The sequence below is a fragment of the Adiantum capillus-veneris genome, chromosome 30, assembly GCF_014529385.1.
Source record: "Adiantum capillus-veneris isolate H3 chromosome 30, ASM1452938v2, whole genome shotgun sequence".
Classification (NCBI taxonomy): domain Eukaryota; kingdom Viridiplantae; phylum Streptophyta; class Polypodiopsida; order Polypodiales; family Pteridaceae; genus Adiantum; species Adiantum capillus-veneris.
The window spans coordinates 45,528,417-45,811,208 of record NC_140960.1 but is presented as its reverse complement, the minus strand read 5'-3'; the positions used below and the strand labels follow the sequence as shown (position 1 = coordinate 45,811,208).

The following is a 282,792-nucleotide window of genomic DNA, read 5'->3' as shown; positions in this document are numbered from 1 at the left end:
GCAACATCCCTAAATTTCTCAACATAATAACCTTTTCCAACATGTATTAGAAGCTTGTCCACATTTGCTAACGTACCTGGCACATATTAAAAAGTCGTAAGGGGGACTAGTAAACCTTTCCCAAGGTGTTTGGAAAGTGAAAATCTATTATAGATGCAGACATTTTTGAAGTGAGAGGAAAGTCCATCCCAAAGTTGTGGGAATGGCGGTCGCTAAGGATTCCAGAAGAGTCGTCCGGATGCTCTGTTTAGCTACCATGCCAACCTTCTCTCTGTCTTCCCCATGTGCCCAGCAAGAGAACTGTGTGTGTGTGTGTGTGTGTGACACAATACCTCGACGTAGCTCTGGTCAAGACGGTTGCGGTGGCTCTCTCCCTCTAGCTTTCTCTATTGTCAGGTCCGCGATGTCGACTCCACTTGCCGTACTGAAGTTTGTGTGCTCGATCTCCAGGCTCATGCAGGTTATCAGTGTAGGCAGTGCGCGATGGGTGCTACACACGCTAGTAGTTTAGAGGTTGGTCAAGCATAAGGGAGTGTGTTTTGGGAGGGTGGGGGTAGCTCCAAGCGAATAAGGACTCTCTCTCTCTCTCTCTCTCTCTCTCTCTCTCTCTCACAGGAGCCTCAAGTCAGCCGACATGACTGTGTGGTGAGGCCTGACAGTCTCTGCGAGGCAGTGCTATTGTGAAGGGTGCGAAGGCTGTCAGGCAGGGCCTGCTGTAGTTGATCGTCATGCTGCAGATGGAAGCGCAGGCAGGAGGCAGAAGCAGGGGGCGCTAAAGGGGGGGAGTGTATTCTTGCGAACGAGCAGGTAGGGGGAGGGGCAAGCGCAAGACACACCTCTGTGCTGAGGTATGTGCAATGCGCAACTACGCAAGCAGGGCCATGGACAGGCGATCGAACAATGTGCAGACATGGAGGGGGGCGGAGAGGGAGGGCGTTAGCTGACCTAGACTAGGGAAGGAATGTCCAAGGGAATCGGCAAAGTAGGTAGAGAGATTGTTGACAGCTTTAGAGGTGTCTGCAAAGCGAGAAGCAACGGTGCGGATGTTCGCGATGTTGTCAACAAAGACACCTTAGAGTTCACCTGCTCCTTCACCTGCCGGATCTGTTCCAGGCTCAGCTTCTCTATACCCTCCATCACCCCACAAGGCGCAAGCCCACTGTTGTTGTTGCATCGAGGATACCATTTCTTTTCTCTCTCTCTCTCTCTCTCTCTCTCTCTCTACGTTAAGTCGAGAACACATTTTGGGAGTTTCAAAAAAATGTGATTCTTTCTTTTATGGGAATTCAATAATGCAAATATCCTTTCCATGATTAAAAGCACATGTATCATGTAAATATATTGGCTTGTCTCGGCAATGAGTATCCTCTGTGTGCTTGGCCAATCAAAAAATTTATGTATTTTTTAAAAAAATATTTCTTTTTCACTAACAACAAGTGATAAAATCACAAGGCTTGCCTTTGAGAGTAGTAGTGGAAGGTAAATATCACTATTGCAATTTAAACAAGTGCAATAATTCTCAATTTCTAAGGGTTGTCTCTCGTTGAATTGGTGCAAGACATAGAGCACTACAAAAACTGAAAGACATAGCAAAATTTGCAGTGCATACAACCATACTATACTTCATTCAATGCAAACCTTTGCACTATATACCATATGCCCACATGCGTCCAATGGGACTCAATTTTAAGTCCAAGTTCAAAGCGTTGCCATGATTCAATAATGAAGTGCTTGTAAAAATGTACAAATTTTCTTCCAATGCAAGATCTGAATCGAGCAGAGACTTGTGAATCTTACCCACTGGAGGTAGATACCCTACAAGCTGAGTTGGAGCAGCAAATGGCGACGACCAACAATAGACAAGGGGGAGGAGTGCGTTAGCAATGTTGAATCCGGTGAACACACAAGGATTCATATAGAGGGTTATGGCTACATTAGACACGAGAGGTGGTTGAGCCGCACTGGACAAGGCAGAACAGGAAATTCCAGCCAGCACAAGACGTCATTATTCGTCGGAAATTACAATGGACAACCCTTCATTTTGCGTTATGGGAGCTTTGGCCATCCGGCCATATCAGTACTTGCGCTTAGACTCTCGCATGGAATCCCTTTATCATCTTTGCTTTATTTTCCAATCTCGACCTCAACAACCCCAAACAATCCGGATCTCAAGATCATTTTGCTTCGCCTCTCCAGCGCCACATTCTCCTGCAATATGGCCTTCAAGCCTCTCGATTCTGCTCACCTTCAACTCCCGGAGCTCATCTCCCAACCCCCTCTGCACTGTGGACTCCTCTTTAAAGCTCACCGCAATACCCCCCTTTTGAATGCTTTTGGCAAGCCTTCAAGACTAACCATCTTCTCTCCTTTGCGCTCTCCAACCAATCCGGCTATGATAGGTCAAGGAAAAAGGCGCTCCTGAGACGATTATCGTAGGATATGTTGTGGTAGACACGGGGGCTCGAGAAGGGGCGGTGTCGAGTAGTTGCCCACAGAGATGTAGCAGAAAAAGATATAGGGAATGAATCACAAGCTCAAATGGTTGTCGATGCATCGACAAGCAAGGAAAATAAAGCCAAGCCACCATCATTATGGTTTATAGCCCTCACAAGCAGAAAATCAATCCTGACAAACAGGGCAACCCTGATCTCCTCAGTGTAGGTCTCAATGGAACGATCTACAATGACGATTATGATCGTGTTAGTGCAAACAACGTCCACAATGTCGAATTTGAAGTAACGAGCATTTTCCTTTTGCCCAAGGAAGATGTAACGGAATCTGCCATACCAATTCAAGATTTTTTTCCCCTCTATGGAGAAAGGTTTGCTTCCCTCATCTATATCGGCGATCACAAACAACAACAAGGCTTCCTTGATTATCAGGGCTTTCCCTTTGTCAGACGTCTTGCAGCCGTCAAGGAGGGATTGCGAGCACCTAAGGGTTGGCTGGTTGCAGGCAATGAGGCTTGAGGTGTGCTTGTCCCATGAGCTAAGGAGCCATGCTACTGCAAAGTCAAAGGTGGTGCCTAGTTGGACTCCTCTCCTAGTGGCAAATCTGCTTTGGGAAAAAAAAACAAAAAACGATCTTAATTTGGTTGCAAATTGAAGAGCGCACTGCAACAGACCACAACATAGACTCGCCCCACAAAGAGCACGTGTATGCTGGCCATACCTGCGCTAGCAGTAGAATGCCAGCAGAGCTTTCCTCAAACAAGGAACGCCTACACCTCTTCTAAACTATGCCTTCCCTGAAGGTCGGGCTTGGGGGAAACTCAGCAACTCAGCAAAACTCTAATGTTGGGTACGTTGCACGCTTGTTTGAAGGGTGAAGAGGACGCTCAACGAGTTTGCACAGTTTTGCAAGAGAACAAGAAGATGAAACCCGACCCAAGCAAAACATTCACCAGTTGAGCAAGCCAAAGACAACATAAAAATGACCAGCACACAACAAACTCACCGACGCCAAGGACAACCAGGCCATGCAAGCAAAACATTCGAAACCATGGGGCATGGCTTCTGGCACCGCTTTGGGAGGCCAAGCTGAGATTACCAACGAGCAAAACCCAAGGGGACTGGCTAACAATGGCTAGCTGTTGTGGGAGAAAGGTATGGAAGCACAAAGAAAACACATCAGCAACAAGCATCGACGAGAATCAGTGGGCCCCACGATAAATCACGCGTACTTCACGTCCAAGCGGCAACCAAAATATGCAAGGCAAATGATGATCGACTAGCAGAACCAGTTTGCATCCATCATGCAACCTGGTAGACTTGGACACACAATATTGGATGTTGCACTGGGCTCGGTGAGTTGGCAGGCTTGGAGTGGAGGCCTTGGATGGTGAAAACAGGATCCGTTGAGCAAAAGACATTGCCCACAACTACAAGCAAAGCATGCCCACTCAAAGGCACAGAGCCATAGCGCAACAAGCCATCATGACACTTTCCTGACACGAACAGCAAGCGAGAATTGCACCCATCAATCCAACAACACAACCTATACGCCTCAATTCGAGAAAAAAACCTAGGAAAATTTTATGTGCAGAGACAGCATTGCAAGACTACAATGAGAATTCAAAAAAGAAATTCAGCTCACAAACCCTATCAAATCATGCCAACGCTGGTCCTCAATGGAGAAACAACCAGATTAGCTAGTGTACACTCTCATGTCTCACAAGTGAACTAAAAGCACGCGTGAACGACGACCTGCACAAACAAGCAGCAAGAGACCAAGGCAGCATTCTCAAACATAACACATACAGGGGGAAAAGAAATCAGCACAGGCGACGAAAAAATGCACCATTGGCATGCGCCAAGCCGACACCTCAGACGAGTCCCCCAATTGGACGAATAGCAAAATTGATTTCAGCACACAAGCGAGCATGACAAGAATCTTGCAAAAAGGCAAGAAAGTGAACCTCCAGAGAAGTTGATACTCTCACCATCGGTGGGTGAGCCATTACTTGCACTATCCTCGCTAGTATCACCACCACCACAAGATGCCATCATGATAGAGGAGCTCCAAAGAGCTGCCAAGCTCTGAGATGAAACTACATCAACTTCTTACAAGGCTTCAAGCCCGCACAAGCCACGGTGGATATTTCAGCAGCATTTCACTTTATGCTGTCAAGAGGCACTTCAAATCTGACCTTTTACGGCTTGCTAACGACGACAAGCATTCTCAAGAGAAATTGTAGATCACAGAAACGATCTTTCACCACACAACAACACCTCAAAGTTCATTTGCTGACGACAAGCATTCTCAAGAGAAATTTAGACCACTGAGACGATCTTTTACCACACAACAACACCTCAAATCTCATTTGCTAAAATAAAGATGACCAGATGACACATTTACAGAAGAAGCACACAAATTGTTTCATTCAATGCGTTAGCAAGATTATAACCAATTGAGACAAGTGCTTGCACAAGACAACTTTTGGGGGAGAGCTTGAAACTAGACAGTGCATTTTACACATTACAATATACCTCATTCGTGCCTTCTAGATGAGATACAAGAACCAAGTGGAGGCATCTGTGATGGAGCTTGCAGAGAAGCCTCAAAACAAGATAGTGCAGTACATTCGGTTGCCTTCCAAAGACCTTGCTATCAGCCACCCACCAGAACTGAGGACCGACCTAGCATGATCGGTCAAACCACAGCTTTTCGCTCCCAGCATGACGTGATGCATCGTAAGCCTCAAAAGGCAACCGTAAGACCTGCAGCCAGAAGTAGTGCGCTCAAGTTTGCAAAGCACACCCGTCATAAGAGTTAGAAGCGCAGGACTGCATCACCTCCTCTTCCAGAAGCAGCGCGCTGAAGTTTGGAAAGCACATGTCGTTGTAGGACTGCAACCACTCCAACCTCAACTGCAAGCACCGCCAAGAGAAAACAACAAAAATTGCAATGCACCACCTCCTCTGTTGAGAGCAGGGCAAAAAAGACTCACAAAAGGTTGGAAAGCATGCTTTAGCAAACCCTTGCTTGGCGCTTATCCGGCCAATGAATCCAACGGCCCTATGGCCTTCCATATGCCAAAAATCTCTACTCTTAAAAAATGGCTCTTGAGATTTGTGGAACCACCCATGCTAAGTATTTATCATTTAACCTCTAATGCTTTCAACGTTTCATTCCCTTCACAGGTACCCAAAAGCTTTTCCTGGGTAAATGAGCATTCATTTCATACTATAAACTCAAGACATGCCATCATTAGATTTACACTGTTCATTTAAATGAGTGCCCACTATCTCATTGCAACCAATCAGCATTTTTGGCCTATCAAAAAATGCATGGAAATACAACTCAGTTTTGTTTCTATTTTAGTTAGCAAAAAGAGAAGGCATCTCTATAGCCTTTTCCCTTTCGGCAGACCAAAAAGGGAACACGTCACTATGGCCTTAGCCCTCTGGGGAGGCCCAAGGAGTGCAGAGACGAGAGCAAGCTGAGTCTCTCTCTCTCTCTCTCTCTCTCTCTCTCTCTCTCTCTCTCTCTCTCTCTCTCTCTCTCTCTCTCTCTCTCTCTCTCTCTCTCTCTCTCTCTCTCTCTCTCTCTCTCTCTCTTTCTCTCACATCCGCTCTGCCATCAAAGCTAGTCAAGGCTCTCTCGTGCCGCCGTCTGCACGGTCGTAATTTTTAGGGAAATTATCAAAATGCCCCTCTAATTTACGGAAATTCCCAAAATACCCCTCAAATTTCAAAAATTCCCAAAGTACCCCCCTAATTTGTCATATATTCCCAAAATGCCCTTCAAATTTTCCAAAATTCCCAAATTACCCCTGGTTGTGAGAGTAAATTTCTCCAAAAACAAAAAAAATTGTAGCTTTTCATAAGAAGAGTGATTGTCAACCATACAGAATGCTAAAACTAAAATTTGAGTCAGTTATGTAGGCTTTGGAGATGAATTGCTTCATTATTTTTAGACATATTTCGCTTTTTTTTGCGAGGTAATTGGCGGCAAATTACATGTAAGCACTCAAAAACCGATCTCATTTGTCAAACAAGAATAAAGATTAGAAAATCTTGAAGAATCCAACGAAAATAGATACAAGGGTATTTTGGGAATTTTTGAAATTTGAGGGGTATATTGAGAATTTCCACAAATTAGAGGGGTATTTTGGTAATTTTCCCTAATTTTTAGCCCGCAATCTGAGGACATCTTCATCTTTCAGGGAAGACGAAACCAGAGCAGAGCGATGGCGGGAGGTATTAACGGCGGCAGTGGCAGTGGCAGTGGCAATGGTACTGGTATAGGAGGCTACAGCTACAAGAGCTCGGGCACCAACAGCCAGGGCTCCCGTGACTATGGTTCCTCTGCTTCCAACCAAAACGCCTACCACTACTCCAACACCAACGGATCCTACTACTACTCCAACCCCAATGGCTCCACCTACTACAACAGCGGCACCGGCAAAGCCTTCTACACTCCCCCTTCCAACAGCAACAACAACAAATGAGGGATGGGACTCCCCAGGTAACTTTCTTGTCATCACCGCCTCCCTCTGCACATATATATTTATACCCTTCTCTGTTGCATACATTCATGTTGGGTGATGTCCGCTTGTGCATGCGTTTTGCTCTTATCTGTCATGATTGTTGGATTGACCTAAAACCCTAAACCCTTTGCCCGTGATGTCTGCATGCGAAAGGAATGCTGGCCTGTCTTCTGCTTTCCTACTTATATTTCTTGTCTTTGTTGGTCTTCATTTACGGCTCGTGTGTTTTGTTTTGTTGTTTTGGGTTTGGAAAAGGCCTTGCCTCAAAACCTCATTTGCAATCTCTTGCATGTTTTGTTCTTTTGACGTGGCGTCAATGGCGGAACGGTTTACGGTTCATTTGTTTTGTTTTGTTGTTTTGGGTTTGCAGAAGGCCTTCCCTCAAAACCTCATTTGGATGTTTTGCTCTTTTGATGTGGCGTCGATGGCAGAAGGTTTGTTTCTGCTATCAAAACTAAGCAGTGGCTATTTGCTGCAGGTTTCGGGGACAATTTAGGGTCACCTGAAATTTTGTTTTGGATTGGACGTGGTAGTTTTAGGCGTCCAAATGTCCTGCTCGAGAGCAACGCCTTGTTGCTACTGTTTTGGAAGCTGTGCTTTCCCTTATTACAGTGAGATTTCACTGGTTTTGCTTTTATAAACTTAAGATTTTGATACTATCGTGTCCGGCATGTGATACTTTTTGTGCAGCTTCTATTCAAATCTTTGCCTTGATGTCTTTTGTGATCTTTGTTATGGGAGAGCAATTGGTTTTGATCGTTTGTGTTGTGCAAATTGTTTAACAATTCAAAGCAAAGCAGTGTCTTCATGTGTCTAGTTCTTTCAAATCAGTGTCTTCGTACACTTCGACTCTGTTTGGTACATCTCCTGATTTGACAAGCGTCTGTGTGTCGTGCGACTATGTAATTTGTGAGAAGCCCAGCATCTAAAGAAATTTGTGAGAACCCCTTCATTCAAAGCAATTGTGAGAAGCAATTATCTGTAGTGTGAGTTGGAATGGTCGAATGGCAGACTTATTCCCTTTGAGAAGCCTTCTGACTTGGGAGCGCAATCAAAGAAAAGCATGTGTACCACTAACAATGCCGTTTATTGTTCGGGAAAAATCATCTCTGCAACCTTACTTATTTCCTATTTATGATTTTCCCGAAAGGATTAAACTGAGATAAATATATTTATTTCAGCACTTTTTTTTGAAAATCTATGCGACAATTTCCTTTTCCTATTGCTCTCAGCCAGCTTTATCCTAAGTGGCATTTTTGAATCATATGGCTACATCATATGGTTGAGCTATTTCTTTGAATGATGTAATTATGAAAGCAATGATAAGTCTTTGAATCTGTCGCAGCCTTCGGTCGGTGGGGGTCGGTTCATCACTTATGATTCTAATTATGTGTGCAAAGCTTCCATGTATTGAAGTTGGATGCCGGCCTTCTATGACTCTGTCTACATATCTTAATGGTATGTTTATTGCAAGTACTTGCTCAAGCTTGATTGCTTATTGCAGAGAAAGGGGGTCATACTTAAGCCCTCTAGGATAGTGTTGGGCATTTTCTGCGTGCTACAAAATTTTGACTTCTCTTCTGCCCAAATGGTAGCGTTAGGCATCGCCTACCAGCAACATAAGCGGCAACACTTGATGTGTCGTCACCGTCACTTGCATGAGACAGCTGATAGCGACCACTTGCGGTGTGGACATGTCATTTGCATGAGAGCTGGTTCAAAAAATTCTTCCTCATACTTGGCTAGTTAGTGAGTTCTAAGGAAAGGTATCTTGAAAATCCTTGAGTAACCATCGTAGGGTGATATTCATGCTAGGATTACTTGAGAAGGGCACACTTTTGAGCATATATACACGAAGTTCAATGCTTGTATGCAAGGTGTTAAGGAAATGTAGCTTAATTGTCCTAGATAGAAATAGCTAAAATGTACTTAATCTAAGGAATAGCTCAAATGTGATCAAACTAAACCAAGTGCACTTGATTTGAGTAAGTTGAGCCCAATTGCACTCGATTGGGTTCGGTGTAGATTGGAAAGGACCCACAATTGTCCTCACGTAGATTGATTACGTTGGTTCGCTTAGACTTAACTTTATTCAACTAGAACATTGCATTAAACTATTCTCAATTGGAGATTTATCCAAATAGACATTCACTTGGCTTGATGCAATCTTTTGGAATTAATCTCACTCGCTTGAGCTCTATTGGCCTCAATTGGACCAATTACTATTGAGTTGAACCTACTTGGTATGCACCCAATTGCACTTGAGTACAGTTGGAGTAGAGCTTAATTGGAACCATTTGCACTCAATTTAAGTCCAACTACCCAAAATTGCACTTACAATCAATTGAATCCATTACTCGTATCAACTAGAACCATTTGGCTTTATTTCATTCTTTTGGACCCAATAATTTTCAAGTGAATCCAATTTCATTCGAATGGATTCGATTGGATACTCAATTGGACTCGTTATAGACCTGATTTGCAAATTTTATAAATTTTTAAGTCCATATTCATGCAATAAAGTTCTCCATACCCAACTTACGTTTAAGCAAGGCATGCCATTGCATTATTTCAAATTTCTTTAGCATGTACTGATCTATGGGAATTTTCAAACCACTTTCTTTCTTGATTGTACTCTTCCATCTCTTTGCTGCTCAGGCCCTTTGTTTTTTACATCTGCAAAAGCCATATTTTAGCTTATTATGAATATGACATTGGTAATTGTGATATGGCATGTAAAAGGCGTGATATTCTCAAGAGATTGAGAGGATTTTCATGGATGTTGGTCGGAACTAATTAGTAACAACCACACCCAGATGCTCTCATTTACACTTGATTGGACCACAACTATGCATGATTAAATTCATTTGGATCTAAATCTCTTTGAATTGATGTTGACAATCTCAATTTGGTTTCTTCCACAAAAAACGAGTCCAATTTTCCTGCATTGAAGTCGCATTTACAAGAGAAGGTCATTATGTTTACAAACTCCGGCATTGATAGCATTTATGCTCAACAAGGGTGGAACCAGGAAGCATTGGGTTGTCCATGGAGATTTTGAAGTGAGGGTCTCTACTGAAATATAGCCTTTAGCAATGCACTTATAGGAGGACATGCATATCAATATTTGGCCAAGAAGATTTGGTTTCAATGGAAGCAATGGGAGGGCATTGCAAGATATAAACTTGCTGCAGTTTAATGTGATCCATGCATGTGGTCACTACGTCTACTTGATGAGGGCCAAATGTACTTTGATGCAGGGAGAAAGAAATACGCCATTTCATGGAACAAATAATGTTACCCTTGCATGGTAGTGTGTTCCTTGGTCATTCACTACTTTGATGGGAAATCCAAAAGGCACAAATATTTGTTTGTATAGAGATTTTTCCATCACTTGTGCCATGTTGTTTGTAGTATCCATAGCTTCTGCCCATTTTGTGAAGTAGCCAGTGGCCACAATGATGTAGTGTCATTTGTACTATTGGGTGGTGGTCATGGTCCCACAAGGTCTATGCCCCATTTTAGCAAATGGTTGTGGTGCGCACACTGGGCCATAGAGGCATGTTATGATAGATATTTGAGACAAGTGCCCTTTGACAAATATGACATATTTATGGTGGCCATAAGGAGAGTTGGCTATCAAAGTCTTGAGTAAGTGACAACTCTTTTCGTAGAGGCACAACCTGAGAATTGTCCAGCTCGCGCTTCGACACGAGCATAAGTGGGTACTTCTAGATACTTGGACTCTGGCACAGACAATCATAGAGTTGTGTTTGCACCCAGTTTGTAAAGTTTCGTGCCAAAAAGTTTCTTCATTATTCTCAACAATTTGATGCAAATAAAAAATGGACTCTTCCCCACTCATGTTTCTATATAGATGATCCACCTTCTAGTGCTTTGTTCCTTATCATATCACCACATCAAATCAAACTTAAGAAAAATGACAAATCAATGCACAATCCTTCCATATGCACTAAGCTTGTTGACAAGATAGAGAATTATAAAGAATCCTTATCACCACATCAAATCAAACTTAAGAAAAACGACAAATCAATGCACAATCCTTCCATATGCACTAAGCTTGGTGATCTATAAAGAAGATAAATTTATTGCCTAGTAAACATGGACGATAATTTTTCATAGTGTAGGTCATCAGTATCCCTTCCCTTTCCATGGTAGTATATATTTTTCCACTCATTTCATTTGTCAATTGGCATAAGCAATAGGGAGATTCAAGTTACTTTCCTCTTGTTAAGCTAAGATACATCCAATGGGAAGCACTTACCATGAATGTGTAAATGGATGCATTTTTCTTAATAAAGAGCTCTAAGGATATGTGTAGGAGGTGGGAATCAACCCCTTAGGGAAATACTTGAGATTTTACATGGAGCTCTTTAGATTCCCCTACTAGTTATGCGATATTGTGCCAATGTAAACCACTGAAATGCTAGTATGGATACCTATAAATAAGACCCACTAATCCCATTCTGGAACCTTGAACTTCTCTAAACTCTAGAACCTCTGCGATTCCATTTTGTATCTTGTAGAGCTCAGTGAGCCTTGTATGAGTTATAATTTTCATATTTATCATTCTAGAGCTCTACTCTCTGAATCTTTGTACTTCAAATTACTTTCGGATTATGAATTCAATTCAATTTTTCTCATTCGATGTACTAAACCTAAACTCCTTTAGTTCACCCCAGTTGTCTATCTGTTCATCTGAAGTCTTTCATGTAGTCATCTAAAATTTGAACTTATTTGGCAACTGTGCGTCTAGCACTCGATCCCACATTACAATCCAAAATTGACTAGTGATATCAAGCATGCAAAATAAGATCCACCAAAATGGATGCTAAAGATCGTGATCACATCAGTACGATTGCAGAGGAATCAAAACATGAATATGAGTTTTGGTATCAAGGGAAGAGACTGACCCAGACCTAGGCATCGGAGATACAAATGCACATTGAACCTTTGATTAGTTGGAGCATTCACATAGAAGACGTTCAAAGAGAGCAAACGGTGACAACATACAACAACGTCAACCAAATGAGGAGCCTCGGCCTATTCCTCGAAGGTCTACAAGAGCAAGTAGACCTCCAGAAAGGTTTATTCCTTCCTTCAACCATCTCTTGATCTTAGATTCTGGAGAGCCGGAATCATACGAGGAAGCTATGCAACACGAATCCAAAGAAGAATGGATAAAGAGCATGCAAGTGGAGATGGACTCATTACATCGCAACCAGACATGGGAGTTGGTTGAGTTGCCTAAAGGTAAGCGGGCACTTCAAAACAAATGGGTGTACAAGTTGAAGAAAGAAGAAGGTGGGAAGAAAAGGTACAAGTCTAAGCTTGTGGTAAAAGGGGTTTCTCAAAAGAAAGGTATTGACTTCAATCAAATATTTTCTCCTGTTGTAAAAATGAACTCAATTAAACTTGTTTTAAGCTTTGTGACTGCTCATGATTTAAATCTTGAGAAAATGCATGTAAATACGGCATTTCCTCATGGTGACTTAGAGGAGGAAAATTTACATGCTTCAACCAAAGGGGTATGAAGTAAAAGGTAAGGAGAAAATGGTTTGCAGATTAAAGAAAAGCTTGTATGGTTTAAAGCAAGCATCAAGACAGTGGTACTTGAAGTTCGATCAATTTATGCTAGATCATGGATTCACAAGATGCAACTCAGATCACTTTGTCTACACAAAGAATTTGGGAGATGGGAAGTTCATCATCCTAATGTTGCATGTTGATGATATGTTGATTGCAAGTGCTAACATGCAAGACATCAAAGTCCTAAAAGAGGAGTTATCTAATTATTTTTCAATGAAAGATTTAGGTGCTGCAAAGAGGATACTTGGTATGAAGATATCAAGGGATAGGACGAAGAAGATAACAAATCTATCAAGAAGGTACCAGAAAGGTTTTCAATGCAAAATGCAAAAACGGTTTCTACATCTTTGACTGGTCACTTTAAATTAACCAAGGATATGTGTCCAACGACATAAGAGGAGATAGCCTATATGTCTAAAGTTCCATATGCTGCAGCAGTAGGTTCTCTTATGTATGCTATGGTCTGGACAAGGCTAGAAATTGCACATGCAATGGGAGTTGTAAGTAGGTTTATGGACAACCCAGGTAAAGAGCACTGGAAAGTTGTAAAGTGGATACTAAGGCATCTGAAAGGGACAACAACAAATGCTTTGTATTTTGGAGGAACTGATATTTTTCTTCAAGGGTATACTGATGCAGATATGGCAGGTGAGAAAGATACTCAAAGGAGCACTACTAGCTATGTCTTCACAGTTGGAGGCACATCAGTAAGCTGGGATTCAAAGCTGTAGAAAGTGGTCTCACTTTCTACCACAGAAGGGGAGTATGTAGCAATGACATAGGCAAGCAAAGAAATTTTGTGGCTTCACAGATTCTTAGAAGAGCTTGGATTCAAACAAGACAATTGTGTCTTGTATAGTGATAGCCAAAGCACTATCCATCTTGCGAAGAACTCGGCATTTCATTCAAGGACAAAGCACATTGAGGTGAGATATCACTTCATACACTCTTTTGGAAGAGGGACAGCTAAAGCTAGGAAAGGTGCATACAAGTGAAAATTCTACAAACATGTTTACAAAGGTGGTCAACAAGGAGAAGTTGAGTTTTTGCTCATCCTCAATCGGCATTCAAGGATAAGAAGCCACGATGGCAAGCACTCACAGGTTTGGTTTGAAGATCAGTCTCCAAGTGGGAGATTGTTAAGTATGGAGCCTGATTTATCCCTTGTAATTTTTTCTATTAAAAATGCACATTTGTAAGGTCCCCATTATGAGGAGAATTCATCGTGCCTGAAAAACAATCACTCATCAAAAACCAAAATCGTTGGGATATTCCTTTTTTCCGGAATATTATGGCTGGATGGCGGCCAAAAAGTGATCGAAAAACGGCTAGTCGTTTGGCCGATAACCAATGGCCGGTGGCCGATTTCAAAGGCGGACTTGTCTTCTCAAGGACAGCCACACATGGGCGGATTGGAGGGTCCAATTTGGACTTGTCAACACAAGTGCGGCTAGACACGGCTGCCTCTCATGAGAGAGGGAAACCCTTTTGGCCTATAAAAGGAGGCCTCTTCTACACACAAAAACGAAGTGTGAAGCATTGTGGTGCATTGTGAAGTTGATGTGAGGTGGTGAGAGTGAAGCAAGGTGGGAGCTCCAAAAGGGTGTAATCCCTTTGTAGCTTACTTCTTGTTTGAAGTATTAAAGCCATTGAGTGGCTGCTTTCCCGTGGACGTAGCCCACATTGGGTGAACTACGTATATCGTGTGTGAAAATTATCTCTCTCCATTAAATAATCTACTCAAATATCTACTTAATTAGCTATGTCATATTTCCTAACAAGAAGGAGAAGGGCCAAAGGGGGATTGGAAGCTCAATTCCAGTGAGTCTACTAAAGATTTGTCAACTAGCTCTAGTTCTTTAGATGATAAAAAGTCAAAAGACACATCTAGGATCAAGAAGAAGGGGACATGGAGTAGAAAGATTTAAGAACTATCCAAGAAAATCTCTAGGACTAGACCTTCCGTCAAAAAAGTAGAAACGTGGTGCACAAGATGTAGATTCAGTAGAGAGCATCGAATTGATAAATGCATCCAGTGCACATACTACAAAGCCTTTGGTTATGAATGGAACAACTACAAAATTTGGATGCACCATTTCAAAGAGATATCAATGATTTTGCTTACCAAAAATGTGTTAGGAAATAAGACGTAGCTAAATAGATATTTGAGTAGATTACTTAATGGAGAGAGATAGATTTCACACACAAGAGATTATAGAGTAGAGAGAGAGAGAGAGAGAGAGAGAGAGTACACACGATATACGTGGTTCACCCAATGTGGGCTACGTCCACGGGAAAGCAGCCACTCAATGGCTTAAGCACTTCAAAAGAAGAAGTAGTTTACAAAGGGATTAAACCCTTAATAGAGCTCTCGCCTTGCTTCACTCTCACCACCTCACACTCACCTTGTTGCATCAACTTCACACTATGAAATGTGTGTAGAAATGGCCTCCTTTTATAGGCCAAAAGGGCTACCCTCTCTTATGAGAGACAGCCATGTGTAGCCGCCCTTGTGCGAATAAGTCCAAATCGGACCCTCCAATCCGCCCATGTGTGGCCGCCCTTGAGAAGACAAGTCCGCTTTTGAATTCGACCACCGGCCATTGACTTCCGACCACCGACCAACCGACCGGTTGTTTTCCGACCACTTTCCGGCCGCCGGCCGGCCATAATATTCCGGCGAAAAAGGAATATTCCGGTGAAAAAAAAAGTCTTGGGGGCCTCCGCCCCCGAGGCCTCTAAAGTTGCCCCTGATTCTTGTCTGTGAAAATTTTGGTTTCCGATGAGTGATTTTCCTTCACGCACGATGGCTTCTCCTCATAATGGGGGCCTTACAAATGTGCGCTTTTACCATAGAAAATTACAAGGGTAAATCAGGCTCCATACTTAACAATCTCCCACTTGGAGACTGATTTCCAAACCAAACCTGTGACTGCTTTCCATTCTGGCTTCTTATCCTTGAATGCCGATTGAAGATGAGCAAAAGCTCAACTTCTCCTTGTTGACCACCTTTGTAAACATGTCTGCAGGATTTTCACTTGTATGCACCTTTCCTAGATTTAGCTGTCCCTCTTCCAAAAGAGTGCGTATGAAGTGATATCTCACCTCAATGTGCTTTGTCCTTGAATGAAAGGCTGAGTTCTTCGCAAGATGGATAGCGCTTTGGCTATCACTGTACAAGACACAATTGTCTTGTTTGAATCCAAGCTCTTCTAAGAATCTGTGAAGCCACAGAATTTCTTTGCTTGCCTCCGTCATTGCTAGATACTTACCTTTTACTTCATACCCCTTTGGTTGAAGCATGTAGATTTTCTCCTCTAAGTCACCGTGAGGGAATGCCATATTTACATCCATTTGCTCGAGATTTAGATCATGAGCAGCCACAAGGCTTAAGACAAGCCTAATTGAGTTCATTTTTACAACGGGAGAAAATATTTCATTGAAGTCAATACCTTTCTTTTGAGGAAAACCTTTTACCACAAGCCTAGACTTGTACCTTTTCTTCCCACCTTCTTCTTCCTTCAGCTTGTACACCCATTTGTTTTGAAGTGTCCGCTTACCTTTAGGCAACTCAACCAACTCCCATGTTTGGTTGCGATGTAGTGAGTCCATCTCCACTTGCATGCTCTTCGTCCATTCTTCTTTGGATTCATGTTGCATAGCTTCTTCGTATGATTCTGGCTCTCCAGAATCTGAGATCAAGAGATGGTTGAAGGAAGGAACAAACCTTTCTGGAGGTCTACTTGCTCTTGTAGATCTTCGGGGAATAGGTTGAGGCTCCTCATTTGATTGACGTTGTTGCACATTGTCACCATTTGCAGTCCTTGAGTCTTCACCGTCCTCAAGCTCCATGTAATCATCACCTGTTTCTTTTTTTTGTTTTCTTTCCAAGTAATCTTTGTACATATTTTGTTCGTTAAAAATTACATCCCTACTCTTTAAGATTTTACCATCTTCAGGATTCCATAGGCGATACCCAAAGTCACCTTCTCCATAGCCAATGAAGAAACACTTTTTGGACTTTGCATCTAGCTTTGATCTTAGGCTTCTATCTATGTGCATGAAAGCCTCACACCCAAACACTTTGAGAAATGCATAATTCATCGGTTTACCTGTCCATGCCTCTTCTGGAACTCCCCCATCCAATGCCGTTGAGGGTGACCGATTGATTAAGTACACAGACGTACTTACAGCTTCCGCCCAAAGCTCAAGCTGTAGGCCTGCATGTAGCCGTATGCTTCGTGCTCGTTCCATGATTGTCCTGTTCATCCTTTCCGAAATCCCATTTTGTTAAGGTGTCCTTGGGGTTGTCCTTTGCCTCCGAATGCCATTGCTAGCACAAAAGCTTTCAAAAGCTTGGCTGCAATATTCGCCTCCATTGTCGGATCTGAGGCATTTAACCTTGGTACCTGTTTCATTCTCCACAAAGGCTTTCCACCTTTGAAATATGGAAAATACATCGGATTTATTCTTCATGACATAAACCCATGTTTTTCTAGTCGCATCGTCTATGAATGTTACATAGTACAATGTGCCACCAAGTGATGGTGTACTTGCAGGACCCCAAACATCAGAATGAACCAACTCAAGTTTTTTATTTTTTCTTTCATTTCCTATTTTTGGAATTTTACCCTCTTTTGTTTACCATAAACACAATCTTCACAGAACTCTAAGTCCACTTCTTTCAAACCTTGTAGAAGCTTCTTTGTTTGAAGGATTTGCATTCCTTTGGCACTCATATGCCCAAGTCGGTAGTGCCACACTGCACTGTCAACTTCTGTAGTTTCTGCACAAGCTGAAGGTTGCGTGCTAGCAGTACACAAGTAAAGTGTACCGACTTTTTCTCCCTTGGAAACCACCAAAGATCCCTTTGAGATCTTCCACCGTTTGTTTCCGAATGCAATGTTGTGACCTTCATCGTCCAATTGTCCTGTAGAGATCAAATTTTTGCGAAGAGAAGGAACATGCCTAACATCTTTAAGCTTCCATTCATTTCCGTTAGCAGTTTTGACAGAAACTGTACCTTTGCCGACAATCTCACAAGCTTCATCATCTCCCAAGTATACATACCCAAAATTACCTTTGGTGTAGTCTTGGAAATGTTGCTTGTGTGGTGTCGCATGGAATGAAGCCCCGGAATCTACTATCCAGGAATTGACACATTATCTAATGAGAGAATTAGAGCATATTGCTCTACTTTACCTGCCACATTGGCCTCCGATGTTGGCTTGTTGTCTTGAGACTCAGTCTCCTTCTTCTTCTTGGACCAGCAATCCTTCTTGACGTGGCCCTTCTTGCCGCAGTTCCAACATTCAAGAACTGACTTTGTGTGTGACTTGCTCCGTCTTGAGCGATCACGACCCTTTTGGCTTTTGAACCTCTCCTTAGGCCTTCCTCTTGTTTCCACTGACAATGTAGCACTTGATGATTCTCCTGTGCTTCTCCTTCGTATTTCCTCGCTTAGGAGAGCACCCACAACATCATCAAACTTAAGAGTATTTGTACCAGAGATAGAATTACTTACAGCCATCACAAGGCTGTCCCAACTATCCGGTAGAGATGATAGTATAAGGAGAGCTCGCACTTCGTCATCGAAATTGATTTTCATCGATCAAAGTTGACTTATGTTTGTGTTAAAGTCATTTAGGTGGTCTGCAACTGAACCATTCTCTGCCATCTTTAGATTGAACAAGCGCTTCATAAGAAATACCTTATTGGATGCCGATGGTTTCTCGTAGAAGTCGTCAAGTGACTTCATCAAGTCCTCCGTGGTCTTCATGTCCGAAACATTTAAGGCCACCGTTGACGCCAAGCTTAACCGGATTGTTCCCAGTGCCTTTCGATCAAGGACGATCCATGCTTCATCTGCCATTGTTGCGGGCTTCTTCTCAAGACCGCCTAGTGGCAAATAGAGGTCCTTCTGGTAGAGATAGTCTTCAATTTGCATCTTCCAATGTTGGTAGTTTTTGTCGTTGAACTTCTCAATCTTGAGCTTCCCTTCTTCCGCCATAACTCCCACTCAATTCAAGGAATCCTTTCCTTGAGATAATTTAGCTACAAGCAAACCTTGCTCTGATACCAGTTGTTAGGAAATAAGACGTAGCTAAATAGATATTTGAGTAGATTACTTAATGGAGAGAGATAGATTTCACACACAAGAGATTATAAAGTAGAGAGAGAGAGAGACAGTACACACGATATACGTGGTTCACCCAATGTGGGCTACGTCCATGGGAAAGCAGCCACTCAATGGCTTTAGCACTTCAAAAGCAGAAGTAGTTTACAAAGGGATTAAACCCTTAATAGAGCTCTCGCCTTGCTTCACTCTCACCACCTCACACTCACCTTGTTGCATCAACTTCACACTATGAAATGTGTGTAGAAATGGCCTCCTTTTATAGCCAAAGGGGTTGCCCTCTCTTATGAGAGACAGCCATGTGTAGCCGCCCTTGTGCGAATAAGTCCAAATCGGAGCCTCCAATCCGCCCATGTGTGGCCGCCCTTGAGAAGACAAGTCCGCTTTTGAATTCGGCCACCGGCCAACCGACCGGTTGTTTTCCGACCACTTTCCGGCCGCCCTTGAGAAGACAAGTCCGCTTTTGAATTCGGCCACCGGCCACCGGCCAACCGACCGGTTGTTTTCCGACCACTTTCCGGCCATAATATTTCGGCGAAAATGAATATTCCGGTGAAAAAAAAAAGTCTTGGGGGCCTCCGCCCCCGAGGCCTCTAAAGTTGCCCCTGATTCTTGTCCGTGAAAATTTTGGTTTCCGGTGAGTGATTTTCCTTCACGCACGATGGCTTCTCCTCATAATGGGGGCCTTACAAATGTGCGCTTTTACCACAGAAAATTACAAGGGTAAATCAGGCTCCATACTTAACAAAATGAACCAATTAGGCAAGATAATGCATTGAAAAACCCAAATGGAGACAATACTAGTGGCACAACTAGAAGAGGGAGAGGGAGAGGTAGAGGTAGAGTTGATAACACTAAAAACATTTACAATTACTATACATGTGGCAAATACAATCATTTGGAGCACAATGTCCAAACAATGAAAAAGCTGAAGTGACCAAAGCAAAGGTGATAGAGCTAGTTCTAGTGCAAGTAATTACTAGGAGTGCTAGATATTTCATTGAAGAGATGAGCCAGCTAGTCAAACGTAGAAAAGCAAAGAGATTCAAAAGTGGGAATAACAAATAGCTGTCTAGAAGGCTAAGGAAAGGCCAAGGAAGTGGATGAGTGACAAGAGCAAAGGGTGCAAGCTGCTAGATTAATAAGGGTCTAGAGTGAAGAAAGCCAAAATGACTAGAATGCCTAGAAGCCCAATCCATCCAGCGGCTTTTACCAATAGATTTAGAAGCTCTAACATTGGATATCCAAGCTTCTAGACCGGCATGGGCCACAATAGTATTTCTTATGCATTAAAACTCATGGTCAGACACCACATCTTCACTTTCATCCTCAATTTGCATATAATTAGATCCATCATCCTCGTCACATAGGTTATGCACAAAATGCATCAGAACCCCCTCTTCTTTTGAAGAATTTAACTCTTTTTCTTGCAATGGGCATTTTCATTTATGTCTCATCCAGCTCACGTAGGGTATAAGTTCCATTTCCATGCACATGCTTGACAACATAAGGTCCAAAGCATCTCTTTGCAATATTCCTTCTTGTAGAGTGATGGTTTTCATGGCTAATATCATACACCAATACCCAGTCACCTTCTTCAATCGCTTTTGGTCTGAGCCTATGTCTCTTGCCAAATCCCTCTTTTCTTTTTCACCTTGGATCCTTAGTCCAACCTTTGCAAGCTTGATGGCTTCAGGCCTTCTTTCCAATTGTTGTATACACAATGCAAGAAGGTCTTCTCTACTCATTCCATCTTCCCATGGCAATACATGTAAGAACTACATCTTCAATTGGCATCACATGTTTTTAACCATACATCAATTCAATAGGCATATAGCTTATGACTGAACTATGTGTCGTACGGTCAGCCCATGATGCAAACATAAGTAACCTTGGCCACTCTCCAAAGTTACCTTCACAAGCCTTATCCAAATCTTTAATTATTGGAGGATGTCCTCTTTCAATCTTTCCATTGCCCTCTGGGTTATAAGAAAAAGTTAAAGCTAGTTTGATGCCCATCCTAGAAAAGAATTCCCTTGCTTCATCAACGTCCAATTCTCCTCTATTTGCAATTATTTTTCACACATACCCATAACGATAGATCACATCTTCAAGAAGGAATTTACATAAACAATTTGTATTCTTTGTTTGCAATGCACGCCCTTCAGCTTGATTAGACAAATCTTCTCTTGCAAGCACCAAATACCTCATTTGCCAAAGTCCCAAAGGCATTGGGACCAAGTCTGCAACCCATTTTTAATGTATGACCAATGTATAAGTAGGATGTATCCCATCACGATGTTGTACCTTTGAATACATTTGGCATGTCACACAAGACTCCACAAACTCAACCACATCCTTAACATCCCTTTCCACCAATACCTTTCTTTTACTTTGGCAAATGTTGCCCATACACCCTGATGTCCTGACCATAAACTTTCATTCAACTTCTTGATAATCTCTTGTTGAGTAGCCTTATCGCACGTTACCTGCAACGGTGTCCCATCTCTTCATTTAGGATGCTTCCATAAGTAGCCATCTTTTAAGAAGTATCTGTATGCCTTTCTTCTTATCCTCTTAAATTCTTGCTCAGTCCAATCATCTTGTTTTTGCAAGGTACTTAAGTAGTGACATATCGAGAGCCATTCACCCTCATATAGCTCCTCTGAAAAGGAGTCAAGTAGAGATACAATACACTCATAATTACTCTTTGCACGAGAAATACTGTAAAATTTTGTGCCTACACCATCTCCCTCAATAATCATGTCCTGCTCATCTTCATACGTTGCCCTAGACATCATATCTACCATTGGATTGTCCTTCCCTGTAATATGCTTGAAGTCAAGATTAAAGGTATTTATGTAGGTATCCATCAAATCATTGCAGTATCAAGAGTTGAGCAATTTGTAATCATTCCGAGAAGAGGCAAACAATTGGTTTTCACAACCACCGATGTCCCTATCAATTACTCCTTATCATATCTCAATGTTGTGACCACTCCCAATAATTCCCTTTTTACTTGCACATATTTTTTTTGGTAAGAACTCAGAACCTTGGCCCCAAACCTCACCACATACCTTTTTCCTTCATCATCTTGCCCTACTACCCATCTATCCATGTAGGACTCAAGCCCACATTCACAATGACAGGTCATTCGCATGCATAGTCTACCTTTCTCAAGGTTGGTGATGAAAGAAGTAACTTATTTAGCTTCCTCATGGATTTTGTGTGCTCTTCTTCCCATTGAAACTTCTAATTCTTTCTCAATAACCTATAAAGAGGATCTGCTACATGTGCATAATGTAGTATCCAAATAAGATAGAAGACGCAAGCACCAAGAAATCTTTGAACTTTGGTTACAATTGTACATGTTTCTTTCATGTATTTGATTGCATCCATCTTTTTTGGACAAGGCCTTCTACCATAAGGACCACACATATGCCCCACAACTAACACTTCATTAACTCCAAATACAAATTCTTGTTCTTACAGGGTAAGATTAACTTCTTCCAACCAAAAAGCTCCATTCTTCTTAGGCACAGTGAACCACCTATTTGAATATGGCACACAAGAAGGCTCCAAAATACCCATGCTAATCTTTTCATTGAGTAGCTCTATCAAGTTTGGCAAATGTGATTTTGGAACCGGGATTGGACGTAGATTCCAAGGCACATGAGAGATAGTGAAGATCAACATAGGTGCAACAAGACTAGGATCAACACACCCTATCTCATGTGCTTGGAAAGCAAAATCCTTACGATGTCTTTAAAGAATTTCTTTAAAACACTTCTTCTGTTAAAAAATCCTCACAACCAACCTTTATCTCTTTTAGGGATTCCATTGTAAATGTGTGTCCATTTCTTTTTGGATCCCTGAGATTTGGTTGCAAAGAAGCTTGCTCTAGCTTTTTCCTACAATTTGATGGTAAAATTAAGGCCACTGGTCTCACTTTCTTTGCCACTATTTTGTACTTGGTCTCCACACGCACTTCCGATCCTTCATTAGCATTGAAATCTTTCTGACCTTCAAAAGCCTCAATCACATCATAAATTTCCATAGAGCATACATCCACAACGTGGGGTTCCATCTTGCATAATAGAATCCATTATAGCCTCAAGCTCAAGCATAGTATCTACATGAGAAACTTGTTGAAAGAAACTTGAAGTACATTCACTATCCTTTATGAAACCATTTTCCTTCATGTCTTTTTTTACATTATACACATATTGTCGTGCACTTCTTTTCATATCCTCAAACTTTATAAAACATACTGACCCATGCTTTGTTAATCCTTGAAACCCTGTAGAAAAAGCTTCTTCTTACTTTAGGTCAAGAGAGAACCTTTTTCTTCTTGTACCATTGCAATCTCACCTTATAATGGTACATGGCCAAAACCCTTTGTCTCATTGTAGTCTTTGAACTCTTTGTTTGCTTTTGGTAGAGTATACTCACAAAGACTATCACGGTTCCTCTCAATATTTACACACACAATCAAGAACTACACAACTTGATTTCCATCTCTGCTCTTTATCCTTGCATAAGCAGAACCATCATCCAATACCTTTATTTCCATGCAAATGGCTGTGATGTATGCCTGCCCAAGGATAACAAGATAGGTAGACATCTCCTACACAAAGAGGTTTTGCTCATATTTGACATTACCAATGGTCACTTTTACATTTGGACAAGCCACATACAGATCTCCTCATGGGTTACTTGTAGCTTTGATCATCCAACCATGGTCTATGTCTATCGGCCACTTGCCCTTCATGTAAAGTCTCTTGGACATAAGATTGATTTCAGAGCCATGATCTATCAATGCAGCATATGGCTCCTCAAGATCACCCACCTTGACTAAAGTTTCCATTGTAGCTCTTGCCGAATGACTTTTGGAGTAGTGGATTTTATAGGAGGCTTCATCTTCATCATTATCATCCACAGATCTAGCATGCATATCTCTTGCAAAAGATTGGTAGAATCCTACCACACTGTCATCACATTAACTCTCTTCTACATGTATCCCTTGTGCCTTTAGTGATTCTCCTTCACCCTGGGATTGTGGAGGAATGGACTCTATGCCAAAAACTTTGCACAAGGTAAAATCAACTTTATTATTCAAAATCCTTTTCTCCAATACCTGCTTTTAGTTTGTGACAGCTTCAATGTTGGATTGTAATCTATACGCAGAGCCTTTTGCTTTTTCCTTGCTCTTTCTTCATTCTTGTAGATACTTCCTCCATAGGAACCTCAAGAGGAGGAGACACCTGCGGTGAAGCCTCGTAAAAGAAGGTCCAAGATCCTTTCTTCCTCTAGCTCTTGTAACCCTCTTTGAAGTAGAGGGACTTGCATGTCCATTCTCACGTCTAAGCTTCTCTTCCACAATGGCTTCATTGTTATGGAATTTTTCAAGATAGACATGTGTTAATAAAGAGTCCAGAGGATCATCCCAACCTATGGTATGGCATATGCAATCACTCACTTCATGTAATACCTATTTAGTTACCTTCCCTTTTTTTACTGACACCATTACATACGGCCACAAGATATCAACCTCCTCAAAAACATCCAGAGTAGGCTTTGACCCTTTCTTTAGAATGAGATCTATCTTTGCCCCATAGGTAGTAGCATCCATTGCAGAGATAGCATGATTGGTCACCATATCCTCCATTAAGTTTTTCATACCCCATTTCCAAAGTTAGTTCCTATTGACAGACATGTCTCTAGCAAATGGATTTTCCCATCCTTAAAAAACACAAGATTTCTTTTTAGGGCATCAATAAAACTATCAAAATCCCTTTCTCCATGGTTTGTGCTATCACATCATATGCATATGTGCACAAATCCTTCTTTGCTTTGGGATTTTTGTCTAGCAGGTTGCCCTTTCTCTAGAAGTCTCGTCAGCTCTAAGTTCATTTCTCGCATACCCTTAACAAGCTCATCAAGCATAGAATTTTCACCTTTTGCACTCACAACAACAGGATTTGGCAAAATCCTAGGCACGATGGAGGTAAAAGTAGCACCATTCACCACCGTCTTGTCTCTACGGTGTTGCCTCTTAGCAAGTAATGAGATGGCATCCTCAACCTCTTTCCACTTAGCCTTTAGACCTTGTCTCTACGGTGTTGCCTCTTAGCAAGTAATGAAATGGCATCCTCAACCTCTTTCCACTTAGCCTTTAGACCTTGTTCTGTATTCTTGTCTTTAAGAAGTAGCTCTAAATTTTCTTGGAGTAGAAGACCTGCAGCTTGAAGGAACAACTAAGTCTTTTCACTATCCAAAGTAGCTCACTCTGTTCCTGAGACAACTAAGCATAGCGTCACTCAAACTCTCTCGACAGTTTAGTAATGGAAAGTCCTTCTTTTGGGTTTGTAACCCATTCCAGGAAAGTTCTTTTTGTAACCCTTTCGGAGTCCTCCATGAAGTATTCCTCCTTTATGGTTAATTTGATTTTTCCTCCTCCATGATCCTCCTTGATTCCCCTTACATGGTCTCTAATCTTAGGGACCACAACAAGCTCAAAACTACAAATCATGTCCACCTATGGAAACCGTTGTAGCTCCATATCCTTCACATAACCACAAAAATAATTTGTGAAATCTTTCCCATAAAACTGGTCCATTTTGCTTACAATAGCTAGAAGGGATTTGGTTGCTCACACCTCCCTTCTTTCTATAGCTAGTTGTTCTTGCATAAACATAGAAAATGCTTGAAACATTTGCATTGTGCCTTGATCAAAACACATTCCATATTGCTCTTGTTGATCCATATCTATAATTATTTGTATTTTAACCTTTGAAACAAGTTTTTGAACCCTCGCCCTAGCTATTTCGTGTCAGGTTCACCATAAATGTTGGACTGTGTGCGGTCTAGTTGGGAAGGTGTGGAACCTATTGTTGTGAGAGTTCTTGATGAGAATCACAAAAATTTTGTGAAAAAGGTAGATGGTTTAAATTCTAAGAGAGTTCATGACAAAATAGTCACAAAAACAGTGTCTCCTATTGTGTTTACAATTTGCTTGCTTTTGGAAGCGAGTTCGTGATGAAAGGATCACCAATTCACATCCAAGTTTTCTTTAAAGGAGCAATTAAAAATAGTAAACTTTCAACCACAAAACCTCAACTCTTACAAAAGAAAAAATCCTATTCAAAACCCAAACCTCTATGGAATCATGTAGCCTCGCCCCCAACAATTACATAGTCGTAGTTTCAAACAGTTGAAAGGAATACATGAGCTTCCACCTTCACGGCAACCATTTTCTAATTTTGCAAAGACTTAAGAGTTTATAAATTGAATCCCGCACCATTTTGATAAAGGGAAACCCTAATTCACTCCCTCACAAGCTTAGATGCAGGATTGAGAAGAGGCGGGACTCCACTATGCATAGATTGAGCAACCATGAAAGGAATTGCACAGTATTAGAAAATTGCATGTTTTTTCACTTAAAAACAGCCCTTTCTCTCTCTTCCTCACATAAATATTAGCTGATGTGTGAATATTTGGGATATTTTGCCACTTTGGAAAAAAACTAGGTCATTTTTAGCTCATTTAACCCAAAAAAGACCATTTTTATGTGAAAAAATCCCAAATAGAGTAAACAAAAATTCCTAAATTTGTGGAATCACTTGCATAAGCATAAAAAGAATATATATGCATCATTTTTCATGAATATCCCATTTTGGATCACTTTTTATACAATTTTGCAACGATGCATATTAGCTGCTATTTTCAGCAACTTTTCCCCGCATCAATCTTTATAGGCGAGACGAGTGTGCCACAAAAAACGCTTGGAATATGTATATAAAACTAGGCATATTATCAAGTAGGAAAACACAAAACAAAGCCACATCTAGGGCCACGACTCCCGAGATGGGTATGTACATGATAGCGACCGGAGTAGCCGCTTCAGCATATATCACAATATGTACATGATTGCTTTTATTTCCATGCATCAAAAGGTGTCAAAAGTGAGGTGAATTTTTTTATTGCAGATTGTGCACGTGCCATAGCACGACACAATATGAACCTTCACTAGCTCAATACGCTTGCTAGCCAATATGTCACATATCACATGATAAAAAACTTTTATGTGTTTCGACTTGGAGTGAATCGCCAAGTATTTCGCTAATGCAATTGCACTCTGTCTATCACAATGCAATATCAGAGTGTGAATAATGTGAAGATCTCTCACTAGGAAAGCTAACCATAGAGCTTCCTTGCTAGCATCAGAAATTGCCACATACTCTGCCTCTGTGGTGGAAGATGATGTGTAGTTTTGGAGACGTGATCTCCATGACACAACTGTTCCAACATAGAAAAACATAGCCAGACATGGATCTTCAACTATCCACACAACCCGCATAATCCGCATCCGTGTAACTCACAATGGATGCATCACTATTCCCAAAGCGTAAGCACTTGTCTACTATACCTTACAAACATCTCAAGATGTGCTTCATCGCTTCCCAGTGCTTCTTGCCAGGATTTTCCATAAATCTTCTAACCACTCCCACTGCAAAAGCAATGTCAGGTCTTGTGGTTACCATGGCATACTTAAGACTGCCAATTGCTAAAGAACATGGCACCTTGGCCGTTTTTTGCTTTCTCAACATCAAACTTGGGAGTATCATTCTTGCTAAGTTTTTCATAATCCTACATTGGGGTACTCAATTTCTTCCCCCCTTGGATATCAAAATGTTGGGAGACCTTTTGGATATATGTTTCCTGTGACAACTCTAGTATTTCATGTTTTTAATCCCTCTTGATACACATATCGAGAAAGTGATTTGCATCTCCCAAAACCTTCACAACAAATTGCATGCTAAGTGACTTATTCAAGGTGGAAGTCTCATCTTTATACTTCCTAGCAATGAGTATATCATCAACATAAAGTATGAGGATGATGAGGGAACCATCATTCAACCTGGTATATAAGCAATGATCTTCTTGGCTCCTTATATAACCTTGGGACTGCATGTACTTGTCAAACTTCATGTACCACTACCTTGAGCTTTGTTGTAGTCCATACAACTTCTTATACAATCTACACACCAGTTTTGTCCTTGTAGGATTTTCAGGTTTGACTTCAAAACCTTTGACTGTTTCATGTAGACATCCTCATCAAAATCTTCATGAAGAAAATCTATCTTCACATCCATCTGTAAAAGTTCCATGCCCTCAATGGTTACTAGTACAAGCACAAATTGCAATGTAGTTATCTGGAGAGAAGATCTCATCAATATCCATGCCTTTCTTTTGCAACCAATCTAGCCTTATACTGAGGCTCAGAATATTCTATTGTGTACTTCTTCTTATATACCCATTTGCAAGGCAAGGCTTGTTTTCTCTCTGGCACCTCTATCAATTCCCAAGTTTCATTTGCCATAATTGAGTTATAATCAGATTGAATTGCCTACTCCCACTTCATGCTATCTTCTATCAATAGCCTCTTGGTAGCATGTAAGCTCTCCATAGTTAGTGGCCAACAAATAATCTAACCCTTGTTGAAAACATTCAGGGGCATGAGAGACATGTGTTGATATCCTCACTTCCTGACTATTAGGCTCTGCTCTCTCAGGAGCATGACTAACTCTGACTGGAGCACTACTAGTGGTAAGTACATCGCTAGTAAATTGAGCTATATGTGTAATTGGACTTGATGTTGCATCCTCAAATATCACTTTGCAATACTCAACCTCTTTCATAGACTGTATATGCATCTTTAATTCTTTAAAGATCACTTGTGAGCTGTGAATAACTCTTCAATATTCTGGGTGCGAGAGACAATAACCCATTTTTCCATTTTCACCATAGACAATGAAGATACATTTGTGTGACTTGGGGTCCAGTTTCTTTCTAAGCTCTTTAGGCACATGTGAAAATGCCTTACACCCAAATACACATAATCTGTCATAATTATGCTTCTTACCTATCTACGGATCCTGCAAAATCATGTAGTTCAATGGTGTACTAGGTGACCTATTGATTATATGTACCTTGTCATAAAACAACCTCTCAAAACTCTTGAGGTAAATTTGCCATAGATAGCATGGAAGTGACCCTCTTCGAAATAGTTTTATTCATGCCCTCAACAACTCCATTCTAAGAAGATGTGTATAATGTAGTAAATTGTCTTCTTATGCCTCATTTGATACAAAGTTCCATAAACTCAGTGGAGACGTACTATCCCCCATTGTCAGTGCGCAAATCCTTCAACTTCTTGCTCGACTGGTTCTCAACCATATCTAGGAACTTTTGGAAGACACTAAATACTTTGTCTTTCCTCTTCAAGAGGTAGACCCACACATTTCAAGTAAAGTCATCTATAAATGTTAGGAAATATAATGCCCCCCCAGAGACTTATGTAGCATAGGCTCACATAGATTGCTATGATCCAAATTTAGGGGATTCCCTAACTTTCTATCCAATGGAAAAGTGGTAAGCCTAGTTTGTTTCCTGTATATGCAATTCTCACACAAACAAAAATCTGAATAGTTAAACACAAGGATATAGCCAAAACCTTGTAATTGCTTCATTCCCTTTTGACTCATATGACTAAGCCTACCACAACTCAGTAGACAACAGGTCCGCTACATAGATAGAATTCTCTTTCAAGGAATATAATGAGCCAAATATTTGTCCTTTAAGCATGACCAAGTTACCTTTTTTGATTATCCAAGGACCACTGCCAAACATTGTAGTGTATCCAAGATCATCAAGTTGTCCTATTGAAACCAAGCTCTTAGTTAACTTTGGTACATGTCTAACACCTTGAAGCATAAACTCGGTACTATTACCCATACAAATCTTCACATCTCTAGTGCCACATATCTCAAGCTTATGAGAATTGCCAAGCTTAATTGAACCATGTGTAGAAGCATATCTGGAGAACCACTCCTTGCGAGGATTGAGTCAATGATTGGATTTGCATTCTTGAAGAGCTAACAACTTTTCTGGACTCAAATTGGAAGTCAAGGCTAGTACATATGATGGCAATGGCATGTCAAGAACAACATCAACATGTGAAGACTCAATGACATTGAGCTCCTCTATCTTCACACTGCTTTTAAGAGGGGCATGACTTATGACAATGGCTTTACCCTTCTCTTTTTGCAACGAACGACAATCATTCTTCATGTGTCCTTTCTTGTGACAATGGTAGCATTCACAATGTTCCTCGTGTCATGTCTAGGATCCTTGCTACGTGCATTCTTGTGATATTGAGAACAAGTAAGACTGCAACTATGACCTGTTTGCCATTGATGGTCTTTCTGGCTACTTCCACTAGCCATATATGCATCACATGCCCACTAGTTTCAAGAGATTGACGTCAAATCTCTTCCATGAGCAAAGCACTAGTAACATCACTAAAAACAAGCTTTCCCTGAGAAATTTAATTAATAATGGCTATGTTAAGTGTATCCCATGATGCAGGCAAAGAGCATAGCAAGAATATGGATTTCAATTCATAATTGAAATTCAACCCTTTAGAAATCAATTCTGCAAAAAACACTATTGAACTCGTTCAAATGAAAACTGGCACTACTACCCTCTTTCATATTCAAGCGCATAAGCTTATTCATCAAAAGAACTTTGTTCAAGGCACTTTTGTTATCCCATGTTGAGCATAATGACTCCCATAATTCCTTTCCAATAGTCTTGTCCATAATCGTAACAAAAATGGACTCATCAAGTTGTAGGCGAATGTTTACCATAGCACGCACATCAAGCTCCTTCCACTCATCATTAGTGTAAACACCATCTTTACACTCTTTCAATGGTGCTTCAAGGAACTTATTGGTAAAGATATCAAGGATACACTGCTTCCATATAGTGAAGTTTGTGCAATCAAACATCTTGATATAATATTCTTCTTTCTTAGAAGCTCCGATCATGACTAGCAAGAGCAAATGCAAGAGAGTGAGAATAGGAATTTATGGACAAATTTCTACAAAAATTTCTATAGAGTCTCCTTTGTAAAGAGATTAAAATCTCAAAAAGAAACTCATCAAAATCACTATGAGGTCAATGAAAAGAGTGATTTAGGCAAACTACAGGACTCATGGGAAAAATTATGCAGAGTCTTCTCTGTACAAAGAGCAAAATATCAACCCAAAACAAGACAAAATAAGCTCATAAAGTATCCAAAGTGTTGATAGGGCATAAATTGGCATATACTACTCAAAGAAATTGTTGACATGACTGTGAACTTGGCAGCAAAGCACCTATACCGGTTGGTGCATCCAAAAAGTGTCAATGCCAAAAAACGAAGTGTCAAGGGGCCTACAAAAGTGTGGCAAAATGTGAGAGCATGTGTGAGACCCAATGCAGGCAAAGGAGTTCATGATGTGTGTGATTAATTGGACCTAGGTCGTGGGAAGGATAGAGAAGGGAAGAGAGATCTGTGAGAACCTTTTTGTGTATGCTTCACCATTTCCAATCACTTGGGAAAGAAGCAAACTTTGATGGCATCATATTTGGTGTTGTCTCCTCCGTACCTTCTTCTCTTGTGAAAGTGAATTGGTGTGTATAGGCTATTTGTGAGCCCCTCGAACCAATTGGTATGTGTGTGTGCGCACACACACACACACACACACACAAAGAGAGAGAGAGAGAGAGAGAGAGAGAGAGAGAGAGAGAGAGAGAGAGAGAGAGATAGATAGATATATAGATTTAATTATCGTCCATGGAGGTCAGATATGACCTATGGGACCAAAACAAAACATTACATCCGTTCTTGTGGGGTGGAGGCATTAGATACATATCAGTTAGGGATTGAGGGTCCATTAAAGGGGAAGGAAAAAGGGTAGAAACAAGATCAAAATCAAAACCTAAGCGGTATCAGGTGGAGGGGGAGTTGGCTGGGGAGTTTGAAACTCTTGAATGATGGCTTTACCACTACGATAGACTACCCATTTTTGGCAATTGCAAGGAACCTAGTTTTTCATGCTCGCATAAAGCACATTGAGGTGCATTACCACTGTGTCAGGGAGAGGCTCTCAGCAGGAGAGATCAGCTTGGCTTATGTGCCAACACAGGACAATCTTGCAGATCTTTTCACAAAGGCATTGTCTCGTGAGAAGCTTGAAGCTTTCCGCAAAGCTTTGGGCTTACTCCCCTTTGTGAACTGATCATGTCCTTAGGGCATGGCACTTCTTCTACTCGTGTTCCAGCTCTCGTTCACCGCATCACTCCAGGGGGGATTTGTTACCATATACATGTGGTAGTGATGTGTGTGAACACACTAAAACCGTCGGGGCATTTTTTCCCTCTTTAGGAGGTTTTTTCCCTCGAGCATTATATACGCCCATCACTCTAGGGCTATCTACCTTTCCATTGCACACTAAGTAACACACTCTCTATTGTGTGCCTTGAGCTTCCTTCGTCTTCTCCAAGCTGTGTGCGTTTCTTTGCAACCCTAATTCCAACATGCCATGCAATTAGAATATGATGCACTTATAGAAAATGACACATGGACTTTATGTGATTTTCCTCCTGGCAAAAAGGCCATTGGTACGAAGTGTGTTTACAAGTTGAAACACAAGCCGGATGGTGAGATCGATCGCCATAAGGCTCGACTTGTTGCAAAGGGTTATGAACAGCAAAAAGTCATAGATTATGAAAAGACTTTTGCTCCCACTTGTCGTATGAATACTGTGCGTTTTCTATGTGCATTGGCAGCTCATTTTTGTTGGGATGTACATCAATAAAACATTGTTACTGCTTTCTTGAATGGTGACATATTTGAGGAAGTTTATGTAACACAAGCTCGCGGTTTTGTCATAAAAGGACAAGAGGACAAAGTGTGCATATGTAAGAAGGCTTGAAGCAATCTCCTCGTGCTTGGTATGAGAAAGTTGATACTCATTTGGTTAAACGAGGCTTTTGTAACAGTCCAACATAAAGCACATTGTATGTAAAGCGTGAGGATCATGTACTTCCTATTGTGGTTCTTTATGTCGATGATTTGCTGATCACTGGACCAAATGAGAGACATATTGCTGAATTTAAGGCTGATTTGAATGCTAGTTTCAAGATGAAATATTTGGGGCTGTTGCATTACTTGGGTATACAGTTTAAGCAGTATGATGGTGGTATTGCCTTGTGTCAGAAAAGTTACATAGAGACATTGCTATGTAAGTGCCACTCCCATGGAAACAGGTTTGAAGTTGAGTCTACATGATGATGACGATCTTGCTGATGTCACTCTTTATCAAACTGTTGTTGGTTGCCTTATTTATGAATGCAACACGAGGCCGGGTATTTAGTTTGCAGTCTCACAAGTCAGCAGATTTATGCATAGCCCAAGGTCTAAGCATTGGCACGCTATCAAGAGGATTTTTCACTACCTTAGTGGCACTTTACATCTTGGCTTGTTTTATCCCAACGGGGGATCATTGCCGCCAGACTTACATGCTTTTTCGAACTCAGATTGGGCTGGTTGTTTTGACACACGAGTGTCCACAAGTGGTTTTTGTTTCATGCTTGGCAGTTCATGTATATCATGGTTGAGCAAGAAGCAACCTACTGTCCCTGTGGCCACTTCGAGTTGTGAGGCTAAGTACAGATTATTCTTCACAGCCATGGTTGAGTGTGTATGGCTCAGACGCCTTATGGCTGATTTGGGTGTTGGACAGGACACTGCCAACACTATCTACACTGACAGTCATAGCGCATTGGCAGTTGCGAGGAACCCAGTTTTTCATGCTCGCACAAAGCACATTGAGGTGCATTACCACAATGTCAGGGAGAGGCTCTCAGCAGGAGAGATCAGCTTGGCTTATGTGTCGACATAGGACAATCTTGCAGATCTTTTCACAAAGTCATTATCTCGTGAGAAGCTTGAAGCTTTCCGCAAAGCTTTGGGCTTACTCCCCTCGTTTATGAGCTTCATGCATCTTCTTGAGCTCGCTTGATTTATGCTTGAGTTGGTTTGTAGTCAATTCCTCGGCAATCCAAAGCTTTGTCCCCTTGAGGCTGTAGGATTGGCGTAGCAACCTTGTCCGTTCTTCTTTGTTTTTGAAAGTGAGCATGCATTGGCCAGGTGGTACACGCCTGTGCCTATCGTCGATCCAAGAGACAGTGTCGCGCTCGATATTGATTGGTTGAAGAGTGTCATTGAGCTTGGTGATGGCTTCTTCAAGGGTGTCCTCCTCGATGCACCATGGTGAGGAGAGTCCTCCAAGTCTAACCTTGAGGCCAAGGCATTCTTGCACGCAGCACTCTTGTAAGGCTGCTTGGATTTCATTGTCCATCTTCGTAAGTGTTGCAGCATCGGCTTCTTGCTGAGCCGCCTTGACAGTCTCACTGAGAGAGGCTTCAACTTCGTGTTTTTTTGCAAGTAGAGTTTCATTCTCCTTTGCCACATCTTTGAGCTTACCTAGTCGTTCTTTAAGTGCAACATTCTCCAAAACAAGGCTTTGGATCTGAGCCTCTAGGGCCATGATCCTTGCGTCCTCGGATGAGTGGCGGTATCCTTCCTGGGTGCAGTTTCCACATCAAGAAAACTCTTGCACGTAATGGGGGTTGGCGTGTTGAAGGAAGACATGACTCGAGTGGACCTTGATTGTAAAATAATAAAAAAACCTTTGAAGCTTGGCGGTGTGAAGACCTGTGGGACCCTGTCCTTGCGACTTCTCAAATCGAAGAGGCTCTCTATGCAAAGCTGTGGGACGCTCTCACAAAGACTTTCATCATGAAATTAAAATCGGTCAGGGCATCAATGGCAAGAGGGGCTTAACGAGCTTAAACTACTTATGCCCACTTGCTTGGCACTCGCTGGCGTGAGCATAAGGACAGCTTGCTTGAGCGTGAGGGGAGCGGGTAAGGGGAGTGGGTTCTCTGAGGGGCTTGAGAGAGGAGTGGGGGCGGGTCTGAAGACTAAATCCTCCCTCACAAGGCCACCCTTGCACCTACTGGGAGATTGAGACGGAGGCGCTGCAGTTAGGTCAGAGAGAGAGAGAGAGAGAGAGAGAGAGAGAGAGAGAGAGAGAGAGAGAGAGAGAGAGAGAGAGAGAGAGAGAGAGAGAGAGAGAGAGAGAGAGAGAGATCCTTTTCTAGCCTGATTTGGGATGTTGTTTCGTTATCTTAGATGCCATGGCTCGATGTGAGCATGGCTTGCTTTGTAAATTTTTTGGTTTAAATACATTTATCACTCATAATTTGTGAGTTTTGCAAAAAAAGTCATTCTTTTTTATTCCATAGCTCTTTTGGAGCATCAAGATGATGTATTTTTTAAGTTTCTAACTCATCACAACTCACTCTATTGAGTGAGTGTTGCTAAACAAAAATTTGTGTTGTAAATGACATCGTTGTGGATGCACAACTTCAAAATGGGGGACCCGTGTTGGAGGATGTCCTTTACAAACAAGAAAGATCCATCCTTTTAATTGCTCAAGAAGCACAAGCATCTTGAGAGGGGTTTGTGAGATTGAATCTCATTTGTTTTATCCAAGATTTATTTTTCTTGCTCGTGTCTGTGGAGGTCCTGACTACGGTTTTTATGAATGAGAAGGTGTACTTACATGAGGCTATATGTTATATTTTTGTGTACATGATTTATGCTATATTCATTTGGATGACTGAGCCGCTACACATCTATAGAAATAGGCATACGTCGTCTGAAATCGAGCCCTTGATAATGAAAGGTGAGGCCATGTTTTTGCAATGGCCTTATGCTCTCAATTAATGTGTGCATGGTGTACATCTCTGAAGGCTATTCTTTGTAAATTGAGGTTAGATGACTGCTTTTTGCATTCTTCTCTGTAGCCAAAATATGGTATGTTGAACTCAAGGTCTGATTCTAGAGAGAGAGAGAGAGAGAGAGAGCTTCTTCTCTGGTATTCTCAGCCTGTGGGCCATTGGCTATTGTCCATCACTATAGCCTTGCCTGATTGGCATCAACCATTTCAATAGACCTTAATTACACCATATTGTCACTTTTTTTTTCAAGCAATTTGTACCTTAGATTAGGGACCCATTTATGAAAAATGTATATATATATATATATATATATATATATATAGAGAGAGAGAGAGAGAGAGAGAGAGAGAGAACTTTTCATTTGCGACGTATTAGTCCTCCAAAAGTGACCCTAGAGCATGTCACCAACCAAAACCTACCTTGCTCCAACCGAGGGTTGTGAGAAGCCCGTCTGTTGGCAAGACATGGTTTTAATAGCATGGTGCAATAGAAGTAAGTTGGTAGAAATGTGGTAGAAATCTGGCACATTGTCATTGGTTGATGAGCAAGGAGATATGGGCAACTTGAATTTACTAGAAGTCGTGTGAAGGATGAATGGGTCGATTCAAAGCACTCCATGTACTCATTACCACACACACACACACACACACACACACAGAGCTAACCATCAAGCTTTCAACTCAAAAGAATTGAGAGAGGGGGAAAGAAGGTGGAAAAAGAAATATCAAAGATCATCTAATATGAGAGAGAGAGAGAGAGAGAAGCCAATACCTATACATTGTTATCTTCTTAAAGTGACCCCACAAGGACAATAGTTCTATTCTCCTCACATGTGGGCACACGCATGACATACGCACACAAACACACCTACTTATATATGACTGTGTGTGTGTGTGTGTGTAAGAGAGAGAGAGAGAGAGAGAGAGAGAGAGATCCAATTGCCATGCTTTTTTTGGCCGCAGTAATGTGCGGGTCATTTTCTAGAGTTGGTAAGGACATCCATTTTTGGTTTATGTCGCGTCAATAGGAAGGCATTGCAAACTTGCACATGAAGCTGAGTGTTTTGAGAAGCTCCTTTTGTAGCACACCATACTATATATATAAAGAGGGAGAGTCTTGAGAGAATAGTTATGTTTCAAGAGGCATTGTAGAAATAAATAAAGAAATATCATGGGGGGAGGCAACGGCAACAACAAAGGTGGCGGCGGCGGCCGCAGTAGTGGTGGTGGTATTGGCGGTGGATACACCTACAAGAGCTCTCGCACCAACAACCAAGGGAACCATTACTACTCACGTGACTACGACTCTTCTGTTCCCAACCAAAACGCCTACAACTACTCCAACACCAATGGCTCCTACTACTACTCCAACCCCAATGGCTCCACCCACTATAACAGCGGCATTGGCTACGCCTCCTACACTCCCCCCTCCAACAAATGATTCATAGGTAGCTTTGCACACCCTCGTCGGTCCGCATATGCTACGCCTTTCATGTCTGTTTGCATGTAGCTTTCATAAAAAAATTCCATGATTCACAAGTTGTGGATATGAGACTTTGAGTGTAATGTGGTAAACATTGTTGTTGTCGGTGTGTAAGCCAGCCTTGATTGGTGTTGGAGAGTGGCTCCACCCATACGCTAGTGTGCCCACTCCAACATTTCCACCATTGGTTTGTGAAAAGGCGTCATGGTCACATCCTCTTCTACATACATGCACATTTTGCATGTTGTCCCAATGCTAAGAATTCTCTTGTCATGACAATTACATGTCCTTTGCAGAAGGCATGAGAACTTTGGTAGATTGTGTGCGCAAAAAATTGTTTGTTCTCTTTCATGTGGCTTTCATAGGTCTTTAAAAAAATAAAAAAATTGCAATTAGCTGGGGAAGATTTTAATTTGTTTAAAGTGTTGGGTTTGGTAGCAACTCCTTGTTTTAGATTTTTGGTATTGTAGCTATGAAGATTTCAAAATGCAGCAAGTGTTGGGTTTGCTAGCAACTCCTTGTTTTAGGTTTTTGGTACTGAAAGCTATGTGCTTCATGTTAGATTGCAATCTCTCTAATATTATTTGGCTTGTCAAATCAGATAGGTGATCTTCGTTTGTATTTTATTTATGTGGCTATTACTTCTTCCAAATTCCATGAATAATATGTGATGGCATGGATTCATTGAAGAGATGCATATCTCAGGTTGCCTTACTTGCCCATATTGAGTTCTCAATTCATAGTATAGTATAAATTTCTTTAATCTTCAGGGAAGAGCTAGGGAACATATACACCTTGCTTGATGTTGTTCAGAAAAACCTATGCCTAAATACTAATGAAACCAATTTGATCCTAGCTTGATTAATTTTGAACATTACAAAATATAGCCCAATTAAAAAAGAAAGAAATTTATAGATAAACATGCTAACATAATGTCAAAAGTCGGCCACTCCGCATATTAAAAAGAGTACAAACCTAACGAGAACAACCCCCCTTGGGATAAAAAAATTCAACATGTACAACTCCAGGCAAGTAGAAAAAGATCCTTTTAATAGCCTGTCAATGCTTAGACCCTAGGCTATGTATAAATCTATTGGCATGTGAGATTGCAAACTGAATATCGGGCTTTGCATTGCATACACAAATGAGGCATCCACCAACAAAATCTTATACATAGTGACATTCTCAAGATCTCCAACTTCATAAAGACTCAATTTCAACCCGTTTTCACAGTTCTCAAGTCTAAACTTACATTGCTTGACACAAAGCAATATCTCCATCAACAAGTATGAAAGAATTGCCATTCGTAGTAGTTATCACAATATTTCCAACTCCCTTGATCGGATAAGAGGCATTGTTCGTATAAGTGATTGTATTTTCATAAGGGAAAGCCTTGAGAGAGACAAACACAACAAGTCACGATGTGAAGCCTATGTGATTTGTAGGACCACTATCAAAGTAACAAACATGTGACTCTCCAACAACTGACATACATGCATCATGGACAGAAGGGTCATAAGTACACTCAGCACTAACTGCCTACTTTGTATCCACATCAACATCACAATCTCAATTTCCCAAATTTCTAAAATAGTTGCATTATCTTCTTGCTTCTTGGCTTAGTTTGCTTTCAACTTAAGACATTGGTTTATCAAGTGATCATTAGCCTTGGAATAGTGGCAACACATCTTCTTCTTGCCTTTTTCACTAGAATTTTCAAAAGACTTATTGCTTACAGAAGCACTTTACACAGGTGATATACTACTTACAAAGGAACCATGAGAAGTGGTTGCATTGCTATTACCTCCTCCTCTTTGAGCAACAAAAAAAGCTTCTTTAATTATTGGCACTGTTCTTTCTTGAAAGTGACTCTTGTAACAACAATGTGTATAATGCATCAAACTTGATAGCTTGATGGTTTCCTTCGATCATAAGTCTCTAAGAACTAGCAAAAGTTTGGTAACAGTCTGGCACGTATCAAGAATGGTCTGCTCAAGTGAATTGTCAAAAAAGAATTTAACCTGCTACAAAAATGAGTTGTTCATTGATAGCCTTGATACCAACAAGAAAAGTGTCTTCCTCTTGCATAATCTTTGACTCCATCTCTTTACGCAACAATGTAATTTTAGCCGTATTGCAACTTGCATAGAGACCTGCCAGAGTATCTAAAGCTTATTTTGCTGATTTTGTTGAGCCAATGTGAGGAGGAATAGTGTGTATCATAGATAGTGCAATCAATGCATGAGCTTGTGCATTTCTAACATCCCAACGAGATTGCTTTGTTGTAGGCAAAACAAATCTAGTAGTTGCAATATCTTCAATAAAGCTTGCATCCAGAGAAGGCGCACGTACATCAAAGCCCTACACAACATTTCAAATGCCCTTTGACACAAGAACATGTGTCATCATGTAAGCCCACATGGATAGTTATCCCCATCAAATTTGTCCTCAACAACAAACATCTTGAAAACATCTATGTTGTTGTCAGCCATGGTGAGTGAATGCACCCAAAAGTAGGACTAGCATGTGCTATGTAGCACAACCCAAAGAGATCTATAAGGGACATGTTCTGCAACGAATTGCATTAACAATTTTTTGCACAAAAGGACATAATTGCCTACATAGTACTACTTTTAGTGAAAATGGATACAAAAATGAGGTCGAATCAAAATTCTGAGTACACCAAGCTAACAAAGAAAGAATTTGGATTAGCAAAATTCTCTATATCTTCTTATGACTATAAAGTTTTTATAGTCATAAGAAGATATAGAGAAGTGAAAGCCCTTTCAAGTGCTTCACATGATTATGAGTAATCCATGGTCTTTGGAGGAGCTCTATAGCTTTAATGGGATACATGTAGAGTCAAATAAGACACGTTCATCTACTAAGTAAAACTAGCAAAGATATTCTCTTTTCCTCCTTTGTACACCCAACAAACCAAATCTCCATCTACCACCAACTTTTTTCCTCCTTTTGTGTGCATTAGGTGATAGGCATGGTTCCTTAAGCCTTCCTTCCTTATCCTCTTGCTTAGAATAATGTCTTATCCTAGGTGCAATGTATTGCTCTTGAGATAAAAAAAGCATGGTCAAGCTTGTTTGATCCGAAAAGATCTCAAGTTCCTCAAGACTTTTCATAATTCCTTTGTTATTACATTGTCCACTCTCCCTCTATTCCTACAAGGTGTTTCTTGAGCAATAAACATGCCTATAATCCAAGAAACATAGGAAATCACCCATGGATTTTCTTTCTAAACTTAAAACAAAAATCAACTACATTGGAATCTTGGAAAGAGGTCCTCATTCCAAATTAAATATTCTCACACTGCTTTGGATGGTGCTATTTGTGTGAATCCTAAAAACACCAAATGTATTAAAAAATAGCCTAGTCCTCAATCTACTTATAGCATTTATTCCTTTCTTGAATTTATTAAATTTGATAGATTTGTTTGAAATTTCTCACGTGCAATTTTACACTCACAATAATGTTCCAAAAAAGAGTACATTTCTATTTGCATGAACAATATCAAGATCAATTGGTGCTAGGGATGGCAGTATGGATGTTGTCTAGATGTAAGATGATAATCACATTTTTTTTGCAAAATGAGAAGTAAAGAACTAAAAGTACTCAATTATGGCACTTCTAAGAAAGAAGTGGTAGTCATTACATATTCTCTGATTTCATTAATGAAATCTAGAATTTCATTAGAAATGATCAACCAAACATATATTATTTGATTTCCTAGTTATTAGATATTTCCATTATCGTTGATTTCTTGGACCATTTTAGAGCTAATATGCATTTTTCTCTCTTATTGAAACAATGAGTGACGCTAAAGGGAAAATCCTCCAGAGGAGGAGCAAGGGGTGGCATATAATCCACATGTAAAGCATCCAAGCAACTGACCAATGTAAGAGGCCTCATTTTCAACACAAAAATATCAATGTTTCTCTACATGAGTGCAAGCTCTTTGTTAACTTGTGATCACACAATAGAATGAAGATCATGTTTATGAGTCCAAGCAATCTATCTTGGAACCTTATTTGTTTGAGTTACACCTCTCACACTCACTCATGCACATGGATGCACATAGTATCACCCGATGTGATGCATGTTTCATCTTGGAGAGCAGACCTATGCTTTTATCATGTTCCCAAGGAGTTGATTATATACATCAACTTCCTTAATGTTCTTAACGATATTATTGACCGCAATTTTCATCCACAAATTGAATCTTTCCACTAGTAGCACAGTCATTCATGAACCGAGTGTTGTAAATTGCAGCCAACACAACTCTCTGTCACTCATATTAGTGTTGAGATCTCAACTTCTCATGGGTTCCACCATGCTTAGCCCACATAGTGGTTATACTACACCACTTTCCACCAAATATCACCACCTCCAAGTGTGTGCCACATTGATTTTGTGCCTTGAAATCCCTAACTTATCAAGGTGCTCCTACTACATACTGTAGAAGGTGTCAAAGTCATTAATGATTGATAACATAGCATTCAAATGAGTTTATGCTCTAGAGAAGCATCATCTTGTTAGCGAGTAACTCGTTTCATAATTTTTTTCAAGGGAAGGGTATGTGCCCATATGAAAACTCATTGTGTATGTGAACAATTGTGCAGTCTAGGCACACAAGCACATTTGCATAGGTTTAGACATTGCTCTTAAGTGTTAAAGCCATTAATTGTTGATAAGGTAGCATTAGGGAGATTTCATGCTCTAAAGAAACATCATCTTTTTTTTTTCCAAACTCACAAACCGTGAGTGTATGTTTTGTATTCATCAAAATAATGTACAAAGGTACCTCAATCTCGTGATGAGCCTTGAGGGATAATATATTACAATAGACAGTAACAGAGCTTCCCAAAGAGGCAAACAACTACCCCTCATCCAGTTAGTCTTATCCCCTCCAAACGAAATTGATGGCCCCTTTTCATTTGTCTGAGACCTTCCTGCTACCCATGGAGACAATCAATTCATTGCTTTTGAGAACTATCTCTATGAAGCTCACCGTATCAAGAACATTCTCAACACCCTGCGGTTCCTAGCCTTCCAGATTTCTTTAAAAAAGCAATATCTTACAACTTGAGTGCATACCAATAGCGCTTGGCTTTTCAACCTCTTCCCTCCAAGGAATATATCATTCTTATAGAAACCTATTTTACATGTTTTGTGGACCCACTGGCACATCTTCCTGAGAGGCCACTGATGGCCGGGCAGTCCTTGAATGGGTGAGGGAGGTCCTCACAAACTATTTTACAACCATTGTATCTATTTGTGCCAATCCCTCTAGCATGTATCTTCACTCCTGTCATCAATGCCCCCCACAATACCTTCTATACAAAAAGCACTTCGTTGTCATAGGCTAATGTGGGGCCCACATATTATTCACAATTATCTTCCATCTTGCCTTCGACCACTACATTCTCCATTGTTTGTTGACTCGGGGAGAGAACCAATCAGCTGAGACCATTAGAGAAAGATAAACATTCTCTCCATCTCTCTCTCTCTCTCTCTCTCTCTCTCTCTCTCTCTCACACACACACACACACACACACACACACACACACACACACATATACAATCTTTATATATATGTACGTCTATGTATGTATGTACACACAGACACACACAACAATCTTCACACACTTAAGATGATGATGATGATTTTAGTCTTTCACTTACTTCACTTTCAATTCATTTTTACTTGATTTTATTTTTATACGCAGACATTGAATTAGATCCACCAAGATTGTATCAGTTTGGTTTCATAGGTCATTTTGGCCTTTTGAAGACGTTTAATATAACATTTCATATCATTTCATCTCTCTTTCTCTCTCTCTCTCTCTCTCTCTCTCTCTCACACACACACACACACACACACACACACACACAAAAATTTTCAAGTGAGCGCTAGCGCCCACTTGAACATTAGTATGAGCGAGGTTAATGAGAGATGCGAGTTCGGGCAGAAACACAAAGAGCAGGGAAACAGGTTGCAGGCCTCGACATTGTAGACTCACATGCCATGATACCAAGTCGCCCAAGCATGGGTTGTTTGCATTCGCACCCTGCGGGGTTCCAATTGGCCCGCATGGTATCCCAAGAAGCGGGCAGCAGGCATTGCTTGTATGTCGGAGGAGATCCAAAGGGAGCAAAGCCGTTGTCGCCTCAAAAAATGTTGCCTATGGTGGCGAGGGAAAGAGCTGATTAGTTGGCTTGTGCAAAAGGATAGGTTGGCAATCTTGAATTCTTGGAATGAGTCTCTAGTACCAGTTACAAAAACCGACGAAGACCTGATCTTACTTCCATTTTTGCTTGATACAATATAACACTACTTAGAAAATTTACATTTGGATCAAAGCCTAGCCTCGGCATTCTATCATTACGTTGATGGACATTCAATAATATTTACATGGGATGGTGGGTAAAAGAGATATTTTCTTTCCCCAGTGTTGGGTTGTTTATATAATTGAACTGATGAGATAATTAGGGTGGAGATGTTGAGAAGAAGAGAGAGAAGGTAGAATAGGAGCGAGCTGCAGCAGTGAGCCAATACACATCGAAGGGATTTGTTCATGTAGCCCACGCTTTGGAAAGGAACATGGCATCAGTGAGAGTTCATCACGGAAGTTTATGCGCATTGAGGATTACTGCTAAAGGCTTTTGTGAGCAGGTTGTGAGAGTTGTTGGGGGATATAGGACGCAAGGTCCTCACCCTATTTGCAACTCATACTAGTGTTTAAGTGGGCGCTAGTTCGCTAGAGAGAGAGAGAGAGAGAGAGAGAGAGAGAGAGAGAGAGAGAGAGAGAGAGAGAGAGAGAGAGAGAGAGAGAGAGATGAAATGATAGGAAACGTTATATTGAACGTCTTCAAAAGGCCAAAATGACCTATGAGACCAAACTGATACAATCTTGGTGAATCCAATGTCTGGGTACAAAAATAAAATGGATTAAAAATGAAGAGAAAGTGACCAAAATCATCATCATCATCAGTGCCCAAAGATTGTATATATATATGTATACAGATATAGATATATGTATGTATGTATGTATATGAGAGAGAGAGAGAGAGAGAGAGAGAGATGGACAAAAGCTCCCTCCTAAAAGCTCGCTCCAGGAGGGAGCTTAATGTAATGTACCCAACATTTTTCAATAAAAGTATTTTTTTTCACTTTGCAAATATTTAAGATTCTCATTTTGTTAAGTCATAATGCGTTCAAACAAAACGATCGGAACGAAAATCGGACTCTTGAACTATTACTTATGGTCTTTATTCACTTGAAAACTATAGGTTGATGGGAAACTTAAGCCTCAAGATTGTATCTAATGATAAGAGTTGACCCTTTAGGAAAGAGAGAAATTTTAGAAAAAGAGGAGTATTTTTAGGAAAGAAAGAAGAGGGAGTTAAGTTTAGAGTTCTTGTCTTGGAAGCCAAGCTTCTTCTAAAATTGGAGAACCAAAATCCTGCTATATATACATATACATACATACATACATACATACATACATATATATATATATATATATATACATATAGAGCCGCGAACGTACGCGAACTTAGCTCTCTTTGCTTTCCTCTATTCTTAGCTGGCCTTGAGAGCCTATATATAGACCCCTCTCCCCTCACTTTCAAGGACATAGAGACAGACACACACTCTCAGAAGAAAAATCTCTTTTGTCTTGACGTCGGAGTTACCTTCTCTCCCTCAAACTCTCTCCCTCGAGCTCTTACCTTCAAGCCATCTCCATCTCCAAGTTTTCTCTACCATTGTCGTGTTGCCCTTGGAATTCTGGAGTTCTCTTTCTCTCTTTCCCTCTTCTCTACATCGATACGATGGCCCCGAAGCGAGTGACTCGAAGCTGGAAGGACGCTTATGTCGCTCCACCTCCAAGGAAGGTACAGAGGAAGGTATCAACTACTCCAAACGTTGCTCAAGCGGAGGTATTGGTTGCAAAAGAAGTCGAAGTCGTCCAACCTCAAACACGGGAGGTAATCGAACATGTCGCTAATCCGGTAAGATAAATTTATAATTCTGCATTGCTATTCATGATGACTTGGGAAGCTAAGCATAGGAAATCCCTTAAACTGTTCGAGAAACGTGATTCTATCACAAGAAACAAGCATATGTTTTCATAGATTAGTGAAAGAACTGTTTGATAAATTGTCACTGTTTGTTGAATTGTTATTGCTTAATAAATTTTTATTGTTTGATAAGTGGTTACTGATTGATATGAAGAATTGGTTGATCATGTTTGAAGAATCATTTAAAGAGAATAATTGTTGAAAGAATATCTTTTATTTCTCGCGAGTAGCGAGGTGATTCCGTGGCTAGCGGAGATTAAGTTGAGGTTATCGACTCTCTTTTGTTCCTCTCGGGTAGCGGGATGCCTGGTGGTTAGCAAGATGCCTCGCGGGTAGCGGGATGCCTCGCGGTTAGCAAGATGGGAAGGTTACGCAATTTGCGGTTAGCGAATAAATCCTTTGCAAAGGCTCTGTTGGTTAGACAAAGGAAGTCTGCGGGTAGCGACAGACTCATAAAAAATTGGAAAAGTTGTTTTTGTTGAAATATAGGGCTGTCTTCATTAGGCCTTGTTTGAATTGTTTTGGTATTGTTTGAAGGGCTGTATAAAAGAATCTGTGTATGGAACTAATTAAGGAACACTGTTTGTGTATGTAAAACAATGTGGTAGTAATTAGAAAACAAGATGAAAAGTGTGAGTGTGGGGTGGAAAGTGGGGGCTGGCTCAAGTTGCCAGTCAAGGATGGATGGTTTCAATTAGTCGAGAAACTCTCCACTCTCTCTTATTAAGAGAAGTGAAATTAGAGACTCATCCCGCCAAGAGTCGAGATGTCCCAAATCGACGTGCCCACAAGATTACTAATTAGTTTAAACTAAGTCTCATATCATATTTATGGTTTATGGATGGCGGCCGTGCCTCTTAAATGTGAGAAAAAAGGCGTTGTTTATGGATTGTAAATATGTCAATGAGATTTCATCTTTATGTTAGGAAACAACTTTCATTGGAATCTTAGATTTATCGACTTGGATTGTGGCGTATGACCCTTATAACCACGGAAACGATGGATAGAGGACTTCCTCTCTTCTGTTGCTCGTATCTCTACTTTGTGAAAACGGAGTAGGGTGTCGTCAACGAAAAAGGAGAATAAAAGAAGGCCATCTATCAAGTCACCCCAATCTTCTTGGGGTTGAGGACCTCACACTTTTTGAGGAAGCTTTTTTTAAATTTTTGCTCAACTGAGCAAAAATCTAAAAAAAACTCTCTCAAAAGGAGCTAAAAAGCTCTCTCCATACCTCAACTCGTTTTTCTTATGTAAGAAGAAGAAGCATGAGAGCCTATAGTTGACTAGAGAGGAAAAGCTCAAGAGCTATTTTTCTGCTTGCCATATGCCTTCACTTGGTCAACCTCAATTTTATTGGCTATGGGTGTTTCAAAGGTAGTGATTTTCTAGAAGCTTTAGATTACGCTGCAATACTTCTCACCAGGGTGGATGCAAACTCTTGTAGCTTGTAAGAAATTGTCCTTTTTGACTTTTATGCCTTCAATTTGCAGAAACAAAAGGTAGTCTCACTAGGAAGCAAGGACACTATTGGAGTTAGCTTCAGATAGAAGGTGGGGATGTTGTATGCACGGTTTCTTGATTGAAGCATTACAGTCTAGTAGTGCTCTAAGTTTGTATGATAGGCAATCAAACTTTGAATAGGAGCCTCAAAATTTCACATTTGTATTGCAAAGCATGTATAATAGACATCATGCATACAACAAAGTATTTATGGTCGCCACTAGCCCCAATCAATAGTAGGGAATGAACAATGTATTTGTGATTGGTTGTCACTTGAACTGAAACACATAGAACCAGAGGAGTAAGATTTCAGAGGCATGGACTTGTATGTATTTGAGGCGGCAGAGAGTGATGCAACATGGATTGCTCCACTTGTTTGCATCCTTGCCGTCCAAACCAACTTGTTGGCCAATCTGTCTCTGAGTCCCTTGCCCCATGCCGTGGGGCAAGGGACTTCCTCTCTTCTGTTGCTCGTATCTCTACTTTGTGAAAACGGAGTAGGGTGTCGTCAACGAAAAAGGAGAATAAAAGAAGGCCATCTATCAAGTCACCCCAATCTTCTTGGGGTTGAGGACCTCACACTTTTTGAGGAAGCTTTTTTTAAATTTTTGCTCAACTGAGCAAAAATCTAAAAAAAACTCTCTCAAAAGGAGCTAAAAAGCTCTCTCCATACCTCAACTCGTTTTTCTTATGTAAGAAGAAGAAGCATGAGAGCCTATAGTTGACTAGAGAGGAAAAGCTCAAGAGCTATTTTTCTGCTTGCCATATGCCTTCACTTGGTCAACCTCAATTTTATTGGCTATGGGTGTTTCAAAGGTAGTGATTTTCTAGAAGCTTTAGATTACGCTGCAATACTTCTCACCAGGGTGGATGCAAACTCTTGTAGCTTGTAAGAAATTGTCCTTTTTGACTTTTATGCCTTCAATTTGCAGAAACAAAAGGTAGTCTCACTAGGAAGCAAGGACACTATTGGAGTTAGCTTCAGATAGAAGGTGGGGATGTTGTATGCACGGTTTCTTGATTGAAGCATTACAGTCTAGTAGTGCTCTAAGTTTGTATGATAGGCAATCAAACTTTGAATAGGAGCCTCAAAATTTCACATTTGTATTGCAAAGCATGTATAATAGACATCATGCATACAACAAAGTATTTATGGTCGCCACTAGCCCCAATCAATAGTAGGGAATGAACAATGTATTTGTGATTGGTTGTCACTTGAACTGAAACACATAGAACCAGAGGAGTAAGATTTCAGAGGCATGGACTTGTATGTATTTGAGGCGGCAGAGAGTGATGCAACATGGATTGCTCCACTTGTTTGCATCCTTGCCGTCCAAACCAACTTGTTGGCCAATCTGTCTCTGAGTCCCTTGCCCCATGCCGTGGGGCAAGGGACTTCCTCTCTTCTGTTGCTCGTATCTCTACTTTGTGAAAACGGAGTAGGGTGTCGTCAACGAAAAAGGAGAATAAAAGAAGGCCATCTATCAAGTCACCCCAATCTTCTTGGGGTTGAGGACCTCACACTTTTTGAGGAAGCTTTTTTTAAATTTTTGCTCAACTGAGCAAAAATCTAAAAAAAACTCTCTCAAAAGGAGCTAAAAAGCTCTCTCCATACCTCAACTCGTTTTTCTTATGTAAGAAGAAGAAGCATGAGAGCCTATAGTTGACTAGAGAGGAAAAGCTCAAGAGCTATTTTTCTGCTTGCCATATGCCTTCACTTGGTCAACCTCAATTTTATTGGCTATGGGTGTTTCAAAGGTAGTGATTTTCTAGAAGCTTTAGATTACGCTGCAATACTTCTCACCAGGGTGGATGCAAACTCTTGTAGCTTGTAAGAAATTGTCCTTTTTGACTTTTATGCCTTCAATTTGCAGAAACAAAAGGTAGTCTCACTAGGAAGCAAGGACACTATTGGAGTTAGCTTCAGATAGAAGGTGGGGATGTTGTATGCACGGTTTCTTGATTGAAGCATTACAGTCTAGTAGTGCTCTAAGTTTGTATGATAGGCAATCAAACTTTGAATAGGAGCCTCAAAATTTCACATTTGTATTGCAAAGCATGTATAATAGACATCATGCATACAACAAAGTATTTATGGTCGCCACTAGCCCCAATCAATAGTAGGGAATGAACAATGTATTTGTGATTGGTTGTCACTTGAACTGAAACACATAGAACCAGAGGAGTAAGATTTCAGAGGCATGGACTTGTATGTATTTGAGGCGGCAGAGAGTGATGCAACATGGATTGCTCCACTTGTTTGCATCCTTGCCGTCCAAACCAACTTGTTGGCCAATCTGTCTCTGAGTCCCTTGCCCCATGCCGTGTCCCTCATGCGTAGCAATCCTTTGGGGGGGGGCGGGGGGGGGGGGGGGGGGGGGGGGGTGTAACGTCCTTAGGGTGTTACGCGTCGACAGGTGGCAGGAGGTGAGCTACCTTCATTTTTGCCACGTGGCATTTTTCTAAAGCCCGCGTTGTGGAAGTTGGAAGCCGTGAAAAATGGAACGAGGGGGGCTTTGCGTTGCAGAGCTCAACCAAGATCTCCATAGCCAGGAGTACAGCAGATCGGGATTGCAAGAGAAAGATAATGATCAAGGATCACTGTGGAAGGATTCCACTCAAGAAACGCAGAATGGTGCTGCGTGGAGCCTTGCGGAAGCATTTGCAGCTGCTTTGGAGCCTGGAATTGCCAATACCGATCCCTCTTACATTGCGACAAGGCGTTTTCTTCTCTACAGAAAAGCACTTTCTGGCATCACCCAGCGCCAGGTAACTCGGATCTATGTTGTGTGCGCTCCTTTGTTCCATGAAATTACCAGTAACACAAACTTTTTTTTTTGTAATTCTTTGGGATTAATTTACAAGTCGGAAACCTCAAGGCGAGAAAAACCCACAGAAAATATCATATACAAAAGCAAGAACACATGAGTGTTTATCAGCAAAACGCTAAAAGCATTCATAGGAAAGCCGATGCATGTGTGAAGTGATATCACCAACTTCTCAGGCAAAACGTAAAGATTGCTCGAGGGAAACCTTGGAAAACTGAAAAGGATCTGCATCAGCCCGAGAGAACATGCAACTATTGCAATGACGCCATAGAGTCCAATAAGCCCAATATCTGATCCACATCAGGAAAATCGCAAATTGTTGTAAGGAAGGCGGGAGAATGCCGAAAGCCGAGAACCTTTTATGGAAAACCACCAAGGGGAATCGGAGTTTATTCCAGTTGACACATGACGAAGAAACCCGCGAGAAATACAACAATCCCAATGGAGGTGACTAACAGTCTCTTCTGCAGCAGAGCAACGAACACAACGAGAGGAGCAGATACTGTGAGGATTCTAGGTACTAATCCTTTATTAAGTACTTAAACTCATGATTAAGACTTAAGAAACTGAACTGAACTCAAAGAAAAACTCAAAAGACTCTGTGTTTGATTGATTGATTGAAAGTGTGATACAAGGGCTCCTTATATAGGAGACGAAGAGACATAAATAAAAAGACACATCTCTTGGTGAAGAGACATGACTTTAGATGTAAAGACACATCCTTTCGGCTAAGAGTTGCAACCATTGGGCGAAGAGTCGCACCCGTAGAGCGAAGGGGTGTGACCAGTCGTCGAAGGAGTGTGGCTTTTGGCGAAGAGGCACGTCTCTTGGGCGAAGGGGTGTGACCATCCAAGTGCAGGGGTCCTCCTTGGCATGGCACTTCGCGTATCTGCATCAATGAGTAAGTATTGTAATGTAACTAAGTCACAAACGTGACATTCCCTCCCTCTTACAATAAAATCCCTATGTCAAATGAAAGTCTGTCGTTTGTCGAAGAATTCTTGGAGGAGGTGAGGGTATTGTTGCATTTCTTCATCAGTTTGCCAAGTAGAATCTGACTCATCTAAGTCCAACCACTTAATAAGAAATTCAGTTATGATCTTTTGTCTAGTTTCTTTTTGACGAACATTGAGAATCTTTTATGGGACAAGAATAATGTGTTCATCTTCAATTTCTGGCACATAAGAAGATAAGTCTGCAACAGGCAAATCTCCTTGAATATACTGTTTGAGCCCGGAAATGTGAAAAGTTGGATGAATTTTTTCCATGAAGGCGGAAGTTCCAACTTGTAGCTGAGAACTGAATTCTTCTTGATGATCTTGAAAGGTCCATAGAAGCGAGGTCGTAATTTTGGGAAGACTGACTTCACTGTTTTGTAGCGATGAGGTGCTACATACAATAAGACCAAGTCACCTTCTTTAAATTCTGCATATCGACGACGCTTATTTGCCTGCTTCTGATAACCTTGTTGGACATGTAGCAATTTATCTCGAATCTGTAGAAGGATATCTTGCATTTCTTGAACCAATTGATCTGCTAACGCTACTTTGTGTTGAAGAACAAAGTTCGTAGGCACAAGAGGAGTATGTCCATATGCTGCTTGAAATGGTGTCATTCGAGTTACCGAATGAGGAGAGTTGTTATAAGCAAACTCCACAAGTGGCAAATAATCCTTCCAAGATGCTAATCGAGTTTGAATGTAATGTCGAAGCATCTCTTCTAAAATTTGGTTCACTCTTTTTGTTTGACCATCTGTTTGAGGATGATAGGCCGAACTGAACAATAGATTAGTTCCAAGAGACTTGAATAGTGATGTCCAGAAATGTCCTGTAAACTTTGGATCTCTATCGGATTTGAGGGATTTTGGTAATCCATGTAATTTGAAAATATGTTGTACGAATGTGTTGCAACATCTGGAGCAGAAACTGTTTTCTTGCAAGGTATAAAACGTGCCATTTTGGAAAATCGATCAACTACCACAAGAATTTGAGCATTGCCTTTAGGGGATCGAGGCAAAGTGGTAATAAAATCCATGCTGATACTTTCCCATCTTTCGTTAGGCACGGGTAAAGGTTGAAGTAAACCTTGAGGTAACTGTCGAGAAGCTTTCATGATCTAACATGAGTGACAAGCTTTTATAAACTTAATAACATTTGCTTGCTTCTGCGGCCAAAAATATGTTGCTGACAAAAGCCGATATGTTTTGTTAATTCCAGGATGTGCAGCAAAAGGTACTTCATGATGTTCCTGTATCAAAATCTTTCTCAAAGAGCCTTTGTGTGGAACACAAATACGATCCATGTAGTAGATTAACTCATCCACGATTGTATATGCTGCAAACATATTCATCTCTGATGGAGTGGGACTTAGAGATTTGAGGGCTCGAAAAACATCTCCAAAGTCTTTGTCTGTCAAATATTCATTTTTAAAACATGCAGGAATTTCCATCTGCACATTTGTAATGGCAAAATTGGTTGCTTGAGGCATGCGGCTCAAAGCATCTGCTACCACATTTTGTAGACTAGGCATATTCTGAATCACCATGTGAAAATTTGCCAAAAATTCAACCCATCTTCCTTGTCGAGGATTTATCACTAGTTGAGTAAAAATATACGTTAAAGACTGATGATCTGTTTTAACCACTGAATCTGCGCCAAGAAGGTAATGTTTCCAAGCGTAGTAAGCATGTACGATAGCCAAAAATTCCTTATCATATTGGGTATCACCTTTGTATTGTTGAAAATTTTCGACTATCAAAAGCAATGACACGATCATTTTGCATGAGAACACCACCTGATGCTTCATCAAAAATATCGATTATCACGTCAAATGGTTGAGTAAAATCTGCAATTGCTAAGATAGGTGTTGTCGTCAAAGCATGCTTGAGTTCATTGAAAGACTTTTCTGCTTCAAGAGTCCAATGTAGCTTATCTTTCTTTGTCAATTCCGTTAGAGGAGAAGCAATATCTGAGAACTTATGGACTTTAGTGTGATAAAAATTAGCAAGACCCAAGAAAGATCGCATATCTATAATAGTGAGAGGTATAGGCCAGTCAACAATGACCTTAATCTTCTTTGGATCCACAGCAATCCCTGTAGCAGAAATCACATGTCCAAGGTATTCCATGTGATCTTTGAAAAACTCGCTTTTCTTTTTGTTGAATTACAACACATTTGTACGTAATGTCTCAAAGACAATCTGCAAGTGTTGTTTGTGATCCGCCATGGTTTTACTAAAGACAAGGATGTCGTCGAGGTACACGATCACAAATTTATCCAAATAAGCGCCGAAAATTTCATTCATCAAGGTCATGAAGGTTGCTGGGGCGTTGGTTAACCCAAAAGGAACGACCAGAAATTCATAATGACCATACTTTGTCCGAAAAGCTGTTTTGTATTCATCGCCAATTCTAATGCGAATTTGGTGATAACTTGATCTCAGATCGATCTTGGAATAGACCCTTGAACCCAATAGTTGATCAAAGAGTTCATCGATGTGAGGTAAAGGAAATTTGTTTTTTATTGTCAGCTTATTGAGAGCACGATAATCAATGCAAAGACGCATGGAGCCATCCTTCTTTTTTACCAATAAGACTGGAGCGCCAAAAGGACTTTTGCTGGGACGGATATGACCTTTATCCAATAAATCTTCCAACTGTCGCTGAATTTCTTGAGATTCTGAATATGAAAAGCGATAAGGAGCTCGAATTGGAGGAGGTTGTCCGGGAATCAAATCGATTGTATGATCCACAGGACGACAAGGAGATAATGTAGTTGGGAGCTCATCAGGAAATAAGTCCACGAATGGTTTAAAGAAAGGCTGTTGCAAGTAAGCAGTGGTTGATGTTGAGGATTTTGAGGTTTCTTCCGTTTCTGCTTCTTTTTCTCGCAACATAATCAAGGCTGTTGCACAATCACGCTTGCGAACCAAACGCTTAACTTGTAAAGCTGAGACCAAGGTGATAGGCTTTGCATTAAAAAGACCACGAAGTTCTACTTCTTGATAAAGCCGAATCGAATGATCTTTGAAATTGATGACAGGGTCATACTGATATAGCCAAGATTGACCAAGAATCATGTCGTAGTGTGATAAGGACATTACTGCAAAGCTTAATTGATCCTGGTAATCCTGAATTTGAAATTGTAACTGTTGAAGTTTCTTGTTGCAGTTAAAAAATGAACCATCTTCAAGTTCCACTTGAAAAGCTTCCACACTCTGTTAGGTGGGTAGGTAAAGCTTAATGACTAAAGAAGTGCTGACAAAATTTGTGGAACATCCACTATCTATGAGCACATTGATTGGATGTTGACCAATGAAACCAAGAAGACTGAGCACCTGGTTAGAAAGATCAACATGAACTGAGGTGCGATTGTGGGCATTTAGCATTAAGGCGCTAACCACTTTGGATACTCTAATCGCACGAATTGCTTGTTTGCCTTTGTCTTTTATAGGAGGTGGATAGTGTTCTGCATCTGTGCATGACTCCATATTTGAATTTTGCCTTATATTTGAAGGGTTTGGACGCTTCGGGCATACATACCACCTGTGTGATCCACCAAAAATTGTGCACAATCCTGTGCTACTGGACTTAGAGGTGGAGGGAGTCGATGAAGAGGCTTGTTCTCCTGAACCATTACGACGGCCGTTACGTCGGCGGTCGGACCGAAACTGTTCTCGATTCCGATTGTTGTTGCCGGAAGAGGAACCGTTATATGATGTTGCTGCTTGTCCAGAGAACCGAGGCCGAAAAGACTGCTGTCTAGAAAATTGTTGTCCAGAAGACTGAGGCTGCTTTAGTGAGCGCCGATTAGGGTTAAAGTTGCTTGGGCGACCACGTTGAGGAAAGCAGCCACTGGTTGAAGACTGGTTGCCCATGTGGTCCGTGTTGGACGGCGATTGTCTCCAAGCCGTTCGACATAAGCAATGGCAGCATCCAGTGTAGTTGGGTTAAACTTTTGTACATCATCCTTCAGGTTGGGTTCAAGAGTCCATCGATAAAACCGTGTAGTTTATCCCGAGGAAGTGAGGGTCTCTATCTCCAGAGTTAGCCTTTGGAACTCTGTGAGATACGCGGCCAAGGAACCTGTTTGGTTGAGGCGGCGGAGAGAAGACCGGGCATGAAAGTCCGCATTTGCAGGTTCAAATGCTTTGCGAATGGAGCGCTGGAATTTGTCCCATGAAAGGGTGCGTTTACCATCAACTCCTCTACGTTGCCACCACAGGAATGCTGTGTCTTTAAATAAAGAACTGGCTAATGCAACTTTCTTACTTTCTACCAAGTCCGTATTGGACAGGTAGACCTCCATCTTAAATATCCATTGGTCTAGCACACGCTTGTCGCGGCGACCATTGTATGGTTCTGGCAGCTTAACATCGAGCTTCTTTTTTTGTGCGGAATTAAATTTTTTATAAAGAAGCTGTAATTCAGTATTGTCTACCTCTACTGTAGGATCTGGTTCGTCTTCGTGTGCGTCCACTAAAGCTTCTGAAGAAGAGGGTGTAGCAGCAGATGGGTTTGCTCGAGAAGAAGTGTACGTCTGCTGCATCTGCTCCAAACGAGTGTTGAGGGAAGCAAGACTTGTTGTAAAAGTCTGTTGTAAAGCTTCCATTTGTTCCTTGAGAAGAGCAAGCATCTGTGCCTGCTGGCCATTTTCTTCTGCTTGGGACATGGTTTTGCCTCAAAGAGAGTATCGAGGAGACGCTGGAGAAGTATGAGGCAGGAACAGGAGAAGCTGGTTCTAATGAGTCGCCAAGCTTTGCTAGAAAGTCGGAGTCGAAGTCCGAATCTTCGAGATCCTCGATCTCTTCCACTGGAGGTGTTTCTGTTGGAGTAGGCGACAGAGGTGTGTACTCCGGAATGCGTAACTCGATGTGAACACGTACCGGGGGTTGAAGGGATATAATATTGTTGACTACGTCTACTCTGCACTCTGCCAGTGTGTAGGCAAGATGGGGGTAACGACCGAGGAGAAACTCGTAATGCTGAAGATGCGGAGTTTCGCAGGTTAGAAAAATATGCCACACCACCCAAGTCTGGAACTGTGTCTCATGGCGGTGAGTGACGTAAAGTAAATATTCCTGCTGGACCGACACGGCCTGTGGCACGGGAACAGGTGCAGGGACGGGTTCTGGAACGGGTTCTGGAGAGTCCGGAATTATAATAATCTCTGGTTCGGTTACGGCCAATTGTTCGGGCTCTGGAGTATCCGAAATAAAAATTACCTCTGGTGCCGGGAGCGAATGTGACGGCAAAATGGCATCGGGAATCTCGTCTATATACGAGAGATAGGGCACTGGAACGTTGAAAGCATCGTCGGCCATGATGGCGAGAAATCCCGCGCGCGCACCAGGCGAAGGCCAGACTGCAGAGCGCGGAGAAATGGGTGAAGAGGGAGCGGCGGATTGTACTCACGCTGGTTGCAATTGCCCATAGCGCTGGCTGTAATCTTTATTTTTTTTCAATATTTGGTACCCAATGGGTGCCCACTTAAATTAATTGGGCGGTCGGCCAAGGCCCTTTAAAATTTTAAAGGGTGGCCCTCTTATTAAATTCAGCGCTGGCTGTTAAAAAACTTACGCTGGCTGGGCAGAATTGTCATCGCAGCCTTCTCTTTTGCCTTGTGTAGCGTTCTGTGACGAAGAGTTGCCATCGACGGCTGGCTGTGCTGAGGATGCCTCTTGAGACGGGTGCCCTTGGGGTGAGTTGGACCATGTGGAGAGTCACCAATGAAGAGACACCGCGAAGGGGTGCAAAGCAGCCCGCCTAAAATTTCAGCCCGTCGGAGCAGGAAGTCCGCCAAAGGGGTGCTCACGAGTACTCACAGGTTCACAAGTACTCCTTAGCACTTGGAAAGGCACACACTTCCGCTCTTATCCATGTAGTAGCACGCGAATCACATATGCACACAGCCATGCTGCTATTTCTGGGTGACCGTATTATGTTTTTTTATACGAGAACATAAGTAATTTATGTTACCTCATGTTGAGATGTGTGCGTAAGCCACCGTTCTTCCGATTCCATACAACGCCGGGAAAGGGGGGGGTAGAGTGTAGCGTCGAGGGTGAGAGGCTCACAACCGTAGGGTCCCGGGAAAAAAATTTGCTCTGATACCACTGTGAGGATTCTAGGTACTAATCCTTTATTAAGTACTTTAACTCATGATTAAGACTTAAGAAACTGAACTCAACTCAAAGAAAGACTCAGAAGACTCTGTGTTTGATTGATTGATTGAAAGTGTGATACAAGGGCTCCTTATATAGGAGACGAAGAGACATAAATAAAAAGACACATCTCTTGGTGAAGAGACATGACTTTAGATGTAAAGACACATCCTTTCGGCAAGGAGCTGCAACCATTGGGCGAAGAGTCGCACCCGTAGAGCGAAGGGGTGTGACCAGTTGTCGAAGGAGTGTGGCTTTTGGCGAAAAGGCACATCTCTTGGGCGAAGGGGTGTGACCATCCAAGCGCAGGGGTCCTCCTTGGCATGGCACTTCGCGTATCTGCATCAATGAGTAAGTATTGTAATGTAACTAAGTCACAAACGTGACAGATACGACGTGCAGTGAGCAAGGAGCCTACATGGAGCACTCCAAGCAGGCACCGCCAAAGAAACAACCGCTCCTTCAAAGGAAAGTGGCTCTTCCGAAGGGCAGAAAGTGTTTTGGTCCACCGTGTAGCGGGCTTGTGCATTGACCATAGAGCATTACAATGATCAGCACCCCGGGGCTGAGGCAAAAGAAGGGCATAAACATTGCTAGCAGACATGGCTTGAAAGGGCGTTACCCGGAGACACCAATCAGCCATGTAATCCTCATCAAACAAAGGTGGAACCGGCAAAAATTCAACCAGCATGTGGTGAATGTCTCTCCAAATGTGACGGTAATGCATACCCAATCCAAAATGACGAGCAACAAGAGGAAACTTAAAGTGTACCCCGCCTCATCAATCACATCACCGACCACTTGAAGGCACGACAAGCGAGAAAGTATGCTTGGCGAGGCGAGCGGTCTACCAAAGTAAGAGAGAAAACCCGATTATAATAAAGGCTCTCCAACCGAAGTGAATTCCCCTCTCGATGCTGACGACCATGCCATGATAAATGCATTGTAATCTCGTGCCAAGCTGAAATCAAATTAGAGGTGAGAGGGCATCCAGGAATATACCCTTCCATCCTGCCAAACATAACCTCCCAAAGAGATGGTTGCTAATGACCAAAAAAGGAAGTAACAACCTTTCACAGTGCAGCAAGCATAAGAGACCACGGCTGAGTGTGTTGCACAAGGGTAGGCAACAACATAGCTTTCCGAGCAAGAACATGCCGACACAGGTCTATAATATTGAGGCCGCCAGAGCACTTGGGAGTACATAGTTTCTCCAGCGACATCAAACGCAGGCCTTTTTTGTGAGCATGAGTACGCCACAAGTGAGACAAAATCAATGACATGAGAGAAGTGAGACAATGCCGAGGCCAATGTAATAATGGCAAATAGAACTGAACATAGGCCATCGTAATACTTTGAAGAATTCGCAAGCGAACATGCAAGTGCCATGTGGAGAGATTCCAGTAATGCAATTTGACGCTTAAACGTTAATCCACTTTTTGAGAACAAGTGACATTCCATCCGATTGGATAGCCTGACAATCACATTCGCGGAAACAATGTCTCCTGGCCACAACAAAGCATGCCAATCAGAGGAATTCTGATTTGACGACGTGGTATGAAACCATACTGAACTTGATGTACCCCTGCAAGAAGGTGATCCTTAATCCGATTCACCAACATCTTAGCCAATAGCTTATACTCGACAGGAATCAACGTAATAGACCTCCAACGTGAGAAATGCTCACAAAGTGCTTGCTTGGGCAACAATTTCAGCAAACCCTCTTTCCAAGACTTTGGCAAATCTTGTTTCTACCAAGCCGCATTCATCACGAAAAGCAAAGGTTCTTTTAAAGTCTCCCAAAAAGGAATAAAGAACTTCATAGTAAGCCCATCCCAGCCAGGGGATTGCCAATGGCCCAATGAATGCAACGCACAATTCAATTCAGAGTCAGTGAAAGGTTCCTCAAGGGATTGTGCATCTTGAGAGCAAACGATTGGCCGTACACGAGAGGGGCAACAATTGGCGTGCCTGACAGGCCACTGTCAAGGCTCGAGGTGGAGTAGCAAAGACCTGACTATAATGCAAAACCAAGGCACTCGCAAGTTCTTGTTCAGATGACGACCAAGCACCCGAAGGAAGTTTCACACGCTTAGTGTCTTGAGAAACCCTCGTGTGATGCAAGTGCTTGAAAAATTGTTTCGAAGCACAGGCTTTGTCCACAAAAGCTCGTTGACGAGCCCACGTCTCCCATTTTTCAAGCTTTCTAATTCATCAAGTTGTATGCATGCTCGAGCCTCACACATCCGACAATTCAGAGTCAGATAAAGGCCTTGAGTCAGCCAATTGCTACAGATGCTGACAATCTTGCTTGGCATCTCTAACATTGCCACGAGTCGAATGCATATATTGTTTACCATAATCTTGAATAGCACATTGCACTCGCATAACAAATCGAAACCAAGCAACGTCAAGGTCAAGATGCATGTGAGCAATCAAGGGAGCAATAAGTCCAGAAATCATATCACGAAAGGCCTCATGAGAAAGACGGGCATTGTTAATATGCAGCAGACGCTTCTATGGACGAGGTCTATCACGATTTGATTGCCCAAAATACGAGTTCAATACAACAGGGTGATGGTTCGATAACTGCGAAGTGTAATCCAGGCGCATATCAAATACAGAATCCTCATATTGCTGGATATTGAGGGCATACCATTTATCAAGCCGTGCACTATATGAGTGATGAGCAGAATGCTGAAAAGTAAACCCCGAAACATGAGGATAAAGAGAATGCCATAAATCAAGCATTTGTGCACAAGCACGGAGATGATCCCATGCCTGTCTCTCCACAAGTAACATATGTGAATTGCCTGTGGTGCTATCATACACGTCAAGAGTATTACTAAAATCACCACAAAGAAGTGCATTGGAGGTTCAAGGATAGGAAGAAATATCTTTCCATAGGGCAGCCCTTTGCCTAGAAGCTGTATATGCATATATGTAGACTTACACCACTCTACTGCTTCACAGGTCTAAGGCATACATGTACGGCTAGTATGTCTCTGGGCTGGCCACCCATAGTCTAGGTTGTACCTGGTCCGGTTGCCCGAGTTTGGGACCGGCCGCCCACTTTTGTCCAGGCGCCCACATATATTTCCATATATCATTTTTTATGTTGGGTCGTGGGGATTTTCATCAGGCCTTGCCCTACCTCCCCTTGGGCACCTATTTATAGGGCCAGGGGAGTACCCACTTCTATCATATTGATTGTACTGAGGGTCTTCTGCTCATGGTAGCCATGGGGGGACTGTGTAAGGTGCAGCGGATGTGAATGTTGAACTTTGCTCAAGATGAGTGCTCCGAACTGTGCTCAAGGGTTCCTTTTACTTACGGTGTAAGGTGCAGCGGAATGAATGTTGTATTTTCTCAAGACTAGTGATCTTTATTGCTCAAGGTTCCTTTTAGTTCTTAGGGAAGGAGAGAGCTTCTGTCTTATGGAGAGTGCTATGATCACGAACAAAGTGAGTGGATATTGTGCGTGCAAGTGAATGAGACTGAGAGAAGGAGAGAGAAGAGATACGACACCGAGAGGTTGTAAAACCCTCCTCCGAAGACCCCACTCTCGTCGGCGAGAGTGGTCTACTTTGATTGCACAAAGGTGTACAATGCGTATGCAATGCATAGTTACCCGGAACGCGGAACGGGAACGGCAACGGGATCCCTGCGGAACGGGGGAACGGCTAGGGGTCCGGAACGAGAACGTCGCGGAACGGGAGGTATAAAAAACACCCAAATAGTGCAATTTTTAGCTCCTTGTGTTTAAATACAAGGAGTATTAGAGTGCTTTGACTCTAATACTCACAAAAAACTCGTTTTGAAGACCATTCAACCTTGCTATGACTAGATGATGAGAGAGAGAGAGAGAGAGAGAGAGGGAGAGATTTGAGAGAGTGGGAGGGAGAGGAAGAGAGCTTGAAGGCTGGAAGCCTTGAGCCTTGAGAGAGTGAGTCTTGAGAGGGAGAGATCTTGAGAGTGAGAGGGAGAGAGCTTGAGCCTTGAGGATTAGCTTGTGAAGAGAAAGGGAGAGGGGGGTGCATTTTATGAGTCCTTGAGGCCTTGCACACTTTCAAAAGAAGCCCAAACATTTACTTCAATTTTTTCAATTTTTGCCAAATTTGTTTGTAGCCGTTGGCCGTTCCAGGGGCATTCTAGAACGGTCCGGGGGCGTTTCGGAACGTTCCGGAACGGCCGTTCCAGTTTGCATTGGCCACCCGGAACGTCAGACATTCCGGGACGTTCCGGAACGTTCGGGAAGGGAACTGCCCCCCGGAACGCCGGAACGGGGGCTAGGGGGCGTTCCCCGGTAACTATGATGCAATGGACTGATGCAATTGGACTATGCCGATGACGACGACGACTTGATGGCTGAAATCTGTGATCTTCTAATCGCTGAAATTCGAGACTGTTTCGGTGGCTGAAAATGACTGTTTTGGCTGCGTTTTCTTGGGCTGAAAATAGTGGTTCTTCTGCAATGCTTCAAGGGCTGCTCTGCTACTGTGTCTAAGGCTGAAAACTGTGTGTATCTGCTGCAGATTAGGGTTGAGAACAAAAACACTGATGCACCTTTGCTGCTAGCCAAAAACGTTAGGCTGATCTGGGACAGCAATCCAAAAACGCTACTGCTTGATGATGCTTGCAAAAACGTTAATGCTGATCTAGGGAAAAACGCTAGCAAAGCTGGAAATCTGATGGCGATAATGGGAGTCTTTAGTCGCTAGGGTGCTGATGGTTGATGGCGATGGCCTGCTGTGGAAGAAAGCGCCAAAGTCTGGAAAATGCCTGCGAAGATGGAGGTCCAAAAACGCTGGGGGTGCTGGGGGGGTACTGCTGAGAAGTTGCCTGTTGAGCAGGAAGCTCCTGCTGCCTCTTCTGCCAAAAAGTGTAACTTGGGTTTGCTTATATATTAACTTAGCAAAATTGTCCTACCTACTTTTGTTGGAAAGTCACTTAAAAATAATAAGTGAAAATAACCAAAATTAGGAAAATAGGCTAAATGCATTGGAAAATTCCCCTGACTGAATCTGTTGGATTCTGAAGGGAATATTGATGATCATGCTGTGTGCAACCGGAGGATATGCATTTATTGCTGTCACAAAACGGGAGCGTACACGAGCGCTTAGAAATCTGAAAAATAAAATACTTTGCAAAAGGGAGAGAAGGGAGAAGATCGACACAATATTGGGGACCAAAAGATGGGCTGGTCCCCCCCCCGTTAAGAGTATTCTTTATTCAGGGAGAATTCTTATACAAGCACGAGAACCCGAGGAAACCCCTCCGTTCTGTAATCTTAGACCCGAAGGTCGTGCTTTCCCGTAAAGGGCTTGGGCGCAAGGCCGTTCCTTCCCGTAAAGGACTTAGGCGCGAAGCCGTGCTTTCCGGTAAGGGACTTAGGCGTAAAGCCGTACTTCCCGTGAGGGGCCTTCCCGTAAGACGGGAGATTCTTGCAAAACAAACCACACAAAGCAATAATTCTCAAAGCGTATCAACACCTTATACCTGTCGCTCCTTGCTCGGAAAAGCGATCTCCGTACTCAGTCGTCACACGAGCACTTGCCGTTACCGTCGCCAACCCGTGCTCCAGAATCCCAGCGCTAGCACTCTCTGCTGCTTCCGGCCTGTCGGAAACTGAATGCTTGCTGCCCTTTTATAGGCTCTGGCACCCGGCGGGAATAGCAGCCGAAAAAGCAGAGCCCTGGCGCCCTAGAGAGAGGAGAGAGAAGAATCGTTGATTCTGGCGCTTTCTAGAGAGAGGAGAGAGAGAGAGATCGTAGATTTCAGCTCCCTGCGTAGCTTTTAGCGCTAGCTTTTTTTTTAATAAGAGCCTTGCTTTATTTTATTAATAAAAGGGCTGGTCACTTAAAAGTAACCGGCCACTTTATAATATAAAGTGTGAACCTGTTCAAACTTTAAAAACTCACTCAGTTAGTGAAAGCAATGCTACACGAACACATTCCAGGTGTCCCCGAGTGCAGGACACGGCACAGATGCAATGCAGACACAGACTCCTCGCGGGAAAGCATCTGCCCTCCCGCGAATGTTCCTGCTTTTCGTAAAAAGCTTCATTAAACCCATCTTTATTCTTGTCCTTGCGTTCTTACGCGTATTTTCTTACTCAGTTCGGATTTCCTCCTTAGCCTACGGGATGCCCCCTTACTGATGCACCCGTCACCCATCATGTGACGCATGAGGGGCACTCGTAACCCGGCCCTTTCCACCGAACTTACGGAAACTCCTTCGCGATGTTTACCGTCACCTATCAAATGACACATCAGAGTTGTCCGTTCTTGATGGCAGTTCCTGTAGCTACAATCTTTTAACAGTTCTTAGTGCACACAATAAAATATCCTAAAAAAGAGATTAATCATTAAAAATAAGAAAATAGTCCAATTAGCAACATCCCTCTGGCTTCTAAACAGTTGACCTCAACTGTAGTGCTTGGACATATACCTCCAGTATCTCGGGATAAGCTGCTAATTCCTCCTGCGTCATCCACTGAGCATCTAGATTCGAATAGTTCTTAAACTTAACCAAATACTTCAGTGTTATCTTTCCGGATTTGAGAGACCGCTCCTGATGACTTACTATCTGCTCCGGTTGGAGTATTTCTTCTATTTCCTCAATCTCAGGAGGTTCCTCAGCACTAGGCTGGCTCGGAGGCGGTCCCACATACGGCCGGAGTAAACTGACATGGAAAGCATTATGGATCTTCCAATTAGGCGGTAGCTCTAATCGAAAAGTGACATCATTCACTCGCTCAGTGATCTTAAACGGCCCATAATAACGGGTAGAAAGTTTTACCACTTTCCCCTTATGAGACGCTTGTTTCTTAAGTCTTGCCTTCTCAAACTTGAGTAAGACTAACTGTCCGACTGTTAAGTCTAGATTCCTCGTGTGCTTGTCTGCAACTTTCTTATGCTTTTCCCGAGAGCGTAGAATAGCTCTCCTAACTTGCCCGTAGGCTGCGTCCAAATCGCGGACAAATTCATCTGCTGCAAAGATCTTATCCTTAGTTAAAAGGATGGGTGGAAGCAAAGGCTTACCATAGAGAATCTCAAAAGGTGCTTTCCCCGTCGATGAGTGTATGGTATTGTTATATGCATACTCGACAAGAGGCAAATATTTCTCCCAGTCATATTGCCGGTCTGACACATAAGCTTTTAACATATCCAATACTGTGGAGTTGGCTATCTCACTCTGCCCGTCCGTTTGAGGATGGTAGGCAGATGAGAAATTCAGCTTTGTACCAAGATTATCCATCAAGGCACGCCAAAAATTTCCCGTCATGCGAGGATCTCGATCACTCACAATAGACTTAGGCATTCCATGATGCTTAAAGATCTGTGCTAGAAAGACCCCAGCCATATGATTTGCTTTGATCGTTTTCTTGACTGGTATGAAGTGTGCTTGCTTGCTAAACCTGTCCACAATGGTCCAGATCGCGTCATTTCCAGTCTGAGTTCTAGGGAGGTCCATGATGAAGTCCATGGCAATACTTTCCCAAGGTTCATTAGGCACAGGCAAAGGTTGTAGCAACCCAGGCGTCTTATGCCGATCATACTTCACTTTTTGGCAAACCAAGCATTCCCTGACATACTTATCAATGTTTGCTTTAAGGCTAGGCCAAAAGAAATATCTTTCCATTGCTAAGGTCGTAGGGAGAATACCCCGATGACCCGCATAAGGCGAAGCGTGTGCTTCATCCATGATCTTCTTTCTTAATGGTTCCGCCACACATATGGCCTGATGGTGGTAGAGATAACCGTCCCGAATGGAATAGGGAAACTCATTCTCTCCACGATGTAGCTTTCCCCAAATGGTGGAGAAGTTTGGATCATTCGAATACAAATCCGGTAGTGCTTCTAATTCTTGGTGATACACCGAAGTGATAGCGTTCACCCTTGGCCGCCTAGACAATGCGTCTGCGACTACATTCTTACTCCCAGCCGTGTGAAGGATCTGGAAGTGAAACATAGACAGAAAGTTTGCCCATCTCATCTGCTTCTCAGATAGTTTCCTTTGCGTAAGAAAATACCGCAAACTCTGGTGATTAGTCTTGATCACAAAATCCGCTCCTAGAAGATAGTGCTTCCAGTTGGATAAGGAGTGAATCACAACCGTGAGTTCCTTTTCGTAGATTGATGCATGCAACTCTGCATCTCTAAGCCGTCTGCTTTCGTAGGCCACTGCATGGCCTTCTTGGTTTAGCACTGCTCCGATGCAATCGCCTGAAGCATCGCAGTGAACCTCAAATGGTTTCCTTAGTCAGGCACTATCAAAATAGATCCATGGCTTAGCAAGTACTTGAGCCGATCAAAAGCTCCTTGTTGTCTCGATCCCCATCTGAAAGGAATCTTCTTCTTTGTCAAGTCATGAAGTGGTCCTGCGACATGAGCAAATCCTCGGACAAACCTTCGATAATATGAACATAATCCCAGAAAGCTATGTACATCAGGTACCGTAGTAGGAATAAGCCAATCTTCTACCACTCGGATCTTGGCAGGATCCATACTCACTTGATTGTGAGAGACTATATGGCCGAGATAGTGTATCTCAGAGAGAAAGAACTCGCTCTTCTTTGCATTTACATGCAGCTCATGCTTTCGCAATTCTTGAAACACTAAGTCCAAGTGCTTCCGATGTTCCTCTTCTGACTTAGAGAAGATGAGTATGTCGTCAAAGAATACTCCCGTAAAAGCTCGATACGGGCTGAAAATGCGGTCCATCATGCGATTGAACGTCGCAGGAGCATTGGTCAAGCCGAAAGGCATTACCAAAAATTCATATAATCCAAAGGTTGTGCGGAAAGCAGTCTTATGGACATCCTCAGGGGCGATCCGTATCTAGTGATACACACTCTTTAAGTCTATGCGACTAAAGACACTTGCACCCTGCAACTTATCAAGTATATCATCAATCCGAGGGATCGGAAAGCGATTCTTGATTGTGATCTTATTTAAAGACCTATAGTCTATGCACATTCGAAACGTGTCATCTTTCTTCTGCACCAGTAAAACTGGAGAGCAGTAGGGTGAAGCAGTTGGCCGTACTAACCCTTTCTCTAGAAGCCCGTTGACTTGCTTCAAAATTTCCTCTTGTTGAGCAAGACTTACCCGATAAGGGGGTTGATTGGGAGGCGAGCTACCCGGTATGAGATCTATGCGGTGATCTTCCAGGCGTACCGGAGGGAGTTCATCAGGAAGTGTTTCCGTGAAACAATCCTTGTACTTTTCAATAAATTGAAGACGCTTAATTTCCAGACTAGAGAGAGAGTCCCTACTAGTTTTATCCTTTGCAAAAATCAAGTAAGCAGAAACACACTTCTTCATTTCTTTCTTAATGGAGATATGGCTTACAATTGGGAACTGCCAATCTCCTACATCAGCATGAATCTTTATTTTCTTACCCCCATGATCAAAAGTGAGGGTCTTTTCCACATAATTGGGAATAGGTGTCATGTGGAAGTGCCATGGCATACCCAAGATGATATCACATCCCTCGATGGGTGCCATAAAAAATGATTCGCGGTCCTTATACTCGCCAATCCGAAGATTGAGCTGTCCTTGCACGGGAGTTGCATTGGTTGTCAACCCCTCGAATGCCGATCCGGATGTAACCGGTGTGCCAAGCTGAGCCGGTGTGAGGCACAAATGTTCCGTAGTATCCAGGGAGATGAAGTTATCCGTGGATCCTGGATCATAAAGAATCAGTACTCGCTGGTTGTTCAAAGACCCCCAACCCTTCAGAAGTTGACGCTTTCCTTTCTCCGTTTCTGTGTTTCCTTGAACATCTGGAATTGAGTTCGAGCTTGGCGGTGTGGGTTCCTTCCTTGCTTTCTCTTGCCTCATAGAGGCTTGTTCTTGCCGTTGCTGCTTTAGCGGGCAATCCGGTTTCATATGTCCTTTCTCGCCACAGTAGAAGCATCTTCCTTCCTCTCTGAAAGTTTGAAGTTGAGTAGGAGAAAGATACTTAGTTCGCTTGCCATTGCCCTTTGGCTTCTTAGAATGGTCATCGTCCCTAGATGGAGGACGTTTTCTTCCTTGGCCCCCTTGGTCATCGTAGACCCCTCTTTGTCTTGCACGATAAGTGCTATGCTCTTGGGCGTCCCAGTTGAGTGCAAATCCTCAGCAATGATTGCTGACTCCATCATCCTCTGAAGAGTATCATGCGGATACACTTTCATACTCTTTCGAAGCTGCGGTTGAAGACCCGCTTCGAACTTTCGTTTCTTGTCCTCGTCGGCAATCTTTATGAAGGGAGTGACCTTCAGAAGAACCTACCAATACTTGTCCACATAAGTCGTTACTCTTTCATGTTCCTTCTGGGCAAGCGAGTCCCATTCCTTCCGTATGTCCTGCTCGAAGTCAGGTGGAAGAAATTGTTCATAAAATTCAGATTTGAAGCTCTCCCAAGTTCTGGCCTGAGAACCTTCCAGAATCTTGGCTAACCACCAATTACATGCCGTTTCCTTGAGGTGCATCCCCACATGGCGTAATTTGGATCTTTCTGTGAAGTGCCCATTGGTAAAGGCAACTTCAAACTGTCTGATGAAGGACAGTGCTTTGGAGACGTCTCTCCGTCCGTTGTAGGTTTCGAACTTGATGTCCTTGTCGCCCGATTTGAAGACTCTCATGCGATGTTGAGACTTGCGACCATGCTTCTTGAATCGAGGCTTATCTTTAGGTTGATGTAGGGTAGTAGTAGTAGCGGCTTCCTTCTTCTGACGAGACGATCGAGAAGTAGAAGTATAATCAGGAGAGTAAGATGGAGATGAGATAGAGATGTCCTTGCTCTCGTCTAACAAAGAGAGCGCTTTTTCCTGGCCTTTCCTTGGAGTAGGCCGTTCATTCCGATTCGAAGATCCTTTGTGCACCTTGGCACGTTCTTCTTCTCTTGCCTCCTGTGGTCTCACGCCAACAGTGTTGTCTGGATGCTTGGCTGCATCAGTTCCATTCGTTTTCTTCATTCCGCCCAAGAGCTTTTGGACATCTGGCAATAGTAAGATTTGTTGCAAATCCGCAAGCTGTGCTTGCACTTGTTGAAGCTCCTCTTCAACACTTCTCCCTTGGCCCGACATGGTTCTTCCCGTTCTTCCCGGAATCGCCCTTCTTTGCAGAGAAAGAGAGGAGTCCGAGCTCTGATACCACTGTCACAAAACGGTAGCGTACACGAGCACTTAGAAATCTGAAAAATAAAATACTTTGCAAAAGGGAGAGAAGGGAGAAGATCGACACAGTATTGGGGACCAAAAGATGGGGTGGTCCCCCCCCCCGTTAAGAGTATTCTTTATTCAGGGAGAATTTTTATACAAGCACGAGAACCCGAGGAAACCCCTCCGTTCTGTAATCTTAGACCCGAAGGTCGTGCTTTCCCGTAAAGGGCTTGGACGCAAGGCCGTTCCTTCCCGCAAAGGACTTAGGCGCGAAGCCGTACTTTCCCGTAAGGGACTTAGGCGTAAAGCTGTACTTCCTGCGAGGGGCCTCCCGTAAGACGGGAGATTCCTGCAAAAGAAACCACACAAAGCAATAATTCTCAAAGCGTATCAACACCTTATACCTGTCACTCCTTGCTCGGAAAAGCGACCTCCGTACTCAGTCGTCACACGAACACTTGCCGTTACCGTCGCCAACCCGTGCTCCAGAATCCCAGCGCTAGCACTCTCTGTTGCTTCCGTCTTGTCGGAAACTGAACGCTTGCTGCCCTTTTATAGGCTCTGGCACCCGGCGGGAATAGCAGCCGAAAAAGCAGAGCCCTGGCGCCCTAGAGAGAGGAGAGAAGAATCGTTGATTCTGGCGCTTTCTAGAGAGAGGAGAGAGAGATCGCAGATTTCAGCCCCCTGCGTAGCTTTTAGCGCTGGCTTTTTTTTAATAAGAGCCTTGCTTTATTTTATTAATAAAAGGGCTGGTCACTTAAAAGTGACCGGCCACTTTATAAAATAAAGTGTGAACCTGTTCAAACTTTAAAAACTCACTCAGTTAGTGAAAACAATGCTACACGAACACATTCCAGGCGTCCCCGGGTGCAGGACACGGCACAGATGCAATGCAGACACAGACTCCTCGCGGGAAAGCATTTGCCCTCCCGCGAATGTTCCTGCTTTTCGTAAAAAGCTTCATTGAACCTATCTTTATTCTTGTGCTTGCGTTCTTACGCGTATTTTCTTACTCAGTTCGGATTTCCTCCTTAGCCTACGGGATGCCCCCTTACTGATGCACCCGTCACCCATCATGTGACGCATGAGGGGCACTCGTAACCCGGCCCTTTCCACCGAACTTACGGAAACTCCTTCGCGATGTTTACCGTCACCCATCAAATGACACATCAGAGTTGTCCGTTCTTGATGGCAGTTCCTGTAGCTACAATCTTTTAACAGTTCTTAGTGCACACAATAAAATATCCTAAAAAAGAGATTAATCATTAAAAATAAGAAAATAGTCCAATTAGCAACAATTGCTAAGTGACTGGGCATGCACGGTCTATGAATAGATTGCAAGATCACTGCTAATCTAAACTGACTTGACTGACGGGAACCCTGCTATGGTGTAGCTTGTCCACGGACACATAGGGTTGGGATGTGTCACGTGACATACGGAAGGGAGCCTTCCGTTCCTTTAGTGAGAGAGTGCAAACGATCACAAACAAAGTGGTAAACACTGTGAATGAAGGTGCTGGACTGAGAGATAGAGAGAGAAGAATACGACACCAGAATGTTGTCAAACCCTCCTCCGAAGGCCCCACTCTCTATGGCGAGAGCGGTCTACTATTGATTGCACAAATCTCTACAATGCTATGGGCTTGCCGACAATGTCGACGACGATGAGGACGGCGACGAAACGGGCTGAAATCTGAAAACACTAATGTGCTGAAATCTGCAAATCTTGTATTTGCATTTTGACTCTATGTCGATGATGACGGCGATACCGACGATGCGATGACGACGCGCTGAAAACGCAGATGCTGAAATCTGCGTTTTCTGGGCTGAATCTGCAAAACAAGTGGCGGCGAGGATCTGCTGCAGGAAGGTGAGATTTGCGAGGTTTGGGGGCTATTCTGCGGAGTCTATATCAAACACACGCAAACAATGGAATCAAAACTTGTCTTTCTGATCTAAATCTATCAACTGTGGCAAATCACAATGGAAATGCCCATGCTTGATTGTCAATCTTTCTTGTGCTCTTTCGGATACTGTGTCATGCCAAGGAAGAGACATGGAATGTGAATTCCTTGAATGTAAACATTTCATCTTGTCATGAGTAATCCGCATACATCCGTGCGCATTTATGAGTGAATCGTGTTCAATGTACAATATGGCATGCCTATGAAAAGGGATCACATAAAGACGGTGACTAAAATACAAGAAACCATCATGAATGAAACACTCGAACAATGCGTGCTGACTAATTATGCGTACACATAATACTTCCCGTGGGGATTCTACTTCACATGGAGGTGGCGAAGAAGAATTTTTCCCACCAGGAGGTTTTTCCGACCCTCCCCCTTCCCCATCTACGCCAAGGATTACACCAAATCCTATGGAGGCTTTGGTCAAATCGATGATGGACATGATGAGACAACACGAAGCGTGGCACGAAGACAGAAAGACAAAATTGGATCGTGAATACGAAGAAAGAATGGCAGCCTTAGAGCGTGAGCGTGAGCAAGTTGTTCATTCCTCATCTCTCATTTCTAATGTGCAGGCGAAAATTGAAAAGAATCAGGAGAAGAAGACTCTCAGTCTTGTCTTCTCCAAAGCACGACACATGTTTTGTAGGATAAAGATGTGATTACTCACAATGATGATGATTTGCATGATAAAGATATGATAGGGCACACATTGGCACGGTTGTATGCATCCATTCTTGAACAACAACTGAGTAAATGGGCAGAAAATGAGGGCATACGAGCAGCAGGTCAGGCTGGATTCAGGAGGGGTTTCTCCACTTTGGACCATATTCTTACACTCAGAGCCATTATTGAGGAGGGTCGGGCACATGGGAGACGGATGTATTGTTGCTTTGTAGACTTCCGCAAGGCATTTGACACAGTGCCGAGGGCCAGATTGATGCACAGGCTACTGAAGTTGGGAGTACCCACAGAGATCATATGGGGGATCATGGCTTTATACGGCTCAGTGACTGGCCAGGTACGCACTCCTGAGGGGATTTCTGACATTGTTCATTCCACTATTGGAGTGAAACAGGGGTGTCCTTTGTCCCCTACACTTTTTGGTATGTATGTAGATGAGGTCTCTGACTACATTGACAGAGAGGGTGACAGAGGCGCTCAACTGGCAGGGACATGGATCCCTTTATTATTACATGCTGATGATATTGTGTTAATTTCAGAGTCGCCAGAGGGCATGCAAAGACATTTGGATGCATTGCACAACTTTGCAGAGGATAGTGGACTGTCTGTGAACCTTGGTAAAACCAAGGTTATGGTGTTTAACACCACACCACAGTGGGTCAAGAGATCGGCACCTACACTCGTATATGGCCAGGACACTGTGGAGTACACAGATGAATATACATATCTGGGGGTGGTATTCACGGGACCGAGGTTTACCCTGAGGAGAGCAGCAGAGACTAGACTATCCAAAGCCTAAGGGCTAGAGATGTGTTCGCAGGTTCAGTTTCAAGAACCACGAACAAAACTATGGCTCTTTGATACTTTGGTTGCTTCAGCTATGCTTTATGGGGTCCAAGTTTGGGGACCATCTGTGAATCATGATAGTTGGAGGAACATGGAGAGACCCTTGGTATTTATGATATCCCGGATGATTAGAGCCAAGGCCTCTGTACCCCATGCGATTATTCGAGCGGAGGTAGCCGCCCCTCCTATAGAGATTGAGGCTCTTACCAGATTAGTGTCCTTTATGCACAGTCTATGGGATACACATAGAGGCAGATATACTAGATTGCCTCTTGAGTCCTCTAGACAGTTAGCGATGTAGGGAGATGCATCATGTTGGTATGCACAGATGACCTCATGGTTTCAGAGGCATGGTCTCAGCATGGATAGATTGCCTCCCTTTCAGTATTCCCTGGATGCACCCTCCCTGCCAGTCACACGGACGGAGATCACTAGACTCATTCGTCAGGATCTTATATAGTTGGACACCAGGATGACATGGGTAGAGCCGATACAGGAGTTGGGCACGAAGATGGCTTTCTACAAAGAGCACCTTCTCCAACTTTCAGGGGATGGGTTTGTGACTCGTCTGAACTACATGGACACTCATTTATCTCATGGTCTGCGATGTGCTATTGGTCAGATTCGCACATCCTCACACCAGCTGGAGATTGAGACGGGTAGATTCAGAGGGATACCACCAGAGTCTAGGATATGTCAACTATGCGGTAGAGAGCCAGAGACAGAGCTACACTACATATGCCACTGCACTGTGTATTATGAGATACGAGGGCGCTTCCATTGCTTATTCAGGGAGGGTTTTGGACCCCTAGATAGAGTCATGAGGTATCAAGACCAGAGATGCCTTGGCTTATATCTACTTGAGCTACACCGACATAGAGACAGTCTGTTGGGGAGACATGGAGTACGACAGTCGCAGAGATAGATCACAGACTTCTTTGGATCGAGGGAGCCAAGAGACCAACCACCAGCACAGGGTTGTACCCGCATTCATACCAGAGGCACCCTCATTGACAGGGCGATTGAGCTCGGGAGATCGAGACGACCATGACCGAGACACAAGAGCACACTACATCGACGGAGACTCCAGCAGAGGATCAGAGGCATTCTAGCACGACACCCAGATTGTCATTGAGGGCCTATTCTACATTTTCACATTTCACACTTCATTTCAGTTTTCATTTTTACTTTCAGTACTTTTTGTACTTGCACTTCAGACATTGTATTAGATTCACCACTTTGTATCTGATGGTCTCATAGGTCATTTTGGCCTTTTGAAGACGTTAATATATCATTTCATTTCATTTCTCACACACACACACACACACACACACTCTCTCTCTCTCTCTCTCTCTGACACACACACACACACACACACATATCAATGCATACAAATTACCAGTAACACAAACACTCATTTCTCAGCAAAGCTGCATATATTCTATTTTGTACAAATGGGTCATGCCAGTTGGACATCGTTCCAAGCCTTGAAACAAGATGATGGTTTCAAATCCTTTTCACCCAATCTTAAGGAAAATGCCATATCTAAGAGCCAAAATTCAGCTGGGACTTCTGTTCTTTGAGAGGACACCATTGAGAAGTCCATGGTGAACAAGTTTTGGATGACGCAACCCTATCTTTTCTTGAGCACTGCATAGCTCTCTTTGAGATGTCCATTCTTTTATATTGTGTATGTAGCGGGGCTTCAGTGTCACAGAGGACACCATTGAGAAGTCCATGGTGAACAAGTTTTGGATGACGCAACCCTATCTTTTCTTGAGCACTGCATAGCTCTCTTTGAGATGTCCATTCTTTTATATAGGTGTATGTAGCAGGGCTATAGTGTCACTGGCACAGGACAAGCAGTTAGTTGCAGTTGGGTTGGAGTTCACATTGGACGGACTCTCGTTTGGCAGTGACACGTGGCAAGTGATACAGACGGTGGTCTAGTGGACACCCTAGCCAGATCACCACCACCTTAGTTTGGAGATAGGCTTAGCTGGATTGGGATATCTGCTAGCTGTTGGTGGCTCTTTAGGGATACATATCCGTCGAAAGTCGAGTTGAGGAGCTACCTGGTTTGAGCTCTCTGTATCAGTCGGTTGGTTTGCATAGGTCTGGGCCTCCTTTAGCTTGGTCCCGTCTAGTTTTCTCTCGACCTGCTTAGTTTTTGACCTGCTTGTCTAGACGTGCTTGTCTAGTCTCTTGTCCTGGTCTAGTAGTCTCTCGGCTTCGTCTAGTCTCTCTCGTCGAGGTCTAGCCATGGTCTAGTGGAGTCTGGACCAGTGTTCAGTAAGTTGAAGGTCTTCGTGCTCAAAGCTTGGGTGGGCTTTTGGTTATTGCATGACACATAAAGTCAGTCAAAAGAGCGACAAAGCCCACTGCTAAGTCCTCTGAAGTACTACCATAAAAAGCGTCAACCCTTCGTGCCAAGTAGAAGTCCACCAGCCCCATTACCCCTACCTTCTCCCCTACCTTCTCCCGTAGCTACCTCCATTCCCTCAACCAGTTCTACACCTCCCCAGTTACCCCCCTTGATGAAGTTCTCACCCACTGTGTTACAACAAGCTCTTGAGCAACAAGCTCCTGCACAGACAGCCATGGAGGAGCTCACAAGCCTTTTGGCTAAGGTGAATATCAAGTTTCCGACTTTCAAGGGTCTCTCCACCGAGGATGCCGACGACCATGCCAGGAGGTTTGTTTACCTCTGCAGAGGTCGTGGTCCCAATTGAGAAGACGCCTACTTAGTACTCTTTCCATCCACCTTGGATGGCTTAGCAGATAAATGGTACAGTCAATTTGCAGAAAACCACTTTACGACCTGGGCCACACTACGAAGGCAGTTCTGTGAAGCTTTCAGACCAGGGGACTCCCAAGAGAAGGTTCTAGATGAGTTGGCTAACCTGATGCTCCAACCGAATGAGACTTTTGCAGAACTCATGACCATAACCAAGTCTCTGGTCACTAAGCTTCCTCAGCAACCAGGTGAATTCATGGTTAAAAAATGGGTAGAGAAAGCTCTTTCCAAAACGTCCCAGCAAAAACTCCGAGAGAGTCTTCGACCTGACGCCACTCTGGAGGAGTTTGTCGCGACTGCTACTCAGATAGAAGGAGCTAGGAAGCTGTTTACCGACTCTCCTCAGGTAGAGACTGCTTCTCTACTCTTGGGAAGCCCACCCGACTCTTTGACTTCTTTACGCAGTGAACTAGAAGCCCTAAAGTTACAGCGAGCTCTTCAAGAGGAGAGGTCCTTCTCCATTAGACAGGAGAAGCCTCCACATCACGAGGCTTTGGAACAGATCAAGCGCCAGCTAGAAGAGCTCAGGTCCCAGCAAGAGACTAAGGCTATGGTTTGGTGTAGCTCATGCCGCTCTTCAAGACACCCTCCACATGAATGCCCCCTTCGGTTTATTGCCACTTCTGTGAAAAGTCTGGACATGAGGACAAGGATTGCTACTACCTCAAGGGATTGCGACAAATACAACAAAGTCTTGGTCCTACTCTTCAACAAGGGCCACCACATGCATCCAACATGGTTTCCTCCTATGGGCATCCAAACCACATGCCACCTTTGCTGACAGCCCCTCCTCTGCAAGGTATGCAGAGTACTTTTCCCTCTCAGAGCTTTTATCATGCCCATGCTCCCTCGTCCCCTCGAAGCTTCTACGCCTTCACCTCCAACTCCATGCACGAGGAGCAAGGACCACCTCGCCCTTCGACTCGCCCATTGAATCGGCCCATTTTATGCTATAAATGCGGAGACTATGAACATTACCAAAGCAAATGCCCTCTGCTAGAAGGGTCCCCTCCTTGCTGTCATTGACCTAAAGGTAAGGATCACTACAGTAAGGATTGTCCCAAACTTCGTGCATCTGCGTCTTCGAACCCGAGTCAAAGCCAAAATGAATTTACCTTTCCCAAGATCAATCTGATAGCAGTTAGCACCATTTCCTCAGTCGCCACCTTCTGCCGAGGTGGTGGTCCCTCAAAACAAGCTGCAGTTGGTAGAGGAGCCCGTAGGTGTCCTCACGCTGGCGTAGAGGGCAGCTCTCGGTCTCGGCATTCCAAAAAGTTCCACTATAACACCCACTATCCAACTAGTGGATCCCTCGCTTCCGGCTTTCAAAAAGCAGTCCCCTAGTGCAAAGCAAGGCTCCTCATCTCCGCTCTTAGATATTGATGAAAGTAGTAGCCGAGCTCCAACAGATCAAGGTACCGGAAGAACCACATGTAGAAAAAGAAAAGCTTACAACAGAGACAATCTTGAAGAACACCTTCCAACAAGCGTCACTCTATGACATGTTGCGGCTAGATGCGAGTTTTAGAAGTGACATCCTTGCAATTATTCGGTCACTTTACCCCGAAGCAGGTCCTAGTGGCAGGCACCTCCCTGGGCAACCATCAGAGTCCTATATGATAGCTCCCCTCACTGATTGTCAAAGCCCTCGTCTCACCGTGTCTATCTTGGGGCAACAATTCCTGGGAGTGATTATGGATGGTGGCTTTGGCATCAACTTGATGCTTGAGTTCACCTTGATGGCCTTAGGCCAACGTCATACTCGTCGTACTCCCTTCACAGTTACATTGGCCGACTAGAGGACAGTCTACCCTGTGGGCATAGTGGACAAGGTGCCTCTGTAGGTACAAGACTTCACCTTTAGCTTGGATTTTGTTGTTGTTCGTCTCCCACAGGTTGAAGGAGGATTTCCTCTCCTCATCGGTAGACCATGGCTGCGGCACACTAAAGCACTACATGATTGGGGAAACGATGCAATGTGGATACATACTCCTGGCTCCCCAATGAAACCCATTCGCCGTGAAGGCGGCATGGATCCCGTAGTGCAGTATAGCTCTTTGTCACTAGAAACCAACCCTGTATTGGAATAGCCTACTCCACGTGACTGTTCAAACGAAGATATGCTGGACTGGTTGGAAGCTACCAAGTATATGCCTTGTTATGGAGTCTCTATTCAACCTGTGCCAGCGAATACACCCTATTCCAAATTTTCTACAATATCCGAGCCCAATGAGCCAACTACGCCAACAGCCAATGGAGAAGACCTATAGAAGTTTCCACCCCATCTGTGTCTGACTCTCCGGCCAAGCCATATTCATCCTTTGTGTCTGTGTCTGGTTCACTACCCTTCACCAAGCCTCTTCAAGGCGGCTTACAACAAAAAGATGTTGCTTTCAAAGTGGATGACACAACAACTCCTACTGTCTTTCTACTCCTAGATGCGGCAACTTCTTCACCTGTAGTGCAATCTTCAGCAATGCCCTCTCCAGACCCCATAAAGGGAGCAAACTTCGGCGTTTCTGATACCCACCCGGCTCTACTAGGCCAAATGCAGCGCAAACAATCGTATTTACTCTGGTCTAGGTCACAGAACAAGATCAAACTAGCCCCTTCTACAGGAAGAGACTATGATTTTGCAAGAAATTGGTTTGTGAATACTCTATTTTTGTGCCTCCTCTTTCTTGGCTTCCTCACCCCTATTTACCCATCTCTGGCCCCTCCCTCCCTCCCTCCCTCTCTTTCTATCTTCACCACCCCTATTTCCCCCCTCGCCCCCTTACCTCCCTCCCCTCTATGGGGGACAGGGGATAGGGAACGGGGGACAAGGGACGGGGCTCAAATGGATTTTTAGTGTAAAAAAGGAAGGCGGGACGGCAAGTGGGGACGGGCAGCCCAAAAATAGGTGTCCCCTGTGACTATGCTACCCACCCCCTCTCGCCCCTACCCTCCCCACTCGTCCCTATCCAAACCCCCTCGCCCCTACCCAGCTGCCCTCTCCTACCCACCCCCTCTCGCCCCTACCCTCCCCACTCGTCCCTATCCAAACCCCCTCGCCCCTACCTAGCTGCTCTCGCCCTCCCTTCCCCTCTCGCCCCTGCTCACCTCCATGTCGCCCCTCTAGCCCCTCTCCCCTCTCCACCTCCTCCTTCTTGGCTCTCACCCTACGGCTCCGAGTTTGCAGTACCTTGGGCTGAACAGATTTCAAGGTTAACAGAGCTGCAGTAATCAAAATTCCTAGTCAGGTCAGAAGCGGTGATGGACTGCCCTTTCCTGTAGCACCGCCTGGTGGTCAGATGTTGGCAAAATTTAGGTTGTTTTGGATGTGTACTCAGCCATTGTGTCGCACTGGTTTGGCACTGCGTTGAGTGTGCAGGATGGTGAGCTTCCAGTTATTCCACCTTCAGTGCCTGGGCAGTAGCAATGCTCATAGCCCAAAATAAGAGGATTTTTCGAACGCTTCTCAATTAGTACAGTGGCAGTTTCTTTTCGTAGTCGAGTATCCTATCTCACCGGGACGGTGAGTGGTCTTGTGGCAGGCAACCTGTAGCAAGGCTAAAGTGTCACTGGCACAAGACAAGCAGTAAGTTGCAGTTGGGCTGGTGTTCACATTGGACGGACTCTCGCTGGGCGGTGACACGTGGCAAGTGGTACAGATGGTGGTCTAGTGGACATTGTGGCCAGATCACCACCACCTCAGTTTGGAGATAGGCTTAGCTGGATTGGGATATCTGCTAGCTGTTGGTGGCTCTTTAGGGATATATATGTGTGGTTGGTTTCAGGCGTCGGGGAGATTATCATCATCTTCTTCTTGTATGGTTTAGCGTCTTCATCTAGTGTCTCGAGTCCATACACTACACGTATGCACCATCCCTGCACATCTGAGCCTCGACACCCCATTGTACCTATGAGTTCTTGGCTGGAGCTGAGTGTGCTGCCATGCCAGAGTCTGTACGGGTTTCTTTGAGTTAGTCGCGTCCCATATGTTCAGGTTTCACTACTGAGTCTTGCTATTGTTGCTCTGTTCTTCATTATCTTCTGTGTTTTCATTTTGTGGAGTGAGATCTCACGCACACTGCACTGAGGAGCACACACTATAGAGAGCACGACACATTATCTCCGCTACAGTGTAACACCTGTTGTAGGAATTCTTCAAAGTTTGAAACTGTTCTTTTTGGACATTCTAACAGTTTACTTTTGTGGAGTGAGATCTCACGCACATTGCACTGAGGAGCACCCACTATAGAGAGCATGACACATTATCTCCGCTACAGTGTAACACCAGTTGTAGGAATTATTTCAAAGTTTGAAACTGTTCTTTTTGGAGATTCTAACAGTTTACTTTTGTTGTCTCATTTTAAGTACCAGATTTGGCAGTGCAATGGGCTGGATTATGTGCTATATAGGCACTTTATTCGCAGTTTCCAGAACGTGGACAGCCAACGTTTCACAAGCCCAGGAGACAGGTTGGTTTCAGCTTAAAATGCAAAGTAATGCTTTATTTGACTGTGGTTGTTTTGATGTCCTACTCATGCACATGGTTTCTAATTGGTCAGTGGACGGTGGGCGTCACCAAGTACACCATCTCTTAATTACGGTAGAGATAGTGCAAGCTCAAGCAAGGTATTATGTACATTCGTTCCTCTTTTTAATCTCGTGTAAGCAAGTTCGTTCTTTTTTGTTCAGTCTACACATTTTGTACATTTGTTTGAATTACTAAAGAAGAAGTTTGTGGTACTTGATTTATCTACTTATACCCACATGTTGTGACAGGTTCTAGGGTTAGGCGAACTAGACATGACTGATTATTGTGTCCGTTTGCCATGCACAGTAGCTCTAGCTCTAAGCTCCATGGCTCCTCCTCACCCTCAGCTCCTCTCCTGCATATCTGCTATGATGAAGAACCTAGCTTATAACCGTTGAGCCTGCAATTTGGCTTTCTCTATTGCCGGAGGAGAAAGTGAGCCTTGTAGTGGAGGTTGACAGACTATAAGTGACCTCAGTATTTGCAAGATTGTCGTCACAGGCCAGATGCAGGTGGTCCCTCTCCTCGATGAGTTTGATAAGCCCGGATGAGCTTAATGGCCTTGGGTGCTATGGAGGCCTACTTTAGACAGTGGCACCATGGTGTTGATGGTGCAGTTGATGCAACTACCAAGAAGGGCGGGCTTCCCTGTTTTGGTATGCTTCCCAAGCCTGCGTTGCGAGTACCTCTCCTTACTTCCTCGAATGAGAATCTTATCGGTTCTTTTATTGAGCATCTGCTTCTACAGCCCCTACGGTGGTTGAGATTCTGACCATCTGAGTTTTGATGTGCAACTCTCTCGAAGATTCTTTTCTTGATGGTGGATAATCGTTGGATCAGGCAGTGGGTCTAGTACTCTGGACTACCCAATCAATGTTTTATGGCTTAGCAAATGGGGCATCTTGCGAAGGCTTGTCCTGGTCAGGGATCACAATACTCCTAGATTCGGTCATTCGCAGCTTCAGTAGACACAAACGCAGGTAGCAGTTGCTCCTGCAGAGCCCCAGCCCTCGGTGCAAATGCACATGATGAGTAGGGTTGGCTGGAGGATCAAGGCCATCCAGGTCGCAAGGGTCTCCACCCGGGGTTTGTCACAAACTGTTGACGTGTCAAAGCCCTGAAGAATGGAGCCAACTTATAGATGCCGGCCGAGGGTCCTAAACCCTAAGAAGAACAAGTAACAGAAGAAGAACTCCTACCAACTTATGGGGACCCCGTCTGATGGGGCCCCAAGTGACATAAAGGATTAGAATAAAGCTGGACACACACACACACAAATTCGGAAATTGCACTAACATGATGACGTGGCAGAACTGTACGGATTTCCACGTTTCATGCTGACATTATTGACGTGGCAGATTTCCGCAAAACGCGCTGATAGTGCTGACATGGCAATTGTACGGAATTCCATGATTTACGCTGGCAGCTTTTTGGCATTGCTTTTGGACCAAAAGCTTTTTGAGTTTGAAGGCTTTTCATGTAAACTGCTTTTCATAGGCCAAGGGCCTTCAAGTACGTGCTAAGGGCTCATTCTGTGCATGCTTCTTGGAGAAGGTGCAGAGTCTGGAGTACCAGCTTGTACTGTGTTGATGCAATATAAAGAAATACTCCCTTTAAATGATCGAGAATATCATCAATAGGAAACCTATTCTTGATGGTATTCTTATTCAACGCACGGTAATCAATACACATGCGCCATGAGCCATCCTTTTTTTGTACTAGGAGCACAGAGGAGCAAAAGGGTGAAGAACTAGGCTGGATCAGCCCCTTCTCTAATAACTCCTCAACCTGGCCCATAATCTCTTTCTGCTGCGTCGCGCTAACCTTGTAGAAAGGTCTATTTGGTGGGCTACACCCTGGCACCAAATCTATCTGATGGTCCTCAGGTCTCTCTGACAGCAGTTGTGAATCAGAAAAACAGTCACTAAACTCTTGCAAAAATGCTGACCTTTCTTTATCTAACACAGATAAATTTGACTGACAATTATCTGAGACATCACATGCAAAAATCAAGTACATAGAAAGATGATTCTTTATTACAGAAGTGATAGCCGAAGCAGATACAATAGGGACAGACTCCCCTTTGAGCTTTACATCCAAAACATGAGTTTTGTCCCTACGCTCAAGGGTGATCATCTTGCCGAAGGCATCCAACACGCCATGTACTCTGAACATCAACGAAATTCCAAGTAGCGCATTGCACCCTCCCAATGGCATGATATAAAATTCTTCTCTGTCTACATATGACTAAATATGCAGACGCAGCTTTCCAATAATGGGAGTAACACACTCTGAGTGGCCAGGACATGCCAACCTTGCCTCTGCCGTGTGTCCCATCTCTTCAGCTCTGATGCCCAACTTCATAGCTAACTGTGGTGAGATAAAGTTTGCTTTGGCATCTGGATCAAAGAAGATGAGTGCCGTCTGATCTCTAACTTTACCCCATGCTCTGCATAGCTCGCTGGCATCTGTATTGGGCCTGTCACCCACCATATCTGGCACCAAACTTGCCGTGGGTTTAGGCTTCTTGCCTGTTTGGTCCTCTTTATCATCTGAGTAGCTGGGCTTTTCCTTTGTGGACAATTGGTAGCAAAGTGACCAGGCTGCTCGCATATAAAGCATTTGTTTTCAGCCATTAAGACCTTCTTTTCCTCGAGCGACTTATGCACAAAAGGCTTTCTTTTTCGTTTCTTTGCCTGCGCTCCAGAAGTCCCAGCTGAATCCTTATCCTTGTTGGTCTTTTCTGACCCCTGTGACGCTTCAGGAGCCGTTTTCACAAAGGGCTTCTTCGTTGAATTTTTCTTCCGCTGCCCTCCTTTTTCGTTGCTCGGAAACCCACTGTCCTCTTCTTTCAACAAGGCAAGACCAGTGTTAGCAACTTCCATAAGCTGAGTGAGGGTAGCCACTCTGTTCTTGATATAGTAGTCCCGAAGCCCTTTAGGCAGCCCGTAACAATACTTCTCTATCTGCTCTGTCAATGGCACAAATCTGTAGGAGGTTACTGAGAGTAACGCTTTACAAAACCTCCGATTGTACTCCAACAAGCTCTTGCATGTAGCCGAAGTAAGCTAGTGCCAATCTGTCATGACGTCGGCTTCAAATTCATTTGACAGCCAAGCAGATGCAAACATTTGCTTAAAGTAGACCCAAGTGGCGGGTGCCTGTCCTTGCATTACAAAGTCGTCCACCATGTAAGTGCATTGTCCTTCAAGAAAGTGGTAGCTTTTGTGACCTTAGAGGCCTGTGTAAAGTTCCGTCCTGCATAAGCTGTATCAAACTGCTGGAGGAAAGTGAGAGCCTTTGCTTTATCCTCGAAGCCGTTGAAAGTGGTAAACTTTACAGCTACACCACCTTCTTTGTAAGCTTTCGGCTTTTCCAGTGCCCCCAAATTGTCATAAGGAATAGTCTGCAACATGGGCACTGTAGTAGGCATCATCGGCACATCTTGGCCATTAACATTTTGCGTCAGAGGTGCCATATCTGGTTGTTGTCCAGAAAAACCAGCCATGCCAAAATGACCCTGTGGCACCCCAAACTGGCCCTGGTTGCTCTGAAAACCTTGCTGCATATCGATGCTACCATACATGGGGTTTGGCATCATGCCTTGCACACCCCCAAACACTGTTCCTGGCATGTACGGCTGACTTCCAGGCGCATAACCAGCCATACTCTGGAACACAAATCCAACCCCGAATTACACAGGATGTACAGTGGGTGGTGGAAAAACTGGGTGCGTTGCCTGGTAACTAAGTTCCCTGTCCATTCCAGATAGCATGCGGGCTCTGAAAGGTGGCGGGCTGAACTGGCATAGCCTGTGGAATAGGCGTCCTAACCAACTTTTCAAGGATGGGAGGAACCTGTTTTGGAGCCCCTGACTCCGCAACATGCGAGTTCTCCCTATCCTGCTGAGACGCATGAAGTACTTGGGCTTGAGCCTCAACAAGCTCTGTTCGCGGTGTAGGTTGTCTATTTTGTTGTGGCACTAGTGGCGCTTGCAAGAACTCCATAAACCTTGGGTTTTGCACCATTTGCGAAAACATATTCACCGTGGCAACTAAGTGAGTCCTGAACGCATCATCCTCAAGTTGCCTAGTCATAAAGCCCTGTACTGGAAGAACATTCACATCAATAGGAGGTACAGACAGTCGTGGCTGTGAGCTCTTGCCAATCTCGAACACCATAGGTATTTCCTGTCTGTCCTTCGAAGAGGAACCCTCTTTCATAATGCCCTTCCCTTTGTCGGCCATAGTGTAATCCCGCGTTCCTGTACTCTGTGTCTTTTCCCAAAACAATCAAGGCTCACTTCTTGAGGAAAAAGCGATTGATGTCCTGGCAACAGAACCTTGAAACCAGCCCGTAGGGCGGTAGACGTAGACTTTCACCCGAAACTTTACTTTAGACTTTAGGACACAGAGAAACTTTGCAAAAGAAAACCTGTAACGGGAATTGATACTTAAAACACACACGGCTTGGAAGCTAGAGCGCTACCAAGTAGACACCGACACCTGTTGGCCCCAAAGATCCCCACGCAATAGATGACTTTTCCGACGCATACGAACACTTTGCTAAACCTGGCGAGAATCTGCAGCACGCTGAATTCTCTGTTTTCTGCCCTGAAAATGCGCCAAATTACCTGTACCGCTGTACCCTCGCGTCCCCAGACCTCCTGGGGGTATTAGGGACTGTTTAGGGCCAAATCCCTAACCTGCAAAAATACACAGCAAGCTGTATTTCCCTGTTTTGGGATCCGTTTCGCGAGCCGGTCGCATACGTAGAAAGTCCTTGAGCTCCTGCACCTGTAGGGCTACTTGCCCTTTGAATCGGACAAGATTTCTCGCGTGAAATCTGTCACCAGCGTGTGTGACTACTATCTATCCTTTTTGTTGATTTCTTTCTTATTATCTATTTACTTTCACTTTTTGGAAACACCCCTCGGGAAATCTAACTGCCCTGCATTGCATAGCTAGTGTGGAACTGTCCAGAGGGAGTCCAGGCCTGAGGACAAGAGAGCACTAAGGTTGGACAAAGACTATGGTTAGCCAAAGTGGGGTCATTGACTACTGCACGAAGACAAAAGTCACTACTCTGACGCAGCTCATCGAGGTAGCAAACACCGGCTATGGTTTGCTCAAGGGAGAAGATTGTGAATTTAACACTGGCGTCAAGGTAGGATCAGGCAAGAAAAATTCAGCCAAGCACGTTCCCAATGAGGCTCCTAAAGGGACTCAGGAGTCAGCCAACGCAGGGAAAGACAAAGCTACGGCTGAATCAGAAAAAGGACCAGCAAAGAAATGGAAAAGACGTTTTCCTCGCAAGTCAGAAGAGCAAAAGAAGGTCCCGAGGACAGAGAACAAATGCTTTATATGTGAGCAGCCTGGCCACATTGCTTACAATTGTCCTACAAAGAAAAGGCCAGCTGATTCTGAAGACAAGGAGGACAGGAAAGGAAAGAAGCCCATGGCTGGTCTAGTGCTAGATACGGTGGGCGACAAGCCAAATTCAGATGCAAGTGAGCTTTGCAGAGCATGGGGAAAGGTCAGGGATCAAACAGTGCTTATCTTCTTTGATCCAGGGGCCAAAGCCAACTTCATTTCCCCAGAATTGGCTTCAAAGTTGGGAATCAGACCTGAAGAGATGGGGTATACAGCAGAGGCAGGTTTGGCATGTCCTGGCCATACAGAGGCTGTGACACCCATCATTGGAAAGTTGCGTCTACATATCCAGTCCTATGTAGATGCTGAAGAATTTTACATCATGCCACTGGACGATGTGATGTGTTGTTAGGTATTCCTTGGTTGTTTCTTGTACAGGGAATCATGGATGCCTACAACAAAAAGATCACTGTACAGAGCAGGGGAAAGACTCACATTCTGGATGTAAAGCTTAAAGGGGAGTCTATTCCTACTGTATCAGCTTCTGCTATTACTTCTGTAATGAAAAAGCATCTTTCTGCGTACTTGGTTTTTGCACGTGAAGTGTCAGATTGTGATGAATCAAATTTATCTATGCTAGATAAAGAAAGGTCAATGTTTTTACAACAGTATAGTGACTGTTTTTCCGATTTATTACCGTCTCAATTACCGCCAAAGAGACCCGAGGACCATGCGATAGATTTGGTGCCAGGCAGTAGTCCACCAAATAAGCCTCCGTACAGGGTTAGTGCGGCTCAGCAGAAAGAGATAATGGGCCAAGTACAGGAGCTGTTAGAAAAGGGGCTGATTCAGCCCAGTTCATCTCCATTCTGCTCTCCAGTGTTGTTGGTGCAGAAAAAGGATGGCTCATGGTGTATGTGCATCGACTACCGTGCACTGAACAAGAATACCATCAAGAATAGGTTCCCTATACCTAGAATTGATGATATTATGGACAAATTAGAAGGAGCAGCTATGTTTAGCAGGATAGATCTAAAGAGTGGGTACCATCAGATCCGCATTAGATCAGAGGATGTGCACAAGACTGCTTTTAGAACGACGTTTGGCCTTTATGAATTTTTAGTGATGCCCTTTGGTCTCACAAATGCTCCTGCTACGTTCAATAGGATGATGGACAGAATTTTCCGTCCACACCAGCAGTTTGTTGGTACATTCTTTGATGACATGATAGTCTATTCAAAGAATGAAGAGGAGCATAGGCATCACTTGGCCATTGTGTTCAAAGAGCTACGTAGTCATAGGTTGCTCATCAATGCAAAGAAAAGTGAGTTTTTTTCTGGAAGAGATTCACTTTCTGGGACACATTGTCTCAAAGCATGGTGTCAGAATGGATCCTACAAAAGTTGAAGCGATCAAGTCATGGCCAAATTTGAAGACGGTGCATGCTGTCCGAAGCTTTTTGGGACTATGCTCCTATTACAGAAGGTTTATCTGAAATTTCGCTAAGATTGCTTCACCTTTACATGCTCTTCAAAAGAAGGCAGTCACTTTTAGATGGACACAGAAAGAGATTTCAGCTTTTAATCTCTTAAAGGAAAAGATGACTTCAGATCCAGTCATTGTGTTGCCAGATCTTAGGAAGTCATTTGTGGTCCAGTGTGATGCATGCGGTAGTAGCATTGGTGCAGTGCTAATGCAAGATGGCAGGGTAGTAGCCTATGAGAGCAGAATTTTGCAAGGGCCAGAGATGACCATGCAGGTCTATGAGAAAGAGTTACTGGCTGTGATTCATGCGCTCTTAAGTTGGAAACACTACCTGCTAGGTGCAGATTTCGTTGTTCAAACGGACCATCAGACCTTGCGATACTTCTTGACACAGACAAAGTTATCTGAGAAGCATATGCGATGGGCAAATATCTTGTCCATGTTCCATTTTCAGATTGTGCATGTGGAAGGCAAGAAGAACGTTGTGGCTAGGGTCTTCGAGCAACTAATGGATGGACAACGTCATGAACACTATCTTCTTAAAGACGGGTTCATGATGATGCATGGCAGATTGTGTGTCACAAAGCCATTGCGACGCAAAGTTATGGAAGAGAGTCATGTCCCACCGTATGCAGGGCATCGTGGTATCGATGCTACAGTTAAAGTGGTTGAGACATTCTTCTACTGGCCTACATTGAGAAGAGATGTGGATGCCTTTGTGCGAGAATGCCTAATATGCCGAAAGGTCAAGTTTGACAGGCAAAAGGCACCAGGGTTATTGCAACCACTACCTATTCCAGATAAACCATGGGAAAGTATTGCTATGGATTTTATCTTTGATCTTCCGAGAACGCAGACAGGAAACGATGGTATTTGGACCATTATTTGCAGATTCAGCAAACAGGCTCATTTTATTCCTGTCAGGAAGAAGATAAAGCCAGATCAGATGGCACGCTTGTTTATGAGCAATATTTTCAAGTATCATGGCATGCCACAGTCGATTGTTAGCGACCGTGATCCACGCATGACAAGTTTGTTCTGGAGAGCTTGTTTGAGAATATGGGCACAACGCTCAAATTCTCTTCGTCATTTCATCCTCAAACAGATGGGCAGTCAGAAGAGGCAAATTCTACTCTCCTAGATCTGCTGAAGTGCTATGTGTCAGAGCATAAAGGAAAGTGGGAGGAGTATTTGCCATTGGTGGAGTATGCATACAATAATACAGTGCATTCATCAACTGGCAAGGCACCCTTTGAGATAGTTGAAGGTGGCAAGAAAGTTCCTCCCATACTGCATACAAAGGACAAGATATTTGAAGCAGATAAGTATGTTCAGGACATGGATGAAATGTACAAGAAGGTCAAAGTGGCCTTAGAAAGGACTCAGGCAAAGCAAAAGAAAGCTGATCGTCACCGTCGTGAAGTGGTATATTCACTTGGTGATTGGGTGCTTTTACGCTTTGAAAAGGCAAGGTTAAAGAAGATGAAGGGCAAGGAAAGACTGTTTCCAAAACTCAGCATGCGTTACTATGGGCCTTTTCAAGTATGCGACATAATCAGTGATGTTGCATATAGGTTGAAATTGCCTGACAGTTGGAAGATTCACAATGCGTTTCATGTGAGTCTTCTCAGACCCTATGTGGGTGATGTGCCAGAAGATATGCCAGTTGAAGATCAGCTGGAAGTCGAGGAACTTGACGAGATCTTGGTCCCTGAACAGATTTTGGCACACAAAGAAAGGAAAGTGAAAGGCAAGGTTGCTAGGCGTTACTGAACTATCCACCAATGGATGCTAAGTGGATGGAAGAAGGTGAACTTGCAGAGTCACCAACTGTGTTATCACTTTACCTGGAAGCCTTCGATTTGCAACCTACCTTGACCCCTTGAGTTTCAAAGCTACATGGATTGTCAGTGTGACAATGGCTTCTGAAACAAATGATGTACATGGTATTTAAAGTGAGCTCAAATGAAATACCTGTTACATGAATGTTAGAGCTGTACAGATTGTCAGTTTGGCAATTGCTCTTATGGAATGTCCAAAAGTTTGGTTAGTGCTATAGAAGTGAGTATTTCTTGTCAGTTTGTCAAGGATACAGTGATTGCTTCTACTGAAGAGTACATGTGTAACTGCATTCTTAAACTGTCGGTTTGGGTATGCTCGAAAGTGTTACGGGATCCAACGTGTACTATAAGACAGTGGCAAAATGTGCAGCTACCATTTTGTCATTGGAAAGTTAGTGACTCAAAGCAATGGCACAGTGCGAAGCTACCACTATGTCATTGGGACAGGGTTCACACGCAAGCAATACATGAGTCGACGAGGTGTTGAATACCCCAGGGTTGACAATGAGCATGTATGTGTCGACAGGTGTTGAATACATCAGTGTTGACTAGGAGCATTAACGACATAGATGCAAACGAGGACGTTCGAGATTTCAAGAGGGGGGTATGTCACCAACGTGTGACTACTATCTATCCTTTTTGTTGATTTCTTTCTTATTATCTATTTACTTTCACTTTTTGGAAACACCCCTCGGGAAATCTAACTGCCATGCATTGCATAGCTAGTGTGGAACTGTCCAGAGGGAGTCCAGGCCTGAGGGCAAGAGAGCACTAAGGTTGGACAAAGACTATGGTTAGCCAAAGTGGGGTCATTGACTAGCCAAAGTGGAATCCTTTGCTACAGAGGCTACATTTCAATTCTGGGTGTGGCCACAGTGTACAAAGAGGGTCAGATGACCTAGAAAGATACAATGGCAGCATCTCCTAAAATTTAGGGAACTGCTATTTTGGGACCTGAAAATGTGTTGACGTCATTACCTCCGGAATGACAAAGGGAACATTTTCTTACTCTGCTGTGAAGTCAACTGGGCAACCGGTTGGGATATTTTTAGACGGCAACCCCGAAACGGGAAAATGCTTATAAATGTGCCAAGTGGCACATTTTGGGGCAGTTTCTAATGCAAGAGAGAGTTGGCGCTGAATTTTAAGCTGGGAGAGGCTCATTTGCAGCTTTTGTCACAGGTTAAGAGCTATGGAGTGCTTGCTTTCCCTCTTATGCACAGTGCGGTGCCAGGAGTGATGCCCTGCAAACTACGCACTGCCCTCTCTCTCCCCTTTGGTAGTATGTTATGCCCCTCTAGTGGGCTCTTCATTTGACCAATGTACAGTTGTGTGGGTTCATGCGCGATTGCCGAGGCAAGAGCCTCTTGCACAGGTACTGGATTAGCTAGCGGCTAATCCCCCCGTAGGTACAGGTGAATTCGGAGAGGTTTCACGCCAGAAATCTCGTCCGATTCAAAGGGCAAGTAGCCCTACAGGTGCGGGAGCTCGAGGACTTGCTAAGGATGCGACCGGCACGCGAAACGGAGCCCGAAACAGTAAATAACAGCCTGCTGTGTATTTTTGCAGGTTTAGGGTTTTGGCCCTAAACGGACCCTAATACCCCCAGGAGGTTCGGGGACGCAAGGGGACCGCTATACATGCGATCTGGCGCATTTTCAGGGCTGAAAACAGAGAATTCAGCGTGCTGCAGATTCTCGCCAGGTTTTGCAAAGTGCCCGTATGCGTCGGGAAAGTCATTCAATGTGTGGGAATACTGACTGTGAAGTGTCCTAGTACAGTTATGCTGCCAAAATCAGGCCGGAACAGTGGAAATTCAGCCGAGTTTGTGCGGGGCAGCTTGTAGGGAACCACAACGTTTATTCCCTCTTTTGAACAATAAAGAAATACCGAAAGGGGCGCCTAAGTTAGGGGCCAATCTGGTGTCGGTCTACTCATACAGGTGCAATCTAGCAGCCTGTATCCCTCTCCCCTTTGTTGTGTCTTGAAAGTACAGGTAAAATAGATGACTAATAATGGGTGAAAGCTAAATCAAGGTTTGAAGTAAAGTCTACCGCCCTTTTTGGATTGAACAGGCTGGTTTCAAAATCTCTCCAAATTCACTTGTACTTGCGAGTGATTAGCAACTAGCTAATCTAGTACCTGTGCAAGCGGCGCTTGCCTCGGCAATCGTGCATGAACCCACACAACTATACATAGGTCAAATGAAAAGCCCTCTTGTGGGGTATCACATAACTGCACAGAGGGGAGAGAGAGAGAGCAATGAATGATGTGCAAGGCTTTAGTTCTTGCACTTCACTGTACATAGAGGGTAGGCAAGCACACAGTAGCTTTGGTACCTACAACGATCCACCATACGGCTGAAAAATGCAACCCATGTTTTGTTTCAATGCTTCTCTCTGTTGCTAATTGGACTATTTCTTATTTTTAATGATTAATTTCTTTTTATGAAATTAGGATATTTTAATGTGTACACTAAGCACTGTTAAAAGATTGTAGCTACAGGAAATGCCATCAGGAACGGACAACTCTAATGTGTCTTTTTATGGGTGACGATAAACATCGCGAAGGAGTTTCCGTAAGTTCGGTGGAAAGGGCCGGGTTACGGGTGCCCTTGATGCGTCACATGATGGGTGACGGGTGCATCAGAAGGGGGGCATCCCGTAGGCTAAGGAGGAAATCCGAATTGAGTAAGAAAATATGCGTAAGAACGCAAGCACAAGAATAAAGATGGGTTCAATGAAGCTTTTTACGGAAAGCAGGAACAATCGCGGGAAGGCAGACGCTTTCCCGCAAAGAATCGATGTTTGCATTGCATTCGTGCATGTGGTTGCATCCAGGGACGCCTGGGAAGTGTTGTGAAATGCATTGGTTTTAACTTAAAAGGTTTTATTGAGTTTTTGGGCAGGTTCAGACCAATTTTAAAATATGCCGGCCGCCCACTTAATAAGTGGGCAGCCACTTAGAAGATAAAGCAACAAAACCAGCCAGCGAATTCTCTCTCCCTATTTCGGGTAGAAAAGCGCAAAAAAAAAAAAAAAAAAAACGGTCGCGATCTCTACGCGAGCAGCTATTCGTGCCGTGGCCAGGGAGCTATAAAAGCACCACATGCCCTCACTCAAAGGGGGTACCAACGTCAGCAAGAGAAGACTCTGCCGCAAGAGATCGCGAGACTACGAAGCACGGAAGTCGCTTTTTCCCGCGCAAGAGCGACAGGTATCTATTGTGGATTCGCCATACGAATTGTTGTCGCGTGTTTGTGTGGTTTGTTTTGCAAGAATCTCCCGTCTTACGGGAAGACCCTTAACGGGAAGTACGGCTTCACGCCTAAGTCCCTTACGGGAAGGTCCGTAACGGCTTCACGCCTAAGTCCCTTACGGGAAAGTACGGCTTCACGCCTAAGTCCCTTACGGGAAGGTACGACTTCACGCCTAAGTCCCTTACGGGAAAGTACGGCTTCGTGCCTAAGTCCCTGACGGGAAGGAACGGCCTTGTGCCCAAGCCCTTTACGGGAAAGCCCGACCTTCGGGTCTAAGACTACAGAACGGAGGGGTTTCCTCGGGTTCTCGCGCTTGTATAAGAATTCTCCCCGAATAAAAGAATACTCTTAACGAGGGGGGGGACCAGCCCATCTTCTGGTCCCCAATACTGTATCGATCTTCTCCCTTCTCTCATGTTTTCAAAGAATTATAATTTTCAGATTTTCTAAGTGCTCGTGTACGCTCCCGTTTTGTGACAGTGGTATCAGAGCTCGGACTCCTCTCTTTCTCTGCAAAGAAGGACGATTCCGGGAAGAACGGGAAGAACCATGTCGGGCCAAGGGAGAAGCGTTGAAGAGGAGCTTCAACGAGTGCAAGCTCAGCTTGCGGAGTTGCAACAAATCTTACTGTTGCCAGACGTCCAAAAGCTTTTGGGCGGAATGAAGAAAACGAAGGGAACTGATGCAGCCAAGCATCCAGACAACACTGTTGGCGTGAGACCACATGAGGCAAGAGAAGAAGAACGTGCCGAGGTGCACAAAGGATCTTCGGATCGGAATGAACGGCCTACTTCAAGGAAAGGCCAGGAAAAAGCGCTCTCTTTGCTAGACGAGAGCAAGGACATCTCTATCTCATCTCCATCTTACTCTCCTGATTATACTTCTACTTCTCGACCATCTCGTCAGAAAAAGGAAGCTGCTACTACTGCCACTATCCTACATCAACCTAAAGATAACCCTCGATTCAAGAAGCATGGCCGCAAGTCTCAACATCGCATGAGAGTCTTCAAATCGGGCGACAAGGACATCAAGTTCGAAACTTACAACGGACGGAGAGACATCTCCAAAGCACTGTCCTTCATCAGACAGTTTGAAGTCGCCTTTACCAATGGGCACTTCACAGAAAGATCCAAATTACGCAATGTGGGGATGCACCTCAAGGAAACGGCAAGTAATTGGTGGTTAGCTAAGATTCTGGAAGGTTCTCAGGCCAGAACTTGGGAGAGCTTCAAATCTGAATTTTATGAACAATTTCTTCCACCTGACTTCGAGCAGGACATACGGAAGGAATGGGACTCGCTTGCCCAGAAGGAACATGAAAGAGTAACGACTTATGTGGACAAGTATTGGGTCTCTCCATGTTCCTCCAACTATCATGATTCACAGATGGTCCCCAAACTTGGACCCCATAAAGCATAGCTGAAGCAACCAAAGTATCAAAGAGCCATAGTTTTGTTCGTGGTTCTTGAAACTGAACCTGCGAACACATCCTCTCTAGCCCTTAGGCTTTGGATAGTCTAGTCTCTGCTGCTCTCCTCAGGGTAAACCTCGGTCCCGTGAATACCACCCCCAGATATGTATATTCATCTGTGTACTCCACAGTGTCCTGGCCATATACGAGTGTAGGTGCCGATCTCTTGACCCACTGTGGTGTGGTGTTAAACACCATAACCTTGGTTTTACCAAGGTTCACAGACAGTCCACTATCCTCTGCAAAGTTGTGCAATGCATCCAAATGTCTTTGCATGCCCTCTGGCGACTCTGAAATTAACACAATATCATCAGCATGTAATAATAAAGGGATCCATGTCCCTGCCAGTTGAGCGCCTCTGTCACCCTCTCTGTCAATGTAGTCAGAGACCTCATCTACATACATACCAAAAAGTGTAGGGGACAAAGGACACCCCTGTTTCACTCCAATAGTGGAATGAACAATGTCAGAAATCCCCTCAGGAGTGCGTACCTGGCCAGTCACTGAGCCGTATAAAGCCATGATCCCCCATATGATCTCTGTGGGTACTCCCAACTTCAGTAGCCTGTGCATCAATCTGGCCCTCGGCACTGTGTCAAATGCCTTGCGGAAGTCTACAAAGCAACAATACATCCGTCTCCCATGTGCCCGACCCTCCTCAATAATGGCTCTGAGTGTAAGAATATGGTCCAAAGTGGAGAAACCCCTCCTGAATCCAGCCTGACCTGCTGCTCGTATGCCCTCATTTTCTGCCCATTTACTCAGTTGTTGTTCAAGAATGGATGCATACAACCGTGCCAATGTGTGCCCTATCATATCTTTATCATGCAAATCATCATCATTGTGAGTAATCACATCTTTATCCTACAAAACATGTGTCGTGCTTTGGAGAAGACAAGACTGAGAGTCTTCTTCTCCTGATTCTTTTCAATTTTCGCCTGCACATTAGAAATGAGAGATGAGGAATGAACAACTTGCTCACGCTCACGCTCTAAGGCTGCCATTCTTTCTTCGTATTCACGATCCAATTTTGTCTTTCTGTCTTCGTGCCACGCTTCGTGTTGTCTCATCATGTCCATCATCGATTTGACCAAAGCCTCCATAGGATTTGGTGTAATCCTTGGCGTAGATGGGGAAGGGGGAGGGTCGGAAAAACCTCCTGGTGGGAAAAATTCTTCTTCGCCACCTCCATGTGAAGTAGAATCCCCACGGGAAGTATTATGTGTACGCATAATTAGTCAGCACGCATTGTTCGAGTGTTTCATTCATGATGGTTTCTTGTATTTTAGTCACCGTCTTTATGTGATCCCTTTTCATAGGCATGCCATATTGTACATTGAACACGATTCACTCATAAATGCGCACGGATGTATGCGGATTACTCATGACAAGATGAAATGTTTACATTCAAGGAATTCACATTCCATGTCTCTTCCTTGGCATGACACAGTATCCGAAAGAGCACAAGAAAGATTGACAATCAAGCATGGGCATTTCCATTGTGATTTGCCACAGTTGATAGATTTAGATCAGAAAGACAAGTTTTGATTCCATTGTTTGCGTGTGTTTGATATAGACTCCGCAGAATAGCCCCCAAACCTCGCAAATCTCACCTTCCTGCAGCAGATCCTCGCCGCCACTTGTTTTGCAGATTCAGCCCAGAAAACGCAGATTTCAGCATCTGCGTTTTCAGCGCGTCGTCATCGCATCGTCGGTATCGCCGTCATCATCGACATAGAGTCAAAATGCAAATACAAGATTTGCAGATTTCAGCACATTAGTGTTTTCAGATTTCAGCCCGTTTCGTCGCCGTCCTCATCGTCGTCGACATTGTCGGCAAGCCCATAGCATTGTAGAGATTTGTGCAATCAATAGTAGACCGCTCTCGCCATAGAGAGTGGGGCCTTCGGAGGAGGGTTTGACAACATTCTGGTGTCGTATTCTTCTCTCTCTATCTCTCAGTCCAGCACCTTCATTCACAGTGTTTACCACTTTGTTTGTGATCGTTTGCACTCTCTCACTAAAGGAACGGAAGGCTCCCTTCCGTATGTCACGTGACACATCCCAACCCTATGTGTCCGTGGACAAGCTACACCATAGCAGGGTTCCCGTCAGTCAAGTCAGTTTAGATTAGCAGTGATCTTGCAATCTATTCATAGACCGTGCATGCCCAGTCACTTAGCAATTGTTGCTAATTGGACTATTTTCTTATTTTTAATGATTAATCTCTTTTTTAGGATATTTTATTGTGTGCACTAAGAACTGTTAAAAGATTGTAGCTACAGGAACTGCCATCAAGAACGGACAACTCTGATGTGTCATTTGATGGGTGACGGTAAACATCGCGAAGGAGTTTCCGTAAGTTCGGTGGAAAGGGCCGGGTTACGAGTGCCCCTCATGCGTCACATGATGGGTGACGGGTGCATCAGTAAGGGGGCATCCCGTAGGCTAAGGAGGAAATCCGAACTGAGTAAGAAAATACGCGTAAGAACGCAAGCACAAGAATAAAGATAGGTTCAATGAAGCTTTTTACGAAAAGCAGGAACATTCGCGGGAGGGCAAATGCTTTCCCGCGAGGAGTCTGTGTCTGCATTGCATCTGTGCCGTGTCTTGCACCCGGGGACGCCTGGAATGTGTTCGTGTAGCATTGTTTTCACTAACTGAGTGAGTTTTTAAAGTTTGAACAGGTTCACACTTTATTTTATAAAGTGGCCGGTCACTTTTAAGTGACCAGCCCTTTTATTAATAAAATAAAGCAAGGCTCTTATTAAAAAAAAGCCAGCGCTAAAAGCTACGCAGGGGGCTGAAATCTGCGATCTCTCTCTCCTCTCTCTAGAAAGCGCCAGAATCAACGATTCTTCTCTCCTCTCTCTAGGGCGCCAGGGCTCTGCTTTTTCGGCTGCTATTCCCGCCGGGTGCCAGAGCCTATAAAAGGGCAGCAAGCGTTCAGTTTCCGACAAGACGGAAGCAACAGAGAGTGCTAGCGCTGGGATTCTGGAGCACGGGTTGGCGACGGTAACGGCAAGTGTTCGTGTGACGACTGAGTACGGAGGTCGCTTTTCCGAGCAAGGAGTGACAGGTATAAGGTGTTGATACGCTTTGAGAATTATTGCTTTGTGTGGTTTCTTTTGCAGGAATCTCCCGTCTTACGGGAGGCCCCTCGCAGGAAGTACAGCTTTACGCCTAAGTCCCTTACGGGAAAGTACGGCTTCGCGCCTAAGTCCTTTGCGGGAAGGAACGGCCTTGCGTCCAAGCCCTTTACGGGAAAGCACGACCTTCGGGTCTAAGATTACAGAACGGAGGGGTTTCCTCGGGTTCTCGTGCTTGTATAAAAATTCTCCCTGAATAAAGAATACTCTTAACGGGGGGGGGACCACCCCATCTTTTGGTCCCCAATACTGTGTCGATCTTCTCCCTTCTCTCCCTTTTGCAAAGTATTTTATTTTTCAGATTTCTAAGTGCTCGTGTACGCTACCGTTTTGTGACAGTGGTATCAGAGCTCGGACTCCTCTCTTTCTCTGCAAAGAAGGGCGATTCCGGGAAGAACGGGAAGAACCATGTCGGGCCAAGGGAGAAGTGTTGAAGAGGAGCTTCAACAAGTGCAAGCACAGCTTGCGGATTTGCAACAAATCTTACTATTGCCAGATGTCCAAAAGCTCTTGGGCGGAATGAAGAAAACGAATGGAACTGATGCAGCCAAGCATCCAGACAACACTGTTGGCGTGAGACCACAGGAGGCAAGAGAAGAAGAACGTGCCAAGGTGCACAAAGGATCTTCGAATCGGAATGAACGGCCTACTCCAAGGAAAGGCCAGGAAAAAGCGCTCTCTTTGTTAGACGAGAGCAAGGACATCTCTATCTCATCTCCATCTTACTCTCCTGATTATACTTCTACTTCTCGATCGTCTCGTCAGAAGAAGGAAGCCGCTACTACTACTACCCTACATCAACCTAAAGATAAGCCTCGATTCAAGAAGCATGGTCGCAAGTCTCAACATCGCATGAGAGTCTTCAAATCGGGCGACAAGGACATCAAGTTCGAAACCTACAACGGACGGAGAGACGTCTCCAAAGCACTGTCCTTCATCAGACAGTTTGAAGTTGCCTTTACCAATGGGCACTTCACAGAAAGATCCAAATTACGCCATGTGGGGATGCACCTCAAGGAAACGGCATGTAATTGGTGGTTAGCCAAGATTCTGGAAGGTTCTCAGGCCAGAACTTGGGAGAGCTTCAAATCTGAATTTTATGAACAATTTCTTCCACCTGACTTCGAGCAGGACATACGGAAGGAATGGGACTCGCTTGCCCAGAAGGAACATGAAAGAGTAACGACTTATGTGGACAAGTATTGGTAGGTTCTTCTGAAGGTCACTCCCTTCATAAAGATTGCCGACGAGGACAAGAAACGAAAGTTCGAAGCGGGTCTTCAACCGCAGCTTCGAAAGAGTATGAAAGTGTATCCGCATGATACTCTTCAGAGGATGATGGAGTCAGCAATCATTGCTGAGGATTTGCACTCAACTGGGACGCCCAAGAGCATAGCACTTATCGTGCAAGACAAAGAGGGGTCTACGATGACCAAGGGGGCCAAGGAAGAAAACGTCCTCCATCTAGGGACGATGACCATTCTAAGAAGCCAAAGGGCAATGGCAAGCGAACTAAGTATCTTTCTCCTACTCAACTTCAAACTTTCAGAGAGGAAGGAAGATGCTTCTACTGTGGCGAGAAAGGACATATGAAACCGGATTGCCCGCTAAAGCAGCAACGGCAAGAACAAGCCTCTATGAGGCAAGAGAAAGCAAGGAAGGAACCCACACCGCCAAGCTCGAACTCAATTCCAGATGTTCAAGGAAACACAGAAACGGAGAAAGGAAAGCGTCAACTTCTGAAGGGTTGGGGGTCTTTGAACAACCAGCGAGTACTGATTCTTTATGATCCAGGATCCACGGATAACTTCATCTCCCTGGATACTACGGAACATTTGTGCCTCACACCGGCTCAGCTTGGCACACCGGTTACATCCGGATCGGCATTCGAGGGGTTGACAACCAATGCAACTCCCGTGCAAGGACAGCTCAATCTTCGGATTGGCGAGTATAAGGACCGCGAATCATTTTTTATGGCACCCATCGAGGGATGTGATATCATCTTGGGTATGCCATGGCACTTCCACATGACACCTATTCCCAATTATGTGGAAAAGACCCTCACTTTTGATCATGGGGGTAAGAAAATAAAGATTCATGCTGATGTAGGAGATTGGCAGTTCCCAATTGTAAGCCATATCTCCATTAAGAAAGAAATGAAGAAGTGTGTTTCTGCTTACTTGATTTTTGCAAAGGATAAAACTAGTAGGGACTCTCTCTCTAGTCTGGAAATTAAGCGTCTTCAATTTATTGAAAAGTACAAGGATTGTTTCACGGAAACACTTCCTGATGAACTCCCTCCGGTACGCCTGGAAGATCACCGCATAGATCTCATACCGGGTAGCTCGCCTCCCAATCAACCCCCTTATCGGGTAAGTCTTGCTCAACAAGAGGAAATTTTGAAGCAAGTCAACGGGCTTCTAGAGAAAGGGTTAGTACGGCCAACTGCTTCACCCTACTGCTCTCCAGTTTTACTGGTGCAGAAGAAAGATGACACGTTTCGAATGTGCATAGACTATAGGTCTTTAAATAAGATCACAATCAAGAATCGCTTTCCGATCCCTCGGATTGATGATATACTTGATAAGTTGCAGGGTGCAAGTGTCTTTAGTCGCATAGACTTAAAGAGTGTGTATCACTAGATACGGATCGCCCCTGAGGATGTCCATAAGACTGCTTTCCGCACAACCTTTGGATTATATGAATTTTTGGTAATGCCTTTCGGCTTGACCAATGCTCCTGCGACGTTCAATCGCATGATGGACCGCATTTTCAGCCCGTATCGAGCTTTTACGGGAGTATTCTTTGACGACATACTCATCTTCTCTAAGTCAGAAGAGGAACATCGGAAGCACTTGGACTTAGTGTTTCAAGAATTGCGAAAGCATGAGCTGCATGTAAATGCAAAGAAGAGCGAGTTCTTTCTCTCTGAGATACACTATCTCGGCCATATAGTCTCTCACAATCAAGTGAGTATGGATCCTGCCAAGATCCGAGTGGTAGAAGATTGGCTTATTCCTACTACGGTACCTGATGTACATAGCTTTCTGGGATTATGTTCATATTATCGAAGGTTTGTCCGAGGATTTGCTCATGTCGCAGGACCACTTCATGACTTGACAAAGAAGAAGATTCCTTTCAGATGGGGATCGAGACAACAAGGAGCTTTTGATCGGCTCAAGTACTTGCTAAGCCATGGATCTATTTTGATAGTGCCTGACTAAGGAAACCATTTGAGGTTCACTGCGATGCTTCAGGCGATTGCATCGGAGCAGTGCTAAACCAAGAAGGCCATGCAGTGGCCTACGAAAGCAGACGGCTTAGAGATGCAGAGTTGCATGCATCAATCTACGAAAAGGAACTCACGGCTGTGATTCACTCCTTATCCAACTGGAAGCACTATCTTCTAGGAGCGGATTTTGTGATCAAGACTAATCACCAGAGTTTGCGGTATTTTCTTACGCAAAGGAAACTATCTGAGAAGCAGATGAGATGGGCAAACTTTCTGTCTATGTTTCACTTCCAGATCCTTCACACGGCTGGGAGTAAGAATGTAGTCGCAGACGCATTGTCTAGGCGGCCAAGGGTGAACGCTATCACTTCGGTGTATCACCAAGAATTAGAAGCACTACCGGATTTGTATTCGAATGATCCAAACTTCTCCACCATTTGGGGAAAGCTACATCGTGGAGAGAATGAGTTTCCCTATTCCATTCGGGACGGTTATCTCTACCACCATCAGGCCATATGTGTGGCGGAACCATTAAGAAAGAAGATCATGGATGAAGCACACGCTTCGCCTTATGCGGGTCATCGGGGTATTCTCCCTACGACCTTAGCAATGGAAAGATATTTCTTTTGGCCTAGCCTTAAAGCAAACATTGATAAGTATGTCAGGGAATGCTTGGTTTGCCAAAAAGTGAAGTATGATCGGCATAAGACGCCTGGGTTGCTACAACCTTTGCCTGTGCCTAATGAACCTTGGGAAAGTATTGCCATGGACTTCATCATGGACCTCCCTAGAACTCAGACTGGAAATGACGCGATCTGGACCATTGTGGACAGGTTTAGCAAGCAAGCACACTTCATACCAGTCAAGAAAACGATCAAAGCAAATCATATGGCTGGGGTCTTTCTAGCACAGATCTTTAAGCATCATGGAATGCCTAAGTCTATTGTGAGTGATCGAGATCCTCGCATGACGGGAAATTTTTGGCGTGCCTTGATGGATAATCTTGGTACAAAGCTGAATTTCTCATCTGCCTACCATCCTCAAACGGACGGGCAGAGTGAGATAGCCAACTCCACAGTATTGGATATGTTAAAAGCTTATGTGTCAGACCGGCAATATGACTGGGAGAAATATTTGCCTCTTGTCGAGTATGCATATAACAATACCATACACTCATCGACGGGGAAAGCACCTTTTGAGATTCTCTATGGTAAGCCTTTGCTTCCACCCATCCTTTTAACTAAGGATAAGATCTTTGCAGCAGATGAATTTGTCCGCGATTTGGACGCAGCCTACGGGCAAGTTAGGAGAGCTATTCTACGCTCTCGGGAAAAGCATAAGAAAGTTGCAGACAAGCACACGAGGAATCTAGACTTAACAGTCGGACAGTTAGTCTTACTCAAGTTTGAGAAGGCAAGACTTAAGAAACAAGCGTCTCATAAGGGGAAAGTGGTAAAACTTTCTACCCGTTATTATGGGCCGTTTAAGATCACTGAGCGAGTGAATGATGTCACTTTTCGATTAGAGCTACCGCCTAATTGGAAGATCCATAATGCTTTCCATGTCAGTTTACTCCGGCCGTATGTGGGACCGCCTCCGAGCCAGCCTAGTGCTGAGGAACCTCCTGAGATTGAGGAAATAGAAGAAATACTCCAACCGGAGCAGATAGTAAGTCATCAGGAGCGGTCTCTCAAATCCGGAAAGATAACACTGAAGTATTTGGTTAAGTTTAAGAACTATTCGAATCTAGATGCTCAGTGGATGACGCAGGAGGAATTAGCAGCTTATCCCGAGATACTGGAGGTATATGTCCAAGCACTACAGTTGAGGTCAACTGTTTAGAAGCCAGAGGGATGTTGCTAATTGGACTATTTTCTTATTTTTAATGATTAATCTCTTTTTTAGGATATTTTATTGTGTGCACTAAGAACTGTTAAAAGATTGTAGCTACAGGAACTGCCATCAAGAACGGACAACTCTGATGTGTCATTTGATAGGTGACGGTAAACATCGCGAAGGAGTACGCGTAAGAACACAAGCACAAGAATAAAGATGGGTTCAATGAAGCTTTTTACGAAAAGCAGGAACATTCGCGGGAGGGCAGATGCTTTCCCGCGAGGAGTCTGTGTCTGCATTGCATCTGTGCCGTGTCCTGCACTCGGGGACACCTGGAATGTGTTCGTGTAGCATTGCTTTCACTAACTGAGTGAGTTTTTAAAGTTTGAACAGGTTCACACTTTATATTATAAAGTGGCCGGTTACTTTTAAGTGACCAGCCCTTTTATTAATAAAATAAAGCAAGGCTCTTATTAAAAAAAAAGCTAGCGCTAAAAGCTACGCAGGGAGCTGAAATCTACGATCTCTCTCTCTCCTCTCTCTAGAAAGCGCTAGAATCAATGATTCTTCTCTCTCCTCTCTCTAGGGCGCCAGGGCTCTGCTTTTTCGGCTGCTATTCCCGCCGGGTGCCAGAGCCTATAAAAGGGCAGCAAGCATTCAGTTTCCGACAGGCCGGAAGCAACAGAGAGTGCTAGCGTTGGGATTCTGGAGCACGGGTTGGCGACGGTAACGGCAAGTGCTCGTGTGATGACTGAGTACGGAGATCGCTTTTCCGAGCAAGGAGCGACAGATATAAGGTGTTGATACGCTTTGAGAATTATTGCTTTGTGTGGTTTGTTGAGGTTCACTGCGATGCTTCAGGCGATTGCATCGGAGCGACAGGTATAAGGTGTTGATACGCTTTGAGAATTATTGCTTTGTGTGGTTTGTTGAGGTTCACTGCGATGCTTCAGGCGATTGCATCGGAGCAGTGTTAAACCAAGAAGGCCATGCAATGGCTTATGAAAGCAGACTGCTTAAGGATGGAGAGTTGCATGCATCAATCTACGAAAAGGAACTCACGGCTGTGATTCATGCCTTATCCAACTGGAAGCACTATCTGCTAGGAGCGGATTTTGTGATCAAGACTGATCACCAGAGTTTGCGGTATTTTCTTACGCAAAGGAAACTATCTGAGCAGCAGATGAGATGGGCAAACTTTTTGTCTATGTTTCACTTCCAGATCCTTCACACGGCTGGGAGCAAGAATGTGGTCGCAGACGCATTGGTTAGGCGGCCAAGGGTGAACGCTATCACTTCGGTGTATCACCAAGAATTAGAAGCACTACCGGATTTGTATCCGAATGATCCAGACTTCTCCACCATTTGGGGAAAGCTACATCGTGGAGAGAATGAGTTTCCCTATTCCATTCGGGACGGTTATCTCTACCACCATCAGGCCATATGTGTGGCGGAACCATTAAGAAATAAGATCATGGATGAAGCACAGGCTTCGCCTTATGCGGGTCATCGGGGTATTCTCCCTACGACCTTAGCAATGGAAAGATATTTCTTTTGGCCTAGTCTTAAAGCAGACATTGATAAGTATGTCAGGGAATGCTTGGTTTGCCAAAAAGTGAAGTATGATCAGCATAAGACGCCTAGGTTGCTACAACCTTTGCCTGTGCCTAATGAACCTTGGGAAAGTATTGCCATGGACTTCATCATGGACCTCCCTAGAACTCAGACTGGAAATGACGCGATCTGGACCATTGTGGACAGGTTTAGCAAGCAAGCACACTTCATACCAGTCAAGAAAACGATCAAAGCAAATCATATGGCTGGGGTCTTTCTAGCACAGATCTTTAAGCATCATGGAATGCCTAAGTCTATTGTGAGTGATCGAGATCCTCGCATGACGGGAAATTTTTGGCGTGCCTTGATGGATAATCTTGGTACAAAGCTGAATTTCTCATCTGCCTACCATCCTCAAACGGACGGGCAGAGTGAGATAGCCAACTCCACAGTATTGGATATGTTAAAAGCTTATGTGTCAGACCGGCAATATGACTGGGAGAAATATTTGCCTCTTGTCGAGTATGCATATAACAATACCATACACTCATCGACGGGGAAAGCACCTTTTGAGATTCTCTATGGTAAGCCTTTGCTTCCACCCATCCTTTTAACTAAGGATAAGATCTTTGCAGCAGATGAATTTGTCCGCGATTTGGACGCAGCCTACGGGCAAGTTAGGAGAGCTATTCTACGCTCTCGGGAAAAGCATAAGAAAGTTGCAGACAAGCACACGAGGAATCTAGACTTAACAGTCGGACAGTTAGTCTTACTCAAGTTTGAGAAGGCAAGACTTAAGAAACAAGCGTCTCATAAGGGGAAAGTGGTAAAACTTTCTACCCGTTATTATGGGCCGTTTAAGATTACTGAGCGAGTGAATGATGCCACTTTCCGATTAGAGCTACCGCCTAATTGGAGGATCCATAATGCTTTCCATGTCAGTTTACTCCGGCCGTATGTCGGACCGCCTCCGAGCCAGCCTAGCGTTGAGGAACCTCTTGAGGTTGAGGAAACAGAAGAAATGCTCCAACCGGAGCAGATTGTAAGACATCAGGAGCGGCCCCTTAAGTCCAGAAAGATAACACGGAAGTATTTGGTTAAGTTCAAGAATTATTCGAACTTAGATGCTCAGTGGATGACGCAGGAGGAATTAGCAGCTTATCCCGAGATATTGGAGGTATATGTCGAAGCACTACAGTTGAGGTCAACTGTTTAGAAGCCAAAGGGATGTTGCTAATTGGACTATTTCTTATTTTTAATGATTAATTTCTTTTTATGAAATTAGGATATTTTAATGTGTACACTAAGAACTGTTAAAAGATTGTAGCTACAGGAAATGCCATCAGGAACGGACAACTCTGATGTGTCATTTGATGGGTGACGATAAACATCGCGAAGGAGTTTCCGTAAGTTCAGTGGAAAGGGCCGGGTTACGGGTGTCCCTGATGCGTCACATGATGGGTGACGGGTGCATCAGAAAGGGGGCATCCCGTAGGCTAAGGAGGAAATCCGAACTGAGTAAGAAAATACGCGTAAGAACGCAAGCACAAGAATAAAGATGGGTTCAATGAAGCTTTTTACGAAAAGCAGGAACAATCGCGGGAAGGCAGACGCTTTCCCGCAAGGAATCGATGTTTGCATTGCATTCGTGCATGTGGTTGCATCCAGGGACGCCTGGGAAGTGTTGTGAAATGCATTGGTTTTAACTTATAAGGTTTTATTGAGTTTTTGGGCAGGTTCAGACCAATTTTAAAATATGTCGGCCGCCCACTTAATAAGTGGGCAGCCACTTAGAAGACGAGGAACAAAACCAGCCAGTGAATTCTCTCTCCCTATTTCGGGTAGAACAACACAAAAAAAAAAAAAAAAAAAAAAAAAAAACCGGCCGCGATCTCTACGGGAGCAGCTATTCGTGCCGTGGCCAGGGAGCTATAAAAGCACCACATGCCCTCACTCAAAGGGGGTACCAACGTCAGTAAGAGAAGACTCTGCCGCAAGAGATCGCGAGACTACGAAGCACGGAAGTCGCTTTTTCCCGCGCAAGAGCAATAGGTATTTATTGTGGATTTGCCATATGAATTGTTGTCGCGTGTTTGTGTGGTTTGTTTTGCAGGAATCTCCCGTCTTACGGGAAGACCCTTAACGGGAAGACCCTTAACGGGAAGTACGGCTTCACGCTTAAGTCTCTTACGGGAAAGTACGGCTTCACGCCTAAGTCCCTTACGGGAAGGTACGGCTTCACGACTAAGTCCCTTATGGGAAAGTACGGCTTCGCGCCTAAGTCTCTCACGGGAAGGAATAGCCTTGTGCCGAAGCCCTTTATGGGAAAGCACGACCTTCGGGTCTAAGACTACAGAACGGAGGGGTTTCCTCGGGTTCTCGTGCTTGTATAAGAATTCTCCCTGAATAAAAGAATACTCTTAACGGGGGGGGGGGACCAGCCCATCTTCTGGTCCCCAATACTGTGTCGATCTTCTCCCTTCTCATGTTTTCAAAGAATTATAATTTTCAGATTTTCTAAGTGCTCGTGTACGCTCCCGTTTTGTGGCACTCTCTCTCTCTTAAGTTGGAAAAATGGCCAAAAATGTGCCAAGTGGCACTCATGCATTAATTTTCCACTTTGGACCTTTTGGTCTAAAAATATCTCAACCAGTTGCTTAGTTGACTTAGCGTAGAGTAATAAAATGTTCCTCTTGTCATTCCGGAGCTACTGTTGCGAATAGATATCATGGCCCAAAATACCAGTTTCCTAAATTTTAGGAGATGCTTTCATTGGACTTTCACTGGTCATCTGACCGTCTCTCACCACTGGGACCACATCCAAAGATGCAATGTAGCCCAATTCTCGGGTGATTTTCTCTGGGTGACCCCACCTTGTCAATGTGCCTCTATGGAGTTAATTTCCTAGTATCCACCAACTTATTAAGTGCGGCGAGGGGACCTAGATGATTTTGAACTGAGCCTAGACATCCTTTTACTATACGAGTTCCAGTGCCGACCAACTTCCCGTCTACGGGTGAAACTACCGTTCACATTGGCCATACAATGTCTGACCATTTGCAACTTCAAAAAGAGGGTCTCAAAAATTAAACAAAAATCATTGGAAAGAAACCAACAACTAAGGTTAGCAGTTGCCACGTCCTTGTGACACCTGAAGAGAGTACTGGAAAGGGGGCAGCCTGTCCATGGTGAAGCCATGCGTCTGGAACCATGACGTCATCAATGCATACCAGCATGAAATGTCCCCCTAAAGAGCTAACTGTCTGGAAGATTCAAGGGCGAGTCTAGCATATCTGTCTCTAGTAGTATCCCACAAGCTGTGCACAAAGGAGACTGATCTGGTAAGAGCCTCAATCTCCATAGGAGGGGCAACTAGCTCTGCTCGAATGATAGCGTGGGGTACGGAGGCCTTGGCTCTGATCAGTCGAGAGATCATAGATACCAAGGGCCTCTCTATACGTCTCAACCATCCTGGCCTACAGAAGGTCCCCATATTTGCACCCCTTACAACATAGCTGAGGCTATTAAAGTATCAAAGAGCCATAACTTCGTTGGAGGTTCCTGAAACTGAACCTGCGAACACATCCTCTCCAAGCCTCCCAGGGCCGCAAAAGCTCTAGTCAGTCTAGTCTGTGTTGCTCTCCCCAAAGAAAACCTCGGCCCTGTGAAGACAACCCCAAGGTAAGTGTATGCATCTGTATACTCTACAATCTCCTGACCATATGTGAAAGTTGGTGCTGATCTCCTGATCCACTGTGATGTGGTGTTAAACACCATAACCTTGGTTTTACCAAGGTTTAAAAACAATCCACTATCCTGTGCAAAACTGTGTAATGAATCCACAATTCAATAGCCTGCAAACACATCCTGTCCAAGCCTCCCAGGGCCGAGCTCTAGTCAGTCTAGTCTTTGCTACTCTCCCCAAAGAAAACCTCGGCCCAGTGAAGACAACCCCAAGGTAAGTGTATGCATTTGTATACTTCACAATCTCCTGACCATATGTGAAAGTCGGTGCTGATCTCTTGATCTAGTGTGGTGTGGTGTTAAACACCATACCCTTGGTTTTACCAAGGTTTACAGACAATCCACTATCCTCTGCAAAATTGTGTAATGCATCCAACTGTCGTTGCATAACTCTGGTGAGTCAGAGAGATCAACACAATATCATCAGGATATAGCAACAATGGGATCCACGTCCCTGCCATTTGGGCACCTCTATCACCCTCTGTCAATGTAATCAGACAGCTCATCAACATACATACCAAATAGAGTAGGAGACAATGGGCAACCCTATTTCACCCCAATGGTGGAATGAACTAAATCAGATATCCCCTCCGGGGTGCGTACATGTCCCATCATTGTTCTGTATAGAGCCATAATCCCCCAAATCAACACTATGGGCACCCCCATCTCCTACATTTGGCGCATCAATCGAGCTCTCGGTACCATGTCAAATGCTTTGCGGAAATCCACAAAGCTACAATAAATCTGTCACAAACTGTTGACGTGTCAAAGCCCTAAAGAATGGAGCCAACTTGCAGATGCCGGCCGAGGGGCCTAAACCCTAAGAAGAACAAGTAACAGAAGAAGTCCTACCAACTTATGGGGCCCCGTCCGATGGGGCCCCAAGTGAAGGATTCAAATAAAGCTGGACTCTCACACACACAAAAGACTTGCGCAAATTGATGACATGGCAGATTTTAAAAAATTGCACTGACATGATGACGTGGCAGGTTGTACGGATTTCCGCGTTTTGCACTGACTGTTGTACGGACTTCTGTGGTTTACGTTGGTAGCTTTTTGGCATTGCTTTTGGACCAGAAGCTTTTGAGCTTGAAGGCTTTTCATGTAAACTGCTTTTCATAGGCCAAGGGCCTTTAAATATGTGCTAAGGGCTCATTCTTTGGCACGCTTCAGTGAGAAGGTGCAGAGCGCGAGTACCGGCATTGTACTGTGTTGATGCAATATAAAGAAATACCGAAAGGGACGCCAAGGTTTGGGGCCAATACTCTCTGGGGTGGAATTCCGCCACTCTGTGTCGCGTGTCATCTCTCTCTCAATTCAGTTGTTATTGAAGTGCTAAAGATTGCTTGCCAACACGAAGACCTTCGCGTTCCCTCTCTAGAGCCATTCTTTCCCTTCTGACTATGGCGTGCTGTGCCTTCTTCTGTAGCATCGTCTCCACCGTTGACTTCATCAAAGCCTCCATTGAGCTAGGTGCAAACCGTGGCGACTATGGGGATGGAGGAGGAGCTAGAAACGGCTCTCCTAGGGACTCATTCTCCAACTTCACTCTCATCATCATGCAAAATATCCATTCCACTTTTGGTGATGACCATGCATTGAGTACTGAGGTACTTGGGTGCTTAGGGTACTTGTGGTACTTGGGGTTCTTGGGTACTTTGGAAACTAGATCCTTGGTATTACTTGCAATCTGCGCATGGGAAGGCATTTACTCTTAACCAAGCTGTCACGAGGACGGGCACCACATGCCAACGGGAAAGAACGGATTGAACAACTTTAAGCACTTCAAATATAACTGAACAGAAAGAGATGCACGACACGAGACGGGAGTGGCGGAGCTCCACCCCAAGAGAGCACTGGCCTCAAACCTTGGCGCCCCTTTCGGTATTTCTCTTTATCGCTTGAACTCAGTATTTCTTGGGTACTCCATTCTCTGCACCTTCACATAAAAACGTCTCAGAGAATGAGCCCTTGGCTCATATTTAAAGGCCTTGGCTTCTTCTCAATCTAATTCTCCATCTACATCTCAATCTAAGGGCGAAAAATCTAAGGATAAGGGTAAAGGAAAAGCATTGTACACAAAGGAATGTAGATGTTTCCATTGTCCTAAGAAAGAATCTAAAATGGAACCCACTATTGCGTCAACTTTTGACTCTTCTGCTATGAGTGTGGTAGAGCACGAAGTTAAGCAGGAGGGTACTTTCAAAGAGGATACTCATAAAATGTTATGGACATGTTAATGGTCAAAGGGTCATTGTGTTGTTTGATTTTGGAAGTTCTCATGATGCCATAAGGAATTTCTTGTGAAATGTGCACGTTTTCAGACATCTCCTATTCCCATCCTCGCAGTGCAGGGATTTTCTGAAGGCATTAAAAGCAATTACAATGAAAAGTTCAAGTTCTAAAAACTTTTGGTCTCAAAAGCTGGCGCAAAAAGCCTTCAGCATGAATTGCGGAAATCGGTACAACTGCCACGTCAGCATGTCAATGCAAATTGCGGGGTTCTGTACATTTGCCACGTTAGCAATCGAGCGCAAGTTGCGGCAGTCCGTATATTTGCCACATCATCATCTTTGAGTGTGTATGTGTCGACTTTATTTCTAGTGACTTGGGCCCGGGCCCCATAAGTTGGTGAAGACTTCTTCTGTTGCTTCTTCTTAGGGTTCAAGCTCCTTGGTTGAGGTCTGCAGGTTGGCTCTGTTCTTCAGTGGCTTGACACGTCAGCAGTTTGTGACATCCCCCCTTCTTGAAAGAAACTAATCATCCACGGTTACAACAAATCTGCAAAACAACTCAAATTAGCTCAAAAATTTTTGAGGGTCATTCTGAGGGACATTTCGAGGAATAATCAATTTTCTCATTCCAAATTGGAGCCGTCACGTCCAGAACAGCATAGCGTTTTTACTAACGCTCAGCAAGCAGATCAGCGTTTTTAATTTTCAGCCTCAAGTACAGCAGTTTGTCAGTGTTTTCAGCCCTATTGGACAGCAGACAATTCAGCCTAGAAGCATTGCAGATACCCCCATTTTCAGGCCTCGGAAACGCAGCCAAAACAGTCATTTTCAGCCACCGAAACAGTCCCGATTTTCAGCAGATAGAAGGACACAGATTTCAGCCCTAAAGTCGTCGTCGTCATCACCGTTGTCGTCACCGGCATAGTCCCATATTGCGTCAGTCCATTGCATCGTCATTGTACCACTTTGTGCAATCAATAAATAGACCACTCTCGCCGACGAGAGTGGGGCCTTCGGAGGAGGGTTTTACAACGTCTCTAGTGTCGTATCTCTCTTCTCTCTCTATCTCTCAGTCTCATACACTTGCACGCACAATGTCCATTCACTTTGTTTGTGATCATAGCACTTTCCATTAAGAAACGGAAGGCTCTCCCTTCCATAAGAACAAAAGGAACCTTGAGCACAGTTCGGAGCACTCATCTTGAGCAAAGCGCAAACATTCATTCCGCAGCACCTAATAGGAGCTCTTAATATCGTGGGTCGTTGGCTTCTTAGAAAAATCTCATCCAATAAGGAGTCTCATTCCAGATCAGAGCTCTTGATATTCCGGCATAGTAAAATTAGCCATCACACCTAGACCACGCTGATCTCCAATAGGTGTCTTGATGCACTAAAATTACATACTTAGGCAATCTCATCCAATTAGGAATATTCAGTGGTTGGCACATCACAATGCAACACAGATGCTCACATATGCATGTTACAAGACACAAGGAATAGTGCCGCTGAGCACTCCTGCGAGACAGACGGTCTGCGGGGGGGATTAACGATTACCTTGTCACCCCCCCCGCAAATAACGTAAAAAGGTCCGGGCCATGAGTTCAGAGGATTGATACAACCAAACGCTTCTCAGACCGCAACCTGCGTCGCTTGGAGGTTCAAGCATACAACCAAATGCTCCCTAGACATTCCGTTTGCATCGTTCGGAGGTTTTCCAGCATACAACGAAACGATTCCCAGACATCCCGTCTGCGTCGTTCCGAGGTTTTCAAGCATACAACGAAACGCTTCCCAGACATCCCGCCTGCGTTGAGGTTCAAACAATACCAAAACAACATTTCTCACTACTCCACCCGCGAGTAAACCACCAAGCATCAAAACCAATATTAAAACCAAAATCAAACAATTCAAATTGGCACCAAGACAGGTTTAAACCAGATACCATTCATTTTAAACAAATTCCAATCAGGATCACCAAACAAGTTCTCAAACAAAATTCAGAAAACTGCTAATTCAAATTGAAAAAGCATTCTTGACATGAATCGAGCTCGATAGTCAATAGGGCTTCCGTCCTGAAACCTGCATCAAAATTAGGGTTATATTTCTTTCATAAGGTTGTAGCCGACCGCAGCATGGTCCATAAGCTCTTGGACAAATAGTGTCCCTGTATCGGTGATGGTAGTCCCAAGACATAGCAACCACATTGGACCTCCAAGGGTATCAGTTCGAGAAGAGACACCTACTGAGAGATGTCCAAAAATTTCAAGCTATAATCTGCTAGGGTTTCCGTGGCAAGCATTTCAGGATACCCCACTCTCCCAAAAGCTGCATGCTGAAGGAAGATATCTGAAGGCATGTAACTTCGGGCAAAAATTTTCTTGAAAGCTTGCCAACTCCCTGGAGTGTGCATCTTGGTAGCTATAGACATCCACCATTGCCTTTGAGACAAACAACGGCTTTGAAAATCTTTGATCCTTCTCTTGCAAGTGATCTTTACGGCTTATGCCTTGTAAGACAGAGCGATGTAGATGGGAGCGCGCCTGATGCACGATGGAGTAAGGGTGGGAGTGGTTGATAAGTCCGCGATCGTGGCACGAGGTTTCTTTAATAAAATCCTTTGTAAAGCGTGGAAGCGCCATCTTGCTCTGTGTGCTCTTTGGTAGGACCGGTATGCTTTCAAAAAAGCACACGCAAGTCCGCGGTCGGGGCACGAGGATTCTTCAATAAAATTCTCTATAAAGCTTGAAAGCGCCATCTTGCTCTGTCTGCTCTTTGGTATGACCGATATGGTTTTAGAAAAGCACACGCCTGAAGCTTTGATACCATTGTCACAGGGACAGGCACCATGTGCCAATGGGAAAGAACAGACTGAACAACTTTAAGCACTTCAAATAACAACTGAACAAAAAGAGATGCATGACACGAAACGGGAGTGGCAGAGTTCCACCCCAAGAGAGTGTTGGTGCCAACCTTGGCGCCCCTTTTGGTACTTCTTTATATTGCTTGAACTCAGTACACCTGTGGTACTCCATCCTCTGCACCTTCACGCAGAAGCGTTCTAGAGAGTGAGCCCTTGCCACTTGTCTCATATTTAAAGGCCCTCAGCCTCTAAAAGTAGCTACAATGAAAAGCTTCAAGTTCTAAAAACTTCTAGTCTCAGAAGCTAGCGCTAAAAGCCTTCAGCGTGAATTGCAGACATCTTTACAGCTGCCACGTCAGCATGTCAGCGCAAATTGTGCGGTTCTGTCACAATCCAGTGCAAGTTGTGGAAGTCCGTACAGTTGCCACATCATCATCTTTGAGTGTGTATGTGTGCCGGATTTACTTCTAGTGACTTGGGCCCCCATTGGACGGGGTCCCATAAGTTGGTAAAGACTTCTTTGTTGCTTCTTCTTAGGGTTTAGGCTCCTCAGCCTGGATTTGCAGGTTGGCTCCGTTCTTCAGTGGCTTGACACGTCAGCAGTTTGTGAGACAAGCTCAACTCCTTTTTGCGGGTGCACCCCTTGGCGGCCTTGTGCTCACATCAAGGTTGCTTTTTCCCACCTCACGTCGATTGGCCCGTAGCAATCGAGCCTCCCCTAAAAAATGCCAGGCAATGGCTTAAAACACCAGGAGATTCTGAAAAACTGCCAGCAGAGTGCTCTTCAGGGCTCTACAAAATTGATTGAGCTAGGGAAGCTTCAACCCTTCCTAATTTCCTTTATACCTGCTGAGGACCTTGGTTTCCGTAAGTTCCAAGGTTTGCGTCAAACTGTTGAATGTGCAAACATAGTTTTGACCTATAAATGAACACCACACCACAGTGGGTTAGGAGATCGGCACCTACATTTGCATATGGCCAGGATACAGTAGAGTACACAGATGCATACACATACCTTGGTGTGGTATTTACAGGACCGAAGTTTACTCTTAAGAAAGCAGCGGATGCTAGATTGTCCAGAGCCTTTGCGGCCTTGGGAGGGTTGGAGAGGATGTGTTCACAAGTGCAGTTTCAGGAACCACGAACAGAACTTTGGCTCTTTGATACTGTGGTGGCTTCGGCTATGCTAAATGGGGTCCAGATTTGGGGACCATCTGTGGATCAGGATAATTGGAAGTCAATGGAGAGACCTTTGGTATCTATGATTTCCCGAATGATTAGAGCCAAGGCCTCCGTACCACACGCAATTAGCCGAGCGGAACTAGCTGCCCCTCCAATAGAAATTGAAGCTCTTACCAGATCAGTGTCCTTTATACATGGTTTATGGGATACAAATTATTGCCGATATACTAGATTGGCCCTCGAATCCTCTCGACAATTAGCAATGAAAGGAGATACATCATGCTGGTATGCGCAAATGTCCTCGTGGTTTCACAGACACAGGTTCAGTATGGAAAGATTACCCCCCTTCCAATACTCTCTTGAGGCTCCATCACTGGCAATCACACGAACGGAGATTAATAAAATCATCCGCCAGGATCTTATACAGTTGGACACTAAGAGGACATAGGTAGACCCTACACAAGAATTGGGCACGAAGATGGCCGACTACAAAGAAAACTTCCTACAGCTATCTGAAGATGGCTTTGTGATTCGCCCGAGCTACATGGATACCCACCTGTCTCATGGTTTGAGATGTGCTATTGGTCAGATTCGTACATCCTCACACCAGTTGGAAATTGAATTTGGCAGATTTAGGGGAATCCCACCTGAGAGCAGAATTTGCAAGTTATGCGGAATGGAGCCGGAGACAGAATTACACTACATATGCCACTGCACCGTATACTATGAGATACGTGGGCGTTTCCATTGCCTGTTTAAAGAAGGCTTTGAACCTCTAGATAGAGTCATGCAATACCAAGATCAAAGGTGCTTAGGCATGTACCTACTAGAACTACATCGGCACAGGGATAATCTAATGAGAAGACAAAGAGCACTACAGCCTCAGAGGCAGATCACAGATTTCTTCGGATCGAGAGAAGCAGGAATGGAAGGAGAAGCGAGAGGCCAGCAGCGAGCACAAAGGAGTACCCACATTCATACCAAAGGCACCCTCATTGACAGGGCGATTGAGCTTAGGAAATCGAGACGACCACGACCGAGATGCAGAAGCACACTTCACCGGAGGAGACTACAACAAAGGATTAGAAGCATTCTAGCCAGACACCCAGAATGCTCCTAAGAAGTTTATCTAATACTTTGTATTTAGTTTTTCGCATTTATTTTCACATTTTCACACTTTCAGACATTGTAACAGACTCACCACTTTTGTATCAGTTTGGTCTCATAGGTCACTCCGGCCTTTTGAAGACGTTAATATAACATTTCATTTCATTTCATTTCTCCAATGGCTCGCCCGAGTGACGAGAGACCTGCAACATGATTCAATCATATTCTAATATTTATGTTAGTATTGTCGGATGTACCATGTCCTCAGAGCTTGTCATTTTGCAGTGGCCTCTGACATGTATACTCTACTGTTGTGAAGACTGTGATGTGCAGTAGCAAGGGTTTGTTGACACTGTTGATATGAGGTCTTATTGCTTAGTGAATGCGATGAAAAATTTCTTTAATGACATCCCTAACAAACCATGTTTTATTTTTTTTGTACAATTTTTTCTATGAACTGGTCTCATACTTGGTCCTACTGCTAGTTTTTTTCACAAATTGAGCTAACAGATAGTTACGACTCTTTGCAGGATATTCTTAGTTTTAGTCGAGGTGCCAGTGTAAGTTCTTTCATGAGTGAAGCAGAGCGTCAATCTAGAAAAGGACCTGGTGATTCCTTTGTGGGCATGCATTGCATCTTCGACCAATTCAAATCATCAGGTGACAACTCTCTATCAAAACATTTGGATTGGAGATATTCGTTGCCTATTTCTTTCTGAGTATTTCTCAAGAAGTTCCGCCTTTGATAGATTATGATCAGTGGATTGGAACCTTGAGCATGTCACTTCAAATGTGATAATAATGATAGTAACAGGTTGATTTCTAAACCTGTTTTGTCAGTCAATATTGTTCGGTTTGGGCATCGAAGCTCAGAGTTGTTGGGTTTTGGCACTTCTGATGGACAAATTGCAGTGTGCACTGTTATGGAGCCTCCTGGCATTTTGCACCAGTTGAAGGGCCACTCAAAGAGCATAACTGGTAAGTTAATAATTTTTTCATTTGATCACTTATTTTATGATAGTTGTCTAGCTTTTCACATAAGCGTGTTGACTTGGATCAGACTTTGACTTTTCTTTGAACAATCAATATCTATGTTCTTCTTCAATGGACCGAAGTGTACGCATTTGGGATGTTGAAAAGGAGCACTGTGTGAGGATTGTGTACGACAATGCTGAACAACTTTGTGTTCGTTTCCATCCAGTGAGTTCTACTGATTCGCATTTCATCAATTATGAAATGAAGCGTTTATGCCACTTTTAGATGAAAACTGTCTTTTAATCATATCCTGACATGGATAGTTGAAGGATGTGAATTGAATATGAGGAGACGTCCTTGTGCATGCGAAACACATCACAAATGGTTATCATGGAATTCCTTTCCTTTGCTCATAACCAATTTCAGAGCTAGATTTGGTACACCATCCCACTGCTCCTTGAAGAGTCTAGAGTCTCTGAATGACTATCAGAAGGCAAAGTACGCACTAGCCCAAAACATGTCAAAATTCATTAACGAACTTTGAGAAAGCCCTAGCGACATTAATGTTCTGCTGGGGTGAGTGTGGCCCTACTGTGCCCATACTGAATCTTTTGCCAGATCGCAGTGTGTGTGCACAAAATTGGTTTATGTGGGTTAATTAATGGTAAGGGGCAAAAGGTACCCATCAAACCACTCTTCAGGATCTGTCTGAAGCTATGCAGGAGCCCTTTGCTTTTGGGATTGCATCATGAAATATTGCAATGATTTCAAAAGCAAGAAAGAAGAGCCAAAAGGAAAAATTTGGACTCAATCATGTGGACAAAGTCACCGTAAGTCTGAATAGAAAAAGACCACACAAGACGTGTTGGCTATCTGTTAAATTGATGACATCACTATTAGGTCATGGAAGGCTCGTATCTTGGTGAGAGAATGTTCACATGTTGAATGTAGATTATTGAACATCCCTCTCTGAATCTAGATAGCTGAATATAGCTGATGATGTAAAGGTATTTTGGAACAAGAGGCACTGTCTAATTGTGTATTAAGCCAATCTGTACAAGAGAGCTTGTGACTGTGGTCATTAGTGTAAGTTTCAAGGAAAGGCAAAGAAATGAGACCTACTAATCATGCATGAACGGAAATAATGAACAAGTTTTTGTTTGTGTACTTATTTGAATGAAGTTTCGATCACAGAGGAAAGCTCTTGATTGCACATAACTAAAAAATGTAACATGTGATTATATTGCAGGTAAACAACAATTTCTTGGTATTGGGAAATGCAAAGAAGGAGATGAGTGTAAGCATCCTACTATGGTTTTCACATTTTGAGAATCATACTGTGAGTTTGCATTTTGGTCAAGTAAAATATTTGGGTTGCTTTTTTGATGCTTCAAGAGTATAACGACCTTATGGTTTGTTGAGTCATTTTTATACCCCTTCATTATTATGTAATGTCTGGTCTTTTTTTTTTTGGGGCGGGGGATGTGATTCATTTTGGGGGATTGATTCTTGAAGGCTATGGCCACAATATTAACAAAGGAATTCTTATAGCATTACACAAAATTGATGTTGATCGAACTACTTATGGGTTCCATACTATTTACAACCTTGATAAACCTTTTCATCTGATGCGGATGGGCGTAGGTAAAAGACATCTGTAATATTTGCAGGCTCACTGTAGTTTGGCGGGTGAGACCTTGCAAGTTCTTTACAAGTAAAACAGTAACTTTATTACAGCTAATGAGGATCTAGATGGCTTAGCCTAATTTGAACGTGTTGAAATGGAAGCTGGTATGGGAGTGAGGGGTTGGCTGATCGAGACTACAAAAACGAGCTGTATGTAGTGCATGCTGACATTTTTAAACCTGAAATATTTCTTGAATGCTGCAAGTTATATCAATTATCTTAGCAGTCTTTGACCTGCTGCTTACTAAAAAATGATTGAATTTAGCCAACCAGCCAAAATTTTATAAATAGCACAATAGAGCACTTAACTTTTACTGTTGACAAGTTACAACATGCTGTACTCAAACTGCTGTTTAAAATGATGTAAAAGACTCTTAAAGTCTTCGAGCAATTCGTTTTTTGAGCTTCTTGATAACAATATCTAAAACTGAGATTTCTGAGATATTCATGGTCAATATTCATTGAACATGGTTCTTCAATACAAAGAAACATCATCATAAAGATTTTGGTGGTAACCTTTATCTACATGCCCTATAGTTGAGAGTACATAAAAAAGCTACTCAAAGACCAGAACTAACCCTATTTAGATTCTCTTTTAGCTATTTTGATGAATTCCTTTGGGTTAACAATGATTGCCCCCACTTCTTCCCACACAACTGCCCTCCATGTCTAGCTATAGATAGTAATGCTACATCATGCTACAACAAGAAGCCACTTTTCTAAGCATGAAGATAAGTGTGCAGCATGGTCAACTTCTCAGGACAAAAATGACAAAGGAACATACCGTCCCAGCACCTATCTACATGGCCTATAAAAACCGTAGAATTGGATCAAGAACTTAAGATGAAAGAACACACGTCTTTTCGAAACATGGATTTTCTGGCTGAATAGCAAACATACTAGGCTTTCTATTAAAAATTTTGATGTTTCCTGTTAGTTTAAGCTCTTTCAATTCGACAAGAGCAATGAAGAATTTAGGAAGAATAGGAAGGTTTGATGTATGTTCTTTGTATGTTCTTTGCACCATATTGGTCTTTATGTTTTGCCCAGTCACACAAACCATTTTAGGTGGTATTTTATTGTGACCAATGCGGTGTGTGTATTCAGGTGTTCATCAGTTCAGATCTAGGGGTTGCATGTAAGGCTTGAATGATAAGATAAGGTGCTGAATTCAGGTGATCAATTTCAGCACGGGGCGATCCCTCTGCAAAATCTCACTCGAGAGCAATGTTACCTCTATGGACATGGACCATACTGGTCATGTAATTTTTGCCGGGGATGCACAGGTAATCAGGCTGTGTGCTTAGCTTAAGCATTGTGTGCTAAAATTGCCATTACTTAACAACTCTTCTTTGATCCAGGGTAGTGTACATAGTGTCAAAATAAATTCACATACTGGAGAGCTGTCACATGCACATAGGTGCCGCTTAGGCCTCCGTCGAAAGTCTCCGATCATGAATGTTCAGTTCAAAACGTTCTCGCTGCTAGCAAATGGTCCTGTGCTGCTTGCATCAACACAAGATGGTACAATACGGTTCTTCAGGTTTTGATTCTCACCTCCTTATAAAGTTGGGAGTGGTCATCGTGTGTTCCTCAACAAGGTCTAAGAGAATGTGGAACCTTTTGTAGTGTTACCCTGGAGATTCATGGCTATCTATCATTGAGATGCTCACTTCAGCTAACGCCGTGGGCAAGGAATGTTCATGCATCGTTCTGTCCCATTTTGTCTTTGGAGAAAGGGGAGTTTATAGGTCAGTGCTCGAAATAAGTTATTGTGTAAAAACTTGGAAAATGTACACATGGAAAATCTTATAGGTAAATTGACTATATTTTACCTTGTAAGTTTTTTTAACCTTGAAAATCAAAATTTAGAGGTATATCTTAAAATTCGTAGGTGGGATTACACTAAACATGGGTTTTTCTGGAGCACCTCTTTTACACTCTCTGCTTGTGCGTACATGTGGATAAGAACGTTTTTTATGTTATCTATCTGTATTAGTTGTGTATTTCATCTGAATGGGGTTGAGTTGCTAACTGGAGTGTGCTCTCTGTCTCTCTCTCTCTCTCTCTCTCTCTTTGTGAGTCACCAGAGGGCATGCAGAGACAGTTGGAGGCATTGCACAGCTTTGCAGAGGATAGTAGATTGTCTGTGAACCTTGGTAAAACCAAGGTTATGGTGTTTAACACCACACCACAGTGGGTCAAGAGATCGGCACCTACACTCGTATATGGTCAGGATACTGTGGAGTACACAGATGAATATACATACCTGGGGGTGGTATTCACAGGACCGAGGTTTACTCTAAGGAGAGCAGCAGAGGCTAGACTGTCCAGAGCCTATGCGGCATTGGGAGGGCTAGAGAGGATGTGTTCGCAGGTTCAGTTTCAAGAACCACGAACAAAGCTATGGCTCTTTGATACTTTGGTTGCTTCAACTATGCTTTATGGGGTCCAGGTTTGGGGACCATCTGTGAATCATGAAAGTTGGAGGAGCATGGAGAGACCCTTGGTAGTTATGATATCCCAGATGATTAGAGTCAAGGCCTCCGTATCGCATGCGATTATTCGAGCGGAGGTAGCCGCCCCTCCTATAGAGATTGAGGCTCTTACTAGATCAGTGTCCTTTATGCACAATCTATGGGATACACATAGAGGCAAATATACTAGATTGGCTCTTGAGTCCTCTAGACAGTTAGCGATGCAGGGAGACGCATCATGTTGGTATGCGCAGATGACCTCATGGTTTCAGAGGCATGGTTTCAACATGGATAGATTGCCTCCTTTTCAATATTCCTTGGATGCACCCTCCCTGCTAGTCACACGGACGGAGATCATTAGACTCATTCGTAAGGATCTTATACAGTTGGACACCAGGAGGATATGGGTAGAGCCGATGCAGGAGTTGGGCACGAAGATGACTTTCTACAAAGAGCATCTTCTCCAACTTTCGAGAGATGTGTTTGTGATTCATCCGAGCTACATGGACACTCATTTGTCTCATGGTCTGCGATGTGCTATTGGTCAGATTCGCACATCCTCACACCAGTTGGAGATTGAGACGGGTAGATTCAGAGGGATACCACCGGAGTCTAGGATATGCCAGCTATGCGATAGAGAGCCAGAGACAGAGCTACACTACATATGCCAGTGCACTGTGTATTATGAGATACGAGGGCGCTTCCATTGCTTATTCAGGGAGGGTTTTGGACCCCTAGATAGAGTCATGAGGTATCAAGATCAGAGATGCCTTGGCTTATATCTACTTGAGCTACACCGACATAGAGATATTCTGTTGAGGAGACATGGAGTACGACAGTCACAGAGACAGATCACAGACTTCTTTGGATCGAGGGAGCCAGGAGACCAACCACCAGCACAGGGTTGTACCCACATTCACACCAAAGGCACCCTCATTGATAGGGCGACTGAGCTCGGGAGATCGAGACGAGCACGACCGAGACACAGGAGCACACTCTATCGACGGAGACTCCAGCAGAGGATCGGAGGCATTCTAGCACGACACTCAGAGTGTCATTGAGGGCCTACTCTACATTTTCACATTTCACATTTCACATTTCACACTTCATTTTCAGTTTTCATTTTTTACATTCAGTACTTTTTGTACTTGTACTTCAGACATTGTATTAGATTCACCACTTTGTATCTGATGGTCTCATAGGTCATTTTGGCCTTTTGAAGACGTTAATATATCATTTCATTTCATTTCACTCTGTCTCTCTGCCGTTTTGAAGAGCATGGTGTATTGGTTCACAGGCAGGAATAAACCATTGGTTCTCTCGTAACCTGTGGGCATGGCTTCTTGCTGCTCGCATCACCTGTGAGCCTTCAGCCTGCTGCCCGCATCATCACTGAGCCCTCAGCCTGCAGCTTGCGTCACCACCCCTGCTCGCGCCATGGCTTTCTGCTGCTGCGCGCCACTTGAAGAGCTCTCTCTCTCTTTACTGCTGCTGCTCACCATGGCTGGGGCCTCATGGTCATGTGGCTGCTGCTGTAACAGCCCGCCATGACCTTGATGCTCTACACAGCCCTGCCCCGTATCTTCCTTGTCTGTGCCACCTGCACATTAGCATTTTCATTCTTCATCAGCTGTTCACACACGAATTCACCCCTGCTCAGTCCTAACACAATCACATTGCATCACATTCTCCCACACAACAAAACTACACAACACTTTTCCTTTTTATTCTGTTCTCTTTTCTCATTTTCTTCTCTCTCTCTCTCTCTCTCTCTCTCTCTCTCTCTCCTATTGCGGTTCTCAAACATGAAGAAACAAAGTGGCAAAGACAACCCTCTGGAGGATGCCATTCAAAAATGCAAAGAGGAAATGTGAGACCATTAACAAGATTAATCGCAACCTCCTAGGCACAATAAAGATACTTGAAGAACGCATGTCAGTCCAGGAAAGCACGATAAACACACATGACGATCGGGTGACGGCCCAAGATGAGGAGATCGCGTTACTCATGAAGGAGCTTGCAGAGGTGCGATCACGACACACACTCAAAGAGGGAAAGCTTCAACCCTAAGCAGTTGACGAACTCAACACGATTAAAGAACAAGTGCGGGCCATCAAAGAAGGGGAGGAGCAGCATAAAGAAATGACAACTTTGTGGGTGGATGTTATTACAAAGATCCAACAGAAAGAGGATGAGGCCGAGAAATGGATCGAGATCATCAAGAAAGGAAAAGGCAAGGAAACAACCCCCACACCTACCACCATTAACTTGACCTTGGAAGGGGAGCAATTGAGGCGTGTGCGTGCCTTATAGGTGAGGATTTGTGGCCAAGAAAATCCAATGTTGATGAAGAGGTAAAAGAACTCATGACTATGATGGGGGTTAATGAGCCGATGCATACAAAGGCTTGGAGAGTGGGCAATAAAAAAAGTGGAAGCAATGGGCATTGGGGACACCTCAAAGGAAAGGGCAATTATCCTTCGTTTCCCCTCCATGGAAGCGAAGGACTTTTTGAAGAAGAGACCAACTCTTAAGAAGACGGGCCTCACACCCTCGCTGATTGCTCATATGCAGAAGGTAATGCCGAACATTAGAGAGGAAAGGAAAAAATGTAAGATTGCTTATTACCGAGATGGAAGGGTGATGATATTGGGGCGACGCTGTGCATGACGGTGTGAAACCTATCGGACTACACTAAAGATGGCAGCATGGAATTGTAATGGGTCACTTCATGATGTAGGGGCATTTGAGGAACGCTTTATGGGGAGAGACATCGTCTTTTATTCAGAGACGCACTAGGCACCCGGAAACCTTATGCCACATGTGACTAGATATAGGTGGGAGACAGCTTGTGGATCAGAGATGAGATCAGAGCACAGAGGGAGAGGGTTAGGAGTAGGAGTCCTATTCAGAGAGGAGTTACAGCTGCTTGTACACGTTGTTCGGAGAGATGATCAGGCTAGATACATGTGGGTGAGATTCAGGGCTGAGACATGCAGATTTTTGTATATTGCTATATGTTACTTTGCCCCCAACACATCAGTGTATGCCGCACCTAGAGGAGAGTCTCCTTTCTCTGCACTAGACGAGGACATATCGGAGTTTTTAAGAGATGATGTCATCATTCTCTTGTGGGACTTTAATCCCCGCACGAGAAATTATGAGAGAACTTTTAATGATACCTCGATGAGATACTGAGAGAGCTAGACACCAGTGATATGGAGCTTGACAAACGCTCATAGGATAAGTACACTGTGTACAAGAGATATCTTATAGAAATGGGGGTCTCACATATGGATTGGCTATACTTAATGTCCTACAACAATTTCCTGCAGCAACTGGGTTTACTTGCTTCCCACATAGGCATGTGACCAACACAGTGGACTATGTCATGGCACAGTCAGCTTCCATCCCCCAGACCAGTGGTTGTAATAGTGGATCATGCTCTTTTGACACTTAGTCTCCTTTCAGTACAATATAGATCAGGTGTCAGGAAGGAGGACAAATACCTGCTATAAATTTACACTAGAGACTGACTGTGTTTATGCAGAGAAAATCTATGGTTCTCTATGTACAACAGCCAAGTCAGGACTCTCAATGGAGGAGATCTTACCGCTGAGATGGTAAAGACGGTCATTGATAGGATGAAGACGAGGAGGGCATATGATCACGATGGTCTAGTAGCAAAACCCCTTTTACATGCTAGAGATATGCTGACAGAGGTTCTTGCAGTTCTGTTCAATGTGTCGTGTGTGAGGGTCTACCTGAGACTTGGAGACTGTCTACTATGCTGCCTATCTGCAAGGCAGGTGATCATGTGGATTCTGGAAACTACGGTACTATTATGATTGGACACACATTGTTACGGTTGTATGCATCTATCCTTGAGCAACATTTTAGCAGATGGGCAAAGAGTGAGGGCGTACGGACAGTGGAACAGGCCGGTTTCAGGAGAGGCTTCTCCACTCTTGACCATGTATAGACACTCAGAGCCATTATTGAGAAGGGTAGGGCACATAAGAGACGGATATATTGTAGCTTTGTGGATTTCCAAAAAGCATTTGACATTGTGCCCGGAGCCAGAGTGATGCGCAGACTACAGGACATGGGAGTGCCCAATGAGTTGATTTGGGGGATCATGGCTCTATATAGATTAGTGGTGGGACATGTACGCACTCCAGAGGGGATATCTGATCTAGCGCACTCCACTATTGGAGTGAAACAAGGTTGTCCATTGTCTCCTACTCTATTCGGTATTCATTTAGATGAGGTTTCCGATTACATTGACAGAGAGGGTGACAGAGGTGCCCAGCTGGCAGGGACATAGATTCCATTGCTATTATTTGCTAATGATATTGTGTTGATCTCTAACTCACCGGAGGGTATGCAATGACATTTGGGTGCATTACATAGCTTTGCGGAGGATAGTGGATTGTCTGTAAACGTTGGTAATATTGTTTAACAACACATCTGTCACGTGCACATCTAACCCTATGTGAATGTGGACAAGCTAACTCCTATTTTTAGGATTTAGGTTAGCCTACGAAGTGTTTTGGCACCCTTGTGAGCCTGTACGCAGGACATGCATGCCCATGCACTTACGATTAGCTCCATACCCTTTGATTGCACATGAGCATAGCCAGTGTCTACTACGTGTAGGCATTGAGGAGTGTTCCCATACAGTTGCATTAGTACCAAGCCTAGGTATTTATCTGCACGTGAATCACCTCTTATTAGTAGTTTATCAACTTATTAATTGTTGCATCTGGCCTTTTGTGCCGTGGGCTGTATAAGCTCACTTTGTATGACAAGTGTGGACAAAATTTTGCAAATGCTGTTGTAGATTCAAGGGCTATTTCAGATGCAAAACTTTGGTCATCTGAGTTTTGCCAGTTTGCTGCGTATGCAGAAATCTAGTTTGGTTGCTTCTTTGCCGCCTCTTGAAGCACCTATCAAACATGTTTGTGAAGGGTGTATTTTGGGTAAGATGCCGCGTTCTAAGTTTCCAAATTTATGGCGAGATGAAATTGGCCTTGGCTCCTCCATCGAAGAATATCATGACTTCCTGGTCTTGTACTTTGCCCCACGCTCTGCAAAGCTCATCCTTCTGCTCCAAGGTCAAAATTTGGAACCAGTCCTGCCTTTATCTTTCCTTTCTTTGTCTGCTCCTCTGCCGATTTTGAATTCTTAGGCTTGTCCGCAGCTTGCTTCTTTGGTTCTTTATTAAGACACTTTGCAAGAACGTGCCCCTGCTCCCCACAACTTCTTTGTAGTATTCTGCAAGCTGCTCTACTGTCATTTTCGGGCCAAATGGGTTTTGCTTCTCTTTCTTGTCATTCGTTTTCTCGTTGGAATCATCATTATCATCCATGCTCGTGGATGCCCGACATTGGGCATTGTCCGAGAAAGTATTGCATCGGTTACTGAAGAGCTCCGTCAATGTCCGCTTCTGTAAATAGTCATACTGGGCGTCTCCCATGTCATGCTAGAATAGTCCCGATTCTCTGGTGGAGCCTCCGTCAATGTCGTGGTCTCTCTCGTAGACGTGGGCGTTTAGCTCTCCAGAGCTCAGTGGCTCTGTCCACTAATATACCTCTGGTAGCAGTGGGCTCTAAAGTCTGTTGTGAAGCATGCTCATACGGATGTTGAGTCCCTGCTCTAAAGCAGTCAGTGATCTCCCTTTGTGAATGTCTCCCACTACCTGGTCTCCTCAAGAGTCTTTCCTTGTGTTTGCGTAGCTCTAGCAAAAACAACCGGAGGCATTTGTGATCTTGATATCTCATAACTCTTGTCAACAGTCCAAAGCCCTCTCCGAATAGACAGTGAAAGCAGCCTCGTGAGTCGTATCTCATAGTATACTCGACAATGACAAATGTGATGTAACTCTATGTGTGGCTCTATATGACCATAATAAATATATATGACAGCAAATGCCTAATTCTCGACGTCAACCCAGGCCAATCAGTGCAAGTCAAAACCCTAAGTCACCCTACCATGTATACAATTGCGAGGCGAATTGGATCACTTCATAAGCATACGAGCTTCTTGAAACTAGCCATAAAGATGAATTGTCTGGAGGAAGCTACGGCCATGACCAAATTGAGAGTCATATCCGAGCTTCTGTTGGTACTCTAGTCTCAATCTCTAGCTGATGCAAAGATGTGCGCATCTGACCAATAGCACATAGTATCCCATAGGATAAATGAGTGTCCATATAGGCCGGTCTGATCACATATCCATCCTCTGTTAGTTGGAGGAGATGCTCTCTATAGAAGAAAGCCATCTTCATGCCCAACTCTTGTACCGGCTGTATCCATGTGCTTCTCGTATCTAGTTGGATCAAATCCTGACGTATCAGTCTAGTGGTCTCTGTCCGTGTGAGAGAAAGGGAGGGTGCAGCATCCAAGGAGTACTGGAATGGAGGCAGTCTATCCATGCTGAAGCCATGTGACTTAAACCATGGTGTCATCTGCCCATACCAACATGCTGTGTCCCCTTGAAGCGTAGCTGTCGGGATGACTCAAGGGCTAGCCGAGCATATCTGTTTGTGGGAAGGTCCCATAAATTATGCATGAAGGAAACTGATCTAGTAAGGGCCTCAACTACGAGAGGGAAGGCAGCTAGCTCAGCTCGAATAATCTCATGTGGCACTGAGGCCTTAGCCTGAATCATCCGAGAGATCATAGAGACTAGAGCCCTGTCTATACATCTCCATCCATAAGTGATACCAAACCTCCCTGGTGGTCCACTGAGGGCCCCCAAATCTGAACCCCATAGAGCATAGCTGAAGCCACACTAGTGTCAAAAAGCCACAGCTTTGTTCGAGGTTCCTGAAACTGAACCTGCGAACACATCTTCTCCAAACCTCGGAAGGCTGCATAAGCTCTCATCAATCTAGTCTCTGCTGCTCTCCTCAATGAAAACAGCGGTCCAATGATATATTAACGTCTTCAAAAGGCCAAAATGATCTATGAGATCGATCCATTATCAATCAGTGAATCTGATACCATGTTTGGGTGTAGAGAGAGAGAGAGAGAGAGAGAGAGAGAGAGAGAGAGAGAGAGAGAGAGAGAGATATGAAATGAAATGTTATATTAAATGTCCTCAAAAGGCCAAAATGACCTACGAGACTAAACTGACACAATCTTGGTGGATTTGATACAATGAGTGGGTACAAAAATAAAAGTGAAGTAAAGTGAGAATCTAAAATCATCATCATCAATGCCCAAAATTATCATCATCTATGTTCGAGTATGCACGAAGCGACGGAGGTCTGCTTCTAGATGCACTAATGCAAAAGACCGGCGCCCCTTGCGACATTTCTTTCTTATTGATGCTTCGCAAGGTACAATATCTGAAGGTCCTCTGCTCCCAAGCTCATCTGCGAGAAGAGGGGCCCTGGCAATCAATTTAAAGGGCCTTGGCCTAAAAGCATATACAGTGAAAAGCTCTTGTCTCCAAAAGCTGATGCCCAGAGGGCTGCCTTGAAAACGCGGAAGTTTCGTGTAGCCACATCAGCGTGGATTCACAATTTGCTTTATTTTTAGGTTTAAGGCCCCTCGGTCATGTTTAGATAAGTTGGGAGGTTAGGTTTATTAAACCCTAACGCTTTGGTGCCCCACGGGCCTCGGCCAATCTTTTAAGTTGGGGAGGGTTAGGTTTAACCCTCTGAGTATGCCATGTCACAATCTTGCGACATACTTGTCAGTCCCTCACTGGATTCATCTGCACACATTACATAACACAACACAAAGACAAGCATAGAGAGCGAATTTTAGACTCACCTCCCAGCCATAGGGCCAATACGGGCTCACCCCCAAGCTTGGGAGCCTACAGCTAATGGGCTAGCCTTTACCACAAGGGTTGGTGTCCCATACCACCAAGCCCACACCAAATGGGTGTGTGGGTAGAGCTGCCAAGGGCTTAAGTCCATGTGTGGTGATGTCTCACAAATGAGACCTCAATCCTATTCATAGGACTTCTTAACCTCCTTTCTTAACCTCCCTTCACCTAAGGGTGGGTTTACATGCAATGTCAGTTCACACTGGCCGGACATATTGCAAGCGTCCCCGGACATGAGGATAGGGACATAACAATACTCCCCTCGTGAAAGAAGAGTATTCGCCCTCGATTATACCTGCAAAACAGACAAAGGACAAAAACTGGGCGTGTAGCTCTCCCAAGCTCAATGGCTCTGTCATACCTCTGGTATAGGTGGACTTTGAAGTCGATTGTGAAGCTTGGTTAAGTGATTGCTGAGTCCCTTCTCTAAAGAGATCAGTTATTTCCCTCTATGAAAGTCTCCCACTGTCTAATCTCCTCAGGAGACTCTTTTTGTATTTACGCAGCTCTAGCAAAAACAATTTGAGGCATCTTTGATCCTAATATCTCATGACTCTAGCCAGTGGTCCAAAGCCCTCTCTGAATAGACGGTGAAAGCGACCTCGTATTTCATAGTACGTTGGACAATGACATGTGTGATGTAACTCTGTCTTTGGGTCTATGTGACACAATTGGAAATCTCTGCTTGTACTCTCCTAAATTTATCAGTCTCAATCTCTGTGATGTGCGTATCTGACCAATAGCACATCGTATCCCATGGGATAAACGAGTGTCCATATAGGCAGGTCTGATCATATAACCATCCTCTGTGAGCTGGAGAAGATGCTCTCTCTAGAAAGCCATCTTCCTCTCCATCCTTCTCAAAAGCTACATTTGCTCTTGTCAGTCTGGTCTCTATTGCTCTCCTCAACGCGAACAGTGGACTATTGAAGACCACTCCCAGGGAAGTGTATGCAGCTGCTTACTCAACCATCTGCTGACCATATGTGAAGGTCGGTATTGTGGTATTGGACACCATAATTGTGGTCTTGCCAAGGTTCACCCCCAAGCCGCTATCACTAGCAAATGCGTGCAATGCATCCAAGTGTCGCTGCATCCCCTCAAACAAATCGAGGATCAACTCAATATCATGTGCATACATTAGTAATGAAATCCATGTCCTTGCTAGCTGCGCTCCTCTGTCGCCTCCCCTCTCAATGTAATATGTAACCTCATCTACATGCAAACCAAACAATGTAGGGGAAAGTGGGCATCCATGTTTCACTCCAACAGTGGAGTGAATATGCTTAGAAAACCCCTCGGGAGTATAACGTGCCCCACGACTGTCCTGTATAAAGCCATGATTCCCCAGACCAGCTCTGTGGGTATTCCCATCTCTTGTAGTCTTTGCATTAGTCGAGTTCTGGGAACCGTTTCAAATGCTTTGCAAAAATCCACAAAGGTACGGTAAATCCTCCTACCATGTGATCTACTTTCCTCAATAACAACTCTGAGTGTCAATATATGTGGGTATGGCTCTACTACTGCATCATGTAGAGTGTGTCAATATCTTGGTAAGCTCTTGTAATGGATGTCGCGGCTCCTCTATGGCCAAGTGTTTGTAAATACTAAATACTATCCAATAGACAGAGTCAGTCTTGACTCTCCTATGTAAAACTGTATCAAGTATGCGTAGGTGTTTGGGCCAACGGAGTTATACTAATTTGGAACGAAAGTGTAAATGTGAGGGCGTGATCTACTGCTACCCCAATAGGCCTAGGGCCGACTGTAAAATCCTAAATAGATGCTATAAAAGAATGCTAAGCCATAACATAGTCCACTATGCTAGCCCCAATATCTATGAGGAAAACAAGTGAACCCATTCGTTGCTGGAAATCTCTGTAGGCCATTCAGGATGGTCAATCCATGTGCAGTCCCCATGTCTGTCAAATATTGCACACACATTATGCACCACATCCTGTGAGCACCTGGCCAATCCGAGATCATTGACATGCAGCTCTCTTAACATCTCCTTTGAGGTACCATAAAAGGCTGCTTGAGAGTGGCTCGTCTTTGCATTGAAGTCCCCTAGGAGGATGATATCCCCATCCCTAGAGAACTCCTATATGTACTTATCTAAAATCATGTATCGTTATTGCCCCTTGGGTGATGCATAGATAGATGTGCTCAAGCGAAAAGAGTATATTGCAATATAAAGTGGCCTCCATGTCTCTGCAACTCTTCCTTGAAAAAACTTGCCACACCCCCTGGCCCAGGTCCTCTACGCTTTGATCTCACCTCTTGTCTACAAGTCATCTCCCAATGGTATCTCGTCACTTTAGGAAGTGTGAGACCGGGAGTTTGATGTGTCTCAGAGTAGAAATTAATATATACCCAATATCTCCCTCTTCTAGCCTCTCAACTTTGAAGCTCTCCTCTACTCTCTCTCCACACAAGCTCTCCTCTAAGATCTTAGCTCTACTCTCTCTCCACACAAGCTCTACTCTAAGCTCTTAGCTCTACTCTCTCTCGCCTATATGACTCGTGCTCTTTGGTCTATTTAGTTTAAATTTGTGGTCAAAGTGATGCTCTATGTGTGTAGCATGTGTGTAGGTCAAAAAATGCCAAAAAAACTCTGTTTGTTTCTTGCCGTTCCGACCCCGTCCCCATTTCCTGACTTTTGCCGTCCCGTCCCCGTTCCCGACCCCGACCCGCCGTCCATCTAACTATGGTACCTAGCATGGAGAGAGAGAGAGAGAGAGAGAGAGAGAGAGAGAGAGAGAGAGAGAGAGAGAGAGAGAGAGAGAGAGAGAGAGAGAGAGAGAGAGAAATGAAATGAAATGTTATATTAAATGTCTTCAAAAGGCCAAAATGACTCATGAGACCAAACTCATACAATCCTTGTGGATCTAATCCAATGTCTAGGTACAAAAATAAAATGAAGTGAAAAACTAAAAGTAAAAGACTAAAATCGTCAGACTTAAAATCATCATCATCATCATCCATGCCCGAGGATGGCCAACATCAGGCGTTGTTCGAGAAAGTATTGCATCGGTCGCTGAAGAGCTTTGTCAATGTCCGCCTCTGTAAATAGTCGTAATGGGCGTCTCCCATGTCGTGCTAGAATAGTCTTGATTCTTTGGTGGAGCCTCCGTCAATGTCGTGATCGCCCCGTAGACATGGGCATCTAGCTCTCCCGAGATCAACGGCTCTGTCCACTAATATACCTTTGGTAGAAATGGCTCTTAAGTATGCTGTGAAGCATGCTCATATGAAATGTTATATTAACGTCTTCAAAAGGCCAGAGTGACCTATGAGACCAAACTAATACAAAAGTGGTGAATCTGCTACAATGTTTGAAAAGTGTGAAAGTGTGAAAATAAATGCGAAAAACTAAATACAAAGTATTAGATAAACTTCTTAGGAGCATTCTGGGTGTCTGGCTAGAATGCTTCTAATCCTTTGTTGTAGTCTCCTCCGGTGAAGTGTGCTTCTGCATCTCGGTCGTGGTCGTCTCGATTTCCTAAGCTCAATCGCCCTGTCAATGAGGGTGCCTTTGGTATGAATGTGGGTACTCCTTTGTGCTTGCTGCTGGCCTCTTGCTTCTCCTTCCTGCTTCTCTCGATCCGAAGAAATCTGTGATCTGCCTCTGAGGCTGTAGTGCTCTTTGTCTTCTCATTAGATTATCCCTGTGCCGATGTAGTTCCAGTAGGTACAGGCCTAAGCACCTTTGATCTTGGTATTGCATGACTCTATCTAGAGGTCCAAAGCCTTCTTTAAATAGGCAATGGAAACGCCCACGTATCTCATAGTATATGGTGCAATGGCATATGTAGTGTAATTCTGTCTCCGGCTCCATTCCGCATAACTTGCAAATTCTGCTCTCAGGTGGGATTCCCCTAAATCTGCCAAATTCAATTTCCAGCTGGTGTGAGGATGTACGAATCTGACCAATAGCACATCTCAAACCATGAGCCAGGTGGGTATCCATGTAGCTCGGGCGAATCACAAAACCATCTTCAGATAGCTGTAGGAAGTTTTCTTTGTAGTCGGCCATCTTCGTGCCCAATTCTTGTGTAGGGTCTACCCATGTCCTCTTAGTGTCCAACTGTATAAGATCCTGGCGTATGATTTTATTAATCTCCGTTCATGTGATTGCCAGTGATGGAGCCTCAAGAGAGTATTGGAAGGGGGGTAATCTTTCCATACTGAACCCGTGTCTCTGAAACCATGAGGACAGTTGCGCATACTAGCATGATGTATCTCCTTTCATTGCTAATTGTCGAGAGGATTTGAGGGCCAATCTAGTATATCGGCAATTATTTGTATCCCATAAACCATGTATAAAGGACACTGATCTGGTAAGAGCTTCAATTTCTATCGGAGGGGCAGCTAGTTCTGCTCGGGTAATCGCGTGTGGTATGGAGGCCTTGGCTCTAATCATTCGGGAAATCATAGATACCAAAGGTCTCTCCATTGACTTCCAATTATCCTGATCCACAGATGGTCCCCAAATTTGGACCCCATAAAGCATAGCCGAAGCCACCACAGTATCAAAGAGCCAAAGTTTTGTTCGTGGTTCCTGAAACTGCACTTGTGAACACATCCTCTCCAACCCTCCCAAGGCCGGAGAGGCTCTGGACAATCTAGCATCCGCTGCTTTCTTAAGAGTAAACTTCGGTCCTGTAAATACCCACACCAAGGTATGTGTATGCATCTGTGTACTCTACTGTATCCTGGCCATATGCAAATGTAGGTGCCGATCTCCTAACCCACTGCGGTGTGGTATTAAACACCATAACTTTGGTTTTACCCAAATTTACCGACAGTCCGCTGTCCTCCGTAAATTTATGTAATGCATCTAATTGCCTCTGCATTCCATCTGGTGATTCTCCTATCAATACAATATCATCTGCATACAACAACAGAGGGATCCATGACCCTGCAAGTTGAGCACCTCTGTCACCCTCTCTATCAATGTAATCTGATACCTCATCTATATACATACCAATTAAAGTAAGGGACAGTGGGCATCCCTGCTTTACTCCAACGGTGGAATGAACAATGTCGGAATCCCCTTCTGGAGTACGTACATAACCAGTTACTGACCCGTATAAGGCCATGATCCCCCAGATAATCTCTTTGGGGACCCCTAACTCTTGCATTCTGCGCATCAATCTGGCCCTTGGTACTGTATCAAAAGCTTTTCGAAAATCCACAAAGCAACAATACATCCTTCTCCCGCTTGCTCTTCCTTCCTCAATAATGGCTCTGAGCGTAAGAATATGATCTAAAGTGGAATAACCCCTCCTGAATCCAGCTTGTCCTGTTGCCCTTATGCCCTCATTCTCTGCCCATCTACTCAATTTTTGTTCCAGAATGGATGCGTACAGTCGGGTCAATGTGTGACCCACCATAATGGTACGGTAGTTCCCGGGTATCATAGGATCCCCTGACTTGAAAATAGGTACGATAGTAGATAATTTCCAAGATTTAGGTAATCCTTCACACATGACCCGATTAAACAGACGAGCAAGGACTTCTGAAAGTAGATCCCTTGCATGGATCAGATGTTCTGCTACTAAACCCTCATGATCCCCACTGTACTGGCCCCATGCCTGTGCGGGAAGCATGTGAATCCCCCAGATAAAGGGAAATTCTCTAGACCATTAAGTATGGCCAAACCATGTGTAGTTGCCATTTCCATGAGATGTCTCCCATGTTCTTTATCCTGTGAGTTTCTAGTAAGCCCCTCCTGTGATAAATCCACTTCTCTGAGCATTTCCTCAGAAGTATCATAGAATACTGCTTGAGAGTTGGCCGTTCTGGCATTAAAGTCTCCTAAGAGAACGATGTCTCCATCTCTAGAGAACTCCCATATGTCATTATTCAATATGGAGAAAGGGGACTGTCCTTTAGGTGAGGAGTAGACTGATGTACTTGGAGGGAAGTAGCATATAGCGATATTTAGAAATCTACCTGTCTCGGCTCTCATTCTCACCCACATATACCTTGCTTGTTCATCTTTCCTGATAATCTATAGTAGTGGTTTCAGCTCCTCTTTAAATAAGACTGCTACTCCTCCTGAATCCCGGCTACCTCGTAGAGATCTCGTCTGGTCGACCAGCTGTTTCCAATAAATACCCCTTCACATGTGGCATAAGTTGTCCCGGTATCTGGTGTGTCTCTGAGTAGAAAACTATGTCTCTGTCCCTAAAGCTGTCTTCAAAGGAACCTACATCTAGCCTATATGATCCATTACAATTCCACGCCGCTATCCGGAGCGTCGCCCCATAGGTCTCGCACCGTCATGATGAGTGCTTTTCCAGAACCACTACTTTCCCTCCTCTATAAAAGGCGATTTTCCCCTTTTCTCTTGCTGCTCTGATCTCTGGCATCAACTCTTGCATGTGTGCCACTTGTGCCAATGTAAGGTCATCTCCCAGGAAAATACCCGTTTTCTTAAGAGTTTGCCTCTTCTTTAGAAATTCTTTCCTTATTTCTATATTCGGGAAGCAGAGAGAGAGAGAGAGAGAGAGAGAGAGAGAGAGAGAGAGAGAGAGAGAGAGAGAGAGAGAGAAGAAGAGAATTTTTAACGTCGTAGGAAACTATCCCAAGAGACCTTAAAGATCTATCCGACGAGGAGAGTTGAACTCAAGACCTGTTATTCAAGAGGGAAATGGCATAACCAATCTACCACACATGGGTGATAGACAGGTTATACCATTTTCCTCTTTTTTATTAGCGCACGCACACACACGCACCTGAGAAGAATAGAATTTTTAACGTCATAAGAAACTATCCCAAAAGACCTTATAGATCTATCCGACGAGGAGAGTTGAACTCAAGACCTGTCATTCAAGAGGGAAATGGCATACTCAATTTACCACACTTGGGTGATAGAAAGGTTGTACCATTTTCCTCTTTTTATTAGCACGCACACACACACACACACACACACACCAGCAAGAGACCTTAGAGATCTATCCGATGAGGAGAGTTGAACTCAAGACCTGTTATTCAAGAGGGAAATGGCATAACCAATCTACCACACTTGGGTGATAGAAAGGTTATACCATTTTCCTCTTTTTTATTAGCACACGCGTGCACACACACACACACCCAAAAAGAAGAGAATTTTTAGTGTCGTAAGAAAGTATCCCAAGACACCTTAAAGATCTATCCAATGAGGAGAGTTGAACTCAAGACCTGTTATTCAAGAGGGAATTGGCATAATCAATCTACCACACTTGGGTGATAGAAAGGTTATACCATTTTCCTCTTTTTTATTAGCGCACACACACACACACCCGAGAAGAGGAGAATTTTTAACGTCGTAAGAAACTATCCCAAGAGACCTTACGACGAGGAGAGTTGAACTCGAGACCTATTATTCAAGAGGGAAACGGCATAACCAATCTACCACACTTGGGTGATAGAAAGGTTATACCCTTTTCTTCTTTTGTATTAGCACACATACACACCCACACGCACCCGAGAAGAAGAGAATTTTTTACGTTGTAGGAAACTATCCCAAGAGATCTTAAAGATCTATCCGACGAGGAGAGTTGAACTCGAGACCTGTTATTCAAGAGGGAAATAGCATAAGCAATCTAGGTGATAGAAAGGGTATATACCATTTTCCTCTTTTTTATTAGCGCACACACACACCCGAGAAGAAGATATCCCAAGAGACCTTAAAGATCTATCCGACTAGAAGAGTTGAACTCAAGACCTGTTGAGAGAGAGAGAGAGAGAGAGAGAGAGAGAGAGAGAGAAATGAAAAACGAAATGAAATGTTATATTAAACGTCTTCAAAAGGCCAAAATGACCTATGAGACCAAACTCATACAATCCTTGTGGATCTAATCCAATGTCTGGGTACAAAAATAAAATGAAGTAAAGTGAAAGACTAAAACTAAAGGACTCAAATCGTTAGACTGAAAATCATCATGATCATCATCCATGCCCAACGATGCCCGGCATCAGGCGTTGTTCGAGAAATTATTGCATCAGTCACTGAAGAGCTTCGTCAATGTCCGCCTCTGTAAATAGTCGCACTGGGCATCTTCCATGTCATGCTAGAATAGTCCTGATTCTCTGGTGGAGCCTCCGTCAATGTGGTGTTCGCCCCCATAGACGTGGGCGTCTAGCTCTCCCGAGCTCAGTGGCTCTATTGACTAATATACCTCTAGTAGAAGTGGGCTCTGAAGCATGCTCATCCGGCTGCTGAGTCACTGCTTTAAAGAAGTCAATGATCTCCCTCTGTGAATGTCTCCCACGACCTGGTCTCCCCAAGAGACTTTCCTAGTGTTTGCGCAGCTCTAGCAAAAACAACCCGAGGTATCTGTGGTCCTGATATCTCATGACTCTAGCCACAAAGAGAGAGAGAGAGAGAGAGAGAGAGAGAGAGATTGAATTATCGTCCACGGAGGTTATATGGGACCAAAAACACATAACAACAATTCCTTCTCAGTGCGGGCTGATACATATCAATTAAGGACTGAGGGTCCATCAAGAGGGTAGAGTAGAGAAAAAGAGAACAAAAACCTAAGGAGGGTTGGCTGAGGGGAGAGCCGGTTTGGGGTTTCAAAACTCCTGGATGATCGCTTTGCCACCCCGGTAGACTGCCCATTTGCCTTGCTTACATGCTTCATGCATCTCCTTGAGCTCGCTCGCTTTACTCTTGAGTTGATTCATGGTCAATTCTTCTGCAATCCAAAGCTTTTTTCCCTTGAGAAGTCGAGATTGACATAGCAGGTTGAGACGCTCATCTTTGTCCTTGAAAGTGAGTATGCAATGCTCGGGTGGCACATGTCTATGTGTATCGTTGATCCATGCAACAGTTTCGGGCTTGATGTAGACAGGTTGAAGAATGTTATTGAGCTTGATGATTGCTTCCTCCAAGGTGTCCTCCGTGGTACACCACGGTGAGTGTAGCCCCCCAATCCTAACCTTGAGGCCAAGAGATTCTTGTAGCCGGCATTCCTGTAGGGATGCCTGTATCTTGGTGTCAATCTTCTTATGTGTTGCTTCATGTGATTCTTTCTGCACTGCCATGACAGTTTCGGTGAGTGAGGCTTCGACTGCGTGTGCTTTTTCAAGCAGAGCTTGGCTCTCTACTTCCTTCGCATCTTCAAGCTTGCGTAGACATTCCTTGAATCTTTCAATCTCCTCGACGAGTTCTTGAATATGAGTCTCAAGGGCTGTGATTCGTGCTTCTTGGCGGGCGGCGGGGTCCTTCGTTGGTGCCGCTGCCACCGCAAGAAAGCTCTTGCGTGCAGTCTGCCAATCTCAATCTCTAGCTGATGCGAACCATGATGTCATCTTCCCATACCAGCATGATGTATCCCCCTTTAGTGCTAGCTGTCGGGATGACTCAAGGGTTGGCAGAGCATGTCTGTCTCTTGGGAGGTCCCATAAATGATGCATGAAGGAAACAAATCTAGTAAGGGCCTCAACTACGGGAAGGGGGGAAGCTAGCTCAGCTCGAATAATCTCATGTGGCATTGAGGCCTTAGCCTGAATCAATCGAGAGATCATAGAGACTAGAGGCCTTTCCATAGATCTCCATCCATCAGTGCTACCAGATCTTCCATGATGGTCTACTGAGGGTCCCCAAATCTGAGCCCCATAAAGCATAGCAGAGTGTCAAAAAGCCACAGCTTTGTTCAAGGTTCCTGAAACTGACCTGCCAACACATCTTCTCCAATCCTCCCAAGGCTGCATAAGCTCTCGTCAATCTAGTCTCTACTGCTCTCCTCAATGAAAACACTGGTCCATTGAAGACTAGCCCAAGATACGTGTATGCATCTGTATACTCCACCATCTCCTGGCCATATGTAAAAGTGGGTGCTGACCTCCTGGCCCATTGTGGTGTGGTGTTAAACACGATAACCTTGGTTTTCCCCACGTTAACAGACAATCCACTACCGTGGGCAAATGTGTACAATAGACTGACCCTTCAGTCTTTCAGACAGCTAGCTCTTGAGGGGGACACTTCATGCTAGTATGCACAGATGACATCATGGTTTCAGATGCATGGCTTCACCATGGACAGGCTACCACCTTTCCAGTACTCTCTTCAGGCACCCTCGATGTCTCTTACACGGGTGGAGATTACTAGACTCATTCGTAAGGACCTGATCCTGCTGGATACCAGGAGGACGTGGATAGAGCCGCCACAGGAGTTGGGCACGAAGATGGCTTTCTATAGAGAGCATCTTCTCCACCTCACAGGAGATGGGTTTGTGATTTGACCCAGCTACACGGACACACATATGTCTCATGGTTTGCGGTGTGCCATTGGTCAGATACTCACATCCTCGCATCAGCTGGAGATTGAGACTGAGACTGGTAGATTCAAAGGAATACCAGCAGACAACAGGATATGCCGCTTATGCCAGCTAGAGCCAGAGACAGAGCTACATTACATATGTCGTTGCACAATGTACTATAAGATATGGGGTTGTTTCCACTGCTTATTCAGAGAGGGTTTTGGTCCTTTCTCTAGGGTCATGAGTTATGAGGATCAGAGATGTCTTGGGCTATGTCTACTTGAGTTACACAGATATAGAGACACTTTATTGGGGAGAGATAGAGAGAGACAGTTCGAGAGACAGATTACAGATTTCTTTTCACTAGATATGGGACAGCAAGAGGAGCAGCCATCACTGCAGAGCTCGGCCCACACTCATTAGACCACTTCCGGCACTCTCATCGACCGAGCACTGGAGCTACGGAGATCCAGACGGCCACAATTGAGGAAAGGGGCTACACAGCATCGACGAAGACTACAGCAAAGGATTCGAGCCAATCTCTCTCGACATATAGAGTGCATATGAGGATAGATTCTAGTAGTAGTATCTTTGTTCTAGTTCTTTTGTACCCAGACATGTATTAGATTCACCATTTTGTAACAAATTGGTGTCATAGGTCATTTTGGCCTTTTGAAGACGTTAATATAACATTTCATTTCATTTCATCTCTCTCTCTCTCTCTCTCTCTCTCTCTCTCTCTCTCTCTCTCTCTCTCTCTCTCTCTCTCTCTCTCTCTCTCTCTCTCTCTCTCTCTCTCTCTCTCTCTCTCTCCTGGCGTGACACTCCTGCATGGCTACAACAGCAGCGGGGCAAGGCCGGGAACACATATGGCTATGGCTGCAGAAGTCACGCATGACTGAGCCCAGGGGTCACGCAACAGGGGCCGCAGGGCATGCCCGTGAGCTGTTGTGGTAAGCTTGCGCTACTATGTAGCAGGGCAGCAGCAGCGTAGGCCTCCTCCTCGACAACTCTTTCCCTCACTCTCTCTAAGTCTTCTATCGCGATAACGTCTTCTATCGAATGTCTCTTTTTCTCTTAAGTCTTCTATCGCGTTTCCTCCCTCTCTCTCGATTAAGTATTCTATCGCAAACACTATCTTCTATCGTTGAAGAGTCCTCTATCGCGAGCCTCTTTCACAATAGCTAGAGTCCTCTTCCTCTATCGCGGAAAGTGCACCAGGGGCTGAGCGCGCAGGGTAGGGCTGCTGAACGCGCAGGGGTTGTAGGGATTCCGCGGGTTCGGCGAGAGTAAGGTGCAGTCCGGCACCGCTCTTTTGTGCCAGCAGGCCACGTGAGGTAACAAAAGCAGCAGTTGGGCAAAAACCTCACACGAGGTGCCGCAGGATGGACCAACCAGCCGACCTCGGAGATGATGATATCTATGAAACCCCGCATAAATCGAAAGCGTCATTTAGCCGGAGGATTCCAGAAAGCACATTATCGCCAAGTTCTGTGAGAGCAGAGAAACTTTCTAGAGTTAAGGATGACTTAATGATTGAGAACTTACAGATGATGATTAAGGCGGAGCTAAGCCTTTTGAGGGGTGACATTGAAAAAGAGATGTATGTAAATGCGGAGACTTACAAAAGGCTATGTATGCAGATATGAGGAAAGAATTGGACAAAGAGATGCTTGGTAAGCGCGACAAGATGTACACATCATTGAAGGCCGAAATGCAAACGATTGTGAGGGCAAAAGTGAATGTAATGGAATATATGATATAACCGGCCTATACAACGTAGAGGGCGGTACTATTTCAATTACCTGTTAACTTTACACAGAGCATTGAGAAGGGAAGAGAACACAGTTGCGTCCAGCAACTAGAATGTCACTGCGCACACGAGACCGACACCCTGTAGACCCCAAAGACTGGCACCCCTTTCGGTATTTCTTTAATTTAGAGAGAGAGAATTACAAAAAAGAGAGTCCTTGGAAGATAACACCTGCATCCAACTAGTACGCTCCAGATTCGGCAAAATTTCGGCAGCATAACGGTACCGAAATTAACCCGAATCAGTTTCCAAGCTCAGGACTCTATCCCACTGGCGTTATCCCTCAGTCGGGAGCACAAAACAGTAAATTCCAGGTCGCTGTAATTTCTGGTTCAGTCCTATTTTTGACCTTATTTGGGCACAGGACGGTCCCTACACTGTTCCCTGCACCTTGGGCTTGGTGCCCCTTGATTCTGGAAGCATCCCGGGCACAAAACAGTCTCAAAACAGAGTAAAAACAGCAAGCAAACAGTGCTGAATTTACTGCGCAATCGAGAGGTTATCACCCTCTCATGGACCTGCTTTGGTGCAACAGCTAGCTACACCGGTTCCTGTGCAAAGAGGCTCTTGCCTCGGCATGAAAGCATATTTCCCCACAGCTGTACATAGGTCAAATGAGAAGCCCACTAGTGGGGCATAACATACTGTACGTAGGGGAGAAAGAGAGCAGTATGTAGCGTGCGGGGCAACACTCCCGTCACCATACTGTGCATAGAGGGCAAGGTAAGCATTCCATAGCTTCTGTACCTGCTACAATCCACCTGAGGCTGAAAATGGCGCCCCCTTTGTTGATATGCAGCTCGTTTTTGCCTCCCAGAGTGGCAGAATCGCTCACAGGCTGACACGTCGCCCAGTTTCCGAGTTTGGGCTTTCCCTGCTAAAAATATCTCAACTGGTGCGTCAGTTGATTTGGCAGCAGAGCAATAAAATGTTCCCCTTGTCATTCCAGAGCTAATGACGCGAACACATTTTCCGGTCAAAAATAGCAGTTCCCTAAATTTTAGGAGATGCTTCCATGGCGTCCCTATCGGTCTCCTGACCATCATTGAAGACTACCATTTGACCAACATCTACAATGTGGGTTAATTTATTGGCCCCTTTCAACTTATAAAGTTGCAGTGACTTGATGAGTGGCCCAAATTCCAGTTTGGCGCACACGAGCTTCCATACTCATCAGAATTCAGTGCTAACTGGCCCGGGCAGTCCCTATCTGACCGACTTAGATCCCCGTTGTAAGAAACCCATTTGGCTGCAGCCGTTTCACACTGGCCATGCAATGTCCACTTGCACCTTTTCAAGGGTTTTGGGACAAACAAGTAAAAATAAAATAAATATATCTAATACTTATTTACGGAAGGCAATAGAAAAAATACACCTCCTGTTGACATATGATGCAAAAAAGATTAGAAGATGCACTTGTTGCGTTTGAATCCTGGAAATACAAAATGGAAGAACGCATGAGTGAAAGGGATGCATTGATCGAAGCACTTAAGGGAGACCTCGCAGCTTGCAAAAATAGTCCCGCAAAGGAGGGAGAAAACCAACCCTCAGTGATAAAGGAGATCGAAAGCATTAAGGAGCAGGTGAAAACTTTACGGGAAGAGGAAGAGAAAATGGCACGAACAACCTCCTCATGGGCTTTTCAAAACACAAGAGAAGGTGGATAAAGCTGAAAAGTGGATTGGATGCAAAGAAAGGAAAAGATAAGATGAAAAAATGCGCTCGCTGCTGCTGTCGCCCCCCCCCCCCCCCCTCGCCATCGCTGCCCCCCCTTGCCCTCGTGCGCCCTTTGCCTTCAACTGCTGCGCGCAGCCCCCCAGTGCGCCCCCCGCCCCCCACCCGCTGCCCAACCCGCACCTGCTGCCCGCTGCCCGCCCGTCCTTCGCCACCGCCCCACTCGCCTGCCGCCCGCCATTCGCCTTAGCCCACCAGCCCCGCCTCGCATCCTCGGTTTTCTGCGCTCGTCTTCTTCTCGACATACTCGGGTGCAGAAGGCCTCCTCTCGTCAACAACTCTTCGCCTTCTCTTCACAGCAGCAGACACAGATGGAGGCTCAAGCTCCGCCACAGAGGAACTCCTCCGAAGTCTCCTCGCCCGACCCCACTGAGCCCACCATTCGACTTGCTCTTTCACGGACAGAGCAAGCGAGCCTGGCCGCAGAGGTAGAGCGCTTGCAGGCGACTTCTGTCATCTGCAAGATTCTCGGCACTAGACCTAGCAGAGGAGAGCTGCAATATATTGGACGTTCAGATCCTCGGGCGAGGCTACTATCAGATCAAGTTTGAGACCTCCGAGATGACATCCATAGTCATCGACATGAGCCCCTTGACCATCCGAGTTGTTCGAGCCCACTTTCGACAGTGGAGACATGGTTTTGACCCTGCTTCAAATGTGTTGGTAGAGGAGGTAGACATTCCCATCTCCGTCTGCTTTCCTGGTTGCGGAGTGAGTACCTACCACTTTTGTCCAAGATAGGCTCAGCGATTGGGACCGTCCTGGAGACACCTCGCACGACAGCCTCGGTAGCTACCAAGGCGGCCGGCATTCCCTCAGTTCGCGTTCTGGTTAGGGATACTCACACCCTCCCGAAGGTCATCCTCCTTCCTCGGGTGAGTGGGGGTTGGTTTAGGCAGAGCGTGGAGTATTCGGGCCTCACAAACCAGTGCTTCATTTGTCGACAAATGGGCCATCTTGCGAAGGCCTGTCCACGGAGGAGGCCTCGACCTACACCACAGACTCAGCCCCAGCCTACAAGGGCTAGCCAGCAGCCACAGGCAGAGAGACAGAGCACACAGGCAGAGCCACCCTCCAAGCCTGGGGCTCCAGTGGAGGAGGAATGGCAACAGGTTCGTGGTCGATGCGGGCAGAGGCCACAACGACAGCCTGGCACTCAGAGTGGTCCTCAGGCACCTGCCCAGCAGCAGTGGGTTCCCACGGGGAACCGATTTGGTCCTCTTGAGCAGAACGAGGTCCCTGCTCTAGCCCCCACCTCAGCTTCACCCTCGATAGCCCCTCCTCCCCCCGAGTTCCCCCCCTCCTCATCAGCCTCCCCCCCGCCTCGTGTTCCCGCTGCCTCTCCCCCTCGCCCCTCTACCTGTGCCGGTCCCCCCTACCCCTCTTCTCCCCCACCTCCCCTGCTCCTTCACCCCCCCCCCTCCCGCTCCAGTTCCACAGTCTACTCAGGGGGAATGGACATCTCCAGTTGCTAGGAGATCTCTTGGCAGCGCCTTTGCCACGAGTCGCTTGGCGAGAGAGGGATAGCCTTTCTTGCGACCCCCTCTACAGGTACAGACGTCTCCCTTTGCAGCAATCCCTCGAGGTCTGACGAGCTTTGACATTCGGCGCCGATGGGACTTCTTTGCCTACGACTTTACACGCTTTCTCGGTGACTCCTCATCAGACCTTGAGGCAGCCTGCTTCAGGGTTCATTTTCTGTTCCTTGAAGCCAGGGGGATAGAGGCCTTGGACTCAGCAGTTGGCTTCTCTTTTCCCCTTTGCGGCAGGGACCAGACTGAGTGGACCCTCGACTCAGTGTTGGAGTGTCTGCATACACAGGCCCTAGAGTTCTCTCACCACATGGGAGACCTAGGAGTTACAGACATGCTTTTGACTCTATGGCCATTGACCAAGTTTGCGGTGACTCCTCCAGATGCAGCAGGATGTAGACACATTGTGGTTCACTTCTTTGCTGATACTTACTGCTCGCCATGCTATGTATACATTCATGAGGACTCCTGGACAGACGAGGTTGTTTTACGTACGGCTGGGGCTACTTGGGCTTGGGCCAGACACTCTTTGCAGTCACACCTATCTAGAGGACGCTCGGATGCAGATTACTCCCCATCCAAGCCAGCCTCGAAGATAGCACGTTTAGCTGTTGCGGTAGCATCTGTTCTTTCTCTCTCCCCATGAGGATCGTCTCATGGAACGTGCAGGGACTAGGTGGGCCCCAGTTTCAGCGTCAGAGGGGCCGACTACGTCAAGAGCTTTAGCGTTGCCTTGTGGTAGGAGAGATTGATCTCCTTATGCTACAGGAGCACCATCTATGTGAGAGTCGCATTAGACGTTGTGGTCAGCTCTTGCGTGGACGATATGATACTTTTTGGTCAGGTGCTTTTGAACCTGGAGGCATCCAGGGTGGGGTATGTATGACTATTGCGGATTCTTTGCAGCAGTCGATTGTGTGAAGAGGGATTATTGTGCCAAGCAGGGCTGAGTGGATCACTATGCCGGTTCAAGGTTGCCTTGTGGGCTTCTTGAACATATATGCGCCCAATGTGGCAAGTGCACGAGCAAAGTTTTGGTCACAGATTGTTGAGTCTCTGCCGCAGGCAGAACAGTGGTGCATAGGGGGTGACTTCAACATGTTGGAGTACCCTTCTGACAGGGTTGGTGGTAGCCATGCTACTGTGCATGGAGTTGAGCTGGCAGCTTGGGAGAGGTTTTGTATGACTGACGTTTTCGGATGTGTGGCAGCACTCTGGCTTTGTGAGGCTGGGGCCCCAGACAGCCTGGCCTTCTCTCGTTCGGACCGCAGAGTGGGAGGAGTGAATCTATCGCAGATAGATCGCTTCTACACTAGTGACCATTTCTGTGACTTGGGTGGGACAGTTGGCATTCTGGCAGGGACTTCCCTCTCGGACCATGCACCAGTGATACTCACAGTGGCAGATAGACAGAGGACGGGGAGCACGATGCTTCGCATCCCTGAGAGGGTCTTGCTGGACTCTGCACTCAGAGAGCGAGTAGAGGCTCTCTGGACAGAGAGCTTGGACATGCAGGATTCTCTTACTGACAGAGTGGCCGCAGGACTAGCTCAGCTTAGTCGCTTCTTTCTTTAGGAGTCTTTGGCTCGCCTGGCTGCAGCGAGAGAGGAGGAGCAGCGTCTCAGACGGGGCGTTGCTTCCTTGCAGAGGATGGAGGAGCAGCATCCAGACAGTCCTTGGTTTGAGGAGCAGTTACAGTGGAGGAGCAGTTACAGCAGGCTCGCCAGGAGTTGGTTAGCACAGAGGAGCGGTGCCATGAGTTTGCTTTCCATCGACAGGCATCTCAGTGGACGCAGGTGGGTGACAGAGTAACTGGTGCTTTGTTCAATGCAGTGGGACCTCGGCATACCCATGCCCAAGGGCAGTCAGCTGAGGAGGCCCGACGGGTCAGTTGCTTCTGAGCCAAAGGACATGCAAGTTGCTACTGACTTTTACCGTGAGTTACTGTCTGCAGAGCCTCAGTCAGAGCGTCAGGATGCATGCAGGGAGCACGAATGGGCATAGATGCCTTGCTTGGTGACTAAGGAGATGCGTCAGAGGCTTGAGCTGCCACTTCAGCTTGAGGAGTTACACACGGCTCTTAGTGCTCTCCCCTGTGGTAGCTGTCCAGGTGAGGATGGCTCGACTCCTAGTCTTTTCTTGGAGTACCGGGACTTGCTTGGCCCAGATCTCTATAGTGCTTTTCAGTACATCTTGCACACAGGAGAGATGCCTGATAGCATGAGTGAGGGTCTCATCTACCTCATTCCCAAGGAGGGTGGCTCCTTGGATGAGATTCGACAGTGGCGCCCCATCACCATCCTCAACTCGGCCTACAAAATTCTTGCCAAGGCTCTGAGTTTGAGGATCCAGCCCTAGAGAGCCTTATACATGGGACTCAGATAGGTTTTGTCAAGGAGCGCAGTATCCTTGACAACATCTTTTACTTTTTGGGAGGCTTCTGCCCTAGCGCGGCTCCGTGGTGAGGATCTAGTGATTCTTCTTCTCGATTTTGAGAAGGCTTACGACAGAGTTGACTGGGACTTTCTGGAGGGCACTCTACGCAGGATGGGCTTCTCAGATGCTTGGATCAGAGGGGTGTCAGCTTTGTACAGACGGGCACAAAGTCAGGTACTTTTGTCAGGAGGTAGAGGTGATCGTTTCATGCTCACACGTTCGGTCGGATAGGGCTGCCCTCTTGCCCCTTTCCTCTTTCTGTTCTATGCTGAGGCGATGAGCTGGTTTTTGGTGTCGCAGCATGTTGGTTTACGGGGCTTAGCACTTCCTATTCGGGGAGATGAGCTATTGGACATTGAGTTTGCTGACGACTCAGCCTTGTACTTGGATGGCCAGGAGGCCAACCTCCACAGCTGTGAGCAGGCTCTTGAGACCTTCTGTTGTGCATCTGGCGCACTGATCAACTGGAGAAAGACAATGGTTTTCTCGGTTGGTAGTGCTCCTGTACCTGATTGGATACTAGGGGAGGGTTTCAGGTGGATTCCCCCAAGGACTGCAATTCAGTACTTGGGCTGTTAGGTTGGCTTAGACTTGTCTCCCGAGCAGCAGATTGCTCCTCTCCTCCTATCTATCAGGAGGAAGTTGCTACATTGGAGCTCCGCACGACTTTCTTTGGCTGGCAGAGTTGTAGTGGCCAACCAGGTGTTGTTGGCTACTATGTGGTACATCACTTCTTGCTGGATCTTCTCGAGTTCTTGTATCAGCCAGGTTATGAGGCTGATCAGGAACTTCCTTTGGTCAGGGCATGACACTCAGATAGCCCGGGCCAAAGTGGCTTGGCAGGTCATCACTCTTCCTTGTTCACAGGGAGGGCTTGGGATCATAGACCCAGCACAGCCAAGCAGAGCCCTTGGTTCTTGGGAAGTTCATCGTTCGAGGACTTCTTCCATGTGAGGAGCCCTGGGAGGAGTTTTTGCTACAGCGGCTTCGTGCTAGGGTGCATTAGGCAGGAGGCCCCTGGCAACCTTCGACCAGATGGATCTTCACAGAGATGCGCAGAGTTCGTCTGAGCAGGAGCCCGGAGGACCGCTTCGCTATGGGTTTGCTTCGATCTTGGGAGCACTTGCGGCGAGGCCTGGAGCAGCGGCAGCCTACTTGCACGGAGGAGCGCCTGCGACAGCCCCTTGTTTGGAACCCCATGGTTAGCACTTAGAGAGGCCACTTGGTTGGTAGTCGGCCTCATGTTTCCTGGGGTCCCATGGCAACGGGTCTAGCACGCTCTCTAGGTGATTGGCTATAGTTTTCAAGCTTGTCAGAGGAGCTGCAGGGGCTTTCAGTTACAGGGCATGAGAGGGGTGCAAGCATGTGCCAGGACATCTCAGAGGCAGTACGAGCTGAGTGGCTCACACCTCTCGAGTCAGCAGCGCCCAGATGGATGGGAGCCTTCACGCAACTGAAGGTTCTCATCTCAGTTCGGGGTTGTTCAAAGACTGTTCCCTCCCTGTTTTTCGAGTTACAGGGTGAGGGACACTTACAGTGAGTTGCAGTAGAGGCCCCACAGGTGGTTGAGTGCTGTTTTCAGAGGATCCGAGTGGTGGGCATCTGTGGGAGGACTTGTGTCATCGATCCTGACCCAGCTGCTCTTGAGACTGGACAATGGAGACTGTGGGCCACTGGCACGAGTACAGTGGGATCCTGGAGAGTGGCTATGGAGGGACCCTTTCTCTTCTGCAGACCACCCAGGTGTCCCTTTCTTTCAGTCCATTGTTCGACTGGGACGTCACATTCTGGCAGCACAGAGAGAGGCTCGCCCTGCTGCAGCACCTCATTGGCAGGAGGAGGGTCTGTTATCACTTCTACGAAGGTAAGGGGTCAGTATGCATCATCTCTCAACACAGTCTTAGGGCAATCACCTCTTTAACATCCGCGAGAGCCATGCCCACACACGTGCTTTCTTTACCACCGAGATGGTAAAGAAAGCCATTGACATGATGAAGACTAGGAGAGCATATGATCACGATGGCCTGGTAGCAGAACATTTTATACATGCCAAAGATCTGCTTGCAGAGCTTCTAGCACTGATGTTCAATCGTGCCATGTGGGAGGGCATACCTGATGCTTGGAGTTTGTCCACTATCGTACCTATCTTCAAGTCAAGGGACCCTACAGAGCCTGGGAATTACCACATTATCATGATTGGACACACATTGGGACGGTTGTACGTATCCATCCTTGAGCAATAGTTGAGTAGATGGGTAGAGAGACAGGGCATACAAGCAGCAGGAAATGCGGGTTTCAGGAGAGGTTTCTCTACGCTTGATCAAATTTTGACGCTCAGAGCCATTATTGAGGAGGGGAGATCACGTGGGAGACGACTCTATCGTTGCTTTGTGGACTTCCGCAAAGCTTTCGATATAGTGCCCAAAGCTAGATTGATGCGCACACTACAGGAGATGGGGATACCCAAAGAGTTGATATGGGGGATCAATGCTCTACACAAGTCAGTAGTGGGGCATGTACGCACTTCAGAGGGGATTTCTGATTTGGTTCCCTCCACTATTGGGGTGAAACAGTGTTGCTCTCTATCTCCTACATTACTATATGGATGAGATTGCTGACTACATTGAGAGGGATGGTGATGGAGGAGCACATTTGGCAGGCACATGGATCCCACTATTGTTATATGCTGATGATATCGTGTTGATTTCTGACTCCTCAGAGGGAATGCAGCGTCATTTAGATATCGCTTATCTGTCTCTAGTAGTATCCCACAAGCTGTGCACAAAGGAGACTGATCTGGTAAGCGCCTCAATCTCCATAGGAGGGGCAGCTAGCTCTGCTCGAATGTTAGCGTGGGGTATGGAGGCCTTGGCTCTGATCAGTCGAGAGATCATAGATAACAAGGGCCTCTCCATACGTCTCCAACCATCTTGACCTATAGAAGGTCCCCATATGTGCACCCCATACAACATAGCTGAGGCTACTAAAGTATCAAAGAGCCATAACTTTGTCCGAGGTTCCTGGAACTGAACCTGCGAACACATCCTCTCCAAGACTCCCAAGGCCGCAGAAGCTCTAGTCAGTCTAGTCTCTGCTGCTCTCCCCAAAGAAAACCTCGGCCCAGTGAAGACAACCCCAAGGTAAGTGTATGCATCTGTATACTCTACAATCTCCTGACCATATGTGAAAGTGGGTGCTGATCTCCTGATCCACTGTGGTGTGGTGTTAAACACCATAACCTTGGTTTTACCAAGGTTTACAGACAATCCACTATCCTCTGCAAAACTGTGTAATGCATCCAACTGTCTCTGCATACCCTCTGGTGAGTACACAATATCAGCAGCATATAACAACAATGGGATCAGCTCTGTATATTATCTTGGGTTCTGTTTACGACCCCCTCATTGATGCATACCATATTATGGTACAGGATGGAGCTAGCTAGATTATGCCCATCATGGTTGTATGCCTAATGCATATAGCTTGCATTCTGAGCCCCTAACCATAAAGCTCCATCCTCCTCTACATTAAAATACAATACCCTTTCCTAATTTTTGTATACTCTAGTTGGTCCTGCCTTCCACTTGTAGGTTTAGCTTTAGTTTTAGTTTTGGCATTCTGCTTTTCCTTTTCTGGGATGACAAAGGAGATACCACAGTTGTACGTTGATCTGTCTCATTGAGTTCGACCTCTAGAAGACTTTCATAAAATCTTGCTCTCGTTCTCTCTCTTTTAAACCCGCCTATTATTATATACAACAGCGCACCACCCCCCCCCCCCCCCACCCCCAATTTGCACATGGTCAAACAATTCCTGATTAAGTCTTTGTGGACAGTGTCTGGGAGTGAAGATGGAAATGTTTATTTTTATGATTTTACACGCCCAAAGCATCCGTGTGCCAACAAGTTGCAGGTACTCAGCCTAATCTATTTGTCTGCTGTCTTATCCTATCGCTTGCATTCTGAGATAACATGGATAAGAAACATTTTCTCCTTGTCGTGGAATTGATTTCATTAGGGCCATGGAGCACCAGTGATAAGTGTAGCTTGGAATTATGGAGAGAATTTGTTGGCTTCTTCAGACTGTGAGGGTATGGTGATTGTGTGGAAAAGGGCCAGCCCTCCTACTTCTGCTCAAAGTTGATATAGAGTGTGCAGTTAAATACAATTTTGTAAAGTTTCGAACTCAAGGTGAAAATGCGCTTCGGATACTGTTTAAAATTTCCAAGGTTGGGTATCAATATGGAAATGATGTATGATATATGTCAGCAGTAACTTCAGAGGTTGTACCACTTCCGGAAGAGTTCAATCAAAAGGCAACCATCCAATATCAGAAAAAGTTCTTGAAGTCTGTGATGATTGTTTGTGTGGGCGCATGAAACACGCAAGGGGCCATTTTTTATTGTACAACACATTTTGGTTTTTTGTGGTGAGTTGTCTATTTTTACACTAGATTTCTCTATATTTGTAGTTTTTCTTACCTTGAAAGCTAAAATTTAGTGGTAAATTTCAAAATTGATGTGTGCGTGTGTGCGCACGTGTTTCAAAATGCTTAGCAGGTAATATTCATGTTTTCCTTTTGTCCATTCAGCTAGCTAGTGCAAATGTCTCTAAAAAACACCTTTAGTGATGGCTGGCTCTTCGGGTTCTTTGAACTTTCGTCATTGCATGATTGACATGTAGTAATTTATGAATTGGGAATGCTCTAACTTGTTCACAATATTGTCAAATGCGTAATCTGAGTTCTTTTGGGTCAATACATGTCTCCCCATCAGAGGAGCGAAAGGGGTGTAGGTTCTTGATGTAAGGTGCTCAAAAGGCGCTCTCCACCTCTCCCATGCAAATCTATAACTATTATGGTGGATTGAACACATTTTATATGGAAAGAGGGAGCTTCACAATCTTTGTGGATCAGTGTGTATACCTACAATGTTTTGAGAACAAGAAGCGAGCCCCTTTAGACATGAAGACACTAGTAAGAGAAGGTAAGTTGGAAGAATTAATATGAGGATAATGATTGAAATTGTCAGTCTTCAATTTCTTAAATAGCAACACACAATTGAAAACAAGTGAAAGGGGCACGGTGGCTTTCTAAAAAAATAAGAAAGTGAAAGTCATTAGGTTGAGTTTAACTGGAAATTTCAATGTTCAAGAAAGGATTGCCTCAGCTTAGCCTTGAGCTGGTTGAAGATCGAGACTAGTCGGTTGCAAACCATGGTAAAGGGAAGAAAAACAGTGAAATATGTGAGAACATAGCTCTAGAATCTTGCAAATTTACGTCAGTATTTCCGGCTCGCTTCTTTGTGAGGAGAAATTCGATCGACGGTCGCTCAATAAAAGAGGCTTTTTCGAATATTGACTAGAAGTAATTTATAGAATGCAATAAAAGTCAAGCCATGTGAGGTTGTGAAATGAAATGTGAAATAAAAAGAATTCATCAATGTGTGTGTGCGCGCGCGTGTGAATTAGGTGAGGTGAAGCTTCACTTTAACATTCTAAAACAATAGAATGCAAGAAAAGTCAAGACATGTTAGGATGTGAAACGAAAGGTTAGAAAAAGATTCAGTTACTGTTTTAAAATTGAAATAACATTTAAGGTAAGTCTCAATCATTATTGAAAACATTGAAAGTATGCCTAGCCCAACTCTCCTCTAAGGCTTCTTTTAGAAAGGCAAATAGGGGCATATGATTAGTCTATGTTTGAGACACCTTGACATGTAGTCTATGTTTGAGACCTCTTGGCATATGGTGTGATCTGTGTTTGAGACACTTTGACATGTAATCAAGTTTCTTTGTTGCATATCTACTTTAAGGTTTTGGTTTCACCCATCAAATGGCATCTCTAGGTAGACCCATCAAACAAGTTTGTTTGTATAGTGTAGATTTATTTGTGGGTGTTTAACTATGCCAATTTTATGTTGTACCCACAACTTGGATGAAACCTCAAAACATGACTAACGAATGGAGGTCTTGATCGAACATAAGACCATAGCTTTATCTACTTCCTTTGTTCAAAGCAAGAACAATTACTTCACTGAAGTCGGAAACATCCTTAGTGGGTTGCCAAATTGACTTGTGCTTGAGTGGATTGATACTTCTTTTTTATTTGTCACTTGAATATGGATAATGGAACATACATGGAGATCACAAGGGTGCTTAACCAAATCATGATGAACTATTTTGAAAAGAAATAGATACATTGAGGGAATTCAATCGGCTTATTGTCCAAATAGTAACTTTTGTGTACCTTTTGTAAATAGTGGTTTTACGTGTTGTATTTCTAGCCAATTTTTAGATTTATCGAGTGAAGCTAGATACAAAACTATGAAGTGATGATCATTATGTATTTAGGATATGATAGGAAGTTGGCAATGCTGGAGATTTCACGAAAAGTATAAGTTGTTTTCTCAAATCAATAATAAAAGCCCTAGGAAATTGTATCTCTCTTCTTTGTATATCCTTTTATACAATAAAATTTTAGAAAAAGAAACATATCTTCTAAAGTGAGCACATGCCTTTTATATATTAAGCAAAAAAAAATTAATTTTGATTGTTTGAGAAGGCAAATTTTTAACTTAACTCATATACAAAAATGATATTGTTTTAGTGCAAACTTATAACTCAAAGTGACTCTATTGATTAAAAGCAACAAAACACCTTTCTTAAAAAATCTAAGCTTGCATAACGCTTGTAGATCAAGGTAGATTTTGAACTTTTTCATGCATAATCTCTTGAAACCATGAACTTGTTGCCAAAGAATATATATATATATATATATATATATATATATATATATATATATATATATATATATATATATATATATATATATATATATATATATATATATATATATATATATATATATATATAAGGTTGTAGATGCTCAATGGTGTTAAGAAATTGGCCATGATTTATTGATAGGGTGACAAAAAGCTTTGAGGCTATGCCCATTCTATAGCTAATGTCTCTCATGTGAATTATGAAAATCTTATCGTATGCAATTCTACAATACAGGACAATCTTTAGGGTGTGCTTTACGTAAACAAAAAGCTCTATTATTTTAAGTGTTTTGTAGTACACTTATCTTTATAGCTTGATGCAACTTACAAGAACATAAATAACATGTTTAACTTCATGTACAATTAGATGCATGAAACTTGTATATGCACCTTAAACAAAGTATAATGCAATTTTCTACTTTGTAAACCCTAGCAAAAATATGTAGCAATAGTATAAACAAGTAGTCTAGATCTTTTGCCTAGGCATGTGTAGTTTTTTCTAAGCATGTTGGCTTGTTCTTTGAAACCATCACATGCAATTTTGTGCAAGTATTTTTTTATCAATCCACTTCTTCATCATAATATGCTCAAAAGTCTTTGGAGACCATTTTTACAAATTCTATTAAAAAGAGAAGTTTTGACATTATTTTTTAGACACGCATTGAATTTTATTCAAATCTTAGACCTATCCTATTTTCATAGCAAACTGGTGTTAACAAGCTGGCTTACTGAGAGTGTTGCTGAACATAAAGGATTTAGGCAGTAAGGCAAGCTATTCCTTTCGATTGTATAAAACTTTTCTCCTTTTGATTTTAAAAAACAATTCTTTAAAAATCTCAATAAAAGTCTTGGGAAATTTTGGATTTGCAATCACATGGCACCATGTGACAGACATTTGAAGGAGCCAAAACAAACACAAGAAGATTTAGAAATTTTCTCATGTAGGAAAACGGAGTCTTTCTCATTGTTTTTCATACAATGCATAACATAATGAGCTTCTGCTAGAGAGGCACTGCATACCTAGCTAGGTACGATTGGGGGTAGGGGATTGTCGGCCCCCCTACCCCCAATCGTACCTAGCTAGGTATGCGGCGCCTCCCTCAGAGAAGCTCATGATGTTGAGGTAAGTCACAATGTGGGTGAGAATTTGTCAAAAACTTCTTGTGAGAGGTACTTGGGGTGGGTGGGTCGGTAGGTGGGTGAGGGGAGGGGGAGGGGGAGGGGATTTTGTCAAAGGTGCAACTAAGAAGGTGAATTGGATAGCGATTAATTCCACAACCGCGAGCAAACACAAGCTCTCCAATCAGTTGCAATAGCTCCATCAAACAAGCCTCCAATCGAGGGCAACCCACCGCACGAGGATTGGGCAGCCTCTAACTGCTTAACATAAAACAGGAAATCTCAAACCTGATGATCGTAATCAGTCGAGGTGCTCTGCCCGTGCATTGCATGGGGCTTGCACACAAGGAGTCGAGGGGGCTTGCACACAAGGCTACAGACAAGATGGAGAGAGATCGTAGGAAGAGAGAGAAAACAATGCCAGGAAATGCTAGTGAGAGAAAACGCTAGAGAGGTGGTGAGAGAAAAGAAAATACTAGAGATGGAGAGAGATTGTACGAAGAGAGAGAAAACAATGTCAAGAAATGCTAGCAAGAGAAAACGCTAGAGAGGTGGTGAGAGAAAATACAAGAGAGATGGTATGCGATCCCAAAGCGTTGGCAAGCACTCGAATGATTCAAAAGTACGAGACCAGCAGTTGTTTGAATCGTGCACGAAAACCCCACAACCCATGAATGGGGGCGTCCTCATAAAAAAAAGCCACATCAGCAATTGAGCTAATAAACTTGCATGGAGACCCAATTTGGTCCCCACCTAGACACTTTGAGGAAAACTACAAAGATTAGAGCACTTGTCAAGAAACCTAGGAATAGGGGTCAAGAAACCTAGGAATAGGGGTCCTGTCTCATGCTAGCCTACCAGGTGGGAAATTATAGGGCTTGTACCGTCAGAAATACAAATACGTTGAGCACATCCACAAAACAACCCTCACTCCTTAAGCTTCTCTTAGGAGATATTCAAGTCACCACCACATAGAAGATGAAACTCTTAACACTCCCTCTCAGCTCCTAAACGAGGAACCAAGCAGGATGAGAGGATAATGTTGCCTATGGTAGAGGTTTGGTGAAGATATCAACAGAGTTATGTGATGTAGAATAGTATTCAAGTCGAATAGTACTATCCAAGATCTTTTCACAAATAAATTGATATTGTATCTTTGTATGCTCGATTCGGGCATGAAACACCGAGTTTCTAGTAATGGCTAAACAACTCTGATTATCTCAATAAATCGTGGTCATATTTTGTGGAACACCAAACTCCAAAATCAACCTCCACAACCATATTGACTCACATGTAGCACACTAACTCACATTTGGCACTGCAAACAGGTTGATACTCGGCCTCTATGGGTCGCTTCTTATTGCTCCATGAAATCGCTCCTAAACTAGTCCATCAATCTCCACCCCAATCAGAATCACTGCATCCTTGAAGAGCAATCGATAGCTCAAGCGGCATACCAAATGCCCAATGACTATGACTGCTTCAAATACTACAAGATCCAAAGAGCCTTCTCCATATGTGACTTAAAATGGCCTTTTGCATAAATGTATTGGGAACTCTTGCCTGGAAATTGATATCGAAACAGGTGTTCACTAACCAAATGAGAGATTGACTAGCTTCCAATACTTTGAAGCATCAACTACATCAAAAGGGGTCACACATGGACAACTTCTTGTTGGGATCTATTCGAGAAGAGATCTCAATGAGGGCAATATATCGTGGAATACCTCAAAACATAGATCTTTCCTGAAACTTGGAGTAAATGAAGACAAAGAGAAATTGTAATAGAAGTTTGAGATTATAGTCTAATTGAAGGCCAGCTATATAGATGTGGTAAGGACCAATGACTTTGTGTGCTAGTGAGGACAAGAACAATAGAAGACAAAGAGAAATTGCAATAGAAGCTTGAGACTATACTCTAATTGACTTTGTGTGCTAGTGAGGACAAAAACAAGCACATGCAATAGAAGCTTGAGACTATACTCTAATTGACTTTTTGTGCTAATGAGGACAAAAACAAGCACATGCACCATTAGCACGCCGACATTTTTTATCCAAGACTACCTCAAGATCAATTATGATGGCAGGAATATGGTGGCCTACTCTATTTTCTGATGCCAAAGAGTACATTTAATGATGTAATGCTTGCCAAAGAGAAAAGTTGCCTTAGAAGCCATTTCAAATGCCATTAAGACCTCGAGGTCTTTTCCAAATGGGACATAGATTTTGTGTGCTACTAAGAGGCAAAGATGCCCCTTTCTGTTTGCTATATTTTAGTCCAAGAAAGTGATGAAGCAAGCCGCGATCTGTTAAACCTTGATCTTGATCTCTCACTCTCTTGAAGGCCAAACCCTTGAGGGTTTTGTGAAGAAGCTCCTCTCTCCTTCCTCTTCATCCTAAATCCCTTTCCTTCTTCCTTGAGCCTCACATCTCTTCAAGAAGGACTTCAACCCCACTTCCCTCTTGATTAGAGGAGGTAATCTTTACTTATAGTAGGATTAATTAACCTAAACCATGTATTTTAATACTAGGAAAGTTTATGTGCATCACTTTAGGTTTAAGCTTTAATGGTAACCTTGGAATTAGGGTTAAGTATTAATGGTAGTTATGCATCATTAAGTTAAGTTTCAAAGGTATATTTGCATCCTTAAGCTAAGCTACTACGGATGTGTGAACCATGGCTACCAATAATCAACTAGATCATCCACATAGAGGATAAAAAGTGTCACCATTCGTCCGTCTCTGAAAATATTTTAAATCCAGGTTTGCAAAAGAAGGATGAAAGGAATGCCAGAGAAAGAAAGAATCAATCTTATGGTACCATGCTTGAGGAGCTTTCTTCAGGCCATATAGAGCCTTTTGCAACCTCTAAACTTTGACGATCGATCCCGGAACTAAGAATTTTGGAGGTTTCTCTATATACACCTCCTCCTCTAAGTTGCTTGAGAATGGTTACTTAATATCTATCTAAAACAAGGGCCATCGATGATGGGTTGCTAGAGCAAAAATTGTTGCCATCTCATAGTCAGTACAAAGGTCTTGTCATAGTCTACGTCCACTCTTTGAGAAAAGCCCTTGGTAACGAGGCGTTCCTTATGCTTATCCAAAGATCCAACTCATTTGTACTTTGTCTTGTTGACCCACTTGACACCAATGACCTTTCTATTTGGTGGCCATGGAACCAACTTCCATGTGTTATTCCTCTTGATAAAATCAAGTTTACTTGCATGGCCTTCTTCCACTTCGGTTGTGGAAGGGCCTCATCAACTATAAGAGGTTCTATGCTCTTTGCCACTAAGGACATCAAGGAATATTTCACTTGTAATAAAGCTCCATCTATCTTAGCATACTATAATCGTAGAGACAATCTCATAGTACTCGCATCACACCAATCCGGTGTAGCAAGAATGCTCTGTACTGTGGGTGCTCTTTGTGCAACATGCAAGAAATATCACTCCAAACACAGAACAAAATTATAGAGCAATGGAAAAGCAAGATTACACAACAGCAGACTCCAAAACCAATGGAAGCTCGACTAAACTCAACACACTCAGCTCCAAGTCTATGACTCATGGGTACAATGGGGGTATTGATGTTCCAGTTGTGTTGTGAGAGTGCAAGTGTGCAAGTAATGGACTAAACTCAAGACTCTAGACTAAATGACTCATAAGACGTCTAGGATACATACAACGACTAAAGCTAACTAACCATATATACAACCATAAAGGGCAGTCAATCGCTAACACAAATATCTCTGACAATCCAGCTACACCTATCTACGAATTGTGGTGGCCGTGAACTAGCCACCGTGTCCCCTAGACCACCATTCCCTGTGTTTACGACGTGTCAAAGCCCAGGCAAGAGTCCAGACAATGTGAATCCAAAGACCAGTTGTAATTGCATGTTCGTGCAAGTGACATTGTAACCTGCTAACCATAGGTTGCCTGCCATAGGATCATTCACTATCTCGAAGAGTGGTGGTATAGTTATCTACTGACTTTGCAATGACGCTAGGGTGACTTATACTGGAGAATGGTGAAGTAGCGTCGAACTAGTTGAACTACTAATGCTCCAATGCTAGCGAGTGTTACAAGCTTGGACACTCCAAGCGAGAAATCAATAGCAACACACAAACAAAAACTTCAAAATTACTGAACTTGACGTGTGAGAGAGAGAGCGAGAGAGTCGACATGGAACGACGGAGTTCCAAGTCAAGATGCATTGGCCCCAAAGACTCGCGCGCCTTTTGGTATTTCATTATTATTATGCTTGCAAAGTACAACTCCCAAGGATCCAACTCTCTCTGAAACTCTGCATCCATATGCTCTCTGAACAATGATCCCAAGGGCACTTATAGACAGTACAAGGGATGCCCAAAAGAAGAGCCCCAAAAGCGCTTAATCCAAAAGCACTAGATTCCAGAAGCATCTAAATAAAAAGCACCACATAAACTGCCAAAATCTGCTAGTAGTGCAAAACGTGGAAATTCATAGAGCCTACCATGTCAGCACCTGCAACGTAATTCACAGAAATCCAAATAGCCTGCCATGTCAGCATGTTAGCGCGATTTACGGAACCTCAGTCAGAGTCACGTTTTTTATTTTTAGGGTTTAAGGCTCCTTGGCCAGCGCTCCTTAAGTTCTTTAAGCTGATGGATGTTAAAATCCCTAACCCCTTTTTAGGCCCCTTGGCTACAACTTCTTTAGGGTAGGTTCAGTTTCTCTTGTCCACTCGGCCGATTTTCTTCCAATTGGGCACGCTATACCATCACTTTGTGAAATTTTCCCCCCTCTGGAAAGAATTGTAATCGCCCTTGATTACACCTGCAAAACAGCCAAGGGACAGAAACTTTCTTCAGCAAACACTGACTCTATATACTCATGCGCCAAACTCCACCAATCCAACACTTCTACAAAGACATCAATCACTAATCAATCGCATTTTTGTCAAGGGTCACAAATACAAATCTTGATCATTGCAACCATTTAGAAATCACATCCAAAACGCATTGATCTTTTGATGAATATCTTGATTTACCACTTGTTACTATCATATCCATGTTCTTTTGGGTTTACATTTCAATCAAGCAAACCATGCCCATGACCATCCCCACAAGACACTACATGGACATAGCATGCAGTTCACAAAATCACACACTTAGTTCACACTGAACACCGTGTTTCAATCATTCAACCTAGCCATCTCATTCAGTCGAGAACACTTGATGCACCTAGATCACTATGCAATCATCTCATCCTTTCGGAACTCTTGATGTACTCACACCAGTATTGAGTCATCTCATCTAGATAGGTCAAGATTATCAAACAAAGCACGCCAAAAATTTCCATATCATGCGAGGATCTCGGCCACTCACAATAGACTTGATCATCCCATGATGCTTAAAGATCTGTGTTAGAAAAACGCTAGCCATATGATCTTCTTTGAGCTTGCTTGCTTGCTAAATCTGTCCACAATGGTCCAGATCGCATCATTTCTAGTCGGAGTCTTTGGGAGATCCATAATAAAATCCATGGCAATAATCTCCCAAGGTTGATCAAGCACAGGCAAAGGTTGGAGTAACCGAGGCGTCTTATGTTGATCGTACTTTACCTTTTGGCAAACGAAACATTCCCAGACATATTGGCCGATGTCTGATTTAAGGCTTGGCCAAAAGAAATATCTTTCCAACGCCAAAGTCATAGGGTGGATACCCCGATGACCCGCATAAGGGAACCATGTGCTTCTTCCACGATTTCGTTCCTCAATGGCACCGCCACACAGATTGCTTGGTGGTGGTAGAGGTAACCATCCCAAATGGAATAGGGATATTCATTCTCTCCGTTCTGTAGCTTTCTCCAAATGAAGGAGAGTTATGGGTTGTTCGAATATAAATCTGATTCCAATTCTTGGTGATAGACAAAAGTAATTACATTCACCCTAGGCCGTCTAGACAATGCGTCCGCAGCCACATTCTTTCTCCTAGTGTTGCTAAATGGACTATTTTCTTTTTTTTGAGTTATTTCTTTTTATTGAAATTAGGATATTTAGAATGTGTGCACTTGAACCGTAAGATTAGGAAACGTAGATCTACTGGAATTATTAAAAGCCATCAGGAACGGACAATCCTGATGTGTCATGTGATGGGTGACATTGAGCATTGCGAAGGGGTTGTACCATTAGTTCGGTAGGAGAAACCGGGAAACGGATATTCCTTATGCATCAGGTTATGAGTGACGGGAGCATCGGTAAGGAAATATTTTGTTGATATGGAAGGAAACCAGAATAGGAAAAAGGAATATGTGTAAAGACGCAAGCACAAGAAGAAAGATGAATTCTGAAAGGCTTTTTCTAAAAAGTGGAATATTTCACGTGTCAAAAAAGGTGGACAAGTATTGCAGAACTTGGCTCGCTGCTACTGCTACTCCCCCCCTCACACCTGCACCAGTCGCCCCCGCTCGCCATCTCTTGCTTCCCCCCCCCCCCCAGCTGTGCGCGCTGTCCCTCGCCCTCCCCTTGCGCTACCCCCCCTGTCACCTGCTCCCCTCTTGCACCCGCCCTCAGCCCCCGCTGCCCACTACGCTGCCCCTGCCCGCCCACCCTCAGTCCCCGCTGCCCTTCACTGCACTTCCCACTGCCCCCCTTTTCGCTGTCCTCACCCGTTGCCCTCTCCCACACCCACTGCGCTTCCTGTCCCGCCCTCCCCCACCTCTCTTCGCTCACTCCCCCCCCGGCTCATTTCGTTCTACCTCACTCACGCCGAGGTTCTTCTGTTGATTGGCTCTGGCAGTGCTGGTTCTTTGACAGTGCTTGCCGGGGTCCTTTTGCAGAAAAATTGCTTTACCCAATCTTTCTCCGCCACAGTAGTAGACACAGATGGAGGCTCAAGCTCCGCCACAGAGGCACTCCACTGAAGCCCCTTCTCCCGACCCCGCTGCGCCCACCATTCAACTTGCTCTATCACCGACAGAGCAAGCGAGCCTAGCCGCAGAGGTAAAGAGTCTGCAGGCGACTTCTATCATCTACAAGATTCTCGGCACCAGACCCAGTAGAGGAGAGCTGTGTGATCTTCTCCAGGCCCGCCTTCTCGTAGAGATGGGCAAGACCTTGGACGTTCAGATCCTCGGACGAGGCTATTACCAGATCGAGTTCGAGACCCCCGAGATGGCGTCCAAGGTCATCGCCATGAGTTCATTGACCATCCGAGCAGCTCGAGCCCACTTTCGACAGTGGAGACATGGTTTTGACCCTGCTTCAAATGTTCTGGTAGAGAAGGCAGACATCCCCATCTCCGTCTGCTTTCTTGGTTTGCGGAGGGAGTACCTACCACTTTTGTCCAGGATAGGCTCAGCGATTGGGACTGTCATGGAGACACCTCGCATAGCAGCCTCAGTAGTTGCCAAGGCGGCCGGCATTCCCTCAGTTGGCGTTCTGGTTAGGGACACTCACACTCTCCCGAAGGTCATCCTCCTTCCTCGGGTGAGTGGGGGTTGGTTTAGACAGAGCATGGAGTATTCAAGCCTCCCGAACCAGTGCTTCATTTGTCGATGGATGGGCCATCGTGCGAAGGCCTGTCCACGGAGGAGGCCTCGACCTACACCACAGACTCAGCCCCAGCCTGCAAAGGCTAGCCAACAGCCACAGGCAGAGACACAGAGCACATATGCAGAGCCACCCTCCAAGCCTGGGGCTCCAGCGGAGGAGGGATGGCAGCAGGTTCGTGGTCGACGACGGTAGGGGCCACAGCGACAGCCTCGCACTCAGAGTGGTCCTCTGGCGCCTGCCCAGCAGCAGTGGATTTCCACGGGGAACCGTTTCAGTCCTCTTGAGCAGGATAAGGTCCTTGCTCCAGCCCCCACCTCAGCTTCACCCTCGATAGCCCCTCCTCCCCCAGAGTTCTCCCCCTCCTCATCCCCCCCCCCCCCCCCCTCTTGCTCTCGCCGCCTCTTCCCCTCACCCCTCTACCTTTGCCACTCCCCCCCACCCCTCTTCTCCCCCTCTTCCCTTTGCTCCTACCCCCCCCCCCCCCCCCCCCCCTCCCACTCCAATTCCACAGTCGACCTAGGGGGCAGGGCCATCTTCGGCTGCTAGGAGATCTCTTGGCAACGCCTTTTGCCACGAGTCGCTTGGCGAGAGACGGACAACCTTTCTTGCAACCCCCTCTACAGGTACAGACGTCTCGCTTTGCAACAGCCCCTTGTGGTCTGACGAGCTTCAACATTCGCGCCGATGGGACTTCTTTGACTACGACTTTACACGTTTTCTCGATGATTCCTCAGCAGACCATGAGGTAGCCTGCTTCAGGATTCATGTTCTATTCCTTATAGCTAGGGGGATAGAGGCCTTGGACTCAGTGGTTGGCTTCTCTTTTCCCCTTTGTGGCACAGACCAGACTGAGTGGACTCTCGACTCAGTGTTGGAGTGGTTGCATACAAAGGTCCTAGAGTTCTCTCACCACATGCGAGACCTAGGAGTTACAAACATGCTTCAGACTTTGTGGCCATTGGCCAAGTTTGCGGTGACCCCTCCAGATACATTAGGATGTAGACACATTGTGGTTCACTTCTTTGCTGATACGTAGTGCTTGCCATGCTATGTACACATTCATGAGGACTCTTGGACAGAGGAGGTTGCTTTACGTATGGCTCGCTCTACTTGGGCTTGGGCCAGGCACTCGTTGCAGTCACACCTATCTAGAGGATGCTCGAATGTGGATTACTCCCCATCCAAGCCAACCTGAAAGATAGCACGATTAGCTGCTGCGATAGCATCTGTTCTCTCTCGCTCCCCATGAGGATCTTCTCATGGAACGTGCACGGACTTGGTGGGCCCCAGTTTCAGCGTCAGCGGGGCCGACTACGTCAGGAGCTTCAGCGCTGCCTTGTGGGAGGAGAGACTGATCTCTTTATGCTACAGGAGCATCATCTGTGTGAGAGCCGCATTAGACATTATGGTCAGCTCCTGCGTGGACGATATGATACTTTTTGGTCAGCTGCTTTTGGACCTGGAGGCATCCAGGGTGGGGTATGTATGACTATTGCGGATTCATTGCAGCATGCCATTGTGGGCAAAGGGATTATTGTGCCAGGCAGGGCTCAATGGATCACTATGCAGGTTCAGGGTTGGCGTGTGGGCTTCCTAAACATATATGCGCCCAATGTGGCGAGTGCACGAGTAGAGTTTTGGTCACAAATTGTTGAGTCTCTGCCCGTAGGCAGAACATTGGTGCATAGGGGGTGACTTCAACATGTTGGACGACCCTTCTGATAGGATTGGTGGTAGCCATGCTACTGTGCATGGTGTTGAGCTAGTAGCTTGGGAGAGGTTTTGTATGACTCTGAGGGTCTTCGATGTGTGGCAGCACTCTAGTTTTGTGAAGCCCCCAGAGAGCCTGGCCTTCTCTCGTTCGGACCGCAGAGTGGGAGGAGTGAATCTATCGCGGATAGATCGCTTCTACACTAGTGACCATTTCAATGACTTGGGTGGGACAGTTGGCATTCTGGCAGGGACTTCCTTCTCGGACCATGCCCCAGTGACCCTCACAGTGGTAGAAAGGCAGTGGAGGGGGAGCACGATGCTTCGCATCCCTGAGAGGGTCTTGCTGGACTCTACACTAAAAGAGCGAGTAGAGGCTCTCTGGACAGAGAGCTTGGACATGCAGGATTCTCCTGCTGACAGAGTGCCTCAGGACTAGCTCAGATTAGTCGTTTCTTTCTCCAAGAGTCTTTGGCTCGCCTGGCTGCAGCGAGAGACGAGGAGCAGCGTCTCAGACGGGGCGTTGCTTCCTTGCAGAGGATGCAAGAGCAGCATCGAGACAGTCCTTGGTTGGAGGAGCAGCTATAGCAAGCTCGCCAGGAGCTTATTAACACAGAGGAGCAGCGCCATGAGTTTGCTTTCCATCGGCAGGCATCTCACTGGACACAGGAGGGTGACAGAGTGATTGGTGCTTTCTTCAAGGTAGTGGAAACTCGGCATACGCACGCCAAGGTCAGTCAGTTGAGGAGGCCCAACGGGTCAGTTGCTTCTGAGCCAGAGGACATGCATACAGTTGCTACTGACTTTTACCGTGAGTTACTGTCTGCAGGGCCTCAGTCAGGGTGTCAGGATACATGCAGGGAGCAGGTGTGGGCACACATGCCTTGCCTTGTGACTGAGGAGATGCGTCCAAGGCTTGAGATGCTACTGAAGCTTGAGGAGTTGCACACAGCTCTTAGTGAACTCCCATGTGGTAGCTGTCCAAGTGAGGATGGCTTGACTCCCAGTTTTTCCTTGGAGTACTGGGACTTGCTTGGCCTAGATCTCGGTAGTGCTTTTCAGTATATCTTGCACATAGGAGAGATGCCTCACAGCATGAGTGAGGGTCTAATCTACCTCATTCCCAAGGAGGGTGGCTCCTTGGATGAGATTCGATAGTGGTGCCCCATCACCATCCTCAACTAAGCCTACAAAATTCTTGCCAAGGATCTGAGTTTGAGGATCCAACCACTTCTAGAGAGCCTTATACATGGGACTCAGACAAGTTTTGTCAAGGAGCACAGTATCCTTGACATCTTTACTTTTTGGGAGGCTTCTGCCCTAGCGCAGCCTCGTGGTGAGGATCTGGTGATTCTTCTTCTCGATTTTGAGAAGGCCTACGACAGAGTTGACTGGGACTTTCTAGAGGGGACTCTATGCAGGATGGGCTTCTCAGATGCTTGGATCAGAGGGGTGTCAGCTTTGTACAGACGGGCACACAGTCAGGTACTTTTGTCAGGAGGTAGAGGTGATCGTTTCATGCTCACACATTCGATCAGATAGGGCTGCCCTCTTGCCCCCTTCCTCTTTTTGTTCTATGCTGAGGTGATGAGCAGGTTTTTGGTGTCGCAGCAGGTTCGTTTACAGGGCTTAGCACTCCCTATTCAGAGAGATGAGCTACTGGACGCTGAGTTTGCTGCCGACTCAGCCTTGTTCTTGGATGGCCAGGAGGCCAACCTTCACAGGGGTGAGCAGGCTCTTGAGACCTTTTGTTGTGCATCTGGCGCACTGATCAACTGGAGAAAGACAGTGGCTTTCTCGGTTGATAGTGCTCCTGTGCTCGACTGGATGCCAGGCGAGGGTTTCAGGTGGATTCCCCCAGGGACTGTAGTTCGGTACTTGGGCTGTCAGGTTGGTTTGGACTCGTCTCCCAAGTAGCACATTTCTCCCCTCCTCCTGTCTATCAGGAGGAAGTTGTTAGACTGGAGCTCCACACGACTTTCTTTGGCTGGCTGAGTTGTAGTGGCCAACCAAGTGTTTTTGGCTACTATGTGGTATATCACTTCTTACTCGATCAGCTCGAGGTCTTGTATCATCCAGGTAGCGTGGATGCTCAGGAATTTTTCCTTTGGTCAGGGCGAGACACTCTGACAGCCCGAGCCAAAGTGGCTTGGCAAGTCATAATTCTTCCTTGTTCCCAGGGAGGGCTTGGGATCATAGACCCAGCATAGCAGAGCAGAGCCCTTCTCGGGAAGTTCATCGTCCGAGGTCTTCTTCCAGGTGAGGAGCCCTGGAAGGAGTTCTTGTTAGAGCGGCTTCGTGTTAGGGTGCCTCAGGCATTGTTTCATTGACACTCTGCCAGACAAGCTACCTCCAAAATGTTCGGAAGATCATCGCATTGATCTCGTACCGGGTAGCTCTCCCCCAAACCAACCCCCTTATCAGATTAGTCTTGCTCAGCAAGAGGAAATTTTGAAGTAAGTCAATGAGCTTTTGGAAAAAGTTCTAGTACAACCAAGTACTTCGCCTTACTGCTCTCCGGTTCTACTGGTGCAGAAGACAGACGGCACGTTTAGAATGTTTATAGACTATCGATCTCTAAACAAGATCACTATCAAAAATTGCTTTCTGATTCTTCGAAGTGATGATATTCTCGATAAATTGCAGGGTGCAAGCATCTTTAGTTGCATTGACTTAAAGAGCGGGTATCATAGATACACGTAGCCCCTAAGGATGTCCATAGGACTGCCTTTCGCGCAACCTTTGGACTTTATGAATTTTTTGGTAATGCCTTTCGGCTTGATCATTTCTCCTACCCCATTCAATCTAATGATGGATCGAATTTTCAGCCCACACCGAGCTTTTACAGGAGTGTTCTTTGATGACATACTCGTCTTTTCGAAGACTGAGGAGGAACATTGGAAGCACTTGGACATAGTGTTTTAGAAATTTCAAAAGCATGAGTTACATGTGAATGCAAAGAAAAGTGATTTCTTCGAGATACACTATCTCGGCCATATAGTCTCACACAACCAAGTGAGTATGGATCCCGCAAAGATTCAGGTCGTACAAGATTGGCCAACTCCCACTTTGGTACATGATGTACGTAGATTTTTGGGATTTTGTTCCTACTATCGACCGAAGCTTTGCTCAAGCAGCAGGACCACTCCATGACCTAACGAGGAAGAATATCCATTTAAATGGGAGAGACAACAAGGTGCCTTTGATAGGCTAAAGTATCTATTAAGCCATGGACCTATTTTGATAGTGCTAGACTTCAGGAAACCATTTGAGGTTCACTATGATGCTTCAGGTGATTGCATCAGTGCAGTGCTTAACCAAGAAGCCCATGTAGTGGCTTATGAAAGTAGATGGATTAAGGATTAGAATTGCATGCCTTGATCTACGAGAAGGAACTTTGGGTTGTGATTTCCATGCCTTGTCTACCTGGAAGCACTACCTTCTAGGAGCAGATTTTGTGATCAAAATCGATCATTAGAGTTTGCGGGATTTCCTTACACAACAGAAATTATCTGAGAAGAAAATGATATGGACCAACTTTTTGTCCATGTTTCACTTCTAGATCCTTCACATGATTGGGAGTAAGAATGTACCTACGGACACATTGTCTAGAAGGCCTAGAGTGAATGCAATTACTTTTGTATATCACCAAGAACTAGAATCACTTCCAGATTTGTATCCGAATGACCCAGACTTCTCCTCTATTTGGAGTAAGTTGTAGAACGGAGAGAATGAATATCCCTATTCCATTCGGTATGGTTACCTCTATCACCACCAAGCAATTTGCGTGGCGAAACCATTGAGACAGAAAATCATGGAAGATGTACATGCTTCGCCTTATGCAGGTCATCGGGGGAATTCTCTCTACGACTTTAGCATTGGAAAGGTATTTCTTTTGGCCAATCCTTAAGGCAAACATTGATCAATATGTCAGGGAATGTTTGGTTTTCCAAAAGGTAAAGTACGATCGATATAAGATGCTTGGGTTACTCCAACCTTTGCCTGTCCCTGATCAACCCTAGGAGAGTATTGCCATGGATTTGTTCATGCATCTCGCAAAGATGAGACTGCAAATGATGCGATCTGGACCATTGTGGACAGATTTAGCAAGCAAGCTCACTTTTCTAGGATTTTTCTAGCACGAATCTTTAAGCATCATGGGATGCCCCAGTCTATTGTGAGTGATAGAGATCCTCGCATGACAGGAAATTTTTGGCGTGCCTTGTTTGATAACCTTGGCACGAAGTTGAATTTTTCTTCTGCATATCATCCTCAAACGGATGGTCAGAGTGAGATCACTAATTCCACAGTATTGGATATGCTAAAATATTATGTGTCAGAAAGATAGTCTAAGTGGGAGAAGTATTTGCCCCTTGTCAAGTATGCACATAACAATACCGTACATTCATCTATGGGGTAAGCACCTTTTGAGATTCTTTATGGTAAGCCTTTGCTTCCACCAATCCTTGTCACTAAGGATAAGTATTTTACAGTTAGAGGAGTTTTTTCGAGATTTGGACACGGCCTACGGACAAGTTAAGAGAGCAATTTTGCACTCTCAAGAAAATTATAAGAAAGTTGCGGTGGACAGGCACAAAAGGAATCTAGACTTAAGAGTCACTCAATTAATCTTACTCAAGTTTGAGAAGGCAAGACTAAAGAAACAAGCGACTCATAAAGGGAAAGTGGTAAAACTTGTCAATCGTTATTATGGGCCGTTTAAGATAATTGACCAAGTGAACGATGTGACGTTCTGATTAGATCTACCATCTAATTGGAAGATCCACAATGCTTTCCATGTTAGTTTACTCCGGCCATATGTGGGACCGCCTCCAAGTCAGCCTATTTTTGAGGAACCTCCTGAGGTTGAGGAACCACTCACGCCCGGAAGATTACATGGAAGTATTTGGTAAAGTTCAATAATTATTCTACTATAGATGCTCAATGGATGAAAGAGCAAGAATTAGCAACTTATCCAGAGATTTCGGAAGGATGTGTACAAGCACTACAATTGATAAACAACTGTTTAGAAGCCAGAGGGATGTTGCTAAATGGACTATTTTCTTATTTTTCAAAGTAATTTCTTTTTATTGAAATTAGGACATTTAAAATGTGTGCACTTAAACCATAAGGTTAGGAACTATTGATCTACTGGAATTATTAAAAGCCATCAAGAACAGGCAATCCACATGTGTCATATGATGGGTGACATTAAGCATCATGAAGAGGTTGTATTGTTAGTGCTGTAGGAGAGACCGAAAAAAGGATATTTCCGATGCGTCACTGATGTGTGACGGGAGCATCGGAAAGGAAATATTCCATTGGTCTAGCAAGAAACCCGAACTGGAAAAAGGAAAATGCATAAAGACGAAAGCACAAGAATAAACATGGGTCTGAGAAGCTTTATCTAAAAAGAAAAATATTTTAAAGCATTTTGCAGAAAGAGCAGATGCTCTCCCACGAGGAATCTATGTTTGTATTGCATCTATGCCTAAGAAATGCATCTGGGGACGCTTGGAATGTGACTATGTAGCATCAATTTTCAGCTCACTCAGTTTAATTGAGTTTTGTCCAGGTTCACATTTTTTCAAAAAAAATGATTGACCGTCCACTTAATAAGTGGGCAACCCAATTAAAATATACCAGGCCTTAATTAAAAAAGGCCAGCGTTGAAGTTGTACAACCAAATTTAACACAACTCTCTCTCTCTCTCTCTCTCTCTCTCTCTCTCTCTCTCTCTCTCTCTCTCTCTCTCTCTCTCACACACACACACACACACACACACACACACACACACACACGCAAAAAGCACCGCCAGCCCCCCCTCTCTTCTAGCCCTACCTCTTGGAAGTAATTTGGCCAGCGCACCAGCTATTCCTATCGGGTGCAAGAGCATATAAAAATAACCCCTTCTCTCTCTCAGTGACACAGAAGCCCCAGCGCTAGCAACAAGGAGTCCTTCCGACCGAGAATCTACAAGTGATCAAGTGACGCCAGTACACGGAGTTTGTTTTCCTGTACTCGGAGCGACAGGTACCAATTGTGAATTCGCAGTTTGAGTTGTTATTTCGTGTTTGTGCTTTGGCAAGTACTCCAACACAGAGAAGGAGCAAGAAGGCCTTGGCCTATCGTCAGAGGTTTCGAGAACCGAATTAGTAACGGTCTGTAGAGCTTTTTTGCTCTAGGAACAGACAAAAAACGAATTGAGAGCTTGTCTCTCAGGAATTTCCCGCAGGGGAAGGAATTGACAATCGAGTTGGAAGATCTAGGACGGAGGGACCCCTCTGATACTTGTGCTTGTAAAAAAATTCTCCCTAATAAAGAATCTCTTTAGGGCCACTAGCCCATCTTCTAGTCCCAAATACTGTATCGATCTTCTCCCTCGACTCTTTTAGTTGAAAGTTTATTTATTTTCAACTTGTTGATTATTCATGTGCGCTCCCGTTTTGTGACACCGAGCCGTATGAAGGATCGATAAGTGAAACATGGACAAAAAGTTGGCCCATCTCATCTGCTTCTCAGAAAGTTTCCGTTGTGTAAGAAAATACGGTAAATTTTGATGATCGGTTTTGATAATAGAATGCGCTCCTAGAAGATAATGCTTCCAGGTAGACAAGATGTGATCACAACCATAAGTTCCTTCTTATAGACTGAGGCATGCAGTTTTGTATCCTTAAGCCGTCTACTTTCATAAGCCGCTGTATTGACTTCTTTGTTAAGCACTGCACCGATGCAATCACTTGAAGCATCACAATGAAGTTCGAACGGTTTCCTTAAATCTGGCACTATCAAAATAGGTCCATGGCTTAATAAATACTTTAGCCTATCAAAGGTGCCTTGTTGTCTCGGTCCCCATCGAAAGGGAATCTTCTTCCTTATTAGGTCATGGAGTGGTCCTTCTACTTGAGCAAAGCCTCGAATAAACCTCTGATAATAGGAACACAATCCCAAAAAGCTACACACATCTTGTACCGTAGTAGAAGCCGGGCCAATCTTGTACCACCTGAATCTTGGCGGGATCCATTCTCACTTGGTTGTGTGAGATTATATGGCTAAAATAGTGTATCTCCGTGAGAAAGAACTCACTTTTCTTTGCATTCACATGCAACTCATGCTTCCACAATTCCTAAAACACTATGTCCAATTGCTTCCGACATTCCTCCTCGATCTTTAAAAAGACGAGTATGACATCAAAGTATACTCCTGTAAAAGCTCGATGTGGGCTGAAAATTCGATCTATCATTCGATTGAATGTTGGCAGGAGAATTGGTCAAGCCAAAAGGCGTTACTAGAAATTCATAAAGTCCAAAGGTAGTACGAAAGACTGTCTTATGGACATCCTCATGGGCTATGCGTATCTGATGATACCCGCTCTTTAAGTCAATGTGACTAAAGATGCTTGCACCCTGTAACTTTTCCATAATATCATCAATCCAAGGAATCAGAAAGCCATTCTTGATACCGATCTTGTTTAGAGATCGGTAGTCTATGCATATTCAAAATGTGTCATCTTTCTTCTGCACCAGTAGAACTAGGAGCAGAAAGAAAAAATACTTGGTCATACTAGACCTTTCTCCAAAAGCTTGTTGACTTGCTTCAATATTTCCTCTTGCTGAGCAAGACTTACCCTGTAAGGGGGTTGGTTTGGGGGAGAGCTACCTATTTCGAGATCAATGAGGTGATCTTCCGCGCGTTCCAGAGGTAGCTTATCCGGAAGAGTGTTCGTAAAACAATCCTTATACTTCTCAAGAAACTAAAAACGTTTAATTTCAAACTAGAGAGCGAACCCTCATTAGTTTTATCTTTTTCTCTTGTAAAAATCAAGTAAGCAAAAATGCACTTCTTTATTTCCATTTCAATGGAGATATGGCTTATAATAGGGAATATCTAATCCCTTGCATCAGCAAAAGAATTTATGTTCTTGCCCCCATGCTCAAAAGCAAGGGTCTTCTCTACATAATATAGGACTGGTTGCACATGGTAGTTCCATGGCATACCCAAGATTATATCACATCCCTCGATAGGTGCCATCAAAAATGATTTGCGGTCCTTGTACTCGCCAATCCAAAGATTGAACTGTCCTTGCACGGGAGTTTCGTTGGTGGTCAACCCCTCAAATGCAAATCCCGAATTGACTGGAGTTCTAAGTTGTGCCGGTGTGAGGTCCAAGCGCTCTATAGTTTCCAATGAGGTAAAGTTGTCCATTAATCCGGGTTATAGAGGATCAACACCCGCTAGTTATTCACAAATCCCTAGCCTTTAAGGAGCTAACGCTTCCCTTTTTCTGTTTCCATATTCCTTTCACATCAGGAATAGAATTCGAGCTCAATGGAGCAGGTGGGCCTTCTTTGATTGTTCCTTCTTTGAAGATGCTTGTTCCTGAAGTTGCTGCCGAGCAGGGCAGTAGGTCTTCATGTGTCCTTTCTCTAGAAACACCTTCCTTGCTCTTTGAAGGTTTGTACTTGACTTGTCCTAAGATACTTGAGCCATTTGCTGGTGACCCGGGTCACCAGGGGACGCTTTTTGCCTTGGTTTCCATGGTCATCATAAACCGCTCTTTGTCTTGCACGGTACGTGCTATATCCCATCTGTATGGGAGTACCAGAGGAATGTAGATCATCGGCAATGACTCCATCATCCACTAAAGGGTATCGTGAGGCTACACCTTCATGCTCTTTCAAAGCGGAGGTTGAAGGCCTGTTGTCACAAACGGGAGGGCACATGAATAATCAACAAGCTAAAAAGAGATAATCTTTCCACTCAAAAGAGATGAGGGAGAAGATCGACATAGTATTTGGGACCAAAAGATGGGTTGGTCCCCCCCTTAAAGAGAATCTTTATTAAGGAGAATCTTTTTACAAGCAGAAGAACTGGTGGGCCCCTCCGTTCTAAATCTTCAAACTCAACAGTCAATTCCTTCCCATGCAGGAAATTCTCGAGAGACAAACTCTCGATTCTGTTTCCGTCTATTCTTGGAGCATAAAGCTCTAAAGACCATTCCCGATTCCGTTCCCGGAATCTCTGTGTATATGCCAAGGTCTCATTGCTCCTTCTCCATGATGGAGTAGCTATAAAAGCACAAACATAAAACAACAACTCATATGGCGAATTCACAATTGATACCTGTCACTTCAAGTGTGGAAAAACGACTTGCGCGTGCTAGCTTCACACGTTTGCTTGCTGATTCCCGTCGGCGGCAGAGTCTCCAAATGCTAGCGCTGGAAAGACTGTGAGACCAACGGAGAGGGCTGGCTGAATTTATAGGCATCAATACCGGGCAGGATAAGCCGGTGCCGAGCCAGCTAGAATAGGGACTGCCAGGTAGTGCTAGAAGGAGGAGGTTGCTGGATGTTTTTGGTGAGCAAAGAGAGATATCTATGGCTTTCTTTTCAACCGTGAGAAGCTAGTGCTGGTGTTTTTTTTTTAAGGCCTTGGTTTTATTTAAAGAGGGCTGCCCACTTATTAAGTGGGCGGCCGGTCACTTTCTTTAAAATGTGAACCAAGACAAAAACTCAATAAAACTGAGTGCACCCAAGCATCCTTAGATACAGTTCTCATGCACAGATGCATGCCACAAAAACAGATTTCTCACAAGAAAGCGTTTTCTTTTCTCGGAAAACACTTAACAATATTCCGCTTTTTAGAAAAAGCTTCTCAGAACCGATCTTTATTCTTTTGCTTGCATCTTTACATGTATTCCTTTTTCCAATTCGGATTTCTTGCCATACCAAAGGAATATTCCCTTTCCGATGCTCCCTTCACCCACTTAATGTTACCCATCATATGACACATCTGAGTTGTTCGTTCTTGATGGCTTTTGATAATTCAAGTAGATCTACAGTTCCTAAACTTACAGTTCAAGTGCTCACATTTAAAAATCTAGTTTTAATAAAAAGAAATCACTCAGAAAAATAGGAGAATAGTCCATTTAGCAACAACTGCTTCAAATTTTTGCATTTCTTCCTCGTCGAAAATCTTCATGAAAGGCATAACTTTCAGAAGAACCGACCAATTCTTGTAGACATAAGCCATGACTTTCTCGTGTTCCTTCTAGGCGAGTTAGTCCCATTCCTTCCAAATGCCCTTCTCGAAGTCATGCGAAACAAATCGTTCATAAAATTTAGTTTTGAATTGAGCCCATGTTCCGACTTGTGTACCTTCTAGAATCTTGGCTAACCACCAGTTGCTTACTATCTCCTTGAGATGCATCCCAACATGACGTAACTTGGAATTTTTGGTGAAGTTCTCGTTGGCAAAACCAACTTCAAACTGTCTGATAAAGACAGTTCCTTGGAGATGTCTCTCCGTCCTGTGTAATTGTCAAACTTGACATCCTTGTCACCGGATTTGAACGCATCTTGCGGTGACGCTTGCGGTTATCCTTTTTGAACTTGGGCTTCTCTTTAGTATTACGTAGGGAAGTAGTAGGAGTTTGTTCTTTGGAGAAGACTTAGATACTATATGAGAAGCAAAAGTAGTAATATAATCTGGAGAGTATGATGGAGAAGAGGGTTCTTTTTTATTTCCCTTGATCTTGGAAGGTTGTTTGTCCTGATCCGGAGATCCCTTGTGCGCTTTGGCACCTCTTTCCGTGTTTTCCTCCGAGGGTTGTTACCACTGCGAGGGTTTCCCTGATGCCCATCGGCATCTGTTCACGATGGCTTCTTCATTCCTTCCATGGACAGCTGGGAGCGTGATAAGTTGTTGCAATTTTGTGTAACTAACTTGGACACCCCAAACCAAGATTCTACAGCGACACAACAGAGATTCGCTTCCAAATAGTTCACAATTCACACTTGAGTCGACACGGCCCAGTGTAGTTCTGTGCCTAGAGGTATTGGCCCCAAAGACTGGTGCCCCTTTTGGTATTTCTGTTTGTATTAATCTATGTTCAATGTACAAGAGAGTGGGTAGGTGCTCACTCTCAGACTCTGTGTCCAGATGCTCTGAGATGGGAGGCCCTACCCACTTATCTATTGTTACAATGTACAAGAGAGTGGGTAGGTGCTCACTCTCAGACTCTGCGTCCAGATGCTCTGAGAAGCGAGGCCCTACCCACTAATCTATGTTCAATGTACAAGAGAGTGGGTAGGTGCTCACTCTCAGACTCTGCGTCCAGATGCTCTGAGAAGTGAGGCCCTGCCCACTTATCTATTGTTACAAGGGATGCCCAAAAGCAAAGCCCCAAAAGCATTCAACGTTTAAAAGCTTTTAAAGATAAAGCAATAAGCGCAAAAACTGTCCAAAATTCAGCCAACATAAAAGCAAAAAATCTGTATGGCACGCCACGTCAGCAGCTCCGTGAATTGCACCGCAAATTGCGAGATTTTTGTACGGCAGTCTGCCAACTCTTTTTGCACGTCTGTATTGCCATGTGTCTGTGTGTGTGTGTGTGTGTGTGTGTGTGTGTCCTGGGGTCTGATGCCACTTTGTGAGTGTGTCCAGGAGCATGCCACATCACCATTTGTGACATGCCCCCTTCTTGAAAGCATTGTAATCGCCCTCGATTACACCTGCAAAACAGACAGAGGCCATAAATTCTTAGCAAACACTGTCTGTTAGTACCGACGCACTACGAACAACACATCTAGCACATGTACCAATCGCAGTCACATCACAAGACATCACATGACAAATCACATTCAAAATCATTCCAAATCTCAAACCATGATTAATCGGTAACGTATTTAGCAATTGCATCTAGATCCAATTGGGACCTCACAGATGCCCGATTAACTAATCCATATTGCAATCATGTCTATAGAGATTTATGAGACCGAAATGCTGCAGTTATTTCGTCTATTAGTTCTTGCGCTCAAACAAGTCAAGTACAAATCAATCAGTATCATTTTCATTATCGGGAATTCCAGTTCATAAAGTCATACATCAGAATACTGTCAGCTCAGCAGTATCCTGAAACCCAAAGAGACATCAATGACTCTATATCAAAAATCGGGGGGGGGGGGGGGGGGGGCAATCTGTTGACAAAGGAGTGGAGTGACTCCCCTCTTGTGCAAACCCGCTGCACTAGATTTTCCCATGCTGAAATCAGGGTTCTATCGGAGAAGACTATGCTAAACCGAATGCTTCAAGGTAAAGTTCCACAATCTGAGGAGTATCTGCTAGGTCCTCCTCCTCCATCCACTTCGCATCCAATGCAGCATAGTTCTTGAATTTAACCAAGAACCGCCTAATCACTTTACCTTTAATCTTTCTATCTTTATGTGCCAGTATCTGTTCTGGAACGAGTATCTCCTCGCTTTCCTTCACTTTGGGTTGCTCATCTGGCTCCCCGTCATTGGGCACATCGCCTTTAAAAGGCTTTAAGAGACTCACATGAAAGCATTGTGAATTCTCCAAGTATCGAGCAGCTTCAGTCTAAAGGAGACATCATTTATCTTTTCTTTTATCTGGAAAGGTCCATAGTATCTCATGCTAAGCTTTGGAAAAAGCCGCTCCTTTTCCTTTTTCTTTCTTAGGCGTGCCTTCTCAAAATGTAAGAGCACCCAATCTTCTTTCTTTAATTTCAAATTGTGACGGTGTCAATCTACTGCCTTCTTGTGTCTTTCCTGATATTTCTCTAAAGCCTCTCGGACCTTGGCAAAAGCAGTGTCCAAGTCCCTCATGTACTGGTCGGCTTTAGAAATCTTATTTTCATGCTTAGGAAGGGTGGAACCTTCGAAGCACTTTCAATAATCTCAAACGGCGCCTTCGCCGTTGAAGAGTGGATAGTGTTATTGTAGGCAAATTCCACCAAAGGCAAAAACTTTTCCTATTGAGTCTTTTGATCCGAAATATAAGACTTCAATAAATCCAGTACAACTGAATTTGCCATCTCAGATTGCCCAATCTGTGTCTGCGGGGTGGACAGATGACGAGAAATTCAACCCTGTGCCAATGTTCTCTCAAATAGCCTTCCAAAACAAACTCGTGAATCGGGGATCTCTGTCAGAGACAATTGTCTCAGGCATGCCATGTAATCTGAATATCTGAGCAAGGAACAGTCTCGCTAAATGATCCGGCTTGACTGTTTTCTTCACTGGAATGAAATGAGCCTACTTGCTAAATCTGTTAATAACAGTCCAGATACCATCGTGTCCACTTTGCATCTTCGGGAGATCAAAAATGAAATCAATAGCAATACTTTTCCAGGGGCGGGTGGGAATGGGTAGAGGCTGTAACAATCCTTGTGCTTTATGCCTGTCGAACTTGACCTTCTGGCATACCAAGCAACTGCGTACAAAATTGTCCACGTCCTTCTTGAGTCTCGATCAAAAGAAGTATCGCTCCACACCTTTCAAGGTGGTATCAATGTCGGGTGACCCGTAAATGGTGGACAGTGGCATTCGGTTAGAACCTTTTCCCTCAGTGGTTGTGTAATGGACAACATCATTTTCTTCATCAAGTAGCCATCTCGAATGGAATATCCCGCTACTACCCCCCCATTCTGTATTCGTCCGAATACATCTGAAAAATCGTTTTGTGCCAAGAGAGATTGGCCCCAAAGACTGGCGCCCCTTTCGGTATTTCTTTTATATTAATCTTTGAGCAAAGTACAACTCCAACAGGAACCTCTGCGTCCAGATGCTCTCAAGAGTGAGGCCCTGAGGGCTCTTTTATTCTTACAAGGGATGCCAAAAGAAGAGCCCCAAAGGCACTTAAACTCAAAAGCATTCAAGATTTAAAAGCTTTTAAAATAAAGCAATTGTTCCAAAAGCAACCGATCCCAAAAAGCTTTCAAAAAAAAGCATCAACGTGATTTGCAAAAATCCGTACAACATTTCAGCGTGATTTCCTGCCACGTCAGCACCGTACGGATTTCCATGTCAGCATGTCAGCGTGATTTTTGGGATCCTGCCACGTCAACAATCCAGCACAATTTCCGAAAACTGTCCCCTGCTGCCTGTGTGTCCAGACATGCCATGTCACCAGTTTGGGACATGTGGCAGCCCTACAGATGACGTGGACAGTAGTATGAATTTTTGTGAATTGCTGGCATGCTGACGTGACAGCTGTACGGACCTCCGCGTTTTGCACTGACATGCCACGTGGCAAGCTATACGGTTTTCCGCCATTTGTATTGACTGCTTTTAGGGCATTTTTTGAACCAGATGCTTTTGGGATTAAAGGCTTTCGAACTAAGTGCTTTTGGGGCTCTGCTTTTGGGACATCCCTTGTAAGAATAAATTGAACCTTTGGGGCTGCAATTTGCAGAGCATCTGGATGCAAAGTCTGAAAGCAGAGGTCCCTCGAGAGTTGTAGCTTTGCTCAACCATTAATATAAAAATAAATACCAAAAAGGGCGCCAAATTTTGGGGCCAATACCTCTGGGCACGGAACTATGCTAGGCCGTCTCAACTCCAATTTTTAAAGTGTGATAAATTTGTGAAGTATTTTAAGTGATTCTCTCGTGTGTCATGCCGGATTTTCGACTTGGGGTGCCCAAGCCTATTACGTTGGAATCAGAGCTTCAGGCATGTGCTTTTCTCAAAGCATATCGGTCCTATCAAAGGGCAAACAGGGCACTTGGCACTTTGGAAATTGTTATTAAAGAACCTTTGTGTCCCGACCCCGAACTTATTAGCCACTCCCACCCTTACTTCATCGCACATTGGATAGGATCCCGTCTTCATCGCTCTATCTTATAGGGCCCAGATTACACATGGGTTCTCGTGGAGAATCTGACAAAGATAACACCTCTCAGCAAAAAGACAAAGAAAGGTTGAAATCCGGCGTGGGAATTGAAGAACAAAATGAAGAATATAACAAATTTTCAGGATGTTTGCCAGAAGACCTTTAAAAGTCTCTTCAACGGTTGAGAATTTGGATATGCAACAGAAGGCAAAGTTGATCTTCTCAACAAGCTCTACACATTGACACGAATAAATCTTATCTCCAACAACTTTGGAAAATTAGGGTTTTTGCAAAAAAAATCAGTATGTGTGGAATTAATGTTAGCTCTTTTATCTGTGTGCAGATAACTACTTGAAAGCATTTGGAAGCGCAACGAGGTGAACCATTTTCTTGAAATTTTGTATGTTTTGCAGGTGAAATCGAGGATGACATGGAAAGGAATTTGCATCTGAAAGCAAATGGGAGTAACGGTAGCTCAAGAATGAATCTGTTGATTCAAGATAAAATTGATGAATTTTGTTTTGAAATTTGAATGATGATTCATGAGGAATGATGAATGATGAAATAATACAACAGTTGACCACCTACACCGCAAAATATTGCACCAAACATCGCAATCTACGATTCCCCTCCAGAGTCCATGCACGCACACGATGATGTTCATAGTAAAAATATCATTAGCTATTTCCGCCTTTCCATGGGCATATGCTCGAGTTTTGTATGGTAATGTTCTCCATCTAATTTTGACAATGGACAGTCCTTTTAAGAAGGTGCTGCTCCAATATTTGTTGTGGTTGCATCCATCATTGATTTTTTATCGCTTCATGTTACCACTTGCATTTTGAATGTGTATGTTTCATAAACGCAAGCCACGGGCTGTGTATATCTCTTTTGCATGATCAATCCATTGCATCATATTTTCATTTTTCTTGTTGATTATGCTGATCCATAGTTCTCATCACCGTTCCCTATTCCCCAACATTTGATCCTAGTCCTCCTTTTCCCATTGCATGTGATTATTGGTGGCAACCTATTAGCTATTTGCATGTAGCAAGTACATTATGTCTCAAACATTCTGGTGTTTGATAGGAAAAACTAACATATCATGTACACAACTTTGAAAAATAGAAAGTAGGGAATACATATAAAGTTTGTGATACAAAGGGAAAAGTCTGGCAATAAATCACTGCACTTTATTTTGAAGAAAAAATAGAGCAAAAGCAATGCCATGAACAAAAGAAGGCTCAAAGGGTTTAGGGTTTAGGGTTTAGGGTTTAAGGTTTAGGGTATTTTTCTCTTCTCAGAATACTTCATCTATGTTCTTCATTAATAAGCCAAAAACTATTCCCACTTAAGTTCCATCATTCAAGTGCACGTGTAAACAACAAGTATCAATCCACTCGAGCACATGTCAATTGCAAAAGTCACTGAAGAATGTTTCTAGCTTCAAGAGAGCAACTATGCTTGCCTCAAACAAAGGAAATAGACAGAGTTATAGTATCATGTCGATCAGAATCAACTACACCATATGGATCCCTATTGTCAATCGAAGATTTCAATCACTATCCTCAAAATAATTCTTCCAACCTACATAGATACCTTCTATTATTAGTGCTACGATGTTGGAGGGGTCTCGCGTCTCATTGTCAAAACATTGTAGGTACATGCACCGGTCCACAAAGATTGGGAACCTCTCTCTTTCCACATAAAAAGAACTCAATCCAAACGGTGTCAGTGAGGCTACCAAGTATGCCAAGAGAAGCCGCCCAACTCTACCATTCCCATCATGGAATGGATGGATCGTCTCAAATTGCATTAAAAAATCTCCTGCAAGCTTCAAAAGTCTTACCTCTTTTTCTTCATTGCTACCCTTGAAAATGTCATCCAGAACGATATTGGTGCTTCTTACCAAGCGGTTGAGCTCTGTCGAAATTTTGTGAAAGGAAAGATATGAAAACTTCTCTCCTGTGGATGTGATTGTGAATGCTGAACATCTTCTGAAGTTTCCAGCTTCATGCCAGTCCTCAGTGTTGGAATATAAAAGTTCATGCAACTCTTTGATGAAGAAATTATAGAGGACCGGTTGCGCACATGTACGAAATTATAGAGGACCGGTTGCGCACATGTACGACATATTTGAAGACATTTGTGTGTTGCCTTATACATGTTGTATGTAGATCTGCCTTTCAAGAAATCAAAGGAATCAACAAATTGCCCCCTTTGAAGAAGAGTGTTCCAGGTATCATCTAAAGATTAGATTTCAACATCACTTCCGATTGATAATATGTCGAACTTTGAGAGAAATTGTTGTGTTTCGTTGAGAGTATCAAGTCCCTCACCTTCAATCTTTGTGGCAGAGAAAACAAACTCTGCAATTGTGGACTCTATACTGCGCTTGTGCATGATTTCCTGTTTCTCCTCCGACAATGATGCGTATCTATGCACGAATTGTTTTACGGAAGCGATCATTGCGGAAGTGTCGACTGTATTTGAATCTCTCCAAGCCGGACGCTCAGTCGGAGAAAATGCAAGCATGTTGTTATCAGAAACAAGAATTGCACTGGGCTGCCGGCAATGCGATGCACCCGAGAAGGATGCGAAAAGGGGGGACGGCCTAAGTGTTGAGGCGACGATCACGATTCGTCTATGTGTGCAGATTAGCTTTGCTGTTAAGAAAGCAGCGATTTACGTCCCTCCATGCACACACCGATGCGATGTCTCGGCTTAAATTGTTTCTTTCTCTGATTACTTGCCACAGCTTGCTCCACAGCCTTGGATCTCGGACCTGCGTGTCAGCCGCGATGCTTGTTTTATCTGCTTGGTGCCACTTGCGCTATCTGCAACACAGAAAAGCAGCTAAATTACCGAACGAAAACAGTTGAAGCAAGAGTCCACAGCAGACGCCGTCGTGAGAATAAAACAAGACGTTCGCAGAGGCACCAGTTTGCAGGTTCGCAAACATGCTGTATTTCGGAGATTCGCAAACGCACCAGCTCACAGTTTTTGTGCAGGTTCGTGTCTGCCGGCGAGAGAGAGAGAGAGAGAGAGAGAGAGAGAATTTTAAACCGTTTAATAAAAATAGGCATCGAGATTCGACTGTATAAATAAAGTTCACGATTCCATATTGGCACCGACGTCGGATCAAATCAAAACATTCCAAGCCCAGACAACGTCCATGCAGAGCCAGTGCTAGAAAAAACCCGGGTCGAGTGTATTAATCCCGGTTAGATTTTGAGCTTGTCTTGAAGAAAACCGGGAAGTTTTCACAAATTTTATTGTAAATCACCGGCAAAAGCTTTAAATGTTGATCTCGAGAATTTCAAGCTTGCCCTTATTTTCTTTGGTTAGGAAAAATGTATTTTTCTAGCCCTGCTCGGAGCTTCTTCTCTCAGCCTTAGAGTAGGTCAGCCTCTTCCTCTACATCTTTTCTCTCGCAAGACTGGTATATAGTTGGAGAAAATTACAATATGTAGTTTTGGGGGACGCATCCAATTCATAGATAGAACACCAAGTCGAATACAAAGCCAGGTTTGCATCAACTTATAGGTTGAAGACTATGACATCTATACACGCAAGTTGGCTCTCTTGTTATTGAAATGTGCATTGCGTTCACACCATCATTATTTCGTTTCCTCGCCAATTATTCTACATGATTTTAATGTCATTGTTTATTTACGTCGCGTTTGCTTGATCCTTGGGTAGGGTTTATGGGAATTTATGTTTTGATGTTTTAGGTTTTGGGTCATTTAAGATTTCTTTTTCCTTCAATTAACGCGGAAGCCTAAATTTGCTTTGCTCAAACCTTCAACTTAAGAAACTTTTTAGTGAAAAAAATTGCATGGCAATGGGTAGTAGCGAGTTGTAGTGTTTACCAAACTCATCAACTTGCACAAGTCTTTTTTGGTTTTTTGGTAGGAGTCTATGAGGACTTTTGGAAGGGTAAATGAGACAATGTCACTTGGTTGGCCAAAGGACAAAAAAAAAAGCTTATTGTAACAAAGTAACAAGTAAAAATATACATATCTCATATAACTCCTCGGGCTTCAGAATAGCTAGGGACAAAAAATAGTTAAATAACTCCTCGAGCTTGGCAATAACTAGGGACAAAAAAAAGTAACAACTGACAAGTTTATACGTCCATCCGTAGACATAGATGAGTCATCAAAGTAGAAGGTTTCTAACTTATCTTTCAATACAAGTAAAAAAATAAACACAATTAGAACGTTTGCTAGATTTGTATTTGGGTTAGGGATGAGTGGAGTGAATATGGTGCTTACAAGAGAAAGAGAGAGAGAGAGAGAGAGAGAGAGAGAGAGAAAGAGAGAGAGAAGCTAATACCGATCACAGGACATAGAACAAAAATTTAGATATGCTTCTCTTTAAGATTAATCAATATCCTATGTCTTCTGTATTTGTCTTAATGCTTGTTTTGTGTATGGTAGAGAGAACATATATTCACAACACTGGATGTTTCGATTGCACAAGCGGGACTCTATCTTGACAACACTGCAAGGTCCATTATTTGCATCCAATTTCCCTTGGCTATGCGTTTGCTTGGTGCAACACATAAACGCTACAGGGCAGGTCACGGCTTCCATTTCTTATAATTTTTAGAGAGATCACCACAGTGCCAGCTCTCCACCATACTTTTGTATGGCACCTCTGCATGACGTGCACTATATACTTTGCAGATTGAGTCTGTGACGTTTCATTGCAAGACGATATGTTTAACTATTCACATTGCTTTTTTGTAGCTTGACTCAAACATTGTCCTCTGGCTTGCACAATTGGATGACATTCGTACACAATTATCAGGTCGGTAGTATAGTTTAGCCTGTTTAAGTTTTCTGTATTTTTTTAGTTTGTCAAAGCTTCCTTTAGTTTAGTTTAGCCACATGTTTTCCTCACCAGTGCATGCTCAATCTCGATCATCGTATCTATATCAAGTAGACACTCATTTCTTTCTCACATTTAAGAAATTCAATTTATATATTGAAATACTCAATGCACTTTGTACATGTTTACTCTCTCTCTGTCTCTCTCTCACTCTCTCTCTCTCTCTCTCTCTCTCTCTCTCTCTCATGTTCTACGAGAAATAAAGGAAAATTGACTACGCTTGATTGAGAATAAGATGGGTGTCTCAAAGATGGGACCATGGTTGAGAATAAGGTAGGTGTCTCAAAGATGGGACCATGGTCTACAGACTAAATGGTCCATATTACTAGGGTGAATGGTACAATCTGCAAACAACTACCAAAGTAGGTTGAGGTGCAACCCTTTTGCTCGATTCAATTACCCTCTTTAATAGCCCTTTGTTGTATTGGGAGTGCTATGGGACACAACTTGATTTTCTCAATGCTCATCAAGTCCCAAGCTGAACTATTATTGGTTGGTTCTACTCATTTTCTCGTGTTCCACAATAAAACCCAACGGGACAACAATCACAATCAACTAACCAAGTAACTAGCTACGCTCCAAAATCAATCAAATTATGTACGGCAAAGGCCCACCAAGCAAGACTAGTTGAAAAGCTCTTGAAGGTTCAATTTTAAACGCATTATCTAGCAGCCTTAAATTGACATTTAGCCTTCTCTGACCTCCACTCCTCTTGGACTCTGCTTGATGCCAAAATGTGGGTGAAGCACCCCTAAGTCATCTACAATTAGCACGTACACATGCGCTCTGCGTCAAGCATACCACCGACAGGCACACATGCACTCTGTGATGACCTCCTATATATGATAGGTCATCTCTGACAGGTAGTTATCATTCACTTGCCTATTTGATGGTAGAACACAATCAGGAGCCCTTCTTTATCCTCGTTTCCCTTTACTAGGGATGCGGTGATCGAAGGACTCATAGAGAGCATGAGTTTCATGCAGCATGCTTTTCCACTGTCGCTCTTTTGTCCCTTATGACAAAGAGAGAAAACGGAGCTTGACCATGAGGCTTAGTTGAAAGAGGAACAACATAGAAGTAGTAGTGATGGTAGACATGATAGTGAGCACAACAATCAACATGAGGACCGAAGTCGTAGAAGAAATGATGGTCAAGATCGCAGTAGACATGACACGATGATGGAGATCAGGATAGACATAATCGTCATGAGAGAACCTATGAAAGACAAAGAGACTATGACAGAGAGGATGAATATAGAGTGGATCATAGCCACAGGGATGTAGTAATCGAAAAACTCATGGAGAGCATGAACGCAGCGCAATGCATTCTTTTCCACCTCCCAAAAATTGTCCCCAATGAAAGAGGGAGAATCAAATAGAGCCTGAGCATGACCTTAGGATGAAAGAAGAGGAACAACACAGAAGCAGTAGTGATGGTAGACAATCGATACGAGGGTAGAAGTCACAAAAGAGACGATGATCGAGATCATATTAGAAATTATCAACCCAATGATGGAGATAAGGCTAGACGTAATTGGCATGGGAGAAGCTATGAAAGACGAAGAGACCATGGCAAAGAGGATGGATATAGAAGGGATCATAGCCATGGGGATGCAGTAATCAATCCATAGGCATGATGATCACGATGCTGGTAGTAACAACATTGATGGATGCATAGATTGGGCACAACGGGGGCAACTATGCTAGCCACTGACTTTGTGAAACCTAGTCGTTTCTTCCTCCAAGAGTTGGCAGCCCGCTTGGCTGTGGCCTGAGAGGAGGAGAAGTGGCTCTGGCACGGTGTTGCTTCTTTATAGGGGATGTAGGAGCGTCACCCAGGTAGCCTTGGATAGAGGAGTTGATTAGCAGCACCATGAGTCTGCCTTCCATCGTCAGGCATCTTAGTGGACTCAAGCGGGAGACAAAGTTATTGGTGAGTTTCTCATATGGTGGGTCCTCTTCATGTACATACTAGTGTTTGCCAATTGAGGAGATTGGATGCATTTGTTGCCATAGAGCTTGATGATACGCATGCAATTGCTATAGACTTTTCTTGTGAGTTGCTTTCAACCAACAAACCATAATCAAAGCACCGGTATGGATGTAGAGAGCAAGTGTGGGCACTTCGTCACACTGAGAAAATGCGCCAGAGAATTGAGATCCCACTCTAGCCAGAGGAGCTTCAAGAGGCCCTTAGGGAACTCCCCTGTGGTAGGTGCCCAGGGAAGGATGGTTTGACTCCCAGCTTCTTTTTGGAGTGTTGTGAGGTTCTTCATTGAGGCTTATGTAGGGCATACCAACACATTTTGCACATTCGGAAAATGCCAAATATCATAAATGAGGGTTTGATCTTTTTTATCCCCAAGGAGAAGACTCTTTCAGACGAGAAGGATGGTTTGACTCCCAGCTTCTTCTTGGAGTGTTGGGAGGTTCTTGATTGAGGCTTATGTAGTGCATACCAACACATTTTGCACATTCAGGAATTGTTAGATACCATGAATGAGGGTTTGATCTTTCTTATCCCCAAGGAGGGGGCTCTTCAGACAAGATTTGGTAGTGATGGCCCATCACCATTCTCATTCCAGCCTATATAATTCTAGAAATGGCTCTGGTTTTGAGAATCAATCATTACTTGAGAGCATCATATATGAGACACGGACAGGTTTTGTCAAGGAGTGTAGCATCCTTGGCAACACTTTTACCTTTTGAGAGAAGACTGCTCTCATTTGTCTCCGAGGAGAGGATCTTATGGTTTTTCTTCTTGAATATGAGAAGGCTTGTGACAGAGTTGACTAGGGCTTCTTTGAGGGAACTATGTGCAAGTGAATGGGCTTTTCAAATGCATGGATTGGATGGGTGTTGGATTTTCATATGCATGGATTAGAGGGGTGTTGGCTCTCTACTAGTGTGTGTACACTTAGGTGTTGTTGGCAGAGGGAAGTGGGGAATGTTTCATGCTCACATGATCAGTATGACAGGGATTCCCTGTTACCCTTCTTGATTCTTTTCTATGTCAAGGCGATCAAGGGGTGGTTTGCATGGACTACAGCTACCTATTCAGGGACATGAGCTTTTGGACGCTGAGTTTTCTAATGACTCATGCATGTTTCTAGAGGGTCAGGAGGCCAATTTTCATAGGTGTGAGCACTCTCTTGAGGTATTCTGTTGTGCATCAGGAGCATTGAATAAGTGGTGGAAGATAGTGGCTTTCTGGTTAATCGTGCTCCCACATTGGATTGGTCTCTTGGAGAGGGCATTAGGTGGGTCCCCCTAGGGACACCCATTCGATACTTGGGTTGCCAGGCTGGTTTGAATCTATCACTAGTGCAACAAATTTCTCCTCTCCTCCTATCCAACAGAAGGAAACTACTCCGTTGGAGTTCAACGTAGCTTTCTCTTGATGGTAGGACTCTAGTGGCCAACTACGTGTTTTTGGCTACTATGTGGTACATCATGTCGCTGGATTTTCTTGAGTTCTTGCATCAACCACGTGGGGAGATCGATCGGGAAATTTGTGTGGTCATGACGAGATACACAATTTTCTTGGGCCAATTTTTTTTGGAGGGTCATTGCTTTACCTTACTCTCAGGGAGGGTTGGGGATCATCGACACAGAAGTATAGAGTAGAGTTCTCCTTGGGAAGCTCATTTTCAAAGGTCTCCTCCCAGGGGAGGAGCCCTCAAAGGAGCTTTTGCTTCATCGGATTAGTGCCTGGGTCCCCCAGATGGGCGGCCCATATAGCCCCTCCACCAGCTAGATATTCACAAAGATGCGCAAAAATGGACCTGAGCAAGAGATGGGAGGACACATAGTCGAGGAGAGTCACTATGTTCCAATGGTGAGCTGCTCATTGAGCTACTACAATTGGGAGTTGGTTGGTGCACAGTGCACACTCTGTGGTGTCATAAAATATAATATCTAACTTTACCAAATGATTTTGACATATTAAACTGATTACTTAATGTGGGAAGATAAAAGGGGAACAAGAGTTAGTATTGTGCTTCTAGATCTATCTCAACAGAGGACCGAAAGGAGAAATGGCTGCATCTCAACAGGGGTCCAAAAGGAGACGGTCTACCAAAGAGCAATGTGCAATAAGTGCTTCTAGATTTACCTCAACAAGGGACCAAGAGGAGAGATGGTTACATCTCAAAAGGGGTCCAAACAGAGGTAGTCTATCAAAGAGCAACGTGCATCTAATAGATCTTAAAAGACCTTAGGGTTAGCTTCATTAAAGACCTCCAAAAGTTAGTGTTAAAAAGTCATTTGACCTTACGCAAGCTAAGGCTAACCTCGAGGTGGTAATCGTACCCAAGCATGAGATGCTAAGACGCTTAAAGTGGTTGTGGGAACTTTGTCCAAAGCTTGAGTTGATTTTTATGCTTAAATGACTAAGGTTTTTGAAATGTTAAATTCAAAGAAAATTCTCAAGAGGCATGAACGTCCATGCATGATTGACTAAGGATTGAAGTATTCCATTCAAAACAAATGACTTAAGAAACATAAAAGACACATGCTTGCTTAATTGATTAAGTCCTTGAAGTATTCCATTCAACCAAATGACTTAATAAACACAAAAGACACATGTTCAAATGATCTTCCACATGTGGCCCTCATGATGTGTTTGAATGCTATTGGATAGGTTTTAAAGGGGTCCAATGAGAATTTAGATACATAAAAATAAATAATTAAGTTCTTTCTCTCAAAGAGGAAAAAGAGAACACATGTCCAAATGAAATAATAAAATAATACGAGAGAGAGAGAGAGAGAGAGAGAGAGCGAGAGAGAGAGGGGTGGACCCAGCATGAGGGGGGAGGGGGGGTATACTCTCCCACACACATTCTCTCATTGTGTGGAGTGCAAAATGCAAGAGCTCCATCTCCTTCTCCAAGTTTGTTGAGAAGTGGAGAGCCTACACCAACACTCGTGGCTATGGAAAGAAAATCCAACCAAGAGCCATGCTTCAATGTTTAAGCTTGCAATCTTCTTTATCTTCATTACTATGTTATTATGCTATGCTAAGCAAGAAGAGTGATGATAAGTGAGGAACTATTTCTTCCTCCTATGTAATGTTTCTTCTTCCTCTTCCCTACCCTGATTCCCCGCTAGCTCTCTCCACCTTCAAACGTGTTTGACGCTTTGGGATTGAGGCTTGGGATAGTTAATGTTTTTTTCAAATTTTATGTTAAGCTCGTGATGCATGAAGCTTTCCATCTTCATAGCATCACCAAGGTCACAAGGAACACAAAGATTATATTGTAACAAAGTCTCTCTTGAAGGGAGAATCTATAATAGAAACGCCTTTTGGAGGGGGGGCCGGCTCCAAGTAAATCCGGTCCTCAACTATTTTCATGTTCTCTAATACTCTCTCTCTTGCAAAAGTATTGTTCATGCCAAGTTAATTAAGTACTATGTTTATGTTGCTACCATCAATTAAGTCCACCGTCTATGTTCTCAAAGTGACCTCACAAAAATGCTCACCTTAATTCTCTTAATTCCGCTATTCTCAAAGTTCATAGGCCATTCCCATTACAGCGGTATGTATTGCTTGGGACCATCCACTTGAGACACATCACCACTGTCTTTGGGACTGTCCCATGGCATAGTGGGTTTCCCTTTGGATTCTTTGGCTAATGGCTACACTTTCAATAGCTAGCCAGTACACTTGGGGTGCTACAGCTTGGTCCACCCTCATGGGCCCAACACTTTGTTTGAGATGGCTTTAGCCAACAGGATGATTGTGATACAAGAGGGCCATCCTTCACTCTAGCATGCCATAGAGATTGTATCTCAGGAGTGGAGTAGAGATAGAGAGTGTTTTTGGGAGCTCATCTATAGAGACAGAGAGTGTTGTTGTGGAGCAGAGATAGAGAGTGTTGTTGAAGCTCATTTGCAGCCTGACACTTTGGTTCATCTGCAGAGCCCTACATCTTTGAGGCTCAACACATCCCACTGGCGGAGTCTGTACATGATATCTGGGTGGAGCTAATCCACTAAGAGTCTTCAAGGAAGCTTCACCACGTGTGGGAACATTGAGAGGCTTTCTTGCGACATTGGTAAGAAGGACCCTTCTTCACCGTGGTTCATGGGGTGCCTAGATGGCAGCATTCGTCTACTAGTGTGGTTGTTTCCTCCTCCCATATCTTGATTTAGCCATAATTGTACATATCTTACTTTCCATTGGGAGAGCCTCCTCACATTTTGATGGAGCCCTCTCTAATAGGGACAGTTTGTTGTGCATTGGGCAATTTTGTTAACTGATGGAAATATCTTTTTCTTGCAAAATAAAATAAACTCCTAAAAAGGGGCCCAATTCAGCCAAGTGGATCACCTTATTGTTCACTAGTGCTTCTAGTATTCAAGAAAGATGGATCTTGAAGAACGTGCATTGACTACAGAGCTCTCAGTAAAATTACCATCAAGAATAGGTTTCCAATACCCAAGATCATTGATATACTTGACAGACTATAGGGTTCTACTATTTTCAACAGAATCGACCTGAAAAGTGGTTATCATAAGATCAGGATCGCTCTTGGATATTTATACAAGACCGTGTTCATGACATCCTTCGGATTGTATGAGTATTTAGTGATGCTTTTTGGCCTCACAAAGGCTCCTACAATGTTCAACAGGAAGATGAACTCGATTTTTAGAGAGTACAGGTCATTTGTGGGTATTTTCTTTAGTGACATCATTGTATGCTCCAAGAATGAAGTAGATCATCAACACCATCTCTTCCAAGTTTTTGAGGCACTACGATCACATAGATTAGTGGTCAACGAAAAAAGTGCGAGCTTTTCCTACTTGAGATACACTTTTTGGGACAATAGAGGGTGTACAGAAGATGGACGGGGCGAACATAGAAACCATCCAGAATTGGCCAAAGAATGTATATGAATTTCAAAACCTTTTTGGGTTTATGCTCTTACTACATGCGGTTCATTAGAAAGTTTGTGGAGATTTCTTCTCCATTGCATACCATGTGCATACCCTGACTCATTATGGGTTCTATTTGCTTGGGGATGTCTAGAAATTGCAGCATTTAAAACATTCAAGGAAAGTTAACGACTAGTCTTGTTTTTGTTTTACCAAATTTTCAAAAACACTTTGAGGTTTACATTGATGCTTGTGGTAGCAGTTTGGGAGTGGTCTTAACGCAGGAGGGCCATGTCATAGCCCACAAAATTTGAATCTTCTCTAGATCTAAGAGGGTGGCAGAGATATATAAGAAGGAGCTGTTAGTAGTGATATACGCTCTGACTCGGTGACATTTCTTGCTTGGAGAAAATTTCATCGCGTTTACAAATCATGAAAGTTTGAATAAGCAAATGAGATGGGCAAACATTTTGTTGCAGCTCCATTTCTAGATAGTTCACATGATAAGAAAGAAGCATTTGGTAGCAGATGCATTGTCTCAAAAGACATAGGTATCGGCCTTCTCAGTAATACACCATCATAACTTTGAAGATTTGTTGGATTAGTATGCTACATATCCCAATTTTGCAAACATCTTTGACTGGTTAGAGAGTGGGGAGAGAGTTGCATGTTATACTATCAAGGAAGGTTATTTAAAGAGAAAGACTATGTTGTGTGTCACTAAGGATTTAAGGTTAAAGGTGTTGAAGGAGTGCCATAATCTACCTTTTGTTGGGCATATAGTAATCAAGAGTACCTTGAAAGGGGTGGAAAAATAGGCTTCAACTCAAAAAGGACGTGGATGAGTTTGTAAGCAATTGTTTAGTGTGTCAAAACGTCAAGTTTGACAGCCATAAAGCACCAAGACTCTTACAAACTTTACCCATTCCAAAATGACCTTGAGAGAGTATAGCAATGGATTTCATCTTTGATATTCTTAAAAGTGGGCATGATTAAATTTGGACAGTTATTGACAGATCCAACGAGCAGGCTCACTTCATCATGATAAAGAATACAGTGAAATTCAATCACTTGGCCAAGCTGTTTATCTCTAAAATTTTCATATTACATGGAATTTCTAAATCTATAATGTCAAATAGAGACCGCAAATTTACAAGCTTGTTTTGGAGAGCACTCTAGGAGAATATATGCACTCAGCTTAAATTCTTGTCCTCGTTTCATCCACAAACAGGTGGGCCATTGGAAATAGAAAATTCAATGGTTTTGGACTTATTGAAGTCCTATATCCATAATAACAAGAACCCCCTATTTAAAGACCTCGTATGTACCACTTTTCTCAATTAAAAGACCCTTATGTACCAAAAGTTTCACTTTTTCACTTAAAAACACCCTTCTATATGTATATTTTCTATAAGTTCAAAACCCTAGTTGTTGAACTCTATTTCAAAACCCTAGTTGTTGAACTCACGTGCTATTCTACATAATTTTTACCATGGAAGATGCACAATGAATTTCATGTTAGTCTATTGAGACTTTTCAAAGGTGAAGGGCTAGAGGATAAGAAGCCAAATGAGCAACCAAAAGTGGAAGAGACAAAAGAAATTCTCATTCTAGAATAGGTCCTAGCACATTTGAAAAGGAAAGTGAAAGGTAAGATGGTCCGACAATATTTGGTCAAGTTCAGAATCTATCCGACTCTTGATGCCAAGTGGATAGAGGAGGAGGAATTAGTAGACGCTCCTCAGATACTAGAGCTTTATCTTGGGGCTTCTGGTCTAGCACCGTCTATTTTGAAAGTTACCAATGAATCAATCAACAAGTTGAATCTGGTGCGGTGCAGACTACACAAGAGGGGATCCACTCTACTACTTTGTCAAAGGTTACATTGAGTGGTATAAAGTCATTAATTCTCTCCAAGATTTAGGGATATTGGCAAACCGGCAGTGTTTTGTTGAATGAATTTATGAAAATACATTGAAATGGTAATTTCTAAAATGAATTTGCTACATATACTCTCATGCGTGTATTGTTTGAGTACGTGTCACAAAGATGAAATGACTGCAACATTTTATTTGTTCACATGATAAGTGATGTGAATGTAATAGTAACAAGATTTAGTAGATCAAGACATCCGTGAAAAGGTCAGTGCGGTGTAAATGTGATTAGTAAATAAGTTACAATTATCATGATTCACATCTAAGATCTTGACAAAAATAATGATGTGAATGTTCAGTGATTGTCATCTTTGTGCAAGTGTTGGGACGTGTACATTCTAATACATTAGTGCTGACTCAGAGTCTACTGAGCTAGTTTTTGTCCTATGTCTATTTTACAGGCTTACTTAAGGGCGAATACAATTTCTTAAAGACGAAGTTATGTCAAACTTTGTGTCAAACTGAGTGGACACAGGGGGTTAGGGTTTAAAAACCTAACCCCAACAACTTTAAGATAATGGTTGGGGGACCTAAACCATTTTTAAATAAAATCGTGGACCCAAAAATTTTCAAGGCTGAGGATGTGGCAGATCATACGGACTAGCGTGGATGTGAATGTGGCATAGTGTATGGACTTCTGCATTTTGGCCAAGGAGTTTTTGGATGGTTAGCTTTTTTGGGGCGCCAATTTCTGGGTCCATTGTACTCTTTATAAGTGTGGCAAGTTAGCTGGGATGACCCTTCGACATTGTACCTTTATGAAGCAATAATAAAAAATACAAGAAGGGACACCAGTCTTTGGTGGTGCCAATGTATGTGGAAGAGGAACTGTGCTGCTTTGTGTCGACTCATTTTTCAAGAGTTGGTTCAGTTGTTTGTAGTTTTCTCATGTATGTTGTTGTAGATCTTTGACTTGGGGTGTCCAAGTCTATTATGGAATGCCTAAATTTATGGTGCTACATAGAGCCCTGAGATCCATGACCTTGTTTTAGAGAGCAGTGTGTGAGAATATAGGCACCTAACTTAAATTCTCTTCATCATTTTATCCACAAACCGATGGGTAGTCAAAGATAGGCAACTTATTGGTTTTGAATTTTTTTCATCTCCTATATTTTTGACAATAAGACTTAGTGGGAGAAGTATTTGCCATTGGTGGAGTTCTCTTGCAACAAGACTACTCACGCATCTACACTAGAAGATGTCATTTGAGATCTGTGAGCAAAGGCTCCACCTATTATGTGCACCAAGGATAAATTTTTTGAAGTAGATTAGTACCCACAGGATGTCAGGATACCGGCAAGGTCGGACTAATAAGGCAGGGCCAGGCTAGGCGGTGTGGAACGGGGAGTCCATCTAGGGCAAAGGGCCAAGGGCATGCCTATATAAGGGTGGTTGGGTGGAGGACTCTCAGGCTCTAGTCACCCCTATCTTACATTGGTATCAGAGCTAAGTCTATTTTGGGCAAGAGGGCGTGGAGCTTTTTTGCATGCTCCTCTCTTTGAGGGCGTGAAGAGCCGCCTGCTAAGAGCGACGACGAGGTCCCACTGTGTGAGAAGCGCCGCTTGTGCCGGGAGGGAGGCGACCTCGACCTCCGACAAACGCTGAGTGGCTTGGCCCGGCGGATTCGTGCTGCCTTGGGGAGCATTTCACGTCACTGGGGCGACACCCAGAACGCACCGCAAGGGGAGTTATCTCTCTCCCTCGCCCTCGCGACACTACTGAGGTCGTCATAGCCTACTCATGCGTTGATTTTCACATACAAGCCTCCCAAAGGCTTTGGCCTTGGGCAATTCATTCAAAAAAACCTCAACATAGGGGGCATGCCCACCCGGGCACACACCCCATACCCAAGCCAGGGTATTCAAGGGGAAGGCAAGGCCGGAATCTGACATAAGCATAGACCAGGGGCCATCAAATTCTAGGTAAATTGTCCGAAGGACCGAAATTGCAGAAGTTGATCGAAGTTAAAACTTGACGGAGTTGAATTTTCGGAAGACTATCTATTACAATTTCTTCCTTCGAAAGGATTCAGGCATCAACAACGTTTCAAGCAGTACAAATTTTTGGCAGCATCATTAAGCATAGTTGATTCAACTATAAAGATCTTGCAAAGTTCCATATACGGCGGACTACCATCGATTTAGATGGAGTTAGCACGGCTACCCTACTTTGCGAGTGCTCCCAATATCAGGTATATTTTTTGAGTACTTCTTTCACCGCACTGTGTAACCATGGATTCGGATATCAATATGACATTCGATTTTGAGAAAAGTACTCCTGATCCTACCAATGATGGACGGCGACCAGATCCTCTCAAGGACAGTAATCGTGATGCTATGGCAGGAGAAGATACTTATGAGTTGCTCGATATTCAAGAATTTCGTGCACTTCAGACACGCATGACCAACATGGATGAAAATTTTAAAGCTTTAAATGAAAATGTTACTAAACTTTCCACATTAGTAATTCAATTAATGCATCAGCAGTCTAAGAGTCCTGCTTCTGACACCCACATGCATGAGCACGTTGGCACACAAGGGCAAGGCCCAATTCATGATACGTTGCATACTCTCATTGCCAAAGAGGTGGATGACTTGTTAAAGAACTTTAAACCACCAGTCTTTAAGGGAGAAAACCGAGACCACAATAAGGATGCAGTGAACATCTTTCTCAACAAATGGGATGGAATCACGCCTTAAGCCGTACTCCGGATGCCGTTAGAGCTCTGCAGACGAGCTTAACTCTGGAAGGCAAGGCCTACAAATGGTGGATGTCTCTCAACAAGAAGAAGATCATACCACGGAGTTGGGCAGCCTTTGAAGCAATGTTTAGCAAGGAATTTTTGCCTATTAATGAGGCTGATCGGAATTGGACGGCTTGGGACACATGTTCCATGCGCCAATATCCATCACTGCTTGAATATATCTCTCACTATCGGGACATTATCCTCAAGTTGGAAGGCTTGGATACCTTTCAACAAGTACGAGGATTCATACGAGGTCTGACACCTGAGCTTAAGAAGTATGTCAAGACCCAAGACCCTAAAACTCTTGAGGAAGCCATAGTGAAAGCACATATTCACGATGACCCTAATGAAAAGAAATTACATAACAGTAATGTGCCTGCTAGTATACATGGTAATACACGCATGCAGTATGGGCACAATAAAAGAAAATTTCTAGTTTCTAATTCATATGCATCTAAAAAACCCAAGGGGTCCAAAGGTCCTCTTTCTCCTGAGGATTTTGATAAAGCCAAGAAAGAGAGGTTATGTTTTCAATGTTTAGGAAGAGGTCATGGAAAAAAGGATTGTCCCAAGGGGAAGGAGAAAGCAATGCACATGGTGCAACTACTGCCTCTCGAGTCACTCGAAATTCTCCACAGTGGAAGTAACACACACTGAGGTGGTGCATGAATGTTGTCTCACAGCTTCCATGTGGCAGCAAAACTTTGGACCACATGAGTTAGTACATATGCACAGATATCTGCAAGGACACAAGGTGTGCATCTTGGTAGATGACGGGGCTACTCACAATTTCATCAATTATGGATTGGTGAAAAATCTCAAACTGCCTCAAACTCCGAGTACCCACCGCTACAAGGTAGCAATGATGAATGGACATGATAGCGAAGTATGGGATACTCAATGCTGAAATGTTCCATTAGAAGTACAAGGGTACTCTACTTGTTTGGATTTTCAGGTTATGAACATGGAAAGGGCTGATGTGGTTCTTCGTAGGGAATGGTTGCATACCCTAGGATCATCATTGAAGTGTAGCTATGAGCACAACAGCTTGATGTTTGAATCCCATGGCGCACATGTGTTGTTGCTAGGAGAAAAGGATATACCTTCATCACCACTAATTTGTACCACCGAGCTTATGCATCTCGTTTCTGATAATGAAATAGATCAGGTTCTCTTGTGTTACTCACTGTCTCATTTTCTTTCTAACATTGAGTCAGTTGAACATTCCTCAATGCCGCATGCTTCTCTCTCCTCTGTGTTAACCCTCACGGCTCACGGACACCCTATCACCTACGACGGATGATTGTATTATTTACTTGGTAGAGTCAGGTACCGGGCTTGTCGGTCCAATAAGAAAAGGGTAAGAGTGATCGCCGATGAGAGGCGCACTTTAACTGGAACATTCAAGGCATTAGTTGGCTAAGCATGGGCACCCAAGTGTGAATGAAGTGAGCTCATATAAAAGTCAACTAAACCTAAAATTCACTCATTCTCTCATTTGTGCAATTGAAGAGTGCTCTTGCTCCATCTCCATCTTCTTCTTCTTCATCTCCTTGTGTGTGTGTGTATGTGAGAGAGAGAGAGAGAGAGAGTGTGTGGGATCGAGCATCGCGGCGGCACGACGACGGTGAGGCGGTTGAGCGCGGCGTAGCGGCATCTCCCTCTTCTTCGCGGCGAGGAATCCTCCACGAAGCAAGCGTAGAGCGGTGAGTGACACACCATCGTCATCTTTGAGCTTGCTAGTTTAGGCTTGTTGTGTGCTTGGAGCCATTTGTGGCTTGCAGCGGTGTATCGACAAGTTCCTTGCATTGACACGTGCGACATACGCGCACATTTTTGGCGCCGCTGCCGGGGAATTCCATACACTAAGCTTGAATTGCACTCTGTGCTTCTTTTGTGGTGCAATTTCAATTGTAGGAAAGGTAAGGAAGGAGGGTGTGTGTGTTGAGAAGAAGGATTTTGTGTTATACTATGTATTTTTTATGTTAATGGAGTTTTCAAAGGTAATGTGTTTATTCTCTGTGTATTAAGGTTGTTAATTTTCTTTGTTAATGGAGTTTTCAAAGGTACTGTATTTATTCTCTGTGTATTAAGGTTGTTAGTTTTCTGTGTAATGTAATGTATAGTAAGTAGGAAGTAGATCTATGAGAGCTAATAGAGTGTGTTAGTGTGTGACAGTAGGTGTATTAGTTAGAAGTAGGTAGATAGAGTGTGTGCTCTCGCGCAGGCCGCGGTGACCTTATCCTTTATAAAAAATAAAATTTAAAATTTTAAAAAATATAAAGGTAAGACCGGGATTGAGAATATCACCCAGACCCAAGCCCAAGCTCACGCTCAGGTTTAGGCATCTATCGCCCTTTAAAATTACGAATTTTAGCTTCACACGTAGCTAAAAATCGACTTTTGAGGACCAGCAGAGCTTCAAGTGACCGAACGTTGTGCTGTAAAGCACACCGCGACCCTCTAAGTGATACGCTCGTTTTGAGCTATCACACACTTTAATCAAAAAAATCAAATATTAAAAAACATTAGCCAGCACAGGATACCGTTGAAGCCAGATGCTCGGCCAGTAAGACTGCAAAGATACCGAATGAACCCCAACTATGCTAAGAAGGTCAAGGAGGAGATTGACAATCTTTTCAAGGCTGGGTTCATCACAGAAGTGGCCAGTAACGATTGGCTATTTCCCATAGTCGTAGTTCCCAAGAAGAATGGGAAGTTGAGAGTCTGTGTTGACTATAGGAAACTCAACGCCCAAACTATCAAAGATCCATTCCCATTGCCTTTTACTAACATGTTGCTTGATGAGATTGCAGGATACAAAATGTATAGCTTTATGGACAGTTACAGTGGCTATAACCAGTTACTGATCGCTCCTGAAGATATAGCGAAGACCACTTTCATCACAGAGTGGGGAGATTTCATGTATCTGGTGATGCCTTTCGGCCTGTGCAATGCACCAGCTACTTTTCAGCGTTGTATGATGGAAATGTTTAATGAGTTCCTTCATCGGTTCCTCGCCATCTTTATGGATGATTTTACTGTATATTCAGATGAGGAACAACACTTACTATTCCTAGAAATGGTTTTCAAACGCTGTAAGGAGAAGCGGATTTGTCTGAATCCATTTAAATCCATTTTCCTAGTCTGGAAGGGACAGCTACTGGGACATGTGGTATCCCGTAATGGAATAGAAATGGCCAATGATAGAATCCAGTGTGTTCAGCAAGCTAAAGCACCCAGAAATGCATTTGAGTTAAGCTCTTTCCTGGGTTATATTAACTTCTATAGAAGGTTTGTGCATAAGTTTGCCTCTCAAGCAGTACCATTATATGAGCTCACAAAGAAGACCAGTAAGTTCAATTCGACTGCTGAGTGTGAGGAAAGCTTTCAATATCTGAAAAAGTCCATTATCAGTAAACCAGTCCTCAGGCAACCAAACTGGGATGTTATTTTCCATGTACATGTGGACGCTTTGGGACTGGCAATGGGGGCGATATTGGCTCAGCCAGATGGAAGGACTGATTATCCTGTTTATTTTGCCAGTTGTAGATTCAGTCAGGCTGAACAAGGTTATACGACCACTGAGCGAGAAGCCCTTGGAACGGTTTTCAGTGCTACAAAGTTCAGGCATTACCTGCTAGGAAAACTATTTCATTTCTATGTGGATCATCAGGTTCTTCTGTTCTTGATTAATAAATTCATTATTCAAGGCAGGCTAATACGGTGGATGATGTTCCTCATGGAGTTTGAATTCAGAATTTTTCATAAGCCTGGCAAGAATCACTGTGGAGCTGATTTTCTATCCAGAAGTACAGAGGGTTATTTAGAAGCATCCTTGAGGGACGAACCAGTGGATGCTGACTTATTTCAGGTGGAAGCAAGAGAGTCAGTGGACCCTAAATGGTCTGATGTTTATCAGTTTCTTTCTCAAGGTGCTTTCCCAAAGAACTGGAAGCAGAACTAGAAGAAGGCTTTGGTCATCAAGAGCTTGAAGTTTACTATCATCAAGGTTCACTCTATCGACTAGGTGTTGATGGTATTCTCTGGCGTTGTGTGCCTATGGAAGGGAGAATGCAAGTCATCTCAGAGGCACATAATGGCGAATCTGGTGGACATTTTTCCAATGAATTACCTACAAGAAGATTCTGCAAGCTGGTCTATGGTGGCAAACATTAATTGCTGATGTTAGAAGTTTTTCTAAAAGTGACATATGCCAAAGAATGGGTAGACATACAGCTGCAGATATGACTCCTTTAACGCCAGTACAACCACTGGGTGTGTTCATGAAATGGGGCTTAGAATTTATGGGACCTTTTAAGAAGGTTACCCCCAGAAAGAACAAGTACATAGTAATGGCTACTTGCTATGTCACTAAGTGGGTTGAAGCTAAGGCTCTTCCTGACAACACAGCCAAGTCAAATGCAAGGTTTCTATTTGCAAATATTGTCTGTCGATATGGATGTCCGTTAGAGATTTGTCAGACCAAGGGACACATTTTATCAATGACACCATGGAGATTCTACTGGATATGCTTTCAGTCCAGCATCAAAAATCTACCCCTTATTATCCCAGATGCAATGGACAGGCTAAAAGTAGTAACAAGACAATCAAGACTATTCTCACTAAGGTTGTGCAGTGGAAGCCAGAGCAGTGGGATTTGAAACTCCAGACTGCTTTATGGGCGTATAGGACAGCTTACAAGGTCACTACTGGGTTGACACCATTCAAAATGGTGTATGGAACTGAAGCTATGGTTCCTATGGAGTTTGTTATCCCAAGTCTGAGAATGGCTATGAAGTATGGCTTAGAATTCAACCACAATCTGAAAAAGTGTCTGGATGAGCTTATGCAGTTAGATGAACTCAGGCAACGGGCTATGCTGGAACAAGACATTGTTCAGCAACGAAGGAAGCACTGGCATGATCGCATAATTAAGGTCCAGGAATTTCAGAAAGGGGATTTGTTGCTTCTCTATCAATCTAGACTGGGTCCTAAGAAGCCAAACTTGAAGATTGCCTGGGCAGGACCATTTGAGGTAGAGTGGGTCTTCTCCAATGGCACAATAAGACTGAAAGATTTATCTGGATTACTGCTGCCAGGAGTGTATAATGGTGCGAAGATCAAGCTCTACAATTCAGAAGCTAGAGAGCCTAGCCAGGAACAAGGTCCTAGGGAGCTGGGAATTGAAGATCAAGAGATACCAGAATCAGATATTTTTGGGCTTTTTTATGTGCAACCAGTTCCAGTTTCAGAACCAGTGCGAGTAGGACCAAGCCAGACTGGTCCCAGGACCAGTACCAGTGTGATCAAGCCAGACTGGGGCCCAGACCAGTATCAGTGGGAACACAGTTTTCAATTTTTAAGCGCCCAACGGTCAGATGGCACGCCATTAGTAATCATTTCAAGGATGGGTAGAAGTCTTGTCCAATGATGTTTGCCACGACAGCAGCGATGCACAAAAGTCTAGGAACGGCGAGTGGTGGAGCTTTTATGGCACGAACACGTATAACAGTAAGGAGAGTCATAATTTTTCCTCACAAATCTCCTACGTGACGATTCCCTCCAGTTGTTCATTCGCCATCGCCAAGCTCTGAGGTATCTTCGCTACAGCCGCAAACTTCGTCTTTTGAGGAGACAGTCGACTGTCGTCTAGCTTTGCCAGCAACACCTGGGTACGACTTTGAAGCATCAAGTAAGTCTTCCTCTTCCTCACTTGTTTCGTCATCTTCACAGTGTATGGGTAAGAAGAAGCGTTCAGACAAGATGCAGGAATCTCTTGATGAAACCCAAGCCATTGTCACTGCTGCAAAGGCAAGCCTTCCCATCATCCCTTACAGCAAGATTCAGTGTTACGTGTTCACTGACCAAGCTATGGCTTTGCTACAACTGTGGGATCTATGGGTAGTTCTGTAAGCCACACGAATCTCTTTTGACGCGGCCATCATCAAGAAGGTTCTCAACTCTTTCGATGCTGACGATGGCAGTGATATGGTGTATGGTAAAAGGGTGTCTGCTACACTAGACGACATCACTTTTGCATTTCGGATGCCAAATGATCCCAAGCTGTCTGTGGCAACCCCACAACAGATCAGTATAGTTCTGAAGGAGGATGAGGCTGCCAAACGAAAAAGAAAAGCCAGTGGTCAAGGAATTCTAGTGGCCGGACTGGAAGCCTCTACTGCTTACAAGTTTGTAGCTAAAGCGATCAGTCTTAAAAATAATCCAACATATGTGTCAGAGAAGGTTTTTGCTATGCTGCTAGCCAAGACATTGGATTCAAAGGTTTCCATCAACCTTTGTCAGATCCTATCACACAACGTGCTTCAACAAACTGCCAAGTTGAAATCCCAGAGTGTTTTCAAAGCTTGGTATGTTTGGCAATTTTTATATTGAGCAACTGCTCCAAATGCTCATGGCCAGGTAAGAATGGCTTGAAGTGAGAAGCCAGTTCCAAAATCAAAAAATATTGATTTGTCTTAAGATGTAGAAGCCACGGACAGTCAGACCACTCTGATTGGTCTGAAACAGAAGGCTACCCAAGATGAATCTGGCAGCTCGAAGAAACCGAAGACGACATTGATGAAGAGCAGTGCTTTTCTGAAGCAGATAGAGAGTCAAGTCAAAATAGTGACTACTGAAAAGACTCTAGTCAACCAAGCTGACAAACAACCTGCTCATACCACTGAAGTCCACCAATCAGTAGGACAGATTACAGTCACTACTGGTACTGGCAAAGATCAGGCAAAAGCAACTAACTCTGATAAGGCAGTGGAACAGTTGGATAAGGGCAAAGGTCAATTGGACAAGGGCAAAGGTCCAGCATCTCCAACCTTACTAGGTGGCATCTCCATCCCAAACAATGAAGAAGCCCTACAATTGATGAAGAGGGACAGGTTGCAGCTGTTGCACACCCATCCACTGAAAGGGCGTCTCTTCCTACAGAAATATGATTATGCAGCCTTACCCTATATGGCTCCTGTTACAATGTATGAGCTCGTTGATTCTGACCCAGCCACAGTCAATGATGGATGTTCAGTCCTCATGGAAAACTATTGTCAACTGTATGGGACAGATGCTGGACACTGCAGGGTTAGAAGAAGGACTGAATAAGGTTAAAGCTGACTTGAAGGGAGCTGAAGACCAGATTCAAAAGCTGAAGGAAGCACGAGACAGCCAGAATCTGGGCCATAAGCTACTTGAAGCTCATTCAGAGAGGTCTATTAAGCTACTGGAAAGCAAGTTAGCGAGGGTGGAGTCTGATATGCATATTGTGAAGGAAGAAAGGGATGAAGCATAGAGAGCTGCAGATCGGGCTGAAACAATGCTGAAAATGAAGAGAGTTGACTATAACTCCTTGATTCTTCATCACACAGCTCTGAAGACTTCCCTCACTAACAGATATATTTATAATAACTTGGCTGAAATTTTAAATCCTGCAGACAACGCTGTCTTTGATCTGGAAAACTTGAAGTCTCTTATGGAGACTATGCAGAGTGACTTGCAAGACAAAGTGGCTGAATATAATAATGCTCTAGAAAATCAAGCAATCCTAGATTATATTGAGCAGCAGAATTTCCTTGAAGAAGCAGAAGAAGATAAGGAAGAAGAAGAGGATAAGGAAGAAGAAGCTGATAAGGAGGAGGATGACCAAGGCAAAGGGCATACTAATGATGAAGATGATGCCTCGCCTCCATCTCCACCTCCAGGACCTGGTACTGGTGGCACAGGGCCAACTGAAGAAAGTCAGTCACAGCCCGACCAGCCAGACCAGAATTAAGGGCAGAAGTCAGGCAACCAGCAGGCCAGAAGAACAACGACCCAGTCACACTGGGAATCAGCCAGCAAACTAGTCCCAGCTCAGTAGGGAGGATAAAGGGAAAAGCAAAGTTAGGACTAAAGGACCAGCAGCTGATGAGCAGAATTCATTATAGCTTATCACACTTAGCAGGTGATTGAGACATCAGCAGGCTCCCATAACCAGGCAATATCTGGAGGATGATGATCTCCTATCTGATCTAGAACGTTTTCAGCGACTGTATGTCGGAGCCAGGGAAATGGTGGAGCACTGGAAATCAATTACTTTTCATGATCAAGAGACTTGTTGTTTACCTGCGCATCCCAGCACAGTCCAGCTACTGGAAAGGGTACCTAAATGGATAATCACTGTTGAAGAGAGAGTGACCAACCCACATTTGCAAAGATAGTCTACTGCAGATTGTCGCTCTCTAGCTCTTGAATTAGAACTTCTGCTGGGAAACAAGCCAACCTACAAATGTATGAAGGATGTTAGGGATCAGTTGAAAGAGGTTTTGGTGCAGATGCAAATTTCCAGAGGAGTCTTGGATCAAAGAGTGCGGGCCATTCTTGAAGATCAGAATGCCACCAGTAAAAGACCTTAGACTAGAATGTAAGTCGACGAACAGGAAACTGCTCTCCGCAAACTGTTTCAGTTGGTCAGAATAACCAGAAAGATGATGCAGCAAGAGAACCAATTTGTTCTCAATTTCTTCGAATTTGTGTCTGATTCCCTAGTTCTCTTGTATGCCTTACCAGTAAGAGAGATAGAATTGCCAAGATTTTTCCCAGCACTTTACCCTCAACACCCAAAACCAGTCGATCGCCTTACATATTTCAAGATTATTGATGAGCTCTAGGATTGGTATGAGCGATCGACTGTGGAATGGAAAACTTGGCAAACACTGTTCAATGATGCTCTCCAACTCAATGATTCAGGAGCTGAAACAGAAGATGCAGAGGATCCGGCTGTGTATGGGTCAGTGGAAGATTCAGATCAGAGGCCTTACCAAGATCACCAATCAATTACTGCAACTTACTGTTGAGTCCTCTAAACTGCCTGAAAAGGATATTGCAGCTAAGGCAGGCCTAGCACCACAGTATAGAGAGATAGCTGAGATTCTTTTTGAAGCTCGGGTCAAAATCAATCAACCTCTCCCAGAAGGATGGATCCATACCGATTCGCATTGTCACAAGCTAGCCAGAACTAGGATCAGCAAAGGAAGACGCACGCTCTATGATCCTGACACCAAGACCTATCATTCTCTTACGCCTTATGAAGTGGAGATGACCACGAAAAGGCGGGATCAACTTGAGCAGGAGACTATTTACAGACTCATTCAGAAGGAGAATGCTGGCACTGGGACTTCTCAGACGCCATCCAGGCCAAAGGGTAAACGGAAGCTAGTTCAGTGGAAGGATACTGGGTAGTTCCATCTCAGAATTCAATCGGAGGCTTTTCCTTCTCAACTGGAAGGTTGATATCAGTTTGTGCCAATGATGAGAGCTCTACACTGACCTTTCCAGCTGGCTCTCTATCATTGGTCAAGCCCAATCCCAAGAATAAGAAGCAGACGGTGGATTTTTTAGCTTCAAACTAGAATCAGACAGGGGAATTTTTCAAAAATTTTGGAATCTTGCCAAAATTCAAGAAAGGAGGGAAGGATGTAGGCAGCTGAGACAGTTTCACTAGGTGGGAACGCTCTCTTGTGAGACGGGCAGTGAATCAGTCAATAATTACTACGGTAATTACCATGGTAAACCCAAGGCATATAAATAGGGCCCATTACATTGTAATCGGGTTAGCGTTTTGGTGGCATTTGTTGGCAATTGTACTCGAGTTGTCAATCATTGGCAGTTGTTGTTGGATGTACTCTGTCTATCCTTTTGTTCATAAGCCACATCATACTCATTGTAATCCTTCATCTTTAATTCCAATTACAGTAGTATATTCCACTTATACTTACTATGTACTCAATACTCTAAATCTGAATCTGAATATCATTCTCAGTACATAGTCTGGTTCTTATTCTAGTAGATGTATTCCAATTCAGTTTTTGTTTATTTGTCCAGTCTACTGTCTGAACTAATACATCACCAGTAGCTGAAATCTTCTAACACTGGAATTAGCTATCTCAAGAGATCAGCTCCAATTCCAAAAGTGGTTGGAGGAGGAGGACTTAGCTCATACTCCTCGTCCATCTTTTGGTCTACTCTAGCTATTCCAAAAGGGCATGTCAAATTGGCAGACTGAATCTGGTGCGGCGCTTGTTGCACAAGAGGGGACCTACTCCCCTCCTTTGTCAAAAATTTTCCTAGAAAGAATGGAGTCAACTAATTTCTCTTTGAGATTTTAGGGGTACTAATAGGCTGATAGTGTTTTGCAAAATGGATCTTTGAAAATGAAAATTTCTAAAAATAACTTGTTACATTTACTCTCTCATGTGTATGTCCAAGTATGTGCTTGAAAATGAAATGTTGCAGCATTTTATCTGTTCATGTGATGGGTGATGTGAATATGATAGTAACTTAAATTAGTATAATAAGACATTCATGAAAAGATTTGTGCGGTCTAGATGTGATTACTCAATAAGTTACATTGATCATGATTCATATATGAGAATCAATGGGGATAATGATGCGAATGTGATGATAATTGTTCAATAACATGTTGTCTTGGAGCAAGTGCAGGTTTTTGGCATAGTCTGGTGCGTGCGTACATAGAGTCCTTTGTCTATTTTGCAGGCGTAATCGAGGGTGCTTTCTCTTCTTTCAAGGACCCGGGGGTTGGGGGGTGTGAAGTGGGGTATATCATAATTTTGATAATGTGGCATGGACAATTGAAGGACAAGACCAAAAACGTGATGATGTGGCAACTAGAACTTTAAATTAAAGGTTGGTGGGCCTAACTACTAATGTGGCAGTCTATTTCATAATCTATGCTATGAATTGCAAAATTGCCACGTGGAAGTTTGTGAGGCCAAATGTTTGGGCAACCCTATTTTTGGGCCACCTTTTGGGGGACACTCTACTTGGGGGCTTGTACTGCTTTTGAGGGACACCCTACTTTTGGATGTCTTTATAAGTGTGTTGTGGGAAGCATCTAGGAGATCATTGCATTGGATGGTCTCGCAAATTGCAGATACATTCCCTCTGACTGTTCTTACTATGTCATTATTAAAAAAGAAAAAAGTATCGAAAGCAATGCTAGACTTTGGGGCAAGTGCATTCAAAAGTGGAACTTTGCCGCTTTGCGTTAAATCTTCTCTTTTCAGTTTTAGTGTTGAGTTTGTTCCAATTTTTGTTCATGTGTTGCTATTGATTCTCTCTTATGGAGCGACTAGGAACACAAAAGGATACGTAAGAAGACTTATGGTTATTTTCTTAAGGATGGGCATTTATAGAAGCACATGAAGTAGAGGAGAGGGCCTCCTCATACAGTAGTCAGTGATAAGGCAAATCAATTACAGGTAGTTAAGGATTTCTACGAAAGCTTGTGGGCAAGCCATGGAGGAGGGTGTCCAAGCCAGCTACACAGGAGCTTGAGACCGAGAATATTTTCTAGAAAAAGGCATTAGCTTGAGTCAAACTCAAAAGAGGATTCAACACAATGTCATGGACTAATTAACTCAGTGTTGGCCTTAAACAACTCCGATAGAATATCGACTGTAAGTAGTAGCACTGCAACATTTATATGGATACCAAATAGATCCAAAAAAGCACAATCAAAATTAAACAAGTTCAAAAAGCACCAAAACAATGCTTAAACAATACCCAAATAGTATTCTCAAACAAAGTCTCTTTCATACAAACAAAAAACTTAAAAAAATGTTCAATTAGAGGAGCCCTTTATGAATCTGAAGTCGGAGGGTGACTAGCTTTATAAAAAAAAAAAACTTAAAAACAAGTTTAATCAGAGGAGTCCTCCATCAATCTGACTTGGGGGGTGAGTGGCTTTCCATCTTGTTGTAGTGTAATGACTTGATAGGCTTAGCTATGGTGGATTAGGGTTAGTGCCATTCATGGCATTAACTAGAGAGTTAATCAAATGCTAATGGAGATTATGCCCACCAAGACAAGGTGTAAATGAATGTGGACTAGCATGTCATTGTATTGCAGAAGTTATACTGAGAAATTAGTTCTTGTCCTCTTATATAGAACCTAGGAGATATTCCTAAGATGACATCACATGTGATGTGTGTGTAGAGAAACTTCTAGCCTTCCCAACTCGTGTGTGGATATGTGGCATCATGTACATGCATTTCCTAGATTGGTTAAGGTATCATTGACCTAACCATGTGTCATATGCCTCATACATCATTTGTGGCATACCCTTATGGTCATACATCATGGGGATGAGAAGAGGGAGTGCCCATGAGGAGGTTTACCCTTACATGACTCTTCACCATGCTTAACACGGTCAAAGTGGGCTCTAATATCCACATCCTAAGGATCATGATCCTAACTAACTCTACCATTGGCTTAAGGAGGCCTATGCCCAAAGAGCCCTCTCCCCCTCCAAAAACAAACATCCTAGTAGCCACCACCACTAATGTTGAGATTGCGATGCACTATAAGATACACAAGGTCCTGAGAAAGGAGAGATAAGAGGTGTGGAAACTAAGGGAGGGACCAAGGATGCAGCTAGGGGAGAGTAGATAGGGTTGCCATCATAGGGACACTCTAAACATATGGCATTGGAACTTGACTTGTTGTTTCTAGGCGAGATGCCAACTTGGGTACATTGCATTTCACTTATTTACATTAGAAAAAACTTTTTTTTTACATATACTAAAGCTTCTAAAGAAAAAAGTGTCGCATCCAAGGACCCAAATCCCCAAAAAACATGTACACGGGTGACTACCATCAAAGGGTGATGCCAACTTGGCTACATTGCACTTCACTTATTTACATTAGAAAAACCTTTTTTACCTATATTAAAGCTTCTAAAGACAAAAGTGTCGCATCCAAGGACCCAATCCCTAGAAAACATGTACACGGGTGACTACCATCAAAGGGTGCAACAAGTTATGTACACTATATACATTGCACTATCCGCATGCCATGCATAAAATTAAGTTGGAAAGATTTCCAAAAAAGAAATTGATCATTATTTTGCATTAAAAAATGGCATGACATAACTTGTCAACCATCCTAATGTGCTTGATCACTCATGACAAGTAGCAGTTTGTAGGGAAAATAGATGATGTATATCCTCCATGGAAACCTCATACGCACTCCCAATTGCATTCACAATATCCATTGCCTCCATATACATATCATCTACAACAATGGTCATCAAATGGGCCATATATATCTTTAGTCTATAACAATTCATGTGATACTTGTGTTGAGTGCCATCGAAGTCAGTAAGTTGGTAGGTATACCATTTTTAAACTTGTGTGTAACACTGAAAGGGCCTTCTTGCTTGATTTGGAACTTCTTATGAAGCTATTATCCACCTTGTTGTTGTATCATCTCAAAATGTGATCCCCCTTTTCTATTCTTTATCTTTCATTTTGTCTCCCATCCCTCCAAGAAGGCATTGACATCCTATTGAGGGAGCCCATGGAACTTTAGAATATTTTGAGCTATTGATTTAACTCCACCTTTTGATATGTGAAGGTAGTAACCAAAAGCACTTGACGTCCCTTGTGAAGCACCAAAACTAGCAAGGGAAGTGAAAAGGGGAACCAAAACCTAAACCAGACACACCAAATGTTCTCCCAACTCAAAGCCTCACCTTTTGGAAATTACAAGCACTAGCTAACCCAAATTAACCTACGTGACAAATCGTGGAGCCCACGGCTTGGAATTACTAGTACAATCAACCAAGCCAACCAATAGACACTCCAAAAAACACCATTTTCTCAGCCAACAAAGCTCAAATTCTAGAAATTTCCAAGAACAACCCAAAAGTCCTTTCTCTTTCACCTTTTGTATAGCATCACCTCTAATGTGGACAACAGTAGCTAGAAATTTTTCGAGAGAAAACTACACTCTTGCAAATGTAGTGGGATACATTAACCGATTCTTTTAGGGAAACAAGAGGACGTTGCAAGAGGTCTCACACTTCACGTTTTACTTGGTACTATGCATCTTTGCGGTGGTTACACTCTTTATACATGCCACCTTGATTTACATATATCTCTTGCACATGGATTTCTTCATAGCCTTGTATTTCCTATTGGTGACAAACTCACACAAGCATCACTAGAGATCCTTTTCTACTTCATACTCAATTCCTTTTTCCTCCACATAGAGAGAGAGAGAGAGAGAGAGAGAGAGAGAGAGAGAGAGAGAGAATTTAGCGAGATACCTACAACTTGAAATACAAACTGACACACCTGACTTCATGAAGTTGAGTATCCTAGCCACATAAGGTAGGCAAACCCATCATATAGACTTGGGGAACAGCCCCTAAGGGCTGCATGTACATGAGTTTTCAAGGGGGTTTGGACCCAAGACTTTGGATAGAAGAGGCTCTTACTCTATTAACTAAGCTAGCATGCATTGAAAAATATCCTCCTCTCTTTGCACTCATCTATGGTGGTGAACTCTGTCTGTGTGCGAGCCCCCATCACCCTCCTCATGTTGTAGTGGTTCCTCATGTCGTAATGGTTCCTCCCTCCTAGCACGTGTCTGTTGTATGATGCACTCATGTGGGGGACCATTTGCAACCTGCTTGTGTTCCTACAATAACCAAACCTAGTCCCCCCCCACACCTCCCTCAGCCTTCTTTGTACTCCTTGCACTGCATTTTGTTTATCTACCTTTTCTTGTGTTCTCACACAGGTCTTTCTGTACTTTTCATGTTTTTATCTATTTTTATGCTTGTGTATGTATGGTTTTATGGCCTTTGTGTGATGTGTGTGTCTGATTTGTGGTGTAGCATGTGCATGAATGTGTGTGAACGTGTGCTTGGTTTCTTGCATTAGACATGGGTGAATGTCTTGTTGCTTATCCTGCTTGTTGTTCTTGCCTGTTTTTTCCTACTCCTTATTTGTTGGGTTCCTTTAGGTGGTTGCTAGCATTGGTGGAGGTTGGGTGTGGTTGGGTTATTTAAAGCCTTGTTTGAAACTCTTTTCCTTAACATCCCACACATTCTTTGTAGGTTGTAGTTACCATAGCTCTTGGATTGCTGCTCAAGATTGTGGAAGGATTCTTTCTCCTTGTGTCTCTTGGATATTTTGATATAGGGTTGCTTTGTGGTGAAGCTACACTCATTTGACATTGGAGATTTGCAGTCTACTCTTGGAGATCCTTTGGTGGAGTTTTTGGTTGCTTGTGCAAATACTATGGGTGGTCTAGTTTTTCTAGAGCTCTCTTCTATAGTCTTCCCTTGCTACCTTCCCCTATCTCCAGCTCTTGATGTGTCTCCCTAGTTTTATTCCATGTATCATTGTGGTAGCTTCTCCCCTTCATATTTGTAATCATGTTCTACCCCAAGGCCTTTTTCACACACACACACACACACACACACACACACACACACAGAGAGAGAGAGAGAGAGAGAGAGAGAGAGAGAATCTCCCAATTCCTCAGAAGGAGTCTTGCCTCCTGTTAGAATCTTTGTTGATTCTTTTTGTTTCTTGACTAGGGGTGGACTACTCATCCTCCACTCTACTTGGTGAAATGGCATCTTCTCTATTGCATTCACTACTAGAACTTATGCATGTTGCAAAAAATTAATCATACACTTCATAGGAGAATATTTGTGTCAAAGAATCTAGTATTTTTTATGCAATCACGACGGAATCAGTTAATGAAAAGAGAGGTTTTCATTAAGATAATTCTTTAGAGGAGAACCGGAGGTAGTGCAAGGTTGATTTCATTGCATCATTTACGCATTAAAACATCAAATCGTGAAACATAACTTGAAGAGAAAAACACATTAAGATTGACAATTTGTTGTGAGGACCGGATTTTCTTGGAGTGGGTCCCCCCTCCAAAAGAACTTTTGTATCATAATTCTCTCAACGAGAGGTCTGATTACAATGCAAGATTGTGCTCTTGCAAAGCTTCCTTGAGCCAATGAAGATGGTGAGCTTCATGATTAAATTCACCACATGGTGTAACCCTCCTTCCCAAGCCCTACTAAACACCCTAGCGAGGAGAAAAAACTGTGGGAATGGAGGTAGATGAGGGTGAAGAGAAGTAAACTATAAGCAAAGAAGTAACCTTCTCTAGTATGCTTACTCTATGAGAAATATTTTAGCATAGCTAGAATAATAGAGAAGAAGATTATGAGCTTTCATGTATCTACTTGCTTGGATTTGTATCCATGGCCAAGTGCTTGCTCCCATGAGAGAATGAGAGAGAGAGAGAGAGAGAGAGAGAGAGAGAGAGAGAGACTATACTTTCTTGGCCACTTTGGGTACTAAAGAATGAGAGAGAATCCCCTATAGTCCCCGTCCTTTTTCCCTTCTCCCACTCGCCAAAAATCCCAAAATTGGGTACAAGGTACATGGGCCAATCAAGAGTGAAGAATTAAGAGAGAAACTAGATAGCCCCCTACTTGTCTCCCTCCCTCCTCCTCCCCCCCCCCCCCCCCCCCCCCCCCCCCGGCCCCCGGCCCCCTCTTCTATTCTTGAAAAAAACTCACCCCCCTCCTTCTTAACCTGTCTTTGGATAAGGCACACATGTGTGCACTTGCCCAACTATCAATAAATCATGCTTGAGCTACTTTGGACATGTGGCCTAGCCAAATTAAAAAGGACTAGAGTCAACTTTCTAGAAATGGAAGGGTTGATCTAACCTTAGTATTTTGATTTTTCCTTTTATTAATCAAAAACCATATTCTTACCTTCAATTTCACTAGCTCATGTGCGAGACCTTTCCACTATTCTTTGGAGGATCTAGGAGGTTGACCTAGACTAGAGTCTACCCACTAGTTTAGAATTTGCTAAATTAGGATGAACTCTAGTAAAGATTAAACTTATCCTTGAGCTTTGGAACTTTAACTCTTGTGCAAAACCTTAGCATAGAACTTTGGAGAAATTATGAATCTGGTCTCAAAATTTGTTTAATTTATACCTGCTAAATTTAGGCTCACTCTCGTAAGTTTTAATTTTACCTTAAGGTGTCATGGATGCTTGAGAGTAAGGCTTCTTGAGTTCCTACAAGAAACCACTAGAAGGTTCTAGAAGATTCTAGAAAAAAGCTGTGAAAGATTTTATAAGATTGAACAAAATTCAAGTGAAGATTCTAGAAGATGGCTTACATCATTGCTTATGTCATGGCCTACATCATGTCATGGATGCTTGAGAGTCAATCTTCATGAGTTTCCTACAAGAAAGCACTAAGAAGATTTTAAAACAAATTTTTGGAAGATTCTAGAACAAAGTTATGGAAGATTCTAGAAGATTAAAGAAAGTTCTAAAGGGTCTAAAAGATTTTAGAAACATCTCGTGGATTCTAGAAGAAAGTTACGGAAGATTCTAGAAGATTGAAGAAAGTTCTAGAAGGTTCTAAAATATTTTAGATGCATCTAATAGATTCTAGAAGTTTGAAGAAGAATCTAGAAGTTCCTAGAAAGTTCTAGAAGTTTAAAGAAGAACCTAGAAGGTTCATAGCCTCCTTAAGCTTGAGAAAAAACCTAGAAGATTCTTAACTTCCTTAAGCTTGAGAAAGAACCTAGAAGGTTCTTTACCTCATTAAGTGTGAGGAAGAACCTAGAAGGTTCCTAACCTCCTTAAGCTCTAGTATAAATAGAGGTCTTGGGCTACAAGCCCCTCAGTCTTCTCAACACCAATTGTAAGGCTCCTACGAGGAACGTCCTCTTCCAGTTCTTGTCTTGTTTTCGAGTCTTGTTGGAAACTATCCTAAGAGACCTCAAAGAATTATCCGATGTGAGTTGAGCTCAAGACCTATTATTCAAGAGGGTTTTTTTCTTGTGTGTGTGTGTGTGTGTGTGTGTGTGTGTGTGTGTGTGTGTGTGTGTGTGTGTGTGTGTGTGTGTTGATCCATATAAATCTCTCTCTCTCTCTCTCTCTCTCTCTCTCTCTCTCTCTCTCTCTCTCTCTCTCTCTCTCTCTCTCTGTGTGTGTGTGTGTGTGTGTGTGTGTGTGTGTGTGTGTGTGTGTGTGTGTGTGTGTGTGTGTGTGTGTGTGTGTGTGGTACACTCCCACACCATAGTCCTCCATCCCTTGCCCGCTATCATCTCTTCAGAAAACCCTTCCATAACTCTAAAATTTTCTATTTTTACATCAAGCATAGAGGGCGTCATGCTCTTTGGTTGAGGCTATAGATCACCCAAATCAAAGTTCAGATGAAGAAGGTATGATATTAAAAAAGTGAATTGTTATCTATTAGGTCAAAATATGCTGCACTAGAAAGAGAGCGAGAGAGAGAGAGAGAGAGAGAGAGAGAGAGAGATTTTATTATCATCCTCGGAGGTCAAATATGACGTATGGGACCAAAGTTACATGTGATGTAGTATGTGTGTGGTTGATGAGTGACTTGATGCGCCAAAAGTGTGGTGATGAGAGTCGCAATGGAGAGCCCACATTGTGGCTGAGAGAGGAAAGTGTGTAGGTCTAAGTCATGGCGAAGAATGTGAGGGAAGCAAGTTTGGATGTGACCAAAAGATGAGCACTCTAGTAGTGTGTGGTACTTAAAGACTCTCAAACTTGTAATGAGCATAATAATGTGCACAATCAATTTGACTCTTCTCCATTGCCCCAATGCCCTGTCTTGCATTGATGGGAGTGGCGAGTGGAGATCTCCAGCAACCTAACCTATCTCACAGTGGGTAACCCGGGCCCCAGTGCTTGGTTTCAAAAACTTTCACACAACGACCCTCACAAAAAGGTTATGTAGACATGACTAGCCACAATCTCAAAAAGGGATCTTCCGAACCAAATCTTAGAAACATTCGGGCCTGCCAAAACAAGCCAAAATTAGCTCCACGATGACAAACAATGTCAGTGGTCCACAACACAACGTACATCCAACACGTAAAATTGTCACTGCAAAACCACAGTACATGCACTCAAATATGCACCAATGAGTATGCAAGCAAAAGCACAGAAGCAACTCCTTGTTGTGAGTAAAACACTCTCAACAGAGCACATACACACACTCTCAAGTGCTAGTTAGGCATAAATCATATGCATACAAAACTCTCACTAGAACTGTTATGGCTATCACTGCCAAAACATCTTATGAAAACCTATGAAAGAAGCTCCATATATAGTGCCAATGCCGATAACCAACAACTTTGCCTCGATCAAAATGGGTATACATAGGCCAAATCTATTTGCTTCTTCTTTACCCAAATCTACCAAAAGCCCTCAAATCTCAAGCTTAGCACAAGTTGAAATTGCATCTTCAGCTCAAAATTTATGCACTAAACTTCGAGCACTTGTCGTGCTTCCAAAAGTGCATCAAACTCGCACACGGTGCAAAATAAAAAACTAGAAATTTTTTGCACACAGTCTGAGATGAATATCAAAAAATTGGTGAGGAATTTACGAAAAGTTTCTTCTGCAAATCTGCAGACCGCGTCAAAACAAAGGGGGAGCTCTAGTAGGATGTTCATAGCTTCTTTCTATAAGGAGATTTTTTCTTTGAAAATAATGCTACTGTGAACACAATTTTTAGGACAACACCTTCACCTACACACTATATTTTCACTCCCATTGCATTCTCGCAAAGCTTCCAAGATTTCTTGATCTCTCCACCATTGATAGTAGTAAGCAAGATATAATCACAAAGCTCTTGACACTTCCATGCTCTTCGCAATAACCATGCGCTTTGATACCACTTGAAGAGTACGCAAATGTGGTGCATGTGGAGAGAGAGAGAGAGAGAGAGAGAGAGAGAGAGAGAGAGAGAGAGAGAGAGAGCACGAGCACGATGTGGGTGGAGCTTAGTGAGAATTCAAAAGAATTACCTCACTACTCCTTATTGTTCTATATGATCAAAAGGATAGGTAAGGTTAGTACGGTCTATGATGGGTGTCAAGCCAATTGGCTTGAACCCGAACAACAGCTTTTGCTTGTAAGCTGGCTTTATAGAGAATTTTGTAAAATTTAACAAGTTCAAAATTGTAATTGTAAATGTAACTTGCTTATTGACTTGCTTGAATCACTAGTATTTGTAGCACCTATGGTGTAGTTGCCTATGCAAGATACCTTACCTGTGTAGAAGCCTTGCTTCACCATGTATACTTAATGAGCTTCTTTAGACACATGTCATGCATGATAAAAATTGCAAGGGTCAAATTGTAATAGTCATACTACAGTGAATGTGCCTTGCTTTCGTTTTCTAACCCAAGCATAAACTTCATAATTTTTGAAATCTTTAATGCATTAGTTTGTCTGACCAATCCTTGGAAATGTGAGAAACATCTTGTAGAGATAGACGTACTATTTTTGTCAAGCTCGGGACATACCTCTACAAAACAGACTTGAAATCAAGTCAAAAATAAATATAGTGCGTACTCTTAATCGTGTCAACCAATTGGAGTTGTTACCCTCCCGTATTCAATCCTTATTTTTCATGGCCGATCCATTGTTTGCTTTTCTCATGCCAGAAAGCTTGAAAGTTCTAAAAATCCTGCAACTGAAGCTGCTTGCATCTTTGCTTGCATGGTCTTTGCCTTGAGACCTTTATCTTGGCTAGCATGTGTCCTCATTTTCCACCAGCTTCCTCATCTTTGCATGATTGTGCGTACCATCCCCACTTTCATTACAACATCATTGTTCGCCATAGCTACAAAATCCATTGTTGTCCTTTGCATGGTAGCTCCCCCTTGCTGCACCTTGCATGCCTTTAAAAGTCGATGACTTGCCAAACCTTGGAGTGTTGAACCTTGGCCATGAAAAGTCAACACCTTGCCGAACCTTGAAGTTGTATGATCAAAATTAATGCAGCAAGGGGAAGCCCCTTACAATCTTTGGCCAAGTGGCTCGGAACTATCGCAGCAGGAGAAAGGTCCCTATGCAACCTTTGGCGCGGTGGCTCGGAACTATTGCAGTGGGAGAAAGGCCCCTTTAAACCTTTGGCCACCCCAAAAAAAAATTCAAAGAAGTTTATGGTGGCCTTAAGGTGTGAACCCAAGCCTCACCTAAAGCTATGGTGGATAGCGGTTGCTACACAGAGCATGATGAAGAGCCGATGAGTGAGGAACGGCTCCAAAAGGCTTGTCTTAGAAACAAAAAATGAAGCCTGTAGCCTTGTAAACCTATCAAGATTAGCTGGAGCCAGTTTGGTGCAAATTGACAAAGAAGGGTGTGTAAGAGACTACTCCCACTACCCTCTGACCTTTGTCTGCCCGCCATGGAAACATCATGAGAGAGAGAGAGAGACTCCATACATGTTGTTGCAAAAACCCTCTTCCCTACTTCTCCCTCTCCTTTATGACTACCCTGAGCTCTGATACCAATGTGAGAGACTGGGGACAACCACGTGCTCATAACTGCCCACCAAACATCTTATATATAAGCCCCTAGCCCTAGCTATATATAGACCCCTCAACCGCATGTGTGTCTTGGCCCTTGGCTTAACAATTTGCCAGTTTTTGAAAGTCGTAGTTGATATTGAAGGTAGATTTGGCGAATCATTTTGACTATTTGGCACGGTCAATTGCAATCTAATGTAGCGATTGCTCTTCTGATTTTTATTTGTGCAAATTTTTAGCAGGTTCTTGATAGAAGCTATTTATTTTTCTATTTCTTGCACAACACGGTGTAGTGCAGCTCCTCTTCCATGATGGGAAAAAGAGAAAAAAAATGCAAGTTAAACTTCTTTGAAGCCTACACATTTATTGAGCAGTGATCAGGGCTTGCTAACAAGCTAATTTACGATTAATGTATGCCAGATAATGCGGCTTTAAAGGGCTAACAAATGCCTTGATGATACTAAAAAGGAGTATGCTTGAAGTGAGCGCAGGTGGGAGATTATGATCAAGCACTGTAGTGTTTGAAGTGCTCTACCGGTCTACCTTTACGGCTCGTCGATTAGAGCTACGGTGCAAAAGTTATGGCAGTTTAAAGTTTAAGTTGAAGCAGATCCATACCGGATTGGGCAACCACAGCTAAGGGGACAAAAATGAAGTGATTGCACGGGCCTGAAGCGCTCACTTTGTGGAGCGCGTGGTCTTTTCATATCAGTAATCGGAGTTACAATTGCCAAGATATTGCCATATTAAATTTCACCGGGGTCAGTTTCGTACTAGTCTGGTCGGCGATCGGTGCCATCTGGGAATTTGGAGCTGTAGCCAGGGTTTTGAATGCAGTCGAATACGTGCTCGAGGTAGCATCACTTTGGTTGAGATGTATGCCAGATGTGATGCACTTCAAAGAGCACAATAAGTGCTTGAGTGGAATTTCTTTTAAGGTCCTCTCTTGATACGGGCAACAGATTTCATGATGAGGTTGCTCGACAGGAGCAACTAGGGAAAGATGTTGTGCTTAGCAATGCCTTGCCCAATATGTACCAATTGTGGCGCCTTTACGAAAGCATGATATGCATGACAAATGTGGTGCCATTATGAAAGCAGAAAAAGTTCTTGCTGAGCTCTTTGTCCGAAATGTCGTCTCCTAGAGCGTGTTGATTGCGGGATTTACCCAATAAGCAGTGGATGAGAGAATTCTTGATGAGATTATTGTCTTGGATACTATGTATGCCAAACTCTAGGGCCTCCCAAAGGCAACCAAGTGGCACGGCCACCCAAGGGAAGGGGCTGGCCGCCCACGAGCTTAAAGTAAATATGGTCGCCCATCAAACTAAGAGAGGCCTTATGTGTGTGATGGAGGGGAAAAAAGAAGGAAGCGTGCATTCAGCAGAGAATGAGGGTGCAGGGTAGGAGGGAAAGCTTGTAGCTACCACGGAACTGCTCAACGAGCGCGCCGATGAAGCAAAAATGGTTCAACAGAGGAAGGCGATCCAGTTTGGGACAGGCTGCAACTTGTTTGGCAAAGCTCGAAATTGGGGGTGGCACGTCATCACTAAAGGTCATGCGCCACATCAGTCACGACATCATGACTAATGGGCAAGGGTTAAAAAAAGAGAATTGAAGTGTTAGCGGGTCGCCTCGACGGACGTCGGCAGCATAGCTCTTTTGTACTAACATAATGTCAATATGCAAGGAAGCGACTCGGGATGGGGCACGGAGACTTAATGAGAGTGTCAATCTCACCAAAGTGAACTCAGGGGCTACTCCTTCTACGACAAAAGCAAATCAACCGCTTCCTAGTCAGGCAATCAGTATGCATCCAATCTCACCACTCTAGGTCATCACGCCTTTTCGGCATCCAAACGAATCCGGAACGCCACGAAACTTAAGGGGAGGTAACACAACACTTAAGGGCTCAATCCTACCAAGTTATGTCACCATCTTTGAAGGTACATAAATCAAGATCCATCACAAAAAATACGCAAAAACTGAAACAGAAGTACTTAGAAAGGTCTTCCTTAAGCATAGAAACACTTATCCATGGTCAAAACATCAAAAAACAACCATTTTAACCTCCAAATCAATGCATTTAGCTCACAAACAATGCGTCGCGAACCACAACAAAATTGGAAATGATTACACTTAGATTGTAGAGCAAGAGACAAGGAATGCAATGTGCTATTCGAAAACAAATTCTGATTACCAGCTCAGGAGAAAAGAAGATTACAAGTTGTAGTAGGAAGAGGCCTCCACAATGCACGTTTTTTATTCTCCAAGCTAATGATAATTCTCCAAGCTAAGGGTTTTGACTTAAAAAGTTAAAAGGGATTTCCCACAACCATCTGGCCTCTTACAAGGGTGTAGACTTAGAGAAGTAAAGAGGGTATTGTCTAATCACATCATGATTACAACTCATCCTAGGCTGAATTACATGGCTTTCTTTGACACAATAGAGTGTTTACAGGGTTTGGTGTGCATACACCTGTATATGCATGTATCCACCAAACATTCCCCCCTTCCTATTCATTGCATGTCCCCGTGCAAGCTCTCTCTGAGCGAGTCTACTGCCTTCTTTTGAGCGTTGCAGTGAGATTTCTGAATTTCTGAGCCCGTGCTTCAATCTCGACTTTGGTGGCCAGCTCTCTGAAGGGATTGTTACTGAGGGTACTTTGGTAGGCGATGTGGCGGGCTGGCAGATCCTTTGTCATTGGTTGAATATGGAAGAGTCCACTTCGAAGAAGCCTATCATGAAAGCCTCTTTGAAGGTCTGCATGTAATGAGAGGGCAGAAACATGACTCTTGCGTACAATCCCATGATGATATTCCTGCTTGGGATTTTTGTCTCCATATTCCAGCAAATGCCCCGCGTACCTTTGACAAAAACTTGCCAGGGATGCTCTGCTGCTTTGATATCATGGAAAGTTGTAATGCATGTGATAAGCATTTTGGAAATCTTTACAAGCATTTGATAGGCAAGATCTAGGATCTCTTTCATCATGTTGATTACCCCTTTTAGAGTTTGATTCATGTAATGCTCGAATGGTGGGTTGTTATTGAGAGGCTTTGTAATCACCATGCAGTTTAGCACTGTCGGTCTTTTGCTTTGCCAAATGTAAAAATTGTCCCAGGATCAACGTCTGTTGATGGGACAGTAAGTGGGGTCGATCCTGAGATGTTGGGAAGCGTTCTTGTAATATGTTTCTTCAGTTGGTCGCTGATTGAACTGTTTTGCCCGCCAAAGGGGATGATTGTCTAGGATGGCCTGAATCTGAAGGGCCGTAACTGGAACCTCTCTGTAGTCCCCTTTGTTGTTTGGTTCAAGTTCGAGGAGCATCTTTTGCTGCCATAATCTAACTTCTTGCCGCATCAATGGCAGTGTGATCATCTTGTGCCCATGATTTTTTACTACCTCATCTAGAGTGATCATGAGGAGGGCAACCGATTCCAGCACCTTCAGTTCATTTTGCATATATGCCTTGTGTGAAGGGTCCTTTACTTGTGAGATCTAGCGTTGAATTTCATCCCTTGTCGACTCCGAAGTGGATGTTGTGGCTGGATCTGCAGATTCCTGCATGCCTTTTCCAATGCTGGTAGTGGGCGCCTTTGTTTGATGAGCTTCAAATGTTGATTGTTCAAATCCTCCTCCCTGCTCAAAATCCCCTAGGGCCTACTGATATTTTGGCTGATCTGCTCTCAAAGCTGCTACTTTCCCTCTTGCCTCAGCCAATTGCCTTTCTAATTCGTCGATTTCCTCATCCTTGGCCTGTTGTAGGGCCCTATGACCTGCCGACATGATCTGTCTGTCATATTTCTCTTGTTTCAGGGCTTCTTTCAACTCTTTGATTTCCTAGCTCAAGGAAGTAGATCCTGCAGTCGTCATTGAGGAGGAGGGGGTCTCTTGTATGGCCAGGAGCTGAGTTAAAGATCTGCTAACCACCACATACGAGCCTTGTAGCTTCTCATTTTGTTCTCTTTCTCTTGTTAGCTCCTCCTCGAGGCGTTGCTGCTCGATCTGCAATGTGGAGTTCGCCTCGTTGAATTGTTGCACTTCCTTATAATAGTATGTTGCATTCTCCTATTCTCTCTGCAACTCTGATTGTGCCTGGAGTTGCGCCTTCTTTAGTGCTTCAATTTGTTGCTTTAACTGCAAGGATTCTGCTGCCGTTCTGGATGCTTCCTTTTTGTTGTCTTCTAACTCCAGCTCTCTTAGGTTGTAAAGAGCCTTTTGACATTGAAACTGTAGCTTGATCTGCTCTAAGTGAGTGTCAATGTCAAAGGATTTGACTATCTCCGCTCCTTCCTCCATGGCTGCTTGTGAGCGTGGCGATCTTGGCCTATGCTGGCCTTTTTGGCCTTGATCCGATTGCTCAGCCACCTCAGCATGCTTTTCTTCTTTGTTTTGAATCTTTTAGAGCATCAGAGGTCGTGGCAGGCTTTGTTTGTGTGGAATCGATTTCTTGATCAGTTTTGTGTTCCTTTTGCTTTCCCTCCACCCCTTGCTCCAACAGTCCTGCATTTTCTCCTTTCTCTTTTTTCGAAGTCTCTGGAAGTGGCTCAGCATCCTTGGGAGAACCAAGGTCTTGACCTTGTTGGTCCTGTGTGTCATGTTGTTCCTCTCCTTGCGTGTGACTTTCCTCTTTTTTGCGTTGACTAGATTTTTTGGATGATTCGAGATCATCCACGCGTGGCTTCTTTGATTCTTCTCTTTGCCTTTGCTCCATCTTTCGCTTGAACTCATTGTGAATGCGCTGCCGCATGGTGCTGGCAATCTCCCGTTTTTCTTTAGTTTCCTGCCTCTTCTGTTGCTTGATCCTTTCCAAAGCCTCTGTTTGCCTGCGTAGCAACGGAATATTTTTGGCTTCATCCTCTCCTTTTTCATCATCCGCTTCTGTTCCTTGAGTTTGATGATGATCTTGCTTTTGTTGGTGGAGCTTTTTCCTCAATGCCTGAGCTTCTTCCATTGTCCTCCTGGCATGAGTAATGGGGATAGCCTCTGCCAAGTGCGCAACCTTTTTCTTTAACCGGGTATATCCAAGTATGTATGGGCTCTCCTGCTCCTCCTCCAAAGACTGGTACTCCAAAGGAGTGTCTCTTGGGTGGGACCCCTCTTCCTGGCTACTCCAAGCATCTGACTCGGTCTTCTCGCTGTAAGAATCCTTTAGCGGTGCGCTTTGCCTTGTCTGTTTGACTTTTGGTTTCGGCCTTGTAGAAGGTCCTGCCATTGGTCTTACCTCTTTTGGATCTATGGATCAGATTGATCTGCGCTTTGGCAGGTGGTAGATCCTCGATCATTCCTAGTGCTTGATAGGCTATACGTGTGAGCATTGGTCCCCCGTTCATGTAAGCTTTACTTTGTTGACTCCCCTTTAGGTTTGCTTCCACAATAGTGTCAAGAAGATAGTTGCCAAAGTCGCAACTGACAAACCTGCCTTCAGCCAAGCCCATCGCCATTATCACTACCATATGCAACAAAGTTTCGGTATATCTAGGCGGCTTTTGCACCTTGAAATGTTGCGATATAAGAGACAATGGTAGTTCAGTTTCTGAGTAGATCAGGTCTTGATACGTCAGCTTGTGGCCTCGTTGCTTCAAAAAGTCTTTATCATCGTCTATTGCCTTCGTTTTCTGCAATAGTTTGTGCGTCCCTTGCAGCAAGTGGAGGGTTTCATTGATAATTTCCGCTGTGATTTTTATATTGACGACTGTCCCATCCTTGTCTGTCAAAGTTGCTTCCCCATTGTACTGAATTGAACTTATGAGCTCGTGAGCTCGTTTGAAGTCCCCGTTCCCCAAGCAGTCGTAAGAGTTGTCTAGTTGTAGGCACCTGACCTTGCTTACACTTCTGGTTTTTGGTGCAGAGTCCACATTTCCTGTGGAAAGATTGTGGCCTTTACAATTTCTCCATCTACTGCTTGAAACCTTTCGATGAAGATGTTCGTCAGAATTGCTTCAAGTACATGTTCGGTGAGGTGAGCTTTCTCATTTGATGAGATATGGATTATCTCATAAGGTGCCACATTCCACTCCCTTTGTGCTTTCCTTCGAGGCATCCTGTTGCCAATTTTAGCAAGTAAAATAGGTTTTAGCCATTGATCAAAATTGTTGGAAAGTGTAAACTTGACCATAGAATGAAAAAATGAGCATAACTTTGTCAAAACTACTCCAAATTTCACTAGTACAACTAGGATTACTATAGGCACAAGACTGTAATGCAGCAGATGAATTTTGGCAAAAAGGAACATGGATCGTGATCCATGTTGGGAAGCATTTGAAAATTCTAACTTTGGGAAGTTGTTCCTGGGCATATGGAGATGCTACTGAGCAATTTTCTCTGAATTTAGGGATGAAGGTAGATGGATCGCTATCCATTTTGGGCAACATTTTGGAAATATGATGATACAATGTGGTAGGGTTTATCTAGATTATGCCTTGGTCCAAAAACTTTGTGATTTGGATCAATGGTTTGACACTTGGGCTAAATTTTGGAAACCATTTGCAGATTTAGAGATTTTTGGCTTTTTGAAGTGGATTTTGGGATTCAAATGGTTTGAAACTCCATGGCTTGGCTTTCTTGAACATAGTGAATTAGATGGCATGGTTTTTGCTTATATTAGGCAAAAAGGTACATGGATTGCGATCCATGTTGGACAAAATTTTGATACAGTTCTTGTGCACATTTGTTCCCATAGGTTTTTCTAGTACACTGGTGAAATTTCTTTAAGTTTGGACATGTTTTTCCGTAGTTTGCCCCATTTTTTAGTTTATGGCCATCTTTTTTCCATTTTGACCATATCTGTTTTTGGCAACCACTTTTTGGACTCATGTTTTGCATGTAACCTATCATTGTTTTGATTTCTGATGATTTAGGTATGTAGTTCATAGCTTTGCCTGGTTCCTTGGCAAATTCCACCAGATATTGAATTCTTTTGAGAAGACAAACTGAATCCTGCAATTTTCACCATTTTGCAAGTAAATTTTTGCTTAGTTTTGATCCTACCACCATCCTTAGGTCATAATTGCTTGTTGATAGGCTCGGAGGAGAGTGTGAAGTCTCCCAATTGACCTTAGTAGTAATTTGAAAATTTGTCAGAACTTTCTCTTTAGCCATTCTTTATAGGTCTTGCTGGCATCCCAGCACACGTCCTCTCCTGAGTTTTTTGCTTGGGATTCCACCTTTTTCCTGTGAAAATGACCAAAAGACCATTTGCAGACTGAAAGTAGAAATCTAGGAGGGTTTGATGATTTTAGAGCACTTTTTGTGATCATTTTGCAACACTAGTACTATTTGTACATTGTCCAGCTAGTGAGCCCCTTTTATCCTGATTTTGGCAAAAAGGGACATGGATCACGATCCATGTTGGGATGCATTTTGAAAAGCCAGTCATAGGGAGTTTGTTCCTGGACCTCTATTGTTGCTCTTGTAGAAATTTCCATGATTTTAGGGTTTGGGGAACATAGACCGTGATCCATGTTCCACCACTTTTTTCTGTTGTTTTTACCTTGGCTGATTTTGTCAATGAGTTGGGGTCTACTAATGAAATATTTCTGGTTTTTGATGGGTTTTGGACTTCCCCATTGGCCCTTTTAGGTTGCCGATTTTGTGACCTTGTACTGCTTTGATCTGTTGTTTTGGCACTGTTGATGCAGTATGGGACACACACACACATGCTCTTGCAAGGTTAATGATCATCCCTATCAAATCTGGTGTAGTAAGATCCACCGAGGTGGTTGCAGTGGGCAGAAGCAACTTCGAAAACTCTATGATCCTGTGGCTCTCTCTCTCTCTCTCTCTCTCTCTCTCTCTCTCTCTCTCTCTCTCTCTCTCTCTCTCTCTCTCTCTCAATGCAAATGAGCTTATGTTGCCCCATTTGATTATATGTTCCCAGTCACTCAGAATGCCCCATTTATACTTACCTCCATTGATCATATCTTGTTGTTCATATCACCTACGGTTCGAACCGTTTGTCATTCTGACTCTCGATTTACAAATGGCGTTCGATCTGCAGTTTTGATCCTTCAAAAGTTCACTCAAAATTCATCTTGTGTTGAATCTTTCCATATTTGCCATGTTCTAAGTCCTTGCTTTGAAGTTTTGGCGTTTTCTTTCAAAAGTCAATTCTGACTTTCCTAGCTCGACTTATCAATTTTTTGTTAAATTATCTGTCTTTTTTGTTTTTTTGTAAAAGAAAATTATTTACAATGATTAGTCAGCCAAAAATTAGTAAAAATTAGTGTCGCCTCCCTTATATACATACTCTTATTTTGGTATTAAATGGTGACGGTATGGCTCATGATTATGCCAACTAAGAGTCTGTGAGGCTCTGAAAAACTTGTTGTATGTTTTTTAAAGAAAAAGAAAGAAAAGGAAATGAAAAGAAAAGAAGTAAGATGATAATAATAGTATATACAAGTGATAATCCTGCCGCATTTTCCCCCTTCCTAGAGTGAGTCATCCCCGACGAACTTGCGTCAGAGTGCTTAAGAATAAAGCTTGTGTCTATGCATAGGCGTATAGTGTGGCTCTATGATGCTGATGGAGGATATGCATGGGGAAACAAAATGATGTGCAAGAGATAGTGATGAACAATATGTTCAATGGCTATTGGTGGCGAGGTTCCCTGGAAGCTGCGTGGTCCAAACAATAGTGATTGAAGAAGACGCGCTCTGTGTTTGATTGTGACCCACAAAACTTTTGATGCTGACGGTTGGGTTGCTTTTTGGCATTGTTTGGGTTGCCATCAAAATTGCTTAGGTTTGGATTCGCTAGAAGAGGCATCATGAAGGCGAGTTTGTTTTGGTTTCCATACCCATTTGACTGTGTTTGGATGTCGAAGATAGTGGTCCATTGGGTTAGGCCGTGTGACAACAGCAGTGGGCAATTTGTGGTGGTTTAATTTATGTGTAGGCAATGTAGGCTCACGTGTATTGGTTTGTCGTTAAGGTATCCACAATTGCCTAGGCTTGGTTTCCATGATTGATTTCTTAACCCATATTTTCTTGACCATGGTGGTGGAGTATCACTGAGCTGGTGCATGTGGCGATGGTAGAGGTTCCCATACATGGTCCGTTTGTATGAATGGCATGGCGAAAGATTGGCCCTTGTGTTCAAGGAGTAAGGTGTTGTCCTGCCAGTTTGGTGTGGCTTGATAAGTGCGCATCCACGGCACTCCTAGAATAATTGCTTCGTTAAGATGTAGATCTTCAACCACATGAAATTGATGCGGATAAACGGTTCCAGCAATGGTGATTGGTAAATTTATGTGGCCCAGACTGTCCATAGTGCCTTTGTTTTCTACTTTGAATCCCATAGTGTTGGGCATTAGAGGTTCCTGCATGATTTTTCTAAAAGTGGAGTAGTTAACCACATTAGCTCTGGCCCTTGTGTCCACTAAGGCTCTTTCAGTGGTGTCGTCGGCAAGTTGTGAATGAATGCGTAGATCCATTCCTCCTAATCATGTATTTGTCGTTTGTATGGATGCTATCAGAGCATTCTCCATAGACACTTTCTATTGTGCTTTACTCTGGAAGTTTGCTTGTTCTTTGCATTTCAATATTTTGAGTTTGGCTTCCTGCTGAATGTCCTACGCTTGACGTCTGTGTTGAGTTGTTGTATGGAGTGTTGCGAGTTCTTCTGGTGTCAGCGGAAGAAGAAAGTTCTTTAATCTACAGTCACTCGTCCAATGAGGCATCTCCTCTCCTGCTAATGTTGCAAGTTTGATGGCGCCACTTTGCAATATATCATGTATTACAAAAGGCCCCATTCCTCGCTTTTTGAGTTTTTTGGAGTGTTGTTTGAGGGTATACATGAGACCGTAATCCCCTTTTTGGAACTCCTTTCCAATTATGTGTTGATCATGAAAAGCTTTCATTTATTTTTTCTGAGTATATATCCCATCTATCGCTCTAAGTCTGGTTTCATCTAATTGTTCCAGGGATTCTAGTCTCTTTGATAGCTCATGGTCCGCCATCCTAATTGTGTTTCCACTCTTAGGGATTTGATTAGGAATTCCAATGGTAGGATCGCATTAATCCCAAAACCAGGTTAAAGGGAGTCATTCCAATGGAAGTTTTAAAAGCTACTCGGTAAGCCTATAAGACTGTGTGTAGCTTTTGATCCCAATCACTTCTTGAGTCGTGACTATCTTGGTGAGCACGGTGCATAGGATTTTGTTGGTACTCTCTGCCTGCCCATTAGCTTGCAGGTGCTGGGGTGCCGATTTGTGATGGACCACCATGAATTCGTCAAGGAGGCTTTCAATGACGTCGTTCAAAAAGTGTGTTCCCTATCACTCACTATTTTGATTGGTAGTCCATATCTCGTAAAGACGTTTTCGAAAAGGAACTGAGCTGTAGATCTTGCATCATTTTTTTGGGTTGCTTTTGCTTCCGCCCATTTCGTCATGTAGTCTGTTGCTATGATGATGTATTGTGCGTGAGTCCGGTATCCTGGAGGTATGATGGGACCAATGAAGTCAATACCCCATTTGGAAAAAGCACGTACGCCCATCATTGGCCTCAATGGAATTTCATCTCTCCTTTGGGGTGGTTTTGTGCGTTGACATTCATCACATCATTTGACATATGTCTTTGCATCCATAAACAGGGTTGGCCACCATATGCCTGAGTGTAGCACGAGCCTTGCCATTTTATCAGCAAAGAACTGTCTCCCTGGCTGTCCTGAGTGTGCTTGATCTAGGATAACGTAATAGTCGCTTTCTGTAGCACACAGCCGTAGTTGTTTGTTATTTCCCCGCCTATACAGTTTGTTGGCAATGAGCAGATAGTGTTTGGCCTCTTCTTCGACAGTTCTCATTCTTGCTTTGCTCCATTCCTCTGGAAAGGTTTGGTTTTTTAAGTACTCAACTATGTGAGCACTCCATTTAGGTGCTTGTACTACACAAAACATGGTGGCATGTTCCATTGGGGGTTGCATTATACAACTATGACAAGATTTTACATGGACACTGTGTTCCATGTTTGGTCAGTAGACGCCCAGTCTTTGTAGCCGTTGGCCTGTCTATGTTTCACCAGTGTGAAATCCCGTATTTTGTATATGAGCTTGTTTGAGGTAGTAGGTGGTATCTTTGGGCTGTACACATAGTTTCAGTATCCCATCCTTACCGTGTTTGTACAACCGTGCTGCTTAAAGCTGGAGATTTCGTGTTTGATGGATAATTGATAATTGTCTTTCTATCTGCAATGAGCCAATTGTGAGTAGAGGAATGACCTCTTCGCTCCATCTCGGCACCATTTCGATGTTAAACAAATATGAATCCTGAAGTTCATCATCGACACCCTCAGGTGCTTCCCCATGAAATAGTCGTGAAAGATGATCTGCTCTTTGGTGTGTGGTCCCCTTTTTTACTACCACTGTGAAGTCAAACTCAAGCAGTAGTATAAACCGACGAACAATTCTTCCAGGGTTGCAAGATTTGTTTACTAGATATAGCAGTGCTTGATGATCCACAAAGAAGACAAACTTGTTTGTTAGAAGGTAGTGTCTAAATTTCTTGACAGCATAGATCATTCCCAGACCCTCTCTTTCCGTGGTGGTATAATTTCTCTCTGTGTTGTTTAGTTGCCGACTAGAGTAGCAAATGGGAAAATCCATTTTCTTCTCTCCTGGCTGGGCTAATATGCACCTGATGGCATAGGCTGATGCATCCACATGGACATGAAAGATTTTGCTACAGTCAGGGGCTTGCAAAATTGGAGCCGAAATTAACTGTTGCTTCAGTTTTTGGAAAGCATGCTCACATTCCTCCGTCCATTCAAAATTAGTTATGAGGGCGTACAATGGCTTAGCTATTACAACATACATATATATGAAACACCTGTAGTACGCGCAATGCCCCATAAATGCTTGCACTTCTTTTATCTTCGTTGGTCTCAGTAGTGCAACAATTATTTGTACCTTTTCTTGATCAGTTGAAATTCCGTTTTTGGACACAATGTGGCCCAAAATTCTACCTTGTCTTACCATGAAGACGCATTTTTCTGGGTTTAAGCAAATATGATATGTTCTGCATTTTTCAAAGACTTTTTCCAGATGAGTTATGTGGTCACTTTGTCGATGAGAATGAACACAAAGATCATCCATGTAGATCTCCAGAAATTGTCTGAGATTTTCTTTGAATGCGTGGCTCATTAGACTTTGAAATGTAGCCAGGGCATTGGTCAATCCGAAAGGCATTACCCTGTAGGCAAATACACCCCACTCTATCGCAAAAGTTGTCTTATGCTGATCTTCCACTTTGATCGTCAACTGGTTGTAGCCTGAGAACCCATCCAAGAAACTATAGGCCTCTTTCCCTACTACCCTCTCAATAACATGATCAGTTATTGGCAGTGGATAGTTATCCATGATGGTGGCTGCATTTACCTGTTTAAGGTTTACATAGACACGCAGTTTGCCATTCTTTTTGGGTACTACCACAATAGAGGACACCCAATCGGTGTGCTCAATCTCGTAGATAAACTCAGCGTCCTTCAATTTTTCTATCTCCTCCTTAATTTTCTTGATAAAAGTTTCATTGTACGTGTAAGGACATTGTCTACGTGGTCTGGCATAATTCTTATAGGGAATTGTGTGCTAAGAGATCTCCGAATCTATCCCCTTTAGATTTGTATGACCATGCAAAGACATCTTTATATCGTCTAAGCGTATCGACTAGAAGTTTCTCTTCCTCTTCAGTAAGGTTCGTGGAAATGTATGCCGGTTTAGGCTCCTCACCTAGTTCTGCTAAGTTGATGCTTTTGGTGTTTTCGGGCCCATCATATGAAATTCCTGGTTCCTTGGGATCTCATTTGGGTTTTTGCACCACGATTTTCCTATCCTGAATGGTATACTTCTTTTAGTGGGAAGGTGCATCGAATTTATCATCATTTGATTCCTCATTAGTTTCTATTTTTGTTGTCCAAACTTCCTTCAAGGCTCGCTTCAATTCATTGTATTTGACTTTGTGCTCCATTTTGGACAACTTAATCGATTTTTTGGTATTTTTCTCTTTTTTTGGTTTTCGTATGTTTGTTTTTTTTATTTGGTTTTGGTTGAGTCAGGTTTCATGTATTTCTTTGATATCCTGTCCTTGAGGCAGTCAGTTGCTTCTACTAATCTTAAGTATTGCATTTTGTCAGTTAATAGAGGTACTGAGTTCTCGTTGTACTTGTACTGGTTGTTTTTGCGAGGGTTTTGGTTTGGGAAATCATAGTAGATCACCCGTCAATCCTTATGTTTCATACTCTAACTTGAGCTACTAGACAGCTCGTCGTCCGCGTTATCCTCTAGCATCTTATCAATCGACTCTTGGAAACCTTCTTCATCTATTTGGTCAAGGTCTCTTATAGAGATTTCATCCACTATACGTCGGCACTTGGCCACCCTGTCCTTTTCAAGGACTTCCCCCTCTGTCTTCGGAGTTAGGTTGGCACCCATCATCTGGAATGGAATGATATCATACCCTTCCTCATCACAAAATTTGGTGAGGGTCACCTCCTTTACACAAACATCAAGAGTAGCTAGTATTTGTTGCCATCCAAAAGGCTCGAACATCTCTTCTAGAAAAGGCTCTGAGCGAATGTGTGTTCATATGCAATTCCACAAGAGGTTACTACAATCTGCTCCAAGATGCCTATGGGTCTTTCCAGATACCCATCTGTCAATTGAAGTTTCATTCTTGTCTTTCTGAGAGCAGGTTTTCCCCATTTTTTCCACATGGCTTTGGTAGCTATAGCTATTCCAGTCCCGCTATCCAAGATTGCTATTGACTCAATCTCTTTGTACTCCACTGGTAGGGTAATATTTGCTTCTTCACCTTCACAATAATCCCCTACTTTGTTTACTGGTACTGGCTCATGTTTAGTTTTTTTCGAGGGTTGTGTCTTTAGTGTGTTTCAAGAAGCCTCGGGTGAAGAATTACCAGTCCTATTTTTTCCAAAATTTTCCCGACCTTGTCCCAAAGATGCGGTCTGATATGCAGTAACTTTGACAAATTCAGTGTACAACGAATAGGGGATGACATCAGCTCGTGAAGAGTTTTAGTATCCATCATCGTAGGATTGGCTTTCCATTGAGATGGGACTTTCCTTACCTTCGATCGAGTTTCAGGGTTACCAAGAAATGAAGGTAAAGTCTTCAATGACTGCGGTTTACTGTCTTCTGATATTGTTGTACCTGCATCGCCATACAATGATCTGATGTCATTTGGGTAGAGCTCATGCTCCAGGTGGATTTATGGGATAGGAGCTGACACAAGTGTGGCACTTCCATCTTTTCTATTCCTGATCTGTTCCCACAACTCTTGAGGCCATTGTTCTTCTACCTCCGGAATTGGCAGTGGTACTTGAGAATGCGTTCCATCTGTTGTATTGGCTACCACCCTCGTATCCAATGGTGTTTTGTCTACAGGATTTGGTAGGTTATTCTCTTCAATTCCCCGCCCCTCTAACTCCTGAATCTGTTTTCGGATTAGTACCTCGATTTTTGGAGCCGTAGGAAGTGATGGTTTCATAAGCGCTTGAGCGGCTTGAATGAGATCCTTGTACATCTTTAGCCTCTCTTTCTCATAGCCTGGATGGGGGCATGTTAACCACCTATCCTCTTGGGTTTGGTTAGGCTTTAGCCTTGCCTCGTAAGCTTTCAGAATTGTGTCCAAAGGTTCCAACACCTTTTCTACTAAGACTGACCCTCCTGATGGCAGATCCAATGGTTTTTTTATCTCGTTGTTGCCCTTAAGGTCTCTTTCCCTTTGAAGTTGTTGCTCTGTTTTCAGCAATTTGGTTTCCAATGCCGTTTTTTTCTTTTCTCTTTTGGCTTTCATCTTGTTTCGTTTTGCCTTCCAGGATTTTCTAGGGGTTCAGACAAACAAGTTGTCTATTTCGGTTTGGCTGGTTGGGACGTTCCTTGCTGCCTCATGTGCTTGAGCTCTAGTGACCGCGTTTATCGGAATGTTCGGTTTTGTTTATGATCCACTTGAGCTTGGCACAATCCCCATATTGTTCATGGTTGCTTTTCCTTTGTTTTTGGGGTTTTTTGGACAGTGTGGAATGAGATGGTCGGTCGTGCATCCGTCGTCATTGACTAACAAATTTTGGTTGATTTCATTGAACCTCTAACCCAACGCATGAACCCTAACACATTTTAAACTATCATCATTTACTACTCGTCATCATGTGCGTCATCAGGCATTAGTCAAGTGAAAGACCGACTTGAAGAAGGTGCACTTGGGGAAACATTAGTGTTCTTAAGAAGAAATTCCCCACATTTTTTTTTCAAGGACGAAAACACTTCTCCAATGGAGGAGTAATGTAAGGCCATGGGTTAGTGTGAAGTTAGCTCGGGGGTTGCTTATATAATAAAATATGGTTGGGTGGAGAGGAAGGCTTCACTGCGATGTGCCTTGAAGGGAGTGCAAGAATCCAGTAATTCAAGTTGGTGGTGTACTGACAGAGTTTTTGTTGTAGCAACGGACGGCCTATGCAGATGATGAGCTGAGCATATGGAAAGTTGATTGTCATGCCAAGGGTAGGACTAGACGGGCACGGCCCGGGCAATGTGCCGGACACACATGTAGTAAAGGGGTCTATATATGGAAGAGGGCCAAGGGCCTATATATAGGATGGTTGGGAGGTTATTTGCATGTCGATCTACCCACTGGTCTCACATTGGTATCAGAGCTCAGGGAGGAGCGGGCTATGGAGGAAGGGGAAGGTGCTTTTTGCAAGGCTTAGCATGTTATTTTCTCTCTCTCTCTCTCTCTCTCTCTCTCTCTCTCTCTCTCGTGGCGAATAAGGTGCAGCATGGCTGCATGGCGTTTCATCAAGGCTCGACAGAGAGGATGGAAGGTCTTTGAGGCCACAGGGAATTGCATGCAAGGCATGCATGTTCATGGCAATTTCATGTGAAGTCCAAGGAGGTCGAAGCCGAGGAACAGGCTGTGTGCATCATCTCCAAGTCGGGGAAGAGATGGCGGACGACCCACATTATAACCAACAAGATCTCCCTTGTTGGGTTTGCAGAAGGAAGGCAAGGCTTTTGTGCTGCTATGACAGGCCCGTATTCGGCACACATTGTATGTTGCTTGCTCGTTTTCTGATGGCACAGAGGCCGCCATTGCTGCTCGTTATTTTTTTTTTATATTATTTTTTCCTTTTGTTTTCCCACTGGTGGTCGCCCTAAGCCAGGGAGGGGCCACTCCATAAAAAACACAAAGGAGCTTAAGGGGGCATACCCACCCCCAATCACCCAAAGGGCAGTCGACAGGCGATGCAACTTCGGCATTGAATAGACTCACAAAGAATCAAAATTATCGGAAGTTCAGAAAGTCTAAATCGACATTACCCAAATTTGAATCGCTTTTTGATTGCACGATTTGCTTCAAAGTGTGGATTTTGGCACACTCTTTTGAACTCTTTTTCAAGCAACTGGCAAGGCCATCTCATAGGTCCTCGGCAAGGCTTTTGCGGCAAGATGATTCATGTAATGAGGTATGCAATCGATTTTGCTTTCGTTTGACAAATTTTTCACACATGCTATGTAACTGTTGCATGGAGGCACAAGCACGGCTTGTGAGAATTCTGTAAGCATTCACTTTTTCTTACTGCTTTGTTTGCAAAGAACCATTGTTTGGTTGAGGGATCAACATCAAGCACGGCTTGAGTATACAATCCCTCAACACCACATGCGAGTCCGCGGGTAATTGTTGATACAAAGGTAACTCAGGCAGGGCCTGTGACATATTCAATTACGGTATTCAGCAAGGCCGACCAGTCAGTACAATTTCAAGTAACTGTTTCCCATCAGATACTTTCCAAGGGCAAGGCTCCCTAGAGCGAAACTCCAATAAACCGGTTTGTGTCTTACATCGGTTGTTCAATTTTGATCTCTCCTCGTTGTGCTATCTCGAGGCGGAGGAAAGCAAGATTTCTGGGAGCACAGCTCCATGAATTGGATGCATACTCATTTCCAAGCCATTGCAGCTTGCTAAGAAGCAGGCAATATAGAAACATTGACATCCACAGCTAGGAGCTGAATGCAATGTTGACCACCATATACCATTTCGTCAAGCAAAGGTTGCTTTGGAACAAGTAGTATTGGACAATCGCTGACATGTGATAGCTCAGCTGTAGATGCTATCTTTCTCACTACCGGGTAATCTTATGATTCTCAATCAGTAGCCAAATTTGGCAAGGCCAATTCTCTATGCAATTTTGACAAGGTCCATCTTTTTCTGCTCAGACATATGTGTGTCACCAAGAGCATCTGTTAGCTATGAGCTTTCAGGTTACATTCTTGTCTCATCCATTTGATGAACTTAAGTGAAGCAAGGCTTCTATTTATGCATCTTGCATTGAAGCTCCCCACGTTTGGCATATGCTATGAGCATACAAACTTGGGAAGGATTTGGCAAAATGTTTGCAGATTCTTTCATTCCGTATACGACAAATGTAGGTGATACAAGAGGGCGAATATACATATCTGACAACTCTCTCTCGCACGGTAGATTTGGCTATGAGCCACCTTTACGCGAGCTTTTCCTTTGGAATTTCATGACAGCTGGTTGCAGCAACAACTACCAGGTTAGCCAAGTTTAAGTTTTTCTTGTTTTTTTCCATGTTTACACTTTACTTGGCAATTATTGTCATTGTGCAAAGCAAAGTGCTTTGGCAATTTTACATGAAGCACGGCTTCTCCCTTGTGCCGAGATACTGCCATTAATTTGGAATCAAGGGCATTGACACACAAGTTTGGGGAACTGGTATGACCAACAGTTTGTTCCCATTTTAGGTGTGGTGATATCCCGTTATGATGTCCCACTACCAATGCAGACTGTGCAAGGCACTTATGGTTTTGGTTCTCATGCTTGAGACCGTCATAGTAGCCAAGGGCTTACACTTTTGCATGCAAATCATGCTAAGAAGGTGGCATGGACTCCACCACTTCATGAATTATGCTTCCGCTATCACACTCGCAACTCTGTCAAGGACAGACTAAGTGATGGATTGTTGAACCTGCTAGTTGGTTGCTATCAACACCCAACAGCACTAAAAGGAACCTAAATCTAGGACTTATTTCACGGGCAATGTGTCAATGCTAAGTCATTTTCATACAATCACGACCCTGCAAGGCAGGTAGATCAAGATGTGGTTGTGTTTTTCTATTACCTCTCTCAATGAGAGAGTCATAGAAGAAACTTGTTGCATGCTTCTAGGATACGCTGCACGTTAGGCATAAGATGCACACGAGCATGGCAATCAACTATACACGTCATAGTCGTTCAAGGAAAGTTTCGCAGCCCAGCATGCTCTTCTTCTCTCTCGTTCTCTCTCTTTAAGGGAATAATGAAAATCTTCTAAGAAGCTTTTGATACGTGTTTTGCTCGTGAGTCAGCCTGAGACAAGGTGCTCTAACTCTCAGCTAGCACGTGGCTAAGATGCTACTCAAATTAGTCTTCATCGGTTCGTCCATTGAACACTAATTTGCACAAGGGCTATGAGCCACACAGGCTAAGAGCCATTGTCAGGCCAAGGGTAAGACCCAACTATTGGCATTCTTTGGGTGATTGTTCTCAAGAGTGAACAGATCTACCCAGGGTATACATCGACGTTAATGGACAAGCAAGGGTCTTGTCATTCAGGATGTTTACAGTGTCATTTTTGCACTACATGTTTTCAGTGCGACACTCAAGTTGAGTTTTTTATAAATCTTCAACTCACACCAGTTGATCTCTCGAAGGAAGAGCTAGGTAGTTCACTTGTGTGGATTCCCTGTTCTCTCTATAGCACTACGGAGTGTCTATGGACATATTGTTTTGGGGTACGACCCGGAGGGTGACTGCTACATCACCCCATAGGCATTGAGGATCACAGTTTGATCTCTCCCAGTTAGCCTTTCAAGGAACGAATTTCCATTTGAGGATCACAGTTTGATCTCTCCCAGTTAGCCTTTCAAGGAACGAATTTCGCAATCTACCACGCGGTAGTGGACAAATTCAACTTTTTTGGTTGATTCCAATCATTATGTATACGATTGACTATGCTGATAACCGTTACCTGCTAGTTGAGCAATTTCTACACAGCGTCTTACCAAGGTGTTTGACAACGTAGATTCTATACGGTTGACTATGCTGATAACCGTTACCTGCTAGTTGAGCAATTTCTACACAGCGTCTTACCAAGGTGTTTGACAATGTAGATTCTATATGGTTGACTATGTTGATAACCGTTACCTGCTAGTTGAGCAGTTTCTACAGAGGGTCTTACTAAGGGGTTTGACTACGTAGATGTTAACCAAAGGGGTTGAATTGTGCAGGCAACACCCACGGTTTCCAGTGCAAGTAGTCTAAATACGCTTGAATGTTTCAAAGCCATGCCAAGGGCATGCTGGAATAAAGTATTTTGGACCGTAGCGTCCATTATGTTGTTACAAACCTAGTTGTAGGGTTTGATTTGGCACATGTTGTCACATGGGATACAACATGGTCTAGGGAACTCAAGGAGTTCAGTTTAGCCAATGTGGAGCATGATAATGAGGGTCCCTCTCACTCTTGTCGCAGAGTGTTTGTAATTACCTCCACACACAAGTACCAGCTCGTACTTGATGGATGTCGATTTTCTTGATATCCTTGTTTGAGACATATTCCACATGTGGAGAATATGAGTCTCTGGGACTGACACTGGCGCCAACTATCTAACAATGTGTCGCGACGAAGTCCCTAGGTGCTGGTCGCATCCATTGGTTCGACCATTTTAAGCACACAGTATCAGGAGCAATTTCAGTGGCCAGAAATTATCGGGTACTAAGTACAAACTTGTTATGCTGTGAAACCACCTTAACAGAGGGTTGTTTCTACATATAGCTAAGTATGCTATGTACATGAGAATGTCTCATGGTTGGTACCTAGGTGTGATCGGGTTGTCACATTCTCTTATGGTCCAAAGTTTCGTCATGGAATTGCGGTTTGGATATGTTTGTGTTAAATGCATGCACACTAGGTGTTATGGGGCCTAGTGTTTAACACAAATTTATTCGGAGCGGCATGCATGTTCATGTACATTATTGTTTCTGCCATTTTTTGCACTGCCAGTGCAATCTCTCTTGCAGATTTAGTATGAGTTCACACCCTGCCATACAAGGTGATGGCTGAGTATGGGTGTTCGTGATTAGCTGCTTGAAACTCCAATCTGTTTTCAACCTAGTTGGTTGTCTCCATTCCATATTGAGTATATGGCTGGATACTCAATGATGGAGTCATAGTTGTCGTCAGTCGTGGGCGACTGTCTGTAAGTGGTAGGGGGAAAGCACCTCACTCTTAATACTGCTATTCATCCCGCGTAGGATGGGCAGCCTACAAGCATTCTATTTAGTACTAAACGATATGCAAATTTCATACGTTAGCGTTAGTAAACGACGCTAAAGGATATGCTAAGTGCATACGTTAGCAAGAAGTGAAACAACTGGATCGGTTACCTTTCTGGTTTGGAGTTTGCTTCATATGATGAAAGGCATGTTACGGCTAATTTTAGTCTCTGCCTGTTATTCTCAAGTTATCAACCTTAATCATCAGTGTTGATGAGGTTGGCTACTGGCAGGAAACCACAGCAAGTCAAGGACTTGGTTGCTGCTGATGAGTATGTCAGCATAGTACTTTCATGGAAAGATGAGCCGAGGTAATGGAGTCTTCACGCTCTTTTGATTATGGGTCGGTTAACCAAGACGGTTGCACAGGGACAACAATGTGGAAAATCAAGATGTTACTCTTGATTTCATTGAACCTCCCACTGAACCGGGTTCCGATTCAACGAACTGTTGGATCCATGAGGGATGCCACGGTGGAAAACATTAGTGTTCTTATGCAGATACCACCACTTGTGTTTTCGAGGATGAAAACGCTTCTCCAAGGGGGGAGTAATGTCATGCCAAGGGTAGGACTAGACGGGCATGGCCCGGGCAATGTGCCGGACACACATGCAGTAAAGGGGTCTATATATGGAAGAGGGCCAAGGGCCTATATATAGGATGGTTGGGAGGTTATTCGCATGTCGGTCTACCCACTTGTCTCACATCGATGCCAAATAAGGGGGAGTGCATCAGGTAGTGGCTAGGGCTACTGGCGGACAGAGGCACACACGACAAGGTAGTGTAGGTGAGACGAGCTGAGTTGGTGGTCTAGTGGTGGATGAAGGGACAACAAAGGAAGGCGAGGGACAAAAGACAAATTGAATTTATTTTACACTAGGTTGTGTGCTTGAGCCACAATAGTGGTTGACACCTCATTCAATAGAACTGACTACTTTTTAAAAACCATGAGCATAGGATATTATTTAGGTCCTACTGTTTAAAGGAACATTTTAGCATACCATTTATTCCAAAAAAGTATAAACTTTTAAAGTATGATTTTTAAAAAATAATAAAAAGCCACAAAAGTGCCTTTCAAATTTGACAAGACACATGTTTCTTGAGGCCTAAAATAAATTGATAGTTTTTAAGAATAGTATATGCATAGATTTTAATTGTGTAAACGTTCAAGTATTTTTCAAAAAAGTTTAGGTATGCTTTGAAGGTTTTTAAGAGGTTTACATAGTATATGAAATCTTTAGAGAAATTTTTATTCAATTGTACTTGAAAGATGACTTTTGAAAAATATTAATTTTTCAATGGAAGTATTTAATTCTATTTTTAAAACTCCCCCTACATCCCTTGAGAACAAATCCTTAAAAGGGTTTGATGAAGTTTTTTGTGATGTATGAGACTAGAATTTACAAAAAATTTACTTATAGCTACAAAAGTGACTTGAGTTCATACAACCCTACTGTTAACGAAGACCCACTAGTGGCAATTAAATCGTTATCTATATCTATAAGATAAGGGGGCCAATCTAGTGGTGGCCCCCATTATAAGTGTTATCAAGGGCCTATAATGTTGCACACACTCTCCAGCTCACAAGCGGCACGTTAGGCCAGTTGTTGATGCGTCAGGCGTGGATTTGCAAGCGTCTCTCAACTAGTCCCCTTGTGCAAAATCACTATTTTGCTTTGGAATTATTATGCATGCTACTCCATTCACAATAATAAGTTCACAAACCTTTTTCAACTTGGAGTACATCGTCTCGCGAAGCAAGCGAAACATAAGAACGCCATCTGTGGTTAAAAAGCGCTTACTCTCCATTTTCTTGCCACAATATTGGCCCCGACACCTTATCTATAATATAATATATCTATACTATTTATAAAGGGGGAAGAGATTTTGCCAACTCCTCCCCCTAGGTGTCCTCATTTCTTGCGTCCGGTCACCTTCAACCAGTATCCACGAGACAATGAGAGAGAGAGAGAGAGAGAGAGAGAGAGAGAGAGAAGAAGAAGATTGTTTTAACGTCGTAGGAAACTACCCCAAGAGACCTTAAAGGTCTATCTGACAAGGAGAGTTGAACTCAAGACCTGTTATTCAAGAGGGAAATGGCATAACCAATCTACCACACTTGGGTGATAGAAAGGTTATGCCATTTTCCTCTTTTTTTAATTAGTTCTCACACACACACACACACACACACACACACACCCGCGAAGAAGATTGTTTTAACGTCGTAAGAAACTATCCCAAGAGACCTTAAAGATCTATCCGAAGAGGAGAGTTGAACTCAAGACCTGTTATTCAAGAGGGAAATGGCACATCTAGACTAAATATATATAAAAGGGAAATTTACCAAAATACCCCTTTAATTTGTGGAAATTCGCAAAATACTCTCATCTTTTGTCAAAAATTCCCAAAATGCCCTTCAAATTTTCCAAAATACCCAAAATACCCCTAGATAGGAGACTAAACATCTCCATAGACAAATTCTTTCGTAGCTTTTCATAAGAAGATTGGTTGTGTATCATTGTGAGATGTTAAAACTAGAATTTGAGATGGTTATGTCGGCTTTGACGATAAATTGCCTCATTATTTTTAGAGAAAAATGCCCTCTTTTGCTAGCTAATTCATAAGAAACTATGTGTAAAGTAGTATGGATCTCAATTGTTGAAAAGAATAAACTCTAACAAGATGAAAACAAGTGATAAAATCACGAGGCCTCCCATAGAAAGCAACACTAACATTTAAAACATTAGTAAATAGGTGAAATGAATGAAAAAATCCAAAAGTAGACCACATTTATAAGGTCAATATTTAATAGACAAAGTAAGAATTTTTCAAATGACATAAATCACCACGTGACTTGCAAGTATCACCTTACGTAATAGAGTCATAGATCTAGTATATATGTGCATCATAAAACATTAAAAATTTAGAATGAGCTAAATGTTTAATGTGATTATTAATTAAATTTATAGACGTTGCATATTTAACCATCGAGACTCCCCATATTTAATTGAAAATTTAAAATGAGCTAAATGTTTAATGTGATTATTAATTAAATTAAAAACGTTGCATATTTAACCCTCGAGACTTTTCATATTTTCACATTTTTTTAAAATCACAATTGCAAAAATATCACACATATAAATAGTTACCATTGATTATTGCAAGCACCCTACTCATTTTTTTCCCTTAAACTAGTGCGATGTTTAATGGAACATTAAGTGCTACTTTGCATAGGTGCTTTTGTTGAGTGTAGTTACCATTGAGGTTGTGTATAAAAATGATGGATTATAAATTTTATGAGTACTTTTGATAACATTTAATAAGTTATGTTCTCAAAGCATTTCTTGATATTTTTTTTAGATTTCATGGCCCCTTTTATTTATATTATGTGAATAAGAAAAGAACATAGTGTTCTCTTTAGTACCAAACTAGTGTTAAAAAGCCAAAAAGTGGATGCAGCCTTTGCAAATAAGCTCCTTTGGTTTCATGACACCACATAAATGGCAGGGACAAACATATTTCAATGGGCATTCCTAGAAGCGTGGAAGTTGGAACTAATTCACAAACCTGTGCCGCAATGCATGTGAACGATGGGAGGAGTCAAAGAATGCATGAGTCACTTTCTGAATTAAACGCTCATTCTTATGCTATCAAGAGAAGCCAAGATTCTCTTCGCAAACTAAAAATGCAACATGAGGTTCTTATATGAAAAGGACCCATACAGACAGTTCAATCCCCCAATGTATGCCAAAAACCTTAGGCTATATTGAATATTTCAAGGACTTCAGGCACATCCAAAACATCACAATTTCTTTTCCTGATGATTTCCACATCATCCAAACAATGACAATGCTTTGACATGAAGCAGAAATTGAACATGTGTGACAGATGCACATGAGCTCTAAATAAAAGGAGCCAAAAACCTAAGTCCACATTAAATATTTCGAGGACCTCAGGTAGACGAAAAGCAGAAATAAAGATATCATTAAGGTAGCTTTAGCTTCATGGATAACATCACAATGTCTTTTCCTGCAGGCTTCAAGATCATTATCAAGAAACTGCAGCTACCTTTACTGAAGCACAAATTGGACAAGTACATTTGACTAGAAGATATCATATACTTAGCCAACGAGAGAGTCACACCTTGGCATTCTGAAACCACAAAAAAAAAAAAAGACAACCCAAACCCAAAACTGAGTAAACGGACCAGCTTACAAACTAAAATACTAAAGAAAAAATCAATCATTCAATGCTTTGCATACAAAAGTCAAATATATGCCAACAAGCAAGGGAAGATATCATGAGAGACGACCCAGCCTGATATTCACCAACAGAAGGAACAAATCTCCTGAATAACAAATGAAATTCTCTCTCTCGCTGCTCCAATCCGTGCATAGCTATTCTTGAGCATAAAGCCTACGGCACTATTATATGAAAACACTGTCCTCCGTAGTGTCATAAGTAAGATCAAGCATCCTTCATCTAATCCCAAAGAAAGAACATCTTGGTTTTGAAAATCAATCAAACACAGTACAACATCGACAAACCAAGAGTCTCCATCGATTTTCGACATGTGTGACGAATGCCTAGTTTCACTTTTCTGAACAACCTATTACTGCACCACGACACTACAAACGATTGACAGGAGAGTTTTTGGGACAAATCCAGTAAGCAAAGAGAATTTGTTGCATTCGAATGTTTCACAATTCATTCACAAAAATGTAGTAAGGCCCCCCAGCAAAACACTTTGGAAAAAAAAAACCCGCAAACAAGAGCTGCAGTTTCCATTGGATTCGCCTAGCTCTCAAAGTCTGCATCATCATCATCAGGCAATGGCTGGAGAGCAGCATCACGTAATTCAGCTTCATACCTGCAGGAGCTCTTGAGTTGAGTACAGCAAAACAAGGGGCACAACAGTTAATCAATGTTACCAATGAGACAAAACACTTACCGTGCTTGTTGTGCCAGATCAATTTGCACCTCAGGAGGAGCAAGTGCGGGAGACTGACGAAATGGAGGTTGGGGTCCCTAAAAAGAATTAAAGCAAGCAATTTACTCCACCAGCATTCATCACAACTCTTGAAAACACTAAAAATATGGGAAAAGACAGATCCAACTAATTTCCTGGCAAGATACAAGAAGGGTTTCTCAAAGTTGTAGTTGCTCTTGGCAGAGATTTCATAATACTGCAAATTCTTCTTCCTGTGACATGTCACCATGGCTTCATGCACTAAGCAGGACAGCACAGCAGAAGCGAAGCACGATAGCAGAGCAGAAGCGCGGCCCAGAACCACCACAAACCGGCGAGCAGAACGACAGACGGGAGCAACACAAGAGCGCGCAGAGGCACCCCATGCACGGCGCGCACGCACGATCAAGAACCGCCATAGGCCGGCGCCCTTGAGCACGCTTTGCTACCACGTTAGGGCTTCATGAGCCCTAAACCTAAGGAGAGCTCTCTCCACGGAGCTCAAGGAGTCTGCACTCCAAAAGAGGAAAGGATGAAATGCATGTACTCATTATATGTCCTCCCACCAACCTCACTTTAAGGCTTCCAGCTTGCAAAAACGCCTCACTTAAGGCTTGCAGCTTGCACCTAAAGTTTACTTTCTAGAACCACTCAAAAGACACAGAATCCAATGGACCTATCCTCTCAAGAACCACTCAAAACTATATAGGTTATTTTTTATTTCTCACTTTTATTTTTAAAATACATGTGATATTTTTCCCTAAGAAAAAAGGGAAACCACCACTATGGCCTTAGCCCTTTGGGCAGGCCAAAAAATCTAGAGCAATCCACCCAAAACAAACACAAGGGTATTTTGGGATTTTTTGAAATTTGAGGGATATTTTGGAATTTTTTTCAAATTAGAGAGGTATTTTGGTAATCTCCCTATATAAAACTAGTAGGCCGGCCCTCTCTCTCTTTCTCTCTCCCTCTTTATCGCGTGCACAGTGGCTTCTCTCTGATTTGGAGTTTAGCCACGTGTAAAGGGCTACCCCTTCCGCCATACTATGTAAAGAGTGACGACCAAATATGCCTATTTTTTTTCTGACTTATTTGCATTACAGACATAGCTATGATAGCTGTGAGAGGGGCAAGACGTCTGCGGACCTTTCTGCGTTGTAGGGGAAGGCAAGCAAGCAATTTCTCAGTCTCGACGTGCAGCATCTGAGCAAGAGAATCAACCATCATAAGTACTGCAAAATGGGTATTCTCTTCAGCATTCTCGTCGGTTGTGGTGGCAAAGCTTGTATCTGCAATACAGCTTCATTTTGAAGGTGACGGACAGACCCTAGAGAATGCAGCTTTTGCAGAAGGCCCTTTGGGGAGAGAGGCTTGAGATCAAACTCAACAAGCCCACAGCGAGTCACACAAGATACTTAGATTTTTTTGCGACAATGCCTTCTCATGCTCGAGCTACGGATGGCTCACGAATGCCTCATGTACTCTCTGTGGCAGGCTCTGATTCTGGTGCCGGGGCTGGCATTCAAGCCGACCTTAAAGTTTGCGGAGCCCTTGGTGTCTATTGCTCCACTGCTGTCACCGCCATGACTGCCCAGAACACCAGAGGGGTTCAGGTATCTTGGAATCAAGTGTCATTCTGAATAGCAAAAAGTGACAGAGCTCCTATTCTTAGGAAAAAAATATGATGATTCGGTGGTCATTTTGAACCCAGACTGGTGATCCGAGCGCTTGCAAGTGCTCCCACATGCATTTTGATAGATGTATGCATAATATACAACTGCTAGTTCATGGATAGGCGCACAGTTATTGATCTATGCTCAAATAGTGTGTATGCATATGCATGCATTCTGTGTAAATGAGATCATTACTTTATGTATACATGTGTGCACATATGCACACTTATCGACATCATCTATATTACACATTACATGCATTATATGCATGCACCTCTGCACGGTTGTATGGACATGTATGCACGGAGTGTGGGGAACTTTTGATCGTTTTTTTGCCTATAGTGCTATCTGACATCGTTATGGTTGTTTTGACATGTGTGTACGGAGTGTGGGGAACTTTTTGATTGTTTTTTTTTCCTTTAGTGTCATCTGACATCTTTATGGTTGTTTTGACATATTTTCCTCCTGTTTCTCAGGGAATTCATATAACTCCAGATGACGTCTTTGCCATGCAGCTTGAGTCTGTCTTGTCTGACATGGAAGTGGATGTGGTAAGTTCTGTAATTGGGCATTTTAAAATCAGCTTCTCAATGGATATAAGCTTACCAATTGTTATAATGATGACACATGAGGAATGGCTATTAGAATCTCCCTATTCATATGCATTTTTCTATATAAGAGTTCTGTTTTTCATTATCAAGAGTTGTCTTTGTGCGAAATATATATGAGTTACTTCCTTTTTCTAAGGCTCGTGCGAACATATGGAGAACTCAAACTTTGAGATTTGCAATCTTTTGCATTTTGTCAGGTTAAGACAGGAATGCTACCAACTGCTCAAATGATCAACACGCTTTGTGGTCAGCTGAAGTTACATCCAGTCCAAGGTCTGCCTTTTTTCCCTTATCTGTTACTTGAATATGTCTGTTCAATGCTCTTCTGAGAGAAGCATTTCAATGATTAAGGCCAGGGTTAGTTGTTGATCCCGTAATGGTTGCGACGAGTGGTGATCGGTTGGCTGGCCATGAGGTGCTGGATGTGTTATGGTTAGACATTACTTACTTTTTCTAGCTTTCTGTACAAGTATGAACCTTTTGGCAGCTCAAAATTTTGTCGCTAAATTTCAATCTGTTACCTTTTGTCTCATGGCAATGGTTATGTTTTAAACCATGAAACCACGAAGTAAGAAACTCTTACCGTTAGCAGACATCGTGACACCAAATTTGGATGAAGCCTCCATTCTCTCTGGTAGATCAAATCTACATGGTCTGTTGGACATGCATGAAGCTGCTAAAACAATCAAGAATTATGGTCCACGGTAATAACATTTGATTTGTAGTAAGATTAGCACTTTGGTCATTTTACCATTTTTATGGCTTGGCTGCTGCTTCAAATGACAGCTAACTTTTGGCAACTATGTATGTTGTACAGATATGTTCTGATTAAAGGTGGGCATTTGGATGGCTCGGACGATGTTGTGGATGTACTTTATGATGGTAATTTTCATAATCTTTTTGTGCCTTTTATGTTAAGGGAACTATGTTTGGGCTTTTCTAAAGAGATTAAGCCTTGAAAGCTTTAAGAGTCCCTGGGATTTAATGGGTGTAATAGCTTTCATTGTCATGTCAAAGAGACAGCACCGGGTGGTGATGGTGGCCCCATCCCTAGGTGAAGCTATTCGTGAGATCCCAAACATGTGCCGAAATCTCAACAGTATGAGTAGCCAGTCCTCTCTTAAAACCGAAATGCTGGCTAATAAATCAGTATCAAGTAAAGCAGGATGGGGCCAATCAAGCAAGGAGGTAGGGGGTCATCGTCCCACACACCCAGTTGATATAAGTCTTCTGAACAAGCTGGATACTTTCCTGATCTCAAACATAAGCATTCTAGAGAAAAGTCTTGCGTTGTCTCCTCTACACTCTTGGCACGTTGGCGAATAAGCCCTCTCAACAGTGAAGGCATGTTTCTCACTGTGGTCTGCAAGTTTACACTCCTAGAAGGTTGATGCCACCAAATATGCATCCCAAAATTTCTCATTTTTAGGCTTGCAAAGTCTGTGAGGATACATAGTGAGTGAGTTATGCAAAATGGTGAAACAGCAACAAGAATGGAAACGGAAATGGGAAGAGAAATGGAAAAATGGGGGGTTTTGGAGAGTTTCCATAACTATATGGAGTAAGGAGAGTGGAAATGGGAATAGGAACAGAAACGGATACGAGGAAACGAAAAAAAAAGGAGTTTCAGGTTACCATGTTTCAAGCGTTTGGTGCCTCAAGATGTACAATCAGTGCACAGTCTCCACCTATGTAAAAGCATTCTGTTTCTAAAATCCTGCAACTTGAAGCTATCTTTGAATCTTCTATATAATTATCATTGTCTAAGACCACATTTTACTGTCACAAAATTTGTAAACCACGGTGACGATCCTTGACACTAGAAAAGGTGTCAAATCTGATAGCATATCCACCGTCTTTGAAAGGTTTATGGCTGGAAATCATTGAGGTATGAACTCTGGGACACTTGAGAGAATCTGGTCTGGAAAAAGTGATAAAAATTGGGTAGCAGTGAAGACGGGTTATGGGTCAACAATTGTAACAAGTGGGTCGAGGTATTTCGAACCAAGGAGTTTCGTCAGCTATGGTGCAGAGACTCCTTCCATGAGAAGGGGACGCTGCGGGTTGGTGGGTGTAACAGAAACAAAAGGTGGAAGAAACTTTTAAGTCAGACACGGTACGTAGGCTACAGTGGAATATGGGAAGTCAGAAAAGCAGTAGAAAGAGGTAGAAGTGGTGTGGATAAGTCAGAGGAACAGTTTATGGAGAGGTAAGAGTATCTGGTTGTATCTTGTGATTTGGCTACGGACGGCTATACTTAATAACTTGGAGAGTCTGCCCTTTTTGTAATATCAAAGGGCAAGGCACTGTGCTTTTGCCAAAAAGAAGGAAGGTGCTTGCTATCCATGAGACAATATTATCATCAGCTCCATCGTGCAAGTATTGATTAGAAACTAAGACATCCTCATGTCATCAGTCCCAATAGTGGGTGTAGAACATGGGTAAAAAATAAAACCCCTTCACGAGTTTGTAAGTGTAGATGGGTTGGGGAATATATCTTATTTATAAACCTATAAGTAAAGGATTGGGAGAGGATTTTTTATCTCCTTAAACCAATAAATTTGGAAATTTTAGGCTAATCGTTTGACAAATTATCTGCGTAAAAGTCTTAAAATAGCCCACATGTTTGGTGTAGAACTAAGTACCAATATATATACCCAGATTTTGTCTCATACAGGCAGGCTGGCAGCCCCGCATGTCTTGCCATTATCTCTTGAGCACCTTGCTCTCAGTCTGCCTAAGAGCATGATGGTATTTTTCTGCATGGTTTTGGGTTTTGTTATTCTTACCCGATCATGTCTCTGCCCCATTGTCTATCTCTTCCATTCGATTCTGCACCTGATTGGGCAAACTCATTATCAAATATATTCAATGCAGGTGAGAGCTTTTGTGAATTGCATGGCGTGCGTATAGAGACAAGAAATACCCATGGAACCGGCTGCACTTTAGCTTCGGCTATTGCTGCCGAAATGGCAAAGGGGGCTCACGTAGCAGCAGCCGTCCAGGTTCATATCCTGCATAGACTTGAAAGTTTATTGTGTTGAGTACCTGTTTTTGACAATTGCCTCGTTATTTTAGGCAGCAAAACACTATACACAAGAAGCATTACAGTTTAGCAAAAGGTTGAGGATTGGGAAAGGTCCTCATGGTCCTCTCAATCATCTCTTTGTGCTTCCCAGGCATACAGAGAGGCCAAAGCATCATATCTTCAAGCCAAGTGATTTAAGGCTGTATGCTGTGACGGACTCGGGCATGAATCGAAGGTGGCAACGCTCTACGACTGAAGCAGTAAAACTTGCCATTGAGGGGGGTGCTACTATAGTGCAATTGAGGTTAGTTACTCCACAACAGTTCACATCATATTCTGAAAGTGTCAGAAAGGTTGATTTTGAACACAAGTGAGCCTCCATTTGCAGGGAAAAAGAAGCAGAGTCTGGCGATTTTTTTGAGGTTTGCATGTGTGTATCGTTGTCACTATCAATGTGATTTTTGCGTTGTCGTCATTCCTTGGAAGTGTCTTGTTTTGTACAGGAAGCCGTGTCTTGTCTTAAAGTTGCAAGAGAGCATGGAGTTCCTCTTGTGATCAATGATAGGTTGGATATTGCAATGGCTTGTGGGGCAGATGGAGTTCATCTTGGACAGTCGGACCTCCCGGTACGTGAAGCTAGGTTGCTACTAGGAACACATAAAATTATTGGAGCATCTTGCAAGACCACAGAGCAGGCACAAAAAGCCTATGGGGATGGGGCAAACTATGTTGGTTGTGGAGGTGTGTATGCTACAATCACAAAAAAGAACAATAAAATCATTGGTCTCGAGGGTCTGCGTGCTGTTTGTGAAGGTAGCCCAGTCCCTGTTGTTGCCATTGGCGGAATCAATGCATCAAATGTTGAAGAGGTACTCAGGCCAAGGCTAGGAAATCTGCATGGGGTAGCAGTTGTGTCGGCATTGTTTGACAAGCCGGATGTTATGAAAGAGACCCGCGAGTTGGTTGGCATCATCTCTAAATTTTTTCAACTGTGAAAGTGTTTTTGCAATTATCTGATTGCACAGGCTTCTGATAACCACCGCCTGCTTGGTTTCAAATTTCAAAACTTTCTATTCATAACTACACGAGTAGGTCATGGTTTCTTGCTAGATTTCTACAAAATGCTTAAAGTTCTTGGGATTTACCTGAGGTCTTCTGAAGTAATTTGAGTCGTCAGTTGTAAGAGGCAATGTTTCCAGGTGTTCGTTAGGGTAAGAACGGACCTACATCCAGTAGTATGTGTGCCCCCTTCTTTTCCATTCCTGTTGATGCATTGAATTCTGCTTGAAGTAGTGGGTGCTTGTCAGTGTTATGAATGCTCGTCTTCATGGCTGACAGCATCACTCTGCCGCACCGCTTTTAAAGGTTCTTGGACTGCCAGAAGATGTGGGAGTGCCTGTGTGTGCCCTGGAGGCTGGCACTATTTGGCACTCATGGAGATTGGAGCAACACATCATAGTCAATGATATAGCTAGATGGATATTGTAGGGAGGATTTATATGTTATTCACATCGGCATGGTGTTGGTAGAGTGGATTATGTATTCGCCCCACTTGGCTCTATTCCCCACATATCCGAGAGCTCTTCTTTATTTCAAGACCTATTGGAGTTGCTGTAGATCTTGCATACTTATCTTTGATATCAGATTGTTGTAGGTATATGTCTTTTCTGGGAGAGAGATGGAGTAGGGAAAGGTCCTCAACTGACCTTTTCCTTCCGTCAAGGTCGGGGGAGGTTGGCTAGGTCACCCGTTACAGGAGGCTGTCGGAGTGTAGTGCAGCAGGCAGGAAATTACGTCGACTGATGTGGCAGACGCTCATTGAACAAGGCGAAATTCCTTCTGACAGCTGATGAGGCAGCAGCATGTGACGTACCGGTTGCTGACGTGCTGGACATACACTGCACTGCAAAGCATTCTGCACGCATGCTCGCAGGCTGTCGACTGCAGCTCTGCATTCTGCAATGATCTTCTGCCCGCCGACCCCCGACCTTGACGGTGTCTATACTCCTGCGATCTCTACATCTCAGCCTCAAAATTCCACATTCTTCATTGTTAGTATGATAATGATGCCTTTGATAGACTAAACATCCCCTCAATGCTCTAGTTACTGCCCATTTATGTCATGTTTGAGATGTGTCGGCACCTTCGTTGGTACTAGTGTTTGGTCATATGTCACGTGAAGGATTTCTTGAGAGCTAGAGCTATAACACTAATGTGCTCATATAAATGGCTGGACATCCAATGCTTCCTAGGAACTATTGAACCATCACGTTAGGCCACATATTGGCCAAAATTTATGGTTGAGCTTTTGCTTCTATTGAGAACCAATTTTCTTATCACGAGTTGCAAAAGAAATCGATTTTAGAGATGTTTATGAGGTTAATCAGGGGTATTTTGGAAATTTTTACAAAATTGAAGGGCATTTTGGGAATTTTTGGCCCAATATAAGCGATACATTGGTGAAAATTGAGGGGAATTTTGGAAATTTCCACAAATTACAAGGGTTTTATAGTAATCTTCCGTTTTGAATATATTCAACTTGGCAGAGTCCCCAGGAGGGAGGTCTCGAACAGCCTCGGCTCTGCCCTCTGTATTTCCCGAGCCCCCTCCCTTATTTTTGGCTCTTGGGGGTGGCCCATCCTCCCACCTCGCCTTGGTGAGGATAACAGTTGGTCGTTCGTGCATGAACCTGGTTTTTGTGTGCTCGAGCGGATGGTGGTAGCAAGGACGCGCATAGATGGCTGCGAAGGTGGGGTTTGTGTGGGGCAAGCCTCCCTTGACAGCATGGGGTTCTGCGTGGTGATCCTGGCTGCTTCTCAGAGTGAGTCAGGCTTTATCTGTGGATGGATTGGATGTTCTTGCTGGTCTTTACGAGTGGCCTCCGGGTGGTAGCCAGTAGCCTCTAACAATGGGATCCTTGGCTAGGTGGTTTGCGTCTTCATCTACTTGGTGGAGGTGAAACTTGGTAGGTTTCTTTTTCTGTGTCTCTCTGCAAAAATTATGCTTATGTATTTGTGGGTGGCTCCCTTAAAGCCATCCATTCTGGTTTCTATTGTGCTGCATGGGTAATGGGGTGTTAAATACCCAGGGCATTACTTGGGCTCGTGCTTGCTGTAACATCATTTTTTGGTAATTAAAAGAACAAGCTCACTTGTTGTGAGCATTGCTAAAAAAGATTTCTAAAATTGGTGATGCTCTTGTTTGCTGCTTGTTCAACAACGGATTGATGAACAAGAGTTGCTACAAATTGACAGGCTTCTCCTCCTTAGCACTAGTCTTGTAAAATAAATAAATACGACAGCTGTTCAGATGTCTAAAAAAAAAACCCTCTCAAGAAAATACGCCCTACACAGTATGAGTTCATAAAAGATGTTCAGAAAATAAATCAAGGGTTGAAGTTGTTTTTGCAAGGCCTTCTCTAAGGACTAATTTGGCAAAATGCATATAATTTTACTAAATTGACTTAGCGGCAGAACCCCCTTTTTTTTTTGAATAGGTTCAAACTTCTTTGAAAAATCCCTCAATAGGTATGTAATGAGCCTATCACACTTCTATGTTGCTTACATAAAGATTGACAACATTTACTGCTCACCCACAATAAGTAGTAAATTAAAATTTTAATAAAAAAAAGGCTCTTTTTAAAAAAGTAAATTTTTTATTTTTAGCATTTTTAACGCAAATACGACTCGTAGAGTTTTAGACACATCCTTACAAGATGCTCAAGTAGTTTCATGAAGTTTTTATGTTATATGTAAAAGTTATGCTTAAAATACTCAAATCTAGGTATGAACCACTTTTGTGGCCCATTACAAGACTAGTGCTAATCAGCATTGTAAATGGAGGAACATTGGTGGAGAGAGGGTTGAAGGCACTTGAGATGTTGGGGTTAGAGGACTATTGTTGGAAGGGGAACTCGAAAACCTCCTCTAAGCTCTAGTTACACAAAAGTTCCTCTCCTTTTCACTGTCACTCTTAATAGCAATCTGATGCTTTGCATTGGCTAGTTTTATGGGATTGTGCCCACACATCCACACCAACATGTCACATGTCACCATCACTCTCTTGAAGGCATAAAAAATCAAGAATATGACATATTCTATTGTCGATTCAATAAGTCGATAAAGGCTCATTTTGTGTAGACAAGGCAAGAGACAATTTGAAATAAGGTGAAAACAACTCATGGTTTCATGGAAAAAGAGAGACTTCTATTTTTTGACACTAAACTTACTTTTATACAAATATCAATTATCCAAAATGTGGAGTGTGTCGTATACTTGGGGTTACATTTATACCATTAGTTGTGTGTTTCTCCTTCTTTAACCTATTCTCTGTGTAAATATGGTCAACTTTTTGGATCTATTCCGTCACGTACTCCTCTTGCGTCTCCGTATATCAATGTCTATGCATGTGTGTGTGTTGTGTCTGGGAAAATACTAACATCAATTGGTCCGTGAGTGATGAAAAGCATAGAGAAGGTCCGAAAAATTACGAAAGAACTTTTTAGGTATCCAATGGCCATTTTCTCTAAATTGACCTTTAAAAGTCCAAAGATATCAATTATAAACCATGCTAGTGTGTGGAGTGGTCTCATGGTCAACAACCTAAGCAAGAATATGTTGCTCTTATGCTTTGCAAGTGCAAGTGGATCTTCATAGATTGGAAGAGAGAGTGGGGTTTCTCAAAAAGGTCTCACAAGGGTGATGTGAAAGGCATTATGGATGTGATTGTGAGATGGTAAATCTAGACTATAAGAGATATCATTAATGACCATTGAAATTTTGAAAGGACTATAAAAACAAAGAGCAAGCTTGACAAAGAATTAGTATCACCACTCTTAATTCCGTGATTTTTAATACACAATATAATATAATCGTCTTCCCTAAAAACATGTGATTTCTTATGCTTATTGGCATAGTTAGTGTTATGTTCATGTGAATACTTAATCGCAACTTTTACACTAGCATAAATCTCAAGAAAATTAGTGAAAATTTATCAGCAGTAAGAACAATGTTAGACAAATGAGATGCATCTGTAGGAAGTGAATAACCATACATAATTTCAAAGGGTGACTTACCAATAGCAAAAGGAGTGGTGTTATTATATGTAATTTGTAAAATTTGTTGGTAGTCATCTCATTTTTTTTGTTGAGAACACACATATGCTTTAAGTAAATAGTGGTATTGTTGGTTACTTCTATTTGTCTTATTGATTTAGGATGAAAGGAAGAAGTAAAATCCAGTGTAGTACCAAGATTTTCAATTAAAAAGGTTAGGAAAACCTTGTAAGACTTTGAATCTCTATGTAAAATCATAACATTTAGCAAACTATGACGTAAAACAAGAGTTTAAGAAACAAAAGTGCCGCTTGATGTGATGTGAGGATTTCTTGTAAGAAATGGAATATGCTTGCTTCAAAAAGCAATCAATAACAATCCATATCATATCATGCTTGTGAATAACAAGTGAAAAAACAATCAAAACATCCATTGAAATGTGTTCTTATGGTTTTCAAGAGCGAAAAGTCGATGCAAAAGACCCAATTTCTTACATGTGGTAGACTTAACATTTTGACTTACCAAACAAAATGAGATATAATGCTTTACATCAATGTGCATAGTCTTCCAGTAAAAATTACGATATAAATTTAAAAATGTAGATACAAAACCTCTATGAAGAACATAAGATGGTTTACGCAACAATTCACACACGTTGTAGAAAATGGTCTTACAGTGTGTATTCCAACAATGAATGGGTGGCATTTTCAATCATATGCAGCTATGTGGTATTCAAATCTTCATCTTTTGTAAAATTTTCAAGAGGGAAGCAAAAGATGTACCTTCCATGATTAATATATGAATATGAAGTGTTCCACTCAAAGTGCCACTTACAACACACTCTTTACTAATCCAGTATTGAATGGTAAGCTGAAAGAATTGAGTAAAAGTAGCACATTTAATGTGTCTATCATCAATTAATGCTAAATTAGTAAATAAATAATGCTTTATTAATAAGGTTTCATAATCAAAGCGGCATGCATCAAATATTTTTATCAAAATTTTAATACCTGAACAAATGCAATTGATTTCTTGTTGTATGTTTTGTGTTTAGATTTACAAATCTTCACTTTTGACCTTGAAATGCAAGTGGGTTGTTTATCTTGTAGGAGAATTGTATTGATGTCTTAGCCACCTGCATGAGTGTTATACCTTTGATTTTTATTGTGCAAAAATTGTGACAAAAATAGCTTTCAAAATGTAGACCATATACGTGGAAGTTCACCATGTTATTTAATAGCATTCCACCATATTACAACAATATAAGTGAGATTATTGAATGCATATTTAACTCTTTTATGCTTTGGAAAAATATGAACTATGCTAGAATGGTGCTTGGATCTGTGGTGTCATGAAATTTTTTAAAACTAAAGGCTTTTTAGCTAATTTAACTATTTCTAGGCATTGGCACAATTTTAGTGTGTGCAATATCCAAGAGTTTATCCTCAAGTTTGACAATGCTTAAGCGATTGTGATGCCCTTTAAAATAGCAGGTATTGCTATCTTTTAAAATTGGAAACTTGAACATTAGGCGTTGCATAAGCGATATCCCAAAAACAAGAGACGACATTATGGACATAAAGCCCATCAAGTATTGAGGGGGGTGGGGAGAGAGAGAGAGAGAGAGAGAGAGAGAGAGAGAGAGATGAAATGTTATATTAGTGCTATATTACTGTCTTCAAAATGCAAAAATGACCTATGAGACCAATAGGTTACATCTATGTGTGACTCTCGTGCAATGTTTGTCGAGCATTAAAAATAAATAATAGAGTGGGTTGTTGGAAATAGGGTTGCAAAGAAATGCACACAGCTTGGAGAAGACGAAGGAAGCTCAAGGCACACAATAGAGAGTGTATTACTTAGTGTGCAATGGAAAGATAGATAGCCCTAGAGCGATGGGCATATATACAATGCTCAGGGGAAAAAACCTCCTAAAGAGGGAAAAAATGCCCTGGCGGTCCTAGTGTGTTCACACACATCACTACCACATGTATATGGTAACAAATCCCCCCTGGAGTGATGCGGTGAATGAGAGCTGGCACATGAGTAAAGGGAAGTGCCATGCCCTGAGGACATGATCAGTCCACACAAAGGGGAGTAAGCCCAAAGCTTTGCGGAAAGCTTCAAGCTTCTCACGAGACAATGCCTTTGTGAAAAGATCTGCAAGGTTGTCCTGTGTTGGCACATAAGCCAAGCTGATCTCTCTTTCTGAGAGCCTCTCCCTGATATAATGGTAATGCACCTCAATGTGCTTTGTGCGAGCATGAAAAACTGGGTTCCTCGCAACTGCCAATGCGCTCTGACTGTCAGTGTAGATAGTGTTGGCAGTGTCCTGTCCAACACCCAAATCAGTCATAAGGCGTCTGAGCCATACACACTCAACCGTAGCTGTGAAGATTGCCTTGTACTCAGCCTCACAACTCAAAGTGGCCATAGTAGGTTGCTTCTTGCTCAACCATTGCATACATGAACTGCCAAGCATGAAACAAAAACCACTTGTGGACACTCGCGTATCAAAACAACCATCCCATTATGAGTCCAAAAAAGCATGTAAGTCTGGCGGCAATGATCCCCCCTTGGGATAAAACAAGCCAAGATGTAAAGTGCCACTAAGGTAGCGGAAAATCCTCTTGACAGTCTGCCAATGCTTAGACCCTGGGCTGTGCATAAATTTGTTGACCTGTGAGAATGCAAACTGAATATCTAGCCTCGTGTTGCATACATAAATGAGGCAGCCAACAGCAGTTTGGTAAAGAGTGACATCAGCAGGATCACCATCATCATGTAGACTCAACTTCAAACTTGTTTCCATGGGAGTGGCAATAGGTTTGCAATCCTCAAGTCCAAACTTACATAGCAATGTCTCTATGTAACTTTTCTGACACAAGGCAATACCACCATCACACTCCTTAAATTGTATACCCAAGTAATGATTCAGCAGCCCCAAATCTTTCATCTTGAAAGTAGCATTCAAATCAGCCTTTTATTCAGCAATATGTCTCTCATTTGGTCCAGTGATCAACAAATCATCGACATAAAGAACCACAATGAGAAGTACATCACCCTCACGCTTTACATACAATGTGCTTTCTGTTGGACTGTTACGAAAGCCTCGTTTAACCAAATGAGTGTCAGCTCTCTCATACCAAGCACGAGGAGATTGCTTCAACCCATACAAAGCCTTCTTACATTTGCACACTTTGTCCTCTTGTCCTTTTATGACAAAACCGCGAGGCTGCGTTACATAAACTTCCTCAAATATGTCACCATTCAAGAAAGCAGTAACAATATCTGATTGATGTACATCCCAACCAAAATGAGCCACCAATGCACATAGAAAACGCACAGTAGTCATACGACAAGTGGGAGCAAAAGTCTCTTCATAATCTATGCCTTTTTGCTGTGCATAACCCTTTGCAACAAGTCGAGCCTTATGGAGATCGATCTCACCATCCGGCTTGCGTTTCAACTTGTAAACCCACTTCGTACCAATGACCTTTTTGCCAGGAGGCAAATCACATAAAGTCCATGTGTCATTTTCTATAAGTGCATCATATTCTGATATCATGGCAGCCTTCCAATTTTCTGAGTTCTGTGCGTCATCAAAAGACAGAGGCTCCTCAACATCATGTAAGCTAGACACAGCCAAAGCATAACAATCTGATGCATAAGATGCGTGGCAAGAGCCTGAACAAGTACGACTAGACAAAGGTGCATCCAATTTACTGTCATGCAAAGTGTGCACCAGTCATTTTGACATACCTCTAGCCAGCTCATTTTCACCCCTTTCCTCATCAAGTACATCATGTACATCTGCATCAGTAATAGGCTGATCTGTAACATTTTCATAAACCCCCATAGGCTATACATTTGCCTCATTGGAACTTACATATTTCCACCACTGAAAAGAGGCAACAAAGTGTCATAAATGTCCTGTGAGCTTACATTACTATCTCTAGTACATGACAGCAAGGGCTGAACAAAATCTTCCACAAACACTACATCCCGTGAAACCAAAATACGCTTTGTTTGCGGATGAAATCACCTGTAACCTTTGCTTTCAGCACTATAACCAACAAAAATACATGTGACAGCCTTATCATCCAATTTTCTGCGCTGTGTTTGTGGCACCAAAGCATATGCCAAACATCCAAAAACACGCATGTGCTCAATAGAAGGCTTTCTATCATGCCATGCTTCATATGGAGTAATAGACTGCAAAGCTTTCGTAGAACACCTGTTAAGTACATAAGTGGCACACATGATGGCCTCAAGCCAAAAAGAATGCGGCAAAGCTTGACTTTTGACCATACATCGTGCCATTTCCGTCAGTGACCTGTTTTTCCTCTCAGCAACACCATTTTGCTGAGGTGTATAAGGCACTGTACAATGGTGTTTTATCCCACGACTAGCCAGAAATGCATTAAATTCATGAGACATGTACTCCCCCCCTTGATCGGAACGGAGGGTGTCCATAGTACATTTCGAGACATTTTCAGCCATAGCCAGAAATTGTTTGAAGCACATAAAAACTTCGGACTTTGCTTTAAGCACTTTAAGCGGAAATACCCATGCATGCCTGAAGTAATCATCAATGAAAGTCACGAAGTAAAGGTAATTGCCCAAGGACGGAGTTTGCATGGGCCCACAAACATCACTATACACAAGCTGCAACTTGCATGTGGCCCGAATTGAACCATCCTTTGGAAACTTAGAACGCTGCATCTTACCCAAAATACAGCCTTCACAAACATGTTTGACAGGTGCTTCAAGAGGCGGCAAAGAAGCAACCATATCAGATTTCTGCAAACGCAGCAAAATGGAAAAATTCAGATGACCAAAATGTGCATGCCAAAGTTTTGCATCTGAAATAGCCCTTGAATCTGCAACAGCATTTGCAAAATTTTGTCCACACTTGTCATACAAAGTGAGTTTATATAACCCACGGCACTAAAGGCCAGATGCAACAATTTCATCACCAAGACTGAGATCATGAACTGTACATCTGTCATCCACAAATTTGACTACAAGTCCAAGTCTAGCAAGTGCGGATACAGAGAAGAGATTCTTCTTGATCCGAGGTACATAAAGTGCATCAACAAGTGTGAAGGAACTGCCATTAACAGCAGTAAGCATAATCTTTCCAACTCCCTGAACTGGATAAGAGGCATTGTTGGCACAAGTGACTGAATTCCAATGAGGGACAAACTCGAGAGAGGTGAACAATTCAGGATGTGAGGTAATGTGCTTTGTAGCACCACTGTCGAAATACCACACATGTGAATCTGCAGCAACTGACAAGCATGCATCATGGACAACAGGATTGTAAGTGCACTCTGCGCTAAAAGCCCATGCTGCATCAACATCAGCATCGCAATTTCGTTTCACAGAAGACTCAACAATGGGTGCATTTGTAGTGAAACCAGCATTTGCAGTGGAACCACCCTCTTTCTTCTCAGCCTCTTTGGCGTTCAACTTAGGACACGACTTGATCAAGTGATCATTAGCTTTACAATAATGGCAACGCATCTTCTTTTTGCCCTTATCACCAGAATTGCCAGACTAAGTGCTGCAAGCAGAAGCATTAGGAGCAGAAGTTTTGCCACTTGCAACAGAACCATAAGAAGTGGCTGCATTGTTGTTACCACCCTTTCTTTGAGAAGCAATAAAAGCCTGTTCAACTGCACGCTGTCTAGTACTGTTTTTTTGCGAAATTGACTCTTGCAACAGCAATATGCATAATGCATCAAACTTGAAAACTTCTAGATTTCCTTGGGTCATAAGTCTCCAAGTACTAGCAAAAGTCTGGTAAGAATCTGGTAAGGCATCAAGAACAGTCTGCACAAGGGAACTGTCTGAAATGACTTCTCCTGCAGAAATAAGTTGCTCATTGATATCCTTGACACTAGTAAGGAAAGTGTCCATATCATCTTCCTCATGCATAATCTTCGACTCCAGCTCTTTACGCAGCAAAGCAATTCTAGCTTCATTGCAACTTGCATAAAGACCAGCCAAAATATCCCAAGCCTGTTTTGCAGATTTTACTAAACGGATGTGAGGAACAATGGTGCGCTTCACAAAAAATGCAATCAATGCATGAGCATGCGCATCCTTAACATCCTAACGAGCTTGTTCTACCGTAGGCAAAACAACTCTAACAGCAGCAATCCTTCCAGCAAGACCTGCAACATCCTCAACGTCGCCTACATCCTCAGAACTAGGACGTACATCAATGCCCTGCACAATGTTCCAGACCCCCTTTGACACAAGAACATGTTGCATCATATAATCCCACATAGGGTAGTTGTCCCCATCCAACCTGTCCTCAGCAGCAAACATCTTGAACACATTTGTGTTGTTGTCAGCCATGGTAAATGCTGCACTTGATGTGAAAACTGCCTGAAAATAAGAGAAACGGAGCGGGAAAACCACGTGCTATATAGCACAAACCTTAGAAGACTGTAAGGCACCTATTATGCAGAAAACGGCACTGACACAAATTCTGCACAAAATGACGAAATAGCGTGTGCAGTACTGCCTGTAGTGAAAATGGAGGCCGAAATGAGCCTGAATCAAAAATCTGAGCAGACTGAGCTCTACGAGTTCGCCCGAAAGATTTGTCGACCTGCAAATGCTTGCCAAAGCTCACTGAAATCGGAGAAAGTGAACAGGCGTGTACTGGAGCTGCTGGCGACTGAGACCGGGAGGACGCAAACTGCTCTGATACCAATTGTTGGAAATAGGGTTGGAGAGAAATGCACACAGCTTGGAGAAGATGAAGGAAGCTCAAGGCACACAATAGAGAGTGTATTACTTAGTGTGCAATGGAAAGATAGATAGCCCTAGAGTGATGGGCGTATATACAATGCTCGTGGGAGAAAACCTCCTAAAGAGGGAAAAAATGCCCCGGCGGTCCTAGTGTGTTCACACACATCACTACCACATGTATATGGTAACATGGGTATGTATGTAAGCCTACCCTATATCCGCATCATCAACATCAAATAATACATCATCTCAAAACATTTGAGCAGGGGTACAATCACCCAATGGATAAAGTATACAATGGTGACCATCCAATGAACTCTCTCATGGGTTTGTACAATATGGCCTCAATGTGCTCCATAGTCAACTCTTTGGGGGGTGGGGGGAAGTGACACGGGCATTCAGGGGGTCGGATCTACGGTGGGATGAAGGGGAATCGTAGATCTTGGTGGCATCAGCCAAAGTAATCTCGAATACCTAAGATTACAAAAAATAATCTCACATACCCAAGATTACTCTATACCCAAGATTACTCTTCATGCACACACTGGGCTTGAACCCTTGACCTCACCTTTGAGATGAGGTACGTAGCTGATCAATAACAAATCTGTTGCCATGAGATAGGTGGGTGCCCATTTACATGGGATGTGAGATAAACACATCATCCCTCATGCAAAGAATATGGTCTCGATTAAAGTCCATCTTCATCCCCAACTCATGTAACAGAGACAACGAAGTCCTCCTAGTATCAAGCTGAATGAGATCGTACCTAATCATCTTGCTAATATCTGCATGTGTGAGGGTGAGGGATGGTGCATCCAAGGAATACTGAAAAGGGGCATCCTATGCATGGGTATCTACAATATGGCCTCAATGTCATCCATAGTCATCTCTTTGGGGGGCGTGCATGATGCCACTAAATTCCGATGAAGAGCTCATCTACGATGTGAAGATCCCCTACCCCTCTCGGACATGCATCATCTCTGAATAATACACAAAGCACAATACAACCCTTAGAACCTAAATTACAGCCTCAATTTGCATCCTTGGGTGTCAACCAAGGTGGATAGCTCAATCAAGAAGGATGCCCCAATGAGGGTGTGACTAGGTAACGTGTGGTGGGCCATCTTGAGTAGTCCCTCTATTAAAAGTAGTTATTAGCCTATGTATGGATCCTCTATGTGTTGGTCCTCTACTCTTGAGGGTAGTCTCTTTGAGTCTGCAGACTTCCAACAAGAAGAGACATAGGCACCTTTGATCATAGTAGTCCATGATGTAGGATAAGAGGCCAAAGCCCCTCTCTGAATAAGCAATGAAAATGCCCGCAGATTTTGAAGTATGAAGTGCTTGGGTAAGATACACTTTATTTGCGGATGATACAACCTGCAACCTTTGCTTTCAGCACTATAACCAACAAAAATACATTTGATAGCCTTGTCATCCAATTTTTTGCGCTGTGTTTGTGGCACCAAAGCATATGCCAAACAACCAAAAACACGCATGTGCTCAATAGAAGGCTTTCTATCATGCCATCCTTCATATGGAGTCACAGACTGCAAAGCTTTTGTGGGACACGTGTTTAGTACACAAGTGGCACACATGATGGCCTCAAGCCGAAAGGAATGCGGAAAAGCTTGACTTTTGACCATACATCATGTCATTTCTCTAAGTGACCCATTTTCCCTCTCAACAACACCATCTTGCTAAGGTGTATAAGGCACTATACATTGGTGTTTTATCCCATGACTAGCCAAAAATGCATTAAATTCGTGAGACATATACTCCCCCCCTCGATCGGAACGGAGGGTGCCCATAGTACATTTCAAGACATTTTCAGGCATAGCCAAAAATTTCTTGAAGCACAAACAACATTTGGACTTCGGATATACCCATGCATGCTTGGAGTAATCATCAATGGAAGTCATGAAGTACAGGTAATTGCCCAAGGACGGATTTTGCATGGGCCCAAAAACATCACTATTGGCACAAGCTACAACCTGCATATGTCCCTAACCAAACCATCCTTTGGAAACTTAGAATGTTGCATCTTACCCAAAATATAGCCTTCACAAACATGTTTGACAGGTGCTTCGAGAGGTGGCAAAGAAGCAACCGTAAATCAAATTTCTACAAACGTAGCAAACGGTAAAATTCAGATGCCCAAAACGTGCATGCCAAAGTTTTGCATCTGAAATAGCCATAGAATCCACACCTGCATTTGCAAGATTTTTCCCACACTTCTCATACAAAGTGAGCTTATACAGCCCACGATATAAAGTGTCAGATGCAACAATTTTATCACCAAAACTGAGATCATGTATTGTATATCTGTCATCCACAAATTTGACTACAAGACCAAGCCTAGCAAGTGGAGATACAGACAAAAGATTCTTCTTGATCCCAGATACATACAATGCATCAACAAGTGTGAAAGGATTGCCATTTGCAACAATAAGCACAATCTTTCCAACTCCCTTGATCGAATAAGAGACATTGTTGGCACAAGTGACTGAATTCCCATGAGGGACGTCTTTGAGAGGTAAACAAAGTCACGATGAGAGGTAATGTGATTTGTAGCACCACTATCAAAGTACCACACTTGAGCATCTACAGCAAGTGACAAACATGCATCATGGACAGACGGATCATAAGTGCACCTTGCACTAAAAGCCCATTCAACATCAACATCAACATCACAGTCTCCTTTCACAGAAGACTCAACAATAGCTGCATTTATAGGGGAACTAGCCTCTTTCTTCTTAGCGTCTTTGCCCTTCAACTTAGGACACTACTTGATCAAATGATCATTAGATTTACAATAATGGAAACACGTCTTCTTTTTGCCCTTAACACCAAAATTCCCTAACGAATTGCTGCCAGTAGAAGCATTAGGAACATACGATTTATCACTCGCAGAAGAACCATGAGAAGTGGCTACATTGTTGTTACCACCTTTTCTTTGAGTAGTAACAATTAAGGCATGTTCAACTACACGCTGTCTAGTTTAGATTTTTTTGGAAAGTGACTCTTGTTGCAACAACAATGTGTATAATGCATTGAACGTGACAGCTTCTGGATTTCCTTGGGTTATGAGTCTCCAAGCACTGGCAAAAGTTTGGTAAGAATCTGGCAAGGCATCAAGAACAGTCTGTCCAAGGGAACTGTTTGAAATGACTTCACCTACATAAATAAGTTGCTCATTGATATCCTTGACACCAGCAAGGAAAGTGTCCATGTCATCTTCCTCATGCATAATCTTCCACTCCAACTCTTTGCGCAGCAATGCAATTTTTGCCTCGTTGAGACTTGCATAAAGACCAGCTAGAATATCCCAAGCCTGTTTTGCAGATTTTGTTGAACGAATGTGAGGAGTAATAGGGCACTTCACAGACAACACAATCAATGCATGATCGTGTGCATCTTTTACATCCCAACGAGCTTGCTCGGTCGTAGGCAAAACAACTCTAGTAGCAGCAACCCTGCCACCAAAACCTCCAACATCATCAACATTGCCTACATCCTTAGAACTAGGGCGTACATCAATGCCCTACAGAATATTCCAAACGCCCTTTGACACAAGGACATGTTGCATCATGTAAGCCCACATAGGGTAATTGTCCCCATCCAACCTATCCTCAATAGCAAACATCTTGAACACATCTTGTTGTTGTCAGCCATGGAAAATGTTTCACCTGATGTGGTAACTGCTCGAAAAGAGGAGAAACAAAGTGGCAACAACACGTGCTATATAGAACAAACTGTAGAAGACTGTGCGGGACCTGTTATGCAAAAAATGACACTGACAAAAATTTTGCATAAAATGATGAAATAGCATGTGCAATACTTCTTATAGTGGAAACAGAGACTGAAATGAGCCCAAATAAAAAATCTAAGAAAAGCAAGCTCTTAGAGCTCACCCTGAATATTTTTCAACTTGCAAACACTTGCCAAAGATCACAAAAATCAGAGAAAGTGAGCAGGCATGTGCTGGAGCTACTGGTGATAAAGCCCGAGAGGCTACAACCTGCACTGATACCAATTATTGAAATTAGGGTTGCAAGAAAACACACAGCTTGGAGAAGATGAAGGAAGCTCAAGGCACACAACAAAGAGTATATTACTTAGTGTACGATGGAAAGATAAGTTAGCCCTAGAGTGATGGACGTTTATACAATGCACGGGGGGAAAAACCTCCTAGTGAGGGAAAAAATGTACAAGTGGTCCTAAGTGTGTTCACACACATCACTACAACATGTATATGGTAACATGTAGTGATGTATGTGAACACAATTAGAACCACCGGGCATTTTTTCCCTCAGGCTAGGAGGTTTTTCCTGCTATGCATTGTATATATGTCCATCACTCTAGCTAGGGCAAAGAAATGAACCCCAAAAGGGCCCTTTAGGGTCAATTATGCTTTTGGATTTATACTCTCTACACCAATGAGAATGGGATTGTGGCCACAATCCCACTGATTTTTGCTTCTTTTTTTTTTTTATTGGCCATAACTTGAGCATTTTAACTTCATATTTGTCGAACAATAGTGCATTTGGATTGCATTTCCCAGCTCTTTCCATAGAGTTGTTACATGATATAGTTTTGAGGTGCATAGATATGGGCTATCCATGCCCCCCCTTTTATATTCTACTGTTGACTAAAATCCCTCAACATTGCCAACACCGGCCTGCTGACTTTCTCCGATTTTGGTGAGCTTTGGTAAGCATCAACAGATTGATAAATACTTTGAGACAGCTCGTAAAGCTTGGTTTGCTCATAATTTTGATTCAGGCTCATTTTGGCCTCTGTTTTCACTACAGACAGTACTACGCATGCAATTTTATCATTTTGTGTAGAATTTCTATTAGTGATTTTTTTTTTTGCAGAACAGGTCTTGTACAGTCTTCTTTGAATTATTGTGGTATATAGCACGTGCTAGACTTACTTCATTTTTCCTCTTTTTGGACAGTTTTCACATCAAGTGCAGTCACTCGCCATGGCTGACGACAATACAAATGTTCGTTAATGAGGATAAATTGGATAGGGACAACTACGCAATGTGCACTTAGATGATGCAACATGTTCTTGTGTCAAAGGGAATTTGGAATAATGTGCAGGGCATTGATGAACGTCCGCCTTCTGTGGATATAGGCTCTGTTGAGGATGTTGCAAGTTTTGGTGGTAGGATTGTTGCCACTAGAGCTGTTTTGCCTATGGCTGAGCAATCTCGTTGGGATGTTAGAGATGCACAATCTCATGCATTAATTGCATTATCTGTGAATCACACTATTACTTCTCACATTTCCTTAGTGAAATTAGTAAAACAGGCTTGGAATATTGTGGCTGGTCTTTACACAAGTCGCACAACGCTAAAATTGCATTGCTGCATCAAGAGATGGAGTCAAAGATTATGCATGAGGAAGATGACATGGACACTTTCCTTGTTGGTATCAAGGATATTAATGAGCAACTCATTCCTGTAGGCGAAGTCATTTCTAACAGTTCACTTGTACGGACTGTTCTTGATGCATTGTCAGATTCTTACTAGACTTTTGCTCATACTTGGAGACTTATGACCCAAGGAAATCCTGATGTTGTCAGGTTTGATGCATTATGCACATTGATGTTGCAAGATTCACTTTCAAGAAAGAATAGGGCTAAACCACATGCAGTTGAATAGGCCTTTGTTGTTGCTCAAAGAAAAGGTGGTAACAACAATGTAGCCACTTCTCATGGTTCTTTAGCAAATGGAAAATCACATGTTCCTAATGCTTCTTCTGACAACAATTTGTCTGGGAATTTTGGTGAAAAAGGCAAGAAGATGTTGTTGCCATTATTGCAAGGCTAATGATCACTTGATTAAGCAGTGTCCCAAGTTGAAGGAAAAAGAGGCCAAGAAGAAAGAGGCTGGTTCCACTATAAGGTGCAGCAATTGTAGAATCTTTCGTGAAAGGAGATTGTGATTCTGATGTAGATGCATGCATTTAGTGCAAAATGCACTTATGATCCTTCTGTTCATGATGCACGTATGTCGCTTGCTATAGATTCACATGTGTGGTACTTTGATAGTGATGCTACAAAGCACATTACCTCATATTGTGACTTTTTTTACCTCTCTCAAGTCTATCCCTCATGGGAATACAGTCACTTGTGCCAACAATGCCTCTTATCTGCTTAAGGGAAATAGAAAGATTATGGTGACTATTGTGAATGGCATTTCTTTCACACTTGTTGATGCACTTTATGTACCTAGGATCAAAAAGAACATTTTGTCTATATCTACACTTGCTAGACTTTGATTTGTTGTGAAATTTGTGGATGTCAGATGTACAATTCATGATCTCAGTTTTGGTGATGAAATTGTTGAAGGAGTACGAGCGGAAGTGCGACGCGAGAGAGAGTGTAAGGTCTCTACTTTCAAATTTCACACAAGTTCTATTACGCATTTGAATTTTTTTAACCATCACTCATTATTTAAGATATTCAAGTTCAAATTATGAATCGTAGGTTGAGAAAACTTAGAATTTAAAATTTACGCTACAAAATTCTGACATGTTTAGCTATATGAATCACTAACTAACTTATTGCAAGACTTATTTACTGATTGTAGAATTTTCTTTTACTAATGTAAAGTTAATATAAGACTGTAAAGTTTAACTTGAAAATGTAAAGTAAATTATCATTAAAGAAATAAATAAAATAATTATAAAGACAAAAAAATACATAGGGATGACAAATGAAGGCACATGGATCACATAGGAGGGGACAAAGTGGGACACACTATCACATGGAAAGGAGTGGCCTTATCTTTTGATGATAATGACAAAGTGGTCAAGCTCATGGGTACCACAAGGGTACCAAAAACGCGGATATGCATTTTTCGCAGGGATTCCACCGTTACTTGTACCAGCTTCATGATCATTAGTGCCTTGTGTTCGAGCACGCTTTGGAACCATTTTTTTGTACTACACTTATGTTATACACTTAGAACTTTAAATTGGTCAATTTTCCTAGTAATCTCTTTGTTTTCAAAGAAAGTCTGTAATTTGAATCCTCGCCAATTCGGATTCACACTTAGTGTTGTTGTTCTACATCTAATTTCTATACACCAAAAAAATTCAAATGCGTAATAGAACTTGTGTGAAATTTGAAAGTAGAGACCTTTGAAAGTAGAGACCTTACAATAATTGTAAGGTCTCTACTTTCAAATTTCACACAAGTTCTATTACGCATTTGAATTTTTTTAACCATCACTCATTATTTAAGATATTCAAGTTCAAATTATGAATCGTAGGTTGAGAAAACCTAGAATTTAAAATTTACGCTACAAAATTCTGACATGTTTAGCTATATGATCACTAACTAACTTATTGCAAGACTTATTTACTGATTGTAGAATTTTCTTTTACTACTGTAAAGTTAATATAAGACTGTAAAGTTTAACTTGAAAATGTAAAGTAAATTATCATTAAAGAAATAAATAAAATAATTATAAAGACAAAAGAATACATAGGGATGACAAATGAAGGCACATGGATCACATAGGAGGGGACAAAGTGGGACACACTATCACATGGAAAGGAGTGGCCTTATCTTTTGATGATAATGACAAAGTGGTCAAGCTCATGGGTACCACAAGAGTACCAAAAATGCGGATATGCATTTTCGGCAGGGATTCCACCGTTACTTATACCAGCTTCATGATCATTAGTGCCTTGTGTTCGAGAACGCTTTGGAGCCATTTTTTTGTACTACACTTATGTTATACACTTAGAACTTTAAATTGGTCAATTTTCCTAGTAATCTCCTTGTTTTCAAAGAGAGTCTGTAATTTGAATCCTCGCCAACTCGGATTCACACTTAGTGTTGTTGTTCTACATCTAATTTCTATACACCAAAAAAATTCAAATGCGTAATAGAACTTGTGTGAAATTTGAAAGTAGAGACCTTACAATTATTGTAAGGTCTCTACTTTCAAATTTCACACAAGTTCTATTACGCATTTGAATTTTTTTAACCATCACTCATTATTTAAGATATTCAAGTTCAAATTATGAATCGTAGGTTGAAAAAACCTAGAATTTAAAATTTACGCTACAAAATTCTGACATGTTTAGCTATATGAATCACTAACTAACTTCGTGCAAGATTTATTCACTGATTGTAAAATTTTCTTTTACTACTGTAAAGTTAATATAAGACAGTAAAGTTTAACTTAAAAATGTAAAATAAATTATCATTAATGAAATAAATAAAATAATTATAAAGACAAAAGAATACATAGGGATGACAAATGAAGGCACATGGATCACATAGAAGGGGACAAAGTGGGACACACTATCACATGGAAAGGAGTGGCCTTATCTTTTGATGATAATGACAAAGTGGTCAAGCTCATGGGTACCACAAGGGTACCAAAAACGCGGATATGATTTTTGAAAAAAAATAAAAAAAATTATTTAAAAAATTAAAAAAAATTTATAAAAAAAAAGTTGAACGTTTTTCTTTCTGCTATAAATAGAGCATCCATGCTCACACTTTTGACATAGAGATTGCCTCTATAGCGCTCACGAAGTGCTGCCACTTCTCTTAGAGAGAAGGCGTCCACAAACCACTAAGAGAGCAAAAACTCTAGTGGACTAATAAGGTGTGTATTAATTGAGCATTCAATTAGTTTTAAGAAGGATATGTGTGTATGTGTGCTATCTCTTACTCTAATCTCTCTAATAGATTAGTAAGATTCAATTAGTTATGTGTGTGTGTACTATCTATTACTCTAATCTCTAATAGATTAGTAAGATTCAATTAGTTATGTGTGTGTGTGTGCTATCTATTACTCTAATCTCTAATAGATTAGTAAGATTCAATTAATTATGTGTATGTGTGCTATCTCTTACTCTAATCTCTAATAGATTAGTAAGATTCAATTAGATATGTGTGTGTGTGTGTGTGTGTTTGAAGGGCTGTTTTAACGAATCAGTATCATAAATAAAGTAAAGGAACATGTATGTTTAAACAATGTGGTAGTAATTAGATAACAAAAGAAGGGTGAGTGTAGTGTGGAAAGTGGGAGAATGACACCTCGACGGTATCATTCTATGGACGGGTGGACCCGATGAGTCGGGAAACTTTCCAACGCTAGAATTTTTTTTTTTTAGTCATAAATCTTAAAAGAGACAAACCTTGGCGGCTGTGCTTCTGAAACATGGAGAAAAAAGCGCACAGGTTTGGCCACTCTAAGATTTATACTTCTAGGTATAATTGATTATAGATAGTTTTTAGATAGGGTTATGGTGGTCACGCTCCGCCATAGCGAGATAGGACCAATCCTTCACTAACGGTTCATGCCCGTGGCTACGTAGTAGCTAAGGCAATGTCCGTTGGTTTTTCCTTATCAGGATTGGAGACCTATCAAAGGTACTCCGCTCCTCTCGACAAGGAGTAGGGACCTTACACTGGTATCAGAGCCTAGGTTAAAGCTTGGGAAGATTTTTAGATTGGTGTTTGGATGTTGAAGGATGCGAATGTTTGAAATAATAGAAGAACCTAGAAAAATTGTTTTGAGTTTTTATATGGTATTGAAGACTGAACTTTCCTGGTACAGGAAAAATTGTTTTGAGTTTTTATATGGTATTGAAGACTGAACTTTCCTGGTACGTCCAACTTTTATTTTTTCAAGTTAAACTTTACAGTCTTATATTAACTTTACAGTAGTAAAAGAAAATTCTACAATCAGTAAATAAGTCTTGCAATAAGTTAGTTAGTGATTCATATAGCTAAACATGTCAGAATTTTGTAGCGTAAATTTTAAATTCTAGGTTTTCTCAACCTACGATTCATAATTTGAACTTGAATATCTTAAATAATGAGTGATGGTTAAAAAATTCAAATGCGTAATAGAACTTGTGTGAAATTTGAAAGTAGAGACCTTACAATCTCCCCAACATAGAATTTGAGATGTCCTCATCTCAAGAACACTGAAGGGTAATCCTTAAGAAGGGATGTCTCATCTTCCCAAGTAGCATCTTCTATAGGGAAATCCTTCCATAAGATAAGATGTTATTTGATGGATCTATTCCTAAGCTTTCTCTCTCGAGTTTCTAGGATAGTATCAGGTTGGAGTTGTAGAACATCTTGAGTAGGTAAAATGATTTCCTCATCATCAAGGACATGGTCAGGGTTATATACATAAGGTTTTAACAGACTTACATGAAATACATCATGCACTTTGAGATGAGAAGGGAGTTTTAGTCTATAAGCTTGATCACTTACAACCTTGATTATTTCATAAGGTCCACAATATCGTTAGCTAAGCTTATTATACCTTCCGAGAGATAGATTGCTCTTTTTGGGCTTTACTCGTAAGAAAACTTTGTCACCTTCTTTGAAAATCCGATCAGATCTTTTTAAGTCGGCGAACTTCTTTTGTCGATCTTAAACCGCTTGAATATCCCTTTGAATAGCTTTGGTTTGAGCTTCCATTTCTTCAAGCATTTTCTTTGAGGCTTCTACCCTTATAGTGGGGTCAGAAAAGTTAAGAGGTGATAAACATTCTTGACCATAAAGAGCATTAAAAGGTGTCATTCCAATACTTCTATGAGTAGAGGAATTGTATGCATACTCTACCAAGGGTAGGTATTGAATCCACTTGCGAGGTTCCCTATTGCAGTAGGCACTAAGGATGTCTTCAATTACTTGATTAACTCTTTCAGTTTGGCCATCAATTTGAGGATGATAAGCAGTACTAAAACATAATTGGGTTCCAATAGCTTGAAACAATGATACCCAAAACTTCGAAGTAAACTTGGCATCACGATCACTGACAATCCTCTTGGGTAAACCATGAATTCTGAAAACCTCCTTCACAAACAGACGAGCAATATCTGAATCTGTAAAGGTTGTCTTGACTGGGATTAAGTGAGCCACTTTAGTAAGCAAGTCGACTATGACCATGATTGAATCATAGCCAGCTTGGACAGAAGGAAACCCGGTGATAAAGTCCATGCTAATACATTCCCATTTCATTTGTGGAATATCTAAAGGATGTAATTTACCTAGCATCTTTAGTCTCTCTACCTTAATCCTTTGACAAGACAAACACTGCTTGTCATAGCGAAGGATATCACCCTTCATACCTTGCCAATAATAACTTCTGCGAATTGCATTGATGGTTTTGGCATAACCTGGATGTCCTGAAGTTGGGCCATCATGTGCTTCATATAGGATAGCATTCCTTAGGTATGCATAGTCGATTCCTATAGTAAATTTTCCCATCTTCTAAGGAGTAATGTAGAGGTTTATGCTGATTTGATGATACCCTCTCTTCACGTAGGATACTAGCAAGCATCTGGTAATCTACATCTCTGACAGCAGCATAGGAGACCTTGTCTAAAATAGGGTTGTTAGCCATGGAAATTGCCCCCAGAAAAGCTTTATGGCTTAGGGCATCTGCCACAACATTATCCTTACCTGGTCTAAATTTAATATCAAAATCATATTCGTGCATGAGCTCTATCCATCTCCTCTGTCTCATGTTAAGGTTAGGTTGGGTAAAAATCCACTTAAGACTCTTGTGATCTATTACCAACTGGAATTTGCGTCCCAATAGATAATGTCTCCATAGCTTGAGAGCATGAATAACTGCTAGCAATTCCAAATCATGTGTAGCATAATTCACTTCATGAATCCTAAGCTTCCGAGAAGTATAAGCTACAGGCCTTCCTTCTTGAGTAAGGACTCCTCCTAATGCACTCTTGGGTTATCAATTGCAGCATGTAGAGTTGCTCTTTCCTCTTGTTCTTCTCCCAATGTTGGTGCTCCTATGATAGCATTGACTCTGGCAGCCATTCCGCGCCCTCGACCTCGTCCTCCATTTCTTCCTCCACGATTTATTATTTGGCATCGTCCTCTAGGTTGATTGGGTGTATTTGTTGCGGAGACTCGCCTAGGACATACATCCCTAAAATGTCCTAGCTCGTTGCATTCATAGCATCTAAGATCTGTATTTTGAGCTCTATCTGCTGAAGCTGCAACTACTGGATGAGTTTGGTGAACGGGGTGAACTTTCCTTTGGTTCCACATCATAGACCGTCCTCCCCCTCCAACATTCCTTAAATTTCCATTTCGTACCCTTTGAGAGTTTGACATCTCTTTAGCTAAGGGTTTAACTCTTAAAAGAGCATCTTGCAAATTTACAGGCCTCATGGCTTCTAGACGAGTATTTAAAGGAGCATTTAGCCCTTGGCAGAAACGGGCTACTTGTTGATCTGCGGTCATTGTGGAGCATAGCGCCTAAGAGTTACAAATTTGGAGTAGTATTCTTCCACTGTAAGATGAAACTGACGTAAGTTGAAGAATTCATTCATCTTAAGGGATTCGTGTGCAGGTGGAAGATAACGTCCTTTGACAGCATACTTAATGTCTTCCCAAGTTTGAGTGTTTTGAGCTACTTGATTATCTTTGCAGTGTTGTTTCCACCAAAGCTTGGCATCCCCCGTGAGACGAAACATAGCCAACATTGCCTAGTTATCGGGGGTAGTACCAGCAGCAACAAAATAATCCTCCATCTCTTCGAGCCACACTTCAGCATCGCGCTCAACTAGGGCTCCTTCCCCTTTGAAAGAGGGAAGTTTAGCTTGCTTGAGAAGTAGCTTTTTCTCTTGAAGAGATGTATACACCGCACTCTGTGCAATATAGATTAAGTGAAACTTTATTGGATACTCTAACTTTAATCCACTTTAAGGCAAGACTTGATCAAACAATAATACAAACAAAAGATAATATTAATCCAAACTTTATTTATATAAACATTATTTACTACCAAGGTTGGTAGTCATTAGGTACAAGGATTGTAATGTCTCTATGTTTTGAGTTTAGTGACTACAAAAGGATAGGCTAAAGGATCTAATTAATGAGTTTCTTTTGATCCCTGAAAGCTACGAGATACACATATGGGTCGAATCCTACCACCATGGATAACTTTTGTAACTTGGTTAGAGACCCATTGAGTCTGAGATATCTTTTCTCGTCCCAAGGTAATGGTAGCATCTGGATTCTTAGTACCAATGAAAAGATACACTTCGATGACTTTTAACTCCTCTGCCCAACAAATTTTCTTAAGATTGGTATCCATGCACCATATCTTGTCAGCATCGATGGTATAGATTCCTCCAGATGGACTCCAGTTGATACCCCATCCTCTATGCACCCTTGGAATAGGTGGTGCAAACACCCTATCCAAAATCATCATCACCCTTTTTCGAAACTGATAATTTGGTGATTGGCATGCATTTTCAAACATGATGGTGAACACCTGGAATTTCTGGTAGGCTGAATGAACATTTTCCTGTACCAGGAAAGTTCACTCTTCAATACCATATAAAAACTCAAAACAATTTTTCTAGGATCTTCTATTATTTCAAACATTCGCATTCTTCAACATCCAAACACCAATCTAAAAATCTTCCCAAGCTTTAACCTAGGCTCTGATACCAGTGTGAGGTCCCTGCCCCTTGTCGAGAGGAGCGGAGTACCTTTGATAGGTCTCCAATCCTGATAAGGAAAAACCAACGGACATTGCCTTAGCTACTACGTAGCCACGTGCATGAACCGTTAGTGAAGGATTGGTCCTATCTCGCTATGGCGGAGCGTGACCACCATAACCCTATCTAAAAACTATCTATAATCAATTATACCTAAAAGTATAAATCTTAGATTGGCCAACCTGTGCGTTTTTTTGTCCATGTGTCAGAAGCACAACCGCCAAGGTTTGTCTCTTTTAAGATTTATGACTTTTAAAAAACAATTTCTAGCGTTGGAAAGTTACCCGACTCATCGGGTCACCCCGTCCATAGAATGATACCGTCGGGGTATCATTCTCCCACTTTCCACACCACACTCACCCTTCTTTTGTTATCTAATTACTACCACATTGTTTAAACATACATGTTCCTTTACTTTATTTATGATACTGGTTCGTTAAAACAGCCCTTCAAACAGTATTACAAACAATTGTCAAACAAGAAGTCGTCCAATTTTAAACCAACAACCCTTGGATTAGGTTCACTCAAGAATCTCTGCTGGCGCTATTATGTCCGATCGGTATATACATTATTTATAAAAACCCTTGTCCTCATGAGCATCCCATACCGCTCGACAAGTACTCGTTGTGCTAATCTGGACGTACTCCCGTCACAGCAACAAGGGTGCCAATCTGGGCGTCATCCTCACGTCACGGAAAAATAAAACTGCAGTATCCAGCTAGGCTAATCTGGGTGTACTCCCACCACAGCATCAGTGGTGCCATCCTGGGCGTCATCTCACGCCTCGGCAATTGCCACATAATACCAGCGCTAAAAAGTAGAGAGACTTGAGAGAAACCATACCGAAGGTTTTGGACAAACATTCTTTCCTATAACAACCAGTTTAACCAGACAATCTTTCCTAGTTGTCAAACATATGACGCGTTTCTTGGGGTTAAGCCCCGTGGTTTTGGTCCGTGTTTTCTTTTCATAAGGTAAATAATATATTTCTATGGTCTCGCATATGCAATGATGCATAACTTGAAACTGCAATACTAACCTGTACCATAGCTCCGATTGGTCCGATAGGTGGAGACATAGCATTTTCCGCAGGGATTCCACCATTACTTGTACCAGCTTCATGATCATTAGTGCCTTGTGTTCGAGCACGCTTTGGAGCCATTTTTTTTGTACTACACTTATGTTATACACTTAGAACTTTAAATTAGTCAATTTTCCTAGTAATCTCCTTGTTTTCAAAGAGAGTATGTAATTTGAATCCTCGCCAACTCGGATTCACACTTAGTGTTGTTGTTCTACATCTAATTTCTATACACCAAATATTTGCTAATCTTAATTAATAAAAAAATTAAGTGTGTAAATTATGAGTGAAAGTTTAGGAATGCATTACTTTTATGCATGACATTTCTAATCCAATTCTAACTTCAATTCTATACTTCAACTAAATCACTTTTTAGTATTATTGACAATTCTATTTAACCTAATTGACAATAACATTGGTGAATGAGAATTTCATCATGTATAATAAGAATATGATGAGTTCTCTTATGTATTAACTTTCAATTAACAATATATATGTTAATAGTGAAGATGTAGTAACTAGAGAGAATAGGTATACTAATTAGAGAGATTAGAGTAAGAGAAAACATACACACACATGTTTTCTAAAGTTAATTGAATCTCCCCAATCTATTAGAGAGATTAGAGTAAAAGATAACACACACACACACACATATCCTTCTTAAAGCTACTTGAATCTTACTAATCTATTAGAAGATTAGAGTAATAATAGATAGCACACACACACACATAACTAATTGAATCTTATTAATCTATTAGAGAGATTAGAGTAAGAGATAGCACATACACACACACACACATGGCTAATTGAATCTTACTAATCTATTAGAGAGATTAGAGTAAGAGAAAGCACATACACACACACACACACATGGCTAATTGAATCTTACTAATCTATTAGAGAGATTAGAGTAAGAGATAGCACATACACACACACACATGGCTAATTGAATCTTACTAATCTATTAGAGTGATTAGAGTAAGAGAAAGCACATACACACACACACATGGCTAATTGAATCTTACTAATCTATTAGAGAGATTAGAGTAAGAGATAGCACACACACACACACATAACTAATTGAATCTTACTAATCCATTAGAGATTAGAGTAAGAGATAGCACACATACACATAGCTAATTGAATCTTACTAATCTATTAGAGAGATTAGAGTAAAAGATAGCACACACACACACACACACACATATCTAATTGAATCTTACTAATCTATTAGAGATTAGAGTAAGAGATAGCACACATACACATAACTAATTGAATCTTACTAATCTATTAGAGATTAGAGTAATAGATCGCACACACACACATAACTAATTGAATCTTACTAATCTATTAGAGATTAGAGTAATAGATAGTACACACACACACACACACACATAACTAATTGAATCTTACTAATCTATTAGAGAGATTAGAGTAAGAGATAGCACACATACACACATATCCTTCTTAAAACTAATTGAATGCTCAATTAATACACACCTTATTAGTCCACTAGAGTTTTTGCTCTCTTAGTGGTTTGTGGACGCCTTCTCTCTAAGAGAAGTGGCAGCACTTCGTGAGCGCTATAGAGGCAATCTCTATGTCAAAAGTGTAAGCATGGATGCTCTATTTATAGCAGAAAGAAAAACGTTCAACTTTTTTTAATTTTTTTTTTATTTTTTTTATTTTTTTTTTATTTTTTTAATTCAAAAATCATATCCGCGTTTTTGGTACCCTTGTGGTACCCATGAGCTTGACCACTTTGTCATTATCATCAAAAGATAAGGCCACTCCTTTCCATGTGATAGTGTGTCCCACTTTGTCCCCTCCTATGTGATCCATGTGCCTTCATTTGTCATCCCTATGTATTCTTTTGTCTTTATAATTATTTTATTTATTTCTTTAATGATAATTTACTTTACATTTTCAAGTTAAACTTTACAGTCTTATATTAACTTTACAGTAGTAAAAGAAAATTCTACAATCGGTAAATAAGTCTTGCAATAAGTTAGTTAGTGATTCATATAGCTAAAGATGTCAGAATTTTGTAGCGTAAATTTTAAATTCTAAGTTTTCTCAACCTACGATTCATAATTTGAACTTGAATATCTTAAATAATGAGTGATGGTTAAGAAAATTCAAATGCGTAATAGAACTTGTGTGAAATTTGAAAGTAGAGACCTTACAAAGAGTGCGAGAAGAAGAGCACGACGATATGGTGAACTCGCTCTACTGTAATGTGTAGAGCATAGTGAGTTCTTATTAGGTTTTTACAAAAGAATATGTGTACATACCTGGCGGCCCGCCCACTTACCTGGGCGACCACATTGGGCTTTATACCCCAACAACCTCCCACTTAAAGTCCAATGTGGTACTTTAAGTGTGAGAGAAGCTACTATACAAGCTAATATACAAGAGATGTAGAGAAGTGATGTACTACCCTACACCTAACTGCTTGCGAAAATGCGCAAAGCTCTCTGAGGGAAGTCCTTTTGTAAGTAGATCAGCTGGATATTCTGTGGTGTGAACTTTGACAAGCTGAAGTTGCTTATCCTCGAGCATTTCCCTGATGAAATGATACTTCACATCCACATGCTTTGTCTTTGAGTGATAAACTGGATTGCGAGCCAATTGTATAGCACTTTGACTATCACAATATAACACAGGCATCTCTTCTTTGATTCCCAAATCTGTTACTAGTCGATTAATCCAAATTGATTCTTTGCATGCCTCTGATGCTGCAACATATTCAGCCTCTGTAGTAGACTAAGTAACACAATCTTGTAATCTAGAACGCCATGATACTGCTCCACCAGCCAATGTAAAGACATACCCTGACGTAGACCTTCGGTTGTCTAAGTCACCTGCATAATCTAAGTCTGTAAAACCCTTTACACTTAGCTCCTAACTCCCATAGCATATACGCATACTCTTTGTAGCTTTCAGGTATCTCAATATTCCTTTCACTGCCTCCCAATGTTTCTTGCCTGGGTTTGACATGTATCGACTTACTACTCCCACTGCAAATGCAATGTCTGGGCGAGTAGCAATCATTGTATACATCAAACTACCCACTGCAGACGCATATGGAATCTTATCCGCTTCAGCCTGTTCTTCCTCAGACACAGGACAATCTTGTTTGCTAGGTTTCACATATGGTGGCAATGGAACACTCAGTGCCTTTCCCTTCTCCATATTGAAACGTTGCAAAACCTTGTCAATATACTCTGTTTGAGATAACCAAATCAACTTCTTTGATCTGTCTCTCTCAATGCGCATACCAAGGATATGACTTGCCTCACCCATGTCTTTCATGTCAAACGATTTTTCCATCTTTGACTTCAAAGCTGAAATTTCTTCCAAGTGCTTGCCAGCAATCAACATGTCATCCACATACAAAATAAGGATCAACCAACTACCATCCTTAGCCTTCTTTGTATATAGACAGTGATCGAACTCACTACGTTTGTAGCCTTGAGAAAGCATAAACTTGTGGAATTTATGGTACCATGCCCTCGGTGATTGTTTTAAGCCATAAAGACTCTTTAACAATTGGCATACCCAATCTTCCTTGCCTTTCTCAACAAACCCTTCTGGCTGCTGCATGTAAATTTCCACATCTAAATCACCATGCAAGAACGCTGTCTTGACATCCATTTGGTGCAACACCAAATCTTATATGGCAACCAATGCAAGAAAGCATCTCAATGTAGTCATCTTGACCACCGGAGAGAAGACTTCATCAAAGTCAATGCCTTGTTCTTGCTTAAAGCCCTTGGCAACAAGCCTTGCTTTGTACTTTGGCTGACTATCATGACCGGTGATCTTATACCTGTAAGCCCATTTACAAGGTAGAGCCTTTTTGCCCCGTGGTAATTTAACTAGCTTCCATGTCTGGTTTTTATGCAGAGCTGTCATCTCTGACTGCATGGCCAATTGCCAATTCCCGGAGTCCTTCATTTGCACTGCTTCCTTGTAACATGAAGGCTCATTGCAATCAGTCAACATGACATAGTTCATAGATGGAACAAACCTATCAGGAGGTCGCGTGACACGTCTAGATCTACGCACAATAGGTGGCTCAGGCTGAGCCACAACCTGTGGTTCCACTCTATCCTGTCCTTGCTCCTCTTGAGCCCTGACATTTTGTCTTGCATGTGCAGGTTCATCTTCTTGGAAGACAACTCTTCTAATCTCCTCAACCCTCTCTGGTTTAGAATGATATTTGGATTCATTAAAGTGAACATCATTGCTGCGGACAACCTTTCTGGATTCGGGATCCCAAAGTCTGTACCCCATCTCACCAGAATTACCATAGCCTAGAAAGATGCACTTTCTACTCTTTGGCTCAAGTTTGTTCCTAAATTCCTTTGGAACGTGAGTATATGCCTCACAGCCAAAGACTCTGAGATGCTTGTATGAGGGCATTTTGCCTGACCATACCATCTCTGGCACTGAATCCTTGTGGTACCCATGAGCTTGACCACTTTGTCATTATCATCAAAAGATAAGGCCACTCCTTTCCATGTGATAGTGTGTCCCACTTTGTCCCCTCCTATGTGATCCATGTGCCTTCATTTGTCATCCCTATGTATTCTTTTGTCTTTATAATTATTTTATTTATTTCTTTAATGATAATTTACTTTACATTTTCAAGTTAAACTTTACAGTCTTATATTAACTTTACAGTAGTAAAAGAAAATTCTACAATCAGTAAATAAGTCTTGCAATAAGTTAGTTAGTGATTCATATAGCTAAAGATGTCAGAATTTTGTAGCGTAAATTTTAAATTCTAAGTTTTCTCAACCTACGATTCATAATTTGAACTTGAATATCTTAAATAATGAGTGATGGTTAAGAAAATTCAAATGCGTAATAGAACTTGTGTGAAATTTGAAAGTAGAGACCTTACAAAGAGTGCGAGAAGAAGAGCACGACGATATGGTGAACTCGCTCTACTGTAATGAGTAGAGCATAGTGAGTTCTTATTAGGTTTTTACAAAAGAATATGTGTACATACCTGGCGGCCCGCCCACTTACCTGGGCGACCACATTGGGCTTTATACCCCAACAACCTCCCACTTAAAGTCCAATGTGGTACTTTAAGTGTGAGAGAAGCTACTATACAAGCTAATATACAAGAGATGTAGAGAAGTGATGTACTACCCTACACCTAACTGCTTGCGAAAATGCGCAAAGCTCTTTGAGGGAACTCCTTTTGTAAGTAGATCAGCAGGATTTGCTGTGGTGTTAACTTTGACAAGCTGAAGTTGCTTATCCTCGAGCATTTCCCTAATGAAATGATACTTCACATCCACATGCTTTGTCTTTGAGTGATAAACTGGATTGCGAGCCAATTGTATAGCACTTTGACTATCACAATATAACACAGGCATCTCTTCTTTGATTCCCAAATCTGTTACTAGTCGATTAATCCAAATTGATTCTTTGCATGCCTCTGATGCTGCAACATATTCAGCCTCTGTAGTAGACTGAGTAACACAATCTTGTAATCTAGAACGCCATGATACTGCTCCACCAGCCAATGTAAAGACATACCTTGACGTAGACCTTCGGTTGTCTAAGTCACCTGCATAATCTGAGTCTGTAAAGACCTTTACACTTAGCTCCTGACTCCCATAGCATATACGCATACTCTTTGTAGCTTTCAGGTATCTCAATATTCCTTTCACTGCCTCCCAATGTTTCTTGCCTGGGTTTGACATGTATCGACTTACTACTCCCACTGCAAATGCAATGTCTGGGCGAGTAGCAATCATTGCATACATCTGGAGGTGCAGAATTACTCAAAGCTATGCAAAAAGTGTCCCAACTTTCCGGCAATGTGATCAACAGGAACATAGCTCTAACAGGTTCATCAAACTTGACACCTTGAGCTGACAACTGACTATAGATTGTGTTGAATTCATTCAGATGATTGGACATAGGTGTCCCTTCTTTCATCTTTAAGTCAACAAGCTTCTTAAGCCAGTATACCTGTGAAGCTGTACTCTACTTCTCATAAAGATCACTCAGCTTTAACCATGCTTGATAAGCCGACATCTCGTCTGCTACATTGAAGTAAACGCTTTCTGCCAAAGTCAGCATAATGGTAGAAAGTGCCAATTCATCCATTTCGCTCCATTCATCTTCGTCCATATCTTTTGGTTTTATCCCCTTGAGATTTATAGGTTTTATCTGCTTCTTTTGTACCAACACGTGCCAAATCTGCTTCTTCCACAATGGGAAATTGGTTCCATCCAGCTTCTTGATATTGTAAAGAGCAGTGTCCTGTGATCCAGCCATAGCTACGCTTCACAGTACTTTACTTTCCTGGGAAAAATTCGGCAGAGTTTCCCCTGTAAACTGACCTCTGAACCAATATCAACATGTCAAATGAACCAAGAAAGCTTCAGATTTTGCAGAAATTTGGGCAGAGTCTCCTTTGTAAAATGGCTATGGTGTACTAAAAACAGACCAAAAAACAGCTCAAAAAACCACTGTCTCTCTGACACTGTAAGCTGCGGGTAAACCTGTCCTGCACCTGTACTGTCTCTCACTGTCCTGTAAGCATAGACTGTGACAATGCCTCAACGGCAGTAAAGCAAAGATGCAATCCCAACTGTCTAACTCACAGTCAATACATCCTAGCTGCCTATCTAAGGGTGCTCGAGGGATCGCTCCAAGACCTGTATCACCGAAAGGATCTCAACATTCGAGAATCCCCCAGCTCAATAAAACCTCACTCGACCCTCAACAAAGGCTGCAGTAAATCTGACAGTACATAGACTTCCCACAAAGTCATACATCCACAAATTTCCCACTGTATGTTGTAACCGCTGCGGCGGTTGTTTGCTGCGTGACTCACAGCCAGCAAACCCTCAACAGACATACATCATCTCTGACAATACATCCCATGTGGAAGTACCTGCAATGTTAGGATGAAATCTGGAATATCAAGCAGCAAACACAAGCTACCTGATGAACTAGTGGATGTCGCCTACAGTCTGTGTGTAGATGCGCCCGTGTCGTATGTGACACGCCTCCAAGAACTGTGAGCCGTCCTTCGATGTGTAGACAGCCACAAATCAACACTCTGGGAGTGTCGATATCCTCAGCACCTGCAGTCGTAGGCCGAAAACCCCAAATTTGCAGAGTCGGATCTGCACCCGCCGAGACCACGTAGTCGAAAATGGCCTGCGCAGACCTTTGTCGAAGCCGAACGGTGACCGAGATGACCTCAGAATGAAATTCTGAGCACACCAAGGCCTTCGGAAGCTCCCACGAGATTTGGGGCCGTGTCTTCGCCTGTCGAATTTCACTCCAATCTGAGCTGGTGACTCTAGCCTCCTGCAGTGCTGCCCCGAGCCTCGATCTGAGCTCTGATACCAGTTGAAGGAGTACGAGCGAAAGTGCGACGCGAGAGAGAGTGCGAGAAGAAGAGCACGACGATATGGTGAACTCGCTCTACTGTAATGTGTAGAGTATAGTGAGTTCTTATTAGGTTTTTACAAAAGAATATGTGTACATACCTGGCGGCCTGCCCACTTACCTGGGCGACCACATTGGGCTTTATACCCCAACAGATAGCCCAGAACAAAATTATTGTTTTTGTTCTCCAAAGTCTATCTTTTTGTAGAGACAATGGCTTTGAGAAGCAAATCCCAAAACGTTTCCACATACTTATGGATAGACTTGTAGGGAGACAGCTTCAAACTTCACCATTCGGTAAGAACTTTGTCTTCAGCATCGCTTGTAAGAAACTGCTTCATTATGGAAGCTCTTAGGGATCTCCACGTCCTTGGACCTTTGCCATTAGCTCGTAGATTGGCCCACCATTGTTTGGCAGACTTTTGAAAACACATAGCTAGGTGTCGTAGCTTAGAGGACTCCATGAAGCCCTCATCTCCAAAGGCCGCATCAAATTGTTGGATGAAGGCCAAGACTTTTTCCGTAGCACCAAAGGTGCCATCATAGGTGAGAAAAGAGATGTTCTTTCCTCCCTCATCTCCAAAGGCTGCATCAAATTGTTGGATGAAGGCCAAGACTTTGTTCGTAGCACCAAAGGTGTCATCATAGGTGAGAAAAGAGATGTTGTTTCCTCCCTTGTCGAACTTCTTGAGCTTGTTGGACCTTTACCAAGTGGCATAAGACTTCCGATGCCCTCTCCTTCTAGGCTCTTTAGGGGGTAATCCGCTACTTTCATCGGAAAAAGAGGAAGGCGATGAGGATGAAGAAGAGGGTGACCTCTTTCTCTCCAAGGAAGAAGGTGATGAAGATGGAGAAGAGTGTGACCTCTTCCTCTCCTTTTCCTTCCTTTGATTCCTCTCTTTCTTCTTGGGATTTCAAGGAGAGGGAATATGCGATGATCTTTTCCTCTTAGAAAGAGTTGGAGATCTTTGTGACCTCCATTGTCATGAAGCCAGATCTTTTGAAGGGTTTGGATAATCGTTTCTTTCTCTTTCGTAGAGTTATTCCTCTTCTCTCAACGGAGAAATTCTTCTTTTGGAAGTCTCACCACTGAGAGGCTTCCTAAGTACTCTCTTTTCTTGGGGAGTTTGGAAAATCCCATGGGTACGAAGTGTTGAACAACTTCACCTTGTAGAGCAGGGTTGCCCATGGCTTGTTGTAGCCTAGTGATAAGATAATTCACAAGCATAGGGGCATCATTAGTATCACCTTCATGTGCAAAATCAAAATCATCAATATTCATTCTACCCTCTTTATAATTGTCAGTCATGCTAACAAACTTTAGGTGTATGCTAACTTATTGTTTGGTAGCTTAAACACCTCTCGTAAAAAGCTTTTAGGACCTCTCCTCTTAAACAACAAAAGAAAAACCAATAGCTTTGATACCAATGTAACGGAATTAGGCTAATAACATTGATTATAGCGGAGTTAAAATGACAGTAGTGAGCATTTCATTAAGACAATTCATAATGAAGATAGAGAGGAAGTTCTTGATTAAATATAGCAATATACACATGACACCTAGTTAGCTTGGCATGAACAATACTTGTAAAAGAGAGAGAATTAGAGAAATTGACAACAAGTGAGGACCGGATTTACTTGGAGCCGGTCCCCCCTCCAAAAGGATTTTGTATTATGTGTTCTCTTATAAAGAGAGACGTGGTACAATACATCCTTTGTGTTCCTTGAGGCCTTGTTGATGACATGAAGATGCAAATATTCATGCACCAATATTATTCCCAAAACAACAATTAAACTTACTTGCAATAGCATAAAATTGTCCCCGGTCTCAATCCCAAGACCTCAAACACCTTCAAAGGTGACAATAGTTGAGGACCAAATTTACTTGGAGCCGGTCCCCCCTCCAAAAGGCTTTTGTGTTATATGTTCTCCGAGACTTGGTACAATACATTCTTTGTGTTCCTTGAGACCTTGTTGATGACATGAAGATGGAAAGATTCATGCACCAATATTATTCCCAAAACAACAATTAAACTTACTTGCAATAGCATAAACTTGTCCCCGGTCTCAATCCCAAGACCTCAAACACCTTCAAAGGTGAAGAGAGCTGGTAGGGAGTGAGGAAAGTGAAGAGGAACAAGATGTAACATATGAGAAAGAAGTATTCTCCTTACCATATATTACTCGTAGAGCTTAGCTTAGCATAGTAATGAAGATTGTAGAGAAGATAAGCATGCCATTCAAGCTTGACTCTTGCTTGGATTTGCATTCAATAGCCAAGAGGTGTTGGTGTAGGCTCTCTATTTCTGCTTAGAGAAGGATATGGAGTTCTTGCTCAACACATGAGAAAGTGTGAGTGAAAAATGAGAGCTTTCTCTTGCTTGGTCGACCCCTCTCTCTCCTAGCTCTAGCTTTCACTTTATTGGTCCATGCCAGACTGAGTTCATTTCAAGCAAGGGATGTAGCATTGTGACAAGTGTCCTCCTTTTCCCTTTTGAGAGAGAACTCAGATTATCATTTAAATGAAGCTAAATCCTTATTGGTCCTCTAGGTCATCTGGCCAATAGGAATTAAGCTTGCACAAAGGTTGCTCAATTCTCATTGGGACCCCTTGGAAGATTGTCCAATAGCGATTTAGGGGTCTTAAATCTCCTTGGTTCTTTTGATAGGTTTTCCTAAATTGTTAAAGCTCAATTTATTCAAGCTTAATTCTCATTGGTCCTTGCCATAGGCCATCCAATAGGATTCAAGGCTTCATTGGGGGCAACCTGTGTAGGAGCCTGACATGTGTCCTACATGTTTTATGTGAAAAAGGGGAGCTCTTATAGTGTGTGTGTGTGTGTGTGTGTGTGTGTGTGTGTGTGTGTGTGTGTGTGTGTGTGTGTGTGTGTGTGTGTGTGTTATCTCTCATCCCCTACAATGAGGGCTTGCCCCATGCAAGTGGGAGTGTCCACTTGCCACTTGCCACTTGCATCCACTTGGTAACCATAGTCCAAATTTACAAAGGTTTAAAATACCTACCATAGGCAATAGTCACCCCTTTGGTCCCATGCCTAAAGGCTTTTAACACTAACCTTTGGAGGCTTTAATGAAGCTTAACTCTAGTTCTTCTAAATCTCCATTAAGTGCACATCGCTCTTTGGTAGACCTCTCTCCATTTGGACCGTTTTTGAGATACGCTTTATCTCTCCTCTCAGTTCCTGTTGAGAATAGATCCAACAACACATACTAATATTCTAACTCTTGCTCCCTTTTATCTTCTCATATTAAATTATCAGTTAAGTATGAGAAAATCATTTGGGATAGTTAGATATTAAATTTTATGACAGCGTGTATCCAAGGTATTAGACGGCATGGTCTTGGTTTTTTTTTTGGCATGCATTGAGCGAGAGATGAGACATGTCTCCTTCATGAATGAGTTCCTCTATACTCACTCGTGAAGGAGACACGTCTTGTGTCTCACTCAATGCATGCCGAAAACAAAACCAAGACAGAGCATTTAGTTGTACAACACATGTCAGTAGACTCTGTAGAGATAGAAGTACAGCGGCAGTGCTCTAGTGGACATAGCAAGTGTCATTGGAGTCTGTGCACGTAGAGGTAGAGCAGCTCTGCTCCTTAGAGACATAGGCGGAGATGACAGACATGGAGTTCTTTGATATTCTCACGCTAGAGGATGATGATTTGATGCTAGGATGCATGGTTCGGCCTATGGGTGGGTGGAGGGACATAGCCATCCCAATGTCGATGATGACACATCCATACGTAATGAGTAGTTTTGATGATGCAATGCATACAGATTGCACAGCGGAGCTAGGATAACCAGGTTTGTGTAGATTTTGTAAGTGTTTGGACGTCTCCTCATGTACGAAGTACTAGTGTCGAGGCCCGACCTAGCAGCTGCAGTGGCAGCATTCACAGCAGGGATTGTCAGTCGTACGATGACTCACACTAGAATGATGCATAGTGGAGCTTTACAGACCATACAGAGTTTTTTGCGGAATTTACATGCAGGCTCTAGAGTGAATATGCACGCTCATCTATCCTTGGAGCCGATACGGTTGCTTTTAAATTATCTTCATTAGACTCATGAGTGAATAGAAAGTTTATCTTAATTGATGGCATGGATAAAATTGGGGATTGATTGGTTGGATTGGCACCCTCTGATTTTTCTAGCAACAAAATTATAGGCTAATGCTGGTCGCTTTTTTTATTAAAGACTAGTATGCTCAGAAAAGGCCATATGAGGAAAGTTGGGAATATTATTTTGAAGTAAACTATAAAAAAAAAAACTTGATTTTATAAACACTAGTTTTACTTTTATAAGTGGGGCTATTCTCTCTTTATATCAAATTATTTGATATTAACTACTTTTTGTCATGCTCATAAAGAGGGTTGATGGCCTTTTGATGGAAACCAAGATGAATAAATAAAATATGTAGAGCTTAAATTTACAACATTTTTGTGGAACATTCGAGGAATTTATTAACTCTTGTGTTTCACGCTTTAAATTTCTTAGACCGGTGCTCTATAAAAAAAAAAGGGTTAAACCAAATTCTTGAACTAAATAGGATTGTAATTAATCTAATGATTTTGAAGTTTGCCATGGATAACAACTGATAGGCTCTTTAACACCTATAATACATATCCAAGGCTAACAAAATCTATTGTCTTGTTTAAATGGATGCTAGTGAGAGTCCTATCCTTACTTAACGAGGTTTACTGACTAAATTGTACAAAAATGATTCAAATATAAAAATGTTTTTATGCAAACACAACCAACAAGTGAAAAGATAATTAATCCATGTGGAAGTCATAAAACAATCTAAAATGCAACAAGTCACCATATAGAGAAACATATCATCTACAGATGCAAAAACAAGTGCTCCATACTGTTACGTTGTCTCTTTGAGACTAGGATAGATTCGACATAATGAATCACTTCATTATTTATGTCATTTACAGCTTGTGTACTATGGGTTGATGCCTTAGCACTGTGAGCATTTTTCCATGACAGGAGTTGTGAAAGTTTCACCCACAAACTTATTTGTTTAATGAAGTGCGAAATAAGCCATGCAAAAATAAAGAGTAGTGGCAAGTTTAACTCCACCTGTTTGGTAAGTAGCTCCATAGAAGGAATGAGAGCAAAGTTTGACAGAGACTCTTAATCCGATTGCCAATGTAGGTAAATTGAACTTCGCATTCTTGATGAGGAAGTGGAAGTTGTTGAAAAGAAATTCTCATCGCTTTGGCAACCCAAATTTTCATCCTAGTGTGTGAAACTCTCTAGAGGTCT

General features: G+C 43.0%; 3 protein-coding genes across 5 annotated transcripts; 2 read left to right on the top strand and 1 right to left on the bottom strand.

The window, feature by feature from the left end:
• The first annotated feature begins 48,914 nt into the window (after positions 1–48,914).
• Positions 48,915–148,003, top strand: LOC147417886 (Transducin/WD40 repeat-like superfamily protein). Of its 2 annotated transcripts, none has more exons than XM_086506680.1 (12): positions 48,915–49,283; positions 78,319–78,416; positions 78,507–78,573; positions 113,332–113,461; positions 113,642–113,779; positions 113,862–114,001; positions 115,026–115,073; positions 116,638–116,748; positions 116,824–117,005; positions 117,092–117,213; positions 147,388–147,464; positions 147,570–148,003. In XM_086506680.1, exons 1-12 carry the CDS (start codon positions 49,014–49,016, stop codon positions 147,693–147,695), a joined length of 1,509 nt encoding a protein of 502 aa, XP_086362806.1. In that variant the 5' UTR covers positions 48,915–49,013; the 3' UTR covers positions 147,696–148,003. The 2 variants fall into 2 exon arrangements, with proteins under 2 accessions (XP_086362806.1, XP_086362805.1); XM_086506679.1 differs by having other exon boundaries at positions 48,916–49,283; positions 78,313–78,416.
• A 90,012-nt stretch (positions 148,004–238,015) lies between these two features.
• On the bottom strand, positions 238,016–239,549 carry LOC147417885 (GTP-binding nuclear protein spi1-like). 2 transcript variants are annotated; one of them, XM_086507632.1, is made up of 4 exons: positions 239,405–239,549; positions 238,484–238,494; positions 238,299–238,375; positions 238,016–238,217 (listed from the first exon to the last, which is right to left on the bottom strand). In XM_086507632.1, the coding sequence occupies exons 1-4, from the start codon at positions 239,541–239,543 to the stop codon at positions 238,145–238,147; spliced, it is 300 nt and encodes a 99-aa protein (XP_086363758.1). In that variant the 5' UTR covers positions 239,544–239,549; the 3' UTR covers positions 238,016–238,144. The 2 variants fall into 2 exon arrangements, with proteins under 2 accessions (XP_086363758.1, XP_086363757.1); XM_086507631.1 differs by lacking the exon at positions 239,405–239,549 and having other exon boundaries at positions 238,484–238,905.
• A 101-nt stretch (positions 239,550–239,650) lies between these two features.
• On the top strand, positions 239,651–244,737 carry LOC147417884 (thiamine biosynthetic bifunctional enzyme TH1, chloroplastic-like). Its single transcript, XM_086507630.1, has 10 exons — positions 239,651–239,929; positions 240,466–240,540; positions 240,798–240,873; positions 240,957–241,032; positions 241,170–241,304; positions 241,418–241,482; positions 243,478–243,605; positions 243,679–243,932; positions 244,017–244,050; positions 244,132–244,737. The coding sequence occupies exons 1-10, from the start codon at positions 239,651–239,653 to the stop codon at positions 244,621–244,623; spliced, it is 1,614 nt and encodes a 537-aa protein (XP_086363756.1). The 3' UTR covers positions 244,624–244,737.
• The last annotated feature ends 38,055 nt before the right edge of the window (positions 244,738–282,792 follow it).

What these genes read in the sequence shown, in the direction of transcription:
- LOC147417886 (XM_086506679.1), top strand. Translation starts at nt 49,014, where the DNA reads ATGGAACGAGGGGGGCTTTGCGTTGCAGAGCTCAACCAAGATCTCCAT. An exon ending in TTCACAAGCCCAGGAGACAG is followed by an intron (nt 78,417 to 78,506) that starts GTTGGTTTCAGC and finishes CTAATTGGTCAG; the next exon opens with TGGACGGTGGGCGTCACCAA. An exon ending in CGACCAATTCAAATCATCAG is followed by an intron (nt 113,462 to 113,641) that starts GTGACAACTCTC and finishes CTGTTTTGTCAG; the next exon opens with TCAATATTGTTCGGTTTGGG.
- LOC147417885 (XM_086507631.1), bottom strand. Translation starts at nt 238,566, where the DNA reads ATGGTGACATGTCACAGGAAGAAGAATTTGCAGTATTATGAAATCTCT. An exon ending in AACTTTGAGAAACCCTTCTT is followed by an intron (nt 238,376 to 238,483) that starts GTATCTTGCCAG and finishes AATTCTTTTTAG; the next exon opens with GGACCCCAACCTCCATTTCG. An exon ending in GATCTGGCACAACAAGCACG is followed by an intron (nt 238,218 to 238,298) that starts GTAAGTGTTTTG and finishes GAGCTCCTGCAG; the next exon opens with GTATGAAGCTGAATTACGTG.
- LOC147417884 (XM_086507630.1), top strand. Translation starts at nt 239,651, where the DNA reads ATGCAGCTTTTGCAGAAGGCCCTTTGGGGAGAGAGGCTTGAGATCAAA. An exon ending in CTGACATGGAAGTGGATGTG is followed by an intron (nt 240,541 to 240,797) that starts GTAAGTTCTGTA and finishes GCATTTTGTCAG; the next exon opens with GTTAAGACAGGAATGCTACC. An exon ending in GCTACTATAGTGCAATTGAG is followed by an intron (nt 243,933 to 244,016) that starts GTTAGTTACTCC and finishes CTCCATTTGCAG; the next exon opens with GGAAAAAGAAGCAGAGTCTG.